The 281,428-nt window shown below is 39.0% G+C and overlaps 10 protein-coding genes across 14 annotated transcripts in view; 7 read left to right on the top strand and 3 right to left on the bottom strand.

Moving 5' to 3' along the window:
• Window positions 1-4,342: 4,342 nt before the first annotated feature.
• On the top strand, window positions 4,343-20,867 carry ccdc3b (coiled-coil domain containing 3b). Its single transcript, XM_057362150.1, has 3 exons — window positions 4,343-5,094; window positions 16,778-16,952; window positions 19,648-20,867. Exons 1-3 carry the CDS (start codon window positions 4,739-4,741, stop codon window positions 19,921-19,923), a joined length of 807 nt encoding a protein of 268 aa, XP_057218133.1. The 5' UTR covers window positions 4,343-4,738; the 3' UTR covers window positions 19,924-20,867.
• A 17,371-nt stretch (window positions 20,868-38,238) lies between these two features.
• camk1b (calcium/calmodulin-dependent protein kinase Ib) lies at window positions 38,239-97,011 on the bottom strand. 2 transcript variants are annotated; one of them, XM_057362111.1, is made up of 13 exons: window positions 96,881-96,969; window positions 93,992-94,004; window positions 89,835-89,945; window positions 60,751-60,882; window positions 55,701-55,775; window positions 51,910-52,048; window positions 50,866-50,992; window positions 46,661-46,736; window positions 46,274-46,386; window positions 45,393-45,471; window positions 43,602-43,689; window positions 42,044-42,185; window positions 38,239-41,953 (listed from the first exon to the last, which is right to left on the bottom strand). In XM_057362111.1, exons 2-13 carry the CDS (start codon window positions 94,000-94,002, stop codon window positions 41,844-41,846), a joined length of 1,203 nt encoding a protein of 400 aa, XP_057218094.1. In that variant the 5' UTR covers window positions 94,003-94,004; window positions 96,881-96,969; the 3' UTR covers window positions 38,239-41,843. The 2 variants fall into 2 exon arrangements, with proteins under 2 accessions (XP_057218094.1, XP_057218095.1); XM_057362112.1 differs by lacking the exon at window positions 93,992-94,004 and having other exon boundaries at window positions 96,881-97,011.
• Window positions 97,012-98,090: 1,079 nt separating this feature from the next.
• nek4 (NIMA-related kinase 4) lies at window positions 98,091-108,907 on the top strand. 3 transcript variants are annotated; one of them, XM_057361366.1, is made up of 16 exons: window positions 98,091-98,378; window positions 101,216-101,482; window positions 101,639-101,836; window positions 102,596-102,703; window positions 103,143-103,297; window positions 103,419-103,506; window positions 103,591-104,172; window positions 104,576-104,629; window positions 104,715-104,846; window positions 106,431-106,565; window positions 106,741-106,807; window positions 107,199-107,269; window positions 107,434-107,525; window positions 107,663-107,880; window positions 108,179-108,312; window positions 108,486-108,907. In XM_057361366.1, the coding sequence occupies exons 1-16, from the start codon at window positions 98,292-98,294 to the stop codon at window positions 108,582-108,584; spliced, it is 2,487 nt and encodes an 828-aa protein (XP_057217349.1). In that variant the 5' UTR covers window positions 98,091-98,291; the 3' UTR covers window positions 108,585-108,907. The 3 variants fall into 3 exon arrangements, with proteins under 3 accessions (XP_057217349.1, XP_057217348.1, XP_057217347.1); XM_057361365.1 differs by having other exon boundaries at window positions 107,178-107,269; XM_057361364.1 differs by having other exon boundaries at window positions 107,175-107,269.
• A 130-nt stretch (window positions 108,908-109,037) lies between these two features.
• On the bottom strand, window positions 109,038-110,010 carry spcs1 (signal peptidase complex subunit 1). Its single transcript, XM_057361370.1, has 4 exons — window positions 109,898-110,010; window positions 109,567-109,626; window positions 109,395-109,481; window positions 109,038-109,316 (listed from the first exon to the last, which is right to left on the bottom strand). Exons 1-4 carry the CDS (start codon window positions 109,931-109,933, stop codon window positions 109,191-109,193), a joined length of 309 nt encoding a protein of 102 aa, XP_057217353.1. The 5' UTR covers window positions 109,934-110,010; the 3' UTR covers window positions 109,038-109,190.
• Window positions 110,011-110,293: 283 nt separating this feature from the next.
• Window positions 110,294-113,407, top strand: glt8d1 (glycosyltransferase 8 domain containing 1). Its single transcript, XM_057361369.1, has 10 exons — window positions 110,294-110,465; window positions 110,670-110,706; window positions 110,816-110,914; window positions 111,005-111,215; window positions 111,679-111,787; window positions 111,885-111,969; window positions 112,129-112,241; window positions 112,338-112,504; window positions 112,665-112,777; window positions 112,864-113,407. The coding sequence occupies exons 2-10, from the start codon at window positions 110,691-110,693 to the stop codon at window positions 113,046-113,048; spliced, it is 1,098 nt and encodes a 365-aa protein (XP_057217352.1). The 5' UTR covers window positions 110,294-110,465; window positions 110,670-110,690; the 3' UTR covers window positions 113,049-113,407.
• A 115-nt stretch (window positions 113,408-113,522) lies between these two features.
• gnl3 (guanine nucleotide binding protein-like 3 (nucleolar)) lies at window positions 113,523-119,159 on the bottom strand. Its single transcript, XM_057361368.1, has 15 exons — window positions 119,034-119,159; window positions 118,830-118,888; window positions 118,306-118,446; window positions 118,098-118,208; window positions 117,936-118,016; window positions 117,309-117,444; window positions 117,120-117,223; window positions 115,878-116,016; window positions 115,622-115,709; window positions 115,287-115,464; window positions 114,921-115,063; window positions 114,700-114,836; window positions 114,343-114,494; window positions 113,951-114,017; window positions 113,523-113,868 (listed from the first exon to the last, which is right to left on the bottom strand). Exons 1-15 carry the CDS (start codon window positions 119,044-119,046, stop codon window positions 113,759-113,761), a joined length of 1,659 nt encoding a protein of 552 aa, XP_057217351.1. The 5' UTR covers window positions 119,047-119,159; the 3' UTR covers window positions 113,523-113,758.
• Window positions 119,130-137,186, top strand: pbrm1 (polybromo 1). The gene is made up of 29 exons (XM_057361363.1): window positions 119,130-119,238; window positions 123,452-123,598; window positions 123,687-123,784; window positions 123,910-124,057; window positions 124,310-124,459; window positions 124,554-124,664; window positions 124,890-124,958; window positions 125,043-125,141; window positions 125,253-125,338; window positions 126,236-126,327; window positions 126,720-126,936; window positions 127,182-127,323; window positions 127,599-127,693; window positions 127,829-128,108; window positions 128,850-128,955; window positions 129,285-129,924; window positions 130,042-130,253; window positions 130,411-130,596; window positions 131,550-131,707; window positions 131,793-132,047; window positions 132,134-132,279; window positions 132,368-132,525; window positions 133,357-133,540; window positions 133,621-133,822; window positions 134,052-134,253; window positions 134,354-134,503; window positions 135,421-135,470; window positions 136,245-136,452; window positions 136,556-137,186. Exons 2-29 carry the CDS (start codon window positions 123,461-123,463, stop codon window positions 136,717-136,719), a joined length of 4,746 nt encoding a protein of 1,581 aa, XP_057217346.1. The 5' UTR covers window positions 119,130-119,238; window positions 123,452-123,460; the 3' UTR covers window positions 136,720-137,186.
• Window positions 137,187-137,569: 383 nt separating this feature from the next.
• rpn1 (ribophorin I) lies at window positions 137,570-145,834 on the top strand. Its single transcript, XM_057362767.1, has 10 exons — window positions 137,570-137,940; window positions 138,932-138,996; window positions 139,770-140,076; window positions 140,155-140,364; window positions 140,459-140,651; window positions 140,741-140,840; window positions 143,656-143,794; window positions 144,415-144,534; window positions 144,741-144,986; window positions 145,070-145,834. The coding sequence occupies exons 1-10, from the start codon at window positions 137,707-137,709 to the stop codon at window positions 145,250-145,252; spliced, it is 1,797 nt and encodes a 598-aa protein (XP_057218750.1). The 5' UTR covers window positions 137,570-137,706; the 3' UTR covers window positions 145,253-145,834.
• A 19,618-nt stretch (window positions 145,835-165,452) lies between these two features.
• gata2a (GATA binding protein 2a) lies at window positions 165,453-175,199 on the top strand. The gene is made up of 6 exons (XM_057362594.1): window positions 165,453-166,079; window positions 166,292-166,753; window positions 167,923-168,495; window positions 170,520-170,665; window positions 173,130-173,255; window positions 174,170-175,199. The coding sequence occupies exons 2-6, from the start codon at window positions 166,528-166,530 to the stop codon at window positions 174,464-174,466; spliced, it is 1,368 nt and encodes a 455-aa protein (XP_057218577.1). The 5' UTR covers window positions 165,453-166,079; window positions 166,292-166,527; the 3' UTR covers window positions 174,467-175,199.
• Window positions 175,200-281,284: 106,085 nt separating this feature from the next.
• itih3a.2 (inter-alpha-trypsin inhibitor heavy chain 3a, tandem duplicate 2) overlaps window positions 281,285-281,428 on the top strand; it is an 11,001-nt gene continuing 10,857 nt past the window's right edge. For both annotated transcript variants that reach the window (XM_057362021.1, XM_057362020.1), the window contains exon 1: window positions 281,285-281,428. This exon is cut by the window's right edge and continues 43 nt beyond it. The gene's annotated coding sequence lies outside the window, so the exon portion shown is untranslated.

Raw genomic sequence — 281,428 nt, 5'->3', positions numbered from 1 at the left:
TCTCTCTCTCTCTCTCTCTCTCTCTCTCTCTCTCTCTCTCTCTCTCTCTCTCTCTCTCTCTCTCTCTCTCTCTCTCTCAAATAATGACGTATTTGTTCATTCAGCAGAAGCTCAGTACCGGTAAAGTTCAATGTCAGCCATGTAAACATAGAGGTGTTAACTATACCGTGGGATACCAAATGCGTGAGCGGCTTAAGAACCCATATGTGGTGGCAGGAGGGGAAATAAAACACACTGGATAGGCTACTAGATAGGCTACTAGCTGCAGCCCTGTGTAGATTTATGTGGCGAATAATTTTAAACGTTACACTTGGTTTATGATATATAAAAATGATTTATTGGGTATTTTGAATATATGCAGTATACTCTAAAGACGGCCAGTTCATGTTTGATGAAACACCACCAGGTGGCGGTAACGCCCAGGAAAAACCCGTCCTTTCGTAACTGCATGAAACTGACACTGAATGTGATACATATAAATGTATATTGCTGTAATGGACACAATAAGAGTCTTCGGGTCTCTACGGGACATAAATGGGGTTCTGTGGGTGGGGTTCTGTGAGTCACCTCAATAACTTGAGGTGACTGCCGGGTCCTTCACGCAAGTCACAGAGTGACAAACATGAAAGCTTCAGAGAATTGTGCATAGCTGATATTCAGAACAACTGAATGAGTCACCGTGTGGCTGATCAAAGTCTGCGGGGATCTAACTTCATTTTTGTGTTATTTCTCAGCTTCATGAACCCAAATCCCTTTGAAGTCTGCCTAGACTGGATTAGTGAAGAGCAAACGATGGACTTTACTGTCCAGAATGAAGATTTAACAGTGGATCATCTGAAAACTCCTGTAGTACTGCTCCGTATAGCACGTTTTTATCCAAATAAAACACTCTTTAGTCAAAAAGTCCAGTTAGATCATTCATTTGTTGAATGAATGGGCTAATTCAGTTCTTCTTTCCCTCGTTTCTAGTCCTTGTTCATTTAGTCAATTACTGACCTTTACTGAAATCACCAACGTCTTTCTTGTCCATGTCCTAAGGACATTTAAGTCCTTTCACAGCACTCATGCAAGTCCTCATAAGTCCATAATGGGAGAGTTTAGAAATGTGATTCCTACGTTTGTTCTGTTCTGTAGGGAAATACATGTTTTGCGTGTTGTTACATGTTTAAAGTGATCACCCAAAAATGAAATTTCTGTCATCATTTACTCACCTTCTTGTCATTTCAAACATGTATGACTTTCTTCCTTCCGCAGAACACAAAAGAAGATATTGTGAAAAATGTTGTTAATCGGCACCCATTCCCTGGCATTGGTTTTGTGTCCATAGAAGTGAATGGGTGCCGGCACGGCTCTCTTACTAACTTAATTCAAAATATCTTCTTTTGTGTTCTGCAGAAGAAACAAAGTCAAACCGTCAAGGCCGGCTGGACAGGGCCTGACGCCGGCTGGAAGGCCGGCTGGACAGGGCCTGACGCCGGCTGGAAGGCCGGCTGGACAGGGCCTGACGCCGGCTGGAAGGCCGGCTGGACAGGGCCTGACGCCGGCTGGAAGGCCGGCTGGACAGGGCCTGACGCCGGCTGGAAGGCCGGCTGGACAGCCTGACGCCGGCTGGAAGGCCGGCTGGACAGGGCTGACGCCGGCTGGAAGGCGGCGGTGGACAGGGCCTGACGCCGGCTGGAAGGCCGGCTGGACAGGGCTGACGCCGGCTGAGGGCCGGCTGGACAGGGGCTGACGCCGGCTGGAAGCCGGCTGGACAGGGCCTGTACGCCGGCTGGAAGGCCGGCTGGACAGGGCTGACGCCGGCTGGAAGGCCGGCTGGACAGGGCTTGACGCCGGCTGGGTAAGGCCGGCTGGACAGGGCTTGACGCCGGCGGCTGGAAGGCCGGCTGGACAGGGCTTGACGCCGGCTGGGAAGCCGCTGACCTGGACGCCGGACTGGACGCCGGACTGGACGCCGGACTGGACGCCGGACTGGACGCCGGACTGGACGCCGGACTGGACGCCGGCTGCACCGGACATCGGTAGCACCATCGGACTGGACTTCCCCCTCCTCGACTTCTTCCTGGACCGGCCCACAGGACATGTGGCTGGTTGCTGAGAAGCGGTGGGGGGCACGACTAGCTCCGTGCTAGAGGAGTCGGATGGGGAGTCCCACGACTCCGTCGGCGCCGTCCACGGAGACTGGTGGGCGGAGGAGGAGCTGCCGGGGTTGAGGAGGGAGGAACTGAGTTACCCAAGGTGGTGACCGCCACTACACAATCCTCCGGAATGGGAGGTAGGCGGGACCTTGAGGAACCTGGTTGGTCGCTGGAGGAGAGGTCATTAACCATCTCCTGGAATGACCCCCTGACCATCCTCTCTCGATCCTCCAGAGATGGAGGATTGTCCAGGCCCGCCAGGAAGAAGGCGTTCAGAATGGCCTCGGGGAGAAAGCCTCTCCCCCTTGCCGATGCCTGGGCATATTCGGCGAGGGCCCGATCGCCCTGTGGAGGAAACGGACCGTCGCCCCTCTGGATCCTGGCAGTGGTCGACTGCCACCAATCGGCCAACTCCCGCCTGGTAGAGGCCGAGGTGCTGCCTGCTGGGTTCATAGGTTGGCTGTTGGATTCTGTCACGGCAGAGCGTGGAAGAACCCAAACGCAGGCAGGCAGTGAAGGGGTTAACAGATACACGATTTTATTTCTTAACAAAAAACAGAAACCAAAACACCCACGATGGGGTACAAACACAATAATCAAAGACGCTAACAAAGACAAAGAAAAACTTCCCACGAGGGGGCAAGACAGAAACCAAAGAACTCTAAAAAACAACTAACTTAACTAAACAGGACTCACGGACAGGACAAGGCAAGGCAAGGCAGAGAAACGGGGTCAAAACGAAACAGCAACATAGCAAATCCATAGAACAGGTGAGCACAGTACACGCACAACAAACGTAATCCAACAGCACAAGACAAAGAAACATGAGGGCATTATATAGGGAGACAAACAAAGGATAATTAGCAAGGGGCAGGTGTGGGAGATAAAACACTCAGGGAAAGTTAACGAGGAAACGAGATGGCGGGAACAGAGACGAGACTCTGGAAAAACACATGAGAGGTAAAAACATAAACATCTCATGGCCTTCCCACATAAAACCCAAGGACTCTGCCCCGATCCCACCACACGACTAGAATTTCATAAACAAGACGGTGGGACCGTGACAGAATTTAACACTAGCCAAACAAACGGGGAAATGAGTCAAGATGTGCTAATTCTTAACATTAGTAGTTCAGATGCAAGTATGTTTCAGGATATTTCTGATGGTCTGGATATAAAGGGACAGAATGGCCTGTTAAAGGGATAGTTCACCCAAAAATGAAAATTCTGTCATCATTTACTTTGTCTCAAGTTTCAGACCTGTATACATTTCTGTGTAGTTTCCCACATGCTTTAAAGCATCTTATTTTGTCTTCATCAAACAAAGAAATGTATACAGGTTTGAGACAACTTGAGGGTAAGTAAATGATGACAGAATTTTCATTTTGGGGTGAACTGTTCCTTTAAGGTAAATATGCATTGTGTTATTAGGGTCAAGGATGTCTATTATGATAAACACATCTTTTTCTAATTTAAAATGCATGTGCCTTGTTCTTTTTATGTCTTTTGATATAATACATTTTAATAATATTTATAATGAGTCCAAAATTGTAATGATCGCAGTGAAGTGCATCCTTAAAATTATTTTAAATATTTATTTTTGTTTCATACATTTAATGTACTTACATAATAGCATCCGTGTGTCGTTAATGTCATTTGACTTTCTCATCATTTGATATCTGACATCCTGAACCTTGCCACATAATAAAAGAATTAAAAATAGATATATTGTTTATAAGCTTGCCATTTAACACATATTGTGTTCACAGACCTCTTGGTCTTTTTTTGGTGTCATTTCTGAGAACAACCATTTTTTAAATATTTGATTGACTGATTATTGTTTTATGAAATATTATAACGTATTTAAGATTAGAATAAATTAGATTAAAGGCTAATAACTTTTGCCCTTTAAAATAAATGTACATATATTTTTTATTTATCATATGATCTCTAATTCAAAACCCGTAAAGCAAATACAATACGCATACAAATCTTAATTTGGACACGAGTTTAATACTGTTTCGAATGAAGGTTCGGACACAAAATAATGACACTACGTGTCAAGTTATCAACTAACTAATCAAATATTAATGAGAAATTCGTGATTCGTGACATCCACGGATCATGCGCTGTCGGGGGTGCTGAAAACCGCATCATACTTCAAGTTGATGAAAAGATCGAACACCTCTTTAGGACAAGTCGAGTGTGAGATGTAAGTTCTGCCAAAGCTCACTGCACTTGTTTTCTCCTTTAGGTCTGTAATAGACCTGAACGTCACTGAAGGACCCTCCGCAGTCTAACCGAGTGGAGCTGCGCGTAATTGCAGATCATCTCCATGCGCAGAGAGCGCGCAGAAGAAGGGAGTGCAATAGCACATCATCCTAAATCAAACTAAACCTACAGAAATGCACTGTATTTACAGCAGATTAAAAACACGTTTTAATGACAATTAACGTGTATCCTTCATTGCTTTGGAGAGTTTGGGCATTGTGCGTCTTTGGAGGACCTGGTTAAGTTTCTGTAGGGATACCAGCGAGCTGCGCACGGAATTGTTTTATATTACAGAGACAGTTTGCACGGATAAGGGGAAGTTGCATGTAATGGGTACTCTGCTGGCATTAATATTAGCGCTCTCTCTAAGCGCATCATGGGGATGCCAACTTCCCCACGACTGGAGACCTCAGACTGAACCATGCCGCGCAGAGCTCGCCGAGATCATCGTTTTTGCCAAAGTCCTCGCCATCCACAAGGAGTCTTATAGCTTGTACAACTACCTGCCGTGGCAGTACGACACAGATCTGTTCTTTTCCGCCGAGATCGAGATGCTGTGCGATCAGGCGTGGGGCAGCATGCTGGAGGTGCCAGCCGGCTCCAGGTTCAATGTCAGCGGGTTGGGATATTTCCCCTGCTACTCCTACAGCGTCATGGAGAATAATTCCTACTACTTCTTTCTGAGGTAAGATTCATGTCAACGAGGGTTTGATCATCGTGATTTAATGCATTGGAGAAAATGCAGAAATGCACGTGTGGAAGCAGTCACCGTGCGTCATGAGCGCAGACATCATACATCATGTCAAGTTCACAATGGGACATATTACATAAAAGAAAAACCATGCATATTACCATAAAAGCATTTGTGGTATTTAGCAGTTCTACTAAATTACTAAACCATTTTTAGAATGATGGACCAGATTCGAACCCAGATACCAAGACAAAAAGCTGTTAACCACTATAGCCACATATTTCATAAATCCCATTATTTAATAATGATCACTCCACTGGAGACATTCAGCAATGAATGAAATCTGTGCCAGATCTCCCCCGTCTCGCCCATTATGTTCTTTCATGACAAATGCACAAGGGCTAACTTTGTGTACAATGGCCATGAGTATTGCAAAACATTTGACAGACATTATTAGCTCCGTCTTGTGTTTGTTTTTGTGTTTATAGAGAAAATGAAATCCCACTGGCGGATGAACAAAGGGTGAGGTATTGCTAACAGACCAATAGTCGACCCGAATGCTTTGATTATGGAGAGAGAGATTATACTTGCTTCCCTATTGTTAGGACTTTGTTCCATTCCACAGACACAGTTTGAAAGTGATTCATGCTGTAATACCGCAAGGCTTCAATCTCTTGACAACCAGACTGTTTTGCTTATGTTTCCTGTGGTCACCCTATGGTCCAATCAGTTACGCAGAAGGGTGTTCGACTCCCTCGTGCAGTGCTATACTGGATTTATCAAACTCAGCACTTTTCTGGCAAACACTTTAACCCTGACAAGCATCACTTTGCACAGTAATTGCAAACCAGCATCACACAACCTAACCCATTTATACTAAAAATACACAACAGCAGAGTGACACTCCAAGCATACGAATCTAAATAATGCAAACATATTTTATTTGGTTCTTGAAAGTGAAGTTTTATTAAGCGGATGTTAAAAAGCATTCAGCAAAATGTTAGGAACCACATGTGTTTTGTGCTACGCTTTAGGATGTTTACAGGGTTTATATAACGTAACTGTGACTCAAGACATTACTGGTAACAGAGGGAAAATGTTGAGGGTTGGAAGTAATGAAGTAATGAATTCATCTTGCAGCCAGATTTTACTGTACTTTATGCATGTTGTATGATTCAATATTGAAAGTGTGTGATAAAAAGCTGTCCTGACAACTTTCCTTGTTACTGGCCGTTGTTTTGGGGTGATCTGGGGCATTTTGGGGATGTTCTGTATGGTTGCTAGGGCATTGCTTGATGGTTGCTAGGGTGTTGTTGGTGTTGCTAGGGTGCTCTTTGTGTAAATGGTTGCTTACTGTGCTGAAAAACGACCCAATTTTCAAACCAAATGGATTGTTTCTCAATAATTCAATGATAAATTATTCCTTTACTTCTTGTACCACAATAATCAGTGATCATATGCCATACAGTTAAATCAATTATTTAATACCCTTGGTAAAGTATGCCAACCAATCAGCCAGAATTATTCCTAGTAGGAATTGTAGAGAAATGCCACCTGATGCTCTGTATTAGCATCTAATTTTACTGTAAAACATAAAAAATTCAGACCCCAACTCAAATATTTCTAGTGACTGGCAATATGTACAATTTTCAACTGGTTTCATAAATGTACCACTTTTGGTAGTCTTTTCAATAGGTCGATAAAAATGTTGAATCACAGAGGACTGACATTTTTTTACAGTGTTCTTCAGACACAAAAGTGGTTGGTAATTGATATTTCAGCAGGTTATACAGGCACATTAAACAAAAACTGTTGCAAATGTGTGACTATAAAATACAGTCTGGGGGAAAGCTCGTGGACAGGTTAACACTCAACGGTTTGAGGCACAGAGCAGCTCTGGAATTCCTTCCGCCCAACCTAATTACCCCGCACATGCAGTGTGTAACTGCCCCGGCTGACCCGGGGGCAACTGGTTACAGGAGTGCGAACATACGTTTGGCATTATATCAAAGGGTTATAAGTTAAAGTTGACAAGTTTCGTCATCTGTTATCTCAAAGGGTTTTCATCATAAAAGTCTGTTTAGAACAGGTACTACCCACCCCTCCCCCCATTAGTTACTGTAGTTTCTCTGTGTTTTTGGGATGCTCTGCTTGTGGAAACACGTTTAGACCAGCTTCCCTCATCCCTTTGTTCTTTTGTTCATCTCATCACTGATAGTGAGTTGTACACACATCTGCAGGCATTCCACACCACAGCGGGACAAAGTATGTCAACACTGATCCTGTTAGATTACCTTGTTTCACATAGCCAGACATTTGACTTTTGGCATAGATGTTTGAAGGACTTAACATGAAATTTTCTCCACACCACACTTTATTCTGTCCAGGACTGACCATTTGTTTACACAGGACCAGCAATGCAATCAAGCATAATTTGTTTTGGTTTTATGTGCCAGCCTGGTTTATCCAAAATAGATTAAACCAATTAAAAACTAATTGACTTTATGGTTTCCACAACAGCCAGAAATCTTGTGCATGTTTACACAGAAAAAAAAACAGAGAGGGCTCTTAGCATAATGGAAAACTGTGTTATGTGTGAACTTGGCCAAACATAGACTATAAGATGGATACTTTTACTTTTCACAGTATTTTTTTATGTTACTGTGGTTTTAAAGTGAGTGTAAGTGTGGTTTTAATAAAAAAAAGTTATGGCAAATCTAGATTTGAGAAACCTTGGCCAAAGAAGTCAACCTGTTCCTTATTTCTTGATCGCTTGTATTTCAGAGTTAAACCTTGGAGACATGCCCCAGTGTCCTGCAGTGAACAGTTTCAACGGGGGTTGGGGGGGCTTCTTTTACTCTTCAGCATGAATCAGTTAGAAATCTAGAAATATTCCATCATGCAGTCACGCTGCAGGAAAACTCTAAGATTTCAAAGCATGATTTCATTGAAAAAACATACACCAAATCCAGCAGTTAAGCTTTATGACAGGTGTAGGGCATTCAAGTTAATTATTTCCAGTACATGCATTGCTTTTCGTCAAATAACACTTGTGGATGCTGAATCGGCAAACGTCTCCATTCTGTTATATGGTGACTTCTTGTGAAATGAATGAATCCGGAGTCTGCAAAACCATTCTAAATGCACAGCATAATTCTGTGTCCAGACTGAAACATGTCTACATGCACAACTTTTCTTCTTTGCCTATTTATGTCCTATATGTCAGGAGTCTGAGCCATGAACCTATCAGACAGCTGGTTCCAGTTTGGCAAGACAATTCTCGCCAGTCAAACCATCAAAAGCCTGAGAAACCGGAGACACTCTGCATGGAAACAATAATTAATGCAACATGGTGCATAGTGCAGACACATTCAACAACGATTGGGAGCTTTCTCTTACACTTTTTGGCTAATAGAAGGTGGCTAGTGAGTAGCGGGAGAATTTAAGAGGATGTATCTTAGAGATTCATATAGTGTACATGTGTGAGATATCCAACAATTAGTGCACATGGTGAAATAAACATACAGGGGCAGTTTCCCAGACAGGGATTAGACTAGTCCTAGACTAAAATAAATGTAAGATCTGTCCAAATGGAAAACAACATGCACGGACATATCTTAAAATATATCATTGCCTTTGTGTTGTCTCAAAAATGCACAAAAGGCATGTTTGTTAAAATCAATTTAACTAAACCCTAGTCCTGGTTTAAGATAATCCCTGTCCGGGAAACGTCTTGGTTACGTATGTAACCTCAGTTCTCTGATGGAGGGAACGAGACGTTGTGTCGAACCGACAGAATGGGGTTTGATCTTGAGAACCTATCATCTCTGATTGTACTTTTAAATGGCCAATGAACTTGGCGAATGGCATGGCATGCCAGTCTCCACTCCGTACACACGGGTATAAAAGGAAGAGGAACCTGAGAGGAATTCTCGGTCGCTGCAGCGGACAACGAAGCGTTGTGGCATAAAGGACACAAGTCTCGTTCCCTCCATCAGGGAACTGAGGTTACATACCTAACCAAGACGTTCCCTTTCTGTCAGAGTCTCGACGTTGTGTTGAACCGACAGAATGTGGTTCCTATACGAAACACCACGGCGCTGCGCCGCATCACGATTTCCAGCGGAGCGACAGTGACTGGCCTGGGCGAGTCACAAGTGAGCGTAACCGTGAATCGTAACCTTCCAGTGGTGTAGCAAGGCATCAATTGCGTGAATCAAGACGAGAGGCTCTTACTAACGGCCATACAGGCGTTGGCCTTTGCTACTCTAGGGGCGAGATAGCCGCCCGGCACCATAAGAAACACTGGGAAACGCTACCCCCTCGCCTGGGGGGGAATGCTACGGAAAACCACATCTGCCGTAGGGAGATAATACGTGGAATACCTACACGGTCTCACCAGTGGGGAGATCTCATGGGAGTAGTAGTGCGGGGCCCCAACCAGGGTTGCACAGAAGCGGTGGAGTCCACCGAGGGGAGGTCACAGGTTCACCGACAGGGGAACCAAGAGTGAGGACACGTCAGACGGGACTACCCAAGGTGGGGGAGTTACTACGTGTGGAGCACTAGCTCAGGGGTTCAGCTCGTGAGGGAAACTCACCTATACTGGGCTTGGAATACGAGCCGCTCCGCCCGGCTCGTAAGCTTGAAAGTGCTTAGTGATGGATGGAATGCTTATACTTCATCCAGTGGAGGAAGTAGGGAAGCTGGAACAGCGCACTGACTCACCTAATGAAGGGGAGAAGACGCTTCGCAGGTGTATGCCCAGCCGGCCGTCTGTCTTACCTGGTGTGCAAGATGCGGGCAGACACCGGCTCTACACAAAAGTTGTAGAACCTTGCGAATATATTGGCCCTAGCCCAACCTGCAGCTCTGCAGATGTCTGCCAGAGAGGTGCCCTGAGAAAGTGCCCACGAGGAGGCTACACCCCGGGTGGAGTGAGCTCTCACTGCCAGCGGGCATGGGAGATCCTGGGATCGGTACGCTAAGGTGATGGCGTCCATGATCCAGTGCGCCGATCTCTGTTTGGAGATAGCTCTCTCCTTCTGCTGTCCTCCAAAACAGATGAAGAGCTGCTCAGAGCTTCTGAAGTTCTGTGTGCGGTCCAAGTAGAGGCGCAGGGCACATACTGGACACAACACTGAAGGGGTTGGGTCTTCCTCCCCAGGGGGGAGCGCCTGCAAGTTCACCACCTGGTCCCTGAAGGGAGTGGTGGGAACTCTGGGCACATAGCCAGGTCGGGGTCTCAGAACCACGTGGGCATCGCCCGGCCCGAACTCTAGGCACTCGTTGGACACAGAGAGTGCATGCAGATCCCCTACCCTCTTGACTGAAGATAGCGCCACTAGGAGAACCGTCTTCATCATGAGATAAGGTAGAGCGGCTTCTCCTAGGGGCTCAAACGGGGCCCTTCCTAGGCCCACAAGGACCACATTAAGATCCCAAGAGCGTACGGAGCGCAGTCGGGGAGGATTCACCCTCCTCGCGCCCCTCAGAAATCTGATGACCAGGTCGTGCTGCCCGAGAGACTTACCTGCCACAAGAGTGTGATGTGCAGCAATGGCGGCGACATATACCTTGAGCGTGGAGGGAGGTTGCTCTCTAACCTTTCTTGAAGGAAGGCCAGCACGACACTGATCACACAATTCTGTGGGTCTTCCCTACGGGAAGAACACCAAGACGAGAAGAGGCGCCACTTGTAGGCGTACAGTCGCCTAGTGGCTGGGGCTCTTGCCTGAGTGATCATACTCATGACTGCAGGAGGCAGGTCACTCAGGATCTCCTCGTCCGTCCAGGAGCCAGACGTGGAGGCTCCAGAGGTCTGGTCTCGGGTGCCAGACCGTGCCCTTCCCCTGAGAAGGAAGGTCCATCATCAGGGGAATCAGCCAGGGGGGAGTTGCCGTCAGCAGCGTTAGCTCTGAGAACCAAGTCTGGTTGGTGCAATAGGGCGCAACCAACAGAAATTGATGCTCCTCTTCCCTGTCCTTGCACAGGACCTGTGTAAGGAGGCTCACTGGGGGGAAGGCGGACTTCCGCTTGTTCCGCGGCCAGCTGTGCGCAAAGGCATTGATGGGCATGCTCTTTCTCTCGCTGGCTGGTTGACGCGTGGGCATGCTCTTTCTCTCATGCGTGGGCATGTTCTTTCACTCGCTGGATGCCACGTGGGTGTGCTTTTCTGGGAGAATTGTCAAATTAGGGACCAAGAACCCTTGTTACGAAACAGGAATCCATGTTCGTAAAAAACTTTCGGAAACCTGTACGAACCCTGGCGGAGAGAATCGAGCACAAAAATACTACGTTGTCCTACGTTCAACTCGTTTTTTGACAAGTTGACCATGTTAAGCTTGAGAAGCCAGCACCTTTAACAGTTTAAAGAAGTCAGAATGACTTCTGACTTCTTTAAATGACTTCCTCTGCTTTAAAAAATATAATATTTTCTGTTCTGCGAAAGAAAGTTATAAAGGATTGAAATGCCAAGAGGGTGAATAAATGATGACAGGATCTATTTAAGTGACTTGAAATGAGGCATGGAATATTAGGCTTAGACACAAAATATGTAAAACAAATTATATTGTATAAAACACAAACATAGTAGATTCTGCTTTTTTTATGTCACAAACATAGCAGATTGTAGAGTTTTGCCTTCTAAAACCTTTCAGGAAACGGAAAAAAAACGCAGTTCTTTTAAACGATTAAATACTTCGTTGTCAACGTTGACAAGCACTTTTTAATACCTTTTATTAGTTTGAAATTTGCAAAATTCAGTGACAAACATAAAGGGTGACTAATAACAACGTTTTATGGAAAAAAATAGAGATATGAGGTTTCAGAAGGACAGCACTAAACTGCTGTAATCCACACTTTTTTTCAAACATTTGTATTCAAAACATTTGTATTTATTTCTAAACTACAGCCATTTTTACTTATTAAAGTATTCAGGGTTTGGCTAGAAAGTAGATGTTTACTAAATATTTGTACGTGACTCATAAAGATTCTTTTGAACGCTTTGTGGAGCAGAACAATAAACTTCCTAATGAACACACTTTCAAGACTATGATTAAAAAACAAGATAATAAACAAATCAATCAATCAATTCAACTAACGCTCTATATTCCAAGTTTTCTGAAGCTAAACAAATGCCTTGTGTGAGGAACAGACAATACACTATCCCTTTTACCAGAGGTCATGAGATGATGAGAAATTGATAATGATCAAAAATGTCTTTGTGTTACACAGAAAATATAACATCTGTGATTTAAGCTGGTAAGGCTGTTTAGGCTTAAACATTAGAATACAAAAGATTCTGGAAAGCCATCAGAAAATTCAAAACCTCCTGGATCTAGATGGTCCAAATCTGGCTCTGTACAGGCTTTAAAATTCTCTGATGCCCCTCTGGAGGGGTTGAATGAGATCCAGATGGAAGAAGACTGTGCTGTCAAGGTCCACACTGTAAAAATTAAAGGTTCTTTGAGGAACCATTTGGGGTTCTTCACATTGCCACGCCGGCAGAACCCTCAGGGGAAACTCAAGGCACGGCTTAATGAAGGGCGGTTCTCTGAGGAACCCTCAAGACTTCTTGGGGATCCCTTTTATTAAAATGGTCTGGAACCATCTCGGGTGCTTCAAGGCACCATTTCATAGTTTATATTTGCTATTCACAATATTTTAATAAGCAGAAATACTAAATCAAATTCAACAGTTTATTGATAAACAACAACAATTTACATTGAATAAATATTTACAGAATGGTCAATACTGAACATTACCATTCTAAATTCATGAAATCACACGTATAATTAATATTGTGTTGGTGATATTGTTATAAATGAGAAGTCTTTATCTTAACAAAACTAACCAAATAATTTGCCTTAATTTTAAATATGCTGTACATACAGAAATATTTCAGGTACTTTATACAAATGTACAATTGTAAAAAAGTCCAGCAAAAGAGTAGTCTCTCATAGCAAGGCCTACACCAACGGTAAAGTTGTAATTTGCCAAAAAGCAAATCCTTGCGAGCTAGAGGAAAACAATGCTGTTCTCTCCAAATGGGTTTCCTGCTATTACCAGGTGGTGTGAGGATCCACGTAGGCAGCGTCAAAATTATTTCTATAGTGCATTTCACAATTTTGTATTGCTAAAGTAGATATGTATTTATGGCAAAAAGAGAACAGGAGCTGCGCCTGTTGGCCTTAGGTGTCCCAGGCAGTGCAGGGATGAGCATCAGGGTGGGCTGGGTCTGTTGGCCTTGGGTGTCCCTGGAAATAAGACATGGAGACCAAAAAGAGGGATTCAGATAACGTCTCATAAAACATTAAATTTAGCACATCACAAATTGGTTTACAAATGTAACAATAAACAAAATATTACAATGCCTGGAAGTCACTGTTTTGGTCTATGGTTAAGGAGTACAATAGGCTATTTATAGTAACAACTGTAATAATCCACTTTATTCAGATTTTCCATTGTCAATGAGTATTTTTACATGTGCAAATATAACAAATAACATAATAATGAAAATATCACAATAAATATAATACTTACATTTTTTTGCTGCTCAACTGGAAAATACTGAAAATTCTGAGTTAAAAGGATAAAAATAGAACTGAATCATAAAAATATTTAATTACAGACAATTTATGTAACATGGGTGGGAAAACCATTCAACACAAAAATCAATAAGTTAAAAAAGAGCTATACATTCACTAAAAGTGAACATATAGCTAAAAGTGGCTAAAAGTCATTGTTTGTCATTTAACATTAACGTTACGCACTTAACGTTAGCCAAACAAGCTTCATCTGAACTTATATTCGTTAGCATCTCGGCTAAAACATGCGCTGCCTACACTGTGTAAATAAATGGTTTAAACAGCCAAAAGCGGCCATACAATTAGACGTGTCAGAGTATACATTTATATAAATAGTATATAGTTAGTATATTTAAGTTATTTATATATTTTGACTTTACTTACCTCCAATGGGACAGTCGAGAGGTTGTTGCGATCCGTTATTTTGAATTCCCGCCTGTCGCGCGAGCGGAACAACACCGGTGAACACTCGTGCCACTGATGTTTGACCGCAGACGGATCGGCGACATCAAAGCACAGTGAGATCTATTTGTGACCTGACTGCTCTGTATGCTTTAGAGATGTTGTTCTAAGTCCGTATGCTTTTTGTCATAAGGTGATCGGTCTGCGCAGAGCTGGAAAAAGTTAAACACACATACTAACGAAAGCGCCACATGGCACATGCCTTGACTCTGAGACATTGGGCCAACAGCGCCACAGTACTGTGGAGGGCGAGACTGCACAACAAACACAGAGCAGCTGCAGTTTGTTTGGATGGAAAGCACAACAACGTTTACATTTTCATAAGATTTCAGTGACTTAGGATCTACTTATAGAATAAAATTGTTTATTTATAATATATTAATATAAATAAGTATATAATACAAATAGTAAGAAATATAAAATAATCAAAAAGCTTGCTGAAATTTTTCTAAATAACATTTAGCCTTTTCTAATCATATGCATGATTTTAAAATGTGTGTTCACTTAGCAGGGGCCAAAACCAAATTTTGGACTATTCTTATTCTCATAAAACATCAAAATGATCAGACACTAAAAATCCCTATTTCATGCAGAATTTTTTTGGGTTCCTCTAGATACTGTCTTGTACAAGAGAGATTCTTCAGGAACCACTTACAAGTTTACAGATCTTACAAGAACCATTTTTTAGAATTTGAGTTCCTTCAATAACCCGCAAAGCACTTTGAGGTCCCAGTGTAGTGAAAAGGTGACTCCAGAACTTCACAACTGAATATGGGGTTATTCAAGGATCTTATAAGTTCCTGGAAGAACCACAAAGACTATAGATGGTTCCACCATAACCCTTTTATTGAGAAAAAGAGCTTTGGAGCACTTAAAATACAGTTTAAGGTTCTTTGAGTACACAACAGGATATTTGAGGCACTTTTTCTTTTTACTGTCCAAAGCCAATGTTTCCTCCAAACACTTGAGCAAAACTGGCTATAGAAGCCAGGTAGAATTTACAGCTAACCTATTTCTCTCGTTGTGAGCAACAGTGTTTTGATTCCAGCCAACATATGGATAAAACTTCTTTATGATTTTATGTATCTGGTTATATAAACACCAAAAAAGTGTCTTAACCATTCGCTCTGTTCAAAATAACAGGCGCGATACAGATATGCCTGAACTTCCAGCACATTTATTTGAAGTAACTGTGATTTTCCTTTACCACACCAAACGCTACATCTTAAAATACTTCCCAGATATAAACAAATGACTAAAACAGAAAATTATACATTAATCCCTATGGTCAGTTTCTGATGGTTAGCGTACAACCGAGTTCCGTAAACTATTTCCGTGTCATGGGATTACAAACACAAAGCAAGAGCAAAATGTTGAGACGTTCGCATAGGCTGGTGGTGGTCAGCTTCCAAAATCCACACAGTGAATAAAAGAGAAGTGTAGCTGAAACTCTAAGATGAACAGAGTGTTGTGTTTCCCAGCATTGTGCCAGTGTAACCATGGCTTTTATATTAATATTTTTCTAACAACGCTTGAAACTTTGATAACAAACTCATTTTCCCAACACTGAGAGACGTGTTTATGTGTGAAAGTTTGAGGGGCTGCAGGCCAAAACAGAAAGAAACCAGCGAGACAAACGCTTTGAATGTCAATCACAAGTGATGAATTCTTCATTCAGGCAGAAACCGAAAATATATATTTTTCTATTTTTATTTGAAATGTTTTCACTCCTCACAATTTTGCTTTAAACTTGAGATGCTTTAGCTTTCAGAAAATGAGAAAGGCCGTTCTGATGCAAACATACACATATAAAGAACACAAATTTCCCAGCATTCCCTTTCCTGTAACATCCCCCCCAGCCATTTTCCCAAATATATGGGTCATTGACATTAAGTGTCCCAAGAGTCTGTGAACTAATAAGCAGCAAGGCCATACAGACAAGTTTCTGGTGTTTCTGGTGAAGTTTTTAGTGTTTCATGATGAAAAGGATGATTTTGTAATGCTGATTTTTGCATGTTTTGGTTGTTTCTGAAAGTCTGTGCAAGCTTTTTATAAGCACTATATCATGAGAAAAAAAGCATAAAATAATGTTTACAATTTAATTGTTTGCGATCTATGTGAAGTAAAAATAAGGTTCTGTCTCTGCTTACAGTATTTATTAAAGTCAGGAATTTTCAAAACTTTAAAAACATTTGTTAAGCATTGAAATCGGTGGATGAATCACTTTTTTGATAACTCCCTTTTTTGCTTGTATGTGTTTATACATTGTCAGAAAAAAGTACAAAACTGTATTTTTACCGTTGTTGGGGTAAAGGTACAAAACATAAAATGGTGTACCTTTTTGAGTTCCTTTAAAGAGAAAGTTAAACGTTTTGTTTCCCTAACAACTTTTTTTCTGTCAGTATAGGGTAGGCCTTCCCTTATGGTTGCAGCAGAGCAAAACATGTATGTATGGCTTACCGGCTCAAAATGTCAAAAGAGCTAAATCTAATTTTCTCATATTCTGGAAATAGATCATATCTCTTCAATGTAAGTCCAGGACCACTAATTAAAGTTCACATGGAAGGCCTAATGTAAATAATGATCATTCCGCAAAGTCATTTTCTATCTGTTGCAATTCTTCACAGGATGGATGAGAACTACAGCATCATTCCTCATGGTGTTAATTTCCAGGATCCCATCTTTCCCGACACACCAGAGAACCATCGCATGTTTGCCAGCTTGTTCCAGTTTTCCAACTGCACACCTGGTACGCAGGTGCACACATATACTCCAGACTGGGAAATCCAAGAGGACAATCGGGTGAGCAACTACAGTATAAATGCTCCAGAGTGGTTATGCATTTACGACTGGCTCGGACAAAACTTCATTCAGAACTGATAGCCACTATTATGTACTCCATAGTGGCCTATCCTTCCTTACCGTTTGCGTGTCTGTATGCATGTTCATGAACAGAAGTGCTGTTGGAATGAAGAGTAGAATGGCAACTTTTTTCTGCATGTCTGTTTGTGGTTATCTTGGCTTGTAAAATTAGAATTATGGTACTCTGGAAGAAGTGCCTCAATGTTAGCAGGTCTGCCACAAAAACCCTTCAAGAATAAGCATCCAACTCTTGAGATACAAAACAGCAAACCTATATTTTACTTTAGAATTTGTGTTCACCCTTAAATGCACTTAATGCCTGGGTGCAAGAAATGAGTAAGGATCTCAGAGATATGAACATTCCTCTCTGGACACTTTGTCTTTGTCTTTTCTTTCTCTTTGGAAAGTATGTTTCACCTAATCGCGTGGTATGTTAAAACTCAGAGCCCTACGTTACAGTATGCGTTCACGTTGTTTTTGTTGTACGATTCTTGTTAAATGGAGTCAATGCGTTCTGCAAAACTTCGCCACGCTTCATCAGAATCTCTTCACGGTTATATTGCTGTGTCCACACGGTCCGCATGTTGCTGAATTGCACACGGTTGGCTTTATTGAAATCAATAAATCATAGTAGATTCCACATTGCAGTCTAATTCAATGACCCTTGTCAGTGGGGCTGGTTTCAATCAGGTCCTGAATGCCAAAAAATTCAGTTGTAATGTAATCAGAATGGGTCAAGTTCACATTAATTACCACATTTCTGCTCTTATCAGTAATCCGAGCAAAGAATGAGGTTATGTAAATATCATTCCCTTAGATAATTTATTCTTCTTTCCTTAAAAAGTAAAGCATAAAGCATGTTCAGAACACGAACGGCAAGTTTTAAGGACCTTTCTGATTTTAAACTGTCATCAAACAATCAGCTCTGGCTTTATTTGTATGTGAAACTGGCAATCGCGTGAAGAATTGTGCTGCAGTAATATTTCCCATTCCATTGCCATGTGTTCCCATAAGTTTGATCCACAAATGGATTAAAATAGCAGCCAATAGATTCAAGCCTGTCTCTTTCAATTAAAGATCATGTAGAGGAAACTGTGTTTGCCATACAGAGCATTGATTTGGCTCTTTTGTGCTTTATATCACCAATGAGGTACATACAGTTCATTTGTACGGCTTCAGGGTGGTTACCTTCCATACTGATACCATCTGATAAGCGGACAGGTTCAGGTGCAGACATGATGGTTCCATCTACCCAGGAAAGCTAAAGGAAGGGTTCAGCTGTGACTAATTTCCAGATGTTTTTCAGGCATGATTTGAGAACATATGTGGGAGGCAAACATCTAATCCTTGAGTTTCTCCTGGGTTATGAAAGTACAGTCACATAACAAGAACAGAAAATGCATTTCGACTGTTTTGATTTCAAGCTGATAATCAAAACCTGATTGTAATGCATGTAAATCACTCACATACACTATACTTTTTGATAAACAAGCCTCATGTAAGTCAGCCAGGACAAAGGGAATATCTCTTATAAAATGAGTTTGCTTGTTAGCAAGTGTTGATCAAAGAAATAACTATTATGCTATAAAAGCAGGATAAAAGTGTCTGGAAGCATGGGGTTATAGATCACTTTGGAAAACGTACACAATGCTGGTCCAGAAGAACTTCCTGTTTAAGTTTTAAAATTACACAAATGTTTGAACAAAACCCACCAACAGAACATTTATAACCCAATTATAACCCACATTTTTAAACGAACATCTTTACGATGTAATTATATATGTAATATTTTAAAATAAAAGAAATAAAACTGAAACCAGAAGTGCTTCTGGACCAGTGTTTATATCTGGCGAAGTGGTCTATATCATTCCCCAAACAGACAACGTGCAGTAAGGTGAAAAACAATAACTAGCAACAGTATAGGGCATATGTTGAACATCACATGACCAAACAAAAAAATATATCTTTTTACATTGGCGTGTTAACATTTGCTACACGTTTAACAAACAAACAATTGAACAAAATACAACCACTGGAACATTTAGAACTGAATCAAAGTATTATTTTTAGGGCTGTCAACGTTAACGCATTAACGGATGCGATTGATTTTTTCAGATTAATGCGTTAAATATTTTAACGCATTAATCGCATGCGTTAACGTGTTAACGCTGACAGCCCTAAAAATAATACTTTGATTCAGTTCTAAATGGCAAGATCTGTTTGGTTATGAGCATTCTTCCAAATATCTTTCTCTGTGTTCATCAGAACAAAGAAATTCATACAGATTTTGAACAACTCGAAGGTGAGTAAATGATGACAGAGTGTTCATTTTTGGGTAAATTGAAATTGTGCACAGCTTACAACACAGTGAACCTTCATGAATATTTATAAGTAATGCCACAAAACAGACTTCATCTTCTCCTGAAGTTTACTTTAAAGTATGAGAGACAAACAGATGCATCATCTATTGTATGATTTGCGTAATTTAGTTTTACTTCTGGACTGCATTTGACATTATGAGAATCTACTTACTCCATGCACAGTTGGCAGGGGTTAGTCACATGTACTGTAGATACCTTAACCTCAGCCACTTACCACTACTGACTTCCCGTTTACTCTGATTCCTTCCCTTCAGCTGTGGTGCTCCAACGTGCAGAAGGCCTTATTTGAGGAGGAAGAGAAAGTCAAAGACCTCTCTCAGAAAGTGAAGACCCTGGAAAAGGCCAACAACCACTTGAGGGACAAGGTGAAGAACATGAAGCGTCTCTTGAGGCAGGCCAAAAAGGAGTCGGTTCAAAGCTTCAAACAGCTTCATGAATCTGAACCAGAGCTGCCACATCCGCAGCAGGACACCAATCACGACCAGAAACCCACTCTTAAGAAGATCCTTCCTAAAAAGCTCAAGAACTGAGACCGTTACTGTGGTGTTTTGTGCATCTGTTAACATTGAGAGACATTGTGAATCTATGAAAACAGTGTATGATGAATCTTCCACTGTTGATTGTCCAGCAGAGTTCACAATGAAAAACGTTTTCATATAGCAGACTGTACTTAATAATTATAAGGCAAAAGAAAAGGCGATGTTTTGACTTAACAAGCATCAAAAGGCCATGGTTCTTAAAAAGAGCATTATAATATTGAAATGCATTATGGCCTTTGACCACAACGCGACATTTAGAAAAAATGTATAATGTTTTGTAAAAACAAACTGATGTCACTGTTCATCAGGGAGAGCCCTATGGGGTCATGGATCAGTGTTTTGTGAATTTCACCAAGTGTTTATGTGAAGTTCTGGAATACGTTTTGACACAGCCCAGTGATTTTAGCTTCCAATCTACAAAACCTCACCATTTTCCCATTACTGTGGCTGAAAACTACAAGAAACATCCATCTGTCAGTACAAGACAGACGAAAAATCTGGTTTCAGGGTATTACGCAGAAGTGGTTCCATTCCTAAACGCTTATTTGACCATTTATGGCTAAAAATACACAAATTTGAAAGAATCAATCCATCATGAATCTGCTAGTTTAGCATCAGCTTTCTTTTTCCATTAGATACCAATCTTCCATTTAACAATTCCAAGTGTTATGTGTGCTTTTGTACTTCTGAATATAAGTTTTATAATGGTGCAGAGCGCCTGATATAACCTTTACTCAATGAAGCTTATCTCATCTTAAAAATGTTCATTACGTAGACAACTGTTTTTACCGACATGATTTTGATATTTTAAAGCTGGTGCTTGTGTTATTTGTTGTAAAATGGTAGATATTACCGTTTCATGTTTAACACATTCACATGTATGCCTATGAGTAGTGAAATAAACCTCACATTTTGCTAAATGTTTGTGTGTGAATAAAAGGAATGTGTTTATTTTATGTAGAATAAAATGCATTTTTATAAGAATGTGCCATGTAATTAAATTACTCTTAGTTACAGAAGGATTATGGCCCTGTTAAATCCCCCAAGCAAAAGCATTAATGGAGACCATTGCGTTCACTGCACAATGTCAGTTTCAAGCTCTGTATTTTTACTTTGTAAAAAAACAATATCTAAACATCAATTAAACAAGACACGTTTAGGCAAAGTGACATAAGATATTAAGTCATATGTCAGAGGCATTGTTCATCTATGAGTCACAATGGTCAACAACTCCACTAATCTGTGCTTTAGGGGCCTACATTCTGAAGACATCTCCTAAAAAACATGTCCGACTGAGGTCATAACCTAAACCAGCCCTTTCAAAGGGCTTAAGATCAATTTAAAAATATATATGTCATTTTGCACATCACATGTGGGTATTAAACTAAAGGCTATAGGATCATTTATAATGACTCTACTTCCCGTTTCTATAAGTAATGACTTCAGCGCTGGAAAGAAAATTGCATTAGTCAAACCATCTCGAAGGTCCTTTAAGAGTTTGATCTGTGGGAGTTCAAAGTGAACACAACGATGTTTGCCTTTGGATTAACTTTTGTTTTTACAGTGGATCTCAATAGTCCAAGACCTTTCACCAGAAAGCTCGGGTTAAATTTATAACATTAGGTTCCTGAAGCCTGAGAAAGATATCCCTTTGCCTCTCATGTCACATCTCAGGAATTTGTAACCCTTGGAAGAACATTGATTACAACTATATATACGTGTAAGACAAATGTCTGACTCAGGCATGGAATAAGAATCATTCTGGAGCTTAAAATAAGCATTACTCTACCGAGAATACAGAATGCATCTGCGTTTTCACTTTTCACTTCACTTGGTCTGAGAAATTCACAATGCGTTAATCATTTATGACTTATGCAATGTGAGTGACGATAGGCCAAGTACACACTGAAGATCACAATCTTTCCTGCTTAGGTTGGGAATATTCGTAGCGATTTTTCTCAACGCTGTCTCCAGTAGACAATTCAAAAGCTTTTTTTGGCATGCATTCAATCTAGAAAGAAAAATCTGTTTAATAGATCTCTTTAAAATCTCTATTGTTTCTCCTAGATATAAACGGAGAGCACACGGAAGCTTTTGCTTGAGTATCTTGCTTCTCAGATATCTCTCCTGAGAAAGAGACAGACATCTCACAAATGTCTCAATTGGAGTTTCAGAAGAGATCTTAAACTGAGCTCAGATTTGCCAAGTCCGTAATCAAAAGTCAATATTAATATTAATAAAGATCTCAATATGAACTCAAATATTTTTCATCAAATTTACCCAAATCCAGAATGTTTTACTTTACAGAATGGTTTTACTATAATCTACATTCATTGTACACCTTCATACTCTTCATGGATTTTAACAACTGTCTCATTTGTTTTAAGTTGATACCTAAATAAAACACCATCAAATCTCTTGAGCAATAAAAGAGCAACCTCTGAGCAATACAATTTTTCCCTGGGTTGCTTGTTACCTAAATGGGAGAAAAAAATAACACTTGAATGCTTTAAACATCTCTTAATTTCTCATTAAGCATGACAGACATTTACAAAGTCTTTATATGCAGCCAAACCCAACAAGACCGAACTGGCATTTTTAATGGAACGCAGACGTTGAAGGACCTTTTCCATTGACCTCTTTTGCAGGCACTACATCACATCAGCACTATTAAAGAATCTGTCATTACACGAACACGCTCCACAGAAGATATACAGTACAAACACACAGTTTTCAACACAAACCGTGTTCTCGAGCAAGCTGCAGAACAGATGTCTGGGCAACATTGATTTAATGCAGCGGTCTTCCTGTGAGACTTCAGCCTAATTATAGACGTGACTTTATTTCTTTAATTTTATCCTTCTGTGGAGATGTTCAACCCAATCCTGCGTTACATTTAACTCTGAAAGTCGGAAATACTTTGAAAACTGAATGCAACTTAATATCAGACTTCAAACTTATCACAGATTTCATCAGGATCTATCTATGATACCCATACTGTTCTGCAGTGTACCATATAGTAAGTATAGTGTGCACACTGTGAGGAAACTGTATCCCACAATGCAACTTTTTCATTTTGATGAATCTCTCTCCTGACTTATTTGATCAACGGTTTGCTAGAATATATTTTTCAAACTGTACAGAGCGTGTTTCGTAAATATGTTATCACCTTCGACAAAGAAGCGAAAACGTGACGACATCTTAGCTCTGTGAGAGCCCCCGTAGTGTTTCAAAAGGGAGGGGTGGAGTGAGCCGTTGGTTGCAATTCACAACCTCACCACTGAATGCTGCTAAATTCTAAACACAGAACCTTCACATCTTTACAAATAAATAAAAAAGATTGTATTTTTTCAAGAGCAAATTCAAAAGCATTACAGAACAGTCTGCCCTCAAATCACTTTTATTTTACCTTCTTTGTTTTTTGAATGTGAGAATGGAAGACTCTAATATGTTCTGATCTTACAGTACAATACATCAAACATCATACACCAATAATATACGACATGTTCCCATGACACATCACCAATCTCAGATGTAACCCTAAACCCAAACTCTCAAGCTTTACAGCACTGCCAAAATAAGACGCAGACCTCGGATATGTGGTAAGAAGGACCATTTTCAATTTTCCAATCTAAACTATAATTAGACTATGACCAGCCTGTGATTATACTGAAACTATAGATTGAGCCCTAAGTTTAGCAAAGAACTCCACTACATTTTTGCTGTATTATTTATTAATTTAACACAAAAAATGTTTTGTTGTCAATCTTTCAGTAGCCACTGCATTATCATAGCAATCTTGCAAACCAGTCTCTCATAACCGCTGTGTTTCGTGACTAATGTTTTTAACAGTCGTAGTAATGTATGATCTTTTAAGGTTTTAAGTACACTGTTAACCACCACATACTCCTGTCGACCCTCAAGGCTATGGGTGTCTCTGGAGTGGTGCTACAATGGTTCAGGTCTTACCTCACAGGTAGGCCATTTAGATTATCCTGGAGAGGAGAGGTCTCTGAGTCCCAACATCTCGACACAGGGGTGCCTCAGGGCTCCGTGCTTGGTCCGTTGCTATTTTCTATATACACGACATCCCTAGGCTCTATCATTCGGAAACATGGCTTTTCCTATCACTGCTATGCGGATGATACACAACTCCACCTGTCATTTCAGCCTGACGATCCGACTGTTTCTGCACGCATTTCAGCATGCCTAGCCGACATCTTGCTCTGGATGAACGACCATCACCTGCAGCTGAACCTTGCTAAAACAGAACTGCTTGTAATCCCGGCCGACACAAAGAGTCATCACAACTTCTCCATTCAACTGGGCTCATCAACCATCACATCTTCCAGAACGGCCAGAAACCTGGGAGTGATGATCGATGATCGGCTTAACTTCACTGAACATGTTGCCAGCACCACCCGGTTCTGTAGATTCATCCTCTACAATATTAGGAAAATTAGACCTTCCCTATCCCAACATGCTACGCAAATCCTAGTCCAGGCTCTTGTTCTGTCCAGACTGGACTACTGCAATGCGCTACTGGCTGGACTTCCAGCTTGCACAACCAAACCTCTACAGATGATCCAGAATGCGGCGGCAAGAGTGGTCTTCAATGAACCGAAGAGAGCGCACATCACTCCTCTATTCACTAAGTTACATTGGCTCCCTATAGTCACTCGAATCAAATTCAAGACTCTGCTCTTGGCCTACAAGACCACCACTGATTTGGCACCCCCTTACCTTCACTCGCTAATGCAGACTTATATACCCGCCAGATCCCTACGTTTTGCAAACGAACGACATCTTGTGGTGCCATCCCAAAAAGGTAAAAAATCTCTCTCACGTACCTTCTCTGGATCGGTTCCACATTTGTGGAATGATCTGCCCGCTGCTACAAGATCATCAGATTCTGTGGCCATCTTTAAAAACCGTCTGAAAACACATCTCTTCCGTCAGCACCTAACCGATCATTTCTGACTTCTATCTCTTTTCTACTCTCTAAAAAAAAAAAAAAAAAAACCTTAGCTCTGTACACTGTAATAGGCTATGTGAGACCAATTTTCTTTTGTTGCACTTATGCTTTTTGTTGTCCTTATGTTGTTCAATTGCTTCCATTGTTTCCCTCATCTGTAAGTCGCTTTGGATAAAAGTGTCTGCTAAATGACTAAATGTAAATGTGAATGTAAGTAAAAACGTACACTGTAAAAAAACATAATTTTGCAGATTTTTTTTACAGTTTTTCCATGTATAATGTCAAAAAAATGTAACCGTTTACTGAATTTTACTGTTTTTTTAAAGATTTTTCATATAAATTTTAGTGTCAAAAAACGTAAAATTACAGAAATGGACCACAAATGTAGAAGAAAAATGGGGAAAACGTGTAATTTTACAGGGAAAATCTGCAGAACCGTTATTTTACGGTTTATTTCTGGTGCCCCAGCTGCCAGAAAATGTCAGTTTTTTTACAGGATTGTTTTACAGTGTACTGATACAACAGTCACAGCTGAAATTCATGACATTTTCTAATATCCAAAATATCAAATGCAACGGCAATAAAACAACTTGTCCACCTTGTCCACAATGACCCTACTTGTTGTAATTTCCAGCTCTGATGCGTTCCCATGAAATGGCCCTCTAAAGAAAGTCTACAATCCTTGGCAAGAGCTATTTGTCCCTTAACCACAGCTCCAAGTCTTCACCGCTAAGCAAAAGAGAGGCATGTGAATTCATTAGAGGGCCATTAAAAGCTATCTGGAGGACTGGATGGGGGGTAGGGGGTCTGAATAAATAGAGTCTTTTAACCCTTGGGTTCTTTTCCCGTCCGTCCAGGAGACAACAAAACAAGATTGCCAAGAAAAGCAGCGGAGCAACATGCATTTTAAACACAGAGAGCCACATGCATTACAAACGCTAACACAGCATTCTTCTCATTAAATTCTAAATGAAGGGATGGACTGATGCCAGACCATGAGAGAAGAGAATACCTGTTACATCGGCCTGTTGCGCATGTGATTATCGGATGTTTGTGTATGCGTGCATGTAGACACTTAAGATTCAACATTTCAGATGTGTTTTATGGCCCCCAGCTTGACATTGAAGTCTTGGCAATAATACACATTATCTCAGAGCTGATGTGCCTAACAGCTTTTCATTTATATCCACGCATAGCAGATGCTTTCATATACACTATACATTTTTAATTCAATCATCAGGCTTTAAATTTCAACTTACACTCTAAAAACATGTTGGTTATTTTAAGTCATCATTTGGTCAAAAATGGACAAATCCAGTTGTTGGGTTAAATTAACCCCAAACGATGTGACCCAACAATAAAATAACCCAACATTTTGGGTTGAAACAACCCAGCATAGGTTATTTTGTAACCCAACCATTGGGTTTGTCCATTTTTGACCCAACACTGGGTTGAAATTACCCCAAATAATTTGTGACTGTACTTTTACACTTCGGCTATTGGTGAGTTGCTGTACATAAATTGCTGTTGTAAATAAAATAAATCGGAAATGCAGAACTTATTTTGATGAGTTGAAGTATTGTTAAAACATCAAAAAATTGAAAATAATAAGTCAAAATGACTAGTAGTGTCACGGATGTGGCAGGAAGAACCCAAGCGCAGGCAGGCGGTGAAGGGGTTAACAAGACTTTATTTTACTAACAAAAATCAGAACCAAAAACACCCACAATGGGGAAAAACTAAACTAAGAAAATATATATATAGATAAAACAAAAACTTCCCACGAGGGGGCACGACAAAACAAGGTCAAAAATGATAAGAATAACATAACAACAAAATACAAACACTAGACGGGGAACAGGATCAGGAACAAGACACGAGACTGGGTAAGCAACATACGTACGAGGCACAAGGCATACATGGAACGAACACAGTACAATACACGAGCACAGGACAAAGAAACAAGAGGGTATAAATAGAGAAGACAAACGAGGGATAACGAGCAGGGCAGGTGTAGAACATCAAACACTCAGGGAAAGATAACGAGGAAACGAGATGGCTCGAACAGAGACGAGACACTGGAAAAACACATGAGAGGTAAAAACATAAACATCTCATGGCCTTCCCACATAAAACCCAAGGACTCTGCCCGATCCCACCACACGACTAGAATTTCATAAACAAGACGGTGGGACCGTGACAAGTAGAGCCAGTCTGTACTAAAAAATGTAATTAGAAAAAACAAACAAACATTTCACTGCAAAGCAACTAACAGTGCATTCAATGTCCTATATGATCAATTCATTTCCATCTATCCCAGAACATTTTAAGAAAACTCATGTTAATTTAAAATTTGTATTTGGTTACTTGAACAGTGCAATAGCAATACATGTCAGTAAACTGGTTTTGCATTTTAGTCTTTGGCACAGGATCGTTCTAGACATTGAGAGGTGCCTGTGGACAGCTGCCAAAGAATCTGTGGACAGTAGCTTTCCAAAACCATTCTGTAATGAACAACAGATGCTTCACTGCAAAATTGCAATTGTGGAAAGCAAACCAAAAATTACGCAACCAAATATGTTGAGGTAAATGTCAGCTTCAAATAGAAAAAATGTAAAGCTAAGCATCAGTGAACTGGATAGCTCAGAGAAATTGCAGGACACACACATATTTTATATTTTCTTTCATAAATTACAGTACCACAAGCCTTCTCCAGCATTCTCCGAGCCATCTCCAGAGCTCCGCCCGTCTCCCTCTTCAGTTTTCCCCGAGCCTTCTACAGAGCCGTCCCCTGACTCCGCCTGCGAGGCCCCAGACTCTACCGCGGTGGCCGTAGTGGCAGTGGCGATAGCTTGCGCCTGGGCGGCCACCACATCCCTGGACTTTCCCCAAATAAATTTTGGGAGGGGGCAGTGTCAGGACGAAGTGGCCGTCTCGGCTTCCCCCGTCACGGCCACGAGGACACGGCACCCTCGGTGTCACCTCCAGCACTCCCGGCTCCAGTGTCATGGCCACGGCGGCCATCGTTCCCAGCTCTCCCGACGCCAGCCTCACGGCCATGACAGCGGTTAGGCTCCTGGTGCGGGCAGCACCCCCATAGCCACCCGAACTGCCTGCCTGAGCAACAGGTGTCTGCACCTCCATGGACTCCATGGACCCCCTGAACCCCGGTGCCGGTAGCGCCGTCCTGGAGGCTTCCCGTCCTGTCCAGTGAGTCCATGTTCCCCGTCTGCCTCCAGGACGCCCACCCCAGTTTTGTCATGGTTCCCCTCTGTTTCTTCCCAGGTTTGACCCAGTACTCCATTACCCATGTTCCTCCACACTCCCGTACATGTCACTCGTTGTCTATCACCGCACCTGTCAGCAATTCCCTTATCTACTGAACTCCATATATAACCATTGTGTTCCTCTGTTCATTGTCTTGTGTTGTCAATGTAAAACGTGATTATTACAGTTGTTTCATGATCTTGTTCCTTCCTTTAATACATTAAACATTACCTTGACAATAGCGATGTCTGAAGCAGCATAAATAATATTTAGTATAGTATTCCGTATGCAACACATTCGATTTTAGTTACGAATTCCGGTAAGATGAAGTTGGATTTTTCTGCACTCAGTGTTCAGTCAGACTGCAAGGAATATGCAGCAAGCAGTACAGTGATGTTCCATTCTGAACATTGTTCTCATTCTGATCCAAAGCGCCTACACATCAAGACAATTCAAAAAGATGCTGCAATGTATAAACGTTTAGATTTATACGTGAGTGAGGAAACTATGATTGTGTGCCAGTCAACATAGAGTCTCATATAGCACAAGAATAATCTGTATGAATGCTTTGTCTATCTCTTCTTTTTAATTCATACCAGTTGGATTTAATTGGGTGGCCCACATGCGCTCCTCATTATTTGCATTTTCGAAACACTTCACAGTCACCCGTCGTGTCTGTTATTTTTCAATCTTCATTGCTCTCGCATTGTTTCTCAGTATCATATTTATGACTGCGTTTTTAAGATGTGGTCTTCTGGCAGGAGCCACAACGTAAGCATCAGACTTGACTTCACGTGTTTGTTGTTAGCAGCCTGTAATTGTTTCAGCTATATTCCCAGACTAAGCAGAACTTGTGTTTACGTTCTTATATTTTCCACTGATGCTGTTTATAAAACTCCTGAGCAATCAAGTGAAACACATTAGAGTTCCTTTGCCATGCCATGTGTTGGACCTTCTCGATTGTTTCCTTACCCTTAATGGCACTTTGCATGACCAATCTCTCTTTTTTGAGAGACTGAACATAGGTAAACAAACTTAAGTTAGGACATGTAAATTATTTTACAAAAAGTGCATTTATCTGGTTGTCCAGTTTAAGGAGAAAACAGCCTTGATGACTTTAATCATCTGCAGTAATGCTAACAGACACTGGCTTCTAAAACAAACAGAAACTCCATTGGAGGCCTCATTCAACCCTATTATTGAGATCATATTTAGCCATTGGCTACTCTAACCTTTAGATCAAGCTGACGGCATTATACAAACTCTTCTAAAGCTCTAAATAAAAGCAGATGGTAATACAGATTTTTTTAAATTCTGGATGAAAACACACGCACATACGCACACACATCCGGGTCATAAACTGAAGCAATAAACCCAACCAGACTCACCTAAAGGCATTGCTGTTAGAGAGAGAGAGTATGTTATTTCTGTACATGAGAGGCAGTCGAGATGAAATCAAAGTTGTTGGCCAGCACAACACACCCTTTGTTGTTGAGTTCCTGACAGCGATCACAGATTTCAATGTGTCATTCTAGTTCAGAAGAGAACTGGAGTTGAGATGAGGAGAGGAGAGTTATTAGAGCAGTCACAGGAAGACTGAATAGAGGAAACTGAGCAAGTCAAGCAGGTATACCACATGAAAAACAAGAGAGAAACAAGGTGGTGTACTACACATTCTTAAAAAAAAGGTGCTTCAAAAGGTTCTTCGATGCCATAGAAGAACATTTTGGGTCCTTAACCTTTCACATCTGAAGAACCTTTCTGTTTCACAAAAGGTTCTTTGTGGCAAAAAAAGGTTCCTCAGATCATAAAAAAGTAAGAAAGAAATGGTTCTTTAAAGAACCTTTGACTGAATGGTTCTTTGTGGAACCAAAAATGCTTCTTTTGTGCTGTGAAGAACCTTTTAAACACCTTTATTTTTAAGAGTGTCAGTGTTTTTATTGATTTCACTTTGGAGTACTTCAAAAAAATAAAATATGCGTGTCTTTATTTGTGTGTTTTGTCATAATGTATATGATAACATAATCGCACGATAACCAATAAAATTCTGTGCTGCCATATTTAAACTTACACTGCTGAGCTGTCTGTTATTGTCAGTGCACATTTATACAAAATGTTTGCTTAATAATCCCCAAAAATTAATTGTTTCATTTCACTTCACAACAGACCAGAGTTGTATGGATTACTTTTATAATGTATTTGCTTTTTTTGGAGCTTCAAAAACTTGGACCCCATTCAGTGACCTTACCAGGATATCCAGGGTATTTTTAACTCTAAATGTGTTCAGCTGAAGGACATCATAGGATGGCATAATGGTGTGTATATTATGGTGTCATTTTCATCCTACTTCGCTCCTTTAAAACTGCAATACACAACTTTTTCCTGTTCAATAGGAATTTTTGTTCGACACAAAATTGCAGGTTTCTTTACATAGGCCTACTTATCTTTGTCATCAATATCATCAAACTGAAATCACAAACTAAATCACAGCCTAACCTATAAATCATTATTATAAGCTTACTGTTAGGGTTAATCACAGTAAGGTAAGTGGAAGCGGACAACTGATTTTTGTCCAATTTTAACCCCCCCCCAAAAAAGTTACAGATTGCAGCTTTGCACAGCAACTCATAAAGTTTAACTACTGCCTGAAAGAACTTTCCTTTCTGCTACTGATATCCAAACACACATTCTCTCTGCCTGACTTCTGTTCACTTCTTTGTTTAACCTACACTACAGTGATTGTGTATGTGGTTTGTGTGAATTTACAGTGGCTGAATAGAACATAAATTGTTGCTCATGTGAGGTCTGGCAGACAATTCCCAACTGTGAAAGTCTTTCACATCGCCACTGCTGAGTCCTGTGGAAAAAGGCTCTTCGCCTGTTTGAGAGATGGGACCATTTTTATATTCTATATTGCTGTCTCTCTAACTTTATTTGTCTCTCTCTGTCTCTCACAAACTCTTTTTCATTCTATTTAATAGTTTTCTGTTTCTTTTCTGTTGAAGGGAACAACTAACAAGGCAGCCTCAGAAGAACGAACTCGGATGGACGCGCCACAATGAGTTTTGGGACTTCTAGCAGGTTTGGGACTTTGACGGTTGTTGATGACGTAGAGCGAGAACACGAGGACACAAGACCGCTGAAGAACACATATTCTCTCCTACAGTATATTGTTGAATTCAATTTCTCAGTTGGTTTATTCGTTTCAGTAAGCCAATGATTCACAGATTCCCTTCATAAAAGTCCCTTCATTTTATTTAAAAAAAGCTTTTAATTCAGTTTTAAAAGATATGTTCCAAAATTGAGCTTCATTCATTGTATTTCACTATTTAGCAGTGTTAATCAGTGTTGTCAACCATTTCAAACAGAAAATAGCTAAAGTTATCATATTTAAGGACGCTATCACATGTCATATTTGCATTTGTCCAAAGATGCGCTATAATGGTCGGTTGTTTGTTAAAGGGTATGAAAACTTGTTGAATCTAACTAGAAAGTTGCTTATTTGGCAACACTGGTGTTAACAGCTTCAAGCATTTTTCAAAAAGAAAAGTCTTACGTGAGCTGCTATCTAAACATTAATGTCTCAGTGACTTTGGCTGCTTTGTGTAATTCATGTTAACTCAATGGAAGATTCCTCTTGCGGTCCGTGTAGACTGCGCCATGTTTATATGACTTTAGAGTGCCCTGGAACCACATTCCCTCAGAAATCCCCTTTGATCTATTGTTCATGAGAACAACTCTGGAAAAACGAGTGATGAGGAGTGCGGAAAAGTCATTCATTCATAATTTCACCGACATCAGCATCCAGAACATAAGACATGCTGCTAAGCAGCTATGCTGGTCTCTTCAGAAGGTATTGAAGTATTGGGCATGGACGTTAAATGGTTTGCAGAAGCTGACAAACCCAGACTGTTGACCGGCCTGTGCATTTGGAAAGTGTTTGCTGGCATATACAACTCAAACTCATGGCTCCACGGCACATAACGAAAACCACAGAAGAAGAAAATCCGTGCCGTTATCCAAAATACACTGCGCACACCACAAACAAATATCAAGGTCACAGAAATGGATAGATGGGCGAAGACTGACAGATTGACGAACATTGCATCATTCAGGAGATACGTCTATCTCTACCTTCCTTCTCTTCACTGTTAACAGATCCAACGTTTAGTGGATGGAAAACAGGACATTTTGAACGCATAGCCTACTTTGTATAAAAAAACAAAGTTTTCAGAGTGAAATAGTCTGTAATTATTACTTTCGGATGAATGGAAATTCACCACAGTTTCTACACAACAACAGTCTGACTGGTTTTTCTTTAGTGAGCAAAACAAATAATTGAGGACGTGTGGTTTTTCCATTGAGGTAAAGGAACATTCATGTGCTTTAAACTTCCTGTGTATGAAATTTAGCGGCATCTAGTGGTGACGTTTCGAATTGCAACCAACGGCTCACTCCACCCCTCCCATTCAAAGCACTACGGTGGCTGATACAGAACTAAGATGTCGTACATCTAAGATAGCGACAGAACAACAGGCCAGGGAGCTAACGTGTGCATATTACTACAAAAATAAATGCTTCGCGCATATCATTATATATTTTCTCATCTGACAAGATTTGATTGATAACATCTTCAGTTTGGCGAAGGAGTACTGCTGTTGGAAACAGCATGTATGTTATGTGTGTGTTGGTGAGTAACGTTAGCCATGTGAAGGAGACTAAAGTGTGCTGAGCTGCAAGAAAACGCAATAACAGGTAATAGTTTTAATGGTTAAACATTTCATATTCTTTATAAGATCCATTGCAGGGCAAGCTGCAGCAACCAATGTCTGAGAATAACGGGGGCTTTATGCAAAAAATGCCTCAAAATTCAACATAAAAAGCCAAAAAAAATGCCCTTGAATAATACAACTAAAAGTGTTATAACTGTTATGATTAAAATGAAATCTGAATAAAGTGTCTTATTACATCTGATCACTGTGCATATTTCTTTTACATGTGTTATTTACAGCGGTGAGCCTTACAAGTACAACCTGTCATAGTCTCGGCACATGAACATAATGGCCAATCAGAAGTTTAGATGAGTCACCGCTTGCTTATAAAAACAACAGGTTGCAGATACGATGTAAGTCGGATTCATTTATTATTATGGAAGTTTAATGCAGTCAACCTCATTCATTATAACACGAGTGTCACGAACGTGGAAGGGGAAGAACCCAAATGCAGGCAGATGGTGGTGAAGGGGTTAAACAAAAGAGATTTTAATAATAAGACAAAACAAAAACCCACAATGGGGTGCCAAAACAGACTGGACTAATTGTACAAAAATGCAAAACAAAGACTTCCCGCAAGGGGAAAAAACAACAACAAAAGACAGGATAACTAAACTTACACGACGTACACAGGACTGGGGAACAAGGCATCAAGCTACAATCCAAACAAGACAAGGTTTTCTTTGCTAGGCAAGAATAACGCACACGACTGTCAAGACAAGAACAGGTACACAAGCACAACGAACCAGCACAGGACAATGAAACATGAGGGCATTTTAAAGGGAGACAAACAAAGGAAGATAACGAGGGGCAGGTGAGGAACATAAGACACAGCAGGGAAGCAATACGGGAAATGAGAGGGGTGGGGCCAATGACTAGACCGGAGAGGACGCATATTATGTCAATAATGACGATAATCTGTTCGTCTCCACACAAAACCATAGGCTTTGTCATGACTCTGCCACCAGACCAAGAAAACCATGACAAGATAAGGCAGAGTCATGACAACGAGATTATAACTGCAGTCATTTACTTTTTCAGTTATGGGTTTTTAAGTTTTGTTTATTTCCACGTTTTATGCTACTAAAATATACAATGTGAAGCCATATCACATAGCACAGTATCACCCATGAACTATTTGTCTTTATAGTCAATAAGAATGAACTGTAAGAATGACATGCTAAACAATTTTAACATATTTTATTATTTGACAATAATGATTAAAATATCAACAGTATTATTAAGATAATGTTTTTAATATTTCAGTCCACTGTAAAGAGTGCCTGTTTCTTATATTTATTACATGTGATATGCTCCTCTAACTCAGTTTAAAGACAGCATCAGCCTTAAACTTTTTCTTTTATCTTTTATCTTTTCATAATGTATTCACATGCATTTAAAATTACATTAATCTTTATTGAGTTGTGGTGTAAATACAGTTAAATACATGTAGTCTTTGTAATAAGCCAGATGCGGCTTCTGCAGAATGAATATCACTGAATATAATGAGTCTATGTCTTTTGTCTTTTACTGCAAGGAAGAAGACTTCAGTCCAGGAGGATGACTCCAGTTCAGGAAAAACATACAGGACCAGAGTCAGTTACAAATAATGTTTTTTTCAATGATACGTATTTTGTATAGATCTAACAATGTCGTTTTTTATTATAAACATGTAATGTATATTATATAGTTTTAAAATGATTGTGTTTTAGACATTTATAATTTTACAAAATAAAAAATATATTTACAAAATAAATAATGTTTACATGTTTACAATCTATTTTTATGCCTTTATGCATTGTCACATGAGAAATGTTGTAAGTCAATAAATGTCATTTTTGTGGTAAAAGTGGTGTCTCTATTTCACAGTACACAAAAATGAATGCAGTAATGCATGTTACACTAGTCTAATATTTGCTGTGATAAAGAACACAGCATTCAAATACTCTAATTGCAATTACAGAACTGTGATTATTACTGTAATAAAGAATTACAGTATTTAATAGTTACTGTGATTAAACTTACAGTCAGCATACTGTGGAATGTTTTACAGCAACTTACTTGCCAATTGCTGCCAGCAAGTTGCTGTAAATTTCACAGTATTCTTTTTACAGTGTTCATTGTGGAAGGTCTTTATACACCTGAAGACATAGTTATGTATATTATATTGCATTTCTCTTAATAGATCCTGCAAAAATGACACATTGGACCTCTAACATTAATATAAACTTCCAAAAGTACCACATTGTATTTGAACCCGTGAAATGATTTGTGTTTGTGAACGAACCATGGTCTCTAAAAAGTTACTTAGTCCTTATTAACGCTGCTTCTGTATATTTCAGAAAGTATGCGTGGGATTTCTCCTGCTGACCTCTATGCATTTCTTTCCTGTTCTTTTTTATGGGAACAGAAACGCAGTAATAAGGTCTCATTGAAGTTTCCAGACTCATGTGAGGTGTAACCTCTCGCCGGAGGTCACCGGTCTCCGTGTTCGACCACTTTCACCTCTCTGCTGATAGATGAGCTAAACACACAGACTCTCGATGACTGACACACACACAATGTGCTGCTGTTGACAGGTAAGTGTGTGTGTGGTGCTGTTTGATACACACAGTGAGGACAGAAGACCATGAAAAGAATCCAGACATACACACTCCTTTATTCTGTAGCTGAACACCTGCAGTAAAATGTATCTGAATACAGTACTGTACCTGTATATAACATGTCATTAAATGGAAAAGGGAAGTTTGTGAAGACAACGTTAGATGTCGGCTTGACAAAACCCCACTTTAAAGGGATTGTTAACACAAAAACAAAAAGTCTGTCATAATTGATGCACCCTCATGTCATTCCAAACCTGTATGTGACTCTTTCTTTTGTGGTAGATATTTTGAGAAATGTCTCAGTGGTTTTGTGTTCATACAATGGAAGACCATGAGGATCAATGTTGTTTAGTTCCCAACATTCTTCAAAATATCTTCTTTTTTCGTGCTGAAAAAAGAAGTTCACACAGGTTTTAAATGAGGTGAGGGTGAATAATTGATGATGGAATTCCCCTTAAAATATAATTTCACATGGTTACTAGGATGCTGCTATACAGGTGTTTGGAATTGTTAAGCAGTTGTTAGGATGTGCTGGCTGAGTGGTTTCTAGGGTGTGTGAGGTGGTTGTTATGGCATTACTTAATCAACAGATTAGTTGACCTAAACCACCTGCATTGACCAGTGGCAGATGTCACACAGCGCACAACAGTGATGTCAGTCAGCGTTTCATTTTCTCACTCTTGTGTGAGAGCCGTCTCATCTGTGCTGTCAGTTAGGTCTCCTGACCCTTTCATCTCAACAGATTGACAGTCTGGGAATCCTGGTCCATTACAGCTGCTTTTGAAAATCTAACAAATAATGAAGAGGTCAAAGGTTAAAGGTCAAATACCGAATCATAGTTACCCCCGTGAAGCACACAAGTGCAGTCTGTGACGTACACTGCTAGGAAAAAGTGTCCCCTATTCATCTTGATAAAGAGTGTTTCACAAATCATAAAATATTAGTAGTAAATCTCTAAAAACGATTTATAAACACAAATGGAAGAAGCCTGTCAGAATGTCAGTTCCCAAAACGTTGTTCGTCCAAACATAATGTTCTTCATAGTCAGATTACAGATTATTTCAACATACAAGTACAAGGTGCATTGTGATTATGGGAAGTTTCAAAAAGCGTTTGGACCGTTCTTTATGCAAGGTATTGTATATGGCTTTAGAAGACGGTGTGTGGGGATGAAATTCTACAGAACTTATTGTCATTTTTAAGATCTAAAGCACGTTTTACCTAACATTTCTTTTTGTGTTCAAAAGGGAAAATAAATCACACAGGTTTAGAATAACAAAAGGGTGATGATGACGTTTTTTTTCTTTTACGTGTGAACTACTCCCTATAATGACATTGTTTTATATCGAAAGAAAAAATCAACAGAGAAAAAAGAAGGCTGAGACACAGGTCAACATTTCTCTCAGGCTTGTCTCAGAGGTGGAGGTCTCAGGACAATAGATATTATCCTGAACTTTTCTCAGTTTGGCCATCTTATAAGGATAGTTCACCCAAAATAAAGAAAAAAAAACACATTTTCATCATTTATTCCCCCTCATGTCATTCCAAACCTGTATATGACTGTTTCTTCTGTGGATCGCAAAAGAAGATATTTTGAGAAATGTCTCTGTGTTGTTTGGCTATCAACATTCTTCAAAACATCTTCTTTTGTGTTCTGCAGAAAAAAAGAAAGTCATACGGGTTTGAAATGACATGATGATGAACAAATGGTCTGGTATACTAGGATATGCATAACTATAAACAGGAAGGACCATTTTTAGACAAACAAACTTGGTTTGTTAAAAATAACAACAGTCAAGACTCAAGAACATGGAGATCAAAAGAGAGGAAGAAATGAAAGAGAAAAACACTTAAAGTAGTGTAATCCGGCCATTACAAGGTGGTCTCTCTATTCGTTCCGAGAGGACCCTTAATGAAGATAAGCGATTGTTCAGAGGAGTGGTAGCCTCAAGCCAACGTGAGAGAACATGGGGTGTAGCCGTCAGGGATAGACTGGGGGGGTAAAAGGGAATGAGCGGATTGGAAGAACTGCAGGTGTGGAGATGTTAACTGGAGCAACATCACGCGATACTGTGTGAAGTTCTGCTATAGGACTAAAAAGACATTTTGATTTCCTGTTAAATCACGTAAATTTGTCACTTTTGCGGTTGCTGTTACTGGTACTTTTAACCAAATGGTCTCATTTTTTTGTCAGCTCCCTAAAAGAGTAACCACATGTACGTAGTTCGTCACATTAACGTTTGACTAAAACAAAGTGCCTAAATACTATCAGAAAGTACACTTAGTTGTTTAAGCTCCAAGTTTACCCATCCCCCCGGCAATAGAACTGCACAGAGGAAGAATAAGAGCAAAGCAGGAGGAGAAGGGGAGGAGGAGGGATGCCGGAAGAATTGACGCTGGGGGCGGCGGCGAGACTGCCACTTCTAAACACTCTAATGATGATTGACAGGACTGAATGTGTAGGCTTCTCCCAAACCTACGTGTAGAACTTCATTTAATGCAGTGTCCACATTTTTTTGGACCTTAAGGGGCCTAAAACACTTTAGGTTGTACTGTAGAATTCAGGAAATACCCCTTAAACCCCCTTCTCCACGAACATAGCTGAGCATTACCCTAAACCTGCTATTATTTACTTATACCACATCTCTCTCTCAACATGTCAGGACAAAATACAGAGTCGCAGTGCATAGACAAGGAAAGTTTAATGCACTTTACAGTTACAAATGTTTTAAAAGTACAAATCATTGGCGTCAATATCGAGCAGTACTTCATTACGAATAATATCCAGTAAATACCTATGATGCATTGCATCCGAACAAGCAAAGGCTCAAAACAGCTCATACAAGTCTTACAAAAAGAAGTAAACACAGTATGTATGAAGAGTTTGGATCCAAAATGAGATCATAAAAAACATGATTTTTGTTATGTTATCATGTTGTATGGTATCATGTTTATTGTGTTAGTTAGCTGTATTTTTTTAGTTATTGTGGCTTAAATCAAAACAAAACAACTGCAGTTTGAGCAGTTATCTCATTTTGGAAGCAAACTCTTCATATCTATACGTATACATGTACAACATACTGTCAATATTTTGCGAAAATCAAATCAAAACAAAAGACAACAATTTCAACATTTTCGTTTAGAAAGGGAAATGTCAAGTACCATTTTGGCTTCAAATTTTGTTTTAGAAATACGTCTTTATGAAAAACAAATGTTCAGAATACATTTAAATTGAGTTATAAGACAAATTGACCAAAATCGGCAAGACATTAGTTATGGAGTCAAGCCCTTGAACATTTGCATAAAAGGTTATTACTAAGGCCAATGAAACTGTTTAAGGTTTACTAGCGCACTTTTGTTTCCAACATAAAATCTAAATCCAAATATTGTTGCTGTCCTGAGTTGGTTGACATTGGTCAATTTGAACACAATGCTCATTCCCAAACCTCTTCCAAATAAAGAATGTAGCAAGCCGTTATAAGATTAAGAGGTAGCTATGCCCATGTAGGGAAAAAGTGAAATAATGCAAATTATAATGTTTGGAATGACATTTCTGTAATATGCATTATACTGTGTTTGTGTGAACACCAGGCTATCAAAATGTGCAGTTTACTGCAGACACATAGTATGTTACTTGTTCAAAGGGTTTCGTGGTAAAAAATAAAATCAACTTTAAGCAACTTTGATTACAACTATTAAGGATTTGCATTAACAGTTAAATATACTGTAGCAAGTAAACTTTTTTCTCAGTTTTACATTTAACAATAGCATATATTTTTTTTTAAGTGAACGTACCCGTGTATATACAATAGTCCTACACTGTATATACAGTACATAAGTCACACCATGCTGAGATACATACAGCAACATACAGTATTCGTCGAGAGAAACACTTCCAACCCACAGCATAAGAAGTTTTACAATTATTCATTTGTGAGCACGGGGAGCACTTTATACTAGAGTTATTTTGTTAACTCAAAGGTAATTCTGAGTCGAGAGAGACAAGGCCAAGTTATCACGATTGAAACACTTTACCCCTTTAGAGAAACAGATATTGTTTTGTTCAAATAAATGAACAGCAAGACCTCTTTTTCAACGCATCGCAACTACAATCCGTATACAACATCACTTTAAAACACATACAAATATACATTGCCATCTCCGTGAACTGTGCAGAATAAGTTGTATATTTTTTAAACGCCACAGTAAAGCATTTAAAGGCAACAATTCATTCACTGAATTGAATTTATTCTCTGACCATCACTTGATTTCAAACGAAGAAATAAAAAGAACCAAACAAAAAACAATAGCAAGTCTTGAGAATCATAAATGTTGATAGCCTTCTAATGCATTATAAAACACATGGAGAACACACAGTCATTCATCACACATGTGGAGAAAAAACTCTTCGCAAACATCTGGGGCTTCCTATTATTTGACTTTTACGTATTTTCCATCGAATGTTTTTTCAAACAATAAACAATTCTGGCAGTCTGGCAGTGAATGGAAACAAACAAAACCATAAAACTTGAGTCAAGTCACACGTTCATTTCCTTTAATGGAGGTCACTTTAAAACAGATTCCATAATTCAGAATGTTAAATCTATCGCATAGACAAAGGGTTTTCAAACTTTACCATGCAAGGGACCCCAAATATGATGAATCTTTTTTGGGGACCCCCTTCCTAAAATACATATTCATCTATAGCCTATATCAAATTTTTTGTATAAAGAGACATTTAAGCTGCGTTAAATTACTAATAAGTGTGATATTGTAAAGACAACATATTAAATGATTGGCTAAAATAGGAGAAATGATGGATGTATAACTCTGAACAGAACAAATGGGCTAGTTGCACAAGATGGCGCCGGTGAGCTTTTGCAACGCCAGGGTCGGCAAACTAATTTCCGGTCGTATAACACTATCGTGTTGTTTTGGCTTAACGAAGTGCTTAGCAATGTAATGAGGGTCTGTCATATCTCTTATATATTACTTTTTTCTTTTTTATCTAAAAAAACCACCCATACTCAGCCCCAAATCCTCCATTTCCCATACATTGTTATACGACCGGAAATTAGTCTGCCGACCTTGGCGTCCCAAAAGCTAGTAACTAGCCCATTTCAATTCAAATGTATTTGTACTGTAGCAATTTTCATTACATCTTTGCAAAGACTACATTACAAACCCCAGTGAGTCTCACTATAAAGATAAAAAAAATTCTGGAAAGCATGCGTGAAGCAAGAAAGAAGAGATAAACACTTCTTAATGAAACACTTATAATGTTCAGTAGACTTTTAAAATGTTTACTTTTTATTTTATTTTCTGGAGACCCCCTATAGAAACTTCTGGAGGCCCCTGACCCCTGTTTGAAAACCCCTGATTTAGACCGTAGCCGTGTAGTGATGTGTACTGTAGTTTCCTGTAGCTTTTTTCTCTTGTAAACCACAACCGTTCAATAAATCTAAATTTTCTGATTCTATTCCTCCCCTGAGTACTTTTAATGTTGTGATAGAAAGGGGTTTACAAAATGAGAAGAAAAAACAAAAGCTGTGTTGTATTTATAATGATGGTAGCACGTATGAAACAATGTACAAAGCGCCCGCAGACAGTGCATAGCTTAGAAGAGCTGTAGGTGAATTTGCAAAAAAAAGTCGAAAAGCATCGATACTGAAGGCACAACAGAGAGTATTTGATGTGAGAGACATGCTGAAACATACTGACAATGAATTTCTGACCTGTTGAGAAGACCTGATGAAACGCAATGTTAAAAAAACTGAAATATAATGATCGATTTGACGTAAGCTTTATGTAAGCATGAGGAACATGAGATGTAGTTAACATGCGGATGACTGTTGTGAAAAATATTTAGATCATAATCTCATATCTACATTTTTTGTTAAATTTAACCACATCTGAACCCGTCAAAAGTGGACATTTAAAAATGAAATCAGAAATAGACTTTTGTGCACATTTAGTTCAGGAAATTCAAATATATTATGTTTTAAACTGAGTTAAATACTGTCCAATCTCTTTCCAGTTCCCGCAAATCACACGTTACCCATGATGCACCAGTAGCAATCTTCTTTGTCTCTTCTTTTTGAACTCTCCTCTCATTAAACAGAATCCCTCCATTGGAATAGTAGTGACCCCCTTCCCACCTGGGTTCTTTACACTGCAGCGCCTCCTAGTGGAAGGATGCTGGAGCTACTCAGTATTCCCGGCCTGGGGGGTGTGGCAGGACTCCAGTGGAAAAACAGGACAGTCAGTCATTGGTTACTGCGGGATGATCGACACTCAGACCCGACTGGTGGAATGGACGTTGTAGGTGCAGTTCTTTATGTCGTTCCCCTCAGTGACCTCCTCAGTGACCCCCTCAGAACAGCCACAATTCTCCCTCCGCAGGGCTGAGAGAAACAGAGAGACATCCTTTCAAAAACTCTATCAAGAACATATATATTTTTTAAAGATATTTAAAGAAATGTTTAAATACTGACAGCTCTCTTCTTCGTCTCCTTCAGGCAGCAGTAGATGCCCGTGACAGGGACTGGGCAGAGTGGACTGTGTCTGACCCTCCTGACTGGTTCCCAACTGCAGTCTGCGCATGTGACGAACTACCGCCGTCGCATTAAATGCTTGCTGTGTACGAGAAAAAGATTAAGGCTGTTGATATCAGAGAACGTTTGACAGCTTACATTCTAAGGCCGTGTTCACACTTGACTTCTTTTTTTGAAGCTGCTAGCATCTGTTTTATATTATAATCCTTTGGAGTAAACCGTGTTTTCAAAAAAGTCCTGAGCGCTTTTTTAAATGCCTTTTTCTGCAGCTCAGAACGTCTTTTGAGGTTAAAAAATATTTCAACTTTTCTGACAAAAAAACGCCCTACGTCAGGCACCTTTATCACAGCTAACCAATGAGAGAGACCTGTTGTTTCCATAACAACATGCGAGGAAGGTAATTGGTCGAGAAGGCTCAAGCTCGAAAAAATAAAATGGCGGCCGAAACGCCGGTTAGAGCATAGTTTTGTATAAATGCAAGTTTATGTTTAACTTTCAAATATAACTTTTGATTGCATTTCTATACATTAGTTTTGTAGTTTTTAAATATGTAATAGGTTATTGCAAAGATTGAATTATAATTCAAATAGACTTACGTTACGCTGCCTATGAAGCCTGTCTCTCTGAGCTGCCTTCGTGCACAAATGCTACATCAAAACATCGTCGGCTGCTATTTGTAACCAACCCTGCAAGCTTTTTTTTCTAAAAAAGCGCCATTGTCAACTTTTTTTTGTCAAAAAAGAAGTCAGATGTGGTCACGGCCTAAGGCAGCATTGCATGTTGCCTAAAGCTGGCAATCCCAGAATGCATTGCCATGAGCTCAGTGAAAAAAGTTCATGCAATATGTCTGACGAAACAGAAATGCATTACAATCTACATACATACTTATATACAAATAGTATAAAAAAGTGAGCGTATTTAAAAATGCATTGTTTTATCCAATGTTTGTGTGATTATTTTTATGCCAATTTTTAGTACATAATATCAGAAAAAAGTTGCTATATGTAGAGTGTTTAAAATGTCCATGTTTTTAAGTTATGTAATATTTATGATCCAGCCTTAGTAAAGAGTTGCCTATGTAGGGAGCATGTTGCAAGACAGCTCAAAAGATTTTGGAACAGAGCTTAAAGAGCTTTCTTAAAGTTCACCCCATAATGACAATTCTGTCATCATTTACTCATTTTCTTGTCATTTCAAACCTGTATGACTTTCTTCTGCAGAACACTAAAGATGATATTTTGAAGAATAACCGAACAATGGCGGTACCCATTGACTTCAATTGTATGGAGACAAAACCAATGCAAGTCAATGGGTACAGCCATTGTTCGGTTACCAACATTCTTCAAAATATCTTCTTTTGTGTTCTGCAGAAGAAAGAAAGTCATACAGCTTTGAAATGAAAAAGGGTGAGTAAATGATGACAGAATTTTCATTTTTAGGTGGAGTATCCTTTTAAGGAAACCCTCTCATTGATGTGACCTCATGTTCATGAATTTACCTTCCACTTGCTTTTGGCGAAGTTCTTCTTGATCTGAGCACTGACAGATTCATGAATGTTCTTGTCCAACGCGGTGTCTCCTGCGATCCTGAAGTTTAAAACAGATACTGTATGTGAGCAGACAATGAAAACATTTGAAAATACAAAATGCTGTTTTAAAGATACAGTTCAACCAAAACGGAACATTCTGTTTTATTTATTTACTATTATTGAGTATTATTTAGTATTTTAGGTCCTGTTGGTGTATGATAGTTGTACAGAGCTGTAATGTGTCCATTATTTAAATCCTCTCTTTTTGTGTTCCATTGTAGAAAGTAAAATGGATTTGGATCTACATTAGGAAAGCAATAAAAAAACTATGACTAAATCACAGAATTTTCCTGAGCCAGTCGTTGCGAGTCATCCTCACTAAAGATTTTATTAAACGTGTTTAATATTTATGACTGGCGGGTGCGATCGATGACATCACAGCTGCATTGGAGACGGTATACAGGCAGAAACAATGAGAGAAATGCTGACAAAAGTCAAAGAAATAAGCTAAAATAATAAAAGAAATAAGTAACCTTTTGGGGTTTATTAAATAGATAGGCTACACATAGCCATATTAAGTTAAATATAAATAAGACAAATAAAAGCTAATTGTTTAGCATATTTACGGAGCCTCAATACAAATGAGTCTAAATGAACCGAAAATAAGCCAACATCTGTCCAGCAATACAGCAACTGCGTGAAACGAATGCAACACAAAAACCGCTGGATATATAAGGTATCATTTTCATTAATATAATTCCCGTAATATCACTTAAAATAAGCTATATCCTCATATTCTAAGTTTATTAATTGAAAGTATGCAGTGTAAAGTAAGTAAAGGGATACATTACAGAACAAAAGCATTTCACGCTCGCGAAAGAAAAACCCGTTAACAAAGCAGACTGCCCGTAAGAATAGAGAACATACATAAACATAAGCATCATGTTTTGTTTCACATGCTTTGTCGAGTTAAATCAATCATATCTAAATGGCCGGGTTAAATTTGGGCTGCAGAGAAATGCGCTCCTCACGGCGCGGGGCTGCAGGTATAGACTACTGTATATACTGTATAGCCTGTTTTAAAGGTTGCTAAGCGATCAAGTTTATTAAAACGCTTTGTATTTTTGTGGTGACTATTTTGATTAAAGTCATTTTCAACTTTAAAGCTGAATGTAGAGGCAGAAGACGCTGCTTTATTTGATCAAAGTTTTGTTTGGGGTGCAGTTTGGGACTTATGCATGCTGCATTATGTAGGTTAATGCTATGTTTTTTACTTTCATGAATAATAAATGACTCTTGTTTTCACTGCCAACTTAACCTTTATTATGCATCATTGAAGTCTAAAACAAAAAGCGCATAACTTCATTGGAAAAAGAAACATGTGAACATCGTGGTTGCTTCACCCTGCGGTTTATTACTAACAAAACGTAATATAAAGCTGAACTTGCTGATCTATTTTGGTACATCGATCAATAGATTTTATGCTTCGGCAGCTCGTTTCTGACTGTCAGAGACTAGAATCGGTTCCAGTCGCAAGAAAAACTCTTGTAAATGTGTTGTGTCCAGTCTTAGTATGTTTAAGACAGTCGTTAAGTGCGTCCCCGGCTTTAAAGTAGTAAAACCACAACATCTGGTGCTTGTAAAGCACACAAAAATAAATGAATGTATCAGAGAGTGTACCGTTTCGGGATTAAACTGCTCTATGTGAGATTTACAGTATAATACTTAGTCTATTAATCTGTGTTTGTGTTGAACTCATACCACGGGTGCTGAAGAGCCTGTTCGCATGTGTAACGCAGACCGGGATCTTTTTTCATTAAATGCACAATGAAGTCTTTGGCTGAAAAAAAAAAGATTCAGAACATGACATAACTCTTTCCATAGAGTCACAGAGAAACGAAGACACGGTTCAACAGAGAGAGCAAGATAGAAAAATAAAGAAATTAACTTGGTTTCAATTTTCTAAAAATACCAGACATAGTGTCATAGTTTCAATATTAGTGTCCAAATATCCAGTAGTAGCATATCTAAGTATTTAGATATCGTAAGAATGTATTAATTTTGTTCTATTATATAATGAAATGCCAAAAGTGGCATTAATTTCAGAAATAGCAACTTTTCAAACAATTTTTTTATTTTGCATTTTGCATTGTTATGGTTATCATTATAATACAGTTAGGTAAAAGATCAGGCAAGCTTTATGAGTAACAAAAAAACAAGCATTACAATTTTTGGAGATTTATAAAGAAAAAAGTAGGGCTGTCAAACAATTAATCGCGATAAATCGCATCCAGAATAAAAGTTTGTGTTTACATTATATATGTCTATGTACCTTGCATATTCATTTTGTATTTATAAATACAAACACATACACATGAATACATATTTAGGAAATATTTACATTTGCATTTATTTATATTTACCAATAATTGAAATTATATATAAATGTTTATTAATTTTTAGATTTTTCTTAAATATATGCATGTATGTGTACGTGTTAATAAATACAAAATGATTATGCACAGTACACAGATATATATTATGTAAACACAAACTTTTATTCTGGATGCGATTAATCGCGATTAATCGTTTGACAGCCCTAAAAAAAGCCATGATGATCTGGTTTATGAAAGGAAACTCACCTGAATCTGAGATATCATCCCAGTACGGTGAATCAAACTCGTACTCCGCCTTCAGGATCTGCTCAAAGAGCTTGGCATCATTCTCATCGTAAAACGGTGGATATCCACATAAACTGTGAGCAGACAGACAGACAGATGGTGAGTCTGCTTGAGTTCATTTACATTTATGCATTTGGCAGATGCTTTCATCCAAAGAGAATTCCGTGTACATTTTATCAATTTGTGTGTTCCCTGCATGCATCAAACTCACAACCTTTCTGCCGCTAATGCAAAGCAAAACTACAGGAACGCACGAGCTGTTAGGAAACTCATTAACTTTAGAACACTTTAGTTTAGGACATACGAAGATGAAAGAACAGAGGTTTACACCTGTAAACATGGACTTACAGGATGTATGCGATGACCCCGATCGACCAGCAGTCCACAGCTTTACTGTACGGCTTCTGTGCAAGAACTTCAGGAGCTGAAAATCAAACAAATACATCATCAAACCTTGTGTTCAACACCTCAATCCTTCATGTCACTCAAGGTACAATCTATTGTACATACAGCCACAGAAAAATTTAAGAGACCAAATATTCATGTATTCAGCATTTCTAGATGTATTGTGGTCATTCCAGTCCAGTGTCTGTTGAATTTCAGCAAAATCAAACCTCAGGAGTGACATAAAGTCATCCAACAGCAATGTGAAAGACTGACAGCATGACAAGACACATGAAAACTGTGAGAAAATCAAGGTTATCACATAAAAAATGTTTTCCCCCTTTCCTAAATACATGTAGAAATATGACTGTTGTACAGAGTTGGGTAGTAATTGATTACTTGTAATTTGGATTACTTAATCAGATTCCCAAAATCAAGTATTTGTAATTGAGTTACGTTACTATTTTATTGTTACAGATTACATTACATATTACTTTTTTATTTTTTGGTATGCCTACCACTTTAACTGTTAAGACAACCAACCAACCCATGATAGTGGGTCTAACATGTTTTTGTTTCCAAGCATTTTGTTTACAAACCTCGATAGCGAGTCTGACATCTTTTTGATTAAAAAGCATTTATGTTTGCTATGTATTGTTCAAGAACAGTGTTAATTTTCATCTAGCAACAATAACACGATTAGTGCAAATCACAACATTCATTGCGAAACTGCATTAGTCGAAAATCCAAATATACAGTATTTGTGCTGCTGAATTGTCCATGCCCAACATTCACAATATATCATCTATTTTCAAAATTTTTGTTCACAAAGGTAATGCATGTGAAAAATATTGATATTCTCCATTGTTTAAATTGGATTTTGTTAGGGATGGGCACGACTCGACAACGATGATCGATGATGAAAACGATGATCGTTTGGGTCTACAAATAAAAAAAATAAAATAACATTATTTTCTTTCTTTCTGATTGGTTATGCTGGCATTTCGGGTGGTACCCAGAGATTTGATTGGTTGCGTTGCGAGAGTTTGCGGTCCAAGTCAGGAGAACAGAGAAGAGCATATTGAATGCGCACAGCGATGCCTGGTTTCACTTTGATAAACTCGTCAAAAATACAGTCTTTTGTGCAAAATGTGCAGCGCCAAGCTTCATACAAAACATACAAATCTACTACTACTACAAATCTACTACTAAGTTTGATTCGTTATCATCTTACACTCTGTCTACACCGCACGCATGGCAAAGCAAATAGAAACCGAACAAGGTGTTTGTTGCATCTCTTCACACTGCTTCCAGTGGGCACAGAATTTCTGTTTATAATGGGTTCTAGTGTTGCATTTGCTCCACTCGCAGAGCAGAGCGAACGTTTTCAATCCATTCCCAGGGAAGCTGAGCGAGCATTCCTCCCTCTGCTCCGCGAGCGCCATGCGAAAGTGCGCTCAAGTTCATAAGAATGGATTAAAAATGCTCGCCCTGCTCCGCACCGGTATATTTGGACACAAAATGTCAAAGACAGAAATGCGACAGGGCAGAGATGACGCTTCACCACACGCTGATATTTCTATTTAAATGTTTCCTGTATTTTCAAAAACATTGATAGTGATTTTTTAATAATCTAACAGTGTTGATTTAATTATTTACTCAATCTTTTCATAGTTTTTATCAACATAAATTTTCGTATCAGTGTTGTAATTAAAATCTTTTCATTGTCACCATAAGGGACACGCCCCCTCCCCTCCTCTAATGCCCCGCCCCCACTTAATCGATTACTTAATTTTCAAACCTGTCCAGTACTCGAAATCAAATATGATCAAAAATGCCCATCCCTAGATTTTGCGTAAGATAATCACAAGCACAGGCGGGTGATACGTTTAATCTTTCACAACTTGATTTTGTTGTTTTGCGACAATGTGTACCTGTCATTTGTAATCCAGGCTTTCTGTTGTGAACATTTACATTTGCTATTAGCAAACTATTATTAATGTGGCTATAATATATGCAGGTATTTATGAATCTAAATTATGTAGACAAAAGCTTGTGGTTTAGATTATAAACTTATTGTCAGATTGCTGTCTGAATACGTTTTGTTTTGCCCATCACTGCATGAAAATTACACCCATTTACATTGATTTGGTATCTACACTTGATATCTACACTGTAAGGCCTTTTTTCTATAATTTAACCATTTTTATTGTAACTACATGTGCTGTTGTATTGCTGTCATTCAGTATAAAGGCATTTGACTAACTTCTAGTACTTCATGTACTTTTATAATTTGCTTCTCTGAAACAGGCCTCTTCGTAAGGAACACCCTCCAGCTGCCACTTCAATCCATCAGTTTGGGCTACAAGCAGAGAATTGAGAGAGTCCGCTGACCAGGCTGTAAGGAACGGGAACCCCAAGGTTCTGACAGGCCGGAAGTGGAATGCCCAAATTGCCATCAGTCATTTGCAACATCAAGAGATTGTTGGCAGAGTCCAGGAAGGAAGAGCAGGGTTAGGGTGGGGAGAAGCGCCACGGTTCTGGTCCAAGGCCAACCGTAAATAGAGGAAGGAGATGGTGGTGGCGACAAGAATGGAGGAAGAGCGCTACAGGGCCAAGGCCGTGTCGCAGGGCCGACAGGGAAGCTCGACAACCTGGGAGGGAGTTGTCAACCGAAACATCACCTGGTCAGACCTGTGGAAGATCCCACAGGCAAGGCTCAGTTTCCTAATCCGTTCAACCTACGACACGCTTCTCTGACATAGTGGTGTGGTCCACCAAGGCAAAATCTGTGCTGCTCATTGAGCTCACAATACCAGCGGAGGGGGGGATGGAGGCCGCCTAGGAACGCAAGAAGGCCAAGTACTCAGAGCTGGCTGCTGAGTGCCGGGAGGCTGGCTGGAAGACCACCATCTATCCAGTGGAGATTGGATGCCGAGGTTACGTAGGGCTGTCAACCACACGCCTTCTGAGGGAGGTAGGGGTGACCGGAGGGATCCTAAAGAAGGCAATCAAAGAGCTAGCGGAGGAGGTCGAGAAGGGTAGCTTTTGGCTCTGTCTGAGGAGGAAAGACAAGAGCTGGGGAAAGAACAACTAACCCTGACAACAGCCGCAGATGGTAACACCTATCAGCTGCAGGGGGTGACAGGGAGACGCTCCGCCACCAGGAGACGTTCCAGGATTAAAGGAGTGAAACGTTGGTGAATGGTGGTTCCTGGCTGATGACCCTGCAGCTGACCCGTGGACACCGGAGGAGGTGCGACCGGCAGCAATGCCTAGCAGGTGTTCCACCTACCTGTACATTTCACCAATATAATTTTATTTAACATAATTTGAATGTTTTAAAATTTAACATGAAAGGTGTTGTGGACAGATAGATACACCAGGTAAAGCTAAAACAGACACTTGTAAACAAATGTAATCAAAAAGTAGTCAGATTACATTACAAGAAATTTGCAATCTAAGAGATTACATTACTGACTACAAATTTTGCCATATAGTTTGTAATCAGTAACTGATTACAATTCCCAAGTAATCACTTAAAAGTGAATATGAACTTGTTTTCTTTGCAGTATTTGAGGTCTAAAAGTACAGAGCATCTTTTCTTTTTTCTTTTTCTTTTAAATTTGTAAGACATTTTGTTAGTAGTTCACAGAATGAAATAAAAAACGATCATTTTACCTTAACACATACCTAAGAAAGAGTCAATTCAGAAAAACTCTAATTCATTTTGAAATTGTCTTTTTTTCTGCGGCTGTAATTACTGTACAGGGGTTCTTGTTGTTTTCTGTTCATTCTGATGTTGAGGGAAAATTGGGACATACAAGTGACAGGACTTTATGATACTGGTTGTAAATTTGTAGGCATATTTTACATGACATTCTGCTTATTAATTCACAGAACCAATTTAAACCAGTCTAAAGACCATAAGTCTTACATGAGAAACGGCACTACCAGTTTACAAAAATGTGTTTCTTTTCACCCACTCATACATCATCACACTAACGTTAGAAAAATGAGGGAAACTAAGATGTTGTTAGAAACAGTATCCCTGTACAACCACATGACACATTCTGGCAGAAGACTGGAGGAAATGTGCCACAAGTAAAACTTTCACACGGGAAGCTCTATGCATCGGAATGTGTTTGTGCATGGATGTGTGTATTTACCTACGTATCCAGGTGTACCACACGCTGTGCTCATAACACTGTCTGAACCCTCGATCTTAGACAGACCGAAATCACTGATCATGATTTTGGAGTCTTCATCCATACTGTAGTACAGCAGGTTCTCCGGCTACACATGAGAAGACATGGTGAACACACAAACAACACAAATTTTGATCGTTGTCTCCAAAATATATATTTTGATTATATTAAAATATACATTAAAAAGAAATGTCTTTGTTCTGCTGAACACAAAGGAAGCTATTTGGAAGAATGTCAGTACCCAAACAGATCTCCTCCCCAATTGATTCTCATAGTATTTATTTTCCCTACTATGCCAGGAAATGGGGAATGGGATCTGTTTGGTTACTGACATTCTTCCAAATATCTTCCTTTGTGTTCAGCAGAACAAAGACATTTATACAGGTTTGGAACGACCTGATGGTGGGTAAATGATAGCAGAATTTTCTTTTTTGGGTGAACTATCCCTTAAAAAAGGCAAACTATTAAAGTGATAGTTCACCCCAAAATGAAAACATCATTTACATCATTTAGTCATTACAAGCCTGTATATGACTTTCTTCTGCAGAACACAAAAGAAGATATTTTGAAGAACGTTGGGAACCATACAACATTGACCCTCGTTGACTTCCATTGTAAGAACACTAAACCAGAGACATTTCTCAAAATATCTTCTTTACACAGAAAAAAAGAGTCACATGCAGGTTTTGAATGGCATAAGGGTGAATAGATTTTTATTTTTGGGTGAACTATCCCTTTAACACAAAGTATAACAGTATAACTCCCCAACTCAATTTTATTTTAAACTTTAAAAAATAGGTCTAATGCCATTGATTGAACCATTTACCCAGAACTACATTCCTGGTCTCTGGGGACACAAACTCTATACTATTAATATCAAAGACTCTCTTTTAAGACTGAAGATGTGAAACTTTCAGAACAGATTTTGCACAAAGTGGCACTTTTTGGTTAAAAACAGCTCTTTTATCCTGCTCCGTCACACCTGCTAACCCTTCCACGTCTTACCTTCAGATCTCTGTGCACGATGCCCATGTCATGCAGGTATTTCACAGCATCCAAGATTTGTTGAATGAGCTTACTGGCATCTTTCTCGGTGTAAAATCCTTTTTCAACAATCCTGTCGAAGAGTTCTCCACCGGACACCCTGCCAATGGAAAAACAAAAAGATGCTGTTCACACACACCGACGCACATTCACAAGCTCTCTCTGTTTGACAGACGGCCACACAGCAGGGTCCCGACAGAAACACATGGTGATGCTGTACCCATCATATCCACCAGATAGAGCTGTTTTACTCAGTTTACGGGTAAATAATTGGCAGCGTTTCACATATATCTGTATAAAGATTGTTTAATTTGATGGTGAGTCGGTTTAGTTCTGTTGTATGTCAACTATATTCTTCAGAAATGGTGACAAAAAATATGTTTAAATGTGTAATAACTGCTGTTAAGACTTGTTAGCCAAAGAGTTGAAACTGCCTACATGTGACATTGTTTTATTAATTTTAGGTATCTATTTTTGTCTATTATGTATACTGTATATTACGCACATTTTAAGATATTCTGAAAATCACGTGATATCACGATAATTGACTAAATGACATACGTTCAGGAAATTATATGCTGTTTTCATACTTTGTTTTCACATAAAGCATCGAGGTACAAGCTTTCAGGTGAAATGACAGGTATTTCTGACTTGCACACATTTCTTAAAATGTTTTATGTAGTTGGTATAATTTGTTCTACAGTATTCGGAAACAAATTTTAATTGTATACACTTACTGTATATAATAATATATATAATTATGTTTACAGTTAGTACTGCTAATATGAATCTTATGAAACAATTTAAGATACATGCATATTACTAAAACTAAGAATACAACAATCTGATTCAAAACTAACAGAGAATATTTGCAATACTACCATGATGTATTCTATAATACATTTAATAATTTTTCTGTTTTTATTATTTCTTTTCTCCATATTACTATGCTTTGTTCTTGTGTCTTTACTGTCTGTTTCTGAAAGTAAAATTGAAAATAGTCCTATAGAAATATAGTTAAATTGCAGTGAGCAATAAATACATAAATATACATATTTTTGTCATTAATATTACAGAAAGTACTGAGACACTAATTAAACTGCCATAACAATTACAAAATAATGTTATTTCTTCACAAACTCTTCATTTTTTATACTAAAGACTAAAACAATATTATAATGCCAAGTCAAGTCAATTTTATTTATATAACGCTTTTCACAATTTCATCATTGCAAAGCAGCTTTACATACATTATAATAAAGAATAATAATAGTAATAGATGAATAAATAAAATAAAGACAGTACATGGAATAAGAATATCTGGTATTATTGCAAGATTTTCTCTATGCAAGGTGCATTAATGAAATTTTACTGAAATAAATACTGTGCCGGATGCTGGAGGAACTGTAGGTTGTTCAATTGAAGTATATTAATCATTTGAAGTATTATTGTAATTAATAGTGTTTTTTGTTGTTGTTGTTTTGTTTTTTGAAGGACTAAGGCTGGGTGAGCATGTACATGAAACCCGTCTTGTGATTCCAAAAAGCACAAGTTCATCCGATCAGTGACTGTTTTTGTCTCTTCATGTGTGGGATACGGAGCAATGAGGGTGGGTTTTCATAGTCTGTGGCATTTGAAGCATCAAGCGTGTGGGTGCGAACACACACACACACACACACACACACACACACACACACCGTACATGTATGCAGAACTGATCTCTCGCTGAGTTGAAAGCCCTGACAAGCTTAGAGTCCTACTGTCCTCGTGCATGCCATCATCCGGAAAAGCCACAATGAACATCTCTCCTATCTTTTTGTCTCATTCTGTCTCTCCTGATCTCTCTGTTAACACAGCTGTGCTGCGTTTCTCTCCATATTTTGTCGCTTATGTTATAATCTGTCTCTTTTATAAATATCTGCAACTCTATCACTATATCTCTCTACTGACATTTCCAACAGTAGATGTGAAGAAGCAGGTGTGAGCATAGTTTCCCCAGCTTAACTCAGTGGGCTTCCAGCGCCCGTGTGTGCGGTGAGGTTGTTTAGCCTTTTCCTTGATTTCTCAGCGGAAGAGAAAATAGCAAGCCCCTCGTGCACATAAGTCATTAAAGGGGTTGACACAATGAGTGGGCGAGCGAGAGAGGAGGGGGGTAACACAACCACACACACACACTCACACACGCTACTGCATTACATGTTCCTCTGTACCTCTATGGGGCCTATTACAGACACATGATAGCGTCTAGTTTTGTGGCGGCGTGTCCCCCGTGGCGTTCGTCTGGTCTTTAACCGGTCTGTCGTACATTAAAGCTACTTCCTCCCTGCTAGTGTTCAACCATATATGGTCATTTTGCTCTCTATCAACAGATCGTACGTTTAGAGGAGGTGCTTCATTACCTTGGCTTGCTTTTGAAATGCGATTCGGGTTGTTGGGTTAGATTGGGTAGTTCAGATAAGAAGGGTGTTACGAGGCCAGAAACAAACTGTAGTGAACGGTGCCGTAGTATGTACTTAAAGGGGAAGTGCCCTATTTTTGTGTCAATCATGTAAGCGGCGCTTCCCCGTGCAAAACTCACAGCCACGATGTGAGCGTCTGGGTGCTTGCTGGTGGATTGCTGTGGTTTTCTTGGTGGTTGCTAAGACGTTGTTTTAAGGGTGTTGTGGGTGGTTGTTTAAAAGTCTGTGATATTCTGGTCATTGGATGCAGCTGGGCCTCTGAAAACTTGCATTGTTTTAGCAATTTAGTATTTAGTCTTTATATAGAAAAAGAATATTCATTATTAAAAAATGTACACTGTAAGGAATAACTGTAAATTTACAGAATTTCATGGTGTTATTTAACAGAGTGCTCACATATTTTCGAAATGCTGTAAAATGTTAAATTAAAGAAATAGATTGTAAATCGGTTGGTTGTAAAATAGCAAAACAAACTAACAAAAAAGTTATTTTAGTTTTGTTTCTGGAGCCCCAGCAGCCGGAAACATTGCCATTTTTAAGAGTATTTTTTCTACACTGTACTATTTTTGTACCATTTTTTTGTATCATTCATGTCTATTATACTAAAGCAAGATTTACACACCAAAGTTCAGGGTTTTGGTGCAAATGCCTATAATCCACCCTTTTGCATTTTTTTCCAAGAAGTTTAAAATTGATTTAAAAGTGTAAAAGTTTCTTCACTGTAAAAGCCACAGAATATCTAAACTTCGAGTTAAAGAAATAAAAGAGTTTTAGACCAGGTACTAAAAAAGCAGCTGAATTGTTTGGGGGTCGGTGCTGTGTTTTCCTTTAAAACAAAATAATTATGGTTTTATCACAAATAAAACCTACAAATTAGCCATAATAAACAGATATTAACCATATAATAATTATAGTTTTTATTTAATTTTTATTCATTTTTTAAATTAGCTTAGATTTCTAATTTTAGTTAAATATGTGGCAACTTTGTTATATGCTTTTGTCATTGTATTATTTACTTGTTTATTTTTGACGTTGCTATATAAGATGAATTAGTTTTAGTTTTGTTTATTATTATAACTTTAGTTTATTTCTGAGGCAACATTTCATATTTTTTGTTAGTTTATTTTTTCCAAATAATTTTAATTTTATTTGATTTCAATAAACAAAAACGCTTGCAGAAAACAGTAAATAACAAAAACATGCTGGGTTTTCATGTGCATACAGTTTAATGCATGTTACTATAATAAAACAAATGGTTATTTTATAAGGGTTGATAAAATCAGAATCACTTACAGTTGCATGACAAGGTAGAGATGTGATTTGCTCTCGAATATGTCCTCCAGGGAAACTATGTTGGCATGTTTAATCCTAAGAGAGATAAAGAGAAAGAAAAATATAATTACAGGTTAGAAACCACCAGTAAAACAACAAACAACATCTTCCCACAACAGCTTGACACAAAAATGCAGTTTGTTTTGGAAATTAGCCACCGTTGAGTTATGTTGCATGTTAAGGCCTGAAATCGACACACTAGACTAATATGCAAATGCCAAAGTCCTTGGGTGGAGTTAAAGGTGTGCAAACAGTTACTACATTAGTGTTTATTTTGCTAAAAAAAATTCCCAGCCCATAACAAACAACTTCTGTCAATTCTGTCTTTCTGAGAGCTGATCCGACAACAGATCTCTTCTGGTCTGGACTAATCCCTGCCACAACGTTTAAGACTGTTAAAATGATCCAGAGAAGCTTCATAAATATTTATCAAGAGGGCAGATCTGGAATCAGATGTCCTGCAGCTATACACTGAGATGCAATGTAAACATCAAACCAGGTTTGAGTGCAATGACTCCTGGGAGTTCTGACTCTAAACGTTTTGTAAACCAAATTTTTAGTCTATCCATTTCATTCATGCTTGCAGGAAAGTCAAGACAAATGCAACTATTCAAAACGTATATATACAGTATAGAGCATATATGGTTCCCCACAGAATAACCACCCATATTTAAAAGCATAGAATTGATTCTATATTTATATACAGAGACAAACATTGTCTTCATACTATCATGACCACGTGTCGAGGTGTTTCAAATGACGTGTCTCGTGTCAAGTGAACCCATTACTGCAGTGAACACCACGTAGGAACCCTCACAATCCGCTCCAAACGACTTTTATTTCCCTCCCACGCGGCCTCGCTTTAACACACGTCCAATTAAAAACTGTTCAAGAAGAATGTACAAAGTTCCATGTCTTCCTCCACAACCCCTTAGCCTCTGCCTCCTCTTTCGCCGCAGCGGTCAACAGATTTCCATTGACTAGCAGAGAGCTGCGTGCGTGTGTGTCAGATGTGTGGGATCTAATTGAGCCGAGCGGTGAAAGCCCACAGACCTCCGCTGGCAACACGACACGACGGAGGCACCTAAATGACTCATCGCTACGTTGGCTCTCCTGCTTTCTCTCCTGTCAGCGACACGTCCACCCACTCCTCTTTCTCTCTCTCCCCTTTCAAGCGAGCGGGTTGCCACCCGGCCCCACGCAGCTGTGGGCAGTCAGGTATGGCACGACATTAAGCCTACAACAATTTCTTTATGGTGAAAGCTACATGGCGAGGTCGGCGAGTACGTCTTTCCTTCAGGATTCACCGTGACATAATCCCAGCTGCTTATACAACACTGACATGTTCACTCGCTATTGTGACATGATGTGTCATCTCTGTCGGACACAAACGCGTGCAACCTATGGGAACTGTTGGTGAAATAAATGATTGTAAAATTTTAATTGCACCAACATTATTATACTAGTTTTGTGGGTGTCTAATATTAAAGGACTCATATTTTTGGAGCTTTGGTGTTCTCCAAACTTATTGTAAAATGCTTTGGCAAAATGTATGCAGACTTTGAAGCTCATCCAAAATCTAGCGAGCTGCTTTGCTCACTACGGTCTGCATAGGCAACTGTTTTGAATCAAATATATATGTAACATACACAAAAATTGGGTAAAATATTCCACTCAAATCTGATTCTGTTTCCATTTTCTCCTGAATAATTTCTAGTACTAAATAAATAGACTGTTTTATTGGACGCACGCGCCTGGACAGCCGTTAACTTCTAGTCTGTGTTTGGCCAGTGTCCAGTGGCGGCTTGTCAATAGGGGGCGCAGGGGTGCCGCCCCACCAAATTATCCAGAGAAGACTGTTCAACATGAGTTCAACATATATTGTAGGCTGTGTCCGAAATCGCCCACTATACTGTACCCTCATTCACTATTCCCTACATTAGTTCACTAATATAGTCCACTTAAAGGAGCGGTTGAAAACAAGTGAGTAAATTCGGACACTCGGTGCACTGGAAATGCTGCGGGCGCCATCTTCTGCCAAGACGCGGGAATTCATTCAGCGCGAGCATCACGATAGATGGCTAGCAGCTAGCCATGAGTGTACATCGGTTGTACACTCGTTATTATGATGCCTCGTGGGATTGAATGAGTGCACTCAATAATGTCCACTATGAATTCGGACACCACTAAAAATGGATGTCCCCTCAATTAGTGCACTATATTAGGGTATGGGGGCTATTTTGGTCACAGCCATAAATTGCAAAATAATTTTTAAATAAACAGATTTATTCACACTATATTCGCCTGGTAGTTGTGTTCGCATTCATTAAAAGTATTATTTAAAATTGTATTTGGTTAATTTCTGTGACGATACACATATATTCTACGTGCGGGGCGCCAGACAAATGAGTGTTTTGCTGCGTCCCAATTTGCCTACTTATACTGTACTATGCACTAAATGTGTGTACTGTTTTTGTTATGGAAAAGTATATACATTTTAGTGCGTAGCAAAACAATATGCACGCACCGGGACATACTAACAGGAAACGGAAGTGGCCGTTGTTGCCTAGACAACATTGTGGCCATTAACTGTCACACACATCAAAATACAGCTCTTCTTCCATTTAAGTATTTATTCATTCATTGTTTCATATGTAATGTTAACTCTGTACTTATATTTATTAATTTAGTGACGCATCAGTTATTTCATTTTATTAATGCAGTGCAGCGTCACTTAAATCCGCCTACTCGCGGTGAGTTGTGGGTAATATCAGCCGTTTATTTCAGACAGGAAGTGACGTCAGTTTCGCGCATGCGCGGAACAAATCGTGTTTCCGGGACGGATCGGGTAGCCACACTGCGCTTAGAATTTCTACCGGAGGTAGTAGACCATCCGGGAATCTTTGGAATACTATTTTCAACATACCACGATTTGGGACATAATTCTATTTTCGAATACTATTTAGGACGGATACTCTCTGTTATACTGTAGTACACTTTTTGGTTTTTAAACAAGTAAACTAGTAAATTGTAAGGTGCTGTTATATTTTATAGCTATATATAGATTTTATAAACGTTTTCAGTAGTACTAACTATAGTGGTTGTGCTTGTATAGCTTAACACAAATAAATGACAAGACACCCTATGGACTGTTATTATTCTTCAATGAACTAAAGTTAACTGAAAAGTTACTCTCGTATTTTGGGTAACACTTTAGAGTAATGGTCCGTTGTTAACAAGTAACTATGCAGAAAGTAAAAGGCAGTACTACATTAACACTTACCTTAATACTATTAACTAATATAGAAGCAAGATTAACTAAGCAGTAAGTAATAGCTAATTTAGGACAAAGGTAGTTCCTTATTTGGTATTTGATAATTACTAAAGAAAAATGCCATCATTGACAACTACTTGCGAACTATGACCAATTAATAAAGAAAAAACAATTAATTACTAATCTCAACATAAAGTGAAAATTTTTTCACAGTTTTCACTGTTTGTGGAAACTAATTCATGAATAAATACAAATACCACAAGCCAAATACCAAAACATGAATGGATATATTCTACATATATAGCCTATCCATAGAGATAGGCTATATTTCATGTAGTACTGCCTATTACTTTCTGCATAGTTACGTGTTAACAACGGACCATTATTCTAAAGTGTTACCGTATTTTGTTACAGAAGAGCTGGATGGCCAACCAAAACAAATAAACAGAGTTACTCTCTCTCTCAATGGTCATTATTAACAATTCCAGAGTTTCCTGACCACTCCATACACTACAATAGTGAATTGATAAACTAGAAAATACTGTATTACCTTAATATTTACTATGGTACGGTTCAAAACACTGTAGCATCTAGGAATTTTACTACAGTTTACTGTAATAAATGATAAAGTATACTGCAATATTTTTTTCATTTGGACTGGCACCTTATTACTGTTAATAAACACCATTACATGCTTTGATAGTTAAACCTTTTTTTAGCTAAGCAGTGATGATACATTTACATCACATGTCAAATGGTTTGTTGCGCCCCCTCAAAAAAATTGTGCACCAGTCGCCACTGTTAGTGTGCAATAATATAACTATTTATATTTGATCTAATTTATGTAATATTAATTTGTATTATTATTTAACTGTATAATAATTGTATTAAATAAACAATTTGTTGAATTTTGTTGTATGTTCATTTTATGTCCTGTAGTTTTGACGCATTTAAAGAAACCGTATGGTACATTGACATCTAGCGGTCGAGCTTGGTATCGCAGTATAAATTCAAAATATTGGAGAGGCAAGTTTAGCCAAGTAACGGTTCTTCTTGTTTTCTTTTGATTGTTATCAGAAATAATCTACAGGCACTCTATTGTTTGTGAATGTGTACCGGAAGTTAAGGGCAGTCCACGAACGCACGCACGCATGCGCAGTAACGTTTGTTTATGTTGTTGCTTTGAAACTGTCTATATTTGACATATCACCGTGCATTCTGGGATTTGCAGGATTTAGGCAATGCTGCCATGAAATATGTCCAGAATAAGGTATCTTTCTATATTTTGCTGTCGGAAACAGAATTCAAATAAAATGCAGCGTGCTGTATGTGTATTTTTCATGATGCACTATGATTTCCATCTCAAGCGCATCCAGCGGCGACAGCTGCATTGTTAAGAAATGTGACTTTCCTCATTCACACGTCTGCTCAGATCTCTCAGTGAATGCTGAGTCTTTTCGGCTGCGGTAACCCGGGCAACCCAGACACTAAAAATAGCACCGGCTGCTCCGGCACTAGTCATTCCCACTAAACTTTATGATTCCAATGATTTAAACATCAGATTGGTAAATGCACAGAAATCACTTAGTGTTTCAGATGACACTGGTGTTACAGAGAAGAACTTTTTAAAACCCTGGGCTTGAATGTGTCCACAGCTGGGAGATGTTGATATTGTGTATGTATGTGTGTGTGTGTGTGATTCATAAATGAACTGCGGTAGCTGTTTAAATGACTCACTTGTGTAGCACGGCGATCTCATTCTCGATGCTGTTCTCTTTCCCCTCCAGAGCTTTTTTGGGGATACACTTTATGGCCACGAGTCTCCTCGTTCTCTTTTCCTCCGCGAGCATCACCTCAGAGAAAGCCCCGCTGTAACATAAGATAGACAGTCAGAATTCACAGTGTGTGTTTTGGAAAACAGAGTTTTTGGCACTAATACTAATTTGGCACTAACTTCCCACCTGTGAAGCTCAGGTGTTAGCAGTCAGAGTTATAATACCACTCATCATTTTTCTTCCAAGCGATAGAATGGGAGTGAATGGGGGGCAATTTTTTGACGCTCCAAAAAGTGCATTCCATCGATCAAAGAACGGCTCGACATGGCTCTGTGGTCTTAACAAAGGTCTTCTGAAGTGAATTGATGCGTTTGTTTAAGAGAAATATCCATATTGACAGCGCTAATAACGTTGATGTCTAGCTTCCGTTATCCCTCGGATACGCGTGAACATGAGGCTTGTTTTTCCAGCAAATGATGCAAGCGTGTCGTAAGTTCTGGTGACGGCAGTTTTGTTCCAATAGGATACCGTCTCCGGGAACTTTCGTCACCGTCATTTGCCGGAAAAACAAGCCTCAGGTTCATGTGCAGCTGAGGGATAACGGAAGCTACGTTAATAGCGCTGTCAATATGGATATTTCTCTCAAACAAACGCATCGATTCACTTCAGAAGACCTTTGTTTAGATCCCGGAACAGTGTCGAGCCGTTCTTTGATCAATGGATGCACTTTTTGGAGCTTCAAAAAGTCGACGCCCATTCACTCCCATTCTACCGCCTGGAAGTAAAATGATACATGGTATTATAACTCTGACTACAAACCCGATTCCAAAAAAGTTGGGACACTGTACAAATTGTGAATAAAAAAGGAATGCAATAATTTACGAATCTCATAAACTTATATTTTATTCACAATAGAATATAGATAACATATCAAATGTTGAAAGTGAGACATTTTGAAATGTCATGCCAAATATTGGCTCATTTTGGATTTCATGAGAGCTACACATTCCAAAAAAGTTGGGACAGGTAGCAATAAGAGGCCGGAAAAGTTAAATGTACATATAAGGAACAGCTGGAGGACCAATTTGCAATTTATTAGGTCAATTGGCAACATGACTGGGTATAAAAAGAGCCTCTCAGAGTGGCAGTGTCTCTCAGAAGTCAAGATGGGCAGAGGATCACCAATTCCCCCAATGCTGCGGCGAAAAATAGTGGAGCAATATCAGAAAGGAGTTTCTCAGAGAAAAATTGCAAAGAGTTTGAAGTTATCATCATCTACAGTGCATAATATCATCCAAAGATTCAGAGAATCTGGAACAATCTCTGTGCGTAAGGGTCAAGGCCGGAAAACCATACTGGATGCCCGTGATCTTCGGCCCTTAGACGGCACTGCATCACATACAGGAATGCTACTGTAATGGAAATCACAACATGGGCTCAGGAATACTTCCAGAAAACATTGTCGGTGAACACAATCCACCGTGCCATTCGCCGTTGCCGACTAAACTCTATAGGTCAAAAAAGAAGCCATATCTAAACATGATCCAGAAGCGCAGGCGTTTTCTCTGGGCCAAGGCTCATTTAAAATGGACTGTGGAAAAGTGGAAAACTGTTCTGTGGTCAGACGAATCAAAATTTGAAGTTCTTTTTGGAAAACTGGGACGCCATGTCATCCGGACTAAAGAGGACAAGGACAACCCAAGTTGTTATCAGCGCTCCGTTCAGAAGCCTGCATCTCTGATGGTATGGGGTTGCATGAGTGTGTGTGGCATGGGCAGCTTACACATCTGGAAAGGCACCATCAATGCTGAAAGGTATATCCAAGTTCTAGAACAACATATGCTCCCATCCAGACGTCGTCTCTTTCAGGGAAGACCTTGCATTTTCCAACATGACAATGCCAGACCACATACTGCATCAATTACAACATCATGGCTGCGTAGAAGAAGGATCCGGGTACTGAAATGGCCAGCCTGCAGTCCAGATCTTTCACCCATAGAAAACATTTGGCGCATCATAAAGAGGAAGATGCGACAAAGAAGACCTAAGACAGTCAAGCAACTAGAAGCCTGTATTAGACAAGAATGGGACAACATTCCTATTCCTAAACTTGAGCAACTTGTCTCCTCAGTCCCCAGACGTTTGCAGACTGTTATAAAAAGAAGAGGGGATGCCACACAGTGGTAAACATGGGCTTGTCCCAACTTTTTTGAGATGTGTTGATGCCATGAAATTTAAAATCAACTTAAAATGATTTTTCCCTTAAAATGATACATTCTCTCAGTTTAAACATTTGATATGTCATCTATGTTGTATTCTGAATAAAATATTGAAATTTGAAACTTCCACATCATTGCATTCTGTTTTTATTCACAATTTGTACAGTGTCCCAACTTTTTTGGAATCGGGTTTGTACATTATTCTTCAAGAAGAAAGAAAGTCATATTCAGTCAGGATGCCTTGAGGGTGAGTAAAACATGTGGAAATTTTGTTTTGCCTGTGAAATATCGCTACTGTAATCGCTGCTGGGGCTAAACTAAAGTGTTACTATAACTATAATGGTTTACCAGGAACTGTAGGGTTTTTTCTAGATCTTGTGTTTTAATGTGGCATCAATGATTGCTGTGGACTTCCATGGAAATATTGAGAAACAGAGCTACTTCAGATACTCCAGATCACATACACACAGCTAATGGGTCAGTGAAAAGATAGAAAAACAGGAAGTGGGTGGTAACAGAGCTTTCTCCAACCGCAAAGAGCGAGAGTTCTCCAGAAGATCTTAAGGACTTCTCCAGGAAAAACTGAGTGTTGCTGTCTGATTTTATGAGAATCAACCTCAGTGATTTGTACCATCATATGAACGAGTCATAAACATTTAACATCATCCATTCTACAGTCATAAAGCTACAGGAGTAACAAAACCATATGCACAGTTAAATCCAATATCCCAACTTCTATCGTGACCATTTAAAGGCAGAAAACACAGCAAGGACATACGAGAAAGATGTTTACATAGAACAAAATTCAGCTGGAATTCCACTGTCCTGAACAACATTTATTTAGACAACTGTACAGCTCAAGTAACATGATTTGCAGGAATTTGTGTGAATGCCGAAAACAAAGCTTCAAACTTCATGCTTTTAAACTTTAAGGGCCCTTTTATACACTCAATCAATCAATCAATCATTTTATTTGTATAGCACATTTAATGTTGGCCAAAGTGCTTTACAGACCCAAAATTGCAATTAAAACATAAAAACACGACATAAAACAATAAACAAATACACATAGCTACTAATGGTTAAAAGCATCAGTGAAAAGATGAGTCTTTAATAAGGTTTTAAAGTGCTCGATGGAATCGCAGCGTTTAACATGTAGAGGAAGGCTGTTCCAGAGAAAAGCACGGACTCCCTTAGATTTTAACCGAGACTTTGGAACTTTTAACAAGAGACTTTGAGAAGATCTTAGGGGTCTCGCAGCACAATGATACTGTAGAATATTTGAGATGTACACTGGGGCAAGCCCAAGATGACTTTTAAACACCAATAAAAGCACTGCAAAAAATGACTTTCTTACGAAGTCTTTTTTTCTTATTTTCCGGTAAAAATGGCTAAACATTCTTGAATCAAGAAGCATTTTCTTGATGAGCAAACTGACCTAAGAAAATAAGTCTTGTTTTTAGTAAAAAAATATGAAATTTCAGTGAATTTGTGCTTAAAACAAGCAAAAAAAAATCTGCCAATGGGGTAAGAAAAATAATATTGAATTGAGTGACTAAGAAAAAGGTAAACTTTACCTATTTTTCTTACCCCATTGACAGATTTTTTGCTTGTTTTAAGCACAAATTCACTGAAATTTCATATTTTTTACTAAAAACAAGACTTATTTTCTTAGGTCATTTTGCTCATCAAGAAAATGCATCTTGATTCAAGAATTTGTAGACATTTTTACTGGAAAACAAGAAAAAAGGACTAAGTAAGAAAGTCATCTTTTGCAGTGAGAACTTCGTATTTGACCCTGAACTCGACAAGGAGCCAGGGCAGAGCAGCCAGCACCGCAGAAATGCTGGAGTATTATCTAGTTCCAGTCAGCAGCCTAGCTGCTGCATTCTGCACCAGCTGCAGCTGTGAAAGAAGGTTCTTAGATAAACCCAAATAAAGAGAATTACAATAATCCAACCTAGACCACAATTTCTAAATCTGAAAAGGATAGGAAGCCCTTCAATCTGGCAATCCCCCTTAAGTGAAAGAAGCTGCCCTTTACCACAGCATTGATCTGTTTGTCAAAATTCAGGTCGGAATCAAAGATAACACGAGGTTCCTTGCCTGAGAATTAGCTTTGGAGGCTAAAGGGCCCAAATCAAGTGAAAGCTGTTCAGCTAACCTTGGTGGGCCAAAGATAACTACATCAAATTTGGACTCATTCAGTTGTAAAAAATTTGAGGCCATCCAGAGCTTTATTTCATCTAGGTAGTCAAGCAGAACTGACCGTTTTGAAGCATCACTACAATTCAAAGGAAAATGCAGCTGGGTATCATCAGCATAATAATGATAAGCCAGACCATGTTTTTGACAGATTAAACCCAGAGGGAGCATATATAGAGAAAATAAAACAGGGCCAAGACACGAACCTTGGGGAACCCCCGAACTGATAGGGACAGAGGCAGAAGCAGTGCTCCCGATTTCCACTGCAAAGGTTCTCCCCTGTAAATAAGATGCAAACCACTTCAGTGCATTACCGCTTATGCCCACCCACCTACTCAGGCGATCAAGAAGAATCCCATGATCCGCCGCATCGAAAGCCGCGCTCAGCTCAAGCAGCACTTCCGCCGTACAATCCCCGGAATCCACCGACAGCAGCAAGTCATTAGTCACCTTAAGAAGGGCAGTTTCTGTACTATGCTGCGCTCTAAAACCTGACTGAACAGTATCAAAGATGTCGTACTTGTTCAAATAAGTCTATAATTAGTTGAGAACTAGAAATACTACCTCTAATAGCAGTGATTTTATCCATGAAAAAATTAAAAAAATTATCAAAATTTGTAGACGTATTAATCAACCGAAATAACACTTTAGGACAATGCCAATTCTTAGATATTAAATCAGAGAAATACTGTGCCTTAGCCACTTAAACAAACTGTTGATAAGACATCATACAGTCTCTAAGTATCTCATAAGAGACCTGTAATCTGTCTTTTTTCCATTTCCTCTCCGCCTGCCTCCATTTTTGTCTAAGCAGCCGACTCTTATCATTGATCCACTCGTGCAAAGTGCTAGTTTCAGCCGGACGCAGTTTTCAATTTCACGTCCTGCACCACGTTGTTTAAATAGAAAATGCATTTGCGCCCCAGGCATGCTGGTCTGAAAACGAGGTGTGTTCAGGCGTGTTGCTATTTTGAGGCAACTGAAATAGACTGCGCCATTGACCAACTGAAACCTGGTCTAAAGTCAATATTTTTTATAATTTAAGAATTTTGCACACATTCAACCGGTAAATGTTCAACATTGGCAATGTTTATATTGGGTTTCCTAGAAAAGTGATCACGCTCAGATATTGTCGCAGTCCTTCCAAAACCTTGTATTCTATTATTTTTTGTCATAAATCATTATTATTAGTCACCTTTTATGTTTGTCACTGGGATTTGCAAAAATCTAACCAATAAAGAGTATTAAAAAGTGCTTGTTAACTTTGACAACACACTATTTAATCATTTAAAAAGCGCAGCGTTTTTTCCATTTCCTGAAAAACAGCGAATTTGGACATACAAGGTTTCGGAAGGAAAGTGACAATAGACTTCAAGTTTAGAGGTGATACGTAGACCATCAGACTATTCTGTGTGCACATCAATTATATTATATAATCACCAGGGGCGGACTGGCCATCTGGCGTACCGGGTGTTTTCCCGGTGGGCCGCAAACGTATGAGGCCGGAACGGAGGCGGTGGCCGCTTAGACGGATGTATTATAAATGCGAATGCATGCAACGCGAATGCAAAAGACACGTATGCATGCAATACCTCCCCCCCCCGTCGACAGATTTGGTGGAGGGCCGATGCGGGCCTAAAAGTGCCAGGGCCGATTTTTCTTCCCAGTCCAGCCCTGATAATCACCAACCTGAGACTGTTTAAACTTAACCCGCTTTTCTACATTTAATTCTGTTCTTTGAAATCCGCATCATTTTTCCTCTTCGTTACTGCAAAGCTTGTTTGAAGCAATCTGTATTGTTATACAGTACTATAAATAAAGTTGACTTGACTTGATCAGTATTAAACTCTCAATAGAGCGGATCATTTATTTAACACACCCTAAACATGATCTTAAATATCTAAACAAGGGTTAATTTGCAGCAACTATGATAACACCGATAAAACAATTAATGAGAGATCCTGCAGCATAAACAAACCGCCTTGTTCAATATTTGAGAATGTAATGAAGATGAGAGGGAGAGTAAACTCATTATGTGCTTCCAGCGGCACAGATCCGGCCCGACAGACTGATCCTAAAGGATTCAGTGCAGGTACAGTATGAAGGACAAACACTGATATGATACATAGTTAATCCTCTGTGCCTGTGTCCTCAACGTATGACCAGAGGACACGAGGAGATTGTAGTCTAAATCAGTCACGCTGAGCCTATGAGGACACCGTTATAGAACGTATCCCATCATCCCTGCGGGTGTACACTGCACTCAATCATATTACAGCCATACCAAACTAGTGCCACAGTTAAACATGTAGCACACTGATATTGATATTCAATTCACATTTGTTTCTATAGTGTTTTCACAAGTTTGCATTGATGAAAAGCAAGTGTCTCTGCAACTAAAATCGGCTCATATGCTGTGAAGAATGACACACACTTGCCTTATGCACCCTGATAACACATGCACAACTGCAACAGTTGTAATAAAGTGGGGGAAAAAAGCTTGTTAGCTTGATAAAAACTAGGACTCAGATTAATATAATTTCACATACAGATGTCACTACAGCACGAGCACACAACACATCATCGCATTGATTCACTATAAGTTCATGTTGTTTACATTATACACGTACACACCGATTGCCAACAAAACACAGACATATGACTTAGTTTGACTAACTCCAAATCCAGCGTTATATCCACCGTTTATATAACACTGCAGTGAGCAAACAAACAGCTAAACTTCCGTCAGGCGAGTGAAGCGGCATTGATGAGCGTGCTCTTTCTTATGCTGGCTGGTTGACGGGTGGGCGTGCTCTTTCTCTCATGCTAGCGCGTGATCTTTCGCTCGCTGGATGACGCGTGGGCGTGCTTTTCTGGGAGAATTGTCCAATAATGGACTGCGAAAAGTTGTTACGTAAGGGAATTTCATGTTCGAAAAAAGCTTTCCGAAACCTATTCGAACGCTGGGGGAGTGTATTGAGCACAGAAATACTACGTCATACGTCCAACTCGTTTTTTGACAAGTTGACCATGTTAAGTTCGAGAAGCCGCACGTTTAACAGTGTAAAGAAGTCAGAATGCATGAAATAGCATGATACCTCCGCTTTAGGCAAACCTTCCTAAAATATGTTTATTTGAATAGAGAATACAAGAAGAGAATAAAAATAAGAGTTCAAGTTTTCAAATCATCTGAAAAAAATAAGCCTTGTGCACTGTCATTTTGGCAAAGATTTAGCGGCCTGAAACACATTTAAAAAATCTTAAAGGCTTCATTTGATCCTAGGAAAAAATCAGTAGTTTTTAAACGTTAAATTGATATGTTCGCCGACAGCTGATTAAACACAACTCCGATCAAATGCTTCCTCTGATAAAATTATGTCAGTGTCTGAAGTTTGTAAAGTTTTGAGACGCAGCCCTGCAGTGTGGCTGGCTTCTCAATCGTAACCGGCTATATCAAATCACAAAGTATGTACGCTGCTTAGGGTGTCACAGTTGGTTGCCAAGGTATTACTATGCATTTGCTAAGATGTTTTGGGGCCGGATTCTCAAAATTGTACCTAAAACAATATATAAGATTACAATTCTGGCTCAATACAATACGCTTCACATGTGAAACATCCAAATACGTACATGTACAAAATCTTTTGAGATTTAAGACAACTGTGAAGCTATCATAACTTTAAGATGATATTTACGACAGCTTTTGCTTTGAGAATTTGGATTTTCTTTATTTTTTAGTAATAATCTTGGGGGAAAAAAACTTTCTTAAGAAGTTTTTTTCAGGAATACAAAATATTAGAGATGCACCGATATATTGGCCAATAATCGGTGTCAGACAATAAAAGCAATTTTTCACGCTGATAGTTTAAAAACAGGTGATGATCAGGGCTGATATATCGGTATACAACAAATATATCTGTATATTTGTTGTATATACCGATATACAACAAAAACAAAAGCATTTCTCAAAAAACGTGATGGTTCAGCAGAATTTCTACCACATTCAAACAACCAAAGGATCATTACCTCTGATTATAAAAACATTGAATCCAGATAAATGCAATAAATGTGTGCTCTGCATATAGAAAATGTTAAGTTGACGTTCAGCATTAATAGTCATTATAGGAATTAATATTATAACATTCAGAAAATTAAGAAATATTAATTTAATATTCAAAATTGCTATCGGCAGATATCACTCTGAATAATCGGCTATCGGTATCGGTGGAGAAATTGAGTATTGGTGCATCTCTACAAAATATTCCCAACTATTTACTTAAACTAGAATTTAAGAAAAAATATGAATGTTGGCCGTTGGTTGGTTAACAGACGACCGCATATTGCCTAAAAAAAGCTCCTTGTTTTTATAATATTTCTTAAAATTATTCTTAATAATATTTCTTAAAATAGGAAAAAGGGATTTTTTTCATACATTAGATAAAATCTGAAGTTCATTTTCTTATGATATAACTATTAGCGCATCTCTACTCGATAATCCACACAAACTGAGTTACACTGTTTAATACACAGAGCTCTGAGTTTGTTCAGATCTGTAAACCCAAACATAAACAAAAGTAAAACAAATGTTGAGAAAGACTTGAGAGAGAGTTCAGAGCAGGGCATTGTGGGATGTTAGATAGCAAAGTGGGGCACATTCCACTCCGGTCACAGACACACGACAGCGGCCATCTGGTAGAGGAGGAGGAAGTGGACTTTATTACGAAAGGCCTGTCTGCTGCCGCTTCCTCATTAAACTCTACGTCCCGGGAGATGGTGGGAGGAGACAGACTCCAAAACACGATCTGGAGTCATAAGCAATCATGATCCTTTCATTTAATGTGAATTAATGTTAAACATAATCCATGTCGTGATCATCGGTCACGCTCGCATTGCCTCTGCTGGCCCTGTTCCTTCAACATGAGCGAGACTCAAAACATAAGATGTGATTTAGATTCAGATAACAAGCCGTATGCAACACCATCCCTCATATTCTCCATTCTTAATAGTTTTCTGTCCTTGCTCGTGTTCCATTAAGCCGTCTCTTGGGTTTGTTGCAGTGGGTTTTGCCGGGTGTGCCCACTGATATATAACCCTTAGAGAAAATGTGGTTTCTCTGTGGTCAGAAACAGTGGGGGGAGAGACTCTTCTGGTTAACAACACATAACATTTCACTTTTACATACAGTAGAAGGACACCACAAATGAGACTCTTTGTAACTCAAGTCATTCAATTCAAATTAGTGCACTGAATAAACAGCACCAGTCAAACAAATGACACGGGGGGTGTGACATTCTTCAGAAAACTATTAATCCAATCTAATTAGATACCACAAACAATTTAATAATTCATCTCTCAAGAGACAGACGCCACATGACATCTCACTTCCTGAGCCAAATTCAGTTCAGGTCGTTCTAAATCCACACAGAACTGCATTGTGTAACTTTACCCAAAAATAAACAAAAATCAGTTGTCACCCATGTGCTGCAGGTCAGACTGACACAGTCATGTTTCCATCCACCTATTTTCCTATTTCAGGCACTCTTGGAATACTGCATGAAGAAAAGGGTGTGTACACGTATTAATGGAAGCCAATGGAACAGAACTGGTGTGATCGTAGCATTATCCAAAGTCTTAGAACTCATTTTTTTACTCATTAAAAAAATGTGCTTCCAAAGGTTCTTAGGTTCCATAAAGAACCTTTAACATCTGAAGGACCTTTCTGTTTCACAAAAGGTTCTTTGTGGCTAAAAAAAGGTTCTTCAGACTATAAAAAAGTAAGAAAGAGATGGTTCTTTAAAGGGGAACTCCGCCCAATAATGAAAATTCTGTCATTAATTACTCACCCTCAAGTAGTTTAACATCCATAGGACCTCCATTTTTCCCCAGTTTTGGAAGCTTTCTGACTCCTCCATTAGGGATGTAACGATTCACCGGTTGAAAATCAATTATATATTATGTGCAATTCAAGCCGATTGAGATATCATTTGAATCGCAATATATGTTTTGAACAGCAGGGGCCGCTGTGTTTACTGCAAACTTGGAAAACGTGGATATGCTGATATTTCTTAAATGTAAAAAAATCCAATAAAAGCACAGACAAAGTCTTAGTTTGTTTATTTTGAAGAGATTTTGTATTATTCCTTTTTTATTTGATTTAGAATTCGATTTGGAATTTTTTTGGAGTTTTGGAGTTTTGTTACTTGACATAAAATATATTTTCCTTTTCTTTCACAAAAAAACGTGCAGCATTTAAGAAATAATAAAAGGGCAGTTGTTAATTCCTAATTTGTCTTAACTCATTTTGTAAAAATAAATCGTGAATGAATCGTATCGTGAGATCAGTATCGTGAATCGCATCGCGAGCTGAGCTGAGTGAATCGTTACATCCCTATCCTCCATAGATTGCAACGCAACCAAACTTCAAAGCTCTGAAAGTGCGTTAAGACATCGTAAAATAGTCCACGCGACTCCAGTGGTTCAGTATTACTTAATACAATGTGACGAGGATACTTTTTGTGCGCAAACAAACAAAACTAACGACTATTTTCAAAAACGACCTTAATTTGCGTTCTGGGGAAAAACGGAGGTCCTAGGGATGTTAAACTACTCGAGGGTGAGTAGTTAATGGCAGAATTTTCATTATTGGGTGGAGTTCCCCTCTAAAGAACCTTTGACTGAATGGTTCTTTGTGGAACTAAACATTTTTCTTCTATGGCATCGCCAAAAGTCTAGCATTGACAATGGTGTCCATAGACATCGAAACAAGCACAATAGAGGATTAACACCTCTGTTAATGGGCCAAGCAGAACACACACTTTTCTTTAGGTTACCATAGAGCTCCCTTTGGGCATACACTTCAGTTAGTCTGTCTGTTTGTGATCCAGGCTGTTCCAAAACATTATGTCCGCTACTGCAAACTAGCTATAGTGTTTGAATGTTTATAGAGCTGGTGTCAATAGTTATGCCAGGCATCTCATTTACAGAAGTGATGTAGTGCATAAACACAATGTGGTCTATCAGGGTCACACACCAACATGCACAGGATCAGTGGCAACAAGATATTCATGTTTCTAAAACAAGAGCTGCGCCCTCACACCTGGATCAGTCACAACAGCATAACATGCAAATTAAACCTAAAGGCATTTCATTTCTTCAGCATTTTCTTGGCCAAAACCATTTGGTGAGATTGCAAAATATTATTTACGTTTATGGCAGCATGCATGCTTGGAAAATCAAGGTTGTGAGTTCAATTCCCATGGGAATAAAAAAGGTATGCACTGTACTCTGAATGTGCTTTGGATATAAGTGTCTACCAAATGTTAACGGAACGGTATTTGTAAGGTTCTTCAACATAAAAGTGAACTGTCAAGTCCATTGAAGAGGTCAGTTTGTGAAAGTTATAACTATTCAAAGCAAAGTATACATAGTACTTAATAGAACAATTTAAAAGGCTATTTTCCCCTCTTTATAAAAAACAACAATTTACATCGCTCACCATCAAATTGGAGCAAATAAAAAGATTTTAAGCGGGATAGGGTTAGAGGTATTACTGCTAAAAACTGCTTTTATTTGCCACAAGAACCTTTTAGTAAGGGATAATGTAAAGGCTGCCGGTTTTAACGCTTACACGGTTACTTGCCACATGAGAAAAAAGCTGGACATGAAATGGGAATTTGAAATATCTCATTTTTACCGAATGTAGACCTTCCGCGAGGAAAAGCCGTTTACTTTCGGATTTAAGGTCAGAAACGACATTCAAATGTCACGAACAGGCAATTTGGTTTAATCATTTGTAAATATAATATCATATATATATTATATATATATATATCATTAAAAGACATATTTATATTTAATTTGTCAAAAAAACCTCTTGTCATTTCAAACCTGTATGACTTTCTTTCTTCTGCAGATCAAAAAAGAAGATATTTTGAAAAACGTTGGTAACAGAACAGTACTGACCCCCATTCATTTCGATTGTGTGAACACAAAATCAATGCAAGTGAATGGGTGCCAGTTAACAACATTCGTCAAACTATGTTCTTTTGTGTTCTGCGGAAGAAAGAAAGTGACAATGACAAGAGGGTGAGTAAATGATGACAGAATTTTCAGTTTTGGGTGAAGTATCATTTTAAACACTTACAAAGAGAATATTGCATCTATGTTGTCAAGGCAGGTGTACCAAAGGGCCACATCAATGTACTCACATCTGCTCGTGCACAATGAACACACCTGACGGAAGGAGCGGGGGAGAGGCTGATGAAGTGATGAATGATGAAGCAGATTAGCGGGTCGAGGGGGTGGTGGGGGGATTTGGGCGTGGGAGGATAAGAGGGGCATCGACAGCTGCAATCAGGAGATTAACCTTCCCATCCAGGTGTAGTCACTGCAGAAAACACTCCTGAATTCCACCCGAGTGTGTGAACGAATGGAAAACAGACATGCGTGTGTGTTTGCGTGTCTGTGGATGTACGTGCGTGCAACAGTGTGTGTGTGTGAACAAGGACTTGTGATTGATTTAAACGCACAGGGACACTTCATGGTGTTTACCAGCCTGTTACAGACACCTGCTCTCCCACACACACTGCTCACACCTCAACTCGTGCATAACAAACAATTAAAACCCAGTTATAAAGCAGTACAATCTGTTTTTAAGAAGTCAAATAGTATATACTTAATATAACATGATCCAAAAGGCAATTTTTTCTCTCTTCACAGTAAAAAACTATTTTGCTCAACATCAAATTGGTGTTAATAGTGAGCAAGTGGCTTTCACTTTAAATATTTGCGGACACTTCGGGGTTACACTACGCCCATCTCGCTGCCGGTTAAACCAACACTCACAAGCGGCTTTGGCTTCATCCACTAATGACGGGTAAATGGAAATTCAACATGCCCTAGTGTGCTCCACATCAATGACGGGGAAACCATTAAGTTGCTATGGCAACTCAGCAGTGGTTTTGGTTCAGCAGAGTATACTGAGGGGGTTCTTCATAATCAAATCAAGGGTCTGAAGGCTTTTTTGTTTTGTTTTAAAACCGGGCATCCCTGCAAATACACACTTCATGTTTTAACATCCTCTGTGCCAGCACAAATGTTTACATTAAAATATTTTTAAACTCTGCTTATTTGAATGTGCGCTACTGTACAGTGTAAGAGAAACACACGTGTGCTTTTATCATACAAAAAAAGACAAAGAAAATCAAATGCACTGAAATCCTTATTCCAGATCTATAAATGACTATCATGGCCATATCACTTGTTTTATACCATGAACTGGTATTGAAGAAAAAGATGAATGCCAGGGAGTTTTGGTATCCGTTTGTGCTCTTTTCCCAACTCCTGTTCTCCTATCTCTCACCCCATATGATTTCCTGTCATCTATTTTCCTTGTTTTCCTTGTTAACATCTGCAGTTACAGTTGCCGGTTGATACCATAACAGGCCAAGTGTGTTCGAAAGTAACACATAAATAGCGTAAAGTTTCATTTCATAGTCATGTTTAACCAGTGCCCTATTTTTTATCTCTTATCAGATTAACACATTTTTTTCCAGTGTGCTATCTTTAGTCAGGATAGTGAAGAGTTTGGGACTCTTATGTCACTGCTCACACTCTTAAAAAGGTGCTTCAAAAGGTTCTTCGATGCCATAGAAGAACCTTTTGGTTCCATAAAGACCCTTTAACATCTGAAGAACCTTAAAGGGATACTTCACCCAAAAATGAAAATTCTGTCATCATTTACTCGCCTTCGAGTTGTTCCAAATCTGTATACATTTCTTTGTTCTGATGACCACAGAGAAAGATATTTGGAAGAACGCGTATGACCAAACAGATCTTGCCCCCCATTGACTCCCATAGTAGGAAAAACTACTTGAGTTTGTTTGAACACAAAAGAAGACATTTTGAAGAATGTAGGACAGCAAACAGTTATGGGGTACTTTTGACTACCATTGTATTTTTTCCTACTATGGGAGTCAATGGGGGGCAAAATTTGTCTGGTTATAAGCGTTCTTCTAAATATCTTTCTCTGTGTTCATCAGAATAAAGAAATGTATACAGATTTGGAACAACTCGAAGGTGAGTAAATGATGACAGAATTTTCATTTTTGGGTGAAGTATCCCTTTAAGTATTTCACAAAAGGTTCTTCAGATTATAAGAAGTATAGGAAAGAGATGGTTCTTTGAAGAACCTTTGACTGAATGGTTCTCTGTGGAACCAAAAATGGTTCTTATATGGCATCGCTGTGAAAAACCTTTTAAGCACCTTTATTTTTAAGAGTGTAGGTTTTTAAAACTGATGTTATGTACTTTTGCTCAATAATTCACTTTTGTTTAAAAAGTTGCACACTGCATCGTTAAAGAAACAATCAGTATTTACTGGATGTTAAAAACTGGCAAGCTGACTGGACATGCACATATTAAAATATTTGAGCTCACTTCACGGCATGTATTTAGATCCCGAGATAAACACTAAACAGGCCATCTCATGCTGTCCCCTGGAGCTTTCAGGGGCGTGACACAGATTGTGAGTCATGTTATTGGAAACAGGCCATACATCTTCCTGAGAAACCCCAGCTTTGGCCGGTGCTACTGGAAAACCGCAGTCCTGCTTTTCCAGAAATGTGCCAAGTTACAAAGGTCTGACCTGACAAAAATCCATCAAACCCACTGCTGTCCTGTGCGTTCCGTCTGTCAGTCACTGAAATGAAGGTAGAACTGAGTACAGCGGGGTCAGCGAAAACAGCGCAGGGCAGAAGCGATCTTTACGCTGCATTGATTTTAGATTATTACAGTGTTTCCAAACCTCCCACTACATCAGCCCTGCAAAGCATGCTGGGAAGAGTCTGTTTTTGTAATGTCACTTCATGAGGGGTTTGTGTGCCGTTGTGGAACAGTTTAACACACAGTCAAACAGTCAAATACATGAAGCTACATTCTTAAAAAAAAGGTGTTTCAAAACGTTCTTCGATGCCATAGAAGAACCTTTTGGTTCCATAAAGACACTTTAACATCTGATGAACCTTCCTGTTTCACAAAAGGTTTTTTTGTGGCGAAAAAAGGTTCCTCAGATGATAAAAAAGTAAGAAAGAGATGGTTCTTTAAAGAACCTTTGACTGAATGGTTCTTTGTGGAATCAAAAAAGGTTCTTCTACGACATCGCTGTGAAGAACCTTTTCAGCACCTTTATTTTTAAGAGTGCAGAGAACATCGATTCAAACTCTTCTCTCTCACTTCTTCCATGTTTTCATTACAGTATGGACGCATACATGGAGTTTATGTCACGAGAGGTGGTGAAGAACCCAAGCGCAGGCAGGCAGTGAAGGGGTTAACAGAATATATTTATTCTTTTACAAAAAACACGAAACAAAAACACCCACAATGGGGAAAACTAAACTGAGATATATATACACAAAACAAAGACTTCCCACGTGGGGGCAAAAACAGCAGGGAACAAACTAAAACCAAACATGACAAAACACGGCAGGGTAACTAAGGTAAAAAACACAAAAACTCACAGCTCCAGGACAGGGCAAGAAACAGGCATGAGAACATGAACGGGTACACATCAAACAGAACACAATGAACAATCCAACAGCACAAGACAAAGAAACATGAGGGTATAAATGGAGAAAACAAACGAGGGATAACGAGCAGGGGCAGGTGTAGAACATCAAACACTCAGGGAAAAATAACAAGGAAACGAGAGGAATGGGGCCAATGACAAGACACTGGAGAGAACGTATATTATAGTCAAACGGACAATACGTTTCTCTCCACACATACCCAAAGACTTTGTCATGGCTCTGCTACAGGACCAAGAAAAACCTGACTAAGGAAGCAGAGCCATGACAGAAGCCCCCCCTTTAATGAGCACCTCCAGGTGCTCACCAAGGGGTAGACGGACAAGACAAGGCAGACTGAGACAAAGACAAGACCAACATGGAGAACAGAATCAGTGGCAAACAAGACAAAATGACAATGGGGTTGGGGTGCGACAATAAAAATAACAAACATGGGAGGGGGGTGGGGCAAAACAAGGACCCATAGGGGGCAGTTCAGGGGAGGGGTAGGGGATAGTCCAGTCCCCCTGCCTAGGGCGCTGAGTCCCGGGGACTTAGGAGAGTCCTGGAGGACACTTGACCTTGGATCCCAGATCGCTGGAAGCCGGACTGGCTGGGGCTAGAGCCGGCGGAGGCGTCGGCTGGCGTGAAAGCCGGCTGGACAGGGCTTGACGCCGGACTGGACAGGGCTTGACGCCGGCTGGAAGGCCGGCTGGACAGGGCTTGACGCCGGCTGGAAGGCCGGCTGGACAGGGCTTGACGCCGGCTGGAAGGCCGGCTGGACGGCCGGCTGGACGGCCGGCTGGACTGGCCGGCTGGATGGCCGGCTGGATGACGCCGGCTGGACGGCCGAGCTGGACGGCCGGCTGGACGGCCGACTGGACGGCCGGCTGGATCACCGGACTGGACACAAGACTGGACACAAGACTGGACACAAGACTGGACACAAGACTGGACACAAGACTGGACACAAGACGGACACAAGACTGGACACAAGACTGGACACAAGACTGGACACAAGACTGGACACAAGACTGGACGCCGGCTGCACCGGACTGGACGCCGGCTGCACCGGACTGGACGCCGGCTGCACCGGACTGGACGCCGGCCGCACCGGACTGGACGCCGGCCGCACAGGACTGGATGCCGGCCGCACCGGACTGGATGCCGGCCTGGATGCCGGCCGCACCGGACTGGATGCCGGCTGCACCGGCCGGGAAGGAGACCACGCTGCCCGCCGTTGCCTCTTCTTCTTACGCCTAGCCACCCGGCTGGTGGTCGGGTGATGGAAGGAGGTATAGGCACGGCTGGCTCCGGCTGGGAATCCTCGGAGGTGGTTCCCCAGGACTCCCTCCTTCCTCGCCTACCTCGTAGGCTGACTGGTGGGAGAGAGGTTGCAGGAAGTGAGGCAGACGGTGAGGTGATGCCCACGACTCCGAGCTGCAGGGTCTGGCCCTCCGGGATCGTCGCCAGCCCCGTAGAAGACCCCGCCACGGACAGTCCCCTGGACTCCTCGCGATCCATCGCGATCTGGAGCTGGTCTACGAAGCCCAGGGGCCTCAACCTGCACATCTCCGCAGGCTCAAAGGGTTCGTCGAGGCAGCTGTTGAAGATAACCTTCAACTCCGCCTCGTCGAACCCTGAGTGGCACGCAGTGGAGAGGAAGTCCATGGCGAAGGTCTTCACGGGGATGCCTTTCTGGCGAAAGCCGAACAAGGTGTGAGCCTGGCGGCTCCTAAACGCCTCGTCCGTCTCCTCCATGCTGCCCGCTGGGTTCGGTGTTGGCTGTTGGATTCTGTCACGAGAGGTGCTGAAGAACCCAAGCGCAGGCAGGCAGTGAAGGGGTTAACAGAATATATTTATTCTTTTACAAAAAACACGAAACAAAAACACCCACAATGGGGAAAACTAAACTGAGATATATATACACAAAACAAAGACTTCCCACGTGGGGGCAAAAACAGCAGGGAACAAACTAAAACCAAACATGACAAAACATCAAAAAACACGGCAGGGTAACTAAGGTAAAAAACACAAAAACTCACAGCTCCAGGACAGGGCAAGAAACAGGCATGAGAACATGAACGGGTACACATCAAACAGAACACAATGAACAATCCAACAGCACAAGACAAAGAAACATGAGGGTATAAATGGAGAAAACAAACGAGGGATAACGAGCAGGGGCAGGTGTAGAACATCAAACACTCAGGGAAAGATAACGAGGAAACGAGAGGAATGGGGCCAATGACAAGACACTGGAGAGAACGTACAGTATATTATAGTCAAACGGACAATAATACGTTTCTCTCCACACATAACCAAAGACTTTGTCATGGCTCTGCTACAGGACCAAGAAAAACCTGACTAAGGAAGCAGAGCCATGACAGTTTATTAGATGATCAGATAAGTAGGAAAATGGCCTCAATATGAGAAAAGAAGACAGACATCGAAATTAAATCATTTGGCCTGTCCTTAAAATGACGTTTCTTATGGTCCGACATCACTGAGCATTTGTTCAACCCCTCCCTTAAATGATCCATTGTTTCATGTTGAGACCACTTTTACAATCCTATCAAATTCATTCCCACACTACGTTTTTTTCTTCGCTTGTTGAATATTCTGTTTAACTAAGCAATGTCTTGTTACAGTTAGAGGAAAACAGGTTGTAAAATACTTTGAGACATAAAAATTTTATTAAACGAAAAAATTAAAAGCACATATCATTAATGCTGCAATTCGTACTCTTTTTGGTTTAAAATGAAAAAGTTCATGAGAAAAACATGAAAAGTCATTGACTACGTTTACACGCACCCTCATAATGCGATTATAATAGAATTTGGCAATACTGTGATTACACTTTACCTCAGGTAGATGCAATAATTCGATCTAAATAATGTGATTGAGCTCATAATTGCAGTAAGCATAATCGAAGTAACATATGGGGTTTATGCCGTTTTGATCGCAATAAGACTGTATGTAAACACCTTAATCGCATTTATGCTGCTCTGATCATGGTGCGCGTGCACTTCTGTCACGCATCTTGTGGCTCGGTGGTTAGAGCATGGCACTAGCAATGCCAAGGTCATGGGTTCGATCCCAGGGGATTGCACATAGTCAGAAACAAAAAAAAATGTGCAATGCGATGTAAGTTGCTTTGGATAAAAGCGTCTGCCAAATGCGTAAATGTAAATCTTAAGGGCAAATTGATGGTGAACACGACAGTCTAAAGTTTTCCCGTCAACACAACTCGCTGTCAGAAGTCTCTGATCCTTTTCTTCATACAGAAACAGCGCGAATGCGATGACAGCGTACACCACCGTTGCGGAGGCATTTTCCATCATATTTCTATATTCATCATAGTGCCGAATAACCATAAAATACGTCCACATAACGTTATTTTGCATATGATGCAAATATATTAAAACGATAGTCAGTAACACACATCGACTGTATCTGACATCATCGTTTGTGCTGTGTTTTATAGCAAATAATCAGACTAATAAAACTTTCATGTAAACGGGAGCAAAGAGGTGTTCTCATGTCATGTAAACATGTTACAGCGATTAAGTCCTTACTCTGATTATTGGAAATAATCGCATTCTTGGTGCCCATGTAAACGTAGTCATTGTTTGAAACCTTACATTTATAATAATGATGTATAATTTGAGCTGTCAGGTGCGAATTTGAGGAAATGTCAATTTGACATCATTTGACTTCAACCCAGTACAGTATGTATTTTCTCCATTGGATTTTTGGGTTCCTCGCCACTGCATACTGTTTTGCACTGTTTGCCTGACCGGGGGAGCTGCTGACATCAGCTTAGGAATTTAAAGTTTTCATATTTATAGTAATAATATAACTTTAAAATGTAACAATCTGCTTAATTTATTTATTATTACATATAGGAATTTATAGCCCGTATAATACATGACCTGTGTTTCTCTCTTTTATCTTAAATGTGTGTCTCTGAGATAACCACGCTGCGTGTGTGTGTGTGTGTGTCTGTGTGTGTGTCAGTGCATGTGTATATTGTGCTCTGTGCGTGTGGAGTTGTGTTTTATGCATGTGGGTGTGTATGAACCTGTGTGCGTGTCTGTATTCTGTGTGTGTTCACTTTTTTTATTTAACTTGTATAACTTTAATGTTTTGCTTATAGTCAATGGGCCTCATTCATGAAACATTCGTAAATATATTAGTAAACTCCGAGCAATTTGCGCGTAAAACAGACCTACCCGAAAACTTTCCTACGGATTCACAAATACTTCGTAAACGACGGATTTCGTTGTAAAATGTGTGTATGTTAAGGAGTTCCAATCATTCGTAAACAGGGCGCGCATGCATGCTCATTCACAATTAGCACAATCCCCGCCTATGAATTACTGCTATGCAAATTACGTATATCGGAATGCTGGAATCCTCTGGACTTCATTCTCTGGTTTGATAACATCATATTGCATAAATGCATAAGATACTAATAGGCTATATGCTTACCAATAAATTAATCAATTAAACTGTGTCCACCAAAGTGTTTTAAGCCAGCTAAAATAATAATACCTGGTGCTCTTCTGAAAATAACCAGCTGTGGCCCTTGAGAATGCTTTGGAGGCACTGCGCATTATGCATTGGTTGCTGTGATTTAGAATATCCACAACAGTTAGCCTACTTCTTACTTGTATCTTATTTCGAACAATATTACTTAATATGAAAATGCAGTAACCATTAATATTAACTTCTCGAATGTTGTGTATGATGGTTGGTCAATGTAGTGTTTGTCCTGCCTCTTCTCCACTGTGATTGGACGGCTGTGTAAAAAAGGACAGTGACGAGCAGCTCTGCGTTTTACCGATTAAAGACAGGGCAAAAGAACTCGTGAAATATTATTATGACACATAGTGCATCAAAATGCACAAAAAAATCAGTTTGTCTAAAAGAATACAGAACGTCACCGTGGTTTTACGCACTATTTACACGTGGTATGGAGCAGGTGTACATTTCTTTCGTACCAACTAACATTTTGAAAATACGAACATTTTCATGAATACGAAAGTTTACATCAAAACGACTTTACGAACGATTTAAACAAAAAATCATTCTGCTCGTGTTTCATGAATGAGGTCCAATATGTTTCATGTACAGCTGCTTTGTAACAATTAAAATAATAAAAAGCGCTATATAAATAAAGTTGACTTGACTTATGTGTCTTTAAAGTGATCTGCAATTTTATGTTTCAAACAGAGATGGTGATAAAGAGGCAAAAATTACAGATTGCAGCTTTAAAAGCTTCATTATATTGGCTAGAAGTAACCGTAGCAATAGGACACTGCTCAAGCATTTTCCATTAGGGTCAGTATCAGACATAATATCAACCAAATAATATTCCTCCTTTTATTACGGATGTTGAATTAAACTAACCTCATAAAGTCCAGACAATGACACAGAAAGATTCTATTCTTCAAAAGAGTTCAAACTGTATTCTCAAACTTTGTTGAAAAAAACATGCATATGCACACCCGTCACAAGACTTATGTACATTTGCTTAGCATCGCTTGTGATGTGTACATACAGAAGATTACACAGTCCTCTAAATTATGTTATCCAAAAATAAACGTCTGTTTTATGTAAAAGAGTGTCAACAGGAGGCACTTAGCCAAACATTTACTCAAGGAAGTCATTATGTTGTTGATAAAGTTTGTAGAAGAACGTCTTGAGAGCCAATCAGAAATGAGGATTGGTTTGGGGGGTGAGGAGGCACGACAGTTGAAACAGAATGGAACAAACAGCGTCCACCCAAAAGCTAAATAAATACACAGTCTGTTGCTCCTGGATACAAGCTCAGTAAACATCACTGTGTGCATGGGAATCAAATACAGGAATACTGAAGAATATAACAGAATGTCTGTTACATGCTGAAATATGTCTGTAACCATACCGTATGTATGTCAAACCATATGGAAGTGCTGTACAGGCTGTCGTCCAAGATATAGGGCCATATGAGACGTACATATAAACAACACGTTAGAATTTTAGTTCTTAGTTGAATTTTCCTGACACGAGGACATAACAGATGTGGAGAAAGGAACCCACTGGCGGATCTAGGGGTGGGGCCAGAGGGGCACTGGCCCCAGTTGAAATCTTATTGCCCCTGAAGTGCCGCTGTACTCTCAGGGCCTCTGTAGCCTACACCTGATATGCGTTTTGGTCGATCGGATCGCAAGTGGACGACGTTAACACAGGTGTGTTTAACCCTGACCTGGCATCAAATTATAAAAAAATAAATCCTAGGATTGCTGATAAGAGGTACAAGTGATAATTTACTTCTAAATGTATGTAGATGAAATAAACAATAAAATATAAATAATGAAACCCTGATAACTTGTTTAATTTAAACAGAAACAAAGCAGCACCAGAGGTGTCTTTAAACTGATGTGGATCAGAGCAGCATATATCTGATAAAACATAAACTCATTCCATAGGACTGCAAGATTTAAAAAAAATCATTGATGCTGATTATTGCCCTTGATGTTGTCATCTTGATTATTACTTTCAGATATTAGGATACATGAACACTTGTCACACGCTTTACACGCTACAAAACAAGCCGAGAAGCGTTTATGAATTATTGTATTGCCGTTTTATTGCTTTTTTGATCCTCTAAAGAACATAAAAAGCAGTTATTCAAACGGGAAATATGTAGAAAACAAACAAAGAACATCCAACATCACTAAAACACTCAATGGCTTCAGGTAATACAGTAAAGAGTCTGACTACTAATCTCTTTCTTACATCGTATCTGTACGCGGTTGTCAGTGATAAACTTTTTGAGTGTGACGCGCTTCAGCACAGCTCTTCTTCACCGGTGAATCATTTAAACGCCTCTGATTGGTCAGAATATTCATACACTGAACTTGATTGGCTGTAATGCTCATAGCTGTAGCAGAGCAAAGAAGCTGTCATCCACATTCGTTCATTTTCACCTAAATCTTATTTAGATTGCGACTGTCATAGCTAGTTTTTTATTATGCATGGACTATTTTTCCTCTTTTGTCTTGAACTTGGATAGCAGATTTGTTCACCTTGTTGTCATTTTTTCCAAAGCCTCTGTTAATTTCCGACCCTGGTGTAAACAATGTAACGTTATGTTATGTTGGGAACCGATTTACTATCTGTTAATGGAGCCTAACATAAATTTACACAATGAAAAGTTGTTTGGGAATCCTAAAGCCACGGCTAAAGAGGGAAACGTATTTCTTCCTTCTAAAGTTTGTATGAAGTACACCTGCTTAGAATGTTAAAAGAAATAGAGGATCTCTCCCAACACTGTTTATATTTATCTAAAGTTGAAAACGCTGGGAAAACTTTACATTTACGCAACATTTAAAAGTGTAACGTTAGAAAGTAGGTAGATAACACTACACTATAATGGTATGGTTCAACAGAAAAACATACCTGGCTGGGTCGGACTTGAAATGGCTAGCAAGCAAGCGGGTACTTTTTAATATTATTCCATTTGTTTAGTAAATTGCAACGGTCCATTTGTTTCTTTTCTCTCCTCAGTCTTTAAAAATAAATCTCAGATTTTGCGTTGTACAATCCATCGCACAACTTTTTTCCGTTCTCATTCACAACTAGACTCGCTTGAATTTCGTGTGCTGTGACGTCACGTGCAAGCATGGGCCAAAACCGTCAAAATAAGCGTTGTTCAACGAAAGGTGAAATCAGACGTTGATCAACATAAGTAGCGAATCAAATTTTGGGGTGACACCCAGGGTGGCCTATTGGATGTCAGGGGTGTTCAGTGCCCTGGACCCCCCTCTGGCTCCGCCACTGATGTAAACTGCATGCGCTTATTTCGTCCACTAGATCTAACAATTTCTGCATACAGCTTCTTAATAGTGCTTATGTTTATGATGGTTGCTGTCACTTTGTCTACCGTTAGAAAGCTAGTCAGCTCAGGGCTCACGCGAGCGCCCGATAGCCAGTGTGAAAGACGCTCGAGAGTCGAGACTGTTGACGGATTTGTGACTTGCTCAGGCTGCACCTCAGACCTCTCTCTCCCTTTATTACCGTGTCTTCTTGTGCTTGAAGGGACAAATACATACAGAACTATGTAAAAAATACCCAACTTGACTAGAATCCTGGAAAACAGTCAGTCGTCATTTTTATATTTAACACAGTGAAGAATATGCATTCTGTCATCTGAAAATATTATTTTGCATTTTGATTATTGCATTTGATTATATCTGTATCTGAACACCATTAAGCCTAAAAACCTAAAGCAATGTTTAATGCCTTCTGTTTATTTATATTATGTGCTATAGCTTGTCTTTTATTTTTTCATTTGTTCTTATTTACTTACTGCATGCGGTGTTGTTTCGACCCCTGATAACGTGAGCAACCCGAAAGAGAGAGATAGGCTAGTTCTTTACTGACTGTTTACTTGTCTTTAATAACGTTTGAACTTTAGGCTATATTATTTAGGTCAATAGTTTTTGCTGTGGTATTAGATGGTATCTAATTTTGGCATAGGCGTAATTTGCGGGTGGGACATGTCCCCACCACTTTTTTGGAAGAAATTATGAAATGCTTGCGGAAGGTGTGTATTGTTTAGAGGGCATTAATATTTAAAACGCGTGGAAAACGCAGGAAGCGACACTTTCTCACCATATCCCGCTGTTCACACTGGTAAGTTATATTTGCGGAAAACAGAGTTGCGACTTCAGGAATGCGGCCAGTATAAAAATGCATGCATCATCCGCGCTCGCGGTGCTTGCTTATGCATCCAGTGTCCAAGCACAAAAACGCGTAAACCACACAATGAACAAGTGACATTTTTAGTCATAGGAAAAAACTGTTTTTAAGTGTAATGCACGGCAACAGCCAAGTGACCTTCCCCAAATGACAGTTTGGGAACCACGTACTGTGAGAGCTGGAGTCGAAAAGCGGAGTATAGCCATTGGATGGACCACTCACTATACATGATAAATATTCCCTACGAGTTATTACAGAAACAATTTATTTAAGTGTTGTTTTTGTCATCTCTGTCCCCACCACTTTTCAAAACAAAGTTACGCCACTGAATTTTGGTGTCATAGAAGTTTGCTAATCAGAATACAAGATTACACGATGGGTCAAAAACAACGATAACAACAATTATTTTATTTTTTGTGGCAGGGCCAGTGAAAATGTTTGGCAGATCAAGTAAACATTTGAATCACTGCCTGGGCCAGTCAAAAAATCCTTATTGCGTTGAGCCCTGCAGCTACAACAATACACTACTTTATTAGCTAGTTTACCTTATTTGTTTAGCAGCTAGATTAAATGTAGGATTCACATAATAGTTAACAGTTGCATAGTTCAGGCAAGTAAAATAGTTCAGGGACGGATAATAGTGTCTGACACTTAAAATCCTTTAGTATTCGGTCATACCAAAAGTGTGTTTATAAGTATATAAAACTTACTGACCTATATACTCATCTCTGTTTATCATTAATAAACCTGCATCATTCTCTAACTCATCTCCAGTGCTTTGTTCAGAAATCTGGTAGTGCCAGCAGCAATTGAAAATGAAAAAGAATTGCGCACTATATTTGGCCCCCCTCTGTAAATTGTGGCCCCAATGTTGCCCCTGCCATAAAAAATCCTAGATCCGCCACTGAAGGAACCACAAACACATCAGAACTAGATCCTTGTGTTTTCTGAAGAACATGTGAATGCAGTTGAGGTTAAAGTTGACATGAAACAGAAGATTGAATAGTGTTTTTTGTTTGTATTGTAACATACTGTATATCTGAGTAAAACAGTTTATGGAATGAGAAAACAATAATTTTGTCCCTTGGAAATTGATTTGATCGGTGGAAGTTAGTAGCCTGCCATTGGACAGTCAGTATAGAGTGTCGCAGGAATGACATATTTTTGTATGCAAAACCCGGAAGTGAGTTAGCATTTTAGCTCTTCCTGCTCCATCGCCCCAAAAGTCAATTGCTGCGTCCAAAATCGCATACCATGACAGTATGTACTGAATTCGGCTGTTGAAACAGTACGTTCAATATAGTATGAGTGGGAGTAGTATGAATACATTTTGGACATACTGTGTCCGCCATGTTTTATGGTCATGTGACCCGTATACTCTTTGACCAAGCAACCAAGGTCAAGCAACCAATCACGTTTCGTTTCATGTTTATGGTTGTGGAAATGTCTCTGCGATAACGTTTATGAGTTTATGCCATGAACCTCGCACACCTTTAAGATATCAGCGTTTAGTTGATTGTGATGAATGTTCATTGACACCGAAATAAACATGATAGCTTTCTTCATAGATCAGATGGCTTTATGTTTTTTCCAGGTGCGTTGTTTAAGAACGTGACGCACTCATCGGTGAGGCTGACTTGACTCAAAGCCACTAGCCTGCAACCTTTAGCCAAAACGTAACAGCTAATGCTAGTGCCATCAGCGGAATGAAGGAAAGGAGACCAGAGGTTATTTTTTTTAATAGCTGGCAATGGATGTTGTTTTTATACATCCAAACCAATCGCAGAGAAAGACGAAAGCCACGCCCACTGTTTTTCTCATTTCACTCGGAAATGCATCAAAATACGGAAGTAAAAACGATCGCAACTTCCGGTTCACAGGGACTTTAAAGCTTTCTTCGTGTCTTAAAAAACGGCAGTGACTAACAAGTTGCTAAAAGCGACTACAGACATTGTCGAGGACATGAAACGTCATCACGCATAAAAATCTCACAAATAATGGACACGAATCGCAAGAAACATAGATAGAGATTTATTTACAGAGTAGTTAAGAGTATTCAGGAAATATGTTTTTGTTTTTAATAAAGTTTGTAAAAGTAGCTTGGTGGTGGTGACGTTGATATCGAGCAAAAATAGTCCGTTTATAGCATCATGTTAGCTTTTTACTTCTGGTGAATGTCTGGCTTCAAAATTCATAATTGTTGTGTTAATTCGTAAATGTTATCTTGATAGACAAAATGCCACAAAGCGCCACAAACTTTTGTTAATCACAGAGCTTATTTTTTGTGATTTACGGGAAAAAAAATCAATATGCTTTTGGTTGAGGGAACCAGTGCGGTGCTAACTTCCTGGATTGGCTAACAAAAATACGCCATCTCTGAGGTACTATACGTACATCATGTATAGAAGAGATGTTGATTGGTTGGGTGGTGGAAGGTTCATGCTTTTGATAAAATTCTATGTAGGCACACGAATAAAATAAAATCACCTACATGGGTACATCATTTATAATAAACACTGCATTTTTCCATAAAAATTAAGAATTGATTCTACATGAAGATTTTATGCTGACTTTAAGAGCGACAGAAATACTGATGCTTGTCTTTTCAAGCAAGCACCGCTGGAAACCATGACTACCAGCTCAGTTTGACCCAATCACCTCCGGTCCCCTGTGCATCCGCTGAAAAACTGCTGTTGCATAAAATGAAAACAAATGACAAATGCATGCAATAATAACAACCTCATTCTGTGCGTTGTTCCACTCCTAAAACAGGCAAAATATCTCAATTAAAATGATGGCTACAACAGCTGGATATGTTGAATCAGCTACTGTATTTAATACTGAAGTGTTCATATTCAGCTTTAGATCCAGTTTAGCTTGAGAAGAGATGAATAATTTCCTGACTCTAATTGTCTCACTCAGTGAATCAATAGCACAATACCAGTAAGAGCATCACATCCAGCTCGAACTAGCTTGAACTTCTTTAATAAGGCTTTACAAGATAAGCATTAAATGTTAAAGTCTTCATTTAGTTTTGGATTTAAGGAACTGTGTAAAGGAACTCAGTACGGTGAGCGTCCTCTGCCACACAAGCTTAAGGAACTTCGGCAGTCCAACACTGCTGAACGAAATCTTCCCAAAATCTTTTTCCACTAGATTGAACATTGTGGCTCTTACCGCTTACACATTTACCCGCTGGATTATTAATAGAAAATAAAACTTTGTTTCCATAGCAACAGTTATAGTCCATATGGAAAGTGTCTTCTTCTGTTGCCAAGACAACCAACCCACGATGAACACAGAGTTGAACGATGTAGAGCGCTGTTGATCTAGCCCCAAACAAGGCGACATACAAAACTCACCTCAAGAACAGAGTTTAATTATGATGGAAATGTTGACGTTGGGGAAAGTGAGTCTCGTCTTTAATGCTTGTCCCGAAACAATACATTTTAAAAGTCTAGAACGTACGCTACAGAATATAAGCAATATTGTTATTTATTCACCCTCATATCATTTCAAACCTGTATGACTTTCTTACTTCTGCAGAACACAAAAGAAGATATTTTGAAGAATGTTGGTAACTGAACAACATTGACCCACACTGACTTCCATTGTTTGAACACAAAACCACTGAGACATTTCTCAAAATATCTTTCTAAACTTCTAAGACTCTTCAGTGCAAGGAGATTCCATTTGCAAATGGTCATAGAATCCAGGAACATTCAGACTCCAGTGACTGTATGTGCAGAGACCAAGGGTCAACTCTCACACACCCATAATCCACCCAAGCCAAAACATCAGCCCCAGGAATGCCCCCCAGTCTTTAAACGGTCTCTTGAGTGAACTAAAGCATGTGTAAGTGCGTTAGATGTATTGCCAAACCTCTTAGAGGACTGAAGAGCAATCCTTTGTGTTATTAACATCCACTCTACAGGCGATGGCTGGACAGTTTCGTTTTGAAACGGGGCCACATATGAGCGGTTGTGGACATGGGAATTTTCTTGACTAAGTTTGAGTGTACACAGTGTGTTATATTGCACAGCACCCACTAGACAAATACAAATTAGATTGCAGTCATTTCTTATCTAAGCCATTTTGTTTTACAAGAAGCCCCATTTCTTCAACAAGCACATCTTTTCATAATGTCTAAGGGAAGCACCACACTCACATAATCCGACACAAAACGTTCCTCAGCATGAAACTGAGGCAAAACTTAGGCAGACAAGCATGATTAATGACAGGAAGAAATGAGCTAAAATATAAACAGAAGCTGTAGCTTTGGTGCTGGTATAAATTGTTCCAACACTTACGTTCCCAAAATCTCCTTGAAATCATAGATTTCCTTGATGTTGGCTGTTTTCTTTTTCCAAGAGTGTTCATCCTCTCCCAATGGCATTTTTCTGCGGTCAGCGATGGAGATACTGGAAGACAAAGAAAAAAAAACATTCAGTAACTATACAATCAAGTCTACGTGTTGTGTGTTGTATATTCTACTCTTTATACGGCATGATATGAAACTACTTTAAATCATAAAAGTTCAGCTGGATCCATGAAACCTTTGGCCTGTAGAGCTATTCACATGGACCTTGATCTCGCCATGTGGAAATCTGAATAAAATTATATTTACTAGCAAAACAGAAAACAAACAGTACATGCCACTGATGCCAGAGCGACATTTTGTGAATATGGTGCAAATCTATCAAAATAATGACTATGACTTCGCAGAACTAGGCTATTTAGTCACTTTTAAAACCGTTTGTTTCATTCAGGAATTTCATAGCACGCTGATTCAGCTCAGATTTCATTGAGACAAAAGAGAGTAAACTAAGCTGTCAATCACTCGCCCGCATGCCACATGTCGATAAATAGCTGGTTATATCACATTATTTGCACATAAAAACAAATATGACTATTGATTAAAAATTAAACTATTGGTGTTATGCACTTTGTGAAACCTCAGGATTTGTCTGATTCTAACACATTCACCTGCATCTTACCTGTAGTATACCTCATCAATATTTCCACCGCAGGTTCTTAACACTATTTATCTCATTCACATGCAAAATATGGAATTACTTAATAAAAAATCCCATTTGAATGGTTTTCTGGTAAATGTTTAAGCTGTCAATGGATCTGTGGCCCTGTGATATAACATAACAAATGAGTCATTGCCTCTTCAGTGGAAACTGTGCAGGGGCGTACAATTGACAGCAACCAGAAGTCATTCATTTTCAATGAGAGCTGGTGATCTGAGGCGTTAAGGCGATGCACACAGTTAAACTGCATGCAAATGAAAATAGTGACTATCAATGGGATTACAGAAAAACTCACAAAATGGTGAGATCATGCTACGAGTTGCGTAGGAACTAGGACTGCACGAAAAAACTGATGCAATATTTAGTCCTCTTATGTCTACTGGTTGAGGTTGGGTGACATTTAGCATTCCGCACAGTTTTGTTGGTTTCCTGATGATGCTAAGCTGGTTATTTTAGGCCGCCGACAAGCCTTTTGATTGTTGTCTAGAATAGATGTGTACATGGGAGGGGGGAAACTCTTGGCACGAAGAGAGGCCTCAGCGTTCCCTAAATAGACACAACAAATCCCCATGCAGCAGAGAAGTCGTGAGTCCAATCTGAACGTGATTACTGAAGATGCTGACCGACCAAATATGCTGCATAAATGCATAAATAAATTCTGCATTGATCATAGGATTTCCTAGAATGAAAGAAGGTTGCTTTCACAACATACATAGCATAAAAGTGACAGATTTTGATCTCTTCTAACTAAAACACAATTGGAGGGCTATTGAATGCTTTTTAATGTGATTCTGGTTCTGACAACGTTTCCATGGGAACCTGATGATCTACGGTGTGTCTAGATCCAAATGGCAAGCTGATGACCAGCTGCGGTGGGATTTCGGGTTATCTGGACAGTTTGGGTAAACACTGTAAACTGTTGGAATGGTGGCATTTGTTCTGGTTAACCTTCATGTTTCAGTTGTTTCATAATCTGACGTAACACGTTTCCTCTTTTCTAAAACAGAAGTGTGCAAGGTAAGCATGGCAGCAAAATTGAACAATACTGTAAGTGACATGTTATCAGAGTCTGCATCCGAACGTTTAATGTTCGCTTCAAAGTTAAATTATGACATTTCCCAAATTATGGAACGTAACATAAAATTTGAGCTCTGAAGCATACTGCCCAGTGTCCAGTACCACAGAACTGTCCCTTAATTTGTAAAAGCAAATGAAACAAACAAACAAGTTGGAAGTTTAATGTTGGCAGTGAAATCAGACAAACTGAAGGATTTTTATTTGGAGAGTACTGGAAATGCTGTATTAGGATTTATACTTGCTGGCCTGGTATAACAAAATTGACTCAATAATTATTGATTTCTCAATGTACTGGGCTGCACTACAGCAATATATTTTGGTTCATAAATGCTAACCACTTTTCAATTTGCTTTCACATTATACAAATGGATCATTTTACTTTGAGAGCACTTTGCAAAACAATGAAATCCCATTAGCTACCAACATGTCATAGGGTACAAACTCATGTTCGTAAAGGAAATAAGATAATGCAGATAAGAAATGCATTCTGTTAGGGGTGTCTTTTTTAGGTTTTAAAAACTGAGCTGGAAGTGAAAATTGCTTGTTGAGATAATTTAAATTTTAAGTCAATATTTGGTTAATAAAACTTAATAAAATGTTACTTTAAACCTGAATATTGCTTTAAATACTTGAGATGTGTTTGATTTACTTCCTTAACCCTTTATCGGGCGAGTTACCATAGGCGTTTCCATGCCTCTCCGTGAGCTTGTGTAAGCACATGGACGTCTCCCAGTCAATCAATGGAGATCACTCCACGTCACAAATAGTGACATCTGACCAATCAGGAGTTGCCAGGGGCGTTTCAAACTTCAGCGTAATTCACGGATCTGCGCTCCTACCTACTCCCACAAATACACAAATAGCATTAAAACGAACAATGATGAGTTAATGAAACTCACACATTATATGGTCGAATAGTTGTGTTTAATGTTGAGATAGTTGTTTTCGTAGGATTTCTAGAAATTTAAAATATTATGCAGTGATCCAGTAGGAAACTTTAAACTGATAACAGTTTTAGTTATACCTAAATGGCATATGTTTGTGTTTATTTTTACTGTGCCCCTTATTACTGCTAAAATAAGTGGCACCAGCAGTACTTAGTGCTATCTTTCACTTCTTATTATACATTTACAATTTATATGTCAATATTCTTTGTTTTCAGAATATCGCACTTCACTGTTACTGTTTTGAGAGTGTGTTTATATTCCTATGTTCCTAAATAAAAGACAAAATGTTCCTAAGTAAAAGAAATAAATGTTCATAAATAAAAGAAAAATGTTCCTAAATAAATATTCTATGAAGTTTATATATGTTTTATGTATTTATTTATATTTTATATGTGTCTTATATTTAAAATATATAAACTTCTGGGGAAAAAAACATAGACCGGTGAGGAACCATATATGGTAACTTCATTGACCTTGATTTTCAACATCAAAATTATTTTTTTACTTACAAGTCACAAAAGTTCATAAGTCTTGTTATAACCTCCAATAACACTCCAAGGTTGAAACTTTAAATGTCTAAGTATTTCAACGAGTGCCCTATAAAGGGTTAAAAGGATATTTCACCCTAAAAAATATAAATTATTTCATCATTTTTTCACTCTCATGCCATTCTAAACCTGTTTGACTTCCTTTCTTCTCCAGAACCCAAAATTGACCCCCATTGACTTCCACTGTATGGACACAAAACCACTGAGACATTTCTCAAAATATCTTCTATTGTGTTCCACAGAGGAAAAAGTCACATATAGGTTTTGGGCGAATAAACGATAACACATTTTATTTTTGGATGAATTATCCCTTTAAAACTCCTGCATTCCATACAGTTGGCAGGCTCAAGACAGCTACTGACATCCATGTAAGAGTCACAGTGCAGGAACGCAGTTGACATCTATCATGGACACATGCAGAGGACAGTAAAAGACACTAAATCGCATTTACCTACACACCCTATTTAGTGTTAAATACAGCAGAGCATCCACACACGTCCTCGAGCTAGACTCAACTTGATCTGTTTCTCCCCAGGCAAGCAAAATGCGAACATACACCAAAGATTCAAACGCATCCCATATCTCAGGCAAGAAGTTGTAAGAGTATACATAGGCATCTCAAGTCATAACAAAGACCCGTTAGGCATCGGTACCGCTACGCATGCAGGTCCAGCGGATGATCTGTTAGTGTGGAACCTGTTATAGAAAAGGTCATAGAGGAGAGCTGAAGACTAACCCACATACAAAGGAGAATGAAAAGGCAAACTTACAGGATTGAAAACAGACACATCCATACACTCTACACCATACCATCTAAATCATCATGCAGCATTCAGAAGGTATTGAGTGAGATACTCACTGGTTTCCCATGGCTGCTCAGAGGAGGACAGAAAGATACAGAGTGACACCAGGACCTTCAGTCGGAACAGTGTCACATTTGCACAGAACGTTCACAAAATTGCGTTGATAGACTGTCATGGGGGTTTGTAACCACAAATTGTACTTCCCCTTTTAAGGTGAGCACTTTAACTGCAGCACATTTCAGTCAGGAAGTCGAGAGCTTATAAACTCATCACGGTCACCATAGAGAGTGTTTTCTTGCCCTGAAAACGTGTCTGCTACAGGCCATGCAAAAACAGCTTAACTACACGACTGTTTACGCAGTTTCAGAACCAATAATGATCAACTATCAATCCAATCTTTAGTATAGGATCAAACCAGCCAACATATCCCATAGCAGTTTCTTTTTTATAAAGAGTACATATTGAGGGGTAATTTGACGGTGGTTAATGAAAGGAGCGGTTTTACCCCAAAATAAAAATGATATGCCATATGCTGTTATTGTTTAAAATGTAAAAGGGTCGTTTTTAAACAATACAAGATTTTATTTCAACAGAGTAGACTTGTGCCAGCACCTGATCATGTGGTTTATCAAAATAATTATTTTGCACAATATTGGGCCATTCAAAACACAGCGAATCATTCGACATAACATATTTGATGAGAAAAGGTAATGCATGTATCGTCTTAAGCATGCTGATATCTTTTTAATGCAGTCTTTAATATTAACATTCTATGGGGCGGTTTCCCAGACAGGGTTCAAGACTAGTCCCAGACTAACTTCAATGTTAGAGGTGTCTTAATCGAAAACAACTTGCACTGACATATCTTAAAATATATCAGTGTGATTGTTTTGTCTCAAGATGCCCACCAGTAATGTTTTTTTGTAAAGTTTTGTTTTGTTTTAATGTTTTTAAAAACAACTTAAATATCCTAATTTAACCAAGGCCTAGTCCTGGTTTAAGCTAATCCCCGTCTGGAAACTGCCCCTAAGTGTTCAGAGAGGAAGAGGTTGACAATTTAAGTTATTTTCTGGAAATAGGCTACTTCTCTAAATTTTATTATTCATTCTGCATATTTGAAACTGGTTAAGTCAGTAAATCAATTGCATTTTTTTTTTGCATCAACAGACTTGGAATAGGCCTACATGAACTGCAGTTATGATGCTTATTGGATATATATTTAAGCTTGACAGACGTGGCGTTGACGCTAAATAGAAAACAGCTGTGTAAAGAGCTTTTGTTTTAGGTTCCACAGAAAAATAACAATACACAGGTTTGGAAAACGTAAGGGTGACTAAATAATGCCAGAATATTAACCTTTGTAAAACTCTTAAAAGCAAGAGTGAGACGCTTACAAACCCGCAAATGCCATATGGCTACTTGCAACAACATGCTGATCAAAGTTCAGCTCTGAATTACAGTACAATTATGACTTTGGCAGATAATTTTTATTGACATTGTTATATTTTTACAGTCTCGAAACTTTTATTTTGGATTACAGCTGCTCAGTTGACACAGTTCTAAAGAGAAGTGAATGCCCAGAGAAAGCACAGGGAAGTTAATGTTAGATTCATGTTACTTCCTTTCTTCCGTCAAACCGCGGAAACAAACAACACCGTCATGCTGCTTATAACCAGCCCCGACATGATCGTGTCTACTCGCACATCACAGTCACAGCTCGCGACCGCTGATAACAGCTGGATCTATTCTAGTCTACCAGATAAACCGAGCAAGCAACTGCTGTTACTAACCACATCCCATGTTGACACTGCTTAAACTGACTCGGTGCTAGATAAAACGAGGACAATAATATAGCTCTTAATCATGAAGAAGACATTCCGTCTGTAAAACGCAATAAGACAAATAGCACAAGAATGCAAAAAAAGAAATGTGACAGAATGAAAGTGAACGGGAAACACCTGTGGAAGCTTGATTGACTGGTTAAAGATGCTGTGATGAGATAAGAGAACATTAAAAGAAACCAAAACAATTACAGAGGTTTAGTCAAAACGTTTTTCTTATTTAACGCGGTGTCATATATTTTAAAGGGACCGTACCACACAATTTAAATCGATTTATTTTACCGCGTATTAAGTTCACTGACGTTTATAATGTGATTGAAGGTTTAATTATTACCAAAAAAGATGGTATTTTTAATCTTGACATTGTAAAGACCCACTAGTGACATGACAGCTAGTGTTTAGTCCCAGGTTTAAATGCAACTGCTCCTAAACTAACAGCTTCTGCGCAAAGATTGGGTTACATTGTGACAGGTTCACAAAGCAATCCTTGTTGACACTTAATGTCCTTCGTTTCTAATCACATAGACTGGTGCTATTCATGTTTTCACTGGGAGTAAGTTTCGGCAACAAACGTGGATCGCTCGCGTGACCCTTTTAACCAAAAATCGATCGTTTCTATCACCGTCAACCCATCAGTTTCAGTGCATCCTATCCCCTCACAGACTTCGGTGTGGTAAACCACAGCCACCCTTGGTAGAGATTTCCAACAGCTGCAAATGTGTTTCATGCGAGTGGAGAACAACCCATCATAAAGTCATATGTGACTGTCACTGACTATGAATGAAGACAACCAGCCCTTATGCAAATGAATCAACAATATAATCTCTTATTCCAGCATGCACGAGCTAAAAACATGCCTGTTATACGAAGAAAAAAAACAATCCTATGGGTTATTTGATCAATTTACTTACGTAATAAAATAACATATTTCATTTCAATACATAGCCTATGTGACATGACATCAATAGTTCCAACATGTATACAGTCTATCGCAGGCGTATAAACGCTCGCGCAACACCGGTTATCTATCATGCACATGTTTTAAACTTCTCGTGTGAAATACAGCGATAAGGTAAATACAGTGAGAGATGTTCGTAGTCGTACCTGTGCGTCGAAGAGGAGCGGAGGCGCGTGTCGCTTGCAGTAATCTGAACGCGGTTCGCTCTCACTTCTGTCGCTCGCAACGCTCTGCTTCTGCAGTTCCTCTGTGACCCAGTCTAAGCGCCACCCTGACGTCACCGAACCTCCACAACTCTCCGCCAATCAAATCAAAGAACTCGCTGATTCTCAGGTAGCGGGGCGGAGTTATGTCTGGGGGTGATCTGTGTGAGAAATGTTGTTATTCTTTCTCACTTTTGACGTAAAGAAGTGTTTGCTCATGACTGTGTGCATAAAGTATTTTAGCAAACAGACATTGCGTAATATTTTAAAGTTAATTTGATCTTGGAAACTACGTAAATACATTGTTTATAAGCTTCGTGATTGATGTAGCAAGGGAACGTTGTGTAAATAGTTAAGTGTTTAACATGTGACTGGTCAATTAAAAACAACTTATGGGTAAGGTTAGGTTAAAAATCTAAATTAGTGTACATTTATTCAGTATACAAATAGATACATTGTTTTGCTATTAAATTATTTTAGAATTGTTTGCAATGTATTTTTTTGTACATTTTAGTTAAATGCCTTGCTGTAAATAATCTTCTATTTTAATGTTTGTGATTGTGTGCTTTTAATACAATAAGGAGAAATAATTTAGTATTAAATGTGCATGTTATGTTTATTATTTCAACCTTTGGATGAAATGCTTCCAAAGTCCAGATAATGTATATTAAATGTGTTTATTCATATTAAAGAGATACTTCACCCAACATATTTGGAAGAATGCATATAACCGGACAGATTTTGCCCCCCATTGACTCCCATAGTAGGAAAAATACAATGGTAGTCAAAAGTACCCCAGAACGGTTTGCTGTCCTAAATTCTTCGAAATGTCTTATTTTGTGTTCAACAGAACAAAACAATGATAAAGTAATTTTCCTACTATGGGAGTCAATGGGGGGGGGAGATCTGTTTGGTTATACGCATTCTTCCAAATATCTTTCTCTGTGTTAATCAGAACAAAGAAATGTATACAGATTTGGAACAACTCGAATGTGAATAAATGATGACAGAATTTTATTTTTTGGGGTGAAGTATCCCGTTAAATGCTGCTTTTGCTACATGTCTGTTGGCTGTAGGGTCGCTGAGCCTCTAGAGTGCGCTGTGCTACAGCTCAACACATGAACCCGGAGCGCGCAGTGTTAATGTAATGTCGGCAGTTGCCTGGTGACGCCGGAGCTGTGCCTGTGTTCGCCTTCGCCTGTTTCCTGTCCAGTGTGTCACCCAAAACAAGTTTGAAATTGACAAATCTCCGTCTGTGCATTGAGGAATACGCGCTTGCAAGTATTTTTACATCTGCGTACGAGCCTGAAACGGATCGCTATGTGATGTGACACGGAGAGCTGAAAGGAGAATCATGGAAAATTACTCATTCGTGAGAGTTGTGGGGAAGGGAAGCTATGGGGAGGTGAACCTGGTCAGACACAAATCAGACCGTAAACAGGTAGAGTGATGAATACATCTGTACAGTATGTGCACACGTGTGCATGCTCATGCAAACTGGTTTATATGTGTAACTCAGCCAAAGTGAACTGATGCTTTTTTCCAACCTTAGTTAACGATACATCTTTATTTGTTTGATGTTTGTGAAATCATGAATATTCATGTTTTAGGGTGCGCCTCAGTGGTCTTATATACTGTGTGATGAAACTGCGTATAATATTATCAAGATTGTATAACCTATTATGCATAAAATGTAGAAGTATGTGTGCAATATATATATATACAGTCATGGCCAAAATTGTTGGCACCCCTGAAATTTTTCCAGAAAATCAAGTATTTCTCACAGAAAAGTATTGCATTAACACATGTTTTGCTATACACATGTCTATTCCCTTTGTGTGTATTGGAACAAAACAAAAAAAGGAGGAAAAAAGCAAATTTGACAATGTCACACAAAACTCCAAAAATGGGCTGGACAAAATTATTGGCACCCTTTCAAAATTGTGGATAAATAAGATTGTTTCAAGCATGTGATGCTCCTTTAAACTCACCTGGGGCAAGTAACAGGTGTGGGCAATATAAAAATCACACCTGAAAGCAGATAAAAAGGAGAGAAGTTGACTTAGTGTGGCACACACAGACACACAATGCAAAGACTAAGCATGGACAACAGAAAGAGGAAGAGGAGAAGAGAACTGTCTGAGGACTTGAGAACCAAAATTGTGGAAAAATATCAACAATCTCAAGGTTACAAGTCCATCTCCAGAGATCTAGATGTTCCTTTGTCCACAGTGCGCAACGTTATCAAGAAGTTTGCAACCCATGGCACTGTAGCTAATCTCCCTGGACGTGGACGGAAGAGAAAAATTGATGAAAGGTTGCAACGCAGGATAGTCCGGATGGTGGATAAGCAGCCCCAAACAAGTTCCAAAGAAATTCAAGCTGTCCTGCAGGCTCAGGGTGCATCAGTGTCAGCGCGAACTATCCGTCAACATTTAAATGAAATGAAACGCTATGGCAGGAGACCCAGGAGGACCCCACTGCTGACACAGAGACATAAAAAAGCAAGACTACAGTTTGCCAAAATGTACTTGAGTAAGCCAAAATCCTTCTGGGAAAACGTCTTGTGGACAGATGAGACCAAGATGGAGCTTTTTGGTAAAGCACATCATTCTACTGTTTACCGAAAACGGAATGAGGCCTACAAAGAAAAGAACACAGTACCTACAGTCAAATATGGTGGAGGTTCAAAGATGTTTTTGGGTTGTTTTGCTGCCTCTGGCACTGGGTGCCTTGACTGTGTGCAAGGCATCATGAAATCTGAGGATTACCAAAGGATTTTGGGTCGCAATGTAGGGCCCAGTGTCAGAAAGCTGGGTTTGCGTCCGAGATCGTTGGTCTTCCAGCAGGACAATGACCCCAAACATACTTCAAAAAGCACCCAGAAATGTATGGCAACAAAGCGCTGGAGAGTTCTGAAGTGGCCAGCAATGAGTCCAGATCTAAATCCCATTGAACACCTGTCGAGAGATCTTAAAATTGCTGTTGGGAAAAGGCGCCCTTCCAATATGAGAGACCTGGAGCAGTTTGCAAAGGAAGAGTGGTCCAAAATTCCGAGAGGTGTAAGAAGTTTATTGATGGTTATAGGAAGCGATTGATTTCAGTTATTTTTTCCAAAGGGTGTGCAACCAAATATTAAGTTAAGGGTGCCAATAATTCTGTCCAGCCCATTTTTGGAGTTTTGTGTGACATTATGTAAAATTGGCTTTTTTCATTTTCATTGTTCCAATACACACAAAGGGAATAAACATGTGTATAGCAAAACATGTGTTAATGCAATACTTTTCTGTGAGAAATACTTGATTTTCTGGAAAAATTTCAGGGGTGCCAACAATTTTGGCCATGACTGTATATATTATAGTTGAATGACTATTGAATTTTATGTTATTATGTTATAGCCTGTCAGGCATTGACAGCGACTGCTATACTTATAAAAATAAATATATTTAACAAGATCTTAATACCTGGCTATAACGGAATATTTGGAAACCTCTGAAGAGTACTACGAAAAAATGTAAAATGTGAAAAACATAATGAAAAACAGTTACATCACCTAAATATATGTTATCCCATAATAATAATGAATAATAATATATCACACAGTACTAGTCAAAAGTTTTTGTACACTTGATTTGAAATGTTTTTCATCTGAAGAAGGTGTATGCCGAACTTGTTTTAAAGACAAAAATATAATTGAATCTTTTTCATTATAAACGAATAAAAAAATATTTAAACAAAAATATCTTTGAAATGGATGACTTTGAGTAAATAATGAAAAAGAGCAGCCAGTAAGAGCAAAATATTAACTCATTTAATATTGTCTAAAAAGCATTTTGGGGTGAAACCCACAGAAGCTGCTTGAGAAAATGGCAAGAGAACATTTCTGCAAATTTTAGGCAAAAGATGACTTCATTGGAGATGTTAAATTTTTGTTTTTTGTTCAGATTTTTTTCAGTCGAAACATAATCCTCATTGTTCTGTTTGTGTTATTCTACAGTTTTGCTGAGCTTACTATTTTTTCTAAAATGTGGAAATAATATGAATAAGTGAGTGTTCAAAAACTTCTGATCAATAATTATATTATCAATATAAATAAATAATAATAATTGTAATATTTTATTTTATAATAGTCAAACTGCTTAAAATTCTAGATCATCTTCCTAAATTTTACGTGAGCAATTTTCAGTATAATTCAATTAAATGAATTCATCTTTTGCTCTGGTGAAAATAAAATATACATGTATCATATATGTAGTAAATCTCATATGGTTTTGACAGTATGTGATCAAGAAGCTGAACCTGAGAACATCATCTAGGCGTGAACGAAGGGCCGCAGAGCAAGAAGCCCAGCTCCTCTCTCAGCTCAAACACCCCAACATTGTCACATATCGAGAATCATGGGAAGGAGAGGATTGTCAGCTCTACATCGTGATGGGTTTCTGTGAGGGAGGAGATCTGTACCACAGACTCAAACAGCAGAAGGGAGAACTGCTACCTGAGAGACAGGTGGTTGAGTGGTTTGTCCAGATTGCCATGGCTCTTCAGGTAAACCATGCATCCGTCCATTCATGGCTCATGCATTATACATCCATCCAGCCATCTGTTATAGCGGGACACTTTTAAAGTAGACTGTTCTTAAGTTTGAACTCAAGTTTACACTTTCACAAAGTTGAAATCTTGTTCATTTCCTTTAATCTGTAGTATTTACACGAGAAGCACATCCTGCACAGAGACCTGAAAACACAAAATATCTTCTTGACCAAGACCAACATAATCAAAGTGGGTGATCTGGGCATCGCCCGTGTTTTGGAGAGTCAGAACGATATGGCCAGCACTCTGATCGGCACACCTTACTACATGAGTCCAGAGCTCTTCTCCAACAAACCCTACAACTACAAGGTACAACATGGACACAACTTCCAATCACAGTTAGTAACAGTTTACTAAAGGTTTCGTAGACCTTAGGAACCTTAAAGGGACAGTTCACCCAAAACTAAAAATTCTGTCATCATTTACTCACCCTCAAGTTGTTCCAAATCTGTATATATTTCTTTGTTCCGATGAACACAGAGAAAGATATTTGGAAGGATGCTTGTAACCAGACAGTTCTTGGCCACCTTTGATCAATAGTGCCCCAGAACTGTTTGCTGTCCTACATTCTTCAAAATATCTTCTTTTGTGTTCAACAGAACAAAGAAATTTATAAAGCAAATTTTCCTACTATGGTAGTCAATGGTGGCCAAGAACTGTTTGGTTAAAAGCATTTTTTTTTTTTCAAATATCTTTCTTTTCTGTTAATCAGAATAAAGACATTTATACAGATTTGGAACTTAAGGGTGAGTAAATGATGACAGAATTTTTGGTCTGACTGTTCCTTTAAATTCTTTGGTTCTAGGGGCTGTTAGATTCTTTTGATGTAAAGAAACTATAAATATTTGCATTCTGTCAAAGCAGCTGTACAAGAACAAAAAAAAGAAAAACACATTTTGGACACACATAGAATAAACTTAAATAAAAAAGATATAAGCTTAAAAGTAATATGAAATAGAGAAATTTAGCATTGTGTTGTTAACTTGTAAAATATATATAAGGTGAATGGGATGATTCAGGATTTTTACTGTGACCATTTCTGTATGTCCTACGTGTTTATATTTGCAGTCAGACGTGTGGGCGTTGGGCTGTTGTGTGTATGAGATGGCCACTCTTAAACACGCCTTCAACGCCAAGGACATGAACTCACTAGTGTATCGGATCGTAGAAGGAAAGGTACTGGATCATATTCATCATCCTTTTCATTGACCATGTACATCAGGTGGAAATATTTGCATTCATCACATCTAACAAGATTTATTAATTTAATAGTGCTATATATGTCTGTTTGCATTTGAAGACTTTCAAAGCCTCTAAGTGCCGTTTGAATTTTTCTACTAAAATTTGTGTTTTTATCAGGCTTCTATGTTTAGGTTTACCATTAAAGTAACTTTAATATAAACATAGGAGCCTTATGTCAGACGGCACTTAGAGGCTTTAGCATTTGAAGTCTTCATTTGTTCACTTGGCAGTTGCTTTAATCCAAGCGAAGCATTTTACAATTTAGTCAAGGTGTACATTCATCTGTATGTTACTTGGGAGTCACACCCAAGACTAATGTGCTCATCAGGCAATGCTGTGAGCTCAAGTATGTGTATGTTTTTTTAATGGTCAGTTACCGCAGATGCCAAGTAAGTACGACCCACAGCTTGGAGAGCTGATCAAGCGCATGCTGTGCAAGAAACCAGAAGACAGACTGGATGTCAAACACATCCTGAGACAGCCGTACATCAAACATCAGATCTCCGTGTTTCTGGAGGCCACAAAAGAGTATGTGCATTCATAACGTGCCTGCATGTGTATTTGTCCTAACTCCAAAAAAACGGTGCACTTGCGGTGGATGTACAGTAAAAATGATTTGTTTATAAAGATCCTTCTAATGATCCGACAGGAAAACCGCCAAATCACGGAAGAATGCGGTAAACAGCAAACCTCACCATGAGCTTCTTAACTCTAAGTCAAAGAGCTGTGGTAATGAGGTAAGATGATACAGAAAATGATACTGAAATCCTAAAAAGAAACTTTCCAGAAAATTGATCTGTTTTGTTGTACATATTTTACAGACTGAAGAAAACCACTTGAACCGACAAAGCCCCTGTAATAGCGCAACAGAAAATGCCCCTTCTAACACACACTTGCCCCCTAAATCTCCTAGTCGGGACGTTCTTAACTCAACAGGTCAATCTATAGCAACCATAAGTAACATAGACATTGAAGTCCAGGAGCAGAAGCACAAAAAAGCCAAACCACCTCAGCCAAAATCCAGCAGCCATCACGCCAACAAGCCACCATCATTAAACAAGAGGAAAGAGGAGAAAGAAGATCCCCTTCCTCCTCAGGCACACCCTCCAAAACAGGTGTTGGGTGTCGAAAGAGCTGAGGAGAAGACGACAGCGAACGGATTGATATCACAAAGCTCCACCACACCCAAACCTGCAGACCAAGCCAAGAGTCTGACGGAGTCTGATGTTAGCATGGACCTCAAGGTGGACACGATGAAACTACTGCAGGAGGCAGCCATGCACAACATACCTCACCATGAGATCAAAGCTGAGAGCCGGAGAGGTTCAACAGCGGTTGGCGATCATCACAGCATGTGCGTTGTAAGGGACGTTCCTGTTGGAAGTTCAACGGAGGAGAGTGAGGTACAGTACTGTGAAGGAACCGGTCAAGGCTTCTGGTTGGTTGCCTTAAAAAGACAAAAAATCAAATGCTTGATCAAAACCTGTATGTGACTCTTTCTTCTGTGGAACACAAAAGAAGATATTTTGAGAAATGCCTCAGTGGTTTTGTGTCCATTCAATGGACGTCAATGGGGTTTAGTGTTGTTTAGTTACCAACATTCTTCAAAATATCTTCTTTTGTGTTCTGCAGAAGAAAGTCATGCAGGTTTGGAATGACATGAGGGTGATTAAATGATGAAAGAATTTTAAGTATATTTTATATATATATATATAGTTATAGTTATACATTGTACTGATCATTTCAGTGTGAAAATGTGTGCAGAAATGGTTAGTAAAAAAGACCCAAAGTTTTAATGTCTTGCAGGGAAGTCTAGACTCGACAGAGAAACTACTCAAACCTGTTCCTGTGATCTTGATGGTAAAAGACGTATTATCTCTTCAAATAAATGATTCAAAGCATATTACTTGAAGCTATTAACACATTGTTTTCTAAAAACATTTAGGAGCCGTCCAATTCAGTGCCCACTGCATCTGTCCCAGAGCAAAGCAAACCGGTTCTTCATCCCTCTTCCTCTGAGCCGTCTGTTTCACGTCAGCGCAGACAGAAGAGAATCAAGACCCTTGATGAGAATAATGTGAGTGATGTGGACGATGGAATTTATTTCCATTATTTGTTCACTGTATTTTACAATGACAGTTCTGGTCCTTGATTCTGATTGGTTGAGCCAAGTTCTAAGCCGTTATAAAATACCCCGCTTTATAACTGTTGACCATATTTCATATCCTAAATATCACTTTATTTACTTTATTTTATGAAACCTTGCTACGCATATGGACTAACAGTTTTTATAAAAGCAATAAGCCCTGTGAAGCAGTCGGTTACAAGTGCACACAAGTGCAAGTGGGTCACACTTGACTTTTCGTTCCATTGACTTCCATTCATATGCATGCGAATGCGTCAGACCTGAAACGCAAGCCCGTCCGAAGATATATATTCGCATTTCGCTGCGTAGCAAAGTTCAAGTTTGGTGAACTCTGACCTGCGAATTCGCGTCACATGAGTGCGTGAGCCCAAAAGAAGATCAAAATGTCACAGCCTGACCTCTTAGTGCAGAAATGTAAAAAATGGAGGAATCGCTCTCGCCCATTTTCGTACCACGATTTTCGATTTTCGCATTCTCAAAGTCAAGTCTGACTGAGGCATACGGGGGTTTTACAATGCACTTAGCTGTTATAAAATAAAGCAATAAGCCCCAAGAAGCAGTGGGTCAGCTGCATTTTATACAGCTAAACCCCCTTAGCTGTTATAAAATGCACTTGTAACCACTAGTGTTGGGTGTAACTAGTTATTAAGTAATTAGTTACTGTACTTTAATTACTTTTCCCTTGAAAAGTAAAGTAAGGGATTACTCTTTATTTTTTCTGTAATACAGTTACTTCTGATGTAGTTAAACTAAATACTGTATAATGTATTCAATAGTCTAAATTACATCAAAATTATAAGCCTAACTTTAAAATGTATGCTTTAATGTATCCTTCTCAAATTTGTATACTTTGGTCAGTTAATAAGAATCATTTATGTAGTTATTTATTGAATGAATTAAATAAGCCGTTTCATGTCTATCCTTGAATCAATTCTAATCAAGGTTGATGTAGGATATAGAAAGTAATTAGTAATAAGTAATTAAATACTTTTTGGAGAGAGTACAGTATCTAATTACACTATTGAATATGTAATTAGTAACTAGTAATTCATTACTTTTTCAGAGTAACTTACCCAACACTGCTTGTAACCCACTGCTTTGCGGGGCTTGCGTTTATAAAACGGTTAGTCCATATGCATTACAAGGTTTCAAAAAATAAAGTGATATTTAGGCTATGTAATCCGGTCAGGAGTTATAAATCGGGGTACTTCATTTCAAAGCTTAGAACTCGGCTCAACCAATCAGAATCAAGGGCCAGAACTGACCGTTTTATAATGCACTGTAACCCACTGCTTCTTGGGGCTTATTGCTTTATTAAACAGTGTGATTGTGGTATTATTCTATAAGATTTTAATATTTGAAACAAATAAAACCTACTTTTTCTGAATTGACTTAGATGTCCAGATACATTTATGGCTTCTGTAATCACATATACTGTATACCTGCCAAAGACTGACCATGAAGCAGAATTGATTGACCTTTTCCTGATATCATTACTATGATCTTTTACTTCAGGTAAAAGCAGTGCCCAGACCTCTGCCACTTCTTCCTGAAGACATATCATCAGGTACCAGTCAACAGAACAGGAACACAGATAAATGCAAACCTACTGGACCCTCATCTTCCACCAAGAACCCCTCAGAAGAACAGGTGACATGGCAGAGACCGTAAAGAATATACTGTATGTTGTATAAAGAATGTATATCTGATATTTCTGATGACAGATTTGATTTGATCACTGTGTTTGTACTGTGTTGTGTCAGGAAAGCTTCATGTGTCAGATTTAACAAACTACAGCTGCTAACGGATTCCACTTTACTTCCAGAATCGTCCACTGTCTGCCAGGGAGAGGAGAAGACTGAAGCAGTTGCAGGAGAACTCAAGACAACAAGGTTGGGCGGGCGATATAATAATTCTCAAATATTCATTATAACAGTCAAAGTAGACAAATGAATTTGTATAATTCATATAACTAAGTGATGTGGAAATCAAGAACAACAGCATGAGACCAATGCAAGATCTGAGTCCACTTTTTAAAGTTCAGGGAGAGTGAATGTGAAAAGAATTAGCTTCTGCTCCGCTTTTTTAAAAATGATCCTTAAGAACTGGATCAAAGCGAGACATTTCTGCATGCGTCCATTAGAATGCACGAGGGGTCTGAGAGCTGTGATCAAAGCGCAAAGGTGCAGCATACATGAATTCAGATGACAAAAAATTGTGTACGGTCTCAATTGTATATGATTCCGCTCTCCTTTGAAGCAGCGTCTAATGCCCCCTCATTAGACTTGAAGCAGACAGACCAGCCAGACTGCCCGAGACCTACAGGTACCAGCACAACCAGGGAAACACAAAAGGTACGGACAACACACATTCTATATAGCTGCAGTATATATTTAATAAGTGTTTGAAACAAAAACCTCAACGTGACCATTCTCACATGTCAGTTCTTAAGACGGCTTAAATCGTTACAAAGCAAACGTCGTATGACATGAAACGTTGACGTATCTCTGTGTATCAGGAGAGGAAGACCTCATGTAGACAGTCTGATGAAGATGATTGTAGCACTTCTACCAGCTCCACCGAGCGCTCTGAGGGAGACTACAGAGAACGGTAACACCCTACTAATGTATACTTAATACATGTATACAAGAATATCCCAATAACTTGGTAAAAAAGGACGGATATGGACCTGGTGGTTAACATTTGTGTTCATGCAACTTGCATCACTTACTTATTGTTTATTACAGAAAGCGTGACACCAGCGAGATGCAAGACTTGGTTCAAATGATGACACAGACATTACACATGGATTCCAGAGATTTGTCATTAGAGACAGATGAGCCAAGATGCCATTCTACTCCGGTGCCTGAGTTCAGACTGAACAGGAAGTACAGGGACACCCTGATGCTTCATGGGAAAGCCAAAGACGGGCGCGGACACTTCCAGATCAGTGACGTTCCGTTAGGTAACAATTCACCTGACATCTTTTTTGTTTTGTTTTGAGCTGAGAGCTTGCTATGCAGGAACATTTTAGTTACTCATCTAAGTGCATATTAAATAAAACGGCTTTATTAGGCTAGTGATATGACTGGGTTTTACATCTCATATTGTGTACATGATTGCAAAACTATTTTATTCATAACTGTTGATTTCTTGGAAATAGATATGAGGGAAAATTGTGCACATTTAAGTCATTTACATTTTGGTGTGTGGTTCATTTACAAAGACATATCACCCCAAATGCTCAAATTTCTTCTTTTTAGATGACAGCACGGGTCCAGCAAAGGTCAGGAGAATGATCGAGCATCTGCGTACAGATGTGGTGAAAGGTCTCGGTGTAAAGCTGTTGGACAGAGTTCTCGATATAATGCAGGAAGAAGATGAGGACAAGAGAGAGGTAAGGCAGGAGATATCGGTATGGTAGTACAGTTTCAAAGAGGCTAAATTTGTGTTCCAGGTGTCATTGAGCATTTTTTCCTTTGCAACTTACATTGCTTGATAGTGGAAGTTTTCAATCGTATGATTTATTTTGTCTTGTAATATGATTCTTCATTCTGTTTTTTTATTCAGCGTCTACTGCAACAGCAAATGGGAGAAGAGAAATACAAGCTGTATGCTGTAAAAGTGCGACAGCTGAAGTTTTTTGAGGACGTCACGTTTAAAGACTGAGATTCACATGAGGAATCTTCTGACATGGCATTACTGCTGACTTATTTGTGCTCTTGACAGAAAAACACTATTCACTGAAGCCAATATCAACAATCACTGTTTATATGTCTTTGTAAACTTATAATGATAGACTTTAACACTAGTTATGCCAGAAAGCTGATGTTATTATGCACCTTTCAAGTTCACAAAGACAGAGAAGTACACTTTTTTTCTGTTAGTAATGTGAATTTATGCTGTGTAGATAGCAAACCTGATCTTAATTGCAAAACAGACTGAAAATAGTTTAATAGGTTTTTTATATATCTTTTTCTGGACAAACTGTATATTTATACTATGAATAATGTGAATCAATAAGTAATGATTTATAATAAATTACATTTTTAGGTATTGTTGTGTACTGTTCTTTTGCACAATCACAGCTTCAGTCAAACAAATAAGCACCACAAACAAATGTACCAAACACAGAGCAGACGTATTTAATACATATTCAAAATCTTCAAGTAGTAAATAGACAAAATGTATGGATTTTTATATAGATGTTGTATGTTTCTGATGTATATCCACATGGGTTTGCTGTGCCAAATCTGAACTAACAATGCATGTAAATCACTTGTGTTTCTTTTTCTTGAGGTTCTCCTGAGGTTTTTCACGATTCTCTCCTGATGTCTCAGGAAGAGGAGGCTGCCAGCTGAGAGGATTTCTCCTGTACACTGGCCAGGGAGGAAGCGTGAGCTGAGGAAACAGAATGCTACAATATTAGTTACCATATTAAAGAAATATCTGTTGCTAATTTGCATAAAGCAGACATACCAAACAGGATAATGCAAATCCGGCTAACATTATGTAGACGGTCCAGCCAAACTGCTGAATTAATAAGCCATAGATGAAGCCGATGACCTGCAGGGTGAACAGAAGGGGCAGGTCAGACAACTGCTAATGTTTTGATGGCTGTGATAGTGAAGGTGTTGCTGTCATTACTTACCGCTGACACCAGAATTACCCCTTGGAAGATTTGCTCTGCGAGTTTCTGCCCTTTATAGTCCTACAAATAATCAGATACACTTTTATCAGTTTGCTCACTAAAAAGGCATCGACTTCTGTCATCTGTTGAGATCGTAGTTGATGCAAAAGGAGTAAATATAGTGATGACTCCAACACAGAGGAAACAAAATGATGTATATATTTGCAGGTGTATTGCTAATGCGTTAGCTGCTAACATATGTCAACACCTTATAACCTCCTAAAACTATCAAACTCGCAATATAATCACATGCATGCAGATTTGAACTATTTATCCCAATCGTACATCTTACCATATGAGTCGGGATGGACTTAAACATAGAAAGCATTGTGAAGTCGTATAATAAATCCGCTAGATGCTTCTTTTCAATGGCGACCGGTGATTTCCTGTTTGAAATGTGTACGTAGAGTTCCTCAGGACCCTTCACAAAATACTTCAAAAGGGCTAAAATGCGCAGATCAGCGTACTAAATAAAATACAAATTCTCCAGGAATTTTCTTTAATGGTTTTTAACGCAATATATTTTTTAACAGAATCTTAATTTAATAAAAGTAGGAAAAGTCTTTTTTTGTATCAGGCAGTAATCTAGACGCAATCTTCAGGCCATTTATGGTCATGGGCGTGTTTAATGACGTCGCGGCCACGGTAACGGTTAGATCTGCAGCTCAATTGAATAGACACAGCTCGTGTGTGTCAAGTTGCTGTGCTCTATGAATATAGTGTACAGATCAGTAAAAGTTCGGTCTGCTGTGGCGTGTTCACTCTCCTGTCTCACACACTGAAGGTAACAGGACTTGTTGATGTTGAGTTGGCGTTTTGGAAGAAGAGCTAACTGGAATCAAAACGTTATAGCGATTAAGGTTTGCAAACCTGGAATTATTACGCTTTGTCGTTTAACATTTTTGTACTTGATGCAGCATATCTGCGTTTTTTTCCTTTAGGTTTGTTTTACCAATAAAGTGCTTCCCTGACTTTTTTTACATTGTGCATGTAAATACACATTTGGGATCTTTTCCCCTGCACTTTACAAACGTTGCTTGTGTTGTTTTCTTGTTCCTGTTTAGGACTGTGCCTGACCAAGTGCCATGACCTTACGTAGAGGTGAATATATATTAGCTCAAAATCTGTCTTTATCAAATATGAGCAATATTAAAAATGAAAATGAATTAAAAACACAAAACTAATATTGCACTTGTCTCCTCTACTCCAGTGAATGTGGTAATCCTCGTGCTGCTTGCCATCGCCTTTATAATCGTTGTGCATCGCAATCTGCTAAATCTGAATGATTTCCTGAAACGGGAGAATCCAGGTACAAGCCTGTTCATGTTAATACGGTTTTACAAGAGTTTATTTACAACCCTAAAATGTTTTCTCCGTTATTTCTGTGTTTTGTGTGCAGATACAGTGGCAGGAATGCTGCTGCCGTTTGAGACCGATTTTCTATCCAATCAGAAGGTCAGGATGGCAGGAGACGAGATCCCGGTGCTCATCACTGCTCCAGAGGACAGACTGGGTGCTGCTGTCACCGCTATGAACAGCATCTACCAAAACACCAAAGCCAATGTGCTTTTCAACATTGTGACCCTAAATGAGTCTGTTGATCATCTTCGGTAATTTATCTGAAAAGTTATAACAGTTGCTTATGAAGTATTTATGTTACATACAGTACTTTATATGCTTTCGACAATTCTGTATACAACTATATTAAATTAATCATCTTAATTTAGACAAGTCTGCATTAAATTAAGTTGGACATTTATTTTTGATTCATTTTGTTGAAATTCATATGAAAATATGTATTGAGGTGTAATGTTTACAGTTTGGTAAAAGTAAATGTTTAATTTAAGTTGATCATTGTGAATTTACAACTGTAAAGATTTCAGAATAGTTTCATTTCTATTTTTCATGCGATCAAGGTTAATAATTTAGTTTTAAAAAATGAGTAATGCCGTTATTATACAGCGTAATTCAATTAAATGCAAACTTTTCCAATAAATTTGTCATTCATTACCTACTGAATACATAATTTATTGTTTTGTTAAAAATAATCATCAAATGTGTTTCTTATTTCAGAACATGGATGAGCAAGACTGATATAAAACACAAAATTATCGTGTTCGATCCTAAGATCCTTGCGGGAAAGGTATCTAACGACCCTCAGAAGGGGGATGCGGTGAAACTGGTAATGATGCATTGTTCTGTGTATATTACATTAACACTACATTAGTTTGTGAATGCTTTATTGTGATAGTGTTTTTGTGTTTGTGATGTGTTTTTAGTTGACCTTTGCCAAATTCTACATGCAAACGTTCTTGCCTGATGCGGAGAGGGCAATATACCTGGATGATGATGTAATTGTACAAGGTAAAGTGCAGATTTTTTTTTTGATTACTTCATAATCAGATTTTTGGAACTTTTATGACATGAACTAAAGCAAAGGTGTCAAATTATTGGAAAATAAATCGTTTGTGGGTTTTGTTTGCAAATTTGGGAGCAAAAGATGTACTTCCTGTCTATGTTCAGGGGATATTCGGGAGCTTTTTGACACTAGTCTGAAGTCGGGATACGCGGCAGCTTTCTCTGAAGATTGTGATTCTACGTCATCCAAGACCCTCATCCGAGGAGCTGGAAATCAGGTGGGTTTATCAAGTTAACAAGAGTAACATCTTAACATATACACAATAACATATTTTTTGCATTTAAATTTTTTGCCTGTACTTTACCTTCTACAGAACAGCTATATTGGCTTTCTAGACTTCAAAAAAGAGGCGATCAAGAAGCTTGGAATGAGAACAAGCACCTGCTCCTTTAATCCTGGAGTCATTGTGGCCAATTTAACCGAGTGGAAACAGCAAAACATCACCAGTCAGCTTGAGTTCTGGATGGAGCGCAATGTCAAGTTAGTTTTGTGATTTATAGTTTTACTAATAGTCTTATCAGACTTGACTTACTTGCTGCAAAATCTCTTGAATAGATTGTTGCAGTTGCTAATATCAGTTGAAATCCTCTTTATTCATCATGGCTGTTAATGGCCCCCGTGGTTGCTTTCTGTGCTCTAGGGAGGACCTATACAGCAAGACTCTTGCAGACAGCATCTCAACCCCGCCTTTGCTTATCGTCTTCTACAAGCATCACTCCAGCATCGATCCCATGTGGCACGTCCGACACCTTGGTAAACAAGTTATCGATGCTCTAGTCTTCACAGGAGCCATGGGTATGTGAATGTTTTTAATCCGATCAATTGAATTTGTTTTGAAGGGGCAACCGGAGCAGGGAAACGGTACTCTCTTCAGTTTGTGAAAGCTGCCAAACTTCTCCATTGGAATGGACATTATAAACCGTGGGGCAGGACCTCGTCTTTCTCTGACATTTGGGACAGGTGGTACATTCCGGATCCAACAGGTAAATTCCACCCAATCCGGAGACACAAAGAGGAAAAATAAACTCGGATTCGGATGTCATTAGAAACTCTTGCCATGCCAGTTTACCAAACTGTTTTGGAGACTGAGTTTTGTATTGGATGAACATGAGACGCACCTTGTTCTGGGATGCTCAGATGATGTCTTGATGCAAACCATGGAGCCCGTTTTAGGTGTTTGGAGTCATGATCAAAGATAATTCCCACATGACTGGGACCAACATTCAACAGTAATGCACTACCTCAGCATTTCTCATTTTACAAACTTAACACACTAATAATTTTGTCTGTCACATCCACATTTTGTCATTTTTTATATTTAAACCTTCCTACGTCTCGGTCAAGAGAAAACACTTTTGTTACATGTTCAGGTTTGTTTACATTTCTATGAGTGCATGTATTTTTTAATGATCAGCTCTGTAATGTATCCTCAGTATACCCAGTGTTGTCCTCCAGAAGCTGAGGAGAAACTGTGCCAAATTGTAAATGATAGAAAATGTTCTAACAGAGACTTCAATAAAGTTTAATATAGGTTTTATATGCAGTGGTACAGTATGCATTCTTTATTTTGTCAAACAACTGGAAGCTTATACATATTTAATTATGTATAATACATATCGACAGAACATCAGGGTTTGGACCATTACAGAAATACACATCCCACAATAAACAGTCAAAAAAATGTTGCGGTTGAATCTTAGTTGACTTTCATCTGTCACACACAGAGGTGCCATTTTACACAAAATCTGTATTGAAATCATATGCATCATCATTGTTGCTCTGTTGCATTGACGTCACGTCAGTGTTGATGGTAACAATCTTCACTCTTTTTTTATCTGGTTTGCCTACAGAAGAGGTGAAAAAAGTAAGATTTGCAATAGAAGATTGTTAGGAATAAGAAAGCAAAAGAAAGTTCTCAAAACAGACCTTTTCTCTTCTGTGTCGATTCCTGAATCTGTGTCACTGACGTTGCAACTGGGCTTTCAGCCTCAGGCTAAAAAAACAAATTGTGTCAATCAATATCCCAGCATTAGTCACACTACATTATAAAATATTACAGAAATGTATGGACATCATCCTGTCGATTACTACTACTATTTATAGTTGTAAGAAAATCAGATTACAGTAATGTTTCTTCTATTGTAACTGTATTACAGTAAATGTCTTTGTCTAGTGTAAAACCATTCAAAACATCTAAGATGCAGTTTGTGAATGTTATCAAAGACTTGAGCTAGCACATTTTTAACAGAGCAGACCCCTCAATTCTCATGGTCTCAGATAACAGAAATCTCTCCTGAGGTGATATAAATATAAAATACCTTCTCTGTGTTACTGATCGTGTCCATCTCTTCCACTTCTGCCGTTACCGCAGTCTTCGTCCTCGTCTCTGCAGTACCAACATTCAGCACACCAGTAGTGGGGCCCTTTGAGTTCAAACTGATACTGCTGGATAAATTGGGGGACCGCACACCTAGGAACAGGTACATTTTGTTAATGTCAATCAAATATAAAATACATTTAGTACTGATTTGTTTAAACAAGCAAAAAAAACAGCAGGGACCATGCACACATCAAGACTTGAAGGATGATATTGACACAAAATTTTCAACATAAGGTCAATAAGCTTGAGTCGTGTAGCGTGAGATGATCTTGAGAAGATCGTATTTGAGACGTACGTTTGATAACATCCTCATTGGCCTTCTTCACTTTGTCCATATCCAGACCTGACCGCAAGTCATTGACTATGACATCAGAGAGGTAAGAGGGGAGATCCTGTCGCTCTGGAACTCTGCAGTGGTAACTCAGTTTAGCCCTGTAAGGACATCACACATCAGCAATGATATTTCAACATCACGGCATACAGTATACGTTATGATGAATATTACATGACACAAACCCTGTCCAGTCATTGAGGAACGTGGTTGCTGCCAGCTCTGTGTTCGGTATGCCACCTTTCTGCAGAAAGCCTCGCTTTTGGGCAAAGGTGGTTAGGAACTCCAATGAGTTTCTGTAGTTTGGGACATTAAACTGTAGCATTACCTGAAAGAGACACAAAGAGGTTTGAAGAACTACTTGAAAGAAAAGTTCAATTAAAATTAAAGTTGTCGATTTACTATTATAAACAGTAATATTAACTATTACTTGCATTTTCTCTCTTTAGTAGAACATGAAACATGATCAACTGAAGATTGTATGGAAATTTGTCTGGTTCTCATATGATTTATGTTTAAATGTGACATGAATTATAAAATATGATCCTCACATGCTGCTGATCGCACTGTTTGAGTAAAGTGTTGACTGCCTCCAGCGCACTCTTTTCATTCTCCTCCACCTCCAGACTCCTCAAAGCCATCACGCCTCCCGGGTTACCTGGAGCCGCCACTATCCCCGGGCTGTCAATCATCTTCACTTTCTTAGAAATATGCACCTCCTGCATACATCTGTGCAGAAGAAAATTGGAATTTAGGGGTGGTGTCTCAGTGCTTTCATAGTACATGCGGTTGAAATGCATTGTGGGATCTGAAGCTCAGTGTTGGACTGAACACATCACATCGTGGTCAGATCAAGACATTTCATCACGCTTCAGAAAAGCTTTACCTGGTCAATCCCCTCTGTACGCCAGCGTGACATGCTCTGATGTCTTTTAAACTGTTGATGATGCTGCTCTTTCCAACATTAGGAAACCCTGGGGAGACAGAAAAAGACGTTTTGTCAAGAAATGCACACAACCATTGTGAACAGAGGTCGCATTTGGATTATTTTCTCAGCAATGATCAGATACGAGAACTCATAATTTCTCCATTTTAAGACGCACAAGATAACTGTAGTCCATTCAGTTTGAAGCAAATCTTACCGACAACACCGACTTTGAGCATTTTCTCGTCATCTTTCACGTTAGCCATGTCAGTAAGGGTTTGTAGAAGAGAATCGCCTCCAAAACATGTAGCTGCTCGACTGTGATCCAAAACATTTAATCTCTGTTTTTTCTGTTGCTGTAAAACAGAACATGACATAATACAATCAAAACATTGATCGTGACATTTTAATAAGCATAAAACTGAGAATTGGGAAAGAATGACATCTTTAAAATAGCTAACATCAACTGTACCATAAATTTTGTTTCTAAAGCTAAAATTGCACCAAAACCAGGTTTTTCAGGTTGTTCTAGCTACACATTCACAGCGATGCCATAGAAGAGCCATTTTTGGTTCCACAAAGAACCATTCAGTCAAAGGTTCTTTAAAGAACCATCTCTTTCTTACTTTTTCATTATCTGAGGAACCTTTTTCGCCACAAAGAACCTTTTGTGAAGCAGAATGGTTCTTCAGATGTTCAAGGTTCTTTATGGAACCATTTAGACAAAAAAGGTTCTTCATGGCATCAAAGAACCTTTTGAAGCACCTTTATTTTTAAAGAGTAAATATTTTGTGATTTTTAAGGTCCTACTTTGGTTTATGGAGTGTCCAAGAACAAGTTTACTTACATACACGGTGTAAAAACACTTTCACTTTCTAATAATAGGGAGTTATTGTTATCTTACTTCTTGACTGACTCTCAATTGATTCGTTCGGCGATTCATCTGTCTAATCCCCTCCTTTCTGTCAGTTTACTCTGATCTGATTGGTCAGATGGTCTAGTCTGCTGTGATTGGTCTACAGCGTGCAGTGTCGCAAACGGAACGTAGACGGGCATTACACGGAGTGACGCAAATCTGACCCGGAACTGAAATTAGAACGACAGACGACTTGTTCGCGTGAATCAGAGTCGACTCCTGTTTTCCCAAGCCAATAACTTTGTTATTCGTTCACTTTCAGCTTTACAACTTGGCAGACTGCTTACATTCACACACAGCAACATTACACACTGTCATTTTAAGGACATTGTAATAGTTACTCGTTAAGAGTGTATGGCAAAAGACTTCAGTCTGTATGGAGCCCCTCCCGAGAGAATTTTTAAAGATCGACAATTGTTATTAATGGATTCCGTTTCACTTGGAAAGAAGTCTGAAGTTTCAAGTAAAATGGGCTGCAAAAGCAGTTTCATCATGCTAGCCAAAATAAAAAGAGATCTAAAAGGTCACACCGAATGAACATACCACAGTTCTGTCCTGCAGTTGTGTTGACGCTTTAAAGACAAAAGTTGGACATTCGGCTTCAAGGTAACTGAGCCACTTCTCCAGGTTCTCTTTAGGAACAAGATCTACAAAACAGAAATGTGTTTTCATAACTAGCTTCCACATTTATGATCAGATAACTGAAGGTGAAAGGCAATACTGAGACTTTACCTATTTTGTTCAACGTTAACAAGAGCCTTTTCTTTCCATTGTGTTTCAAGACGGCTTCCTCCAGCTGAGGGCAACGGCAACCCAGAGGGTCCCTGGCATCCAGAACCTCCAGTATCACATCAGAAGCTTCGATCACCTGCACAGGGATTTCATGTAATGTGAGATCAGCCTCAAGATCACATTAAAGTGATAGTTCACCCAAAAATTTTAAATCTGTCAACATTTACTCAGCCTCATGTCATTTCATACCTGTATAAATTCATTTGATCTGATGAACGCAGAGAAAGATATTTGGAAGAAAGTTAGCAATTTTCAATTCTGTGACATCATTGACTGCCATAGTAGGTCAAATTAAATGGTAGTCAAAGGTGACCCAGAACTGTTTGTTATCCCAAATTCTTCAAAATATCTCACTTTGTGGTACTATGGTAGTGTGATGATGTCACAGAACTGAAAATGGCTAACATTCTTACAAATATATTTCTTTGTGTTTAACAGAACTAAGAAATTGATACAGGTTTAAAACAACCTGAGGGTGAGTAAATGATGACAGAATATTAATTTTTGAGTGAACTAACCCTTTAAACAAACACGTGTTCCACAATAAAAGTAAACCTACAGACTTGCCTTGTTCAACTCGCTGCATCTGAAAGATTTGGCGCTTTTCTGTTTAGCTAATGCGGCTTTAGCTTCTTTAACTGTTTCTCCCTACAAAATGAAAAATAAAGTGAGAGGCAAAACAAACAAAAGGGAGTTCAATTAATACTAATACATTGGCACCTTTCTCACCTTTTTCGCCTTCTTGGCTGCAGGTTCGCTGGCTGCCACTTTGTCCTTTTTCCTCTTTGCAGTTTTTTCTTGCTGTTTTGTTACCTTGTTTTGCTGTTTAAGTGCTTCCAGCTTAAAACAAAAACATTACATAATTACTATTAGACATCTGGCTTATGGCATTTGGCACATGTAAATCCAAAGTGACTGTACATTTTTAAGGATATACCTCCTGTTTTCTCTGCTCAGCTTCTCGAAGCACCTCCTCTTTAAAAGGAGCGCTGTTTGGTACTCCAACATCCTTTTTTGGCTTTCGACTTATGCCTTTCTTCTTCGCCTCTTTCCGTAGTTTACGGTTGTGCTCCCGAACCTTCACATGAAAAATAACTTACACACTGCCCATACACAACATTACTAACAACACTGCTAAAAATATAAAATTACTTTTATTACAAAAATATGACAAACCATCAGCTGTTTAACATGAACACCTTCACAAGGTGTCTATATCGTGTGTTTTGGGCCTTTGTCTGGCAGGATTTAATGGTGTTCTCATGTGACAGATAAATTAGCATCCCACCAATAGCACCCTAACACATTAAGTTACCAGTAAAGACCATTATAGTTTTCATTAAAACCAACACAGTTCCTATTTTAACCATTAAATCCAATAACATTTCTGTGGTGCTGTTATTTTATAAACAACGTATGTTGGATGTATTTATAACACTTACAGTAAATATAATCTCTTACCCTCTTCTGTATTTTAAAGCGTCTGGCGCACGAGAGGCGTTTGCTCGCCTTCTTTAACTCTACAAAACAGACACGTGTCGCTCATAAACATTTTTTACACACATTAACTGCAATATATCAGTTTATACAAGTTTATCTGAGCCTTATAATAAAAATCACACCAATGTTAAAGTAAGTATAGTTATTTAACGATCTTATACTCACTCGGTCTCTTCATGTCTTTACAGCACGCGCTCCTGTTGCCCCAGTTGCACAACGCAGCACGTGGGCCTCTTCCTCACTTCCGCTTCCGCTTTCAGCGCTGCAAAGGGTTAATTTTTTCCCTCTCGCATTCTTAATAAATCAGACAGTCAGCCTCAGTGTTGAATGCGTCTCGGTCCTCAGACAGCTCTCAGATCAGACTCTGACGGTAAGGCCCGCAGTTCACGACACCGCAGCGCGCTCTCTTCATGTTGCAATAAAGCTCGCGCATCATCATGCAGTGTTGCATGGGCCTGTACGTGCATTAGTGTGTATGTGCGCGTGCGCGTATGTGTGTTAGTGTGTGTCTTTGTTTTTATCCGTGTGCTGATGCATGTGTCATCATGCTTGACATTACTGTCCCATCATAATCATCGCCAAAAAAGCTACCCTGCACGTGCACCAAACCATGTCAGTGCTGTCTGACTGACTGTAAATATATGATTAGAGATGATATCAGATGCATCTGATTAAAGATTCATGCATTCTTTTATATCGTGCATCCTATTCAGGACATCACTCATGTGTTGTAATTACTGCGTTATAAAGCTGAGAAGGGTCTGTAATAATGACATCATCAGTTTATATTGATTATCACTTTTCTTGTGTTGTTTTATTTCTGTACATTGACACATTGAACATCTTTCCCATCAATGTCATGTCATGATATATCATCGATGGCATATCAGTTGTCACAAACCCTGTTAGCTGTTTGTTAAAATAGTATTACTGTCTTGTTAAATTACACTAAAAAGATATCCAGTAATCTACAACAAAAGCAATGATTATCTATTGGGTGTATTAATAATCACTCAGTTTTTTCTTTTTATTAATAACTGTACAAAAAGGTACCATTGTGACCACAGTTCATATCACAGTAAGTTGCTAGACATTTGGGATATCACAATATTTCGTGAAGATTTCCATGACATGACTACTGTGGCCAAATTAATTCTTAATAAAGTCATCCAACAGCAGTGTGAAAGACTGACAGCATGACAAGACACATGAATCCGGCTTATTCCATCAAAATATTCAATCCTGTAAACACTCTAACACATGTAAACATTTATATTAATTATATTAATTTCTAAATTAACATAAACCTGTTTTCTTTGCAAAATTCCAGGTCTGAAAACAATGCATTGTTTTGTTGCTTTTGATGAGTTTTTCCAGTTTTCGTTTCCTGCAAATACAGTAAATACAAAATATAAAACAATATTTCTATTAGGAATTTTGTGGAAATGTTGTCAGAGGTCCACAGAATGAAACAAAAAGATAATTTTACCTGAGCACATACCTATAAATAGTCAATTTAAAAAAACTGGAAATAATTTTGGAATGGTCTCTTAATTTTATTAATAAAACAGTTATTGTCAATACAAGTATATTGTGACACCCCTTGATTCAGTAAAAAATGTGTGGTTGTTACTGTAACACCGTGTCTACACCGGACGCGGCGTGATGCGACGTGACAAAAGACAATAGAATTAGGGATGCACCGATATGTAAATTTTGGCCGATAACGATAACCGCTAATTCTTTAACATTTGAAGCCGATAACCAATATATCGGCCGATATACAGTATCTAAATATTAATATTAAATTCCCTAAGACTGAAACAAAAGGCAAAACGTGGACAATTGCTTTTGTTTGAAAACATTCACTGTAGAAAACAAGGTAACCATTAGTTCTTTTTTCCCCTGAAAATCATGTACCAAGCCTACTTTACACTAGTTAACGATTCTTTAACCTGCAAACTTTTCTGGTGTATATACTTTTTTAATAAAACAAATTATAGATGTTCTTCCAGATGTTCTTGAGCAACCTAGAAAAATTTTCTTAATAGCCACGTGTCTAACAGGTCTCCAGACAGAAAGCATTCAGACAGCAGTCTGATTTAAACAATATGCTTTTGTTCCTATAATGTACACATTCATAAATACTGCATCTACATACTGTACCTACATCAACAATGTTTTGCTAATAGCAGTAAGTGAATGATCACGACAGAAAGACAGCACTGTACTGTATTTTAACTGTGAGCAACGTGCAGCTGAAGAAGTTAACCAGAGGAAATGATTTAGGATTTATCGGCTAAAATATATCGGCCTAAATTTTATTACCGATAACATTAAAAATGACTATTTCTCGGCCGATACCAATATGGCCGATAATTTATCGTGCATCTGTAAATGGAACGCATTTAGAACCCATTACAATTGTAAATTTTTTCCACGCTGAATGCGGCGACACGACAATCCCATTAGAACAAGCGTGCGCCGCGTCGCGTCCGGTGTAGACACGGTGTAAGGCACTTGGCCCTTTTTTTAGAAATTGGTGGCATTTAAAGGGGTCAAATGACACGGCTAAAACTAATATTATGGTTTGTTTTAGATGTAATGAATGTATATACACCATTTAAGGTTCAAAAACGCTGTACTTTCCACATACCGTTCATGTTTGTATCGCCTTTTTGCCCCGCCTCTCTGAAACGCGCGGATATTTTACAAAGCTCATCGCTCTGAAAAGCAAGTTGTGCTATGATTGGCCAGTTAACCAGTGCGTAGTGATTGGTCGAATACTGCAAGTGTGTGACGGAACATCAGGTTTCAAAGCAATTGTACTGACAGGTATGCCCACTTTACTTGCGTATACATTTGGGCGGTCTTAGTCAAATCATACCACCAACTGAAGTGGATTTGTGGGGGTGTGGTTACACGAGGCGTTTCAGGCAGGTCTGGGTGAGCATTCGCTTTTACATAGAATGCATCTTTTGTTCCGACACTTTCATTTTTGACATTTTACGTGTCTAATACATGCATGGGCAACTTATAACACACCAAAGACAAAGAAAAACACGTGTTAGCACCATATGACCCCTTTATTCGATCAGATTGTATTTAGATTTACGAAGATTAACCTAACCAATTAACAGTTTTATTATTTGAAATAATAAAACTTTAGTACCCACAAATTAACCATACTTTTACAACAGTAAGCTTAGTTTATCCATGATATTTGTACTTAAACTGTGGTTAAACAAAGGGTAATGTAATCATGTCATAATCATAATTAATAGAAACTTTGAAATTAATTCAACATGTTTCGATTTTTTTCCGTGAAGTAAAATAAACATTTTGCATTGTGCTGTGTTGTATGCCCTTTATACAGTGTAACAGTTTTTATAACAGTTATCTTAGTTTTACTGTAGTAACAATTATGCTGTGTAGTGTTCACACCAAACGCGAAGCATCGCGTTCCACGCTCTTTATTACTCGCGGGAATAGTTCGTTATTTTCGCGCAAGTAAAGCGAAAAACATCTCGCGACTGAGAGCGTCTTCATGCGTCCAGACGTGTCAAACAGTAGGTGTCAGTAAGCGGGTTTCCATCACTCTGGTTTTATTCGCATTTTGAAGTTTCGCATGAGAAACGAGTGACGGAAACGCCAAATTTCGAATTAAAAACCCTTAATTCGCAAAAAGTTTTTACGCTCGCTTGAGGTGGTTTTTCATTTTTGCGAAAAAGGGTTAATGCGAATAATGGGAGATGGAAACGCATTTGCCGAATAAATTCCTCCAAAAAGTCACGTAATTGCACTATGAGACGGCCGGTGTAACCTGACTAACCAGAGTACTGATCTTGTTACACAGCATCAGATATATTGTTATGGTCATTCTTAAATGCCTGAGCAAGGTCGTCAAATATTTCTGTAATTGCTTCTTAGAACTGTCACAACTGTGTTTCCCAAACAGCAGGCCTCCACAAAAGCACCGCATTTATTGTGTTTCATAATCGTCTGCTTGCGCAAGTATTATTCTATATGAAAATCATTATATTCAGTGGCTTCTCTTACTTTTCTTACTGATATTTAGTGGCAGTTTATTAGGAAAGTGACGGTTGAGTATTTGGATGGAAACGGTGCTTATTCGAAAATGTTTTATGTGATATTCCAGTTTTGCGCATAAGATAAATTCGCAACTTTGGACGGAAACCTGGTGAGCTCTTTGCGCAAATTTCTTGCTCGATTAGGAATTTTGTCATCTTGCGCGGGAAGATGCGATTGATACTCGTTCATGGCCCAATTTGTGTCATTCACATCGCCCGGCGCGAGTTTGCCTCTATTCGCGTCTTTGCGATGACTTTGTATGTAATTTACTCGCTTAATTCGCGTTTGGTGTGAACGCAGCATTACTGTAATAACTGGTGGGAAGAAATATGTTATTGTGGTCTTTTTACAGAATAATGTACTAAATATTACTACAGTAGCAATAATACATTTCAGGATATGTTTAACAATAACCATAAGAAATTTTCCATTGATTTACTGAATATTAACTCTTTGTGTCAGTAATCCAATCCTTTTGATTGTGTGTAAAGGCCTTTGAGATGGGCTCGAAGAGACGGAGAGCCACTTCTCCGTCCAGCAGTGTGAGCGGAGGAGATTTTGAGGACAGTCAGACCCCGTCCATACCTTCAACCAGCCGAAAGAGGAGAAGAATCACAAACATTCCCACTGTTGACCCTGTGAGTTCAAAACACAGTGACACTACATTTACATTTATGCACATGACAGGTGCTTTTATTCAAATATGAAATGGGTGTTTTCTAACAGATTGCTGTGTGTCATGAGCTGTACAACACTATCAGAGACTACAAGGATGATCAGGGTAGAATGCTGTGTGAACTTTTCATACGAGCACCAAAAAGAAGGTGAGTAGAATAAAACATGATTTTTGTGATTTTCAGAGAAATTGCTGTTACGTTTTATATTTACGAAGTGTTTTATCTGTTTTAACATCATGTTGTTAAACACAAACCCACCGACTTCCCTGCAGGAATCAGCCGGATTATTATGATGTGGTGTCTCAACCTATTGACATGATGAAGATCCAGCAGAAGCTGAAGATGGAGGAGTATGATGATGTTGAACATCTCACAGCCGACTTTCAGCTCCTTTTCAACAATGCCAAGACGTATTACAAAGTATGTTTTTAAACATACATTTACACACATAGTACAGTATGTAGAAAAAATGCCAAATGTGATTGTAAAATGTCTCATTATTTTGTATTTCCTGTGGCTGTTATTCTATATATTGTGTCTCATGTGACTCATAATAAAATTATGCGATGTCTATATTTCTTATATTGCTGTTTTAGATCTGACATTCAAAGACATCCGCTAACACCAAAAATCAACTAGGATTTTTTTACTAAAATGCATTTTCCTGTGCAGCCAGAGACTCCGGAGTTCAAGGCGGCGTGTAAACTTTGGGATCTGTACATCCGTACCAAAAATGAGTTTGTGCAGCGAGGGGACTATGATGAAGATGAAGATGATGGTGATGATGCACAAGAAAACCCTGCAGGGTCCACCGAGGAGGAGGTCAGACCACAGAGCCTATCCCTCAAACCTTGCAAAATCAATTCAGAATGCACGCTTTGGTCATGTGTGAAGTGTGGTTTGTGTGTTTTTACAGTCTGTCTCAAGCCTTAAGGAAGTTCTCACGCAGCTCCTGGATGCTGTGCTGACATACACAGAACATGGACGGGTCATCAGTGAGCTGTTCCAGAGACTTCCCTCTAAAGTGGTACATTTACCAATTTTAGATTCAGTTAGATTTGTGAATAGGGCCAATTCTATTATCTAAAGTGCCGAAAAATGCGTTCAAGATATACTGTACATTTGACCGGTTGATGTGTTCTCCGCGAATCAAACACATGACCTGTTTTACAGGAACACTATTACATACACACTCTACTGACTGGACTGTTTATGTGTACATAATAATTATTTGTGATTTCTTCATTATCAGCAATATCCAGATTATTATGCTATTATTAAGGAACCAATAGACCTGAAGACCATTGCACAGAGAATACAGGTCATTTTACTCACTTCACATTCTCATGTCCAATACTGCTGTTTATTGGCAATTTACACTAAAGTTTGTGTCTGCTTTCTATAGATGGGATACTACAAAAGTGTAAACCATATGGCAAAACACATTGACCTGTTAGCCAAAAATGCCAAATGCTACAATGAACCCGGATCCCAAGTATTTAAAGTAATGTATTTTTGAGACTTGTAATTGATTGAATTTGATTTGATGTATTATAATCATGTCTAAATCTGTATTGTTAAGAGGGTTGAGTTCAAATGCAAAATCAATTTTCAGGATGCAAACACTATCAAAAAGGTCTTTGCACAGAGAAAGATGGAACTTGAACATGCTGAACCGGTTAAAACCAGCATCAGAATCAGGTGTGTTACTTCATAAAATAATACTGTTTAATATAATGTATGTCTTCAGAGGTGTATAAAAAGACCTTTTTATTAACTATGAGCGATTTCTATCTACATACACCGCGGGTCCCCTTAATGCTGGATTCACATGGTACGCGGCAGTCACGTCTGTCCAGTTCATTTTCAAAGGGAAACATGCTGTAAGCAGTAAAACGCGGGCACGTCAATCTCGTCTTCCGCGAAGGTTGAAAATATTTGAAATTTTGCATCACTCTCGCGAAAATACTCGTTTTTTACTAACTTTTTTGAACCCAACATAAAGTATACTGCTTTCGACTCATATACGTACGCACAGGTTTTGACACATGCGCATTACGACATATTGCAATACCTCTCCGGGCCTACAGGGGTCAGGTTTATTTCTACTACCTTCAATTGATGCTCCCAGGACACAGTTGCCACCTGGTGGTTAAACTAATTACTGCAAGAAATGGAATGCGCATGCACGACCTGCGCATACTTTGTACATGAGATAACAAAATTCTGTACGCTGTCCCTCACGTAGGCATAAAAGGGAACTATACTTCAGCCTTTACATGGAATTCACCATGTTGTTTCTACAGTAGCCCTTAATGGACAAACGCATTTCCTAAATATGTTACCTCCTGCAAAGAAGCAAAAAATCTTAGTTCTGTGTCAGCCACCATAGTGCTTCGAAAGGGAGGGGAGGGGTGGAGTTGAGTGTGCCGTTTGTTGCAGTGTGCAACCTCACCACTAGATGCCGCAAAATTTCATACACTGGACCTTTAACATCTACATACACGTTTTTTGGTCTGCTGTCATATATTCTGTGTTGATTCATTGACGTTATGCATTTAAAATATGATTTTTATGTGTGTTGGTGATTGTACACAGGAATAGGAGGTTTGCACAAGGAGATCGTCTCTCTTCTATCACTACAGCTCTACAGTATGGTTCAGAGAGTGAAGAAGACGCCATACTAACTGGTATCTCATGCTTAGTGATTTTTTATATCAGAACTGGCATTAAAGAACGAAAACTCTGTTACACTGTATATCAGGGGTCCCCAAACTTGGTGTCCTGCAGGGTTTAGTTCCTACCTGCCTCAACACACCTGCCTGCATGTTTCTGCTGTGCCTAGTAAGATCTTGAGTAGGTGCTTCAGGTGTGTTTGATTAGGGTTGGAGCCTCCAGGACCGAACCATATTGTTTAGTTCTGTTTGTATATGTTGCTTGCAAAAAATGTTCTTTTGTCATCATATGTGTGTTGATTTATGGCCATCAATAGTCACATGCCTATGGAATGGTTTAGTCACGGCCTCTCACTGAATGCATGAGTTCATAATAAGCAGGTTTACTGTATCGATGTCTCCCGAAGGCTCGGTTCATTACGATGAGGGCGAGTCTGAAGCGGAGAGCATCCACTCCAGCATGGACGTGAGCAATCCCATCTTCCAGCTGTATGAGGCAGTACGGGGCAGCAGGAACAGTCAAGGGCAACTCTTAGCCGAACCCTTTTTTCAGCTTCCCTCCAGGAAAGACTACCCCAACTACTTTCAGCAAATCACCCATCCGATCTCACTCCAACAGATAAGGTATCGCCACAGCAGCTATTGCAGACTAACAGGACCTTTATTTTTAAATGTGTCAAATTAGTCAACGACTAATGTATTATTGGAGTGATGTAGCGATAAACTGAATGATTGAAACCAGGTGGTAACATCATAGCATCAGATGCCTAATAGACACGTTTACTGGTTTTCTGTTTGCATATGAAACATATACCTTTTAGATACTTTTGGGATGCTTGAATTTCTGAAGGATTTCATCTGCTTTTCAGGAGTAAGATGAGGAATAATGAGTATGAAAGTGTGGAACAGATGGAAGCAGATCTCAACCTGATGTTTGAGAACGCGAAGCGCTACAACGTCCCCAACTCTCAGCTCTACAAGCGTGTGCTAAAGCTGCAGCAAATATTGCAGGTAATACAGATGTAAATAATGAGAGTTATACTGAAAAACATCAGATGTTTTAAATATTCTTCACACAGCGCTGTGCAATCCAATGTTGGAAGAAATAGTTCACCCAAAAAAAAACACTTTCATAAATTCATTTATTGCCTATAGTAGGATTGATCAAACCATTCATAGCAATACTGTTATATATAAATATAATTTATCGTTCATGGTATTTATTGCGAAATTACGTGTAAGATAGAGATTCCTGTGTGTGTGTGTGTATATGTGTGTCTGCTCAGACGAAGAGAAGAGAACTGATGAGGAGATATGATGAAGATGGGGACAGCATGCTCTCATCCACTCTTTCTGATGGGGGAACAACCAAACGCAAAAGGTACACAATCACCTCTAATAAGAGTTTATTATAATAATCAAATATTATTTGAACATTTGTGATAGTTGTTGTTGTATTAGGATCAGCCGTATTATCTCCAAGGTGTTACGTTGTTTTACATTCTTAATGCGACAGCTATAAGAAGAACACAAAGAAGAACCGAATGAAGGCTCTATATGCTACCGTGGCGGAGGCTCGAGAGATGGGGACAGGGCGAAGGCTCTGCGATCTCTTCATGGTCAAGCCCTCAAAGAAAGACTACCCAGATTACTACAAGATCATACTAGAGCCAGTGGACCTGAGGACCATAGACCACAACATCCGCTCTGACCGGTACCCTAGCGAGGACTCCATGATGGAGAACATGAAGCTGATGTTCCGTAACGCACGGCACTATAATGAAGAGGGATCACAGGTGAGATCCGAACCATCAGTGAGAGCATTTGTAGATTTATTACAAGGCGTTTACATTAGACAATATAGTGTAACTAAGTACGAATAACATGAATATAACTTTATAACCAGTTAAAGTGATAGTTGATCATCATTTATTCACTCATGTCATTTCAAACTTGAGTTTTTTTCTTCCGCAGAACACAAAAGAAGATTTGAAAAATGTTGGTAACCAAACAACGGCGGTACCCATTGACTTAAGTTGGTTTTGTGTCTATACAATTGTTCGGTTACCAACATTCGGTTAGCAGTATGTTACTTCTTTGCCTCGAAATAATTACATTAGTACATAAAATATTAGTGTTCAAAACTGCCTCATTATCTTATCCTGATTCATAACGCTAAGCTTATAATAATGACTTATGCTTTCCTGTGGCTCCATGGTTAGAGCATGGCGCTAGCAACGCCAAGGTCGTGGGTTCGATCCCAGGGCATTGCACATAGTTAAACACAAAAATGTTTAGTACAATGCAATGTAAGTCGCTTTGGATAAAAGCGTCTGCCAAATGCATGATGTGCTAAGCTGTGGGGTGTGATTTTGCAGGTAATGTCATTTTGACGTCATTCGACTCAGCAGACATAAAAATAAGTATTTGAAGTAACCTGCAATTTTATGTTTCAAACAGAGATGGCGATAGAGAGGCAAAAGTTACGGGCTGCAGCTTAAAGTTATAAATACTTATTTTACATGGTTTGACTCTAGGTTTACAATGACGCCAACATTCTGGAGAAGATTTTGAGAGAAAAGCGCAGGGAACTCGGACCCCCACCCGATGATGATGACATCATTTCACCCAAGATGAAAATTAGTATGTTTCACATGCAGGTTCTATGTAGATATTGAGTTTGGGTTGACTTTCACTGTTGTCTGGTTTTACACATACAGTACATAAACAGTTTAAATAGCCCCGACCCCAATTCACACCATTGGCTGAAGCACACATTGACATTATGCCCAGTTCACACTACATGAATTTAGTACGATTTTGGCATGATCCAGTTGTTGTAGATTTAGTAGATAATTCATTCTGGTGATGTGACAGCCAGTACAAAACTTGGGGTAAAGCATTTTAACATTGAAAAAAATGACACATTTTACTATTATTGAGTCATGTTTCATGACTCAATGTCATTCCAGGGAAGAGCGGCATCTCTCCTAAAAAGTCCAAGTACCTGACGCCTTTGCAGCAGAAACTCAACGAACTCTACGAATCTGTCAAGAACTACACCGACAAGCGTGGACGTCGCCTCAGCGCCATCTTCCTCCGTCTCCCATCCCGTGCCGAGCTTCCCGACTACTACGTGGCCATCAAGAAACCCATAGACATGGAGAAGATCAAGGGTCACATGTTGGCCAACAAGTATCAGGATGTTGACGCACTCGTGGAAGATTTAGTTTTGATGTTCAACAACGCTTGTACTTACAACGAGCCTGAATCTCTCATCTATAAAGACGCATTGGTGCTTCACAAAGTGCTTTTGGAGACCAGGAGAGACCTGGATGGCGGTGAAGACGCCCATGTTCCGGATGTAGCGAGACTTATTCAGGAACTGGTACGCAATCTTTTCGTGTCTGTGCTCGGTCACCAGGACGATGAGGGGCGTTGCTATAGCGACTCGTTGGCGGAGATTCCCGCCGCCGATCCCAATAATCCAGAGAAGCTGCCGTTGAACTTTGAGATCATCAGAGCAAACGTGGATAAAGGACGTTATAGGCGACTAGATGTGTTCCAGGATCACATGTTTGAAGTCTTGGAGAAAGCCAGACGTCTGCATAGGTGATGCTTTGTTTTTATGAAAAGTATATACTTTACCTGGAGATCTTAAATGGTTGAAAGATTTGGTTTTACACAACATAACATCATACGTTCATATCTGTTCGTTTTGCGTGGCAGGACGGATTCAGAGATCTTTGAGGATTCTGTGGAGCTCCAGCAGTTCTTCATCCGGATCAGAGATGAGCTGTGCAAGAACGGAGAGATTCTCCTGTCGCCCGCCCTCAGCTACACCACTAAACACCTGCACAGTGATGTGGAGAAGGAGAAGAAAGAGAAGCTGCCCAAAGAGTATGAAGAGGATAAACTCAAGAGAGAGGAGGAGAAGAAAGGTGCCTTAAATGCGCATTTGATCGGTTTTGTGTTCCTTCTGTATTCCCAAGTGAACTACAGGAACATAACAAAGCCTCCATCTTAACGCTGATTGGTTGTTACTGTGTGTACATTCTAAGAATGACCAGGCAATTGTAATGTTGTATCGATCTGCAGAGGCTGAGAAAAGCGAGGATTCAGCTGGTGGTGGATGGCAGGGAGTCCTTCAGCGTAACTTCAGTCAGGACTGCAGCTTTAAAGATAACATGTACCATGTGGGAGATTATGTGTATGTGGAGCCCACAGAACCTAACCTGCAGCCACACATCGTCTGCATAGAGCGCCTCTGGCAGGATGATGCAGGTACTACATTCATGTTTGTCACTGTTGGGGGCATTTTATGTCTTAAGCCCTTGTTATTTTTTCATTCTGATGTAAATTAAGTTTATTAGGGGTCAAGCCCCGAAGGGGCGGAGACCCCTATTGTATACATTAGTATTCTTCTTTCTTCGCCATTTCGTCTATGGCAGCCCATATAACCGTACATTGGAAAAGTTATGAAATTTTGCAAACAGATAGGAGGACAGTCTCACATACCACTATGGCAAATTTGGAGTCTCTAACTCAAACCCTCTAGCGTCACCATCAGTCCAAAATTTCAATACATTTTCAATACATCATAACTTTTGAACCGTGGGTCCTTTTTTTTCAAAGGTGGTCAAAGGTTATAAGCAATTTTATTGTGTTCTAAGTGCCTTTTCCTGTGTTTTTAAACTTGGTTTTCAAAATCGGATCATCTGACATCTGCAAAATAGTTCCGTTTATGCTGTTGAAGGGTATGACCCCATAATTGGTGCTTGCAGCTATATTTTGTCGTTTATTATTAGTGTATTTTGCAGTGTTGCAAAACAGCTTTTCAACAAAAAAATTAGAATTTGAGACAAAACTGTATGTAAATAAGAAAAACGTATTATTTTACTATAGGAAAATTATAAAATACATGATATTAAGATGATTTGCAAATTTCCTATAAGACTAGCACTATGATATTTTATTCTTATATTTATTAGTGTATTACTAATTTTATATATTGCTGTTTTTTCACTTTCATTTTTGATGCATATATGAACATTCTGTTCAATTTTTCTTTACAAAACCTTTCAGAAGTAAAATCTTTATAAAACATTTTAGAAATAAACTGTAATATAACTAAACATTGATTTAGAAATAGGAGAATTATTTAACACAAATATGTTTTTATTATTTTGCAAACAAACAACTGTGAAAGTAACATTACGACTTCGTGTTGTTTTTAGGAGAGAAGTGGCTTTATGGCTGCTGGTTCTACAGACCCAATGAAACATTTCACCTGGCCACACGCAAATTTCTGGAAAAGGAAGTTTTCAAAAGCGACTACTACAACAAAATTCCTGTCAGTAAAATTTTGGGCAAATGTGTCGTCATGTTTGTAAAGGTAATGTCAGTCATCATGATAAACAACATATTTTTGTGTGTTACTATTGTGTTTTAAAACATGCCTGTTTTTTTTTACATTTCAGGAGTATTTCAAACTTCAGCCAGACAACTTCAGACCCGAAGACATTTTTGTTTGCGAGTCTCGCTACTCTGCAAAGACCAAGTCTTTCAAAAAGATCAAGATGTGGACGATGCCCCTGAGCTCTGTCAAGTTTGTTCCCCGTGAAGTGCCGTTACCTGTGGTCCGCGTGGCCTCGATGTTCGCCCCCAAACTGGACAGCGAGAAGCCTCCCGAGGTGCCGGAAGATGGCAAAGCTGCACTTTCTGTTATAGATAAAGTAAACACGTTTTTATTTACCTCAAAGCTCTTTGTGAACCTCAAATGTGTGTAAATGGTGATCTGAACATCACACTGTTTCTATAGGAGAGGGAGGATGTTACCATGGAGATCAGTAATGGAGAACCAGCTTGTCAGTATTATGAGCAGCTCTGCTACAATGACACGTGGTTAAAAGTGGGAGATTGCGTCTACATCCGATCTCATGTGCTCGTGCGCAACCGTGTGGGCAGGCTAGTTGCTGTATTCATATCTGATGTATATTTCTGAATTGCTTTATTAACTGTCTTCTGATATACCAGCTGGTTTGTGTTGAAATAGAATTGAAAAGATGTGGGTGCGAGATGGAGCTGCCTATTTTTTCGGGCCCATCTTTATTCACCCGGAGGAGACCGAGCATGAACCCACCAAGATGTTCTATAAGAAAGAAGTTTTCCTCAGCAACCTGGAGGAATCCTGCCCTATGACTTGTATAGGAGGTAAAAAAAATGGATATGCATACATGTGACATTAATGGCTATTTCTATGGGCTGCTATACACAAGTCGTCCACCATATTGGAACAGTCAAAGCTAAGCTAATGGTTCACAATGGTATTTTAACGGAAACCATTCATTTCTGTGATGGTTTCTTTGTTTTTATCAGCAGGGTTATTACATTTATAATCTGATCTCTTGAGATCAATCTGTCATATCCAGGTATTTTTTGCTTCTTTATGTATATAGTTATATATATAAACTATATCTAACATATTTTACACATTATCTTATCTATGCTCAATGTACAGTATGGGGGGCGCCAGTTCTTTAAATGGGTTTACAGGGGGGCGCGACCATAAAAAGGTTGAGAACCACTGCCTTAGAATGAGCTATTTCTATCTACATACACCGGACAAACGTTTCATAAATACGTTATCTCCTTCGTCAAAGAAGTGAAAATGTGATGTCCTGTGTCAGCCACCATACCGCTTCGAAAGGGAGGGGTGAGGGGTGGAGTGAGCCGTTGGTAGCAATTCTCAACCTCACCGCTAGATGCCGCTAAATGTCATACACTGGACCACTGAAATTAATAGCTAAAATATAGAGATTTTACCTGTGAGTGACTGTGTTCCAACATAGCAGACATGTGGTCATGTCTGGAGCGGTTGAACGTGACATATAAGGTAAACTGAATTCTGACTCACGTTTAAGAAAGAGACATCACTTAGATTGTATCACTGAGGGATTTAAAGGACAGGTGAGGCTCAAGCATAAATAGATGGGGTAGTCGGCTAAATCCCATCCTCTCCGAACAGTGTTTTTGTTTCCTCAGGGAAGTGCACAGTGTCTTCTTTTAAAGACTTTCTGTCATGCCGGCCGACTGAAATGCCGGAGGAGGACGTGCTGCTGTGCGAGAGCCGCTACATCGAGAGCGAGAAGCAGATGAAGAAGTTCAAAGGGCTGAAGCGTTTCTCTCTGTCTGCCAAAGTCGTTGAAGATGAAATCTTCTACTTCAGGTCAGTTGATTCATTTAAGATCTGTGAAAAACAAATGCGTTTTGTAGAGTGATAACACATGGACATCACATGTCTTTCAGAAAGCTCATAGTTCCTCAGAAGGAGCCTTCTCCACTGTTGGATAAGAAGATCGAGGAGTTGGAGGCCAAGTTTGCTGATATGACGGATGAAGAGCTGGAGGACCTGGGTGATGATGATGGAGACGGCTCTGACGGTCACATGCCTCAGCTTCAGACTTCACTGAGCGGCGACATGGACATGCTGCATTATGCCCCACCGCAGGTCTTCAGTCTGTTGTGAAATTATTTTCTGTGTTTTCTGTGAAATTATTTTCTGTATTTCCCGCATGACCTTCTGCAGAACACAAAAAAGAATGCTGGTAACCAAACAACATTTCTCAAAATATCTTCTTTTGTGTCCCACAGAGAAAAAAAAGTCACATGCAGGTTTGGATCAACATGAGAGTGAATAAATGATGACGGAATTAACATATAGTCTCATTCTTTCACAGTCCACGCCGAAGTCAATAAAGGGGCTGTCGAAGAAGGAAGGGGCAAAGAGGAAGATCAACATGAGCGGCTACATCCTCTTCAGCAGCGAGATGAGAGCCGTCATCAAGGCCCAGCACCCTGACTTCTCTTTCGGCGAGCTCAGTCGACTGGTGGGCACAGAGTGGAGAAGCCTGGAGGCCACGAAGAAAGCCGAGTATGAAGGTGAAGTTAAACAACATTTCACAAATTTCCCTCAATTCATATGCAAACAGGTCTCCAGATTCTCCTTAAGTCATTCGTTTTGTTGTGTTTGTCAATCCAGAGCGGGCAGCTAAAGTAGCAGAGCAGCAGGAACGAGAACGGGCACATCAGCAGAACCCGAGAGCAGGTACCCCAGTAGGGGCGCTCATGGGGGTGGTGCCTCCCCCGACCGCTATGGGGATGCTTAGCCACAGCATGACGCCTATGGCAGGTAACCCCTCTCAGGTGTGGTGGACACACAGAGCTGGAAGAAGAAGCCTAACTGCTAGCACGCTCATCATCAACACACTTTTCATCTTCTTGTGTCTGTCGTTTACTTCATTGCTTCTGTAGTGTTGACATGTGTTGGTCTCTAGATTCCAGAAGTCTGTTATCTGAATAGATATTGAGTTACTGTTGCATGTACTGTAACTGTCATGAAACTTCATGACCCTGTTTCCACTGAATTGTGAATTATAAGAGCCTTATTGACAGTTGAAACGGGGGATACACAGTACATTATATGTGCTGGGTTTCATGACAAATCTGCTAAAATAGTCTAAATATAGCATTCGTTTGACGTGTAGTGCATGAGTTCATTCTTCTAGTTCGCTGCATGATATACTGATGCATGTACATGTCGTGTCGCCACCTTCCTCCTCTTTCTTCAAAGGCATGATGGGTAGCTACAGGCCTGTTGGTGGCATGATTAACAAGGCCGGCATGCCTCCTGCGATGGTGCCTGCCTTACCCCTCCACCCTCTGTGGGGTAGGCCTAGCATGCCATATCTGGGTAAGAAACCACTTCGCAGGCGCATGATCCGCAGCCCTCCACCTCACTCGCAGTTGCTTCCTGTCTGCCTCTCTAATCCTTACAAGAGGGGCTACCTGCACCATAGGCTCAGAGGCTCACCTGAGCGACCAGTCTGCACTGAGCATGACAAAATGAAATGATGACTCTCAAGGTTTAAAAATAGCTCAAACTAATTTTAAATTATCCAAAAAAGAAAAGAGGATATTTTGAAAAATACGACATTGGTCCCCATTGACTTTGATTGTATGGACACAAAAACAAATATCTGGTTATCTCAGCAGATAAACATGAACAGAACACAGAGATATGAAAGTGTTGTGGTACCTCTGTCACAGGTATGAATGGAATGACTCCGGGTTCTGCAGGAAACACTTACGGGAATCAGGTAAAAAAAAACAAGGAATCTTGCATTTATTCCTTATATTGGAGTGCTAGAAATATCATGTCCTGGCAAAAATGTCAGTGATGTGGCAATAGTAGGAGCCTTGTATTTGGATAAGTTGAATTGATGCCTTGACCACAGAATATGGGCCCAAAGAATATACTGACATGGTGTTGTTATTCTAATATAATCCAAGATTGTATCAAGCAACAAACATGCAAGAAATGTGATGCAAACAATACAAATCCCAGTGCTGTTATAACAAATATTAAAGGAGTAGTTCACCTTCAAAAACGAAAATGCTGTCATTATTTACACGCCCTCTTGTCATTTCAAACCTGTATGACTTTCTTTCTTCTGCAGAACACAAAAGAAGATATTTTGAAAAATGTTGGTAACAGAAAACCGTTGGTCCCCATTGACTTGCACTGGTGTTGTGTCCATACAATAGGAGTGAATGGGGACGAGCGGTTTTCGGTTACCAACATTTTTCAAAATATCTTCTTTTGTGTTTTGCAGAAGAAAGAAAATCACCCAGGTTTAAAGTGACAACAGGGTGAGTAAATGAGGACAGAATTTCTATTTTGAAGGAAGAACTATTCCTTTAAGTTGGACCAGGTACAAGTTGGTATTTAAAAAGTACTTGAACATCATTAAGAACAACAATAAAGATGCGATAAAAAATTGCAATAATATACCACGATAAAAGCACCGGCAATTATCATAAACATTTAATACCATCACAAGTTCTTAACTAGAGTTTGTTTATTTCTGTAGATGGGCGTGATGAACTCGGGCCAGCAGGCTCCTCCACCATACCCGGGTCAGGTTGGGCTGCCAGCTTTCCAGCAACCCTCCACCCCCATATTTGTAGCTCCTCCTCCCAAACCACAGCGTCTCCTACATTCAGAGGCATATCTGAAGTATATCGAAGGTCTGAGTGCCGACTCCACTACTGTGAGCAAATGGGACCAAACACTATCTGGTGAGTGTGGGACGATATTGTCTTGTTATGTATTGGTGGTCTTCCAATGCAGGTTCAATAGGACATTACATTATCGTAATAGTAAATGTGTATGTCACCCCAGTTCGCAGGAAAGATGTGCGTCTCACAAAAGAGCAGGAGAGCCGTCTCCCCTCTCATTGGCTGAAGAGTAAAGGAGCCCACAAGACTATGGCCGACGCTCTGTGGCGACTGCGGGACCTGATGCTTCGCGACACTATAAACATTCAACAGACATACAACATCTAGAACATTTGAAACATTCCCTCTCATTCTCACTGCTGAAAATGAGTCGTTCTTACAAGTTTAATGTTGTGATGAAATAGCGTTGCGTTTAGAGTTTTGTAATGCTATAGTCCGTTGGCTTTGTTAGTGTTTATGCCATTTCATTATTCTTGACAGCACTTTGAATTGTCTGACTTTGTATGCTGGCTATTAAATGTTCTTAGATGGATTTAAACGTTTTCATAAAATTATAAACTTTTAAAATGTTGACCTTGTTTGTGCATTGTTATATGTGACAAGTAGATTTGTTCTGAAAGAATGTAGTAATGGCCGTTTTTGGGTCTCGTCTTGGTTGGTGAGATTGTATCTGGATAAAAACAAGCCTATTTTCCATATTGTTCAAGTTGTACTAGTTAAACGTCGTTTTGGAATGGACACCGTCTGCCCAATGTTTCAATAAACTAAACAATTAGTAACATGGTTTTTGTATGTCTGGCTAAATAACCCTTTCACAATTCCTAGATGGTTAACATTTGTTAATTGTGATTTTCAATCTGGAAGCTAAATTATAATTAACAGATTTTCAAATCTGGAGCTAAATTACAGGGGATGACAAATGAAATGACTTAAAAATTGCTGATTTATTTTAAGTCTGTTAGTAAATTTTGTTGACTTCAGCAATGAGAAGAAAAATGTAACTCAAGAAGTATTAAGGATAATAACTCAATATATTACTTTTTTGTTTATGCCTTTTTAATCTAAATTGACAAAGAGTGATATACAGGTTGAAACGGGGACAACTTCTTTTGGGACAGTGCGGAGACTTTCCTTGAAGGTTCACGTTGAGGTTCCACTGTTCGCCATGACAGTGACGTCACTCGCGAGGGAATGAATGAAGCGTCATCCTTCAGCAGCAGCGCGAGGCCTCATTGCTGCACGCTCTGCCCTCTCGCTGGTTGAATATTTACAAAAGCCACATCTTTGAAATAAAACACTTTAAAAGCCAAGACGATGTGGAACACTGGAGCGGTGAGTTTTGTTCTTATTTCGTGCTTTGTCTGCGCGTCGGTGCGCGCGGAAGGGCTGGTGAACGAGGATGTGAAGCGCGCTGTGGATCTGAGCACTCACCTCGCGAAAATCTCCGCCGAGATCCAGCTCGCGAATCATGGCCACGCGAGCGCGCAGACCTTCACGCTGGCGCTGGAGCCCGAGCTCGCGCCTCACATCGCATTCATCGGTGCATCTGTGAGTAAATAAATCTTACATTTTAATAATTCAAATGAAATGAATGTGAACGAACGTAAGAGGTCAGGTGTGAATGATAGCCGGTGGATGCAGGAAGGTCTGCTCAACAATCACTTTATTCTTCGTAACTGTAATAACATGTTGTCCTCGTTCATTTGTGACGATGTTGTTATTGAATCATGGGAAAGAATATGTTACGTCTCCTTGAAAGTTGGACAATAGGGAGAGTAACTTATGTGCATCTTACGTACTTGCTAAATCTGGCTGTACAGTTCTGCACGATTTGTGCAGTTCCACACTTTTTTGGCAAAGTCTATCCTAAACGGCGTGGTTATGGTGTTAGTGTGGTTCTAAAAACGGGTCCAGTGAGTAGTTAAGTAATGCACGGGTTGTTTTTCTTTAATGTTTTGTGTAGTTGTTAGCATTAGCAGTGGGCAGTTCCGGTTTGCTCTGTCAGTGCCTGCGTGACACGTAAGTTAAGCGCTGGAGTCGCGATTCACTTCCGTGTTAAAGTCCTTCGATTTTCACAATAAAAATGAATTAAAATCCTTGCTTTTTAATAGTAAAGGTACTTTTTTTCTAAATACATTAAAAATGATCCCACGACTTCCAACGGATTTAATAATGGAGGCTGTAATGGTTTTTACTCATAATGTGTTGTGTTAACTTAGTGGGATGTTGTCTGTCAGATGGGAACCGATAGAACATCGTCAAATCCTTTAGGAATAAGTCCCAAAACACACAGCATGAAGATATTTTTTAAAGGTTTTATTGTAAGACATTTGATGGTTTATACTGGTATTTGCAATAGAACATATTAGAATTTGTGTTTTATTTCGCAGGAATGTTTTTAAATGTGTGTATATTAGGGAGCATTGTCGCCAATAGGATTGCTGTATAATCGAGAGCTGTTATTATTATTGCTATTCGTATTATACACACATTTTAGAGCTTAAACATTGATTATAACAAAAACCTCTGTCCTTAAAAGGTAAAAGGAGAGGAAGAGGAGGATGAAGCCCTGGAGCTGAAAGAGATAAACATCCGTGGACAAAGGTAAATGCTTTCTTCAGACATCTGCAGCATGAATCAATGTGCAACTTGCAATGTCATTTGTGATATGATAAAGCTCTAAGTTTGTTAAATCAGTTGATAAAACGGTCTGTTCTGGTCCTTGATTCTGATTGGTTGAGCACCTGATTTGTAACCGCTGACCGCATTACAAGTATCACTGTGCCACTGTTGCAGCGTATGCGTTTCTTGGCCTTGCTACACATATGGTTTAACCGTTTTATAAAAGCAAAAAGCCCCATGAAGCAGTGGGTTAGTGCATTACGCCCCTTAGCTGTTCTAAAATGCACGGTAACCCACTGCTTCTTGGGGCTTATTGCTTTAATAAACAATATTAAAATGTGTTTAAAAATGGAAAGCATGCATGTTTCCTATTCTTAATGGGTAAAGAAAGAAACATTACAACTTTGGAAAGTAAACAGCCACGGTTTTCTGTGACGGTACATAAAACAATCAAACCGTTGCAATATGCATGTCAAAATATGCACATTTGCGATATTTCTGTCATTTGTATATATATTGCAGCCCTACAATGTTCGTTATTTACCTTGGCAATTATAAATTGTAGTTAAGAGTGTGCAACTAAAAATCTGTTACAAACGTCATGCCATCTCATTTACAAGGCACCCAAATGCAGCTGAAACTGCTAAAATCATCTGCATTCGGTCAGATTTCCGGAATAGAAAGCGCCGTCCATGTACCCCCATCTGTTCTTTGCAATAAACACGTGAACATCATCTGTGTGTCTTTTTTTGCAGTGGTAAATTCTTCGAGGCGCGGTTGCCGTCTCCTCTGGCTGCGGGCGGTAAGCTGCGGGTGAAGGTCGAGACCGTGTTCAGTCACGTGCTGAAACCTTTCCCCACCCACATCACCCAGGCAGAAAGACAGCTGGTTGTCTTCCAGGGGAACCACTACCTGTACTCGCCCTACCCCACCCGCTCTCAGACCACCCGTGTCCGCCTGGCCTCCAAAACCTCGGAGAGCTACACTAAACTGGGCAACCCCACAAAGAGCGATGAAGTTATTGAATACGGACCATTCAAAGATGTTGCACCTTTCAGCCAGGTGACTGACCGCAATGAAAGACTTATTCAAAGTGTGTTACCTCAATCTAACCTGTTGAAATGTCATTCTGTTCTGTAGGACACGATGAAGATCCACTATGAGAACAACACACCTTTCCTGACCATCAGCAGTATCACCCGCACCATTGAGGTCTCTCACTGGGGTAACATTGCTGTGGAGGAAACCATCGACCTGAGACACACCGGTGCTTTCCTGAAGGGTCCCTTCTCCCGCTATGACTACCAGAGACAGTCTGATAGCGGCATCTCCTCTGTCAAATCCTTCAAGGTGTTTAAACTCTCTACCTTGAATATATTGTTTAGTACCCCTGTGACTTTATCACACCACCAGTTGCATGAAAACCTGCACTGTCTTCCTGCAGACCATCCTCCCAGCCTCTGCTCAAGACGTCTACTACCGCGACGAGATCGGAAACATCTCCACTTCCCACCTTCAGGTTCTCGAAGATTCTGTGGAGGTTGAAATTCGTCCCCGTTTCCCTCTGTTTGGTGGCTGGAAGTCACATTACATGATTGGTTACAATCTTCCCAGCTACGAGTACCTCTACAACCTTGGTACGTATAAACATTCAACGTAACGGATTGATAACATAACACAACTTACAAGTCTCATTAACATATCGTGCATGTTTCTGTTGCTTTAGGTGACCAGTACGCTTTGAAGATGCGTCTGGTCGATCACGTCTACGACGATCAGGTTATTGATCAACTGACTGTCAAGCTGATCCTTCCAGAAGGAGCCAGGTGAGCATCTTAACCCTCTGGGACTCTTCATTTAGGGGTCACACTTGGCTCCTTCGCGGTCAAAAGTGACCGAATTCTTTTTATTCAGGAAAATTAATGTAATACATTTTTGTTCAATAGTGGGCTTTTTTATTTTGCATTTTTAGAGAATTTGATGGTACTCATTCATATTTATGCAATAATTATTACCCATTTTTACCCACTGAAAGCAATAAAAATATATTTTTGTAAAGAATTTTTCAATTAATGCATTATTTTAGGTTCAAACAGAGACCAGGCTATTGAAATATGTTTTTCATATTTTTGATTGGAGCCGCCTTGTTGTAAAAAAAGCAAAAACATAGTGTGGCATGTGTAATTGAGTAACCACTAGGTTCCATTATAACCCTCTATAGAGTAGTTTATGAATTCCCTAGTTGTTCAGATATAATTTAGGATTTGTGGATTTGAATGTACATTCAGATATTCCAAATTTAAACAATTATTTTTCAACTTGGAATGGATAGTGTTAAATCAAAAACTTTATACAAACATTTTGCAATTATTTAGGGATGTAACAATATTATCGATATCGTGTTATCACAAAAGCAAAATTGTCTCAGTATTATCGTGGTCACATGACTGTATGAAACGATAGGTCTTCCGGGCCTAACTTGAAGAATTTTAGAAAAAATAATAATGTTACCTTTGGCAAGGTCCATCTGGTGCAATTATTTTATTTTATAAAAGGGATTTTTAGGTCAATTGACCCATTTCACACTATAACTCATATCTCTAAGCAACAGTTATGATTAGAGGATAAAGAAAAGAGGATGCTTATGGCACGTTTCCAAGTCATCATTTGACATTTAAATATCGCAATAAATAATGTACCGCGGTCGTTATGCCGAGGTATTATCGCACGGTGAAATTATTGTTACATTCCTACAATTAATTGTTATTTCATTCAGTTTACTGGGCCTCTTCATTTAGGGGTCACACTTGGCTCCTGTAACCTTTTTCAGGAAAATGTATGTAATCATTTTTTTTTCAAAATATTTCTTATTAGCATTTTTATGCTATATATATATTTTTTTTATTTTTTATAAATTATCAGGTGTATCGGTATCGGCATAAAACATTTTTTTCAAGTTAACTGTATCGGTCGATAATAAAATTTTGGCCGATATAATATAGCCAATAAATTATGAATCATTTCCTCTGGTTGATCAACTTCAGTTGCACGCTGCTCACAGTTAAACTACAGTACAGTACTGTCTTTCTGTCGTGATCATTCCCTTACTGCTACTAGCAAAACATTGTTGATGTAGTGTGTAGATATTTATGAATGTGTAAATTGTAGGAACAAAAGCATATTGTTTGAAGCCAACTGCTGTCTGAATGCTTTCTGTCTTGAGACCTGTTAGACCTGTGGCTATTGATAACAGCTTTCTGGGTTGCTCTGGGAGAACATCTATAATTTGTTTATTAAATAAACATTATACCAGAAAAGTATAAAAGTTAAGGAATCTTGAATTAGTGTAAAGTAGGCTTGGGACATGATTTTCAGGGGGAAAAAGAATTTTCAGTCTCAGAAAATGTTATATTAATATTTAGGTACTGTATATTGGCCAGTTGATCGGTTATCGACTTCCAATGATCAAGAATGATCGATTATCGTTTTTGGGCAGAATTGACATATCGGTGCATCCCTACATTTTTTACATGTATAATTTTGACAAATATTTTTTAAATATAATTTTTCAATAAATTTCAGGTTAAAACCGATACCAGGCCGATCCAGTCTTTGAAAAGCAGATTAGTGCAATCTGGTTGTAAAAAAGTAAACGCATGTGTAATGTTATGGTTTATACCATGGTCTTTTTGAATACTGGATTCTGATTGGCTGGAAGGTGTGCATTAAAACCCTTTAACGCACAGGTAGCTCCAGTAAGTTTGATTAAATTTGAAATTTAACTGACAAAATCACTGTAATTTTCACCTGTTTGATCCAAAATTTCACTGTAAACTTCCATAAAAGATTTAACTTGACCATGGTATAAGCGGGATAATCCACAGCTAGCCGTGCGTTAAAGGATCGACGCACGGCTCAGTTTCGCGTCGGGTGGTTCTTGGCCTCCACGTCGTGCATTAAAACCCTTTAACGCACTGCTAGCTGTGGATTATCCCTTACGTAACTTCTCGATTCCTGTGTGTATGTGCGTGCGCGTAGATGTGTGTGTCGGAGAGGGAGGGAAAGAGAGCCTCTTTTGTATTAATTCATTTATTGATTTTATTTAACAATCTCAAAAATTGCTCTGTTGCAGCTTTACCAGTTCATTTTTTGAGTGTGTGTCTGTGCATGGGTGACTATTTTACACTCTTGATATTTAATAGTGTCACCCCTTGATTGCTGTGCCCTTTTTTTCTGCACATTGGCTGATTTGTAGGTTGTAACACCAAAAGATTCTTGAGTTTTCCTATTTTTTCCTATTTACCATTCATTTCCTATGTCTGTCATTTTTGACCGCGAAGGAGCCTATTTGTGTGACTATTTTTTTCTGTGACCTTTTAACATATAGGAATCATGTCCATAATTGTTTTTGTGTTCACATAGCTAATGTGACAAAGGTATCCAATTGTCATCTCATTCCGATGAACCTGCGTTTATTTAACATTTCAAAATGTAAAATTTTCGATCAGAAATGACCGAAGAGTCCCAGAGGGTATAGTCAAGTTTCTAAACTTTGATGTAAGGGTAACAGCGAGTTCAAAAGACATGCAGTGCTCAATGAATATGTTCAGAGACTGACCGCTGTTTTGGTGTTCTACCTAGAAACATCCACATGGACACGCCATACTTCATAAACCGTAGTCCGGATGAGCTGCATTATACTTACCTGGACACTTTCGGCAGACCCGTGCTGGTGGCCACCAAAAACAATCTTGTGGAGCAGCACATTCAGGATGTTGTGGTAAGCTCAGCATTACAACAAGAGAGCATTTAAAGGAACAGTTCACCCGAAAATAAAAATTCTGTCTTCATTTACTCAACCTCGAGGTGTTCAAAATCTGTACAAATTTCTTTGTTCTGATGAACACAGTGAAAGATATTTGAAAAAATACTTGTAGAAAAAATGACAATGGTAGTCAAAAGTGTCCCAGAACTGTTTGCTGTCCTGCATTCTTTAAAATGTCTTTGTTCTGTTAAACGATGATATTTTGAAGTAATTTTTCCTACTGTGGTAGTAAATGTGGCCAAGAACTGGTTGATTACAAGCATTCTTCCAAATTTCTTTCTCTGTGTTCATCAGAACAAAGAAATTTATACAGATTTGGGATAACTTGAGGGTGAGTAAATGAAGACAGAACTTTTATTTTTGGGTGAACTGTTCCTTTAATTATGAAATGAATAAACCTGAAAAGAGCAGGTGGTGCTTTAGGTCACCTCCACCTATTACATCATTGTGTTGGCTCTTAAACTTCCACAGGTCCAAAAACAAAGTTTTCCTGAAGGTTTGCACAATAAAGGCATTTGCGTGATGCAGAACATGTTTTTACTCTCTGCGTCTAACTTGTTTTTTGTGATTTCTAGGTTCACTACACCTTCAATAAGATCCTGATGCTGCAGGAGCCATTATTGGTGGTGGGGGCTTTCTACATCCTCTTCTTCACTGTCATCATCTATGTGCGCCTCGACTTCTCGATCACCAAGGTACATCTGGAGATCAGTGTGTTGCAAACAGAATTGTTTAAAGGTTTCCGGAAACCTTCTTAACTCTACGTCATTCTTAAGTTATACCTTAACAGTGGTAGCGATATATCCTTAAGAATGACATGGCGATAAGAAGGTTTCGGGAAACGCAACCCAGAACACATGTTTTGCTATTTGCCAAATCTTTGTTTTATTTCATCCGCTAGGATCCGGCAGCGGAGGTGCGCATGAAAGTGGCCTCCATCACCGAGCAGGTCTTAACTTTGGTGAACAAGCGTCTGGGTCTGTATCGCCATATGGATGAAGTTGTGAATCGTTACAAGCAGTCCCGTGATACCGGCGCTCTAAACAGCGGTCGCAAGTCCCTTGAGGCGGATCACCGTACCCTCACCAATGACATCACAGCACTGCAGACCAGACTCAAATCAGAGGGCTCCGATCTGGCTGAAAAGGTCAAGAGTTGTCTTTTACATACATAAAAACACTTAAGCAGTTTGAAATGCTTGTTTTCTTAAGGTCTTCTGTCTGTTCGCAGGTGGGAGAGATACAGAAGCTGGACGGCCAGCTGAAAGAGCTGGTGTGCCGTTCCTGTCAGGAGGCCGAGCGGCTGGTGGCCGGCAAGGTGAAGAAGGAAGCCTACATTGACTTGGATAAAACCCTGTCGAGCAAGAGGAAAGATCTTGTCAGCCGCATCGACAGCCTGCTGGACGCCTTGTAATCAGACCTCAGATGTTTTCAAGAAGGCCACGAAACACCGCCCTCCCAAACCATCGCACCCGCTCAGTGCAAATCAGACTGACATACAAACAAAACCATTCTGTGAACATCATTTTCGGTGCCTTTGTGGGATGAAATTTTAAAAGGTTTTCACAGGACAAAAATTGCGCAGGATGTGCATGTTGTGTTGCTGAATGTGTGCGGTTGTGTAAGAGGGTTTTTTGTGTTCTGCAGAATCGTTCATTTTGTTTTTCAAGTTGCTGAATGTCAGATGCAGTCTTCGTTCTTACAATCCAGCAAAGCAGTTCTGATTCCCATTCGTTTGCATATTGGAGTCAGATTTGATTTGAAATCAGTTTTTGCACTTATGTTTCCAAAAAAATATTCCCCGTCGCTGATCATCGCTGATTCAGATTTGTTCATGCAAATTTTCTATTTGGTTTTTAGTTCACACATTTTTGTATGATTTAGAATTTTTGTAAATGTACTTCGGTTCCATGGTGAATGGCAAAAGGAGATTGATTTTTGTATGTCATGGGTAAAATATGACATTTTCAATCCATTAATAAACAAGGTGTGTAAAACCAGACATGCTGTCTTTTATTTCTATTGTCAGAAAATGTCCAATACCAGCTAATACTCAAGTACATGGCAAATGTGATAGAGACGGCAGGTCATTTTGCTCATATAGCAAATACCATACCTTTTATATATGTATTACAGATTTTTTTATTCAGACTCGTCTAATTCAACAAAGCTCATAAGGATGAGCTTGCACGTTATAACCAAGTGAGGGCGCTATCACACTGCCATTTTGAACCTCTATTTAAAACCATACAAAATCAAACACTTAAGCTATAGAAATCCAAATCAATACACCTTTTTTGTCGTAATTCATGTTCGTAAATTTAAACTCAGATTAGGTAAAAAAAATTCCATTATTAACATGACCCAAAAATGCTTCTGATGTAAAATGAGAGCCACGTTTTTCCTCTTAAAGGTGTTTTTATGTAGAACATTCATACAGTCCAAAATCCCATATTCCCAGCCAAACCCAACAAACCAGCCAACCTGAGGTCATCACCGGTCACCGCAGGGTCATTTCCTGTGCCGAAATAACAAGAGGCGTTCTCGTCTCTATGATAACACAGTCATATTGTATATGCTGTACAATAATCATTCTGAAAATACACATTGGAGGGAAACCAAGACAATGTTTGTTAGCACTGATGCTTAGAGTGCCCGGACCCTTACAATGGCACACATTCTGTGTTTGTGGTAAGTCTTGAGCGCCTGAGGGTGAGAAACCCTTATTCTCACACATTCGCAGACAAAATGCTGTCAAAATGGCTTTTGTGAGAATGAAGGGCATGTGTGAATGCTGAACATAACATACAAATAGTAGAAACAGTTCTAGAATGGCTTCACGTCTGTTTTTCAGTGTAGCTCATATGTTTATAGTTACAGAACTTGATAGGATCTGTTAGCACTGTTTTGGGTCGACCATAGTGTGAATGTTCTATTTGATTACACTATGGAATTCCGATCCTGCCTAAATTAAAAATAAATAAGTACAAAAATAAATCCATGAAGAAATTTAAAAAAGCAAAAATAAATGAATAAATACAGAAATTATTTTTTCTAAAAATATAAAAAGGAATGAAAAATAGAGGTTTAAACTTATATTTGTATTTATTTATTTATACATTTTTGTATTTATTTTATGAATTTATGTTAATATTTATGTATTCCCACATTTTCACATTTATTTATTTTCACATTTATTTATTTCCACATTTCTGTGTCCATATGGTAATGAGGGGGCGTGTCTTGCTTCAGACATAGCAGTCGAGCACAGAGCGCTGACGTAGACACATACAAACTCTGAGGCCACAGTAGGATCTTGTGCTTCAACAAAATGACATGCAAGAAATGAGTGTTACCACATGAAACATTAGTATAGTATATTACAGCATTTACTATGGTAAACTGCAGCATACTAGCCTATATATTATAGTAATGTATACTGTAGTGCACTATAGTATTTACTATAGTAAGGTTTAAAAGCCCTTAAGGAAATCAAGTGTAGAAACCATGTTTTTTGGCAGGTTTGTATGACCACAGTTCTACTACTAATTCCATGGTTGACTCTGGTTACTGTAGCAACACCATGGTTAATTTGGGGTTACAATAGCTGAACTATAATAATAAATACTATAGACGCCTTTACTGTTAGTAAACATTGTGACACGTTTTTGTTGGCGGGGCTTAGGTGGAGGCAGAAAGATCGCCCTGAGCGCATTACTAAAGCTAGGTAGCACGCTTTGTTTGCTTGCTTTTTGACAATGAATAGAAAAAAAATCACATTCAATTTTACATGTAAGGTCACTCACTGTCTAGGCTCGTGATTGATTTTGAAAAAGTTAACTTTAACGCAAGGAACCTGGCCCACCTGTATGCGCTCACTCAGTGGATCCAGGGGCGAATTGACAGGATTACCTCCAGTTAAGTGGCCACACATCTACACCCACCAGACAGAGATACCTCTGGTTTTACAATATATCATTTTACTACAGTACTATTGTAAATGTACTATAATAGAAAACTAAGGTATACTTTGTATATTCATACAGTAACTCTGGTATTAAATCACTTAAAGCATGATATTGTTGTTGGTGCTGGTGGTCCAGTGAACTGTATGCCAACACGTTGGGCGGAAGCACTTAGGGCCCTCTCTCTTTTCCCCTTTCTCTCATCCTGTAATTTCCTGTCTCTCTCTCAAATGTCCTATCAATACACAAAAGGTAAAGAGACAAAAAAGTGTGATACTGTCAGTATCATCCACCTTGAAGTCAATACTTTCCCATTTAACTTGCACTACTCAAAGGCACCAACCTGAAGTAATATTACATGGCTAGTCAACTTGGTTCCTGGATGGGCCAGCATCCTGCAGAGTTTATTTCCAACCCTAATCAAACACACCTGACCAAGCTAATCATTCAGGATTACTTTAAAATGATGAACAGATGCCTGACTAGCCCTGCTGTAGCTTATATATAATATTTACTATAGTAAAGTGTAGTAAAATTCCCAGACAATACAGCATTCCCTTACGAAAATAAATCATGGTTTTACTTTCAATTAAAACAAATAAAATGGCCACTATAGTTAAGCCATTGTAACCACAAATTAACCATAGTGTTGCTACAGTAACCAGAGTCAACCATGGTATTTTTAGTAGAACTGTGGTCATACAAATCTGCCAAAACATGGTTTCTACACTTATACTATGATAAAATCATGGTTGATTTCCTTAAGGGCTTTTAAACCTTACTATAGTAAATACTAGTTCACATTACTATAATATATAGTATGCTGCAGTTTACCATAGTAAATGCTGTAATATACTATACTAATGTTTCATGTGGTCACACTCATTTCTTGCATGTCATTTTGTTGAAGCACAAGATGCTACTGTGGTCTCATAGTTTGTATGTGTCAACGTCAGCGCTCTGTGCTCGACTGCTATGTCTGAAGCAAGACACGCCCCCTCATTACCATATGGACACAGAAATGTAGAAATAAATAAATATAAAATGTGGAAATAAATAAATATTAATGCATAAAATAAATCCTTTTTAAATAAATAAATGTTTAAATAAAAAAATCTAAGTATAAATATCTAGTTTTCATACATTTTTATATTTTTAGAAAAAAATCTTTATTTATTTTTGCTTTTTTACATTTCTTCATGGATTTATTTTTGCGTTTTTAATTTTGGCAGAAATGGAATTCCATAAACCGAAGCACACAAAGCTAACGTTTACAAAAGAGCGCCTGGCATTTTCAGTAGACACGTGTGTTGACCAATTAAAGCTAATTTACATTTATCCAATGAAACCCAACAAACACATTCTAATTAAAAATGAATGAGTTTGTAGATGTTTGTTGGTGTTCCTTGAATGTGAATCAGCCTTTAAAATGTTTCAGCTAATTGTAATCCATGTGTATCCTTCCAGATTTATTGTCAAGCTCTTTTGACTTCAGCCAATAAACAACCACCCAGCAATATTAGCAACCACATAGCAACAGCCTGGCAACCACCCACAGCATGCTAGCAACATAGCGGCGACTTTTGCAGGTGCAGCGGCACTAGATTTTTGCATTTTCTGAAAAAAAAAATTGGTTTCTTTGCATTTTCTGTTTTGTAATCTTTATGAAACCACTTTTTATTCTCATCTTGATGTTGACAGCAGGCCAAATGTCACATATTAATTGATATTAAGCCCATGTGTGCGCATGTTGAGGTTCGTGTCTCAGTTTTCAGCATGTGCGACTAAAGTTCGTTACAGGTGATGTCCCTCTATCTTTCCCTTGAACCTGCAGTCAGCTCCTGCCAAAACTGCGGTTTAGCTGTTGACCAAACCGGAGCTTAAATTCTGTTTGAACCGGAATTCACCAGCAGTACTGTATCCTGATGTGGTGTACTATGAAAGCTGAGACGTAGAGAACGAGGTGTATGTGAGGGTTTAGGGGGGAGGTGGAGGTTGAGGGTACACACACACATTTTCTCCAGGCTGAAGCATTAAATGACATGTTTCTTAGACCTGAAGAAAAAGCATAAGAAGCTCCAGCACCAAACAAAGACTCAAACTTGGCCGGTGTTCATTAGCGATAGAGGGCTGACAATAGCGACGAGTGTGAGGTGGTCTCGGGCCTTCGGACTGTACTGACCCGCCGTTGATTGATTGTGCCGGCCTGGGCTCACCTGCAGCCCTACACACACACACACACACACACACACACACACACACACACCCTGACAGCCTGCAGAGAGACCCGTCACTGTCAGAGAACAATATCCTGCACTGTGTGGCTCGCAACTGAGCACGCTCATAAATCACCACGGTGACAGAGACACCGCCCTCACTGTCCACACTCCACGACACACACACACATGCACACGCCCTGTCAGAAAACCTCAAGCTGTGAAACTATATGAAAGGACCATTTTTGAAAGGTTACATTGTGGCACATTCAGGGCGGCCAAAACGCTCTACTTTTGTAGTTGTGTTTCTCGAAGAACGACAACCTTTGCTATTAATGTAGTAACAACTTAGATTGTTTTAGTTCTGAATGCCGATTGGTCGATACAGCATTACAGCCATGCTTAAATACACGATTTAATAACAGTTATGGCGTGAAAGAACGGTTCACCGAGCCATTTTATATATTAAGGACTGTTCACACCAGTGGTTCTCAAACTTTTTTTGCAAGCCCCCCTCAATGTTAATTAAACCAAAACCATACAATTATAAAATGCCGGAATATTAATTCTTTGGGTTGTTGTTTTTATTTTATGATGTTTGATTGCAAAACATTTATGACAATTTTCTATATTTGATTAAATTGTACGAAAACCGTGGGCCCCAGTTTGAGAACCACTGGTTTACACAAACAACTATTAAGTAACTAATAAGCAGGGTTGGACTGGGGCAAAGAAGTTCCCCTGGCAGCGGCCCGTTGGTTCCTTCACAACTGTCCGTGATTACATTCTGGCCTCATATTTTTTGGGGGGCGGGTGCATGCCTGGTATGCCTGATTACCAATCCAGCCCAGCTATTAAGACAAGTATAACTACATTAGCATCCACATCATTAGATGATAATGTTTGTTTATTTGCACTAAATTCAAATGGATTTTGATTGGCTGTCAATGTTTCATTTGTGTGAAAGTGATGCCAGCAATATTGTTCCTCTGTATCTTCATAATATAGTTGTAGTGTGGGTGCTGCTATTCTTAATGTGAATGATCTAGTTTACTCTGAAATATACGTCATGTTACAAAAATAAGATGAATGCCTTCAACTTAGTCTGTGAATTTGATCTACATTGTACGACATCAATTCATATTTTCTAGCTGCACACAATTTTACCATTTAGCGTTTTCCTAAGAACAAAGTCTTCCAGAAGAGGAACTAGACATGACATCCGGCTGAAGTCAGCCAGCCTCCTCTTCACAGGTGAATGTATGACTACTAAACATCCACACATGGACCCCGAGCCCGAGGCTCATATCCTCCCCTCAGCACAACTTCTATCTCCAATACACTTTCATCTGTCTTTCATCTTGTCTTTTTCTTTAATAAAGAAAGATGAAGTCCAGCTGCGGATCCCTCTATATCTCCATATTTCTCTTCAACGTCTTTGAAAAATGCTTAATTTAAAAAAGCATTGACTTTGAATTAAATGTATAAAATGGATCATTCCAATTTATCTGATAAGCCAAGTAAACAACCTATATTTACATCCTATAGCTGTATTACTTGGCAGAACATTTTCTTTTTCTGACTACAAATGTTAAAAACTGTTACTATATTTTGAATATTAGTGCCTTTCACTATGTTGCTATTGTAGCTACTTAAAGGAACAGTTCACCCCAAAATGAAAATCCGTCATCATTTATTCAACCTAAAAAAGTTCCAAATGTCTTTGTTCTGATGAACATGGAGAAAGACATTTGGACGAATGCTTGTAATCAAACAGTTCTTGGCCACCATTGACTACCATAGTAGGAAAAACTGCTTTATAAATGTAATTGTTCTGTTGAACACAAAATAAGATATTTTTAAGAATGTATAAAGCAAACAGTTCTGGGGCACTATTGACTACCATTGTCATTTTCCCTACTATGGTAGTCAATGGTGGCCAAGAACAACTCGAGGGTGAGTAAATGAAGACAGAATTTTCATTTTGCGGTGAACTGTCCCTTTAGGTCTGTGTGTATTACAATGGTTTTATGAAGGTTAAGCAAACCTGTCACCAGTGTTAAAAAATCAGTAGTGACTCTATTAACTAGAAGGGATAGTGCCGGGGGGAAAGGGAAAAACTGTCAACACTTATTCAACCTCATGTGGTTCAAAACCTGTATGTGACTCTTTCTTCTGTGGAACACAAATGAAGATATTTTGAGAAATGTCTCAGTGGTTTTGTCCATACAACGGAAGTCAGTGGGGTTCAATGTTGTTTGGTTCCTGACCTTCTTCAAAATATCTTCTTTTGTGTTCTGCTTAAAAAACAAAGTCATACATCTTTCGAATGACATGAGGGTGAATAAATGATGAACGAATTTTTATTTTTGGATGAACTATCCCTTTAAACAAATTTTTGACTTGAAAGTAGCATCAAATGTATCAACTAAATGTATAGTCACCAACTATTCATTAGTGGCTTGTTGTAGTAGTTTAACTTCTTTAAATTACGTGTAGTTTAGAGCTTGGCGACAGTGTCATATCAACATCTGTAACATTGCTCACTACTCCAGCGTATCTCAGTCCACTCAAAACCACCTTCTAGTTTACAGCAGTGCTCAATGATACAGTATGCGAGAGAATCGGCCAGTCCAGTGGTCATTCCACACTGACAGAGGTCCAGTAAGAGCAGGATGAAAGGTAAGTTCTGCCCTGCGCAGGTGGCAGGTGTGATCACGGCGGTAAAAGATGGGGGACGGCAGGAGCGGAGGGACACAAAGGACCGGTCTGTTACCCGCTCGCAGCTGCAGGGGGTGGAGATGAGTCCGGCTGACAGATAGACAGACACGGCAGCGGAGGGGAGGGAGATGGTGAGATGGAAGGAAAACTCTGACGGTGATACTTCAAACGCAGGAACGGGTGCCGGGTGCCGAGAGACACATTCTTTCTGAAAGAAGGCGGAAGAAAGGGGGGGATAGAAAAGTATATATTAATGCTGCCTGTGTGTGTGAGTCTACTGATGTTCGGCAGAGAAGAGTCACAAGCAAAAATGACTAAATGACTTTTTCTAATGATGGTCCCTGTTCAAGGTAAAATAAAGTAAGATGGTTTTGCATTTTGTAACCAATTGAGCCAATTTAAATGTACAACCCGAATTCCGGAAAAGTTGGGACGTTTTTTAAATTTGAATAAAATGAAAACTAAAGGAATTTCAAATCACATGAGCCAATATTTTATTCACAACAGAACACAGATAACATAGCAAATGTTTAAACAGAGAAATTTTACACTTTTATCCACTAAACTAGCTCATTTAAAATTTAATGCCTGCTACAGGTCTCAAAAAAGTTGGGACGAGGGCATGTTTACCATGGTGTAGCATCTCCTTTCTTTTCAAAACAGTTTTAAGACGTCTGGGCATTGAGGCTATGAGTTGCTGGAGTTTTGGTGTTGGAATTTGGTCCCATTCTTGCCTTATATAGGTTTCCAGCTGCTGAAGAGTCTGTGGTCGTCTTTGACGTATTTTTCGTTTAATGATGTGCCAAATGTTCTCTATATGTGAAAGATCTGGACTGCAGGCAGGCCAATTCAGTACCCGGACTCTTCTACGACGAAGCCATGCTGTTGTAATAGCTGCAGTATGTGTTTTGCATTGTCCTGCTGAAGTATACAAGGCCTTCCCTGAAACAGACGTCATTTGGAGGGAAGCATATGCTGCTCTAAAACCTTTATATACCTTTCAGCATTCACAGAGCCTTCCAAAACATGCAAGCTACCCATACCGTATGTACTTATGCACCCCCATACCATCAGAGATGTTGGCTTTTGAACTGAACGCTGATAACACGCTGGAAGGTCTCCCTCCTCTTTAGCCCGGAGGACACGGCGTCCGTGATTTCCAACAAGAATGTCAAATTTGGACTCGTGTGACCATAGAACACTATTCCACTTTGAAATAGTCCATTTTAAATGAGCCTTGGCCCACACGACACGACGGCGCTTCTGGACCATGTTCACATATGGCTTCCTTTATGCATGATAGAGCTTTAGTTGGCATCTGCTGATGGCACGGCGGATTGTGTTTACCGACAGTGGTTTCTGGAAGTATTCCTGGGCCCATTTAGTAATGTCGTTGACATAATCATGCCGATGAGTGATGCAGTGTCGTCTGAGGGCCCGAAGACCACGGGCATCCAATAAAGGTCTCCGGCCTTGTCCCTTACGCACAGAGATTTCTCCAGTTTCTCTGAATCTTTTGATGATGTTATGCACTGTAGATGATGAGATTTGCAAAGCCTTTGCAATTTGACGTTGAGGAACACTGTTTTTAAAGTATTCCACAATCTTTTTACGCAGTCTATCACAGATTGGAGAGCTTCTGCCCATCTTTACTTCTGAGAGACTCTGCTTCTCTAAGACATCCCTTTTATAGCTAATCATGTTACAGAACTGATATCAATTAACTTAATTAGTCACTAGATGTTCTCCCAGCTGAATCTTTTCAAAACTGCTTGCTTTTTTAGCCATTTGTTGCCCCCGTCCCAACTTTTTTGAGACCTGTAGCAGGCATTAAATTTTAAATGAGCTAGTTTAGTGGATGAAAGTGTAAAATTTCTCAGTTTAAACATTTGCTATGTTATCTATGTTCTGTTGTGAATAAAATATTGGCTCATGTGATTTGAAATTCCTTTAGTTTTCATTTTATTCAAATTTAAAAAACGTCCCAACTTCTCCGGAATTCGGGTTGTATATAAAAAGTCTGTATCCCTCCAAATCACAAGTGATGTCCAAAATGCTTTTCAAACTTTACACTCCAAATACAGTAGTACCCCAACCTTGTGTATATTTACTGTGAATAAATAACACATACAATAATTTGTGATATAACCATAAAGAAAGTGTCCAGTACAATAATGGATCTGTGTTGATCATATTCTAAACCTGTTTGTGTTACTGTCCAAAGCTCCAGCTAAGACCCCCTGATCTCTGCCACATGGCATCCCATCAAAGCCCCTCGACTCTGGGCTCAGTGAAGGAGTCAACCCCTCTGATTCATCTCTGGAGGAAGCATGCCTGTGTCAGATCCCTGTCTAATGTTTTCTCATGACCGTGTGTGTTATTCTTTGCCTCAGCACGACTCCAAATGTAGTTTCAACCCCACTCCCTGTCAAAATACTCCTACAATAGTCCAACCGGTTCAGAACACGACGCACACACCCAGATATATAGATACATATCCGATCCTTTCCTTTTGAATGTCTTCACAACCATAACCATCTGTGTGCATGAACCTGAAAACACATTTATTTAGCTGTTTAAATGTGGACATGGATCTTGTTGGGTAACTGGAACAATTTTGAATTGAAACTGTATGCAGAGACAATAAAAGTTTAGCAATGACATTATAAGCATGCACTCCTCTTGGTGAAAAAATATAACAATAAACAAATAAATAAAAATAGTGAGATATCATGTAGGTCCATTACAATATTACAGTAAGTATAAACAGTTTAGTATAAAAGTATAGGCAGCAACTAACAGTAGCAGCAGATTGGAATAATTCACTACTGTAAAAAAAATCCTGTAAAAAGGACATTTTCTGGCAGCTGGCGTAAATAAACGGTAAAATAACAGTTTTTCCTGTAAATTACGTTTTCCAGTTTTTCTTCGAAATTTGTGGTCTGTTTCTGTAATGTCACGTTTATTTATAAACTGTAAAAAAATCCTGTAAAAAAGCAGAAATTTTCCGGCAGCTGGGGCGCCAGAAAAAAAACATAAAATTATTTTCCCGTTTTTCTTGTAATGTCAAAAAAATGTGACCGTATTTTGAAAATACATGAACATTTGTGATATAACAGAAAAATTCTGTAAAATTACGGGTTTTTATAGTGTAGCAGAATAAAGTGACCAAAAAATATAATATTAAACAACTACAGCCGTGAAAAAAATTAAGAGATAATTCCAAATGTTCATGTATTCAGCATTTCTAGATGTATTGTGGTCATTCCAGTCCAGTGTCTGTTGAATTTCAACAAAATCAAACCTCAGGAGTCATCCAACAGCAATGTGAAAGACTGACAGCAGGACAAGACACATGACAACTGTGATAAAAATCCAGGTTATCACACAAACATTGTTTTAACTCATCCTAAATACATATTGTCGTATTGCTTAAAAATGAATAAGAACACGATATCTTTAATTATTTGAGGTCTGAAAAAATACAGAGCATCTCTTCTGTTATTTTGACCTGATTCTCCAGTTTTCATTTTCTGCAAATAAATGCAAATAGAACCAATATTTTTATTTGAAGTTTGGGAGAAACATTGTTAGTAGTTCACAGAATCAAACAAAAATGATCATTTTTACCTAAACACCAGCCTATGAATAGTAAATTCAGAAAAACAGAAAATAATTTTGAAATGGTCTCTTACTTTCAAACCCTGAAACTTACATTTAGCATGAAAAAAAACCACGACTTATTTTATAACTCTTTAGATGACATTCCAAATATCTTCAGAGAAATGTTATCAACTTCAGCTCGCTTTTTCAATCAAAATTGTCCCCGAAGTATTAATAAATATGTACACGCGCACAAACACTCACACGAACTTGAAATGATTGGAAGGGCAAGGTCACTTCCCATTGGCTGCAAGTCTAACCCTGTGTTTTCCAGGGCAGCCGTTATTCCCCTACTCAACTGCTGATAGGAAACTCAGATAATCCACTCTGCTCAGCGCGGACAAAAAGACTTTTCCTTCTCACCTCCCCTGACACATCAAAACATCTTTCCCCATCCTCCCTTCATACTTTCATTCGCTCTGCATTTTTCCTATCCTTCCCTGCTGCATTAACTATTCGCCCTCTACCTGTCAGAGCGGAGCGTGAAGGTGAGGCCAGGTGTGCCGTCCAGAGCACGTGATGAAGACTGAGGTCTGATACACAGGAAGTGACCTCCTGTCACATCTGTTTCCTGTGTCACTCTTTATTTACCCCTGTGCCAGCCTCTGCGTCTGACGGACGGACGTCCATTTGTGCCGATCTGGGACCGCACAAAGTTTGAATAAAGTTCAAATTGGCCTTCATGTGTATATGTGCAAACTTGTTCTTTGGTTTTAGTGGTTTTTGAAATATGTTTTAAATAACACAACAGTGCATTTTACTTTTTTAATATTTGGATTGCCAGTTGAGCCCTCTCAGTCCAGAAGCAAATATTACTGAGTTGCTTTGAACAAAAGTGTCTGCCAAATGCGTAATGTCTTGCATGTTTCTGAATATTCATGACAGAATAAGTAAAAAACAGTGCTATAAAAATGTCAAGAATGGAACAAAGAGTTCAATGAGTCAACGCTGGATGTAGATCACCTGAAAGCTGTTGATATCTCAGAGGTCACAGGGAGTGATTTTGAAAATATGATGTTTTAGTTTGGAATGCAGTTATGGCGAGAGTGAGCTGGACATGCTTTATGGAGTCTGGACTGATTGGAGAGGGAAAGAGAATCTAGGAGCTGGAGGTAGTTAAGAGGAATATCAGGAAACCCCCCTCATCACCCAGGACCACCCCTCCCATCTCCCTCTTCCTGCCAAAACTCCGCACACTTCCTCTGCAGCTATTGGGATTCCCACCTGGGACATTCCAGCCGTGAAATGTGTCTGGCAATCTCCCTCTTTCATTTTGTTTTTGATTTACAAAAGGTACACTCAATTATGGTTCTGCTTTCTAAGTGAAGCCTTCCCGTTTGTGGTCAAAGTCATTCCAGGTTTAGGCCAACGTTGGTCATTTGAATTCCTTTATGGGATGTGCAGTAGTCACATGAACCACAAGAGGTCACTGTATCACAATGCAAAATCGTTTAAAGCCCGTAACAAGTTATATGGAGCGTCAGAGCTGTGCCCTCATCCCGTTCACTGCGTGCTACTTATATTTTTCTAACATAAAACGGCTGTCTGGCCGAGCCCTGGTGATGTAGATACCCCCCTCCAAACAAAAGCCATTATCCTGATGAAATTAACTAAATGAAATGACAGACGAGTGAATGTTACATGCGCATGAATGTGCATGGACTCGCAGGAAGGGTGAAAATACCAGGTTCCATGACTTTGTGTTTGACCTTTTGGGGAAACGAGCTAATCCCGCGGTATAATGGACTCGGGTGCAGATATGGAAAACGGCTGCTCCGTTATCTGCGTTGCCGTGGAGACCATCGGAGAGCGCGCGAACGGTGAAGATGCCGCCTTATTAAAAGGGGAGTTTGTATATATTGGAAAAGGCGCTTTTTGTCATAAGTGTCACTCACACGCGCAGCATTCTCCCCTTGGATTGTAAATCGAAACCTGTTTCTTTTCTCTAAAATAGCACAATTCAGTTCGAGCGCGGTTAGGAACGGACTTTATTTTATTTCATTTATTCTTTTTTTGCGCATAGATTGAGCCTATAGTAAAACGATGCCGAAAATTGCACACAAAATGTGATCTGCACACGTTCATTTAACAGTAAATCTTATAAATTAAGATTAGATCTTAATTTAATAAAATACAATCTGCAAAGTTTTACAATTAAAGATCGCTGATTCAACAGAAAAACAATAGGCTATTATATAATAATAATAATAATAATAATAATAACACATTGCTTAGTATAACTTTTAAACCCTTTTAAATTTGTAAAATGTTAGCGAAATATTTCATCATATTTTAAATTTGATTTAAATGTCTGTGATGCATTATGACGTATACACTTTCAGGGCCCAAGTTTTAATTCAGTTATCTTGTATGCATTTTCGACATTAGTGATGAAACGAGATCAGTGCTGTTTTGAAGCCTAATGGACGGGTTGATATTTAATTAGGCTACTGAACACGAAATAGTTACGGTTACTCTAATGTATAATGGCCTACTGATGTGAGTTATTTTTCAACTGAAACAATCGTGATTTAACGCAAGACCTAGGCTTTAAGATGATATGTATTTAAAAAATGAACAATGCAAAAAATATTTATTTTCTTTGGAAACAACTTTTATTTAGGCCTATTGTAGTTATGGCTTAACGTGTTTTGAGAAAATAACACGTTTCTTACTGTTTCACTTATTAATTTGCCTATAAAGGGTATTGCAAAGCGGTGCCAAGTGTTTTCAACCGTTCCATTCATTTATAACACTGCTGATTTGATTTCCCATTAGAAAGACGTGCAGAAAAAGTGGGGAACGATGCTGCTGATAAAGAAGGCAAAACAAGTGTTTGGATGAAACGAGCTAATTTCACAACTAATTCAACACGTTACTGATCTAATGACAAGACAGAATAATCACACAGATACCCATCAACAGTACAGCTACAATATGAATGATAATGGCTGCATTGATATGTTAAGCGTGTGTACCCTGGTCCATCCAATAAACCCCAGCTAATATTGGCCCGAACACGTTAAATGTGTAAATATTTCTCCTTCGGGTAGCCTATCTGTCTCTATCGCCTCGTGCGATCTTCCCCCTCAAATGATGCATTAGATGCATTGAATGTATTTGTTGTGGTGGCTTGAAAAGGCGGCGATAATCTGGGGGAGAGAGATAAGGAACACCAATTTATTCAGCGCCACTTTGGACCCTGTTTCCAGCCTCGCTCGGTCCTGACACCTCCAGCGGTAAACTGATAACGATTAGGCCATTTATTATCTTCACAAAGAACAAAGATTGCCTCACGCCGATGAAATATTACCCCCGGTAATAATCGGAAAGAGAGGGCTGGCATCTGATGCATGCATATATAAATAATAACTTTAGAGCTCTGCTCAAAAAAGTAATAAAATGGTGAGAATAATGTGAGACAAAATTTCAAATAATAAAAAATAACATCAACCACAAATTTCAACATAATAATAATAATAATAATAATAATGGAATAATAAATAATACATTTAACATTTTCAGAAACGAGTGTCTTAATGTCTTTATCCGCATTAATAACAAATTAAGATATTGTAAACCGAGTCGGATTCAAGTGCACGTTGGACTTCGACCGGAGTGAGAACTCAGACTTACAGACAGCTCTGCTGCTTCTTTGATGGACAACGTGAAATGGAAATGTCAGCGTGTCTGCCACAGTGTGCACTGCTGGAAAGGAGGAGGCGAGTTTAGCAGTCGCCTTTATTAGTCTAAAGTGGGTTTTTTTAATGCGCTGGAGATGCAAGCTCGAGACTGATAAACCCTTATCTCACGCGCATCATGAGTGAGCATCTTCTGCTGGTCAGATTGTAAAGCTCCTGTAAACCCAGCACCTACTGCTCTTAACGCCTTAACATGACAATAGACGCAATAATAAGAACATTAATAAATTATCACAGACGGCGTTTATTTAAATAAAATACTACTTCTACTACACTGGCGATTTTGCTGTGGACTAATAATAATAATAATAATTATTATAAAACTATCTTATTTTTCCTCATGAATTAAGTCGTAAAATTACACAAATGAAAAAGACAATTGGTGCAAACTTTTTAGAGAGCGGAAATATACTATTACTGGCTATTATTTCCCTGTTTAGTCCATAAATTGTTTAACTCGGCACAAAAGTTACATGAAACCTCTAAAGCACTCAAGGCCCAGATGATTTATTTCGTAGAGTCAGCAATTTCTTGTCAGAATAACTGTGGTAAAATACGATTAAGAAGGCCATGAAAGGATATGCGAACACAAGTACATGTCTTGACTTTATCACACATTGTTAGCACTGATAACTGATGCACTTATAGACCAACTGATAGACAACATAAAACAATCATTAAAGGAAAGTTTGAAGCATTTGCCGGAGACTCAGTCACTGATAGTCAAATACTTACCCTTCTATTGACAATGGGACAGCCAAGGATTTGTAGAATTTTGATTTTTATCATATTTCCTAATCCTTGGCCAAACTACAGGCCTGCTATTTCACCACTCCGCTATACCAACCAACCTAATATCTCTGGCTGGTGTAAATCCGTCACTGCTCGTGGTCTCTTAAAAGAAAGCAAAACAATAGCGGGCATTGGACATTGTTATTTTGATCATTCTATATAATGCAATTAATTCTGTCAGAGTTCACTTCTCTCGCACTCTCATTGTGCGCGTGCACTCTTGGGGGAACCCGGGTGCGAGAGACTGGAGCTGCACCTGCCCTTCCTTAGCCGCTGCACGCGAGCCCACGGTCTCGTGCCAGAGATTTACCAAGGCTTTGCATGTTTAAAAGTTGGTGTTATGTGTGAGAGAGTTAAAACTGGGTGGGTTGGGGGGAGGCAGGGTCGACTGCAATATTATAGACAAGACCGGGCAGGAATAGAATTCATTAAGATGGGAATCCTAAAGGGTAATGACCCTAAGATTTATATATAAAGTAAAACATTTACATATAAAAAAAACACGCAGAAACACATGTGCATCCCGGTGATCAAACGATCAAACTAGCATTTGTCTTACGCATCCGATTGATTGTGTGTCTGGCTTTTAGAATTCTGACATAGATAAATAAAAAACACATAATGATAATAATAAGAAGAAGAATACGTTTGTTATTGTATTATTGTTATTAACGATTATTAATCGTCTCGATTTATTGTTTAGGACGTTCAAATGTTTTGGGTACTGGCTTTACTTGTACTCATTTTATCCCCTTTGACGACTGGGACTTGTTTCGTAATTATATAAGTGAGAACACCATACACTGCAGCATCAGCACAGCTTTTAGCCATCAAAGCACGACCCGGAAGACCAGTTCGGCTGACGCACGACTACGTTGCAGCAGCCCTACTTTGTGCCTCAAGTTTCCCTGCTTCCAGAGAGAGAGATAGAGAGAGAGAGAGAGAGAGAGAGAGAGAGAGAGAGAGAGGTAGCAGACACCACACCGCAAGTCATTGAAGACAGATGCTCAGTGAAAGCATACTGGTGAAGGGACGCTGACTGTCTGGAAAGGTTGGCATTGCCAGCTCGAGCGGATTTGGAGAGCAGGCGAGGACTGCGCCCTGAGCCTCAGCGCTTCGCAAAGCACAACGAATCACCTCTACTATTCCCTCAAAGACGACACACGGACTTGGCCCCAGGACACATTTCTCTCTGGTGTGAAATGTCAAGAAGAGAAAGCCCAATCATAAACGGTGGTAAGATGCGTTTTGTGTAGACAATCATTCGACACAGCTCGTGTATAAATCGAGTAATGCGGGGAGATTATTCACGCGTTTTACTAAGGTATTTATTTCTGCCTGAAGTAGGATGATGTTATTTTAAGGAGGTCGTTTTTATTTGAAATGATTTTATCCTTTCTATTTCTATTGATATGTAAAATGGTTTCAAAATAATCACCCAATAAAGGCAATAAAATATAACCAGGTATTATTAACCACGCATTATTGTTGCTATATTAGGCTATTGCTACCAACAATAGATGATAATAATAATTTGTTATTGTTTTCGTTATTGTTACTGTTATTTTATTGTAGTTGTTGCAATGCATCTGTTGTGCAAGTAAATCTGCTATGTTCTTAATGTCACTACACGGTATGACAGTAGTTAAAACGATTATAATACTAGTGCTACAAAGAACAAAAATCTGTAAATAACAAGATTTTTTATTTAAGAACTTATTCCCTCGTTTCTATTATTTAATTATAATTTTTTGCATTTTATTTATCATTATAGAAATTGTTGTACAAATGAGGTAAGATATGCCTTTTATCTTTGTAAAGTTTAAAGTAAATCTAAGCGAAATAAAACAAAATTCAGTGACGCAAACAGTATTCAAAATATAAGCAAATCGCACAATATAAAATAATGTTTATAAAATATGCATTGTATTCTATAGAATAATATCATTCATGTCCAAATTTAGGTCTTGATTCAGCAAATATAACAAGCGCAAAAGCGCATTCTGAAAATAAGACATAGCCCAAGTGATTTTCCGGTGACATTTCTTAAACAATCACGACATTTTCACTTATTAATGATTCTATATGCGAGGTGTGAGATGAGCTGAGGAATTAGCTCTCTCTGTAATGCCCCAGGGAGTCCTGCAATATCCCACCTGTACTGTTTATTTAAATCATTGACTCCAAGAGCTGTCAGCCACAAAAGGAGGGCGGACGCCCTGTCATCACCCTTCAGATTTATGACTGTCACGGAATCATTTTTCGACTCAACTAACGCCCTCACCCAGAACAAGACTTTTACCAAATAGGTCAGCATGTAAATAAATAAAAGAGCAAACATCGCTTAATGCCGAATAATGCAAATTAATTGTTGAAATAAACGAAGATATGCATTTAGCTTTCAATTCGTGTTATTCGTGCTTCAGCAGAGGACAGGAGGCTTGTGACTTTGCCTGCCTGTGTCTGCCCCCGAGTGCCCTGTCACAATCTAATTACCCGTGAGTAAAGGACAATACCGCTTCAGCTGGTCTGTGTCATTCCCTCTATATCCCAGCGCCTGCTTATCTTCACAAACCCTTCTGCGCTGCTCTCTACCCCTCCTGCCCTCTTTTAACCCCACGGAGAATGATAAACGCGCAGCGAGGGAACGAATGGACAAACCCATTTCACGGCACCTGTTAATTAACGGAATGATTGCCTCCGTTTCCACCGACTTCAGCAATCGCTCTCCATTATTTTACTGATGCTATTAATTCAATGCGAAGTAATGTGACATCACGTGTCGTCGTCAGGTAGAGGAGTCATAATGGCGACCCGAGTTAGAGTCCTCAGCCGGGTGAAGTGACACTGCTGAGCCCCTATGAGGACAGTCTGTTTTGTTTAAACATCGAAACCAACTGGATTACCACAGATATTTAGTTCAGGTATTCTCTAAAGATATTCAGCCCTGCAGGTGAACTCAACCAACAACCTTCATTAGCATTACTGGTGATGAGCTGGATCAGAGGAGCCAGCCAAACACACAATAGGCTACCTATACAGCCTTCAACCGTAAACAATCATTTTTGGAGGCCATGCTTTTTTATATTAGATTCCACTTATATATTGCGCATTTGCCCTTCATGTAAATGCATGATTACGCATCAAAACCAAGCGTCAAATTAAACAACAATAATTTGTTGACTTCAAGCTGTCAGGGCTCATTTACGCTGTAGGTCAGATATTGCCACACACCCAAAACACTATGGACAACTTGTATACAACAGTATGGTGTCAACAAAATCAACAATTTGTTGGCATGAGTCGTTTAGCGTTCCCCATGCGTTTCAGCCATACTGGTACAACCTTACAAAGTCGCCTATGGATTTTTTTCTTTTCCTTTACCGAGATTCAGTGACGTCAAGTCACGGCGTCGGAGTGGCGGCCGGTAGGGGCTCTGAGCTCGCGCTCCAATTATTGCATGTCAATCATTATTGCTTTACTGGAGTGCACTCCCCCCCTGTTTCAAATAATAAAAAAATACATTACCTTTTTTAACCAAATTATTATTATTATTTTTTTGTTTTTGTTGTTATATAACTCAATCAGTATATCCCTGCAAAGTTTGACTCCTAGAACCACAACCTGCTATAGAGCCAGATCATCAGGTCTGTCCTGATGTGGCTCTGAAAACAGTGCTCTCTTTGATTGATCTAACCAGACAAGCTGGTTAAATGAATAATTAACACACACAAAACGTTGCAACAAGCATTGAGGCTGCAGAGCTATACCAAAGGTGAATAGCTGTAATCCAAGAGAGCACATCTATGGAGCTTTAGGCCAAATAACGTAAACAAGACCATCTCCCCATACCATAATAATAACATAATAATAAGCAGTGTAAACGATTAATTGCAATGTCACAATTTAGGAACATTACATTAAACAATTGTTCCATGGCAACCTATTTGTAATTCAATCAGAAAGAATTCAAAACCAAACCCTGTATATGTGAATGAGGGTCTTCAGTTGACCAACCTGAATCTACAGTTTATCTAAACGCTTATCAAGGTAATTGGCGACGGTCAGTCTTTCTGCCTGCGGTGGGCAAGCCTGCTGCTTGTTTTGCCACGAGATAATAGCGCACAAGAATCAACCAAGCTGCCCTAATGGCCACCAATTGGCTCTATTTGGACCTGCCCATGCGACCTGTCGGCACCACCGAGAGACAAGCCCGCTATTAATATGTAAAGCGACGTTTGATCGCTCGAAACCGCATACAAAGACAGTGTTTTCACAAGAAGAATGTGGTGACAACTAATTTAAAACAATTAGACGCGCAAGAACAATAGCCCCCAATTTAGAGTCCATAAAATACTCCTCCTCAATTAATGCCAGAGGTGGAATTGTGTTTGTTTGCATTAGATATATATTGCATGTGACACTTCACTGTAAAATGTTTTGTTGTTTTAAGTAAATGTTAATGGTCACGCAACATGTCGTTCTTATCACATTCTATTTAAAAATCAATTATCATATGCAAATAATAATAAAATAAATATATAAATACATAAAGTATGCTTAAATAGAAAAAAATCTGCCATTTGTTAATCTTCACGACAAAAGTAATGCATACATATATGATTTAATAACAAACAGCTCGTTTGAATCTCTTAGGCTTGTTCTAAATATAAACCTGTAGCCTCACATTATTAGTTTCAGGCTCTTTTGCTTTGAGTTAAGGAGCACAATATCGGACATCAACGTGAAGCATTAAGAAAGGTAAAATATCTCAATAAATTGCTCCGCTGAATGATGAGTCTTTCAGCTCTCTGAATGTGGCGCACTGTATGCCGACGGTCGCAGTGGAAAGCGTCAGGTCCGAGCCAATGGCAGTAAGCGTGATCTGCTATTGGTTAACAGAGCGATCACTGCCAACCCGTGACTCCGCCCATGCTCGTAAGATATGGAATCTACTGGCGCCAGGTCCGACAGTACACAGGCACAATTCATTAATGAGACATCTCTCCGCTTCAGACAGCCGCAGAGGTTTTTAGAGAGACTTTTAACAATCGAGCAGCCGACAATTCAAAGCTGTGCAAATTACGAATGTCAACAGACGTCCTGAGGATTAACATTCTTTGTAAAGGACTAACACGGCATTAAATAAACAGGATTGGAGTGCTGAAATGCTGCTTTGCGCTGTGAGTAGCTACTGGGCGATACTTCTTATATATTGCTTACGCTACTAATTGTACAGGTTCTTGTAGCTAGAGTTAAAAGCCTTCCGATAAAGTGAGGAGATTATTTTTACGAATTTACGATAAGGTTTCGCCATCATTCGTTAGATCTGCACTGTGCACTTTTCTACTGTACTGTTGACACTCGAACTCATTCATTTGTTTTTCTCTTAAAGGTGATCCTGAGGATTGTTGAAAACCCGAGGATTGTGTAAAGCCAAGGACCTTTATTTCTCAAAAATAAAGGCTTGTGCAGAAAGTGAATAGGGGCATCAGAAGCACCATTTTTACTGTAGCCTAGGCAAACGACAAATATTGTAATATTTTACTGGACCGTGGTGTTGCTCCTGTCAGCGTCTAAAACGATTTCAGTAAGCAGACTTTTAGAAGGAAAAAAACGGGCCCTTTAGAAATGGAGGTTGCGTCCGATCAGTCTCGGTGGATGGCCCATCATCATGCGGTACTCAATGGTCAGCACCCAGACTCCCATCACCACGGGCTTACACACAACTACATGGAGCCCATGGCGCCTCTTCTGCCACCGGACGAGGTGGATGTGTTCTTGAACCACTTGGACTCGCAGGGTAATCCTTACTACCCCAACTCACGAGCCAGGGTCTCCTACGGACAAGCGCACGGTACGCTGATGCTTTATGTCAAATTGCTCTTGTGTGAAGGAGAAAATGAAATGTTATCAAAATGTTTTTAGATTAACACAACACAAAATAGCCTAATATAATATAATGTAATAATCCGAATAATACAATTTTGGTTTCACTTGGCAATGTTAATGTTATGCGTCATAACATTATAGGCTATAAAATGAAATTAGTAAACAAAGTTGACCCGGTGATGAAAACACATTCCAATTTTATGTCAATTTTCTATATGTGTATCATCAGTAACATACAACCTCTCTGTTTGTAAAATTAAAAGATTTCGGTGTTTTTTTACTTTCACTATGTTTGATGCGAAACGCATTGCGGCCGTTCAAGACAGGCATCTCCCATGATTAATACTGTTTGATGCATTTAGAAAAAATATTAACGATATCTATTTTTAAAAAAGACGCTTATTGTTATTTTAAATGATGTTGGCCTATGTATGTATGTAACTAGCTGCTTTATTTATTTATGTCTGGTCGTCAACTATTAGCTGGGCAAATGGATGAGAAAATATGTCTTTAAAATGTTAGATATCAGATTTCTTTACTGCGTTGTGAACTGTCATCTCCACGACGCATGTGTTGAAATGTAAAGATGAGAAGAAAAAGAAAATGTCCCGCGAATGACTTGAGGAAAGGGAAGTTCGTGTCATGGAGAGAGAGGGAGAGAGGGAGATCAAGGCACTTCCCGGATGCCAAATCAAAACGAAAAAATCCTGATGAATTTCTTAGTTCAAGTGTCTTATTTGTGAGAAGAACAGACTTTCCAACATTTTTTCGTTTTACATGCGTCGTGCGTCGCTTTTGTGGGCAAACTGTTTGAAGAGGGATCGCGTTTTTATAAAAAAAAAAGAAAAAATCACGTCGATAAGAAGGAAATTCGTTTTTTGGCTGGGTTCATGAGATGAATCAATAAAAGTTTTTTTTTTCTCTGTTGCGTAATTTACATTTAGGATTCTTTCCGATCTCAATGTCGAGTTTATATTGTTCGGTTACCGAGTCAACAGGTGAGAATTAACATTAACAATAACAAAAACATTTTCTTGTTTTAATGATTAAAATGCGAATCGAAAGAAACGCACTTTGGCCGTCGTTTTCGTTGCGCATTGAGCTTTATTATTGTTTCTGTTTTATTTTTCTCAGCTCGTCTCACGGGAGGTCAGGTCTGCCGACCACACCTCATACACAGCCCCGGTATTCCCTGGCTGGACAGCGGTAAAGCAGCGCTCTCTGCCGCCCACCACAACGCCTGGGCGGTGAGTCACTTCGGCAAGCCCGGCCTGCACCACGCCAGCGCCGGTTACCCGTGCAGCAGCAGTTCCAGCACGGCTCCCGTCTCTTCTCTTACATCTGCGACCCATTCCAGTCCGCATCCCCTCTACAATTTCCCCCCGACCCCACCGAAAGACGTCTCCCCGGATCCCGGTCCCTCTTCCCCGACCTCCACCACGGCAAGAATGGACGAGAAGGAGTCCATTAAGTACCAACTGTCTATCGCTGATGGGATGAAAATGGAGGGATGTAGTCCCCTTCGGGGCAGCCTGGCAATGAGCGCTCAGACACCGTCCACGCATCATCCCATCCCTACCTACCCGACATATTCTCTGCCCACGCCACACGACTACGGCAGCGGTCTGTTTCACCCGGGAACTCTCCTCAGTGGATCAGCGTCCAGTTTCACACCCAAATGCAAAAGCAAGACACGATCGTGCTCAGGTGAGTTTCATTAGCTCATGGGTGTTTTCCTGCCATTCAACCTCACACTAACAGCATTACATCAGTTTTTAAATGATGTAAAATACGAAATGTATAAAATATACAAGATACACTGGCTTTTTGGTGCAGAAACACAGTTATAATGATTTTATTCATCTTATTGTCTTCTCAACGTGCTTAAACAAAGCATTACATATAAAGTTATATTTAACAGGAGCGTTTCATTTTTCAATTTTGAAGCTTGTTGAATTTAGCAATTTTCTGCATTTCTTTTTATGTGGTAGCCTACATAAAACAATCCAATTTTAATTCCCTTAAAATATACAAAACAGTCAAGTAACAAGGCCTAACTAGATCTACTAATGGGAAATGAAACCGATTTAGGCTAGTTAAAGAAATATCAACATAATTAAAAGTATATGTAGACAACATAGAAATATAGGCTAGGTACATTACGTAGGCCTATATTACAGCATCAGTCGTGTTTAAATGAAAATAAACCGATTAAAATGAAGAAACATTTTAAAATGTGGAAGCGAGCTTTTAATCGCAATACGCTTTGAAAGCTAGAAAATAATTATATATTTCTACATCACAAAGGATTTGAAAATGTTCAGCTTTTTTAGCTTTAAGCATGAATGATTTTACAATTGAGGGTATTTGATCGTTTTTTTAGTTGAGGGTCTACACTTCTTGCCGTGTTGTTCTTTAAATTGAGCCTTTATCACGCTTGAAACGTTGAGGAGTCACGACGCACTGGCTCCAGTCATATCCTGTAGTGTACCTTTAGCCGAACAAATCACGACACACTCCCCCCTCCGCCCTCCCACGACCCCAATACTAACAAAACACTGGCGGGACAGGCCTTCACAGGCGACAGGACCCTGCTGTTTGTGTTCTTATTTATGCACGACTTTGACTTGTTCCACTGATCAAGATCAACGCTAATTTTAAGTAATATTTTTGCAGCCGCCACATTCATTTAGTAAACCTCTGAATTTACACAATTGTGTTTTTCTTGTGCGGAAAATTATTATATACGTTGTTCACGTCATGTTAAGCATGCATTGGCAGTGTGCTTTGGAAAATGCGAATAACGTTTAGGTTGATTTGCATGGCAAATTATTCTGGATTTTTGCCCAGAGTTTAAAATACATAAACCTTATAAATTGTCTAGTAGGCTAATCTAAAAACGGTTTTGTGTTTCAACTTCTAAACTTTTACTCAAGTCACATATTTTCAAATATGACTAAATAAACCTGAAAGCAAGGTTATGAAACTATGGATATTTATAAATTAGAGATCCTTTTCACTATACACTGGGATTGAATATATTCTGAACATGAGTTTCAGAAATGTTAAATGGGGTTGTTAAATGAGTTAATATTACACACTTCTAATATAGATTAACTTTTATTTACACGACCTATTAATGCCACACCTTGAGTTTGTGTCGCAGACCATTTTCACCTAACACTCCCAAAACCAAGTTTCAGTACATTGAGAATGCGAATGATTCCTCTATCCACACCGTCCCTGAACAAGAGTAGCGACTAAAAATGACTGAATTACAACACATCACACACATAAAAGGCCGTTCATTGTCCAGGGCGGATTCCATTCTCTGGTCAGGGTGGGACAGCGACTGTCTTACATTATAATGTGAATAACAGAGCGATGCTCAGGGGACAGACAGAAGAGCACATGAATTAAAGAACTGGGTTATGGTACTTTAGAGTAGGACAAGCCTGGACATCAACACAAACCGCCATTTCTTGCACAAATTTGAAATGTTTCATCCACAAGTTTGTAAATTCCATGAGAAATTATGTAATTCTGTTTTTGAACCTGGCATCCAGCTCACATTGTGAGATTCCAGCACCATGACTGCCAAGCTACTGATTGGTTCATTAACTCGGGAGTTTGCTTTTCACTGCGACCCTGTGTTCCTGTATCGTTCACGGAGTGTGAACCTTAATTATATAAATTTCCCTTTGCTTTTCCTCCACTTGAATTCTGCACAGAGGGGCGTGAGTGTGTGAACTGCGGAGCCACCTCCACCCCGCTGTGGCGGCGGGACGGGACGGGCCACTACCTCTGCAACGCGTGCGGCCTGTACCACAAGATGAACGGCCAGAACAGACCCCTCATCAAGCCCAAGCGCAGACTGGTGAGTAGACAGACCTCTGAAATTCCTTCAGTTTCACCTACACGTGAGAACGAGGGCTAAATAGGAGCTCGGAGCAGAGAGCCCGAACACAATTCCAGGAAAGTTATATTTTCCCTATATTCTTCCTGGAATTGTTTGTGGCCCACCCCCCTGCTGATCCCCTACTCTGCCTCTTACAATACAGCTACTATTGCCATTGTTACCGCTATCATTATTGCTTCTAGTTCTGATACTGTCACTGATACCAATGCCCACGCCGGTGTAATTATCACCACTCCACACTGATAGAGAAACAGCATGCTGCCCAAACCCATCTGTTTAGATCTTGCTGTTTGATATGGCCGTCGTTTTTTTTCAAGGGGTGTTTGGACAGCCACATGTCATTGGTTTGCTTTGTGGCGCTCGGTTATGAATCTGGCTCCATTTTAGATTCTCATTTCATCTCGATAAGATGAGATGTTTAAAAGATTTTTGTCGGTTTGATTTGTTTTAATTAGCTTTATCTAAGCTTTCTATTTGTATAAAAAAAACACGACCAACGTTGCAAATTCCAGTGTTTGTTTTGTTTGATGTTTTTTTCTATTGAGAACTCAAAAAGTAAGACGTGTGAAAAGTCAAACATTTTTACATTTTCTTTATTAATGTCTAATTTGTATGTGGTTCATAGACAGCCTGTCCTGTGTGCATTTATTTCAAAATAACCCTGTTATCTTTTCATAATAAGATGCTGTGTCCCAGGGCTATAGGGAATGGATTGCGTTTTTTTCAGCGTTGAGATTACATAAAAACAGCTGACTTTTCAAAGAACAGAGGCAGGATATTTTTCCACATTTTTCCTCTGACATAATCTTATTTTATCTTTTAGTGGATGAAATTCTATCTCTCTAGCTCCGTCTCTTTCGCTCTGTTATCGAGTCATTCCTCGCAGTCTTTTAAAATGTGATGTAATATTATCATATAGATTAGTCTGGAGACACAACAAGCCATTTAATTGAGTGAGATCTTCTTTTTCTATCAGCCATGTGTCATAATTTAATTTTCTCTCGGTTAAGTGACCATCAGAGTGTAAATATGACCCTCTCAAAGGGAAGCTTATTTTCAGTGTGGAAATAGAGACATAGGCAGCATGTCAACCATGAGCATTATACATAATTACAAAGTGACTTTCACAGAGGAATTAAAATACAGAGCGTCAGATGGTAATTTCCAATTATGAAGATTATAATTTCATTTTTTGCAGTCTTTCTTTCTTTCTTTTTGTGTTCTCATGGTGAAAAAAGGCCACAGGGTTTTCCATGGAGTCAGTGTGCTGGCCCATGCTTTTGCATTTTGGACTGAAGTGTTTTCAGAGCGCTGTTCAAAGGCCATCCAGTTGTTTCCTATCCGGATATCTGCACGGGCCCGATAAGGAAGCCAGGCTCCCGGGTGTTTCCGTCTTCAACAAACCCGGCTGAATTTTCTCTGGCCCCGGCAGGCCCGAATGACATCTACTGTAAAGCGATTATCAGAGCGCTATGTGTGAAGGGGCTGGGGCAGGGATTGGAAAATAAATGGATTTATACTCTTGCTCTCTTGTTTGTCATGCTCGACTGGCACTGAGCTGAAGTATCGGAATGCGCGTGTTTTTGTTGTCGTCTGCGCGTCGTTTATTTTATTTTTTATTCAGCGCTCAGTGAGAATTATTATGCAAATGGTTGAGGAACACAAACGACATTTGCTGTATGTGTTGGGCTGCGGGGGGATCGCGTTGTATACGCCTATAAATGTTTCTCATTATGTGTGAAAAATTGATCCGTAATGGACAAAAAGAGAACAGAGGATTGATGACCCGGCTTTGCAGTCGCTCCGCCCACCAAAGCGTTTGATGCCCGGCATCTGTATCAAAACGTTATATATTAATTATCTGTCTAATATATTTGCAAAACTATAAATTAAAAAAAATTTTGGAATACAGGTTGGAAACAACTCAATGTTTTAATAAAGCCACAAATTGAAAAATTAAATTCACATTGTTTAAATGCACAGAATATATTTAATTAGCGCACACAACTCCCTGTAAGAGATTTCATATGTCCAGGACGCGTTTACTAATGTTATTTAGGGGTAGTTTTGAAATACTGTCTGGTGCAGAGTACACATAGCAGCACTGAGTCATAATATTAGTCACATCATCAGATTCTTATCGTAAATGCGTTTGCTCCAACCCAAAACAGCAGTGCCCCCAGTGTGGAGAACAGAGGAATGAAGGTTATGTGTTCGACATAATACCCCCCCCACACACAAAAAACGCGTTTAAACGCATAAAATAAAACCATGTGCAAAATGCATAAATGTAAATTGCCTGTTAAGTTAAATAGACATGCATGGGCAAAAATGTCTTTACACATGCAGTGGTGACAATTCCAACCAACGATGTTTTAACTTAGTACACGTCATTAATATTCTGTCTGTCTTGTCTTCACAGTCTGCTGCGAGACGGGCCGGCACCTGCTGCGCGAACTGCCAGACGACCACGACCACTCTGTGGCGGCGCAACGGGAACGGCGACCCGGTGTGCAACGCCTGCGGGCTCTACTACAAACTCCACAACGTGAGTATTAACAACCGCAAACACCGAAAGTGACAGCGAAGTGGTCAAGTGGGCGGACAGCTTGTATCGATCTAAGAGAGGGAAGAGAGGGGAAGAGAGAGGCCGGGGACGCAAAGCCGGCTTTCCCTGTCAGGCAGAGCTCGTTGACCGTTTTTCTCTTTAGATTAATGCAGCTTTGTTTCAGAGGAGGGCGTTTCAGGGCGTTATTCCCAAGAGGGGCGGCGGGGCGGGACTGCTATTCAAGATACGGCGTCAGTTATATAAATTCAGAGTTGTCTGAAACCAGGCTTTTTAATGTTAAGCTTGGCGGCGAGCTCTTTAGCCGACAAATAAATACATTTCACCTTAATGAAACGAGCGAAACAAAGGAGAAAAGAAAAAGAGTGACAGCTGAGCTGGTTTGCGTTTAGCCATAAATAAAGAATACAGTCTTCATTAGACTACACGCATTTTATTTTGTTTTGTATTAACGTTTCTAAAATATAAATAAAAATAAAACAACCATCACATAAATAAAAAGGATTTATAATGGTCATGATGGTAATTGCATTGGTTTTAATGGACCTCCGTGGGTCATACTTGAATCAGAAAATACTACAAACATTTGTTTATGGTTTTAATAGCAAAAAGATAATGATTCATAATGTTATTTTAATAGAATAATTTAATATGTGTATAGGATTTTTTTCTGCAGAGTATGTAGCATAAAAACGTTAAAAACAAAGTAACTACGAATCTAAAGTGTAAATCAACTGGTTTTATTCAAATCAAAACATTTAGTTGGATAAATCAACACCATAAAGTCATCTGAAGGTTTAGATCAAGTAGAAACATCTTCATCTTTGGCATGAAAGAACTGATAATCTGTTGACGTTGTCCTCCTCAATAGCTGATCTTGTCCCCTTTCTTTATAGGTCAACAGGCCACTGACCATGAAAAAAGAGGGCATCCAAACACGCAACCGCAAGATGTCCAGCAAGTCCAAGAGGAGTAAGCGATCCGGAGAAGGTTTCGAGGAGCTCTGCAGGACAAGCATGCAGGACAAGACCTCTCCGTTTGGCAGCGCTCTGGCAAGCCACATGCCACACATGGGCCACCTGCCACCTTTCAGCCACTCCGGACACATGCTGCCCACGCCGACTCCCATCCACCCGTCGTTCAGCCACCCGCACCATTCCAGCCGGTCTCCCGCATGGGCCGAACCTCACTGAAGTTCCACCTTCACGTGCATTCCCTCAGCAGAGGCCTCCGCCGCGGCGAACATCTCCATGCACCCCCTCCCTTCAACATCTTCCACAGGAGAGGGGGTTCATGTTGGGTTAATTTCTGGAAGGACTGTGATGACATCGACGACCATGTCGACTTGTATAGAGGACGGTTTGTAAGCACGTTTCCTTCTTCAGGCTCACTGGACGCTGAGAACACTCACAGAGAAGAGGGAGAGAGCTTTCTTTGCTTTCAGCTTCTCATTTTACTGAGTCACTTTGGTACTGTCCTGAAAGAGAGGATGTGTGTGCAGAATCACTGTGTGGCAGTTTCATTGAAGACAGCCGCCTCAGAACTACATTTGGCTCTCTTGCAAAGGACTCACATTGACTCTAAACATAAGAAAGAGAGAGAGAGAGAGAGAGAGAGACCACTAACTCTATCCCCCTAACATGCTGGAATACGTGGTTCCCTCTGAGCGGACTCTACGGATACGACATACGCAAACAAATGTTTATAAAGGTTAATTGTTATTATCGTTATTGTTATAATTGTTATTATGATAATTTATTTTCACTCTTTATCTCTTGTTTTGCTTTCCTCAGAACACATTGTTATATCATAAACATTATTTGATTGGTATTGATGAAAAAAACACTGACCTATCCTAGCCAAGGCCATGTTGCCGAGCTGTACGTTTTTATCATTTTCCATTACGCAAATAAAGGAAATAAAGTTTTAATACTTCGCCGTGTGTATTTGAGTTCTTCCTTCTTAACGTTGTGTGCACATACAGTCGCTCCTCACTTAAATGGAGACGTCTCTGTGGCCACAGACTGGTTTGATCATATATGTTTCCGACTCCGGGGCATCGTGTTTCCCCGCAGTTACTGTAGTTTAATATGAGAAAAACACACAAATGCCAAAACATGGACGAGACGGAAAACAAACACAACCAAGTGCTCAGATACGCTGCTGTTCCATGCACTAAGTGTCAAATGAAATTTCATTTCACCTAGATGTCGCTGAGCTCTCGAATGTAAGCGATATCAGATGCACACACTAAGTGCCCGCAGTGCGGTATGGCTGGGGTCCCTATTTTTTACAACTCAAAATGGGTAAAGATGAGAATTTGTGCCATACAATGCACTCAGACCTGCTTTAGTTTGACCCAGACAACAGGTACCAAACACGGCTCCATCCAAATACCATATATTTTAAATTAACGGGGACGTGTCCTCGACTTCAACCCCCCAACCCACTTTTTGCTTGTCTTTGTGGAGCCAAAAGAAAAGTAAGCAACAGTCTGGTGCGAGACAGAGAGACATAGAGAGAAAAAAGAGAGAGGGAGGGAGAGGGACAAGAGGAAGGAAAGGCAATCAGTCCGGTCCATGAACAAACACGTGGGGGGCAGTTTGGAACCTTCTCCCGCAGATGTGCTCGCAGCTGAGGCTTGCAGGAAACAGCTCTTAACCGGGTCTCATTTTCAAGCTATTTAACCCAGCGCAGAAACTGAGGAAACCATCGGCCTGGCCAACAGTTAATGAGAGAGACCCAACAACAGTCAGGACCATGCTGAGAAGAGGCAGAGTGCAGGTCAACATCGACTGTTCTACAAGTGCCCATGCCCACCCCCCTTTCAGACAATTACATACCCTTCCTTTGTTTTTCTATTCTATTCTATTCTATTCTATTCTATTCAATGAATTAGTCAAGTTTTTGTTGGACATCATCTAATGAGGTGCATATCAGTCATTTAAGACTTCAGAGCCGTGGTCTAGTGGTTAGTCCACATGTTGAACTGTGTTTCTTCTGTTTGCAACATGAGTTTGAATCTGACATCGCTTTATCTGTTTCCATTGCTTAAATATCATAAATAAGTCAATCACAAAGAAGTTCTCTTTGGAATGTCATTTATTTCTCCTAGACAATAACGAGATTAACTGTCAGATTGAGACCTTAAATCTGCTGCTTCTCAATGTCTTCTCCAGAGAAAAACACTAGTAATATCTGATGTCTCTCGTGTCAAGAGTTTCAGATCTCAAGATCTCAACAAGGTCACAAATAGTGCTTAGGTTTGTCAGCTGTCTGGATTCAAAGTCAGAAATTTTAATATGAACGCATCATTTCTCATCAAACTCTTCCAAGACCAAATAATATGAGCTCTGCTGTCCACATTCATTTTGTAACTCAAAACTCTTATTGCGTGTCAACAATTGTATTATTTCAAATTCTTATTTCTTTTATTTTGATGAAATCAAGAATAAACTACTCACACTCCTGAATGACTTAATTTCTTCTGCAGAACAACATCGGTGCCCATTGACTTCTACTGTATGAACACAAAACTAGACATTTCTCAAAATATCTTCTTTTGTGATCCACAGAAGAAAGTCATATTTATGTTTTTGACAACATGAGTGTCAAAAAATAATATATTTTTTGTGTTCTCTATCTTTTTAATATGCTTTCGATAAAAGTGATAAAATGTTTGAAACGTTGGTCACCCAGAAACCTTACAATAACCCTTTAGGAACGGATAATCAAAAACCTCTAATTAAGTCAAAATATAATATTCGACACAGAGAGCCTCACACATGAATTGTTTCTCATGTTTGTAGCAATAGTCCATGACTGTTCGACTGCATTCCTGCTGTGTGTTTGCCAGTTACAGATGCCACTGGGCTTTTCTGTTTGTGTGGAGGTATTTGTGTGAGTATGTGTGTGTGTTGTTCTCTTTGGCCGGGCTCCCAGAGCATGAAATGTCCAACGCACTCAAACAGGGCCATCCTGAGGGAACTAACTGTCTTCCCCCCAAAAATAATGGGACCGGTCCACGTCAGAAAGACGGGAGAGGGAAAAAGAGGAGCTTTATTCGCTGTGAAGGCTGAGGAACCGTGACATGCTCGCGTAGTTCCACATGTGTCCCTGTCCTCTGTTCCTACATGGGGTTTTGTCAGGGGTGAAACGATGTATTGTGGAACAACATATCGTGATACAAAAGGTATTATATTTATTGTGCTATGGCAATATTTTTTATGATGTCTGTTGAAATCTATTGGTTGAGCTGCAGACATGTGACATATATAATGTCATACTGTTTTTTTACTGCTTTAAAGATCCAATGAGTAATTTTTGGGAGGATCTATTGACAGAAATGCAATATAATATACATAACTATGTATTCAGAGGTGTATAAAGACCTTACATAATGAAGCGTTGTGTTTTTTATTACCTTAGAATCAGCTATTTCTATGTACATACACCGCGGGTCCCCTTACATGGAATTCACCATGTTGTTTCTACAGTAGCCCTAAACGGACAAACTGCTCTACAGAGGGTGTTTCCTAAATACGTTATCTCCTTCAGCAAAGAAGCGAAAAGTGACAACATCTTAGTTCTGTGTCAGCCACCGTAGTGGTTCAAAAGGGAGGGGTGGAGTGAGCCGTTGGTTGCAATTCGCTGCCTTACCACTAGATGCCGCTAAATTCCTTACACTGGCCCTTTAAGAAGTTCTCTCTTTTTTTGCTTTCTGAAGTTGTATGTTATATTTTTTAATGAGAGATACAGTATATTCAATTCAAAAAAGTTCAATTAACCCTTGGTGTCCACTAAAATGTTGTCAATTTTTGATCATAACAAAATGATATTAAAATGCTTTGTAAATCTGTTATTTCATTTTGTGTTGAGTGTAATCACTTTTCATGTTTTGTTAAAAATTGATACTATTGTATCATGTATTGTATCAAATAGTGAAGTGCGCATATCAATACAAGCCTGTTTTTTTACAATGTAAATTATCTGTCTTTGTTTAGGTGTGTACAACTCTAAATAAAAAGTTCGGTTATTTTCAATATTTGCATTAAAAAGGGACGAACCCAACCCATTGGGTCAAAAATTAACCTATGTTTGGTTGTTTTATCTCAAAATGCTGCTGTTTTAAGCCATTGTTAGGTCAAACATTTTCTGGGTTAATTTAACCCAACGACTGGGTTCGTCCTATTCTGACCCATTGCTGGGTTGAAAAGTAACCCAGCATTTGTGTATTGACATGTTGCTGAGTACACTGTATACAAAGCGAGACAGTATGCATTATGCAATACAAAATGTTTCAGAGAGCAGATCTACATTGATGTCACAAGACATAAATGATGTGTAAAAATGTCTTTAAAAGATTTCTTAATTCATCAAAATGGAAATGAAAGGTCAAATCCAGTGCAGTGCATTGTGGGATACCGTATTCCATACAGTGTTTCCCGGTAGTATCAGCACATTTTTGGCAGCTTCAGTAGGTCGACTGTTTATTCCACACATACCTGTATAGAAAATCTCCACACTGTCCACAGTATGCACAGCACATACTGAAGAAAAAAAGTAGTATGTTAGCGTGCTAATTCAAACAAAGCCTGTCTTTGAAAACATATGGCTGCAAAGCATCATGGGACGACATACCAATAAGATAAACGTGACACATGGAGGCAAGGTAAGATGTACACCCACAAAAAGTATTCTTGAATAATAACAATATTTTACTTCCAAATTAAAGGTGGCTAAATGATGACTAAAAAGCCAGTGGATCTTCTAACCGTACGATTATATAGTTCGGCCCAATGAAAGACTTATGACTACGGCTTTAGAAACAGCACGGTGGCCTCCTGTCTCCGAGCCGTGAGAGCTTTATGAGCTACAATCGAGACGAGTCTCATCTTCTTTTCATCCTCTCATCCTTCCCTCTCCTGCCCTCCCTCACTCCCTTCATGTATTTGTTTATGTATTAAATTGAGTTAAAGGAATCAAAAGGTGGCGGGGGCCGAACGCACACAGACTCGAGTTATGGAGCTAAAGATGAAAGCGTGGAGGAACGAGGAGAGCAGTTCAACCGCGGGTCTCTAGAAATGCGCAGGGTCAGACGTTTGACCTCGTCCAAACATGCTTCAGCTAAATGCTCCATGCCCTCCCTTTTCCCTTTTGTTCTTGCTCATTTTCTTGGCCTCTTTTATGTGTCGCTGTTTCTTTCCTCCTCCAAGGAAGTCAGGAGTCACATCCTTCGGTGAGGTAAGGAATCTTACTCGAGCCACTTTTACGGTAATATAATTTCTTTGTTTTGCTAAGTGTATATCATTTTGATTTCCATGCCTCTGTTTTGGTGTATATTTATTAAAATGCATTCATATTGTTTTGAGCGTCCGTGTTTTTAAATCGCTTTTGACACTGCTGTCATTTTCTATAATCCACATCCTTGATGTGGAATCTACTAGTGTGACAGCAACAAGCACACATCGATTTAACCAATTTCAACCAAAATATACATTATTGTAATGACCCTGGACTCCGTTGGATTTGTTGAGTCTGTAGACTCAATGCTATGAATGCTGGAGATAGACATACACGTGCAAAAGAGACTTTTCGGGGCATCCCAAGTCACACACTCATATGTGCTCAAATCATACATTGCATTTGTTGGGTATTATTAGCTAAACTTCCTCTTTCGGCTCTGACACAAATTCATAGAAATATGGTCCCCTGGTAATGAAATGTCAAGCAAGGGGTGGGGTAGCGGTAACCACGTTCAATAGCCTGAGAAAAGTAAGTAGGGTACAGGAGTTACAGCATGCGTTCTGCCATTGTCTCAGACCCCAAAGAAACACATTCATACACATGAGCGCATACACGCACATATGAGTTCATGCACTCGCTTTCTATATCTGCCTCTTGATTAGCAAACTAAAGGAAGCCGGTGCCTCAAACTGGGGCCAAGAGAAAGCCATGGGAAAACGGTTGTGCCTCTCATTTTACCATTTACTGTTATTTCATTCTAGTTTCCTGCGTATGTTTAATGCCATTGTTTAAAAGGAGAAAAGAAAAGGGCAGAGAGCACGATAGTTTGAACAATTTGAATATTTTTGAAGAAAACGGGAGTTGAAGCAGGGTGTTGCTATGTGGTTGTTAGGGTATTCTTGGTGGTTGCTAGTTTATTGCTAGAGTGTTATAGACCGTTTCAGCTGGAACAACATAAACAAACGTTATGTGGCCCAGATTTAACGTCCTGTAGACCTCCGCAAAGAATCAATAAGCGTTGAGTAGTTTTAAATCAATTTGATACAATTAATACACAACAAAAAATAAAGTAAATATAAAATAAGTTTTTATATTATAACCAAACACAGACCAGAAGTTAACTTCGGGCCAGAGCGTGCATCCGATGAAACAGTCTATAGACCACTTTGGAAAATGTAGACAAGGCTGGTTCAATGTTGGTCCAGAAGAACTTCCTGTTAATGGTTTTTTAACACTACACGAACAAAATACAACAGAACATTTATAACCGAATCAAAATGTTAACCTAATATATTTAAAGTGGTCATATGTCGCGAATACGTGTTTTTCTGTGTCTTTGGTGTGTTTTAAGTCACCCATGCATGTATTACACACGTAAAATTGCAAAAATGAAAGTGTCAGAACAAAAGATGCATTCTATCTAAAAGCGAATGCTCACCCAGACCTGCCTGAAACGCCTCGTGTAGCCACACCCCCACAAATCTACGTCAGTTGGTGGTATGATTTGACTAAGACCGCCCAAATGTGTACGCAAGTAAGGTGGGCGTACCTGTCAGTACAATTGAAGAGGATTGAAGATTTGAAGATGTTCCAAATATGGTAAGAGGTGTTACATTTCCGTCACACGCTTGCAGTATTCGACCAATCACTACGCACTGGTGAACTGGCACACCTCGCTTTTCAGAGCGATGATCTTTGTAAAAAATCTGTGTGTTTCAGAGAGGCGGGGCAAAAAGGAGATACAAACATGCACGGTATGTGGAAAATACAGCATTTTTGAACGTTAAATCGTGTATACACATTACATTACATCTAAAACAAACAATAATATTCGTTTTAGCCGTGTCATATGACCCCTTTAAGATTGAATTATATATGTAATCTGTAAAAAATACAAACTAAAAGTAAACTGGAAGTACTTCTGGAACAGTGTTAACATCTTGTGAAGGGGTCTAAAAGTGGTCATAAGTCTGTGCTTTCTTATGTGTTTCTTCAGTTTCTCCTTCACTGTACAGCAATGGGATTTATTCACCCGTTTAACCGTGGCTATGTGAAAATCTGATCACTTTGAAAGGAAATACCACACTTTTTTTAAACAACCCCCTAACATTACAAATGACGCAACAGTAATAGTGAATCTAGCAAGCATCACTAAAATTGGCAGTAGATGATTCATTTATGAAACAAAAATTTCCGAAGCAAAGATCATCTGCCGAGGTCAGACAAACTGTGATTGCTTCTAGGAAACATTTTTCAGGAACAAACCAGATGCAGGTTTGACCTCTCACCTTATATTGTATCTCAGATTTCACTTTTTTCTCATTGATTTATACTGTAAGAACAGTTTGCTTATACCAAAACACCACACAACCAACAAAACCCCAGCTCACTATACCGCTGACCTTAGGACATCACACACACGTGCACACAGACCATCTCACAAAACAGGAAGTGAAAACTTTCAGCAGTAAATATTCGTATTGTATTACTAAGGCTGAGAGAAAACCAACAATCTGTTAAAATGGTGTAAAAAGCAGAGAAGAATATTGTTTTATATTCCATGTTCCACAGATGACTGCTTGTTACACGTCACGGTGCATGGCTGCTTTGCAAAGTCAATACATCTGTACTGTTTTACTGTAACTTACTGTACAGAGAGTGAGAAAGTGAGAAAGAGAAACAAGTTGTATAGAGAGAACTGAAAACAATAATAAGGAATAGAGAAAGCATGTTTCGCATGAATTCTCGTGTTTAGGGCCACATTTATTGCTTCTTGTGGTTTTTATATTGGGTTGAATTAAGTGAAATAAGTTGCCATTCTCAGTATGGCTCTCCTGTTTTTGCCAAGTGGTTGATGTCCTTAGGGCAACATCATGTTGACCCTGGGACAACATTTAAATCAACCAATCAGATTTCAGAAATAAGTTTGCAGTTTATTTTAAATGTAATCTTCCAACCAGGATTAGATGTTTCTAGACCATTGTCTTTCACTTATCATTTCCCTCTGATTTTAGGGGTAAGTTTTGGTTAGGGTTGGGGTTTGGTGTGGGTTTAGGTTTTATTTATAAAAATGTTGTCCTTAGGTCAACAAAATATGTTGTCCTGAGGACATCAACCACTTGGCAAAATCAGGTCGAGCTTCTGAGTACACTGTAGAGTTCTTGAATGTTTCGGAAAGCCATCAAAAGCAACATTTCCCTTGATACATGTCAGTATGAATTATAAGCCTATTATCATTATTGATAAAAAATGCCAAGAAAAATATTTCATACTGACTGCTTTGAAAGGCCAGTGTGATAATTCAGATGTCATCGTCCTTCTTTTCAGCATTTTAGCAATTTTGTCCTTGCTTTAGGCAACCTAGATAAACTTAGTGATTTTAGTAGAACATGTTTGAGTCCTGACAGATGTTTTCTTTAGGGCATGGTTTGTACATCTTTGATACAAATCTCTCACGTTACATACCACAGCAAAGGTAGTACTCTTTAGTTAAAGGGATAGTTCTCCTAAAAATGAAAATTCTCTCATTATTTACTCCAAACCCGTATAAATTTGTTCTATTCAAGACAAAGGAAGATATTTGTAAAAATGTTCCTAACCTTTGGATTCCGATTCCGAATTGATTTTCCATTCCCAACCTTATTGACTACCATAGTAGGAAAATTTAATGGTAGTCAAAGGTGCCGTAGAACTGTTTTCTTTTCAACATTCTTTAAAATATCGAATTTTGTGTTCAACAGAACAAAACAAAAAAAACTGAAAATACAACTTTTTTTCTACTCTGGTGGTGAATAATTCTCCAGAACTGACAATTGCTAACATTTTTACAAATATCTTCCTTCTTTTTCAGTAGAACAAAGTAATTTATAGGGGTTTGGAACAACTTGATGGTAAATAAATGAAGACAGAATTTTTATTTTTCGGTGAACTGTCCCTCTAAGACCATGAAGTCTAACAGATTTCCTGTTTATTTAAGTCAAGTCAAGTCAACTTTATTTATATAGCGCTTTTTACAATTTTCATTGTTACAAAGTAGCTGTACATTTAAACATTTAAAGCACACATTTAAGGGAGAGAGAAACACAGTTCAAATATTAAACAGACCATAAATTCCTATATGTAATATGAATTAAGTAAAACTTAAAAATAAATAAATAAATAAAGCAGCCTCCCCGGCCAGGCAAACTCACTAGTAACTCACCATTGCTAGTTTTACCAGGATTTGATGCTTGGAAAGTGGTTGTGGAACTAGTTTATTACATAAATGAAAGCCACACACAAAATCACAGACACTATCCATACTGTATTTCTTTCTGTATCTGTGTTCAATGTAACCTTCTACATCAGAGGCCTGTGCTGGATTGTAAATAAAGTCTAAAGCGGGAGGGTGTGGTGGTCGTGCTCTATGAGAAAATGGGTCGGACTTCTCACCTGGGACATGTGTATTGTATCCTCTTGTACCCAAGCCTCAAGCCTGAATTAAAATCTCTCATGCAAGCCAATGCAGAAGCTGTAAGAGAGCAAGCCTGACCAGATGACTCATGAAAATCGTATTTAGCATCATATACTTTGTTTTTTTTTCCGTTCAAATACAGCTACTTATATAGAGATAATCACATAGCTCACTATTTTGGTAAACCAGTAAGCAAAATCAAGCAAACAAATTTAGACAACTGGAGTATACTGTATGTGCCAGAGACTGAACACTGAGATGCTCCTCTGGAGATGCTGCATAAACATCTTTGTTACAGACTGTACACTCACAATGTTGTCAGCTTTGTGGATTCTTGGATGTTATGGTTATACTGTAAACCTCATGATTGTTGGTTGGTCATGTTACATTTATGTCTTTAAATTCACTTAAACTCACTGTCAAACAAAAGTCAACACTGATGTTTGTTTTGGAACGTATAGAACTTTCAAGGACTTGTTTGCTGTTGAGTTAGAATAAGTGTTTTCAAGATGACATGCGAGAAATATATAACGTTTCTGTTATTTTTATACTCAGCAGCCCTCTTCATGTTTAATTATAGTTAATAGCGCAACAATATAAAACACTGTTTGTTTATTATGTGTACATGATGGACATATTGTGCATTAGTTTTGCTACAAATGTGGTTAAACTAAAGTTACTGTAATGAGATCATTGTAAATTTGTAGTAACTAAATGAATGTTACTCAAGTTAAAGCATGACTATTGTTTTTGTTAGAGATGTTACCTCTCTTAGTTATAAATGGCTATGATAGTTTTGTAGCAATTTTCTGAGGTGGCTAATTCGTACAAATTTAAACAATCTTATTTGTGCATTTCAGTTTGATCTGCTTTTAAACAAGTCACGTTGGATTTAGGGGTGGGGCTTCATTTTTCATTCTTTTTTAATATGTTGTTGTTGTTGAACAATTGACATCATGAAAATGTATGCAAATTAGCCACCACGTAAAAAAGTTCGGAATTCCGGTCAGATTATGCTGCCGTGGGCAACCTTTGAATGTCCATATTTCCAGCCCTTTTTACGAGGGCTAACATTAAAGTACACTTGCATTAGCATCACAATTATTAAAGATGAGGTAATCTCTGCCAATCTCTTATTAATCTTGCGTACATACAGTAGTATTGCGTACTTCGTATCTTCGAAGAGTATTTAGTTTGATCAAATTTATAAAAGAGAGATACAGCTGTGCGATTATTTCCAGAAAAAGACGAGCACCTTGAGACGTGCAGGGGGACGGAACTACAGCACGAGCACACAACACATCATCGAATTGATTCACTATAAGTTTGTGTTGTTTACATTATACACGTACACGCCGATTGCCAACAAAACACAGACGTATGACTTAGTTTGACATACCGCTTGCGGTTCATGTCCGGCATCTATTAGACCTGGGACCTCATACAGAAATCATACGTTCAACTAATTGTTTGACAAGTTGTCCATATTAAGCTTGAGAAGCCAGCACGTTTAACAGTGTAAAGAAGTCAGAATGCATGAAATAGCATGTTACCTCATCTTTAATGCTTACATAAGAAAGCACCCTGATGCAGCAAAGCAAGCACCCATTTGCATTTCTCCTGAAAGAGCCAACAGTGAGGCTAGCATCTGGGCCACTCTCACCTGTGAGAGGTAACATCTATCAGCTTTAGCACTATTCATACGTCCCGCCTGAGACACTGTCACATTCACTGCATCCTCTCGGGACAGACAACATTCAGGCCTTCCTGTTCTTTTCCAAGTCTGACAAATTCATCCCCACTGTCTGTGCACAAACAGCTACATTCATCCAGACCCCCATTGACAGAGCATCGAGGGCAAGTGCTAATGCCAGAACGGGCTCAGGGGAGCGTAGGTCTGGATGGCCCATCCCCATCCGCACCCCATGTGCTTTCACCATCAGGTAACTGGAGAGGGTAAATCTAGGCCAGGCTGGCGCATGGCCAATGCTGGGGGTGGGAGGGTACAGGTCCCAGTGTTGGTCCCCCAGAGAGTTTTAGTGAGACCAGGGATCAACCCAAAAGAGCAACAGTTTGTAGAGACCTCCGAAAGCGAATTCACACCAGACATGAAGATTTAGATCTAATTGGACTAAGTGTGTGGAGAAACTGGGTTTCATTATAAAGCAATGACGCTTGCAAAAGGCTTTATTTACTAAACTTTCTCTCCTCACAGGCATGCAGAAGAGCGTGACAACACAGGTGAAAAGCTCTCCAGACGACATTGAACTATGTTTTTACACACTTCAGCTTATTGTTGTGTCTCAGTGTCTGCACTATCCCCACGACATAAGTGCCGGATCAAGTAGAAAATTCATCATTCATATCAAAACACTCACCTTTCGAGATAATCTTTGTAGATTTATCAAAAGCTAACAAACAAACAAAACTATGTTTAACTTGTGCACCTATCATGAGTCTGACCTCCAATGGCTCCAACAAATAAACACCTCAGTCGCCTCTTTTAATAGCGGAGCCATTTTATGAAAGGTTTCCAGATGGGAGACTTCATTTTTGGCCTTTCAGCGAGGCGACATTCACGGTCGCATCTCCCACCGGAGCAAGAGCGAGGTTATAACTCGTCCGTACTGTAGGGGCCATGTGCATATGTGTTGCCGGGCTGGCAGACGCCAGTCTCTGTGAGATTAGAGCACTAATCAGTGATGCTGAGGGTGCTGGAAAGAGTCTATCTCACAGGGAAATCACTATGAGAACCTGTCTGTTCTCTCATTCGCTCAGCGGGATGTTGCAACTCCAGCATCTAGTGGGCCTTATCTCCACAAAGCAGATTGCAGAATTTGATATGCATCTGTGAAATGGTCGGAAATGACAGTCTCCAAAAAAACTACATGATGAGTCAAAGTGTGTCTCAACATCACCTCTCTTTTGCTCAACCATTCACCCTCTCTCTCTTATTCTGTATGATGCCCATCGCTTTCAATGTCTAATCTCTGATATTCGAGAAAAATAAACACCTTGCAGATCCTCTTCCCCAATAAACAACCGATGCGGTGCGGACGTGTGTTTGCGCATTAAAATTATATGTAGAGCACATCAAGATTGGCATCAGACAGATGCCATCTTTCTCTCCAACATGAACATCACCACAGATAAGAGTTTGTCCTCGTCAGCATGACACACTAGCAACAGGAGGGCAGATTATCGCAGGTCGGGAGTTTGTTATGAGGTGTGCTTCGACCTCTATCGAAGTGCTATCTGAAATGATAGGGAATGGAAGTGAGGAATTATGATACGAAGCGTGTGTTTGGGGTTTGAAATGTGGAGATGGGAGATTTGCATGGGTGTGTGTTCAAGTGTGATAGGGTCGCAAAATACCTAAGAAGTCACATGAATGCATGCGTGTTAGGCTACACCTTCCTTACATCTACACAAGGGGTCAAGGTTTATCTGGTGAATACAGTAGTGGCGAAAAGTTGAAAATTAAAAATTTCACTTTTTATTCAAATGTTTTATCAAAGATTTTGAGTGAGAACCGATGGCCCTCTGGGCAGTGCTCTCACATATTCATGTAGCAGAGTGAATCACTTGTGCCTGTGTGGCCAGGTGATTTCACTCACTTTAATTAGTAGACTCGAACTTGGTAGCATATAAGGTGGAGAGCTGTCCACTCGGACATGTGCCAGGGTTCATACCGCCCCTCGGTGATGTCATCTGTGGTCGCCCTAAGGTAGGGTATCAGTCGTTTTTAGCCTTCCGTTTCGTGTTTGGAGTGAAAGGAGAAATAATTTTATATTATTGCAGTATGCTGTCTATTGTCGGCCGGATCCTGGCTGCCCGTTCCCCCTGTTAGGCCAATGTTATGCTGCTGGTTGTGGGATCGCTGTGAATGGCGTGGGCTGCAGCGTTTGCTGCGGTATGTATGTTAGTCCATTTTTTAATGTTGTTTTCGAGTTTTATAACTAATTATTTTCTTGCTTCATGTCCGGCAGGTTTATGACCGTGTAAAAGAAATGTCAATGACCTTTTGGAGTTTGCAGTGATCTGCTGTGACCATGTTGCTGTTTTGCCCTGCTGTTTTGCTGCTGCTTTGCTTCGCTACTTTGTTGTTCGTCTCTGTATTAGGTCTTATTTCAACACTAGTGATGGAGTGTACTGGCGATCGTGATGTCGCCCTGCTGACATTACTTCTAACGTCTTTCTATTTTGTAACGTTGCTGCTTAACAATCATTTTGATAGTGGTTTCCTGGGCTCGAATTGGAAAGCCTTTGTGCCTTTTTTTTCTGTTTTCTAAGATGTTTTGATTTTGATTTAATTGATTTTGTATTCTGTTATTTATTATTTTCAGTTTCTTAAGAGTATTATTATGATAAATCTTGACTTTCTGTTCTGAGTTATAAGTTAAGAGGTTTGATTTTTTTGTGTTTTCTTTTGTTGCAGGCATTGATAAGCCCTGGGGTTGAGAGGCTAGCTGGTTTTGACTACTGGTGGTGGTGTACTAATATGGAGTGTTGTGATGCTTGTAACTGTGTGCAATGCATATGTGTAACTTTAGGATTCTCACTTCAGCTAACCTACCCTCCTGCTGGTAAGCCTTGGCCTGTTTTGTTTGTTTATTAATCCTTTGAAGTGCAAAGAGTGAATTTTAGCTCAATTGGGCAACATCGTGATTGCAATATTTGATTGATATTTTTCTACTTATATCTACTCAACGTGAGATTTGAATAAAACTTTTGTACATTTTTTTTTTACCCACGTCTCTTCTTTCATTCTTGACCCACGAACCTGTGTGCCCTTATTTTGGGTGGTTATTTCCCCGCTTTTACGGGGTGGTGTAGTCCGCTCTGTCTAGTACATTGTGCTCTTGGTAGGTGTGCATTGTGCTGTTAAATTTCCCCACCACAATGCTACATTAAGTAAACATGCTTCCCGAGTTCCATTCCCAAATTGAGGTAATTCTCTGATCCTGTTCACCTCTTTCCACCTTGTACTTATTTTTTTTGTTCTCTTCATACACTTTCCTATCCCATAAAGTCCCCCCCCAAAAAAAACCAAACCGTATTCATGTACATAGTTTGGAGTATAAACTAAAGCTCAACTTTGTGTTCGTGATAATAGCCTTGTGGTTAGTGTGCTCTCGGCAACCCGAGTTCAGTTCCTGTCTCGGAGGGTACTTTGCCAATCATGCTCCTCTTATTTCCATACACCTGTGTAGAGAGGTGATCCCTTTCGCCTGTCGTAATAGATAATAATAGAAAAAACTTTATTACGAATTTATGAAGGCTTGGCAAAACACATTACCACACATGTAAATTACTTGAGTCAAGGCTACGAAATATTTCTTCACGAGAATATCATCAAATGTTAATAACAGGTAAAACTGTATCGTTTCTTGAGCTTTTTGTTATTGTTTTTTGCACACATTAAACGTTTGTCCGATTTGTACTATACACGTCAGATTTTGATGGTTGAATCGACTCACGGCATTAAAAGCAAATATCGTACAAATATGCCCTCCGGGCATCACTTTTGCCCACTACTGTATGGCCTGTTAGCCCCTGCTGGTAGATGTTGTAACTACACCACCTGGTTAATACAAACATTTTCTTGCACGGACAGCCATTCAAATGTAGCCATGCATTCTGTCAATATAAGTTTTATGTAAGCAACATTTTATTTTGTGCCTTTATTTCGATAGAAAAGTGTAGGGGGGACCGAGAGATGCAGCATCAGCACAGGACCTTGAACCAGGACTCGAACTTGGGTCACCAGAGGCACAGTTGCACCATCTGCTATCGGCTCCGAAAAAAATCATATTGTTTTAATTTTATTATTGTAGATGTTCATCAGTGCCTGACTCTCCGGGTGTTATAGGCCAACTAACATCTACAGCCTATTTGTGTCATGATTCTGCCTCCCTATGTCATGTAATTCTTGATCTTGTGGCAGAGTCATGACAAAGCCTTAGGTTTTATGTGGAGAGAATCATATTATTGTCTATCATAACATAATATGCGTTCTCTCCAGTGTCTTGTCATTGGCCCCGCCCCTCTCGTTTCATGTATTGCTTCCCTGCCGTGTCTAATGTTCCTCACCTGCCCTGTGTAATTATCCCTCGTTTGTCTCTCCTTTAAAATGCCCTCATGTTTCTTTGTCCTGTTGCTCGTGGATTGTATGTACTTGTACCTGTGTACCCTTGTTGTAGAGTTCGCCGTGTCCTGCTTCCTTGCCTTGTCTGTGATAGTAAGTCTTGTGCGTTACCTTGCCCTGCCCTTGTTTCCTTTCCGTGTTTTGTAAGACGTTGTGCCGTTGTTTTTTAGTTGTTTCTGTCTTTACGTTTTGCCCCCACGTGGGAAGTCTTTGTTTTATATATATATATATAGTCTTGGTTTCGTTTTCCCCCATCGAGGGTGTTTTGTTTTGTGTTTTTTTAAATAAAAGTCTTTGTTAACCCCTTCACCACCACTCCTGCCTGCAATTGGGTTCTTTCTTCCAAATCCATGACAATTTGCGTCTTTAAAGCCCTGAGGTTAATGCACTGCCATTAGACCACCCTGTGTTTAAAGAGCAAGCACATCCCAGCATTCGTTGTAAAGATGAAAGGTAATAAAGGCATTGAAGTAAAGGCAGTGGAGTGAATCATTCCAGTAGATTATGGGAGCATCATCACAGAAGGCCGGCATCAGTTTTACTTTGCTCTGCAGCGCACTCTATAAAAGGAGAACAAAATCTCTAGACATCCATGGTAGGAGAAAGGCTCTCCAAACAAGGGGAAGCGAGATCATTTTACTGCTATCCACCCTCCCCACCGCACAGGCTCCGGGAGCCACGAGCAAAGGCGCTCCGGGGTCAACTCCCCACTGCCCCCTGCATCAGTCATGACATCACGGGCCGAGGAGGTTGTTGAGGAGCGTGCATAATGCCACGGGATGCACGGTGGTTATGCAGTTAGAGGTCGACTGTAAAGAGAGAGAGAGAGAAGGAGAAAGCTAGACAGAAGTACAAAGAAAAGTAGAGGGCCTTTTGATTAGCTTCCTTGGCAGGAGAACAAAACTGCGAGGAATGCGGGCGAGAGGGGAAAGAGAAGCGAGCTGGAGAGAAAGGACGACAGAATGAGAGGAACTGTGGAGGACTTGCTGAGTAAGACTGACCGATTCATTTCCTCCCCGTGTGTCTTTCTCTTCAGCCACACAATAAGGGGACGAGCTGGTACACTGTTCCCACATCATGACATGTTTCAGATACACAATCAATGAGCCTGAACTGAAAATCTTCAATGAGACCTTCAGCGATTCATTGAAGCTTGAAGTCTTGAGTTCACAAGAAACGTGCGAAATGTCTACCTGAGGCTATGAAGTGAATTGCAGTTGCTTCAAAGTTTTACTTTTAAGTCCTGTTAGTGATGTTCACAAATACGTTCAGCTCATACCAATTTATTCGCACACAGCCCGTCATTGTCCCATTTAGTGTCCTATTGAAGCATCACATACACAACAATGTCAACAGAATTTCACAGAGCGTCCTCAGCCTCCTCTGTGTGTGGCCGGGAGGCAGCGATCACTCTATTGCTATATAAACACTGGGACACAAGCTCACACCCTCCATCTGATAAATGGACCAACAGCATTGGACATGACAGCAAAACAAAGCCTGCGATATCCAGCAGCGCACATTGCAAAAGAGAGCTCTGTTCTCCTCTGTCTCTATCTGTTTTCACACTGTCCTTCATAGAGAAGGGCTAAATTGAAGTGCTTATGGCTTTTGGCTCTTAAGAAACCTCAGATAAGCTACAAAGAACAGGAATCTCGTAGTGGAAATTACTCCACATGGGAAAAGCCTCTTCTGACTGACATTTCTGATAAAGCTTGACTAACATGAAGTTGCAAGTATGACTGATGTTTAAGACGGTTAATGCTTTATAACTTAACAATCAACTTATCAAGAGAAATTCAGCTTCTACAATGCAACGGCTAAGAAAACAATACAAAACAATATTGTATGAATTTGAAATGTGAAATTTGAAAATGAACTAGAAATGTATTTTTCTTTTTGGGTATACCATTTCTTTAAAGTAATCAACGTCTCATAAAGTTTCTCTTAAACGATAACATTTTTAGCTAGCAAAAACGTATTAGCCTCCCGCAACAACATCTATTCTACTCCATTATATTAGCATGAAGTTAAAAGCAGCGGTTAAAGACTCAGAAAAGTCTTAATCACTGTTGCTTGCTCAACCAAAATGACACTGCAATGTCTTAAGATCTCAGTTTGGGTTTCACAATCATGAGGCACATCTTTTCTCTTGGTAGGTTCAAATAAGACATTTGCAGATCCCAACAACCCCTTTGAAAAAAACAGCATATGCTGGTTTGCTGGTTTGTGCTGGTTAAAGCTGGTCCTTAGCTGGTCATGTGCTGGTCCACAGCTGGTTTAACATCATAGAACCAGCATCAAAACATACCTAACCACACCTATATGCTGTTTTTTTCAACAGGGAAATAGTAAACGTCATAATAATCCTGCAAGTTTGCCAGATAACACGCACGTAATAGATTTGCTAAGAATACACATATAGTATACGTTACTCATATGATTTTGCAACAAAACCGACTAAATAGCACACTCTGCCCGGTCTGAAATATGGCATTGCTGAAAGTAAATGTAGGAGCCTGATGAAAAATGGCCTAGTTAAAAGAAAAGTCATCTGACGGATTTATAGGAACTAAAAAAATTAACGTTTTTAATAATACATTGTTAATGCATTACAGTACATTGTGTAATATACTGTACAAGGAATTGCCACTTTTCATATATTGAATAAACATAAGAACTTTATTGCATTATATTTTCCTGTATATTCCCATATATTTTTGTTCGTAAGGGTCGCTTGATATGTTGATCGACAGCATGCATTGTGTTCTCTGTATTTTTGTGTTGCATTGGGTTCAGCTTTCTCTGGATTGTTGTGTGTAATTACGGATGTTTGTGCTTAAGTTTATCGGTGTCATGCTGAGATGCAATTTTGAAATCATTTTAACAGAACTGTGAAAATCAGTAAACCTTTAACCTGTCTTTGCACTTTATACCAAGTGCACTTTAAGGGTGATAAGGGCAATCCAAAAGCATCATTTTGATATTCCACTGTATTCTTACACATGTGGCAGATGCATTTACCTAAAGCGACCTGCAGTGCGTTTCAAACTATACGTTTGATCTGTTTGTATATTTGTTCTCTGGGGATCGAACCCATGACCAATAAAATGCTCTGTCAATTGAGGAACGCTGTGCATTTCCGTTCGCGTGAAAGGTATGCTAGCCCTCCGTTCACACGGACCCCAGACTCTTCCGTCTCCCCGAGGCCTGGGCCTTTCGACGCACAAACACTCGCACACAAGAACGCTCGCTTACACACGCGGATCCACTGCCTCTGCTCGGATCATGTGTCATCAACATTAATACTCTATTGTTTGAAGTGAAGGAGTTTGGCTGCAAACTTTATTTGTCATGTGACCCCAGTCAGCAACAACCCCCCCCTCCCTCCTGCTGGCGCCTACACGGTTTGTTAGGGGCTGCCATGGGCCATGTGATCAGACTGCCATTTGCCAAACACATACACTTACGCGCTTACAAATCAGGGTACAAAACACGCATAGCTACACGCGCTCATCAGTCTCTCCTATTCATTTGGAGTACATATTCCCTGGCGCATTGCCCGCTGCTTTCATCAGAGTGGAATCAGAGAGCTAATACCAATCACAATAAACGGCATTATGCTGCACACATCAGAGACCCTCTCTCTCCCTCAGACACCAGGCAAAGCAGTCGCACCTCAAGGCAAGCGAGCTCAATGCACTTTCTCAACTCGCTCAGATGACAAGTCACCTCTGTTTCAGTTTTCCACGCTTCGTTTGTGTTTGTTGCGGATTTGAACGCGGACTGTTTGCTGAAGTTTTCTGATGTTTGCAGTCGACGTTATTTATCAAAGCAAAAACAAAAATTCTGCCTTCGTTTACTCACCCTTGTGTCCTTCAAAAAAAAAGGAATAAAATGTCGACGCTGTTATTTTCCACACAGTGAAGTGGATGAGGGCCACTGTGGACTACTTTTTTTGCACAATTTTGCATTGAAAAAGCAGCTTAGTCATTTTTATAGACAACATTTTGAGTTTGATGGCACACAGAAATTCAATCTGGTGTGTGTAAATGATTGAATCATTTTTGGGTGAACTGTCAATTGTCCTGTGAACCTGTTGAGATGGACGTTAAATGCTACATGTTTGAATACTAAGAGACGCATACAATGCCTAAAATAAAAAAATAAAATTATAAAAATACAATATCAGAAAATATTTAAGGTTTTTATGTTTTATATCTCGGCTCCGTGAGACCCCAAACAAACATACGTAATATAATGTCACTTTATTTCTTTAAAGATTTGAAAAAGGGATTGGATTTACATGATTGTTTTTTAAACTATAAATAGTCTCACAGACTCCAAGCAGAACATGAACGTTACGTAATTTCAACAGATGCTATTATTGCCCTAAATAAGTGTTATTTTCCTACAGTAAACAGAGAGATTATTGTGTTTAATGGAAAACAAGGAAGAAAAGGTGGAAAGACTCAATGTCTCTGTGTCTCGCTCTCTTTTTCTGTCTCTCCCACTCTGGAAGCCTGCCAGCCAATGTAACCCAAGACGACATCGGTTTTGCCCTTCCTAGAGAATTTAGGAAGCCATTAGCAACATCAAATCATTACTCTAAGAGAGAGAGGGAGCGAGGGAGGCAGAGAGAGAGAGAGAGAGAGAGAGAGAGAGAGAGAGAGAGAGAGAGAAGGACAGGAGGATTGAGAGAGGAGGAGAAGATCAGATTTCCTTGTGTTTTCATGTGGCCACTCCATTACAGTAATGTGCTGGGGCCCATTTAACTAATGTAGAAAGACACACTGATACCCATAATAAACAGTATTACACAGTGAATTAGAGCCTCGGACGCACAAACAGAAACAAGCACCCTGTCCCAAAACACACACATACACAGATTTTACGTTCTCCGCTTGACTCAATGTCCTAACATAAGAGCAAAACTGAGTTCATTTATAGACGGCGTGTTTACAATAGAGAAAACAAGCTCGTAGCTTCAGCTCCACTGTAAAAGGTTTCTTCTAATCATGGTTTATATGAAATGATATTTTGAAAGATGCTTTTGCTCTTCTTATTGGCAAAGCAATCAAGCCGTAATCTAATCACTTATTTCACATATGCGATCTAGACCTCAGAAAGACATCTCGCCGACTTGAACGTCAAAAAAATAACGTTTTCTTCCAAAAGGCTTCTGATGTTAGATCAAACGCATTCATATACACATACGCATACAAACACAAACGTTAACAAACTGTTCTTAAAATGCCGCCAATGTTTTTGAACATCTACACGCAGGTTTGCCAAAGGAAAATTCATTAACAAGCCTGGAAACTTTGAAAATCACAAATGGGATCTGTTTATTAACTCGATTGTTTGGTCCTAGACAGCAATGAGATTAAAGGAAGAGCAAATGAAGATCTGTGATAAAGACCCCAGTAATCTCACATGCATCTCTTCTAGAGTTTCAGAGGGGATTTCGACAAACTCTACTCAGATTTGCCAAGGTATGATAGGTAAAGATGTCAAGGTATTTTCTTTTGACATTTCTTTTTTAATGAGACATATTTTTATAAATTAGGGGGGGATTTTTGCAAAGTTACTATCCAGTATGAAATAATAATACAATAAAACAAAATAAAATACAAACTCTAAGACAAAGATAAGAACTCACAGTCTCCTGTGCTGTGAGCGAGCAGTTTCTGAGCAATAATTGTTTTCTTCTGGGTGGTGATGAACATCTGCACAGTACAATATGCGATGTCTTCTAAGTGATCTTCACATATTTAATTAAGCTCCACTAATTAAAAAACACACAAGCCAACCAACACGAGCTCCACACCGGCTACTATGCGATGAATGTAAGCCATTTCAATTACACATGTCAAGCTACATACAAACACAACTCTCTCTCTCTTTCTGTGTCTCGTGAAGCCACTGTCACCCCGACGTTAATCCAGTTCAAATGTAAACAGGCTTATGTCTTCATTCCACACTTAAACCATATCAAATGTATCAAAGCCAGAGCTCAGTGGCGTCCTTGGCTACAGCGGGGTCACACTGCGGCCACACGGGGCCACACACCCAACTCAATTAACCTCAGAGCCAGGCAGTCTGTCTGTCCGACACTCACTGTGTGTGTGTGTGTGTGTGTGTGTGTGTGTGTAAACTGGGAGTTTAGGGCTTAGAGGCTGTAATTGTGTGTGAACAAATCTGTGTTCCAGTGTGTATGTAAGTTAGCACTGGGTTAATAGGTCAGAGCGTGGTAAAGAAAATGGAGACTCTGAATCTATGTCTTGTGTCTATGTGTGTGTGTTTCCGTGAGATGGCTTTGTGTACGATTTGTCTATCAGACGCATGAACAACTCTCCGTCTCCAGGTCATCACATCACCAGCAATCATCTGTGTGTGCGCGTGTAATGTTATTTGTAATGTTACATACCTGTGAAAAGTCAGCCATTGAACACACTAAAGCATGCAGCGCAATGTGTTTGTTATCCTTTCATACCTACAGGGTCATAGCTAAGAATTCTGGGACTATTTTGCCATGGGCCTCTTACCGTTTAAATAAAACGTGGAAGCAATATGTAGTGTGTAAACTTGCCTTCATGCTGGTATAATGTGTTTCGTGTAATGTGTGTGTTATCTATGATAATGCGCTATACAATTGAATAACTTGATCACAATTGCTTCAGTCCTCAGTGGTAAACAATGAACGTTTACTGCTGCCACCATTATAACTTTGTTATTGTTGTTTACTCTGCATCTGATAAACCGAAAAGATAAATTGTGTGGATAGGTCAGTAATCCCAGTTTTAATGTTGTCTGTATCCATGTTTGTGATTCACATCTATATGTGATGTAACAGAATAGGCTTCTGTGTGTTGACAGTTTATTGTCACCAATGAGGTTGCGCCAGTAGAACTGAACATTTAAGAATCTCCTCATCCATAAATCATTTCACAGCCATTACGCTGTAGTAAACTTGTGTTTTAAATTCGAATATGCCAGTTTGCTAAACACTCAACCAGCTACAGATAGAAAATGAGAAAATCTGCTAAACCAAGACCAAGACAAGACCAAGACCGGACCAGCACTACTCAGATTCGTCTGAACGATTCACATAATCATACATCTAAAAAAACATAATAAAATAATAATAAAAGGTGACTGTAAAATGAAAATGTTATGACTGGAAATTTCTCTTTGGTTCCTTTAAGCACACTCCACTAATACTAAAGAGCTGACATGTATTGGCTTGAAACTTTTTTCAACACCGAAATAGAGCAAAAAGGCCTAAAATTACCTCTTGTTAATGTTTAATTTGCATTCGTGCTCCTCATAATGGAAAAACAGCTCTTTTGCTCCTGCGATATTCCTAAATTATATCAGATGTTATAAAATAAGAAGCAAGAGTCTTAAAACCAAGACCGGCCTGGAGTATCACAGCACTAAAATTTGCATGGAACCAGAAGTGGGCGGAGCTTAACATGGAAACGAAATCCATATATTCCTTAGTTTTCCAAAAATGGTTTTGTTTGTGTTAGAAATATAAAGACACCAGCACAACTTCTTTTCTCAAAAAGTTCATCATGTTTATAAAGAAATCATGTTGATTGGTCGAAAAAAATATAACCACCTCATCTGCACTTTGCATGTTTCAGCCTGTTTGAGAAGTGAGTGAGGCACACAGCTATAGCCTACTACGTCTGATGTCATTTCATATCTCTAATGGTTTAAAATGAAATGATCACAAAAAGTGACAATATGCATAAGAGTATATGTATCCATATTACTCTCCACACTTACTTGTTAGTCATCCACTTGTACTGAACGTAAACCATCTACAAGTCCAACAGAATCAAACACAATTCACGTAGCCATAATGCTTTGAATCTCCCCCCAAAACTACTTTAATTTGGTGCAACAAGTGGTGCATGTCACAGAGATGGTTTCTGGTTCAGGTAAGAGAAGTGCAGAAACGATGCCCTTAGAAGTTATTCTGGCACATTGGTTAAAGTCCTAGTCTGTATTTAAAGAGACTGATGTGTTATCATGTTATTTAGAAATGGGTTTCTGTGGGAAATGGGTTCAAAATCTAAATTCAAAATCTAACCCTTACCCTAAACAGTCAGCCAGAAGACTAATCAATATAAAATACCTTTAAAAACAGAAATATTGGTCTATTGGTATTGTGGGAAAGATGTGTTCCTCTTTTTCTCATTCCCAAATATTCCCAAGTGGACTCATGCCTCCAAACCTTCTCCTCTCATACCCCTGCATCAAACCCTATTACAATCACCTTCTCATTCCCAAGAGAACACTTTCCCAATCATTCCCACATCTTTCCTGAATCAATGCTAGTTTGATTCCTTGTGTCTATGTTCGAATATTCTGTTTTGGTTGGTCGCAGCGGTTTCCCAGAATTCCCAGGAGTCTACCTGTCATGCTCGATGGGGATTCTATTAAAGATGCAGCATCATGGCTGTGTTTTGGGGTCACCGTCACCCCATTAGAGTTAGACCCCCTCTTACTGTCTGAGTCATCCAAGCCCATCATTCTTATTGTGGTATAAAAGTGTCAATAATGCTCTGTTCTGGGAACAGTCCTTATCTGATGCCACACAATCCCCGCAGGACAGGTCGCCCCCAGCCAAGCCAAGCTCAGTGTCTACATTCACACTACATTCCCACACAACACATGTTGAATTTGAGATTTGATAAATGTGTGCTTGATTTTGCATATATGAATGAGAGAATCCCATAAAATGTCTGCTTCACAACGAAAATCAGATGAAATAGATGTAAATATATAGGTTATTTTTATTAAACATGAAGTTATGTTTTTTAATGATAATAAAAAAGATATAATGCTAAAATGAATAAAAACCATATTAATACTATTAACAGCATTAGTCTAAATTTAATTCAATTTAATTGAATATTACACATGAATAAATATATAATTTGTATTCTAGATATTCCCTGTTTTATTAAATTTTCATATTATAATCTAAAAACTTGCAGTTATTTCTTACTTACATCTCTGTGTCTAGTTAAGGACAACATACTTTGAACTCAACTTGTGTTGTCTCTTTTATTTATTTAACACACAATCAACACAAAATGACAATCATGTGTTAAAATGGCACAAAATTGTGTTATTATTTATTTCATATGTCTCTACAGTCTGTATTAATTGTATTTACTGTAAAGTTGCTTTGCAACAATGCCTAAAAGCCACGTAGAATATATTTATATTCAAATTTTTAGTCATAGTCTATCAATTATACTTTCTTGAATATCTTTTCACATTTATGTATTTAACTGTAAAAAAAAACAGTAGCGTGCCGTAATAAGAATGTCCTTTGACAATGATGGAAAATACAAAACAAGCACAAAAAAGTTAATTGTCCATAAGCTTTTGGTGGGATTTGTTACCAAACTGTCAACATGGAAGAAGTCTTTTTGGTGTTAAAATATGCTTTTCCACATATATACTGTATATATATATATATATATATATAAATGCATTTGACTTTTGGTAAAAGTAAATGCGACATGGACGGGGTTTTATCCTGTGTGTACCTGTAATCTGTGTGCATTGCTGACTCACTGTAACTGTGATTACATCGCACAGCTCCGCTGCTGTAATTGTCCCGTGTCCCGTCCATCACAGCAGATTTAATTGTGCTGCTTAATTAATAATTGCGTTTATCGAGGGGACATCAGATGCTGGGACGGTGGGAGGCGCTGTCAATGTAATTGGAAGGTCTGACGAAATGCCAGAGGAAGGAGAGGAAGCTTTTAGCCGGGAAGGTTATCAGCCTGTCATTTACCGCAACATGCTCTCTCTATTTACCTCTACCATGTATTACCCACTCAGACTTTAACTTCCTCTCGCTTTCCAACTCTATCCAAGTCCCACGTCTTCATAAATGAACCTCTCCGGAGCTTTGTTACAGTTACGCAACGTCAGTATTTAAACCAGCCGCTCTGTGACACGGCCCCCTGGACAGAGACGTCCCCCGTCGTACGATTCTTTCTCCATTTACTGAAGACTTCAGGACAGATCAGTCATGCCATATTGGCTGAGATTGCTGAAATTGATCTATTGATGCCTATTGGCCGAGCTAGAAATACTAACACAATTACCTCTAGCCCAAGTCATTCCCGCCCCACGTCCATCTTCATCAGCACAATGCCTGAGGGGACGTGTGACTGCTGCCCAAACACACTCAAACACTCTCCGGCTCCTCTCTCTTTCTTTCCGCGCACTTCATTCTGTTATCTCTACATCTCTCCTCCTTTCTCTTTCAACCTCCTGTTCTCTTTAGCTCTCGCTCCATCTCTCTTTTAAGTGGTGGAAGGTGTTGGGTGTACAGTAATAGTTACAAATGGACAAAAACAACAACAACACACACATGGGGTCTTATGGTGCTAGTTCACCAAGAAATTAAGATTTTGTCATCATTTACTCACCCTCATGCCATTCTTAATTCAAATGATTTACTTTGCATTGCTGAACACAAACAATGGTTTTATAAAATATATTTCTCACTTTATTTTCCAAATAAAGGACTCAACAAGTTAAAGATCCAAAAAGCTTGAACATTCATCATTAAAGTAATCCAAATGACTCTAGTGAGTGAAACAATAGATGTGACATCAGGACATAATTTTCATAATAAAACTGAAAAAATAAATAAATAAAATAAAAATAACAATAAAACACGACAAAATATAAAAGACGAAAACACATGTCTTAGCCATAATGAAACCAAAATAAACGCACTAACAATAAAATCATGTAAATAGTTACAAGACGAATGAAACTATTTTTAACTTTACAATGAAAGTCAATGGGGCCCAATGGTTTTAAGCTACAAAAACGGACACACAGGTGTTGTAAAGGTAACTTTGTCTTCCAAAGTCTTCACTTTGATTGATGAACAGACTTGAATTTAAGTTGTCATTTACTCTCAAATAATTGTTAAGGTCATGTACACACGGCCCAAATCAAATGTGGTGGCGTGCCGATAACAGCAGATCCCTTTGGATCTTGTGAGTCTCATTACTGGTTTGTGTGTCAAGATGTCATGATATTTAAAGACATAAGAGATTTGACAATATTGATGAAGAAAGTAAATTATTCACGACTTGAGAATGAGTCACAAAACGTTCATTTATGGGTGAACTGTTCTTTTAAGTGGAGGTGTGTTGTCCTAATGATATCTTAATTAACACTGTAAAACATTTACATTTATGCAGTTAGCAGACGGTTCTTTTTATCAGTATGTGTGTTCCCTGGGTTCGAGCCCATGACGTTTGCGTTGCTAGCGCAATTAAAGCTGATAATTTAACCAAAACAATGTTTTAAACAAGAGAAAGAGCCTAGAAGAGAAACTTGTGTCAAAAATATAGTATCAAAGAGAAAAGTGACAGGTGGGTGGGGGGAGGAGAATGTTAACCGATACAGTTCAGTCTTAAGATTGTAATAAAAACTGAATTTGCGTTCCAGTAAGCAGACTAGAGGTCTGCACAGGCTCACCAAAAGGGCTAGTTCAACCTAAAAAGGAAAATTCTGTCATCATTGTTTCAAACCTGTATGACTTTTCTTTGTTCTGTTGAACACAAAGAAAGATACAGTATTTGTAATAATGTTAGCAATGTTCAGTGCTGGGACATCATCCTCTACCACAGTAGGAAAAAAAGCATATTTTAATTTGGTTCTGTTGAACACAAAATGAGTATTTTGAAGAGTTCTGGGGCACTTTTGACTACCATTTAATTTCCCTTACTATGGAGGTCAATGATGTCCCAGAGCTGAAAATTGCTAACATTCTTCCAAATATCTTTCTCTGTGTTCGTCAGAACAAAGTAATTCATACAGGTATGAAATGACATGAGGGTGAGTTTTCATTTTGGGGTGAACTATCACTTTAATCCCTCAAAATTGTACTAAAATGTAAAAGGTAAAATATTTGCAATAATCTTTTTTTTATTAATTGCTAATTGAAAACAAGGCAAACCTGTAGTACACATGAACTGATTGTTTGATTGGGTCGCATACGAGCAAAATACAATTCTTGAAGGATGGGATTTACAAATGCAGAGTTTGGTTCCAAAGTAAGACAGCTCCGTTTTTAATTGTATTTCTTTATTGTGCATTCCAATTTATATCAATCAAACCGCTGTTGTTTTGTTTTGATTTAAGCCACAATAACTAAAAAATACAGCTAACTTACACAATCAAACACAATAAAAACACGATGACATAATTATCTCATTTTGGAACCAAACTCTTCAAATTATTCTTGATAAATAACGCTGCAACATTCTAAGTGCCATTGGCTGTTTTCACACCTGTTGAGGCTGTGAAACGTGTGAGGGCACAATGTGAAGTTTGATTTACTTTTTTGCATGGTTTGGTCAATACAATCAGACCCCCCCAGACCCATCCCTTCCAGCCTGTCCCTTGGGTATGATCCCAACGGTCCTGCTGCGCTGTTTCAGACATGTGTATGTTTGAATCTATTCAAATGCACCAATAACAGTGATGGTCTCTGACAATTCACACATACACAGTGTGCAAGTGCACACTGACGCACAAAACTGAAGCAAATGTGATCAAATGTGTGGGTACAAGCGTTCAAGTACAAAATATAGCAGATAGTCTTGTTGCCAGAACCAACAAGACTATGTATACAGTACATTACAATATACATTATATCACCCTTCAGTTCGTTGCAATCATTTTCATAATGCAAAGCGTTTAACATGAACATTTGAAATTCAAGTGTGAAAAAAATCTGGCTCAACACAAATCACTAAACTTCTGCAATAGTGTACAGCCAAGACTCAATAACCGCTCAAATAGATCAGTCGGATTCAATGACATGAATAAAAAAGAATTCATCAAAAAAATAAAAACTGCAGAGCGTGAGAGAAAAGGTGCAGGGACACCCAAGGTATTATGGGATAGGATTCTTTCACGTTTGAAGGCGGTTTTACGTAACCTGTTGAATGCTTATTGATCGCTTTGTCGTGTTTAAAGAATGGCTTCGACAATGGCATCTTCCTCTGTGGAAGAAAAGAAAGTGCTCCTTTCTTTCTCCGAGCGTTTGTAAGCCGCACATGATGCCCTGGGCGCATGAATGTGCCATTGTTGAGCCAAAGAGAACGGCTTACAAGAAAGCGGACAATACCTCACGCCGTGAAACAATGTGCAATCGGGGGTATAGGTTGCAGGAGAGTATAGCTGTCTCTCGGCCTGTTCTGCGAGGGCGGGCAGTCTGAGCGAGATGAGGGCAGTACACTTGTGTGTTTGTGAGGAAATTGATTGAGGGGACAGGACCACAGTAAAAGGAGGATGGGAGGAAGAGAAGATGAAACACAGCTTTATTTTATTGGCCTGTGACTTACAGTTCCTGTAACATCAAAAGTGAACACTGTTAGGACTCAGTTTTCTCTCAGCTCCTTTTTCTCAATGTCTTTCCACAAAAAACGACCTAAACACAATACAACTGCATAAAAGCTATAACAACATCTCAGTGTTTGGTGTGTACACCGAAGTTAACTACTAGCAATAATACATCTTTTTTTCATTCATCTAGACTAAAGAGGTCTCTTCCACGTGGCCTTACATTAACAGCTGTCTCAGGTGGGCCGATCACAAGTGGACCGGTCATACAGATTGCCGTTTACACTTGGTATTTACACTCGTTTCGAATGCATCTCTTGTGACCACTTATGATCGGGTTTCATGGGGAGGGTCTCTGACCACAGAACGTCAGGGGTTATTCATGACCCATTGAATAAGCACAAAATGCTGAAAAAAGGCATTTTAAAAACACATGCCACTATGAACAGAAATGATACAAATACAGAAGAGAAATAAATACAGCAGCAGATAGAGCTGTCTGGTATAATTTTATAAATATATGATATGTAATCTGGCATATTAAAGCCTGATAACTGTAATTGTGTATGTAGGGAAAAGCAGGGCAACTATAAATATATAACTAATATTTATTCTGAGGCAAAGGTCCAATTACACACATATGTTTTATTTCTTAAACCAAAATATAATATTCACCTGTTTCATATGTCATTCAAAATCAAGGATCAATTAAGTAACTAGAGTAAATGCAAATTTCATAAACGTTATAAAGAGCGGGGCAAGTTTTGTCTTTTACTTTTTTTATCAGTTTTACTTTACTTTAATGTTATCTTTAATATTGTGCTTCATTACAAATGGTTTGTGTTTAATAAAGGTTTTACTTTTAAACTTTCAATTTGTGAATTAACCCCTAAAGTGTGACAACAGCGGGGCATGTTGTCACAAAAGGTAAACATGTGTTCAGTTAACTTTTTCTTGCTCTTGTATCAAGACTTTTTGTCAGGGCAGGTTCTTTTTTCATATTGTGAGGTACCGTTGTGTAGGGTTAATCCCTTTGTGCCCCCCCCCCCCAAGAAAGACACATTAAAATTTAATGAAAAACATATTTAAGTATACAAAGCTAAAACATATTTTTTTATTGTGGTCTTAATTTTCTAATGTTTGATTGCACTGATTTTTTGATAAATTCTCTATTTAATTGAATGAATTGCTGCATACAGTGGCCCCCGGTGCCACGTTTGAGAACCACAGCTTTGTGCTCCTACAGACGTTGACGTGGACTGAACCTACCTTGCAAAGAATTCACTGTAGTAAAAAGTGTGACAACTACCCCGTCTCGTCTTTATCCCAACTTTATGCTGAATAATTAACGCACGTTACTGTTCCGCCCGCTCCACAAATCGACCAGCGGCTGGTGCACAAAGGTGCTTTCAGTGTGACCTGAACGCTCTCTCTGAACACACATCCTGGGAGATCTGGACCTGTGATTGATGGTAGTAATGAACACTTCTGTTTTATGTGCTTATTGGTATAAATAACATCGCCAAATCAGACAGAGAGGCACCATGAAAGAGATGCAGATCTGATAGCCATAACTTCATCACCCAGCTGTGATAGCAACAACTGCCGAGCAACACAACATAATTTTCACATTACCTGCTCTCAGACCCCATATGACATGGAAATTGCCGAAATTGGATCGTGTCCTCAGCTTTTAAAAGAGATTAGATTTTACAGTCGGACGTTTTTTGCCTCCCAACCTTGTTGATTCTCTCTCTCTCTCTCTCTCTCTCTCTCTCTCTCTCTCTCTCACTGGAGTAGTTTGTTCTGAAATGGTGGGACCCCAGTCTCCTGTCCTAGGGCTCATCCGTTAGCTCAGTTTAATGTAGTTATGAAGGGGGGGGTTGAGCTTCCTGTCTTGGCCGAACAGACCTGGTTAAATGAGGTTTTTAGTTGCCTGAGGGAGGAAAGTGCAATGGACCTTATTAACCGTGTGTTTTCTCTCTGTATATATGTGCGTGTGAGAGCGGGGGAACAGATATGGAGGTTAAGGGTACGACTCGGAGAGGGACGGTGAACTCGCCGTGCTGTTTTTGTTGTGGTTCACCGCCGCCGTGCCACAACGCTGTTTCATATATCACCGCTTGGTCTGTGCCGTGTTATTTCCTAGAGTCGAGCTTATTTTTAAAGAACATTACTAGCTTATTTTGCAGTATCAGCAGTCACAGAAATCCGTGTAGATCAAGCCATTGCCGTTCTTACATTAGCGGTTATTCTTTGAGCATACGCTGATGTGCGTCATTATTGTATGGCACTTTTTTTTATAAATTTAATAAAGGAGATTATTTTTTACAGTTTTCGGTTTTGTGGGTCATAAATATTGTCATTTCGCATAAAATGTTTGATCAATACTTTTTATGATTTATCTGTTATCAAAAAGAAAACAATCTATTTAAAAATATATTCAATCGCTCTGTTTTCAGTGACCCGTCTGAAGTGTGTCCACTGATTCAATAAAAACACACACTTCTGATGGTAAAACAGCAAGATATGGCTAAAATGGACTTTTGCTGTTACGGCACAGTTTAAACAAACAGTACTGTGATATTGTACATTAAACAACTAAGTAGGAGGTATTGAGAATCCATTTAACCAATACTATCTCGACAACTTATATTAATATATTGGAAAATGGTAACCATTCATGGAAACCATAAATGCTTATTGACCAAATCTGTGACCAGTGGCACACGAACCACAGATAATGTTGTCACTCCATTAAACAACAAAAGACCTCTCACATGCAAAATAAGAATTATAACCAACAAGTTGACCATTATCTTATAACCGGTTCCAGCTGCCAGCAAGACAGCCAAACACAAACCAAATCAAACTGTGCACTCTGCCACCAAGTGGGCAGAGGGACATAACAAAAGTGAATCAAGGTTTATCAGATTTTATCCTCTTCAGTATATGATCAGCAGCCATGAATTTTGACGATTGCCGATTTAACTTCAGAGCATTTAACCGCGCAAACACAGTCAAAATGATGGAAAAAGACCCTTTTAATATGTCTGCATCTACATAAGACTCTTGCAAATAAACTACCAAACCTAAAAAACGGCACATACAGAACATTCCTATTATTTCATTATCTGTCCTTAAAAAAAATAGATTTTTTTATTTATTTTGATTAAATATTTGAATTGATTAACAGCTGTATACATAAAGAGTCCTGATTAGATTATTGTATGGTGTCCTCAACAATAGATAAAAACTGTGTGTGTATTTACAAACATTGTCATACTAAAAAAGAAAAGAGCTGAGCACTAAAGCATTTGTCTTCTATACGGCAACACAGAACGCTCGCACACAAAAGCACAAACATACGCATACACACCCTTTCCCATGGGTGTGTGTTGTATGGGTGGGGTGTTGGACTCAATGGGGAATGAAGTAACCCAAATTCCAGGTCATCCTGTGTGTGTGTGTGTGGGGGGGGGGTTCTTCACTGTAGTTATAATTTAAGGACAAATTTGCCCCCAGAGTTTAACCAAATCTGGCAAAAGTCCTTTTGGAGACGTCCTTAATCAGAAAATCAAACCATGAACTATTTTTTTTCTTAAATTCTAAAAATGCTAAACATGGGCAGGGTTAGGAAAACTATTAGCTATTATTATTAGCTAAAAAATAGAAGTCTTTGGTATGTCATTATTTAGATGTTTAGATTATTTTTTTACAAGTATGTAATATTATATTTTACACCATTATACAGAAAACAAATCATATAAATTACTCACACATATATTATACATAATATAATATCATCATATTATCATGTCGTATAGTATTTATATATATAATATCAGTGTATAACATACAGTACCCTCCACTATTATTGGCACCCTTGGTAAATATGAGCAAAGAAGGCTGTACAAATAAATCTGCATTGTTTCTCCTTTTGATCTTTTATTTAAAAAATCTACAATATTCCAACATTTCTTTATAGTAAAACAATTTGAAGTAGAGGGAATATCACATTGAGATTTTTTTTTCTCTAATACACCCTGGCCAATTATTGGCACCCCTAGAAATTCTTATGAGTAAAATACCTCCCAAGTAACATGATGTTGTCCAGTCATGACTTCTTGTTGCACAGGAGAATAAATATTAGTAAAAGCCCGAACCCCATTAATCATTTATCACAATGGATAAAACCGAAGAATATAGTTCTGATGTTCAATATAGTTCTGTTGAGCTACGCAAAATACAAAATGGCTTTAAGAAAATAGTTAAAACAATAAAAAAATCTCATTTCCAACATCAGGGCAATGATCTGAAAGAATCAGCTTGAAACAGGATGTGTGTCTATATTGTCTCAATGCACAACTAGGAGAAGAATTTCAGTGGCAAAAGACTCTTCAAAGAGCACAGATGGAAAATTGCAGTATTCAGTTGAATTTGGGGGTCAGAAAGTATTTAATAAAAATAAAAGAAAACTGCACCTCCATCACAAGTTGTTTGGGACACTGTTCAAGAAACAAATCTTCTGCTTTTATGCAAAAATAAACTGCACCATATTAATCTGCCATACTAGAACTTCCACCAGGACTGGGGTCTATGGCCAAATGGAATGAAAAAGAGTTTTTTTTGGCAGCAATAACACAAGATAGGTTTGGTGCACACAGGGATAAAAAATGCCCCCTGTCCACAGTTAAATATGTCACCAGATCTTTACTGTTGTGAACATACTTTTTACCAGAGGTTCTGGACATCTTGTTCAGATACATGGCATCATGTTTTATATAAAATACAAACAAATACAAAAATAAAAACTTGTGCTAGAAATATTATAATGGGTCGTGGTTAGATCTTCCATCAGCACACTGGTTCAAAGTAAACATCAAAATAAACAATATAGAAAATGAGTGGGATGGACTGAAGAAGAGGGAGCACCAACATTTGAAGGATCTAGAGAAATTCTTTATGGAGGTATGGATGGACTCGGATGACTCTCAATGTATTCTCAAACCTCATCAGACTGAAAAGAAAACACTCAGAGCTGTTTTTCTTAGAAATTAAAGTGTATTAAATACAAGAGTGCCAATAATTGCGGCCAACATGTATGGAAGATTTTTTTTCTCAATGTGATATTCCCCCTACTTCAAATTGTTTTCCTTCAATGAAATGTTGGAATTTTTTAGATTTTTAAAATGAAAGATCAAAAGGAGAAACAATGCAGATTTATTTTTACAGCATTCTTTGCTCATATTTACCAAGGGTGCCAACAATAGTGGAGGGCACTGGATAACTATAATAAAATGAAATGACTATAACTATTACAAAATAAAACTATCAAATGATGATTTTTTTATAAAATCGACATCATTCATTGTTTAATTTAACCTTCCATGTGTAATAAAAGGATATTAAAAATGTCCTCACAAGCCTGTCAATAAAAAAACTCTCCATGCGGGGTCCTCACTCCTATAGCTTCTAAGGTCAGTGTGTGTGTGTGTTTATGTGTATACAGGCATGTGTATGTGTTTTTAACCTCTTTGTCCATCAGTTTCTCTCTCTCTCTGGGGACACGACTGTCCATCGCCTCCCATTCTCTTGCACACCCGGCTGTCCTGTAACCATGGTAACTGCCCAGATGTTGGACTCTGATTAGCCCAGACTGCCAAATAAAATCAGAGTGATGATAAAGATCAGACGGCAGGGTGGGGGGGAGTTATAAAGGGGCAGTGTAGAATATACACACATATAGACACTCACACATGTAAACAAATAACTGACTGATGAGCATATAAACAAGCAAAACGAAGGCCCGATGTCTCACACAAGGAGGTTTTACACATTCAGTGGTGCATTATGGGTAGACTCCCACATTGCAAACAAGCACCTGCCACCCTGCACCAGAGCGAGGTCTAAATATACACCTGCAGCTAAAAAATAAGCCCAGTTTCAACACTTTGCTAAAAAAGGCAACAAAAAATCTTTTCATTCACCTCTCGACATGGATTACAAAAAAAGCTGAGATCTTTCATTCGTGTTCAAAGAAAACACCTCATTACTCCACCTGGCACTGCGATGATGTGGGTCTGCCGGGAATAAAGGTGCTCATTGTCCCAGGATCTCTCCAAGGTCGCTGAGGATGACAAATACACACACATACAAATACACACCTCGCTTTCCTTACACACAACCTGATATTTCTTGTGAAGTGCAGCCATATTGAAGTGAGCTAAATTATAACTGTCACTGTTCCCCTCTTCTCTCATTTTGTCAGAGAAAGTTAGTAGGTCTTAATAACATAGTCTTGAAATATTCATTTTAGTATTAAAGACCATTCAAGTAATATTGAAAAGTGAAAGTGACCTATTAGTCAGATATGGTGACCCATACCCGAAATGTGACCTCTGCTTTTAACCCATCCAGAGAGTAGTGAACACACGCACAGCAAGTGGTGACCACACGTACACCCGGAGCAGTGGGCAGCAATCACTGCAGCGCCCAGGGAGCAAGTAGGGGTAAGGTGCCTTGCTCAAGGGCACCTCAGTCGTTACCCTTGTTTAGTGAGTATTACTGTTATTCTATAACAGATTTGACTGCACTCTAAAAATGCTGGAATGCACTGAAAATGTTTATATTATAACCCTGAATTTTGGGTTCAAACAACCCAGCAATAGTCTAATTCAAACTGATCCAACAAACAACTTTAACAAACACCAACAGTCTAAATTCTCATTGACATTGGTCCAACAACTGCCTACAGGGGTTTCACACTGATCCAATGTGAATTAGGTTGTAGATTAATTTAGAACCCAGTGGTTGAGTTTGTCCCTTTTTATAAATAACCCAGCTTTTTTTAAGGCATTTACAATCAACAATTCACTTTTTAATTTACTAAATTCAGCTCAATATCGCCATCTCTGTAAGAATCATAAATGTGCTGGCTCCTTTGGGTATCTTTACAAATGCGAAACTCTCATCATTTTTACAGTGTTTATGTTACAAACATGGTAAAACGATGTGCCAGGGGTACTTGTAACACTGATTCCAGGTATCCTGAGAGGATTGGGAATGGAAATTATTTTATTCCATTTGCTAAACCTAAACAAGACAGTAGTGACCTGGTTCATCCCCAATCCCAAAGAAAACGGTTGTCATACTCTTATTTACTTACAATTTTCATGTGCTCAAGCAGAACGTTAAAGGGGTCATATGACACGGCTAAAACGAATGTTATCGTTTGTTTTAGATGTAATGTAATGTGTATACACGATTTAAGGTTCAAAAACGCTGTATTTTCCACATACCGGTCATGTTTGTATCTCCTCTTTGCCCCGCCTCTCTGAAACGCGCAGATTTTTTACAAAGCTCATGGCTCTGAAAAGTGAGGTGTGCTATGGTTGGCCAGTTAACCAGTGCGTAGTGATTGGTCGAATACTGCAAGCGTGTGACGGAAGTGTAACACCTTTTACCATATTTGCAACATCAGGTTCCTCTTCAATTGTACTGACAGGTACGTCCACCTTAGTAGCGTATACATTTGGGTGGTCTTAGTCAAATCATACCACCAACTGACGTAGATTTGTGGGGGTGTGGTTACACGAGGCGTTTCAGGCAGGTCTGGGTGAGCATTCGCTTTTAGATAGAATGCATCTTTTGTTCCCACACTTTCATTTTTGCAATTTCACGTGTCTAATACATGCATGGGTGACTTATAACACACCAAAGACACATATATTCGCGCCATGTGACCCTTTTAATGTCATCATGTGCTTCAGCAAGGTATGACTGGCTAAAAACTGTAAAGTTAGAGAGTCCATGCTAACATACAAACCTAAAAAGCTAACTGTTCTCATTGCAGGTCAAAAACACATAAACGAAGGTCTACATGTCAGTGCCTCTCCATATTGAACTGTTTAAATGTAAATTAATTTAATCTTACCCTGCGGTACATGAACCGTATTGTCATTTGCGATCATGACGACTGGCTTCTTCTGTAAACCCTCGCTTCCAAATTATCTACCATATTTATTGTAAAATCTTTTATATATTCCTCCATGATTATTTAAGTCCCACTAGAATGCTCCCCAACGAGAGTGTGTGCAAAATGTGTGAAAAAAAAGCTCTCATTGTAAGACATTTGCGAACTCTGTGTGTTTGTCCGAGTTAGCGACAGTACTAAGAGGGGCGGGGCTTAGCAAAAAGTCAATTGTGTGTGGAGATCACATTGATGATGCTACTTGATCTGTTCATGTGCCTTTAATCACACACACACAGGAAGTGATCAGGCACTTCTACCCATTAACCCAAATCACATTAAAACATCTCCAACCTAAAGCACTGATAATGGAACTAAATAGGTAAAGACAACTTCCCTTCCCTGTCAGAGAGAGAGAGAGAGAGAGAGAGAGAGAGAGAGAGAGAGCTGGGGGCAACACTGTAAGCCTCGCCTCTCCATTTTCTAATAAACTCCAGCAATCAGATCATTTGTGCTTTAAATGGGCAACTTGATGGCAGCGGTCTGCATTAGCCACTGGTGGTCTCACAATCGGATTAGCCGAAGCAGTAGGTAACACAATGACAAACACGCATACACATACACGCAGACGCAAATGCACTGACAAACAAGGCCCTAGAGGCTGACACTCTTCATCTGTCTCTCTGTCTCTCTCTCTCTCTTGCTCTCTCTCTGAAGACCTTTTGCTGGTGTTTGTGGCACTAATTGAATTGTCTGAAGCAGATGTCATTATTGTTGAGCAGTCAAGCACTTGATGTTTCCAAGTTGTTAGACACTAATTTAAGCTTATTAGCAGCTTTACCAGAGAGCAAAGGTCATCGCTCTGTGTGTGTGCGCTGAAAAATCTTTCCCTGCGTGGAAAAAGGATGCGCTCTCTACAATAGAGAAAAAGAAAACTTTTATAGAATACTGGATAAATTTGAATGGAGTAACAGGGGCTTAAAGGAATATTACACAAAAAAATGAAAGTTGACTCTGTCTGATGAGAAATGTGACTCTGGACCACAAAACCGGTCTTAAGTAGCATGGGTTTATTTGTAGCAATAGCCAACAACAATACATTGTATCGGTCATATTTTTTTCTTTTATGGCAAAAATCATTAGGATGTTAAGTAAAGATCGTGTTCCATGAAGATATTTTGTAAATGTCCTACCGTAAATATCTCAAAGCATTTATTTGTGAGTGGATGCGGCCGTAAACACACCTACAAACTTCACTCGCTGCTGCCCGCTCTTTGGGAATTATCCACTCGAGTTCGGTTGAGTGGCTTACAATTTCTGCGGGTTCATCTACTCTCCACAACATCATTACAGTGTTAAGTTAATAGAGAACGTCAAAACAAACCTGTTTCTTCTTAGCAACGGCCTACTACAACGTCTGTGATTAACAACATCAAAGGCGATTTTCTCAATATTTCGATTTTTTTGCACCCTCAGACTCCAGATTTTCAAATAGTTGTATCTCAACCAAATATTGTCCGATCCTAACATCCTATACATCAATGGAAAGTTTATTTAGCTTTCAGATGATGTATAAATCTCGATTTTGAAAAATTGACCCTTATGGTTTTGTGGTCCAGGGTCACAAATCACTGAAAATCATCTCTAATGCCCGTCATGTGCATATTCAAACTTGAATATTCAAGACATCATGCCATGTTGGGCATCAAGGACACATTTCTTAAAGATGGGGTATCATGCTATTTCATGCATTCTGACTTCTTTACACTGTTAAACGTGCTGGATTCTCAAGCTTAACATGGTCAACTTGTCAAAAAACGAGTCAAACGTATGACGTATTATTTCTGTACTTGATTCACTCCACCAGGGTTCGTACAGGTTTCAGAAAGTTTTTTTCGAACATGGATTTCCGTTTAATGAAAGGGTTCTTAGTTTGGTTATTGGACAATTCTCCTGGAAAAGCATGCCCACGCGTCATCCAGAGAGCAAAAGAGCACGCCCATCAATGCTGCTTCACTCGACTGACGGAAGTTTAGTTGTGTTTGTTTGCTCACTGCATTTCGCGAAAATCGTGATGTATGTTATATAAATGGTGGATATAACGCTGGATTTGGAGATCGTTTGAAACTGATAGATGGCGCGGTCCCAGGTCTAATAGATGCCGGACATGAACCGCACGCGGTAAGTCAAACTGAGTCGTCTGTGTTTTGTTGGCAATCGGCGTTTACGTGCATAATGTAAACAACACAAACTTATAGTGAATCAATGCGATAATGTATTGTGTGCTCGTGCTGTAGTTCCACCCTCCCCCCCTGCACGCCTCCAGCAGCTCAACTTTTTCTGGAAATTATCATACAGCTGTATAGGGCTGTCACGATAAACTGACAATAAATATCACGTGATTTATGCACAGCTTCTGAGTGAAGTACGGGAAAATGCTGGTGCATCCGAAAGCCAGAGGGTGCTCTCGTGCGGAAACTCCTTATACACACTGCAGAAGAAGACCATAACACGTTCTAGAATCTAGGAAATGCCTATGGACATCTTTTTATCACTGTTACTCAAGCCTCATCAGGTATTTTTATGATAATAAAGTATATTTATAATGAGTTTGACGGGTGTTGCTTTTTCAAATGCACATTATAAGCGACTCAAACTCGCACTGCTTTTAGATCGAGCAGCATTTCCTACTGATCCCAGAGACGTGCTTCACGGACAAGCTACGCATTAAAAAAAATATTGACAGATTGCATATCGCAGCCAGCACGATTACAATAGGATTTAGTGGTATCGCGATAAATTATCGTGCAGCTCTACAGCTGTATCTGTCTTTTATAAATTTGATCAAACTAAAGACTCTTCGAAGATACGACGTATGCAATACTACTTTATAGGTACTCAAGATTAATATGAGATTGGCAGAAACTGTTACCTTGACTGTTTCCTTCATCATTTATTCACTCTCATGTCATTCCAAACCTGTATAAGTTTCTTTCTTCTGCAGAACACAAAAGAAGATATTTTGAAGAACGTTGGTAACCAAACAACACTGACCCCCATTGACTATTATTGCATGAACACAAAACCACTGAGACATTTCTCAAAATATCTTCTTTTGTGCTCCACTGAAGAAAGAGCCTATCCCCTTAACCATGATAAGTTTTCTGCCTGAGTCCCTTCTTCCGTGACCGTCCTTCCCTACGTCCCACCATCTCCGATTTTATTAATGAAGGTCAGATGTTACCACACCTCTTCGAGAAAGCGGCAGTGAAATGATCGTGGCTGCATAAACACCTGTTGCACTGACGGAGCCCATTAGAGCCGCGGGGCTAATGTCGCGGAAACGCCGCCTTCTGAGAGCAGCTTCTGGTTCTTATCAGACAGAAACAGGAGGAGCCCGGCTGCGCTCAGCACATTCAAATGGCCCATCAAATCTAATCAGGGCACCTGTAAAAGGCCGCAAAAACACAGAAAGAGAGAGAGCTAGATAAAGCAGTGTCTCCGGTTACCCAGCGGCTCTCGCACAGAAAACCACCTCTTATACTGTGGGGCAATAAGATAGGCCATTCAGATACTGAAAAGCAGGAGGGGGTAATATGGCATCGTGGTGTTGTGTGTCTGTAAGTGTTTGGGGGTGTGTTTGGGTGACCAATAAAATTGGTCCATTTTTAACCAACTTCCCTAAAATTTCAAATATATTAACATTTTATTCCAGTCAGCCTACCGTATTGTGCATCTGCAACCGAGCAGGTTAGCATCTCCAATCCAATTATCCGATTCAACAAGATGGCTTCAACTTCATCTCCAACAGTTTCTTTATACTGTCATATGCCGCCTTTTCTCGCTTCAGTCCACACGCGCCTTAGCATCTTACGCTAGGACGCTTATCTGAGCGCCTTATGTAGAAAAGGAATATCTAAGTTTTAAGATCTTGTGTATTGCGCAGGGCCTATTAGCATTCGTCAGAAGCGCAGCTGCCCGAGTTTTATTAATCTGTGAGAAACGGAAGCGAGAGAGGATAGGCGGATGGATAAACGCATGTGAGATTAGCGCAGACTTTACAGATCTTCCTTTGAGGAGATCATCTAGATTCTAGATGATCACACACAAACGCACATGCATGCACAAATACACACTACCTCTGTGTCATCTCTTCACCTTGGTTTAAGAGATGTGTGCATCACGTCTGAATTTATCATAACAGAGATGAGAGGATATGTGTGTGTGTGTGTGTGTGTGTGTTAAGCCTCAGGGTGATTATTCTGTCAGAAGTGCTTCTCTGCTGCAGCCCATCCTGCCAGGAAGCAACTCTAAATCCACACTGATCGGTCCAAAGTCAAGATTTCACCATTCAACATATTCGGCGGCGAGATCTCGCTTCACTTCTTTACTCATCTTCTACACACACACACATACAGTATACACTAAGCCTGCTCTACATGCTGCTTGGGGATAAGACTGCATGCCTTGTCATGCCTGATCACTGTGATTTCACAACACTGCCCAACACAGGCCTGGCACTGCCAACTCACAAGCGTGTGTATTCACTGTATGTATTCGTGCTATGTGTGTGTTTGCATAGGCACAACGTATCTGAGCAGTGCCAGCAATGTTTTACCTTTCTAGATAAAGATGCAAATCTGAATGAAACATAAATCTGTAAACATCAAATTGAACATGAATAAAGAGAAAACAATAAAACAAAAATTAAACATGAATAGAGCGGTAATGCTGTTTGCAATGTTAGCGCACATGTATTTTATGTAGTCTTATTTAATGTGTGAAAAGCTTTAGTTCTTACTTTTTTGTATTTAAGAGAATCAAATTATGTACCACTGTGTCTTGTAGCACCTTGGTATTGGATGAATGTTGTTTCTTTTATTATGTAAACACTGTATATGTTTGACATGACAATACGCTTAGTTTGACTCTAATATATAAATGTAAAATATTTGTTTTAAAGTCCCCGTGGCGTGAACCGGAAATTGTGGATCGGTTGTATGTCATTTCCAAGTGAAATGGAATTTTGAATGAGATAAATAGTGGGCGTGGCTTTCCTCTTTCTCTGCGATGTGATTGGATGTATAAAAACCGTCTGGATCGCAGACTGACAGTTGAAGGGGAGGAGTTAACGGATGCTCCGCCCAAGCCGTCTAACATCCGTCATCTGGATTGTCATTACAGGGAGGAAGTGCATTTTCAGATTTTAACTAAAGATTATGAGGGCAAACGATTTTTAAAAAGGGAATGACCCAACTATTTACAATAAACGCTGCAATATTTCATGAAAAAAATAGGCATTGTAATTTTTTCTTTTACTGGGACTGGGAACATTTCACCTCAAATTAAAGGGACAGTTCACCTAAAAATGAAAATTCTGTTATCATTTACTCACTCTCATGTTATTTCAAACCTTTATGACTTCCTTTCATCTACAGAACGCAAAAAATACATTTTGAAGAAATTTGGTAACCGAACAACAGTACCCATTCACTTCTATTGTATGGACACAAAACCAATGCAAGTCAAATTGGGTGCCACCATTGTGAATTTTCATTTTAAATGACAAGAGGGTGAGTAAACGATGAGAGAATTTTCATTTTTGGGTCAACTGTCCCTTTCAGATTTGTCGCAAATGTATACGGTATACGTAATGTATATGGAACACAAATTAATATTTTTATAGAACTATGCTGTAACTTTATGTTATTCTGCAGGACTCAAGCATGTTGAAGCTCCAAAAAGCACATATGACCATCATGACCCAAATGACTCAAGTAGGTTAATACATGTTTATGTTCAACTGGAAAAAGGAAGTCCTAATTTTGAGTGGCATGTGGGTACTGTAAGTAAATTCTGAGATTTGTTTTTATTTTGGGTGAACTATTTCTTTAAATGTAACCAAAAGTATATTCAAAGCACCTCTCAGCCAGCCCGTATATACATAACAAGCCTTGATCCGTGTAGTACGTGAGATGATTTTCTTAATAAACAGTTTAGCCTCTCTTCAAACTGCAGTGCAATAATTCACTGTTCACATGATAGGACGGCTTAACATGATGCCAGTTTTAAAACTTCATTTCGACGCCTCACTGCCGGACTGATGTCAGTCATCCATTGAATACCACTGGATCTAGCAAAACTGATCACAATACATCAAGTAGTTCAAGGAATCAAGGAATTGCAAAAAGATTTAAAAATGGTAAAAAAATAAATAAATTTTATTTGTTCCTCACACGAAGCAATAGTGTTTAGCGTATATTGTCTTTTTTTGTTATTTTCTTATAGCATCCGAGAGAGCAGTTGGACCTGGAAACGCTAAAATGATCTTACATATACAGTATGCTGATGTGTGACATCAGGCTTAACAAGCGAATAGCTCTTGAAATATGTCATACAGACTACTTTAAAGGAATAGTCCAAAAAATGTCTCATCATTTCTTAACTTTACAGCAGAACGCAAATAAAGTGTTTTAAAAAACCCATCACAAAATGCTGAATCTCCAAAAAGCACATCCATCCATCCATCCATCCATCCATCCATCCATCCATCCATCATATAACCCAAATGACTCCAGTGGGTTAAAATGTAGGAGTAACAGACCTCTGCACATTCCTGTTAACTTCTGACATAAGCAAGGGTTCACAAAATATAGGAGAATTATAATTTTTCAGTGAACTCTTCCTTCAATGTTGAACCTTGAAAGCACTTGGTCACTGCATGCTTTTGTCATATGGTGATCCGTTCACATCGGGCTCTAAGGAAAGGTTTGGAACAACATAATAGCGAGTGAATGATTAGAGAATTTTTATGGTGAACTGTTCCATTAAGCTTTTGGTTTCATTTGAAGCTACAAAAGAAATTCCACATCTTTGACTTTATCGGTCAACTTTGTCATGGCTCATTTGGCAGATTTCACAGATACGTCTGCATGTCTGCCTTCAGATGTGAGCTTTTAGAAGAACAGTGAGTGTGCAGGTTAAGAACTGAACAGGTCCTCTGATGGCGTTCATATGAAACAGAGATGAGTGTGTGGGTCTGAGAGAGATCTAACTTCCTCTCTTTCATAATGCTTTACTTAGAATGAATCATTCGTTTTCATCTACTGTAACAAACAAACAGCAGGTTATGAACAGCATGACAAAAACAAATAAACATATTTAACTGTGTTCAAATTTGACGTGTCCCAGTCACTTACACATAAAAGCTGATGTCATGCACAAGTGCAAAACAGATTTCTGCTTCACATATCTTTTTTGTTCCATTATTCATTAAAGATCATATTGTTATGCATTTGTACAGAGAGCAAGAGCGAGAGAGAAACCAAAGACAGAGAAAGAATGAGTTATCCTCCCCTGGACCAGCTGTACTCTGACATCCCACATCCCAGAATTCCTTATTTTAAGAGACCCCGACATCTTTTCCTGTTTGGGTTTGATGTTCATGCCCAGTATATCACCTAGTCCACCTCCCACAATAAAACGTTTTGAGTTTTACGGCTTCGAAGGAAGACTTAAAAGCAATCACCCGTAAATCTCAATGAGTAATAAAAAGCTAGAATTAAATTTCTGTCCGCTTTGCTTGTTGTCTTTTCTAGTCAGTAGTTTAAAACATCTTTCAGGTGGGTTCCGGGTTGGGGGGGCTTTTGTCCTTACATACTGAAAAGAGAGCTAAGTGCTCAATAGGGACATGAATAAAGGAGAGAGAGAGAGAGCTCAGTTAACAAGAGTTCACTTCATTTGCACACAGTCCCAGACGTCACATAACATAAAATACATATAAAGATGAGCTCTTAAATAATAATTATTGCATGATAATGAAAAATGAGAAAAAACACACCAACAACATACAAAAAATGACTGGTAACACTTCTTTAACCTTACATTATTATTGTCCATAGATTCCACTTCTATTTTAACAATACAAAAAAATCTATTTTTCTGTTATTTTCAAAGCCTCTTTACATGACAAAAAAAATATCTCAAGACAAAAACTATCATGTTTTCTCAAGAACTACTCTATATATAGAACAAACTGATTTTCACTACAAAGTTGAAAAAAAAAATGTAAAAAATGAACACTATATTTTCTAACTAACCTTTCTGTCTGCTCTTTAAAATGACAATTTTTTAATTTTATATATAAAGTATATATTAATATATGCAAGGTTTTTAGGAGACCTGTTGAGAGACTACATTATATCTTTGTACTTTATTCAAATTAAAGCAAAGAGCTGTCACAGACAGCTATACAACACATTAAATATACATTATTTTATATTTATATACATTTGAACTTAAAATCTTGATATTGAGAAAAATATTGACATTTGTGAACTACCAAGTGTGAATATTTTTCTCTTCAGACAGAAGAAAAGGTTAATATTATGGTCATTTTTTATTTGACTGGGTCAATTTTATTCATCCTGTTTAGGCCTCCACAAACCCACTTCTAGGCCCCTGTACACACACACACACACACACACACACACACGCACACGCACACCTACACGCACACGCACTACAAAACGTCACCCTCATAAACTTCACTTTTTCTTCTACCTGGCAATGATGCACTGGCACGTGGCCTAACCGCATTCCAGCTGAATCTGACCGTGAATCTCCCTGAGGAATCTGAGCGGTTGAACCCTCAGAGATGACCTGCAGCCGACTAAGTCGACTATTACACCCTCAAAATAACAGATCTAGATCCTCTTTTAATCTGCCCCTCTCTCACCTCAATCCATCACCCATAGGGGAGGGCAACATTGGACCTAAATCAGTCAGCCAGTTTGGGGCCAGTATTAGGAAAACACGGGGCCTGTTTGGACCAGTCTCAGCCCTGTTGGGACCAAAGCTCCATCTCATATCTGCATACAAAGAACCAGAAAAGAATAGTGCAAAGATGAAAAGACAGCAGACACGGAGGACAGGAATAGGGGACATCTGTACAAACCAGGGGGTCAAAGTCTGGCTTGTTAACATAGTGCCAGTTATCCCCTGCTGGTAGATCACATAACTACACCATTTAGGGGGCAAAAAGAATATTGTATTTAAGTCATCATTTATTATACCTAAACTTTAAAACTTTGTGGTTGTTTGCTTGCTTGTAACTCTTTCATTATTGCATGTGAGGCAATAAGGACAATACAGAAGGGTGTATTTGGTTGTAAAGTGGTGACTTGAGGAATACCATTTTCGGGTCCAATCATCTATTCATTTCAAGCGGGGCTACAGATTAAACAGCTGTTTATGAGCACTGTTTACTCACATTGCATACTTAAGCGAAACATGTATTAACTCAAAATGTACATTACAGTCACCAGGCTCACGGAATCTCCGACATCAATATTTGAATAAATTATGAAAAACAAATCGCAATGGAGATAAAGGTTAGTATCACGGTTTTCCGATTTTACAGCTCGCCATGTGTCATGGTTCTGCCTCACCTAGTCTTGGATTTCCTGGTCCTGAGGCAGAGCCATGACAAAGTCTTTGGTTATGTGTGGAGAGAAACATATTATTGTCCTTTTGACAATAATATGCGTTCTCTCCAGTGTCTCGTCATTAGCCCCGCCCCTCTCATTTCACGTATTTCATTACCCTCACCTGTCCGTGTTTCATTACCCTCACCTGCCCTGTGTCATTATCCTTCGTTTGTCTTCCCTATTTAATGCCCTCATGTTTCTTTGTCTTGTGCGGTTGGATTACGTACGTTGTGCTTGTATGTATGGCCGTTCGTGCACCATTCCTCTCTAAGTGAGTGTTCTCCATGCCTTTGTATAGTGTTTTCTTGTGCTTGTACCCTGCATGTTATTAGACGTTGTGTCGTGTCATATTTTAGTTATTTTGTCCTGTTGTTTTTGCCCCATCGAGGGAAGTGTTTTGTTTTCAGTTTTTTATACCTTAGTCGTGTCCTCGTTACCCCCTCGTGGGTGTTTTGTTTCTGTGTATTGTTTGTATTAATAAATCTGTTAACCCCTTCTTTGCCACTGCCTGAACTTGGGTTCTTCCCTTACCTGTCGTGACAGAATCCAACCACCAGCTCTGAACCCAGCGGGCAGTATGGAGGAGACGGACGAGGCGTTCAGGAGCCGCCAGGCTCACGTCCTGTTTGGCTTCCGCCAGAGAGGGACCCCCGTGAAGGACTTCGCCATGGACTTCCTGTCCACTGCGCGCTACTCGGGGTTCACCGAGGCAGAGTTGAAGGTAATCTTCAACAGCTGCCTCGATGAACCCTTCGAGCCAGCTGAGATGCGCCGGTTGAGACCCCTGGGCTTCGCAGACCAGGTCCAACTCGCGATGAATCGTGAGGAGCCCAGGGGAATGTCCATGGCGGAGCCTCTCACGGGGCTGGCGTGCGATTCCTGAGAACGGCCCCTTGCAGGTCGGGGTTTTGGGTGTTGCCACACCTTCCGCCTCAGCCCCTGCAGTCTCGTCTCCACCAGTCAGCCTGGGTGGCAAGCGGGGGAGACGAGAGTCTTGGGGGACCTCCTCCGAGGAGTCCCAGCCAGAACCAGCCGTGCCGTTTGCCTCTTTTCTTCAGCCGACATCCAGGCGGGTGGCTCGGCTGAAGAAAAAGAGGCAGCTGCGGGCAGCGCGGACTCCACCCCAGCCGGTGCAGCCGGCATCCCAGCCGGTGAGGCCGGCGTCCAGTCCGGTGCAGCCGGCATCCAGTCCGGTGCAGCTGGTGTCCAGTCCGGTGTCCAGTGTCGTGTCCAGTGTCGTGCCCAGTCCGGTGTCCAGTGTCGTGGCCAGTCCGGTGCGGCTTGTGTCTAGTCCATTGTCCAGTCCGGTGCAGCCGGCGTCCAGTCCGATGTCCAGTGTCGTGCCCAGTCCGGTGCAGCCGGCGTCCAGGCCGGCGTCCAGTCCGGTGTCCAGTCCGGTGTCGTGTCCAGTGTCGTGCCCAGTCCGGTGCGGCCGGTGTCTAGTCCAGTGTCCAGTCCGGTGCAGCCGGCGTCCAGTCCGGTGCAGCCGGCGTCCAATCCGGTGCAGCCGGCGTTCCAGCCGGTACAGCAGTCGGTCTTCCAGCCGGCGTCAAGCCCTATCCAGCCGGCCTTCCAGCCGGGTCCCAGCCTTGTCCCGCCGACGCTGAAGTCGGCGGTCCCCCCAGGACTTCCCCTAAGTCCCCCAGGACTCCGCGCCCTCGAGCGCAGCCGGGGACTAAGACTATTCCCCCTTCTCCCTACCCCCATGGACTGCCCCCTTTGAGCCCTTGTTTGGCCCCACCCCCCCTCCCATGTTTGTTATTTTTATTGTCCCACCCAAGTCCTATTGTTATCTTGTCATGCCTCTGATTTTGTTTTCTATGTATGGCCTTGTCTTGTCTGTCACCCAGTCTGCCTTGTCTCGTCTGTCTACCCCTTGGTGAGCACCTGGAGGTGCTCATTAAAGGGGGGGCTTCTGTCATGGTTCTGCCTCACCTAGTCTTGGATTTGAGGCAGAGCCATGACAAAGTCTTTGGTTAAGTGTTGAGAGAAACATATTATTGTCCTTTTGACAATAATATGCATTCTCTCCAGTGTCTCGTCATTAGCCCCGCCCCTCTCATTTCACGTATTGCTTCCCGTCTGTGTTTCATTACCATTACCTGCCCTGTGTCATTATCCTTTGTTTGTCTTCCCTATTTAATGCCCTCATGTTTCTTTGTCTTGTGCGGTTGGATTACGTTTGTTGTGCTTGTATGTGTGTCCGTTCGTGCCCCATTCCTCTCAAAGTGAGTGTTCTCCGTGCCTTTGTATAGTGTTTTCTTGTGCTTGTACCCTGCCTGTTATTAGACGTTGTGTCGTGTCATATTTTAGTTATTTTGTCCTGTTGTTTTTGCCCCATCGAGGGAAGTGTTTTGTTTTCAGTTTTTTATACCTTAGTCGTGTCCTCGTTACCTCGTGGGTGTTTTGTTTGTTTATCGTTTGTATTAATAAATCTGTTAACCCCTTCTTTGCCACTGCCTGCACTTGGGTTCTTCCCTTACCTGTCGTGACAGCCATGAGCGTATATCAGCATTTTTTGACGTCAGGCTTAACAAGCCCATTGAAGAAAGTCCTTTGGAATACCCTTTCTCACTCATGCATCACTTTACAATATTTGTAATAAATTCTATTAAAAGTAAGATGTATCATAGTTATGTATGTGTATGTGAAATTTACGGTTTCATTAAATAAAGCACTTTGAAAACTGACTTAAAATTGCTGTGTCGGATATTAAGTGGGAGGAGAATTTATGTGTGGATCAGGTGTTTGGACTAGAAATACTTCCTAAAAAAGCTGAGCATGTGTATCCTCGCTCATGCAAGAGGAAACATTCATCCTTCTTCAATGAGAAATGTAAAGTAATTGCAAAAGGAAAAATGTAAATGTATAAAACGTCGACAAAATCTTATACCGTTAACAACAGTTAAACAAGGAAAATTAAATGATACTTTAATTCATTAAAAGATAAGATTTTTTGCAGATAAATTATTTTATTATTTTCACTGTTTACATGGTTGGCACAAAATCTTCCGTGGTCATTTGCTTAAATGTAATCTTGATTTTATTATGTTGATATGTACTTTACACTTTTAGGGAATTACACAATGTATTTTTCTACCAGCTGAGTAAAAATGTTACTGCACATGAATGCACACATATAAACTGCAATGCATGCTTAGATGCAGCGCATGAAACAGGAATTTAAGTCTAATGGCCCAAAAATAAATCTCATAATATCCTTTCGGAAAGGATTCAGTTTCCACAGTCCTACATTCCTCACAGAATAGTTAAGATAATCCCACTCCGAGAAAATGAGCCCCTTCTGACAGAAGGATTCATGAACTACTGTGTGTCAAAAACTGTCACCAAACCCCCATCAAAAACTGGACCCATGATTTCTAAGAAGAGCACAGATGTGCTCTTGGTGGCCATACACAGAACTTTGGCCATATTCTTTGGCAACAGTGATGTATCTCTAACTGAACAGTCACACAGAGTGTTTGTGAGTTGTGATGTTGAGGGTACAGTTGTTGAAAAATACTTCCCTTCCGACCACACTACCTCTTTTCTCTGCTTTACTTCCTCTTTTTGACCACTGTAGTGACAGTGACGTTTCTGCATAAACATGGTGACTGTGCTAATTCGGACTAAGTTTCTTTAGAAAACAGAATATAATACTTTTCACAAAAACGTTAAGTTAAAATTGAACATTTTTAAGCAGGTTAGATCATAAAGAATATACTTTTTATGGCAAAACACTCACTAAATTCTTTCTTTCTTGATCTTTATTTTTATTCTTTATTTATCTAACATACATTCTTTTTATTTATACACTTATTTACATTTGCAGTAAACATAATTTTAATTGTAACACATTTTGGTTGTCTTTATAGTTTTTTCTAATGTGCAATCTTATCTCCGCACTAGCAGTTCAACCCTGTTACCCCATGATATTTTATAATAATGGTTAGATTTTTCATGATTTCATCAAGGGATGGCATCATAAATAATAAAGGAACACTGATGTAATGATATTTTTTATTTGTAAGGCTGTTTTGCACTAAGCTTTAAACCGATATCATGGCGTGCAATTTGGAATGTAACAGGGTTGAATAGTCTTCCACATTTACACAGCAGCACGTGTCATTTTTATCAGAATGTGGGAATCAGTTCTCTACCAACTGAGCTACAGGAACAGATCACAAAATATTTTTTCGATAAATGTCCTAGATTTCTTCGTCTTATTGTCAACCTTGTCAAATAAAATGAACACTGTGACTCCAACATTTCCTGTAGTTCCGCTCTCTTACCTTATCCCGTACATATCTTCGCCCTTCTCCACATCACTCCACCCAGAACCCCAGCCCAAACAGACGCCCCTGACCCCACCCTAAACACTGAGAGAGACAGAGAACCACAAAGAAACAAACAGAAGTAGGGGCAGACAGCTCATGACCCCCAGACATTAACACACAGGCATGTGGGAGCGCAGACACACACGTAAACTCACCCGAGCACACAGACTCTGTGTTCTCCACACGGTGGTGGGGGTGTGTACAGTACTCCATAATTCCACACAATTTCCCGTTCTCACAGGAAGGCACTGTGGGAACCACACTGTCACTTCCTGTGTCCGTGTTCCTTGACCAATCACCATCAGATAAGAGCCAGCTACCGTCCAATCAGAGCCTGGCCTTAGACGCCCATGAGAGAACACCAATGATGAGTGTGGTAACAATGTCTTGATGTTGAATTCCCTCGTTTCGTACTTTTCCCACCAAAAACAGTTGTTTGGAGACAAGGTAGTTTTTGTTTTGCCATAATTAGAGTCCCTTTCATCTCGTCGTCTGTTCCCGACGACCTGCGACCCCCAAGGGTCGCAGCGCAGGATATCCCACTCTTCAGTGGCCCATAATGTGGCATTTAGAGAGGATGAAGAGAGGCATTCAGGCCCGAGCAGACAGGAGTGAGAGGAAGAGAGAGAGAGCCCTATCACTCCATCATTCCCTCGACAGGCTCGACACCCTCGGATCAGGCCGCAGAGTCAGATCAAAGCCCCGAGAGCTCAAAGCGCTCCAGTGACACGCTGCTCTCTCATGCAGTGGGACGTATTATCTGAACTCTGGCCGTCCCTCTCATGCCGTCGGCATGCTGGAGTCACTGGAGTATAAACACGTGCAAACACACACACACACTGCATGGCATTCATGCACACACACACACTTACAACAGTAGAAAATACTCAGGATTTATACATACATACACTCGCCTACACAATGGCTCTGTCCCAAATGCTCACTTTGGTGTTGTTATGCCACCATATGGGTGCCACTGTGAAGTCTGCACCTGTATTGCTTTCACCAAACTAAAGCAACAGAAAGGTGAGCAACCGTGTGATTGACAGAATAAAAAAATTGCACACCTTTTTTCAAAAAAGTTTTAGGGGACCCCCTTCTAATGAACAGGTTTGACTACTTTAGTCATTTCCGTTAGCTCAAATCTTAATGCTACAGCATTCTAGAGAATTGTGTGCTCTTCATTTTATATCAACAGTTTGGCCCTTTTCTATTCCAACATGACGATAATCCTGTGCACAAAGCAACATTCAAAAAGAAATGATTGATTCAGTCTAGTGTGGAAGAACTTGACTTGGCCTAGACCTGAACCAAGCGGAACACCTTTGAGTCAAACCCTCATCACCCCATCAATGACTTGTACACAGGGGTCATTTCAGAACAGAAAAAGGCTCTTCCAAAACTGTTGCAACAAAGATCTAAACAGAATTATTTAATATGCATGGTACAGCATTAAGGTTTAGATTTATTAAAGGGTGCATTCCAATACTTTTTTAATCCATGTCGTGTATTTTGAAGTTTGGAGTTAGCATTTTTAAATGTTTATGTATGTAAATTTTTTGGCAGCTACCCGTTCAAGCGTTTGTAGTGTTCAGTGGCATGATTTGAAAGGCGCGCTACTTCGTTGTATATACGGCCCTGTTCACACTTGCCCTGAACATCCGTTTCCAGTGATCCGGTCATGAGTGGTCAAGCGAGACAGATCAGCATTTACACCTGGTACGTACACGCATCTCCTGTGACCGCAGATGATCGGATTACAAGGGGATGGCCTCTGATTTAGTGACCACTACACAAGTCACTGCAGGTTCAAAAAGCTTAAAAAGCAAGGAAATATGTCAAAATCTGCTATGGAGTAATTAAACATTACAAACCATGTAAAATGTATCATCATTCATATGAAAACTAAACAACATTTTACAGTTTAGTATACGAAAGTCAGATAGGACATTGACAGGGACTCATCTCAACATCACTCATTTAAAGCTGCAATCTATACATTTTCAGCAATTTTATGTCAGTGTAGTTATAATCAGAAAACTATGATTATGATGAGCTCTTACTGTATATGTGTAAAACTGACATTCTGATATATTTTCATTTTTGATATCACAGCTTGGTATATTCAGTGAAAAGGGCACGACTGTGTGTCAGAATATCATTTTCCTGCTGCTCCAAACTGATTAGTCACATGACATTTACAGCTTTGATGATTGGCTCTAAGAAACAATTCCGAAACCTTGCATACTTGCACACTTCCACGGCTGCATGCCTTTGAAATGAATGGATGTGCTAACGGATAGGGATTATAGACCTATCACATTATATTCTCTTCAGGTATTATACACCTCTTTGTATCATAATGACCGCAAAGTCCTAAATGAGCTATTTGAGAGAGGGAACGTGGGCAGGAGAGAAGTGCTAAATGAGTCAGTTTGCAACATAACACTTGAAATCACTTAAACGGAGAAAAAAAATCCAATATGTGAGACAGGAGAGCTTTGGTGAGCAGCTTCAGAAGCTGGCTGAGTCGCACTCTGTGATCAATAGATGGATTAATTGCAGTTGGGGCGGCCCTGGGGCAGGGGGTGGGCTCAGGAGTAAAATGAGGTGGAGGGTTGCTGACAGGCAAGGGAAAGCGGGGGATTTAAGGAGCCCTGGCAGCCCCCACCCAGGGTCACCTGGCAATGTGCAGGCCAGCCTTCAGATTAGGATCTGAAAGAGGGAGATAACGAGTTTATTGCCCCCTGGACGGGGTGCTGGAGCCAGGAGCAGAGCCGGGGAGGGTGTGTGACGAGTGTTTGTTTTAACCTGAGGAGGCTGATGCAGGCCTTTTCTTTCCTTTCAATAAAGGTCGTAAAAGCCCCACATGGTTAGAATACCAGCCACACACACACATGCACACTTATCCTGTACAACCTGAATGTGTTACTGGCAGTCATTTGTATGGAAGACAACATTCAAAAGATGCAGAAAAACAAAACTGGTGTAATGATTTATTACTGACTATCTATATACACTGTAAAAATGATGTGCTCAATATGTTATGCTATGTTAACACATGTTTTTTACCATTACTTTAATTAATCAAAATAACTTAACAAATTTCAGCTTTAATTTATACGAAATGCAACTGTTTTTTAAGTGTTTTTAATATCATTTAAATTCAAGTGACTTGTAAAGCCCGTTTGATTTAACTTAAAAACTTGAGGCAGCCTTGAAACTAAAGTTGAATTTTTTTACAGTGTCATTTAATTAGTTGCAGTGTCTACATTTATTTAATAATTTAATATTTTTAAGAATAAATTAAATCATATTTCTTTCTTTATTTTAAAAACAGTGTTTAAAATGTAACATTTTGCATTTTATTGCAGTCTGTAAATTACTATTACTTTAAAGAGATATATTTGACACCCACACAAATTACAATGCCCATTTATGTCTAAAGGCAGTATTTGAGCATTAAATCAATGTCATATCATTTACACATTTGGCAGATGCTTTTATCGCAACGGTGAATTCAATTTACATTTATTTCACTTTAGCATAATATCACATTTTTTTTGGACATGCGCTATAACATATTTTTTAATATTCCGGATTACCGTGCAAATAAGCACCTTTAAGATAATCATTCAGTACCATCCCAGAAGAACATTTTAAGGCTGTAGTTGTTCTTTCATAGCTCAGGAGATCTGATGGAGATTTCAGTTGTATTTTATTTAAGTATCAATTCAATGTCAGATGCTACTCTTTAAATTGCTTAGGATAAATACAATATAAATGAATGAGACAACTGTTAAAATACATGAAGAGTACGGAGATGCAATGAATTCTACTAAATTCTCCGCCGTTACCGGTAGCCGGATATTCAGAGTGATATCTGTTGATACCTATACCGATTCTGTAGATTAAATGAATATGTCTTAACCTTCTGAATGTTATTAATTCATTCAATGACTAATTAATATTGAATATCAAAATGGTGATGTTTCTAAACATTTTCTATATACAGAGCACAAATTCTTCTCTACATTTTCCTGTCGTCTTTGGATTGACAGGGTGTATCGACCCTGATCATCAGCTGTTTTTAAACAGCCGATACCCATGTGAAAAGTTCCTTTATCGGCGGATACCGATTATGGGCCGATATATCGGTGGATCTCGAACAATGAGTGTAGATTGTAGAGATAAAATAACAACAATTTTAAATGAATAACAATGAATAACAATTTGAAAATGTTGACTTTTGATTCCAGACTTGACAAATCTGAGCTTAGTTTGTGACACTGTTGAGATTACTTCTGAAACTCTAATGAAGACATTTCCGAGGTTTTTCCTTAGGCGAAATATTTGACGCAAGACACTGCAGAAAACGTTTCCAATTGCTCCCTTCTAATCTCATGAATGTCTAAATAAGAGAATTAAGTAAGATCCCATCTCTGATTTTTCTATTTTTTTAAGGGATGCTATATCTAAATATACCATGGTATCAAAGTAATGTTGAATATTATCAACAGTAAAGATATGAGGCATGAAAACTAATTTAACAGATGACGTGTTAAATGATCATTCGCACAAATACAAAACATACACACAACCAGCACAAATCACAGCCCAAAACAAGCGCAATTAGCAGGTGTGTCTAAAGCCAAAACGCCGTGCCATAAAGACCCATCAACAATGACAGACACTGTTAAAAACATCCAGCTTTCCTCCAGAGCAAACAGTCAGACAGCGCTGAACAAACTCATCAGCATTTAAAAAGTCAAAGGATATTGAGACAATGACACACGCTAACATTTACTCACACATTCACATGTAAAAACACACACACACGCACGGATTCAGATGCGCGAGTTCACGCAAACTCTCAGAAGTGCAAACATAATCTCACACACGTGCGTGTGTATAGGGGCCGGCGCGGGCCTCTGGCAGAAGGCTCCACGGGCCCGCACGTGAGCCGCTCTCTCTCTCAGCTGTGTTTACACAGTTGGCGAGAGGAGGAGAGAGAGAGATGAAGAAAAGAAAGGGTAAAAGAGAAAAGAGCAGCAGCCCTCCAGAGGAGGAGGAGGAGGAGGAGGAGGAGGAGGGGGCGAGGGATAGGGGCCCCTAACAATGACCCCGGCACTGCAGGTGCAGTCTTGTGGACACAGGGCCGGGAGTGTGTCTCATTCTAGTCCTCTTTTAATGTGATAATAGAAGTGATACTGTTGTCTTAGTTCTCTCTGTGTCTCTCTACGTCTCGCCCCACCCGCCACACTCACAGCCGACCCCCCCCTCATGAATCCAGCTCATTTACATGAGGCCTTTAGCAGTGTCTTAACTGTGTCATGTGTGATTACAGAACAAAGTGATAGCGCTTACAAAAGTTGAACCATATTTTATACCATATTCACTGCAGTTTTTGTTACTGAACGTAGTAACTTGAGAAATGAATTGAGATCTTGAAAACTTGGATTGAAGGATTTTCCGTAATGGATTATTTCAGTTTAAAGTAGGAACGAAGGCTTCAGTAATTATTTCGGATTTGGTAACCATGGTTAAATTTGTAAGTGTTGTAGGCACGCATGTTATATTCATTTATGGCAATTTTACGGCCAGTCTAAACGTGCCATTTTGTAAACCGAAACGTTAACTTTCCAAAAGCGCCTTTTAATTACGCCATCTTTATGGAATTGCACTGTGAGGTGGATGTCGATTCGGTGGTGAGATAATAAATCGTTGAATACATAAATAACGCTTGCCCCCTAAAAGTCTCGCATCCAAAAATGCTGTAGTGTAGATCTACATGCCAACATGTGAGACGTTTACTTGTGATTTGTGAGGGAGGTCACGAGTGAGGAAAATGAATTTACGGTGCGTTACGTATGCGTATGTGTGTGTAATCTTTGTTCGTACACATTTAGGAAAGACCCCCAGAGAGCAGCCTCATCTGCAGCACCAATTGGCTTTATTTCTCAATTCCTGACCCTCTCAAAGAATGAACTGCTGGGTGTTTGTGTGCGCGTGTGTGTACTACAGGGGAAGAGGGAGTGAGTGAGTTAGTAAGCAATAAAAGTAGAGACATCTCCGCTGGTCTTGTTTTAAAAACATGTATGAAAAATGTACTAAACTAAAACGTACTAAATACTAAAACGTACGTACTTCTTACGAACTAGTCACCCTGTAAAATACGCATGAACTCTTACAATCTTATACATACTTTTGTGTATGATTTGCTTTTTTGCCAGTGACGTTAGATTTGGGGGGTAGGGCTTATTTCTAATAATTGAACGATTTTGTATGATTCACGTGTTGCCAATTTGAATTTAAAATGGCTGATAACCGTTTTGATTATAATAAAAAAATTAAGGTGTCATGATACAGTACATAATGGCACAACATCAAGTTACAATGTGTATTGTAAAGCTATAGCGTTTTTTTATGATATGACATCTTTATTCCAATTGGTTGGGTTGTTCATGATCTGCGTCAATCTGCTTGTTTTTCTTTTCTTATTTTAAATTTTATGTTTAAATGTATTTTTAGTATTCCATTTCTATTCATTTACCTACAAAAGGCTCAGTAAAACATTAAATGTTGTCAGTTCTAACATGTTGTGTGTACTGTAAAAAATTAAGACTGTAATGGTTCGGAAAGAAATCTATTATTTGAATTTCAGTTTCATTTGTACAGTTTCCTTCAAAATATTGTGATTCCATTATATTGTTAACGTACACTCTTAAAAAGCACGTGTTAATATTAACACATTGTTTGTGTTATATGCTATTTATCACATAAATTACATGTGTAAGTAATTTAAAAAAATTGTGTTAATGAAAGGGACAACACAAGTCGTGTTAAAAGTATCTCAAGAAAAAAATGATGTGTTGTGTTCAGTTAAGGACAGCACATTATTGTGTTCTCCTTAAAGTCATAGTTCACCCTACAATGACAATTCTGTCATCATTTACTCACCCTCTTGTCATTTCAAACTTGTATGAAGTTGTGCAACAGAACACAAAAGAAGATATTTTGAAAATTGTACATTTTTTGTTAAGCGGCACCCATTTACTTTCCTTGGTTTTGTGTCCATACAATAGAAGTGAATGTGTGCCAGCGCTGTTCTGTGAGCAACTTTCTTCAAAATATCTTCTTTTGTGTTCTGCAGAAGAAAGAAAGTCATACAGGTTTGAAATGACAAAATGAGTAAATGATGACAGAATTTTCATTTTTGGGTGAACTATCCCGAACACAAAATGCTTCAAAACAACAGTTTTTCCTGTAGAGTGCAGTACCATGTATTGTATAGAATGGTGCGCTGAGTGTATTGTTTCACCCTTATTAAAAAAAAATAAGTGTCACCATTACCTAAAAGTATGACCTCTGTGTTCTTAACTGTTTGTTAATAATGCTGTGTCTCTATGTCCTGAGATGTTCAAATAAATGCCACTGCTAGATAGAAGCAACAAGCCCCCTGTCCTGTTTATACAAGTGTTTCTCATAGTGGCTTCAAACAGGACACTGGCTCCTGACACACACATGCACGTACCGACGCACACGCACACACACACACACTTAGACACCTTACATATCCATTGTCACACACATACTGATTATATCAATGGTCCTGATATCAATAAATAAACCATTCACAAATTTTACGAATACGACATGCCGGCTTTGGAATGCAAGCAAAGACAAATATGTCAGGATTGTTAAGATCACACACGCACACACCTCAAAGTGAGTGCCCTCGGGGCAGCAATGGGAGGTAGCGAGTGTGCTAACACAAAAACATGTGTAAGGCTTTAAATAAGACGCAAAGTTAAAAGCCAAACTCCTACTCGCTGTCTTCACCTCCCTCATCCTCACTACGCCCACATTATGAAGAGAAGAAAAGGGCAGAGGCTGAAGATGAATACCATCTCTCTTCCACTCTCTCTCTCTCTCTCTCGCTCGGCTCGCTCTTTTTTCCATTGCTCGGCACATATGAATGCTTAATTAAATGCGCAGCTTGTGCAAAGTATTATTCCAGTTGAGATGCTTATCGGCCATCTATGTAATAAGATCTTTACAGGCTCACAGCTACATTTCAAGCAAATTTCCTCCTTATTTTTGCTCTCGTACCTCCATTCTGTCGTCTGCGCGGCCTTTCATTGTGTGCACGAGAGGTACGAGAACTGTGTGTTAATATCACAGCAGATACAGTTTTGCTTAATTAGCACTTGTATGAAAACAAATGTCGCCGATTCAACGAAATTAGTTTTACGAAGCTGGTAGGAATGAAACATCATTTTGTGTTTGCTCAATATGAAAATGGATGAAAAAGCTATATGAGAATTGAAGGTGAGAAAGATGTTCCCTCACCCCCCCATCTCTCTCTCTCTCTCTCTCTCTCTCACTCACTTTTAGGTGCGAGCTAATCTGTCTTCAACAGTGTAAAATATGAGGCTGTTTTTGAATGCATCTGCGATCTGAGGTTCACAACACGATTCATCATTCGCGACTCAAGGTTCTCTGAGGGTGGCCCGGCTGCTCTGTGGGAATGTTAGTACATTTCATCTCTTATCTTTATTGTTAATTTTGCTCACTTGCCATACCTTTCCATCTATTCTTTCACAGTCAAGTTACCTTATTACATCTTTACATACCGTGGTGATAACACTGAGAAACTTTAAAGCACTACATACATCCCACATTTATACCCTCCACGTTTTCAGATGTACCATAATAATACCACGGTATCCTATGAAGTACCATACAGCGCTACAATGTTTTTTTCTACTTGAAACATAACCAGAGCAGCTTTGCACATCACATTCAGATTTGTAACATGCATGACATCATTCCACAGTGGTGCGATCGAACCCTTTCCATACAGCAGATTTCTCAGACATGTGACGCAAAACAACACCGATCCTTGTAGTAGATTTCATCTCACCAGTTAAAATCTCATTTCATGCTGCCAGAGAAAGATCAGACATCGGTCATAACAGACCCGGGCCATGGCCGAGGGTTTTCTCTCTGAGGAAAGGAGGCACGGAAGAAGGTAAGAGATCTGGCACAAACACAGGGACGACGATCAGCCTTGCCCTCTAGAAGACATTTTTTTCCCAGATTTAGGATATATGACTAGGTTGACTCATACTTACATCACTTCCAGCCTCTTTAAGTCTGAGCACACACAGGTGCACATACACTTGTGTGTTTGGCAAAGATCACTACTGCCTCCCAATGGCCATCTGTGAACTGCACCAATGAGCTTTCAAAAATGTGTAAATTCAGGGGACACGCATGTAATATTACTGCTAGACCGAATAAACATTGTACATTTTCTTGCTGGTTCTTTGTCTTCATAATTCTGCATTTGGTATCAGGGAAGAGGGTGATAATGTTAAACCTGTGTTCTCAATAGAGCACCATGACTCTATAGTTCAGTGAATGCACAACTGCTGTTCATCACAACATAACACACAGCTTCAACAAATGCGTGCCACTGCATTCATTTATTGTGATTTATAAACGTGTCAGTCAAGCAAAACATCCTCAACCCAAAATATGCTGTAGTGCATAGGAAGATATTCAGTTATATACCACCGGTCAAAGGTTTGAACACATCTACTAGTTCTATATTATAATAAAATTACAGAAAATTTAAATGAACACACATTAGAGTATATGCAATCTAAATTATTTTATATTTATGCTGCTTCAAAATGTTTTCAATAACAGTATATTAACAATAACAAAATATTTCACATGACCTTACAAACCTTTTGATCTGATCTAGAAAACTTTTCATTTAATTTTTTTCTAACTTTTATGTGATGCATCCATGCTGTTAATAAAAGCTTTTTAATATTTACGCTTAATATTAAATTAATTCATTTTTTTACTTTTTAAAATGATGATTTGGAGTGAATAACGAAGAAAGAAGCATTCAAAAACAGCTCATAATTATAAGTCTTTCAATACACTTAAACTTTTAAACTGTTTTTATTTTTTTTATTTAGTACACATAGAGTATATAATACGTTAAAAACAACCTGCAATTTATTTCCACCATATTAAAAATATAATATTAATACATAAATAACACATAATTATTATGTGTAATTATTTATGTGTAACATTTTACACAATATTCAAGGCATATGTAAACTTATGACCTCAACTGTATAGACACATAGACATTCGCTGTTCCAGTACATTGACCCAACATCAGTTTTTCTGTCTAAAATTAGTAAGAAACAGAGAAACTAATTCCTGTTCAGTCTGTTTATGAAAAGAACTCAAAGTCGGCCATCCATCACATTAAAGGCGACTTGAAGTGCGATTTCTTTCAATTACTGACTCGTCCTCTGTCTTTAACACCCGCAGAGGTCACGACCCTCGTCTATTACTGAAACAGTCTACACAACGCTGCTGAACATCATGATTCGCACCAAAGGCCTGTGGTGGCCTCTACCTGACCGCTGCTCTGAGATCAGAGTGAGAAGTGAGAAGATTATGTCAGAGCGGCATTATCCGCTGATCATGATGTCATGTGTGAACAATTCTGCGGTAAACTGAGGAACAGTACAAATATGTGTAAGAAACTTTCTGCCGTTTCCTTCTTATTTGATTTGGTCCATCTGCAAGGCAGAATCTGTATGGGTTATTGCTTAGAGTAATAATACCCCACCTCACAAGTTTTACATTTTAAGCATGTGGGCAATTCCATGCAAATGTCAACCTTAAGAAAAAATAAGTTTTTACCATACAGATACTGTGCAGTAGGTCAGATGATAATATTTGGTGGTTTAACTACGCATGTGAAATCTTTCTTAAAGTTTTTAAAGCATTTTTTATTTGTGTTTAAAGCATAGTTTTCCATAGTCAGGTAAGTGAATTGTATATTACCATATACATTATAACCATAACAGTCCATATTCTTCATAAATTAACATTTTAAATTAGTTTTAAATTGATAAATTAACTATTTGATGGTCTATGAAGAGCCATCCCTTCTACATTTGTTGGCTATTATTGCTTCTGGTTTTGTGTATTTTAGTTCACAGAAAACCTCCAAACTGTGTTGTCTCTCAAAAATGACCGTCCTTTTTGGCCACATCCATAACGCATTAATTTTTCTCTCTTTAAAAAAACCCCCTCATGCATAGATTGATATTTTTCTGCTGTCTGGACTCTGTGATTCAGTATATTTCTAATAAATACATTCTCTGAATATTTATATTTCAAGTTTTGACTGAAAATGTCACATCCATGCTGGAATTGCCCAGTTAAAGCTGCAATCCATAACGTTTGCTACTCTGTCAACATCTCTGTTTGAAACATTCAAGTGCAGGCTACTTTACATACTTAAATCCATGTGTTTACTTGCTGAATAACAGATTTATTAATTATTTCATGTTTTTTAAATAAAAATTCATGGATTGAATTTACATTCAATTTTAATTCGCATTCAAATTTAATTTAATGGTTTGTACAACTGATACGTGAACCACAGGCTTTTGTTTACAGGGCATTTGTTTAAGAGCTTTAGTCCAACTGTATAGGAAAGTCAGCTTAGTCCTAAATAAATGTTACTTTGTATCACATAATCCCACTGTTCTATGAGCAAAGTTAAATTTGCACCTCAACATGCTCACACACACACACACACACGCACACACGCACACGCACGCACACACACGCACGCACACACACACACACACGCACACACGCACACACGCACACACACACACACACACGCACACACACACACACACACACACGCACGCACACACACACACACACACACACACACACACACACACACACTGACAAGCACACGCAAGCATGCACACACAAGCATGCACACACGCAAGCATGCACACACAAGCATGCACACACACACACACACACACACACACACACACAGACAAGCACGCACACACACACACATGCAAGCACACACACACACGCACGCACACACACACACAGACAAGCACGCACACAAGCACACGCACGCACACACACCGACAAGCACGCACACAAACACAAGCACACGCACACACACACACGCACACAAGCATGCACACACAGACAAGCATGCACACACACACACACACACACACGCACGCACACACATACACACACACACACAGACACGCACGCACGCACGCACAGTGAAAGCACACATTTAAGATAAAGGAGAGAGAAACACAGGTCAAATATTAAACAGATTATAAATACCTATATGCAATATTAATTAAGTAAAACTTTAAAATTCTAAAGAGTGTAGGAATGGAGTTCTTAGTAATGTTTGTTTTTTTGGTAACGCTTTACAATAAGGTTGCATTTGTTAAGAGTTTGTTAATGCATTGGCTAACGCAAACAATACTTCTACAGCATTTATTCATCTTAGTTCATGTTCATTTCAGCATTTACTAATGAATTTTTTAAATCGAACATTGTCACTGTTGACATTTGTTACAGTAATGCACCATGAACTAACATGAATAAATGTATTGACATCAACAGGGATTATTAAAATGCTTAAAAACTATATTACTCAGTGTTAAGTCATGTTAGTTAATGCACTTACCAATATTAACAAATGCCTTGATTAAAAAACAGATATTTGATTTCATAGGATAAATAATAACGGAAACAAATGAGAAAAGTGTTATAGTAGGCCTAATTGATCATTGATGTACAGTAATGGTTCACTCAAAAATGAAAATTCTTCATCATTTACTTGCCAAACCTCAGACGTCTTTAGTCACCTTTCAGTGTTATACGGAAAAAGCCAACTAGAATATTCAACATGTCTTGATATCTCCTTTTGTGTTTCACTGAAAAGAGGAAAGCCATATCGGTTTAGAATAAGAATGAATGGTGATGAATTTTCATACCAGATAATTGGGCAGAAGTTAATTTATTTGCAGGCTGTCATCATGTATTCCTCATGTCTTTCAAAACTTGACTCTTTCTTCTGTGGAACACAGAAGAAGATATTTTGAGAAATGTCACAGTGGTTTTGTGTTCATACAGCGGAAGTCAATGGTGGTTAGTGTTGTTTGGTTTACAACGTTCTTCAAAATATCTTCTTTTGTGTTCTGCAGAAGAAAGAAAATCATACAGGTTTGGAATGACATGAGGTCGATCAAATGATGATTTTTTTTTTTATTTTTGGGAGAGCTATTTCCTAAGTTAAGATTTCCATTTGCTCTCAGTTTAATCTCACCAGATAAACTGCAGCAGTATCTGACTATCGTTTCATGATGTCCATGATGTTGAAACCTCGTGCACATCTCAGATGACCCTAGCGAGAAAGGCCAGAGTGTAAAGTCACAGTGTGCTCATTGTTGTCTGATACTGTATGTCTCTTTCTCGCTCACACCTCACTCCACAGGAGCAGCTCCACCAGTTTTGCACATTGTTTGGTTCCTATGATGATAAGATTCTGTACATATTTCAAACTTATCTTATTGATTTGTTTTTTTGTTTTGTTTTCACATGCTGGTAGTCTTGTGCCCGCACTGTCATGCCTGTTAAATCACAATTTCATCTGAGAAAGTCAGCGAGAGAGAGAGAGAGACAAAGTGGTGCCACTTGTTTATCAGAACCATGGAGCTGAATTCCAGATGGAATGATAAGACGAGAAACAAGCAAACAAAAACTCAAAAATAGAAAGTATAAGACTAAAAGAGAGGGCAGACAGTCAGACGACAGGAGTCCTGGTGCACTCTGGGAAAATTGTGCCGCTCTTTCATTTACTCAGACGGAGTTTGTCATTTACAATTCATCTTCAGACCAAAATTGAATTAGAAGCCCGATTTAAACAATACATGGTGATTTTAAAAATGTAGAAACGTGTGTGATGTCTTTAATGTATAGTGTTGGTCTCCTGGATGTGTTTTATTTGATTTATACAATGTCATCCCTATTTTGAATTTCTTCAAAAAATAAAATATGTTATTTTGTGTTCAATTATTAGATTAAATACATATTATTATAAATTGTTTTATTTAATAAATAATAACAATAATGATTTATATTAAAAGTTTATTTATTTATAAATACATTATTTATTATTTCAAAGATATATTTATATGCTTCTTAAACCGTATTGAAGGTGTTCCTATACTTTTCTTCATGTTAAACAAAAAAAGTTTCTTTCTAATGAAAGAAATTGTTGGCACGATAATATTTTGTCTCCTGAAATAATAACATTATAGTTATAGTGTATGTGCAAGTTTCAAAAATGTATTAAACCCCCATATATACATGTATAAAGCCCAAACAAAACGTGCACTTTAAATTAGATTTACTCAAGCACCCTTTTTTGGATTTGACCTGTGACCTCTGTTTTTTTCAGAGGTCTGAGGCGAGATTTGCAGAGGTATTAAAAGTTTACACTGTTTACACTGTGTTGGCATCACCCAAATATCACCGTCTCATGCGTCTCGAGACGACGAGTTTGGTTCCGCTAAGAAAACAGGACGTACACTTGAGCTAAAACCAGCATAATCCCTGCTGAAGAACAAAAATATCTGAAGATAAAGTTTTCGATGGCGTGCTACTCTCCCATCTGTTTCGCTTTTTGACGGGTTATGATGACCTGGCCATGATCTTTGGGTTCTTCCTCCACGCCCCGCCCCATATCACAACAAGCCCTCACCCCCTCGCAGGTCACCTCACCGCGCCGGGTGATTGCATGAATCAAACCAAGTCCAAGAAGCAATTATTTGTGCTTGATGAATTTGTCGGCCTTTGGCAAATTTAGATTTTGAAAGACGTTTATGAAAGGGGCAAGTCCATGAGGATCCAAAGTCAACACTGACCCAGTACCCCTGCGTTCCCTGAACTTGTTAGCAATGCCCCCAAACTTTTCCTGTCGGAGATTAGCTGGACGTGTGGGAGTACAGAAAGCCGAAATGTAAGCGTAATTGTTATTCCGAGTGGCCTTGAGAACCGTTTTTTATTGACCTGTATGGTCCTGAGTCAAATCAATCCCGACAAAATAGTAACATTTTAAGCGTGTCACTTCCTGTTTTAAGTGGCATGTTGGAAAAGGAGGTGGTGGAGATGTGATTACCCCAGTGAACGTGCACGTCTGGCAAAAGCATGATCAGAGGAGGACAATGTTTATTTGCTTTGAGTTGTTAAGAACAGCTGGGGGAGCGCCGCTGTCTCCGATTTAGACATTCTTCTCTCTGTTAAAGGGACAGTTCACCCCAAAATGAAATTTCTTTAATTTCTTCATGTTCATGTCATTCCAAACCTGTATGACTTTCTTTCTCCTACAGAACAAAAAATGATTAAGAATGTTGGTAACCGAACAACATTTCCCCCATTGATTTCCATTGTATGAACCCAAAACCACTTAAACGATCTTCTTTTGTGTTACACAGAAATAGTCATATACAGGTTTTGAGTGACTTGATGGTAAATAAACGATGACAGAATTTTTATTTGTGGCTAAACTGTCCCTTTAAACTCCTCAATGAAATTGTTCATTGATGAAGGGCTTTTGATTTAGTCAACAACAGCAAAACAACAAGGACGCGTTGTGATGAATTGTGTTTATTAAAACATAACACTAACAATGTTGAGATAAAATGAACGTTTGAAGATATTAAAAAATACACATGCAACGTTTATAAAAGAAAAATACTTCAACCCACTTGAGCTGCTTGAAAGGTCGTTTTGTTTTGTCTTGTGCCTGTTGTTTTGCATATCATTGTCAACAAAATTATTATTTATGTGGTTGAAAAATATGCTCAGGCAGGGCAAAACAGACGGTTGAACTACATTTTAAGGAAATCTTCTATAAGTGTAAAATTGAACACTATGCCACACACACACTCACACAGTCTCCAAAACATACTGTCTGGAACCTTCCTGACCTCTACATTACCCGGGATCCCTGGGAAAAGCAGCGAGCATTCAGACACAAAATCACAACCAGACCCGTCATTGTGCACGAGAGCCTTCATCCAGGCCAAACCACCCAGGGAGCCAGGCCCCTCATGCCCAGAGAGAGAGCCCTGCCCTGGGGCAACGCGCACAGCAGTAGCCCTTGTGTCCACAGCGCGTGGAGGAATTAGATTATTACTCGAGACAGCTATGAAAAGTGACACTTACACGATTATGAAAATATATTTTGAGGAGCATCCCTGTTCGTCCCTAGCAGACATCAATAATCGCGGCGAACAATATGAAATCACAAAGGGAATTCTGGGAATGCTGCTTAGGGAGACACGGAACAGGCCGGACGGTTTTATTAGCTTTTGTGCTTGTAGTTGCCTGCCGTGGCTGATTCCAGATCTCATGATCGGGGTCAGGTAAAGGGAACACGACGAACGGAAAGATGCACACACACTGAACACACATCAGCCTTCTTTCCTCCCCCCCCCCCCGTCTCATCTCCCACACGCCTCTGGGTGCAGAAGGCTGGCACCAGACAGTTATTCAAGCCCTCGGGACCCAGAACAACTACAGGTCACGGAGCCAGAGAGGAGAAAAACTCAAGGAAAGAAAAAGGTTAAAGTTTGTGTATGAGAATCACTGTGTTTATGATTGTGTAAAGATTTTTTGTATAAATCCTTCCGCGGGCCATGGGGCGAAGGTCTTATTTGCCCTCAGCTTCTGCACATGAAGCATGTATGTTTTGTAGTTCCAGTGATTTTTTTATCCGAACACAAAACCGTGTCTTTATTCACTGACGGGAGACTTTTAACATACAGTATACATGGCAAGAAAAACAATTCTTATTGCCGCCGGCCCTTGCGCGTCGTCGCTTCTTTAAAATACAAAACGGGCCGTTTTTCACGATCAGTAAATTAATTAGTTTTGCTGTTTTCTTGTTTAATTTGTGTCTTAAGCTCATGAAAAGAGCAGAAGAGAAGACTCTCTGATTGGATTAAAATTTCCTCTCTTTGGAAACAGTGTGACCTGAGTTTTTGACGCGCAATTTTTCGAGCTTTTAATGCGCGCTTCCGCACTCTTTCAACACTGGCGTCTTCATAACAAGGGGAGCGAAGATGAAGGCCGTATTTAAAGTTGCCTTTGAGCCTTTGTGCGCCTTATGGGGTGTGTTTGCTCTGTTTTGTTCTGCTAAATCCTCTGCCTGTTTGCTCAGAACAGCCCTGAGCGATTAATAATATTTCCACTGAAGGAGAATGTTTTTTATACTCCTCCAGGTTGCTTGAGTCCGTTAATTGTGTTCGACTGTGTATGTGTGTGCATGATGTGCCACATTACAGGTAGCAAGGACAGTAAATCATTGCATTCATCTACTCTCTACCATTCACGCTTAACAGGCTCACAACACGTGTTCAATGCTCGGTAACACATCTTTATCCTAAAACTCATCGTTTTGCCAAATCTGGAGGTTTGACTGGCAGATATAATTCCATGACAACACTCATTAATTGACAACTTCACAAAATGTAAACACTGGTCCAGAAACACATCCATATTGTTTCAATCTTGCATATTTTATTAAATCTTCACTTAACATTTGGATTCGGTTGTATTCTGTTCATTTATGCAGTGTTAAAAAAGTGAAATAGGAAGTTGGACCAGCATTGTTTGCATTTTCTGAAGTAGTCTATAGTAACAAAAACAGTAAACTACAAATACTTTGGTTAGCAATAGGTTCAGGGTTGCTACCTTATATTAAGTGCCAACACAATGGCCCGGTTTCATAGACACGGCTTAGTTAAGCCAGGACTATGCCTTAGTTGAATTAAGATATTTATGTCGCTTTTATAAAAAATGCCTTAGAAGAATACACTACTGGTGTGCATCTTGAGACAAAACAATGTCACTGATATATTTTAAGATATTTTTGGACAAGTAATATTCAGTTAAGACAGGTCTCACATTCATTTTAGTCTAGGACTAGCCTTAAGCCTTGTCTGTGAAACCGGGGCCAATAAGTAAAATCATTTCATTTTGATTAAAAGTAGAATATTTTCCCACCCCAAATACCATATTTACTACAAGTTAATGTTATAATATGATACAACGATAAAATTAATATAATAAGACTTGACAATCAAATGACAATAAGATTCTTTCTGCCCTGCACTCTTTTAGGTGCTTAAATGGTTCTTCACAGTGATGCCATAGAAGAACCAGTTTTTTGGTTCCACAAAGAACCATCTCTTTCTAATCTTTTCATAGTCTGAAGAACCTTTCTTGGCCACAAAGAAGCTTTTGTGAAGCAGAAAGGTTCTTCGGGTGTTAAAGGTTCTTTATGGAACCATTTAGACAAAAAAAGTTCTTCTATGGGATGGAAGAACCGTTTGAAGCACCTTTATTTTTAAGAGTGTGCTTCCTTCAAAGGTATCAAGGCATGACATAATCCAAAATTTTCACAATTTCTTGTGTCCCGGATACCTTCATTCAATCTGTTTTTTTAAACTAAGCATAGATGGCTCATTCAATGCCAACGCATGTTTTTTGTTGTTGTATGAATGTTTTATATTCACTGTCTAACTTTTGATTGCATTTTAATGAGAAATTTTAAAACATAAATAAAAGTATTGTAGTTTTTAAACATTTTCATTACTGCCTATGAATCCTGTCTAAAACTGTGTCGGGAAGTGTGCAAAGTCAAAGTCAGCTTGTTTCTTAGAAGCTTTTGCATTCAGCCTATGTATTTGTTCTTTGTTTATTTATTGTTAGCAATTTATTATTTCCCTCAATTTATCCTTAATATTCAGACCCACTTTTTTTTTATTTCACAAATTTAAGCTTTGTAATGAAATCTTCTGTTAACTTACATTTATAAAATGTCCAGCCCCTACTTTTTTTTAATAAAGAATGATGACGTCATAGAAACAAGCTTGCGTTCTGCCTATCTCCACCAGAACTGCCCAATCTGGTCATTTTGAACATGTGATCCAATAGCTATGTTGCTGATCTATCCTTTCCATATTTGGCCAACAAAAATGGCGATGTGTTTTGGTTCTTTGGTTTGCTTTGCGTAAAAGCATCTGCTAAATGGTTAAATGTAACATCTCATTTATGATGTCTTGGCATTTAAAGCCACCTTTACCCTACACAGTGCCTGTGTATTGATTCGTGTGCGCAGTCGAATTAAAATAAGACGTATGATCCACAGTCCAGCTGCCCTGATTGACCATTTTATTTCACACCCAACCAAAGGCAACAAACTTGACTACACTCCTACTGCCTTGAAAACACTGGTGATAAAAGTAGATTTACAGTAATGCAAGCGATAAGCTTGCTTAACTTGAATAAGACAACATAAAATGCCCTAATGAAGTCTATTCCATGTGTTAAATCACCACTTAATCTAAAGTGGATGATCTAAACGTGTACACATCCACTTTCCAATAGCGGCACGCAAGCAAATCGTGCCGTTTTTCAATTACTCTGCAAATGACTCTTGAATTGGCTGTACTTGGACACAACGGCTGAGGCAAATGACTCGAGTTGAGGGCATTTGTTTTGGAATGTGTGTTTTTGGAGAAGGATAGACCGTCTGAAAGTGGAAGGCAGAGCTGAGGGTCTATCAGCACAGGCATCAACAGAAATCTGAGTGGGGGCCATTAAGCATAAGGAACAGTAGCAGAGGGGGGGATGCGACCGGGAAAGAGAGAGCGAAGCACAGTGAACGGATTGTTCAGAACAGACTCACTGTCCTTTTAGTCTTATCTGTCACAGCTTCTTTTACAGAAAACCAAGGAGCGAGGGAGGATGAGAAATAAAAGAAAAAGAACACTTTCTGCCCCTTTTGCCTGATTTCTTTTCCCGTCGTCTCACTCCATTTCGTTCCCCCTCTTTACTTTTGTCCATTTCTCTCAGTCCTTTCTCTCCCGGCTGCGTTTTGCTGTGTCGTATGTCTTCCCGGCTCAAAATCGTGACTTGCTTTAATGGAATAGTCTGTGTAAATACAACTTAGGCTGTATTGGCAGCATCTGCGGCCTGCTGTTGATTACCGCAGAAAATAAAGTTGAGTTCTCTCTTTCGTTTTTGTAAAAAAGCATGCATTTGAAATGCATTTACTGTAATGCACTTATACTAAGCATGGTAGGCATTTCAGGAGGTTTATACAGTAAGCAGTACTGAGTACTGAGTACTTTACAGTAATGTAAAGCTCACATTTTCATTACTGCACTTAGATAAATTCATAAGAAAGTGTGTTGTATGTGTAGCTATAATGCTGTCTAAAGGGGCAGTCACACTAGACTTTCAGCTTGCAAAGTTTTTACGGAGACTACTGAGAATATGAGCTGCAATTGGATATGATGTCACTCGCGAACCCATGTTTATTGTATCTGCATGTCATGGATTCCATCATGCTTACACTGATCATTTTACGATGGTGTTTTTATAATCTTTTAAAGACATAATGGGATTGTGCAATACTTCTATTGATAGTGTCTCCACCATCGTTGATTTTCTTTTCGATCTCTTCTATTGGTCACATGTCTTGTAAATATAAAATTACAGGTCAGATTGACCATACTTATACTTTAATAATGTGCCAAAATACCAATCTTCTTTCGCACGATCCTGCGTTTCCAGTTCTTAGCATTCATATGCATGTAAATGGATGAGAAAGAAAGAAATGGGGGAGAAAGGAAATGGTTGACAAACTTATTCGTATTTACTCATTTTGCCTACGGCAGCTTGCAACCACCAAAAACACTCAAATGATTATTTTTCATCATTTACTTACCCTCATGTCATTACAAACCTGTATGACTTTCTTTCTTCTGCAGAACAGAATGTTGTAAACCAAACAGCATTTTGACTCCATTGACTTCCATTGTAAATGCCACTCAGACGTTTCCCAAAATATCTTCTTTTGTTTTTCATCCATCAAATACACGTTTTAAATTACGCGTGTGAATAAATGGTAGAATTTTCATTTTTGTGTGAACTATCCCTTTAACATCTATCAGAAACACATTAACAACCTCCTAGCAACACCTTAGCAACCACCCAGAATAGGTGTTTTCTCATTTTCTTAAAAACGGCAAAGTCTAGTGTTTGCCAGTCTTTACGCCCGCTTCTTAAAACATCTGCATTCGCGTGTTCACGTGCCATCTGTGTGTGTAGGTACATCAGTGTAACATGTTTCATGGCTGATAGAGAGTAGATGGAAGGGGGGGTGAGGGTGGGGATAATTAGATATCAAAGGCAGGGGTGGGGAGGGAGACAGAGGTCTTCTCTGATGCTAAAGCACTTATTAATGAGATAGGCCTTATCTGTCCTCCTCGGAGGAATTCTGCCTTTGATCTGCCCCACTTTGGACTTAATACATTTTTGATTGATAGGCGGAGATGACAGAGGGAAGAGGTGAGTAGAGAGAAAGAGAGAGAGAGGGCAGCGCGGTAATGATGGAGATTCGGTTGTTTCAATGCCCTTCATTTGACAGAATAACCAGTGAAACGGCATCATGGGAAGGCATTAATACTACATTGCGCGCACACGTAGAAAGTGAGAGAGATCATACACGGACCACACAGGAGTTGGACAGAGTTGATGGCTGGCAGAGGGAATTCTGGGAAGTTATCGAGGGTGGGAATGGCAACCGATAACACCGATGCTCTCAATAACACCAAGAGAAACTCGTGCACATACACACATATACAGACACACACAGGGATGATGTGTCACCTTCACTTCCACCGAGCACGGACGTTAATGCTTCACGTCGTGTGTCTCTGTCAGCACGAGAGAATAAAATAGAACGAGAGAGCAGTGGGGGAATAAAATGAAAAAAGCCATAACTGCAGATCTGTAACTGTCTATTACCTACATTCATCAAAAACCAAACACACACCCGCTCGCTCACAACACGTTCTGCATAGGGACAGGTTATAATCAAACACTTACATCCACATCCACACACACAACACATTCTTCATGAAGACATGATATCAATCCACTTGACAAGACATTTCAGGAAACCTAATAAATAGTTGCAATAACAAATTACCAGGTTTAAACGTCCTGTGAGAAAGAACAAATGGACAAAAGAAGTTGAAAAGTTAGTTTAACAGTGTGACATTTTTCAGTGTTAGGTTAAAATATTGTGGAAATACTCCTACAAGTGTACTTACTACAGTAAACTTAACTAAAATTCCTAGACACCAGTTTTTGAGTCTTGCCAGTAGATTTTAAAGTATACTACAATATTTGCAACAATTCATCGCATTACTATAATTATTACTACAAAATATTGTAGTGTACAGTATATAGTTATTATAATAAAATGTTTCGTTTAGATCTGTGTATTAAGGAAATTTTGTTTATTTTGTAAATTCCAGTTATGAAAGGGCACAGCATCTAGATTCTACTTGGTATCGTTATACTCCAGTTGGTATAGTATAGTAAGATATGTTTCTGCTACTGTGACAACCCTAGTTTTATACAGTGAAACGATATCAACTGCATTCTTTTTATAATTTTTTTGTACATTGACTTTAAAATGTTTAGTTGAATTGTTATATATTAAAAAGTTATACAAAATATAAATGTTGTCAGTATATTTTAAAAATAGAATATAATACATTCGTATTGGGGGCTCATTGGATTCAATTATGACATATTTAAAATTTGTTTACATTTTCACTTATGCATTTGGCGACTTGCATTGCATTGTACTATACATTTGTTTTGATTTTTTTAAGTATGTGTTTGACTTACAACTAAGGTTTTAGAAATTGAAATTGTGTCATCTCTGTACTGCAAAATATTCTTCTCATATTCTTGTTTAAATGCAACATCACAAAAAGCACAGTGTTGTGTGGCTTATTGCTTTTATGAAACATTCAATAAATGCATATAACTATGTATTAATAAAAAAAGATGAACGAAACCTTTTTCCTGCTGATACTGTAGTTCATTAGGCTTAATACTGGAAGCTAATAGTAGCTAATTTGTTTTCATTTTATTACGTCATTAGATTGTAAAATCACAGATATGTGGATATTGTAACGCAGATCATCCTATCAGATTTTGAGCTGGAAATATCTGATTCGTAATAAACTAAACTATCAATTAGACATTCTTTCCGTATCACACTGTGGGCATTTGATATGAAATCTTCAGTGGTACAGGTTCTGCCTGTTGAGGTTTGTTTGTAGGTTAATTTTTACGGTCTAATCTTTTTAGTCTGCCCTTAGGGGTCAATAAATGTTGAGCCTTATTAAGTTTTCTCTGAGGAATCAAACTCTGTTAAGACCCACAAACCTCAATCCAAATATAGATCCTTCTGAAAGTCATGTGGACGTTTCTCATCTGATGCAGAGACGGCTACACAAATTTATAATTACAGAATATATACTGTAACACGCTGAGTCATATATCTATGTAGTTTAATTTTATCTTTTTCTTGTTTTTCTTTAGATCATTATTTTCTGTCTTTGTATAACATGTGGTGCTGATAATAGCAAACATATTGCACACTGCACATTTAATTATTACAGGTCAGGATTTATAATGTTTCTGCATGTTGGATTTAATCTTTTTTATTATCTTTCTCAAAATGGCGACACATTTAAAATATCAATATATATGGATGTGAGAACAGGGGGGTTCAAATCCCATTTCTACAGCATGAGTGCTACTCCAGAGATGGAGACAGACAGGAAAAGAGCTATAAAATATATGACGACAGCACACACATCACACAGACAGGCCCTGCCGCCTGCTCGGAAGATAACACAACCCGCTTCGCACCTCTCGCACCCTATCAGTATCATCCGTCATCCACCCACCTCCACCCTGCCCGGCCTGGCCACACCTGCTGCTGCTTAGCCCCATCTCCATCTGAACTGACTGTCATCAACCAAAGAGACAGATCTTCTGAAGAGACTGTAGATAATACAGCCCCTCTCATACGGTATGCCACATATTTAGTCTGCTGTGGCAGGTTGTAATGAGGAAGGCAGGACGAGAGCCGTGAGGGAACGGTGCGAGACCGGTGCAAGGCGCAGCTGACACTCATTATCACTCACGTCACTTGCCTCGCACCGTCCCCTCATGGCTCTCGTCCCGCCTTCCTCATTACGCAGGTAAACTGAGGTCCCTCTGCATTTGAGCTATACTCAACATAAGATGTTTTACCTGCAGAGAACTTCAAACCCGGAGCAGTGGGCAGCTATACTGCAGGCACGGGGAGAAAGTAGGGGTAAGGTGCCTTGCTCAAGGGCACCTCAGTCGTTACNCTGTAGATTATTTCTGATAACAATCAAAAGAAACCGAGAACAACCGTTACTTGGCTAAACTTGCCTCGCCAATATTTTGAATTTAGACTGCGATACCAACCTCAACCGCTAGATGTCAGTGTACCAAACGGTTTCTTTAAATGCGAACAAGTACAGGACCCATATGCAACAAATTGATTATTTAAAAAAACGAACATACAACAAAATTCAACAAATCGTTTATTTAATACAAATTAAATCAAATATAAATAGTTATATTATTAGACACTAGCCAAACACAAACCGGAAGTTAACTGAGGGTCATGTGCACGCGTCCGATGAAACGATCTATAGGAATACACTTTTTTAACATTGGGTGGGTTTATCAAAGAAAGTTTGATTCTTAAAATATTAGGCTACTCTCGTTTTTAAAAGTGCCATGTTGTTAACTTGTCGTAAAATGTATATTTAAAGATGCTATCCAGATTTTAAATTCTATATTGTCGTCTTGGTTTGAAACATAAATTGCATAAAATTACTTTGTGTAGTTATTTTTATGCAAATTAAAGTGAAAGTTCCCGCAAAATTATCAACACATTATCACGACAATTCATAACTATTTTACAAAGTGGCTAATTGACCATGATCTCATTTATACATTTTATTACAATTTTATTTCGCACCAGAGATGGTTAGGTCTAGAAGTGGGACTTCAGTTTCTCATTTTTCAACTAATCATACGTTTTTGTACAATTCACATTGTACTAATTCTTATGAATTAGATGCCTCATAAAAATCGTACGGATTGCGGCTTTAATACGAGAGAGTTTAACTCTCACGCGATATAATTTCAAACCTGTTACATTAAATTTGGAATTAATCAAACTAACTTAAGGCTATCGAGTGTAGTGTTGTCAATACAGTTGAGCACATTTGACCATTTAAAACCCATTCCTCAAAAAAGTGTATTTTCCATTCTGTCCTCAAACTGACCCACTAACAAATACTACGTGCATGTAGTGTTTCACATTGTGGTCCTGATTCATAAACGAACTACAGTCATGTTTAATGTGCCTTCTGGTATGCAGTTGTGAAAGTTTTTTGAAAGTTCTTCAGCCAAACGTAATTTGCCCACGTGTATCAATTTCTCGCGTCCCTTTGTCAGACATTACAATTAGGCGAAAATATTTCCAAAGAAAAGCAAATGACCCTTCAAGGACACCATTGTTCTCTCATCACACCAGGTTTTGTTTGCGTATCTCCCTCGACTTGTGTGTCCTTGTTGCTCATAAAGAGTGCGTGCGTGAGTTTGTGCGGGAAGTAATTATGCAAATGACGGCTGTCGTCCCGACGAGGCACAATGTCGATACGAGCGCCCCTTTACCCACATGCTCGTGTGTATTTACACTCGCGCTTTTTTTATCCCTCCGGTTGACCTGTGACCTGCAGTTACACAATTCCCTCAGTTCTGGAAGGACAGGTTCAGGGGAGAGCTGACAAAAGGCCTGTCATTGCGACCAGTGCTGCTCCGTTTTATCTGTCCAGAGTGTTTAAAACACTTAAATATTGAATAAAAGGAAAAGAGAGCTGTCAAACTCTTTATTTTAGCTGTCTGAAAAACTGCCTGATGGATCACACTCTTTTTGTGTCTTTTATAAACACATTTTTGAGTTGACAGTATGTTTTTTCTCATTATTAGCCATTTGCTTGAAGAAGTTTGACATTTGTTGAGAAGACTGACAAGTTGGATGAGTTTTGAATGAGTGCGTTTTGAAATATAGTCGAAGATCTAAATATAATCTCGTCGGGCAACCGTTTTTGTTTATTATCTCTTCAATTGCCATGGTGACGCTACCTTCCGCCAACTAATTGATCCAGTTTGAATGTTTTCAGTTGTGTGACATTGTTTTTACGTTTTCATAATAACAACATTATGCAGCAGCGGCCATGATCCGATACACATATAATGCGGCTGTAGTTGTGGTTATTACTGTGATTCAGTGGTGGTGGGGTTATTTATGTTATTGCGGTTTTACAACCAAAGGGAATGTGAACAACCGAGCGCACTAAACGGATTACATTACACAGTCATTTCTGCCTTTCTCCTCCCTCTCTCCCTCCGTGCCATACCTGCACATTTCTTTGGCTCCCTGTTTTTTTCTCAATGCCTGGGGAGGGAATTGGGCTGGTTATGCATGCTCAGTAACAGGAGAGTCTATTGAATGAGCCTTGCTTCTAATTTGCCATGGCCATGTTACCCCTGCGTGAAAGAGATCTACCACACACACACACACACACACACACACACATGAAAAAGAGCGAAAGAAATAAAAAAGTTCAAATGTAAAGTGTAGAGAAAGTAATTGTCGATCACTGAGAAACTTAGATGTGTAGCAGTTTATTGTATAAATAATGTGCAGCATCTTTTAGATTCTGTGTTTGCTTGATGGTTATTAAACAGATATGACTCTTAAGCCATATTTGAGACTATTGAATAACAGTTCATATATACTGTATGACTCGACTTAAGGATGCACATCAGTTGAATTGTGTTTGCCAACTTGCTTGGCAGGAAAAGACAGCATGAAACCGTGAAGAGTCATGTAAGTCATATCAAGATGTTATGAAAATTATTAGATTATAAACCGCACCAATGTTCAATAAATATGAACATTGTTAATACTGTTAAGTATACCAATTTTATTTTCTTCAAAATTATTTTCAGAATTGTATTTACTATTTATGTGTTTTACAATTAAAATAAAAAAATAAAAAAAAAAAAAAAAAAAAATTTAATTTCATTCTGTGAACTAGTACTGACAACATTTCTCACACACTCACAATAAAAATGTGTTATATATTTGGACAAGCTGGCCAAAATAAGTAATGTTTTCAGACTTTGAATACTGGGAAGAAAACAAGTTCATACAATTATAATCATACATTTAAACAGCAAAGTACTAATGTTTTTGATGTGTTATAGATAATTTGAAAAAAGTTTTTTTAATCACAGCTTTTGTGTGTTGTTGGCATGTAACATTGTTGTTAAGTGACTTTATGCTTTTGTTGGTGTTTTATAATTATTAATATTTTATAATATACCAGTTTTTCAATGCAGTATGCTACTTCAAGACAACATTTAACTGCGTTTGAGTATATGTTGACCAGGTACTGTTTATAACTTACTATTAACAAGAACAACATTATTATTTAAAGTTTATAGCACGAAACAGGAAAGCTTGTATTGTTTTCCCTTCTCACAAAAGTTTTAAACAGAAAATATCACAATTGTGACATTCTTACACTTGACAAAAGAAACGATTGGGCACTACTCCAGCATCTCTGTCCTGTTCTTTCACTTCCTGTTGAACTCTGGAGAAAGAGCGAAGCTGATGTGGTGACGGTGGGAATCCTGTGGACCCCAAAATGAGCCGTGACCCCTCCGTTAGCTCTGACTGATCCAGACACAACACGCTCTGTGTGCGCGGCTCAGATCGCTTGAGCTGGGAAAAGGAAACAGAGGTCAGTAATTACTCAAACAGAGAGAACAGTCAATGATTAACATGAAGAATGATAATACTAATGTTGGCTGTTTGGGTTAAAAAAATGAACCTTTTAATTATTGTATGTAACTAGTTTAGTCGTGAAGAGTCGTGTTTGTCATTGGGTCTGTGTGAGATTATAAACCGCACCAATGTTCAGAAAATATTAGGATTGTTCATAAAATTTTGAAAAATGAACTAGGCGGTTGAGGCCTTAATATAAATGGCTCTTTTTTATTTATTTGTGAATATATTTAGCCTATTCAATATATATTTATTTAAATTGTATATTATTTAACAATATATGTATATAGACTGTAAAATTTTGCTGTAGTTTTGCAGCAGGTTTGCTATAATCACACTTTAAAAAAATGGTGCTATTTAGCACTAAAATTGGTTCTTTGTTCGTAATCATAGGGAAACGACTTTTAGTGCTATATAGAACCATATCTTAGTGCTTCAGAGGTTCTTTGGGGTGACCGAGGTGCTATATAGCACCATTTCCATATAAAGAACCTGTTACGCCCCTGTATGGTTCTTCAGTGGTTCTATATAGCACCTCAGTCATCCCAAAGAACCTCTGAAGAACCAAAGTTCTAGTTCTATATAGCACCAAACATAGTTCCCCTATGATTATGAGCCAAGAACCACTTTTAGTGCTAAATAGCACTATTTTTTTTAGAATGTATAGAATTAATTACTACGTAATACTACTTTCCCATTAGTACTGTTTTCCATTACTTGAATCTAAGTTAAAATTCTTTTGAGATTCGAAATGAGCAAGAAAAGACTGGCATTACCACAGCAACACTGCAAAAAAATGACATTCTTCCTAAGCATTTTTGTCTTGTATCGTAATCTAAATAAAAGTTTTAAATATTTTACTAAAAAAACATTTACATAACAAAAAAAGCGACCGGCCCTGGGATCGAACCGGCAACCTTCTGGTCATGAGTCCGACTCTCTAACCATTAGGCCACAACTGCCCTTAGGAAGACCTTTAAAAGTGCGCATGCGCACTTTTGTGACCCCCAACTTAACTTCCGGTACACATTCACAAACAATAGAGTGCCTGTAGATTATTTCTGATAACAATCAAAAGAAACCGAGAACAACCGTTACTTGGCTAAACTTGCCTCGCCAATATTTTGAATTTAGACTGCGATACCAACCTCAACCGCTAGATGTCAGTGTACCAATCGGTTTCTTTAAATGCGAACAAGTACAGGACCCATATGCAACAAATTGATTATTTAAAAAAACGAACATACAACAAAATTCAACAAATCGTTTATTTAATACAAATTAAATCAAATATAAATAGTTATATTATTAGACACTAGCCAAACACAAACCGGAAGTTAACTGTGGGTCATGTGCTCGCGTCCGATGAAACGATCTATAGGAATACACTTTTTTAACATTGGGTGGGTTTATCAAAGAAAGTTTGATTCTTAAAATATTAGGCTACTCTCGTTTTTAAAAGTGCCTTGTTGTTAACTTGTCGTAAAATGTATATTTAAAGATGCTATCCAGATTTTAAATTCTATATTGTCGTCTTGGTTTGAAACATAAATTGCATAAAATTACTTTGTGTAGTTATTTTTATGCAAATTAAAGTGAAAGTTCCCGCAAAATTATCAACACATTATCACGACAATTCATAACTATTTTACAAAGTGGCTAATTGACCATGATCTCATTTTATTACAATTTTATTTCGCACCAGAGATGGTTAGGTCTACAGTAGAAGTGGGACTTCAGTTTCTCATTTTTCAACTAATCATACGTTTTTGTACAATTCACATTGTACTAATTCTTATGAATTAGATGCCTCATAAAAATCGTACGGATTGCGGCTTTAATACGAGAGAGTTTAACTCTCACGCGATATAATTTCAAACCTGTTACATTAAATTTGGAATTAATCAAACTAACTTAAGGCTATCGAGTGTAGTGTTGTCAATACAGTTGAGCACATTTGACCATTTAAAACCCATTCCTCAAAAAAGTGTATTTTCCATTCTGTCCTCAAACTGACCCACTAACAAATACTACGTGCATGTAGTGTTTCACATTGTGGTCCTGATTCATAAACGAACTACAGTCATGTTTAATGTGCCTTCTGGTATGCAGTTGTGAAAGTTTTTTGAAAGTTCTTCAGCCAAACGTAATTTGCCCACGTGTATCAATTTCTCGCGTCCCTTTGTCAGACATTACAATTAGGCGAAAATATTTCCAAAGAAAAGCAAATGACCCTTCAAGGACACCATTGTTCTCTCATCACACCAGGTTTTGTTTGCGTATCTCCCTCGACTTGTGTGTCCTTGTTGCTCATAAAGAGTGCGTGCGTGAGTTTGTGCGGGAAGTAATTATGCAAATGACGGCTGTCGTCCCGACGAGGCACAATGTCGATACGAGCGCCCCTTTACCCACATGCTCGTGTGTATTTACACTCGCGCTTTTTTTATCCCTCCGGTTGACCTGTGACCTGCAGTTACACAATTCCCTCAGTTCTGGAAGGACAGGTTCAGGGGAGAGCTGACAAAAGGCCTGTCATTGCGACCAGTGCTGCTCCGTTTTATCTGTCCAGAGTGTTTAAAACACTTAAATATTGAATAAAAGGAAAAGAGAGCTGTCAAACTCTTTATTTTAGCTGTCTGAAAAACTGCCTGATGGATCACACTCTTTTTGTGTCTTTTATAAACACATTTTTGAGTTGACAGTATGTTTTTTCTCATTATTAGCCATTTGCTTGAAGAAGTTTGACATTTGTTGAGAAGACTGACAAGTTGGATGAGTTTTGAATGAGTGCGTTTTGAAATATAGTCGACGATCTAAATGTAATCTCGTCGGGCAACCGTTTTTGTTTATTATCTCTTCAATTGCCATGGTGACGCTACCTTCCGCCAACTAATTGATCCAGTTTGAATGTTTTCAGTTGTGTGACATTGTTTTTACGTTTTCATAATAACAACATTATGCAGCAGCGGCCATGATCCGATACACATATAATGCGGCTGTAGTTGTGGTTATTACTGTGATTCAGTGGTGGTGGGGTTATTTATGTTATTGCGGTTTTACAACCAAAGGGAATGTGAACAACCGAGCGCACTAAACGGATTACATTACACAGTCATTTCTGCCTTTCTCCTCCCTCTCTCCCTCCGTGCCATACCTGCACATTTCTTTGGCTCCCTGTTTTTTTCTCAATGCCTGGGGAGGGAATTGGGCTGGTTATGCATGCTCAGTAACAGGAGAGTCTATTGAATGAGCCTTGCTTCTAATTTGCCATGGCCATGTTACCCCTGCGTGAAAGAGATCTACCACACACACACACACACACACACACACACATGAAAAAGAGCGAAAGAAATAAAAAAGTTCAAATGTAAAGTGTAGAGAAAGTAATTGTCGATCACTGAGAAACTTAGATGTGTAGCAGTTTATTGTATAAATAATGTGCAGCATCTTTTAGATTCTGTGTTTGCTTGATGGTTATTAAACAGATATGACTCTTAAGCCATATTTGAGACTATTGAATAACAGTTCATATATACTGTATGACTCGACTTAAGGATGCACATCAGTTGAATTGTGTTTGCCAACTTGCTTGGCAGGAAAAGACAGCATGAAACCGTGAAGAGTCATGTAAGTCATATCAAGATGTTATGAAAATTATTAGATTATAAACCGCACCAATGTTCAATAAATATGAACATTGTTAATACTGTTAAGTATACCAATTTTATTTTCTTCAAAATTATTTTCAGAATTGTATTTACTATTTATGTGTTTTACAATTATTTTTTTATTTTTTTATTATTTTTTTTTTTATTTTTTTTTTCATTCTGTGAACTAGTACTGACAACATTTCTCACACACTCACAATAAAAATGTGTTATATATTTGGACAAGCTGGCCCAAATAAGTAATGTTTTCGGACTTTGATTACTGGGAAGAAAACAAGTTCATACTATTATAATCATACATTTAAACAGCAAAGTACTAATGTTTTTGATGTGTTATAGATTATTTGAAAAAAGTTTTTTTAATCACAGCTTTTGTGTGTTGTTGGCATGTAACATTGTTGTTAAGTGACTTTATGCTTTTGTTGGTGTTTTATAATTATTAATATTTTATAATATACCAGTTTTTCAATGCAGTATGCTACTTCAAGACAACATTTAACTGCGTTTGAGTATATGTTGACCAGGTACTGTTTATAACTTACTATTAACAAGAACAACATTATTATTTAAAGTTTATAGCACGAAACAGGAAAGCTTGTATTGTTTTCCCTTCTCACAAAAGTTTTAAACAGAAAATATCACAATTGTGACATTCTTACACTTGACAAAAGAAACGATTGGGCACTACTCCAGCATCTCTGTCCTGTTCTTTCACTTCCTGTTGAACTCTGGAGAAAGAGCGAAGCTGATGTGGTGACGGTGGGAATCCTGTGGACCCCAAAATGAGCCGTGACCCCTCCGTTAGCTCTGACTGATCCAGACACAACACGCTCTGTGTGCGCGGCTCAGATCGCTTGAGCTGGGAAAAGGAAACAGAGGTCAGTAATTACTCAAACAGAGAGAACAGTCAATGATTAACATGAAGAATGATAATACTAATGTTGGCTGTTTGGGTTATAAAAATGAACCTTTTAATTATTGTATGTAACTAGTTTAGTCGTGAAGAGTCGTGTTTGTCATTGGGTCTGTGTGAGATTATAAACCGCACCAATGTTCAGAAAATATTAGGATTGTTCATAAAATTTTGAAAAATGAACTAGGCGGTTGAGGCCTTAATATAAATGGCTCTTTTTTATTTATTTGTGAATATATTTAGCCTATTCAATATATATTTATTTAAATTGTATATTATTTAACAATATATGTATATAGACTGTAAAATTTTGCTGTAGTTTTGCAGCAGGTTTGCTATAATCACACTTTTAAAAAATGGTGCTATTTAGCACTAAAATTGGTTCTTTGTTCGTAATCATAGGGAAACGACTTTTAGTGCTATATAGAACCATATCTTAGTGCTTCAGAGGTTCTTTGGGGTGACCGAGGTGCTATATAGCACCATTTCCATATAAAGAACCTGTTACGCCCCTGTATGGTTCTTCAGTGGTTCTATATAGCACCTCAGTCATCCCAAAGAACCTCTGAAGAACCAAAGTTCTAGTTCTATATAGCACCAAACTTAGTTCCCCTATGATTATGAGCCAAGAACCACTTTTAGTGCTAAATAGCACTATTTTTTTTAGAATGTATAGAATTAATTACTACGTAATACTACTTTCCCATTAGTACTGTTTTCCATTACTTGAATCTAAGTTAAAATTCTTTTGAGATTCGAAATGAGCAAGAAAAGACTGGCATTACCACAGCAACACTGCAAAAAAATGACATTCTTCCTAAGCATTTTTGTCTTGTATCGTAATCTAAATAAAAGTTTTAAATATTTTACTAAAAAAACATTTACATAACAAAAAAAGCGACCTAAGATATGTAGTCTGGTTTTATGAAAGAAAAATACATAAACTAGGTAAGCTTATGCTTAAAACAAAATTGTAAATTAAATCTACAGTCACAAGTTACTGGCATACCTGTTTATATATATTGTATATACTGTATAATATATACTGTATATATATATATTATTTACATTTAAATATATCGATTTCTCTTTAATTTAATTTGCAGTCATGTGAGCTTACATATTAATATCCATATTATAAGCATGTGTGTGAAACATTAAATGCCATCTTGTTTTTACATAACCATGTTTGAGTGAAAACAAAATATTTAACAAAGATTCTGCTAAAAGACTGAATATTATTCATTTTTATTTTGAACCTTTTTCAATTTTTTATTTGTAAAATAATTTAGCATAATAAAACTCCTGCATGTTGTAGTACAACAGCTTAGAAATATTTCAGCAAATTTTCAGTAAGTAGTTTACAAAATACTGCAGCATTGTTACAGTGTTGGTAGCAGCGTGAGAAATAAAAGGGGTCAAGTCACAGTTATGCAATCTCAGAGTATATTTAATTGCCTTCCTCATAACGTTGTTATGCATTTTTAGATGACAGCATGATCAGATATGAATGATGAGTTGAGAACTATGACATCGTGTCACCTGAATGCGGTCACCTGTAACACACACAGTGAACCGCATCATTTTCTGTTTGGGTGAATGCCATGCGAGCTGTCGATGACGTATGTGCTGTAATGCCACACTGCCTTTAAAACATCCCAGTTATGACTGTCATGCGCTCCACGGGCCAGAGACACAACTTCAGCAGTGTCTGAGAGAGGTAACTTCCTTCAAATGCCAGACGTCAGACTTACAGTATATCTCAGTGTTAGAACAAATGACATTCTCTGTTCGAAACAAGCACGAGATGATGTCTAGCACCACTTAACCTGGAAGCAAAGAGGTCAAGGGCTATACGGGCATGCCGGGAGCATTCCCCATTTATCAGCCCAAAGTCTTTGAATTCCCTCATCATCCTACGAGTTATAGTTTTACATGTCCCTCGAGTCCGTAGGCTTCCCCTAGCAGTTTTTGCGATCGCCATCAGACCCTCTGGTTCCAAACATCAGACCGAACCCTTAAAGGCTCAAAACGTCAATGTCACCCGCGATCACCACCATCAAACCTCAGTTTTAGATCAAGTTGTTCAGTGGTTTTCAAAGTTAGCAGAGCAGAATGAGGCGTCCGGTCTATGAACTGTTGTCCAGTGAATGCGTGTATGTGTGTGAGTTAACAGTAGGGTTCAAGTTGCATGTTAAACAAACAGCACTTTTGAATGCCGAGCTAAGTAAATTAGTGTAAATTTGCACAAGTAACCTAATTTTGAGGGAAAACATATGCAGGAATTTTAATTGGATGCAATGGTACAAAAATCTTGCAGCGACCGGAGACAAATTAGCCGAAACCAATGGGAGAGCTAATGGTTTGTGTAGACTGCCACTGCTGCTGTGGAGAGAGAGAGAGAGAGAGATACAGTTACAGTCCAGTCAACCAAGCGTGAAGGAATGGGTCAGTGTGTATCAGGAAGTTATTTATTTTGTCGTGGCACAACAACAAAAACCCTCCCGCTCGATCCGAGCGCAAGATTATGGGGCAGTTTTATTAAGCTTGTTTGTTGCAAAAGCGATTGCTTGAAGTGCATTTAAATGTTATTAATCCGTGATTTCTGCTAGGTGTTCGGGTTGTGTTTACGTAGCTTGTGTAGTTTGTGTCGGGGGCAGAGAGAGCGACAAAGAGGAAAGAAGAGAGATTTGTTTATAAACTGACAATGACAAGGGGGGAAGCCATCTGACATGTTTAAACTAACCTGCCATGAACCGGTTGCCAAGTTCTGGTAGACCCACTTGTAGTGTGTGCGTGTTTGTGTGTGTGTATGGATTACAGAGGTTAAAACTTGTTTTTTTAATGTACATATGCTACCCCTTAAAACAGTGCTTTATGAAAACAGTGGCTGCTCGCCAATCAGATAAGCTCTGAAAATGCGAATAGGGGACGAAAGAGAAGAGGAGAAATCGGGGGACGAGGGGGTAGTTTTAAAGGAGGATAAAAAAGAGGGTAGAACTAAAACATATACAAATAAACTTGACAAGTAATGCACCTAAATGTTTAAATTTAGGTACAGTATGTTTTTACTGCCACTGTACAAGTGTACAACAAGTGGATGCGGATATGAAAATATAACATGGCACCGTTTTCCGGCTGTACATGCCCTACACAGCAAATAGAAAAACGCTGACATTTTTAAAGGATTAGTTCACCCAACAATGAAAAGCGATATCATTATTTACTCAACCTTGCGTTGATCCAAACTTTCTTGGAAAAAAAGAGAGATTAAGAAAGTTTGAATTATAGTCCGAGAATTACAAGGAACGGGGACTAGATCTTAAATGCCTCAAAAAGTGGTGTGTACAACTAATAATTTGTGTGATAAAGTATCACTTGATTTAAGTATCAATGTTTGATTCATTAATGGTCATTTAAGTTGGATCTTCTCAATGAATAGCTTCAGTCACGTGAAACTATATGAGTGATAAAGACAGGGTTGAATTGAGGATGCTTGACTTAAGAGCTCAAGTTCACTGGATGTTACATTCTGATCCTCACAGATTTGGATTTACGTCATGCGGACTGTTTTTACAATTTGATGTTACTTTCATTATAATTGGGTCTCACTTTAGATTAGGGTCCATTTCTCACTATCAACTACAACTTATGCATCAATAAAATTCTATTTACTGCTTGTATAAGGTAGTTCTTAGGTTAAGGTATTGGTTAGGATTAAGGGATGTAGAATAAGGTCATGCAGAATAGGGCATGCATGTGTGCTTTTCAAGTACTCATTTACAACAATGACCAGTACATCATGTAAAATGTCCACTTTTGAGTCACACAAAATATACAGAACTTCCTATTTGGAAACACATGATGGTTGACTAAATGATTTTATGGTAAACTATTCATTTAATTCCCATCATTCTTTCTTTTCGACTCTCTCCGCTTTGCCTTGGCTTTGTTTCTCTCCATTTTTTGAAGATTGAGGAAACGCTGCTGCGTCGACTTCGTCCCAGATCAGCTCGATCTCGGCTTCTTAAAACGCCCCCCGCCACTTTCTGTCACTCTGGGAGATGAGCGCGCGGTGCCGAGCTTCTTTTTTCCCGCGTCCCTCTTCCCCACTGGCTGCCTGAAACACGGTTCCCCTTCCTTTGAAGTGGCTGCGTTCAGAATGGAGATTCTTTGCATGGTAAATTCACCCCAACGCCCGCAGCATATCCATTACACAAGTTTAAAGAATGCTGGAGACTCGTCGTTGAAGGCGGCCTTTTTCCCCACTTCATAACCAATTTCTCTGTGTTTTGAACTTGGGCACTCATGAGCCATGTAATCTATAAATTAGGCCCGTGTTGGGCGCGCAAACTCCACAAGTCGTGCCGTGTTTGAAGTGCAATTATTTTGCTCATTACAAGTTCATTTTATTGTTATAGTTTTCAAATGTTTCCCGGGGTCACAATGTTGAAAGTTCGAGAAGAAGCGAGAAAGAGGAAATTAGCGAGGCTGTTCGACAGAAGTGGCGGCTTTGAAGGGGTCTTACAGCCTCTACATCAGTAAGTGAAGATATTAAGCAAAATTACACTATCAACGGAAAATGACACTACAACTTTGGGAGGTTAATTCACCTGTAACCGTCTCTCTAAATGGCGATTTCGATTAGGAGTGCGGAAACCCTACACCTCACAACTTATCTAGAATTAAACCGGCACTCTGTCATGCTGAATGTAAAACTCTCACTAAACTTTGATTCGTTCCTAATGTTCAAATTATTAACATCTTGTGCTGAGTTTATTTAAAGGTCCTCATGTCAAAATGCCAGAAGTAATTGTTCTGAATTTATGAAATGTGTACGTGTGTGCACGTCGCGGTTATGGAACAGCAAAAGCAGGCCGGCGCGTTCTCTGATTTCACAAATGTTATCCGGCCCAGGAACAAAGCAAACACTTGTGTTCCTTTATAAAGGCCAATCCTGATGACGTAACCGATCCTAACATCACACGCCCAGATCAATGGGAAATAACAGCCATCGCTTTTAAGCCGATTTGATATTTAGTTTCTCATTTCCAATTAAGCCTTCTGATATCAGGCCTGCCGAACACGATGAAATCGAGCTAACAGCATGCCGCAGTCAAGAGATCACCCTATGGAAATGCCATAATAGCCGCACTTTTCATTAGTCACTTATAATTATCAAAAAAAAATATTTTAATCAGTCGGATGTCTGCCTAAGTCAACCCAGCCACACCACAGTGGGCTATAATTTCCCACAATTCCCTTTGAGGGAATGTTTTCCAGGTTCATGTTAAACTCTGTGACAGTGTCAAACAATCATTTTGACACAGGGAAACTTTTTGTTGGTTAAAAAAACAAAGCACGTTTACAGTAATTCACTTACAACAAAAGTCTCCAGAAAGACATTCTGGCAAGTTAAAGAGAAATGTGAACCACTGAGTGAAAAATGTGTTTTTTAATCGTAGAGTTGTTGAAATTGTCTCTTCTTGTGCGTAACAAGGGGTCTGTAGCCTTCCTGTTATCCTTGCGTTTATATGAAAGTTAGGTATACCAGCTTGAAATGATTTTGTCAGGAAATATTAAATATGACTGCACAAAGTTTTTACATAAGTTATTTTTTCATGTTACCGCAGACATAACATTAACGCCACACTACCTTTAAAGCAGTTTTATTTTAACATTTCTCTAGCTACTATGCACCAAAGGATGAGCCGAAATGTATTCTACTGTGGTAATTGACAGCATGTGCTGTACTTAACCTGAAACATCCCTTGAAGGATTTCCATGGTGTTAAAAAATTTAAACCTGTTTTTCTTTCCGAGCCTTTGTGTGTTTACGCACCCGGGCGTTATGTGGCACCCCAGCAGGTTTCGGCAACAGCGAAACAATAGGTTCTTGGTTTTCTTTGTTTTTCTTTAGAAGTAAAAGCAACTGTAGCCGTTCATAGTTTTGATTCAGTCCACTCATTTTTATACCTCACTCGCGAACACAAGATGTGTTTGTTTTCTGGCCCTCTCTTTTCATCAGCTCCGGAGATAGTGAGCGTCTCTTGTTTTTCTCCCCTCTTCTCATTGTCAATTTCTGGCTTTAATACCATCAATGCCAAATAAACGGCCGGCCGCGTTAATAGTCGGCGGCCGCGAGAACAAAAACAAAAGGAGGAACAGGTTCAAAGGCAAGACGTCTACCGGCTTTCTCTCTCTCTTTCTCGTCCTTTCTCATCCCTGTCTCTTTTCCTCTTCCTTTGGTTTAGACGAAAGCTCTTTGTCTGGTAAACGCCTCCATCTTTTTGATACAGGCGTTTATTAGCTGTTGAGTTTAATTAAAAAAGGCCATTCATATGAAAATGGGACTTTGATAGCGATTGGTTTCCCCAGCAGCCTGTTCCAGATGCTTTTAATTACAGCAGCGCTTGATTGACATCAACCCTGTAGGCTGGTGGCTGACGGAGGACGAGCTTGCACGCACGCACACACACACACACACACACGCACACGCACACACACACACACACACACACACACACACACACACACATACACACACACAAGTGTACATGCACAGAGTGCGCAAACAACCTCACAGTAATACGCACAAAGTTCTAGCTCACACACCAACACACAGTATGCTTTCAATAATTATTTAAAGGACACTAGATTCAATGTTCATTTTGATGCGGTGAATGGCCAGGGAATTAGTGAGGTGTGTGTGTTTGGTAGCGCTGAGCCAAAGTTAATCACCTTGGCTATGTCAGTCTTGGTCTTTGCACATTATTCACACATATAATTAATGTGATGCCTGCAAATTGGCATCTTTACAAGCCGACCAGAAAAAATACATAGCCAAACACGCTTACACATGCTCATGTTTTATGGGGACTTTCCTAATAGGAATAATGGCTTTTTCCTGTATTTTCTATCCCCTGAACCTCACAGCCTCACATTATTTATAAGCTGTTACCATGGGTGCAAAAATAAAAAGGCCAAAACCCTTACGAAAATGAACCCTGTAGTAACCACGGTGTATTGATTACTATGGGAAAAAACATAGTTTTACTACAGTAGCTATGGTCTAACTATGTTTTTTTGTATCAAAACCATGGTTATTTTATGCTAACCATGGTTTTACTGTAGTAACCATGGTGTTTGGTTTTAACTGTAGTAAAACAATGGTTCATTTTTGGTGGTACTGCTCTCTTTGTGAGGGCATTTGGTTCTTACAACGTAGGGGTTACTAGGACCAAAACAGGTTTCATGTTTTATGGGGACTTTCCATAGACATACACTAAAAAATAAAGGTGCTGTAAAAGGTTCTTCACACCAATGCCATTGAAGAACCATTTTGTTTCCCCAAAGAACCAAATCAAAATTATTTAATTCTTACATTTTTGTAACCCTTTCCACTATTCAGCCAAACGTGGTTCTTTGATGGTATGGTGTATTTTATTTGTCTATTTTAGTGTAACAGCTTGTCTACACCGGATGCGGCGCGATGTGACAAAAGACAATAGAATGCATTAGAATCCATTATAATTTTAAAATTTGTCTACACCTGACGTGGCGCGATACGGCGCGACAATCCCATTAGAAAAAGCCGTGTTCACGCCGCTCCGCATCCGGTGTAGACACGGCATAATGACTTTTATACTGCACAAACAGTAAAGTCACACAACCCTTACAAAAATATGTTTTTTTACATTTTTAAAAATAAATGTTACATTATATTTTTCATATAAAACAAAAAATGTCCCTAAAAATATTGGTATTGTGGAGACAACAACACAGGCCAGTTTAAACCCCTGGGTTTAGAAATAATTCCAGGGAAAGGCTGTTTCCTCTCTGTTTGCGTGACGCGGGTCTCATTTGCTCTCTGTGCACGCCCGCACGTTTCTGCCTGTATTATCTGAGTGTCAGCTCCACATGTGGCTCTGATCGATTTATTCCATGCATGTTTATAGAGTTTCATCCCAATGCAGCCTTCCCTATTCATTCACCTCTTTTTGTGTGATAACTTCATTTGTAGTGTACGACTCCATTTTGTAGAGGAATACGGAAGGAACTCGGCAAAGCGGAGGAGATTTGACTGATGTTATATTCTAGAGTTACGATGTAAATGTCTCAAACGGGCCTCATGGGTTATTGTAGTAAAACTGCTGTGATGTACGGTTTATAAGCACACAGCCGAGCTGGTTTACGTATCTCTCTCGGTGTAAGTCCGTCCCCATCAGCCCTCATTTACGCTTGCGTGTCTCGTGTTTGTGCTTTGTTTGGTTTGCCCGCCGTTTGGCTTTGATTTGGAAGACAGCGCTAAAAGCCTGGTGAAATCTGCGGAGAGGGATGTTTCAGGCCAAAACCTTGTTCCAATTACGCAGAGTTCATTATTGCGCTGTCATAGCCTTCTGCCTGGAACTCGGGGTCTATACTGGCTGTGGAACAAAAAGCCCCGATGTTGTTTTTTCATATGGACTGATTTCCTGTTCACTCAGCTTAATACACGGGAATGAGACTCAGATAGCATCCGGTGGGAGGCAAAGAGAAGTAAAATGGCATTTTCTTGCTCAAATCGAGAGCCAGGCACGCTTTAGTTTACAGGGTTCGTGATGGTTGCCATCCTAATGTCTTTTTATTGAATTAGGAAGCAGTGAGTAGGCATTCCGGCTCAGTTATTTTTAGTTTGGGACTACTTTTCTTGCGACGGGAAATGAAAGTAAATTGTCAATGAAAGCATTGACATTAGGTTTATTCCCCGTTATGTGTCTTTTTACTTTTTATCTGCATGTTTGGAGGATATTTAAAAGTTAATATTCCACTCAATGTCATGGATTTTGATTACGTTGTGATTGTTTGTTGAGAATAATGTAATGGCGGACAGAGCTTTCTTTCAACTCCGCCCTTTCTCAAATGTACAGTTAATAACCTAGTAGGACTTTAAAATCAATTTTCAGAAATTAAATTTAAGAAAATATAACCTTTAAGAACACAACCAGAAGCTTCTAATAAATTTGGTCTGATGAGTTCTTCTGTCCTGTTAATATATACAGTATATATATATATTTTATTATTTGCTTGTTTTATCATCTCCCATTAGAAAACCAACAAGAATAGTTCACCAAAAATGGACGATTCTTGTTTGACTTGTAAAATTCCTGTATGACTTTCTTTCTTCTGCAGAACACAAAGAAGATATTTTGAAGAATGTTGGTAACCAAACACATTGAACCCCATTGACTTCCATTTTATGAACACAAACCACTGAGACATTTCTCAAAATGTCTTCTTTTGTGTTCCACAGAATAAACAGTCATATAATGATGACAGAATTTGTAGTTTTTGTGTACTCTCCCTTTAAGTTTATTCACAAGTAGCACCCTTAATATACCAATTAATATAAAACTGTATATTATGTGCAAAAAATCTAAAGCTGAATTCAAGATTCCTTTTCGATACAGCTTGAACAGGTGCTTCATTTTTTAAAGCAGCAATCTAAAACTAAAAATCAGATAAAAAAAATCAGTGTTCAAAACTGTCTCCTTACTTTACACCGATTTACAACAGTAAGTGTATAATAATAATTTATAAGTTTTGTGTTGTCGGCTACGATTTCATAGGAAATGTCAATTTGACATCATTTGATTTCAACCCACATAAGGATAAATATGTAAAGTAACCTGCAATTAGGCAAAAGATACAGATTGCAGCTTTAAATGGATCGTTTATTAACCTTATTATTATTATTTTCATATTCAGCATAAGCATTTGACAACTCACTTCTCTTGCTGCACACCTAGAAAGAACACGTTTTTTATTTATTGAAGTAGCTCAAATAACACAGTTGTAGTCGATTTAGCAAGACCCAACACGACAACACAGTAGCTGCAGGTGTACAAAAGAACAGTGTGTTTGAGTCTGTGTATGAGCGAACACAAATCTTTGAGTGTGTGCAGGACTACTACCAGGAGTTTGTGTCCAGCTGCCTCCTCAGGTGAGTTACCTGTGCTCTAAACCCCATGTATTCAGTGACATGGCTGCCGTCGGCCAGCGCTCAGATATCACTTAACACAGATTAACCCGCGCCGGGCAAACGTTGGGTCTTCACTCGCCCACCTGCCAGCTGACTGCCATTAGACATTCTCTTATCTCGTCTCAGATCAGTCTACAATAGAGTCGAGGCCTAGCGGAGGGGTTAAGGAGCCTTCCTAAATAATAAATCATTAGCTAAATACTTTTTGTTCATTTGTGTCGTGTTACACGTACTTCAATTTGCTACTCCTGGTACAGTGTCCCATTCAGCAGATGCCTGGTGTGTGCCTGGTCCGTCATTCAGAGACCGCAAGCCAGAAATCTTTTTCTTGCTTGGTTTGTTGAGCAAATGTGTGTGACCTGACTGCCACAGGAACAGATATTTTTAAATATATTTTAAAATAACTTTTTGTAAAATCCTGTTTAATCTTTTCAAAAAACTTCACACCTACATTAAGAAAAGGTGTTATCGCATGTAACAAAAATATGTTCTAAGAGCGTTTTGCTAACATTCTAATTATGTTACTAAAACGTTATTGCTGCATGTTTTCAATGTGCCACTAATGATCAAAGATGTTTTTCATAATGTTTAGCAATGACATGTTGATAATGTTGCTAAAAGGCGCTTTTAATGTTTAATTGCAGGAATGTTTTTTTTTTAAACGTTAAAAGTACTTGTAGATAACGTCAATGTTTTGAGAACGTTTCCTTTCAGCGGGGATAAAGTGAAGTGAAGTGAAGTGAAAGTGACCTATTTGTCAAGTATGGTGACTCATACCCGAAATGTGACCTCTGCATTTAACCCATCCAGAGAGTAGTGAACACACGCACACCCGGAGCAGTGGGCAGCTATGACTGCAGCGCACGGGGAGTAAGTAGGGGTAAGGTGCCTTGCTCAAGGGCACCTCAGTCGTTACTCGCCGGCCCTGAGAATCCAACCGGAAACCTTTTGGTCACGAGTCCGACTCTCTAACCACAAAGAAAAAATCTGATACATTTAGCTGGATTTATTTGTAAAATTCTTACAATTATTTGCTAACAAATGCTTACAAAAGCCCCTGTACCTCAAATCATTGAGCATTACATTGGAAGCAAAAAAGGTTGTGGGCTTGCATACCAGGGAACACACATACTGATTATAAAAAAAATGTGTACCTTTAATGTACTGTAAGTCACTTTTGATATAAGGGTCTACAAAATGCATTACTGTAAAATGCGGATAAACACTCACCTACATTTTTTGCTACATTTTCTCAACTCAACTTTATTTATATTGCGCTTTTTACAATTTTCATTTTCTGTTAAAAGTAAAAAGCCTGCTACAGTTAGGATAATATTTCTTGGCAGAAGAATTGTTTATTTCTATAATAAGAAGCACATATTCTCTCTGTTTACTACCTCTCCAATCAGGTGCTCTTTACCATTTAAGCGGCCATGTTCACATAACAGCCAATATTATTTCCCCTCTCCACGTGGTTGGGGTCATAGGACTGAGTTGCGTAAAAACTTCTCTGTTTTCTCAGTAGACACACACATTCGTATATACTGTATTTGTTAGGCATGCTCATGAAGCAGAGAATAGATTAGGCATTCTTTGGGTATGACTTGTATAAAGTGATTATAAGTCATTGCAGCCCAACAAATTTAGACTTCTTGACGCCCCCTCTGTTGCTGCCCCCCAGTCAGATTCATGTAATCAGATTAAATACTAACAGAGGCTCAAGAGTGTGTGGACACACACACACACACACACGCACACACACACACACACATTGCAACTTTGATGCCGCTGTGTCGGAGACAGACGACATTAGTCCTGTCTGCTGCCCTTCAGCTTTAGAAGCATGTCATCTCAATCTGCAGAGAGTAAAAGAACATCCCCTCCAGCTGATGCATTAGTAAACAGCTAATGCTAATGCTAGCACTCCTGCATGCAGCTGCTGGTCTCTCGCTCTCTCTCTCTCTCTCTCGCTCTCTCTCTGTGTGTACACTTTAAATAAGTTTGGTTAAAATGTTTTTTTGTGGTGCCAAGAAATATATATATAGAATATATATATATATATATATATATATATATAGTATTTAAATACAATATATTTTCTTACTGTGCAGGGTTTTGGAGTTACTATATGGTTCTTTGAAGCTTGAAAGTTACAAGGAATGTGAAGCTGATGTCACACCCTATGTTGCATGTTGTAGTGGCGCCGCCATCTTGGGAGGATCAAACTCCACTGCTATTATTGTATTGTACCGTTACTTGTTTTGTTTGATTTATGGAGAAATCGAAAGTGAAAGAGCCACAGGCTTTTCCTGAACGACTCTGCGTAATGCTATTGATGTTTTTAACACAGCAAGACCGACCTACTATACACTCTTAAAAATAAAGGTGCTTAAAATTGTCTTCGCATCGATTCTGTCAAAGGTTCTTTAAAGAACCATCTCTTTCTTACTTTTTTATAATCTAAAGAACCTTTTTTCGCCACAAAGAACCTTTTGTGAAACAGAAAGGTTCTTCAGGGTAGGGTTGCACCAGCCATTCGTAAGTTCTTTCTTAAATGTGAATGTAAAGTCCACACTAGAGGCTTAGTTTCTACTAGCTAGTTTGTAACAAAATCTGTATGTTATTCGATTGCACCATTTGGTCTTAAGGCAGAAGGTAGCTAGTAGTTTGGAAGCTCTCCGTAAAGTAATGTGATGTCGCATAATATGACGTTTATACCTTTAATAGTCCAATAGCAGCCTTTAAATTCATGAGAAAAAGTTGTGTTGAAAAGTTGTGAATTTCAAAACGTTTTTGATTTAAACTTATTTTACATCCCATAATAAAAAAGATTTTATTAAATATAACACTACCTAATTGTTAAAAACATAATTATTTCAAATTAAACAAGATTAACAAACAAATGCTAATTAAAAACAACACAGCATAATACAATCATAATAAATTACATGTTATACGTGATTTCATTTTACTGCCAACCGCCAATGAAATAAAAAAGATGATTTTATTTTGACATGCACAACACAGGCAGATGGATGCACACACGGAGGCACGCTAGTTCACTGAGTCTGCTATTTTATTCCTACAGTTACTCCTGACGGGAGGCTTCCGTAAATATTTTGTTTATACGTAACGTTACACTTCAACTAAATTGAATGGTGCAACTCAAAAATATGTTGTAACTTACGCACAGCTGGTGCAACCGGCCCCAGATGTTAAAGGTTCTTTATGGAACCAAAAGGTTCTTCTATGGCATCGAAGAACCTTTTGAAGCTCTCTTTTTTAAGAGTGTAGTTATATTTCCTAATCAAACAAGAAAAACAAAACACTGTGTTGAACACACTAGCAGCAATCCTCCCAAGATGGCGCGACATTCAATACGGCGTGACGTAGCTTCACATGCTCTATAGGTTCAACTGTATTGGTTTTTGGATATACTTTTAAGGAGTTAAAAAATGGTTTTCTAAAAAAAATAAAAAAATAAAATGTAACCTTTTATTGCTAAAAACTGAATTTATGAGGAATAGACGGCTAAAAAATCATAAATGTATGCTATGTTCCGTCGCCTCGTATTTAGGATATTTCCCGCGTCAAACCCAGAAATAACGTCTGAATTTAGTAACATTAATAGTATTTAGTATTTTAGCTTTAAAACATTCATTTTACTAATAATTTAAAGAAATTACTTTCTGGTTGAGGTGGGAAATATCCTATATCCTAAATCTGAAGTGTCTGGAATGCAGCATTAGTCTATACCTTGTCAGGATGGCCTTTGCTATTAAAATACGTAGTTTTTAAATGTGCTGAATAATGTCTAATTTGATATTTAAAGGGGCGCTGCAACAATGTGTCATGCATTCTGACTTCTTTACACTGTTAAACGTGCTGTCTTCTCATGCTTAACATGTTCAACTTGTCCAAAAACGAGTTGGGCGTATTACGTAGTATTTCTGTGCTCGATACACTCCCCCAGCGATCATACAGGTTTCGGAAAGTTTTTTTCGAACATATAAAACTGTTTCATAACAATTTTTCTTAGTCCCTTATTGGACAATTCTCCCGGAAAAGCACGCGGCACGCCCACGCGGCAGCAAGGAGAGCAGAAGAAGGAGCATGCACAGATGTCACTTTCACTTGTGTGCAGGAGAGAGAGAGAGAGAGCATACGTTCGCGAAGTTCAGGTGTTTGTTTGTTCACTGCATTTGGGTGATGAATGTTATATAAACGGTGGATATAACGCTGGATTTGGAGATCGTTTGAAACTGATATATGGAGCCGTCCCAGCGCTAAAAGATGCCGGACATGAACCTCATGCAGTGAGTGAAACTGATGTCTGTGTTTTGTTGGCAATGGGTGCGCACGTGGTTTAGTTCAGCCCAAACCCCCCCCCGCACGCGCCGTATGCTTTCAGAAAAAAAATCATACAGCTGTATCTATCTTTTATGAATGTGATCAAACTAAATACTCTTCGACGATACGACGTATGCGATACTACTCTATAGGTACTCAAGATTAATATGAGATTGGCAGAAACTTCATGTGTTAGGGCCGCTTTAAGAATACCTGGTTAGCAGTAGATTTCGTAGTAATGCAAATTTTAAAAAGTGTACAAGTACTTTCTTCTATCACAATAGCAGTGTGAATTTCCCAGGTCCATTTAGTGACTGCGTTGGTGTAGAAATAACACACATCTTTCTGATAGAAGTCTATGACAGATCACACTAACACCTCTTTTTTATCTTGTGCATTTCGTGGACGCTCGGTCATGGATCTGAGCCGGTCCACTGCATAAATTTGAGTGAGTGTGTGTCTATATTTCAGCGACAAGACACAAAAGCAACATTCCACATTTGACAAATATTCAGTAATGTACTTTGTCACCAAATAGAATTGCTTTCCATACTGTATTCCCAAGTCCATAAAAAAATGTTAAAGATTTCTCAGGGTCACTCCAGTGTTACAGCAATGTGCTAATGTAACACATTCAACAATTATCCAGTATTTCAAAACATTGTTTATAATAATTGCAGTGTAATATGAGTTAAATTATAAGTATATTAGCTTTGGGCCATCTGGAATAATCTGGACTAGAAAGGACCTATTGTTTCGCAGTGGGTGGTTTCAGCATGGGCCATAACCCAGATTTATGCTACATGCGCATTTAAATAGACTTTGGAAGCCAGAATATAAGACATAATCACACTCTGTAACTTTCCGCTTTTATATTGGCTGATAAGTTGATTTAATCGTTGATGTTATTTGGTAAATTCTAACATCTTGAACTTGAATTTCAAGACTAGGACTTGAAGATCCTAAGGATAACACTTAAAAGCCGTTCAGGAAAAAAACACGTTTTCAAAGGATTTCAGAGTGGGATTTGTTCTGATCATGATCATGGACCCTGGTTATTTGAGTCTTGCCTAAACGATTAAAAACACACTTTGATTGCCATAACTGGTATGTGGACATGTACAGTATGTGACCAGCTCTGGGGGAGATTTTATGAGGGACACTTTCAACTGTAAGTTCTCTAATATAAAGACAGAAAGATTATAAATCATTAGTTTGATTTCTGTACCGATTGCATCATGAAATGGAATTGCAAAAATAATCTTTTTAAACAAACTTCTCAAAGTCTCCTGCCATTGGACACACCAAAAGATAGTCCCACCCCCAAAACTCATGCCAGAGATAAAGTGACAGTTCAAAACTCAAAATTCTATCATTATTCACTCATAATCATGTCATTTCAAACATGTGTGACTTTCTTTCTTCTGCAAAACACCAAAGAAGATATTTAAAAAAATGTTGGTAAGCAAGCAGCGTTGGACCTCATTGACTTCCATTGTATGAACACAAAACCACTGAGACATTTCTCAAAATATCTTCTTTTGTGTTCTACAGAATAAACAGTCATATACAGGTTTTGAACCACATGAGGGCGAATAAATGATGACACAATTTTTTTTGGGGGGGGGTGAATTTTCTTAATGATGTAATGTTGCTGTCAGGCAGCTCACCGCACTGTTTACACTCTTCCGTGGAATATTCACATTTAGCCATGCTTACTTATCAGAAAATGATTTAACAAAATGACACACTCAATATATTTGCTTAAAAGCATTATAAAAACGTGCCTCCAAAGCATCAAATCAGTCTTTCTCTTTAAATTTCATCAAATGCTTTGGAATAAATCACCCTGATGTCTAAACAACCTCTCTCTCTTTCTCTCTCTGTCTCGTGTTTTTTTTCTCACCCTTCCTCCTCCCTCCCCCCCCCAACAGGCTGTAGCAGCTCTGATAGGCATCTCTGTCGGAGTCTGCCTGCGTTTCTGCAGACAAACTGCCTCCACCAGCCACGTTGCTCTCCCTGGGAACCCTCTATGAAACCTCCATTCCCTCATTGCCCCTGCGAACCAGCCCGTCCTCCAGCCTGCCCTCCACCCACACTGCCCTCCGCCCGGGCCTTCACACAGGTCAAAGTTCACACTTTGCATCCAAAGTACAGTCATCCAAAAATAGACTAACAGAGTGGGACATTTGTCTTCTACTGTGCATGCCAGCGGACGGCATTGCTGTGGTGCAAACGTGGCGGCCATCTTACGTGGCTCTCAGCTTGCGCAAATCAGCATCGCCATCTGAGAACTCCTCTAGATACTCGCTTCACGTACGCCCTGACCGCTCGCCTGTTCTCGTTGGAATGGGAAACAGTAGGGACGATAAACCGAAGTGGTGCAACGACTGTGGTTGACCTTCGGATGACCTCGGGAACTCTGGGTCGCTCAGAAGGCGGTTGTTCGGTCCGGAGCGTGCGCATTCCTCGTAGGCTATCTCTACCATCACTTGACAGGAATTATATAATTGCTGCCTGTGATCTCATTCTCCTCAAAGAGCATTTTGAAGTTTCCTTCCTTTCCTTTTTGGTTTCCTCTCCCACTCTTTTTAATGTTAAAATTGCGCACATTAAATCTTTCCTCAGTCCCCAAACACACACTCCAACTCTCTTTGCTCTCCATCTCTCAGTCATTTGCATTCCGTCCCTCTGTTCTTGTCAAATTGTTTATGATGCGCTTATTGTTTTAATCCATTTGTGTGTGTGTGCGTGCGTGCTAGTACGTGTGCATATTGTGTGTGTGGAGCGTCTGTATGTGGGTGTGTCTGTCTTCTGTGTTTTCACTTTTTTTGTTTTAACAGGTACAACTTTAATTGTTTTGCTTATAGTCAATATGTCTCATGTACAGCTGCTTTGTAAACAATGAAAATTGTAAAAAGCACTATATAAATAAAGTTGAGCTGAGTAAAAATCTGTAAAAGTAGGGCACAATATACTGTATTAATATGAAGGAATTTTCCATATTCATTTTTTGGTAACACTTTGGTAACTGCCTATTATTGGCATATTGGCTGTTTATTAGTACTTATAAAGCACATATTCTGCATGACCATACTCTACAACCCTACCCAATACCTAAACCTAACAACTACCTTACTAACTATTAATAAGCAACAAATGAAGAGTTTATTGAGGAAAAAGTCGTAGTTAATGATTTGTTAATAGCGAGAATTGCCCCCTATACTGAAGTGTGACCCATTTTTTACAGTTGTTTTACCTGTATTTTACATTTTGCACTGCATTAAATTACATTTTAGCATTAACAGAAATGTCCATAAAATAAAGGAAAATGTAGCCTACTGGTAATTTTCTGCCAGTACTTTATCCGTTTTTTGACGGGATTTGTTTTACAGTGTACTGTGACGTTGATCAACCTCAGAGCAGTAACATTTCTTCTGGTCCGGCCTTACATGAATCAAGATGCTGTAAATTTAAACCTAAAACTTCGAGCTCTAAAATGCTCCCATTTTTCACAAGTATACATGAAAATGTAGGATACAGGGCCTCACATAAGCAATTCAGGCAAATCTGATTGAATGAAGTCCAAAATCACATGATTCAATTCATAAGGCGCTGAAGGAAAAGTGAGAAATAAATGAATGCTTTCTTTAACCACTCCAAGCATGAAGGAGAAATGAAAGAAGCAGACAGTAAAACACAAAGAGCACAATAAGAAGAACGAGATCGTAAGAGCAAGCATACAAGGCGAGGAAGGAGACGAGAGAGATAAAACCCGGATGGCCATGTGGGTGATTCCAGCCTCGGTCAGGTGTGTCCAAACAGCGGCGTTCTGAGACAGACAGGCGGGCACGGGCAGGCAGACTGGCGTCAGTGGCCACACGCATGCCCCGTCACACCACGCGCCAAGTACCGGCATACCGGCGCTCCCACACGCGTGTACACAATAAGAGCTCAGTGCTGCATCACGCATCAGCGACAACAGAAATGTGAAATATTCAATCAGGGACAAAGGTACGGCACAGGAGCGGTGTGAGGGGATCGCTGCGGACCATCGAGGGGCAAGGAAGGCCGACGGGTGTAGAACGAGGCTCGGACGTGGAGATCAAAGCGTGAGATGACATGATGGAGTGACTTTACAGGACTTTGATGGAGTCCAGATCATTCAGGGTGAAGGTCAAGGCCATTAGATGCGGCTCAAGAGAAATTAGGTCATAGTTTGTGTTTAGTGACACACCGCTGCGGGATTCTTCATTACCTTTAGAACTTCCGCTGCTTGAATGATAATGAATCAGATCCTGTTACCTGTCACGTGTGCAGACAAGCGTGACACAGAGTACTGACAGACTGCAAAGACATTAAAATACGGACCGATTAGAATGACACTGCAGTAGAGATAGCAAAATATGGACAACCTGGAATGCCGTAGTATTAACACACTAGAGCAACACTGATAGACAATCATATTCTAATAAACAAAAGAAAGACTGTTGTCAAAATAATACGTAATAATAGCTCAAGATGGCAATACAGACACAAGAAACTGATGTCACAGTGGGTAATTGAAACAGGCTCACGGTATATGAATGTAAATGAGCAACTAACAGTAATTTTGCAATAATCATTATCTTGGCATTAATTGCAAAGTTGTTCTCTAGGTTTAGTAACATGAGCAAATATTGTCTCATTATATGTCTGATTATATTCATGATGAAATTAGAGAAGAGACTGAATAGAGGTCCATCCTATTTCACCAAAGTCCACATAACAGTAATATATTGACAGAGAAATATTAATATCCTAATAAACTTGAGCAACATTAATAGGCTAGACTGACATTAAAATAAAGACACCACAGCATTATTAAAATACTGTCAGACAGCTACATTAATAACAGACTGTTGTATAGAGAAAGTTCAGTTAAAACAGCTCTGAGAGACTATAAAACAACATTTAAAGACATTTGAGCACCAATAGAATTAAGTTATTATAATTAACATGAAAGCTTTTGTTACATATTTTGCCTAAACCAGACTCTATGGGGCGGTTTCCCGGACAGGGTTTAAGCCTATAGTCCCAGACTAACTAAAATGTTAGAGGTGTCTTGATCGACAACTACTTGCACTGACATATCTTAAAATATCTCAGTCTTAATATGCACACAAGTATGTTTTTAAAAACGATTTAAATATCCTAATTTAACTAAGGCCTAGTCCTGGTTTAATATAATCCCTGTCCGGGAAACCGCCCCTATATACACTAAATTAGCCTTAATCTTAAAATGATTTTACAGGTGAAACAAAGCAACAAAAAAAATCATGTGAATTTATATGTAGTAGTAGACATACGACATGCATTAGAGTGTATTATTATATATACGTTTAAAAAGATGAGTATTATCTGAACATTATTGGGGCGGTTTCCCAGACAGGGTTTAAGCCTATAGTCCCAGACTAACTTAAATGTTTGAGGTGTCTTGATTGAAAACAACTTGCACTGGCATGTCTTAAAATATATCAGCGCGATTGTTTTGTCTCGTGATGCACACTAATGGTTTTTTTGTAAAGTATGTTTTTTAAAAACGACTTAAATCCTAGTTTAACTAAAGCCTAGTCCTGTCTTAAAATATACCCTGTCCGGGAAACCGCCCCAAAATGGTTTAGGATTTGATGCCATCATTATCTGAAACAGATTATCTAAATGAGAGCTAGCATATACATTGTAATTAATTTATGTAAATATAAAAACATGTCTATGTTTCATAGTTTTGATTTATGTTTTGCTGAACATACCTTTCCTACTACACAACCCACACATTCATCTGCAAAGAAGCTTTACTAGTATTTCATATTGTATAAATAAAGCAATATTCTATTCATATATAGTCTATTGGTCATTGAATTTTTAGAAAATGACGCACACCTGAGGTGGTAATTGAATACATTTCAACTTAGTTAGAATCTAAACTATTTGGGAAAAAACATGTAGGCCTATTTAAAAACAGTTTAACCAATGAATAAACAATGCATATCAGCAACAATCATAGTAAAAACAGAAATCTCAAAATAAATTAAGTTAGCATTTAAAATTTTAGCTTGCATATCCAGCTATCATACCTACCTACATGTCATCCTAATATCAAGCAGTTTTTTTTAAATAACAATCAAGTTGAGGATTCTCAACTATGCGTCATTGGAGGATGAAAACTCTTACATGAAATCCTGTGCTGCCATCTGGTGGACACCACATCCAGTTCAACACAGTAACTTTACTGCCCTCTAGTGTCTAAAATTAGAAACTTCGCTGTACAGTCATTGTATAAACAACATCTATTAAAAATGACTCTATTAAGATGTTATTGTAAGCACAATGTATATTTTATATCACCATACAACTTAGTTAATCAATGTTAAACAGTTATAATGGCCTAAACGAAGTACCATACCTCTATGAAGGCCATATCTATCCTTTACTGTTATTGAGAAGCACATCTGTTCTGAGTTAACAAACCCTCTGGCCTTGCAGACTCCTCAAATACAGCTCAACTCCTGAACTTCCGACATGATCTGGGTCAATTCCTCTGCCCTCGCCCTCAAGGAAACACACACACTTCTAATCACGGCTGAGGAAGCACAACACACTTTTAAAGCACGAAACACTCAAGCACATACACATCAAACTAATATGGTGAACAGTGATAAATGTACTCATTAATATCCCTGCATTAGGGAAAATAAAAATCTCATTTTAAGAAACCTTCTTGCACACATGTAGGATGACGATGCTGATGTCTGTTTCAATGATGATGTCACCTCCCAAATGGGGATTCTGAACAGTATGAGCAAACTTCAAAAGTCTCAAGAAAGAATGAAACTAAAGTCGACTTAATTCCAGCAAGTTTAGCATTGAAGAAATTAAACAGACAAGTAACAGAAAGTATGCGATCGCCATCAGAGAAGGTGTTGCCAAACATGGATGGAATTCAAGGAATACAGAAGTGATTTGAACAGGGGGTTAATATAAACAGACAAACAGAACAAGAAAACTAAACTTAGACAAGGTGTTGTTGATCGTGCAGAGCAAAGAGAAACAACGAAAAGAAATAAGTCAAAAAGAATTCAATCAAATTCAGGTGGCATATATTGTGGTCAGTTTATAGACAAGACCGGGGCTAGTTGTCACACAGGGAAGTTTTAATAAAGGCTATATCTTAGTCACCATAAGGTTTTGAGAAACAATTGTGTGCTTTCTCTGCAATGGTTCTTTATGTTGGTTTAAAACAGAAATAGAGAACGTTGTCCTCCAAACTAAGTTCTAGACTGAAGGTCATTTCTATTTGTTCCTTTACATTGGTTATTATAAATGTTTAGCTTGAAAATACTTTTGTTACTGTATATCATTTTAATAAAAACATTCAGTGTGTAATTTAACTGGAATAGCCGAGTCAAAGTATATCTTAGCCCCTGATGTTGGCAAAAAATTTGTCATGCGGCCGCAAATCCACTGCTGTGTTTTTTCGATTCACAGTGATGCCCATTTATAGAAGTCTGATTCGGGCTGCCTAAACTCTGACTGAATGTTAACCTTGTGAAAAATGACATCATATCTGACTTCAGCCTTGTTAAAAAGGGAGCGGTATGTAAATGAAAACACTCAAACACGCCCGTAGCAAAGCTGAACAGACGTGACACATCAGAGTCCGTAAAACCACGGACAAACGGATTCATTGATGCTAATACACTTCTGATCCCCACTCTTGAGATTTTGCTCATCATCTTGATTACAGTACATTTGGACATGTTTCTTTCAAACAACTTTTAAACACACAGTCTCTTCCACACACATACACAGAGATATGGTTTGTGTGAGCAGCGGTGCTTTTGATAAATGAGAGGTTATGTTGGAGTTATCCAAGCAAAGCGATGCTGAGAAAAGCATCTCTACTGTTAGCAGGAGAAACAGGATGCTGGTAGAGTTCATCCACAGGACCACATGTTGTGTGCTACGGGGAAAAGCACATCTAAACTCTGTGATGTTCAAAAGCTTGGGTGTCAGATTCAGTATATAACGTTAGGTCTTGCAATATTATGGTATTCCAAATGTTTTTTTTTTGTATGTTGCTACATGGTGGGCGGTGCATTCTAGGTGGTTCCAGAGGAAAATATTATTGGTCTGAAATTGCTCTTTCGTATCTCAGGAGATTTGGGTTCTCAGTTTCAAGTAAATGTTTCTCCTAAAATTGCAAAATAGAAACAAATAAAACAACTGTTAAAACACATGAAGAGTATGGAGGTGTAAAATGAATGTAGATTATAGAGGTCAAATGATCTGAATTCGGGTCAATTTGATGATACTGAGATCTTCAATAATATTGACTTTTGATTACAGACTTGACAAATCATATAGTTTGACACATTGTTGACATCTCTTCTGAAACTCTAATGACAGAGACATTTGTGAGATTTCGGACTCATTCTTAGGATAAACATCCGAGACGCAGATGAGATGTCAGCAAAGGTTTCCATCTGTATTTCATTTAATCTCATTAATGTCTAGGAGAAATAACTGAGATATTATAGTCATCTAACGTGTGATTTTTTTGTTTACCGGTATGAGTCAAAATACACCACTCATAAGTCTCTATTTAACGCTGATCCTTCATATGGATTGGTTCCCTTCACCCAAAAATGAAAATTCTGTCATCATTTACTCACCCTCACATTGTTCCAAACCTGTATAGATTTATTTGTTTTGCTCTACACACAGGAAGATATTTAGATGAATTTCAGATCTCGCCCCAATTGACCCCCATAGTACTTATTATTCAATGGGGGGCGAGATCTGACATTTTTCCAAATGTCTTCTTGTGTTTTCGGCAGAACAAAGAACATTGATGACAGAATTTTCATTTTTGGGTGAAGTTTCCCTTCAAGTTCCTATTTCTTTCACCATTTAAAAGAAACAATAAATCACCTACAAGTAAACGCAAATTTGACTCCTTGTGGTATCCATCAGTTTCTTAGCACAAATTGCAGGTCCATTCGGATTGGGTTGGAAGTCTATTCAAATAATAAGACAACATTATTTATTAGATGTTAATGATAATATTAAAAATGTATTACGTTTAATATTTTTCTGTTTATGAGTCTAGGTGAATTCCGCTGTTTTGGGTGGTGTGTCTGGGCAGATTATTGGGTACACTCACACACCCCTTTGGCAAGTCTTACAGGCCCTGTACAGCACACACAGACATTCATTCATCGGCGTGTGTTGCTCTCTGTCTCTTCTCACTCTGGCTTAAGAACATTAGCAGGCAGAAGTGAAGTCAAGTCAGTTCAGTCTTTACTTCATCATGACTGCACTGAAACGTATGCTGTGTTTGTGCGTGTGTATTTGTGTGGCTCTCACTGTTAT

Source organism: Triplophysa rosa, linkage group LG20 (assembly GCF_024868665.1).
Source record: "Triplophysa rosa linkage group LG20, Trosa_1v2, whole genome shotgun sequence".
Lineage (NCBI taxonomy): Eukaryota > Metazoa > Chordata > Actinopteri > Cypriniformes > Nemacheilidae > Triplophysa > Triplophysa rosa.
The sequence above is the reverse complement of the archived record's forward strand: the minus strand, read 5'-3'. Positions and strand labels throughout refer to the sequence as shown.

Excerpts from the sequence above, each read along its gene's own strand:
- ccdc3b (XM_057362150.1), top strand. The coding sequence starts at position 4,739 with ATGGGTACTCTGCTGGCATTAATATTAGCGCTCTCTCTAAGCGCATCA. Across the intron at positions 5,095-16,777 it reads TCCTACTACTTCTTTCTGAG|GATGGATGAGAACTACAGCA; the intron begins GTAAGATTCATG and ends AATTCTTCACAG. Across the intron at positions 16,953-19,647 it reads AAATCCAAGAGGACAATCGG|CTGTGGTGCTCCAACGTGCA; the intron begins GTGAGCAACTAC and ends CCTTCCCTTCAG.
- camk1b (XM_057362111.1), bottom strand. Across the intron at positions 46,387-46,660 it reads GGGGTCATCGCATACATCCT|TTTATGTGGATATCCACCGT; the intron begins GTAAGTCCATGT and ends GTCTGCTCACAG. Across the intron at positions 42,186-43,601 it reads TCGCCAAAAGCAAGTGGAAG|CAAGCATTTAATGCGACGGC; the intron begins GTAAATTCATGA and ends TCTCGTACACAG.
- nek4 (XM_057361364.1), top strand. The coding sequence starts at position 98,292 with ATGGAAAATTACTCATTCGTGAGAGTTGTGGGGAAGGGAAGCTATGGG. Across the intron at positions 101,837-102,595 it reads ACAAACCCTACAACTACAAG|TCAGACGTGTGGGCGTTGGG; the intron begins GTACAACATGGA and ends TTATATTTGCAG. Across the intron at positions 106,808-107,174 it reads GGAGAACTCAAGACAACAAG|CAGCGTCTAATGCCCCCTCA; the intron begins GTTGGGCGGGCG and ends TCTCCTTTGAAG.
- spcs1 (XM_057361370.1), bottom strand. The coding sequence starts at position 109,933 with ATGCTTTCTATGTTTAAGTCCATCCCGACTCATATG. Across the intron at positions 109,627-109,897 it reads AGTCCATCCCGACTCATATG|GACTATAAAGGGCAGAAACT; the intron begins GTAAGATGTACG and ends GATTATTTGTAG. Across the intron at positions 109,482-109,566 it reads GGGTAATTCTGGTGTCAGCG|GTCATCGGCTTCATCTATGG; the intron begins GTAAGTAATGAC and ends TTCACCCTGCAG.
- glt8d1 (XM_057361369.1), top strand. Across the intron at positions 111,970-112,128 it reads TGATGATGTAATTGTACAAG|GGGATATTCGGGAGCTTTTT; the intron begins GTAAAGTGCAGA and ends GTCTATGTTCAG. Across the intron at positions 112,505-112,664 it reads TGGATGGAGCGCAATGTCAA|GGAGGACCTATACAGCAAGA; the intron begins GTTAGTTTTGTG and ends TCTGTGCTCTAG.
- gnl3 (XM_057361368.1), bottom strand. Across the intron at positions 118,209-118,305 it reads CTGAGCAGAGAAAACAGGAG|CTGGAAGCACTTAAACAGCA; the intron begins GTATATCCTTAA and ends TTTTGTTTTAAG. Across the intron at positions 114,495-114,699 it reads CAATGAGGATGTTATCAAAC|GTGTGCGGTCCCCCAATTTA; the intron begins GTACGTCTCAAA and ends ACCTGTTCCTAG.
- pbrm1 (XM_057361363.1), top strand. The coding sequence starts at position 123,461 with ATGGGCTCGAAGAGACGGAGAGCCACTTCTCCGTCCAGCAGTGTGAGC. Across the intron at positions 134,504-135,420 it reads CAGCATGACGCCTATGGCAG|GTATGAATGGAATGACTCCG; the intron begins GTAACCCCTCTC and ends CCTCTGTCACAG. Across the intron at positions 135,471-136,244 it reads GAAACACTTACGGGAATCAG|ATGGGCGTGATGAACTCGGG; the intron begins GTAAAAAAAAAC and ends TTATTTCTGTAG.
- rpn1 (XM_057362767.1), top strand. The coding sequence starts at position 137,707 with ATGTGGAACACTGGAGCGGTGAGTTTTGTTCTTATTTCGTGCTTTGTC. Across the intron at positions 140,841-143,655 it reads ATCCTTCCAGAAGGAGCCAG|AAACATCCACATGGACACGC; the intron begins GTGAGCATCTTA and ends TGTTCTACCTAG. Across the intron at positions 143,795-144,414 it reads AGCACATTCAGGATGTTGTG|GTTCACTACACCTTCAATAA; the intron begins GTAAGCTCAGCA and ends TGTGATTTCTAG.
- gata2a (XM_057362594.1), top strand. The coding sequence starts at position 166,528 with ATGGAGGTTGCGTCCGATCAGTCTCGGTGGATGGCCCATCATCATGCG. Across the intron at positions 170,666-173,129 it reads TCAAGCCCAAGCGCAGACTG|TCTGCTGCGAGACGGGCCGG; the intron begins GTGAGTAGACAG and ends TTGTCTTCACAG. Across the intron at positions 173,256-174,169 it reads TCTACTACAAACTCCACAAC|GTCAACAGGCCACTGACCAT; the intron begins GTGAGTATTAAC and ends CTTTCTTTATAG.